The 214,533-nt window shown below is 39.0% G+C and overlaps 1 protein-coding gene across 2 annotated transcripts; it reads left to right on the top strand.

Moving 5' to 3' along the window:
• Nucleotides 1-85,844: 85,844 nt before the first annotated feature.
• On the top strand, nt 85,845-213,698 carry MET (MET proto-oncogene, receptor tyrosine kinase). Of its 2 annotated transcripts, XM_022582727.2 has the most exons (21): nt 85,845-86,110; nt 119,823-121,039; nt 155,246-155,437; nt 165,638-165,772; nt 166,785-166,958; nt 172,046-172,206; nt 173,957-174,059; nt 174,171-174,307; nt 174,983-175,144; nt 175,910-176,009; nt 179,511-179,729; nt 186,685-186,831; nt 188,899-189,055; nt 189,253-189,393; nt 192,429-192,659; nt 194,582-194,662; nt 197,340-197,521; nt 200,474-200,583; nt 201,793-201,958; nt 211,229-211,365; nt 211,471-213,698. In XM_022582727.2, the coding sequence occupies exons 2-21, from the start codon at nt 119,837-119,839 to the stop codon at nt 211,679-211,681; spliced, it is 4,149 nt and encodes a 1,382-aa protein (XP_022438435.1). In that variant the 5' UTR covers nt 85,845-86,110; nt 119,823-119,836; the 3' UTR covers nt 211,682-213,698. The 2 variants fall into 2 exon arrangements, with proteins under 2 accessions (XP_022438435.1, XP_089773610.1); XM_089917484.1 differs by having other exon boundaries at nt 85,845-121,039.
• Nucleotides 213,699-214,533: the final 835 nt, after the last annotated feature.

The following is a 214,533-nucleotide window of genomic DNA, read 5'->3' as shown; positions in this document are numbered from 1 at the left end:
TGCACAGCTATCCTGAGGGACAATGAATAACAGTTTTGCAAATCCTCTTCTTGAACTTTCTTCCTTTGAGAATCCTGTTATGCCAGTATCTGTTTTGAAAGGTGTCTCCTTCAGCTAGTGTTTCTCAAACTGTGAGTGCTGATCTATCACAGAATTGTAAAACTGATTTAATGGTTAATGGCTTTCATTCTTAAATGAAAATAGAACAGAACAGACTGGGACAGGATGGGATGGTATAGGAAGGCATGAGATGGAATGGGATGGCATGGGATGGGATAAGATAGGGTAGAATAGAAATAACAGAGTAGATCACACATAGCAAGGGTAATAGAATGACTTCAGTAAGACTTGTTTCACTTTTATGCGTGTGGGTATGTGTGTGTAGTGAGTTGCAATATAGAGCGTATTTCTTACTGAGGATAATACCAAAAAAATCTTTTAAGCCACTATCATAATTTATATGGAGATAAATTTTCTTTGGGTCCCAAATAAAATAAAAGATAGTTCTAATGGGAAACTGCCATGTACCTACTAAAATTAGCTAGAGAAGAAAGTTGGGAGTAAATACCACCATGATCCCAAAATATCTGCCTGGGAAAACATTATTTTTAAAGCATCAGAATAACCCCCTCATGAAGCCCAGGCTATTTTCTGGAATAGTAGAGTTTTAGTTTGCTTTCTCCCGGAAGCAGACACTGAGACAAGAATTCACTTGCATGGTTTATTTGAGAAGAGCAGGGAACATCAGTTGGGAGCTAGGAAAGTGATACAGAGAAATGAAGACAGCTATGAGTCAGTTACCACGGTCAGCTTATGTACCTGGGAAACTCAGGTAAATTGTACAGTACACACCAGAGAATTATCCCACCCAAGGAGCAAGACAGCAGGCATTTATATCCAATTTCCAATTCAGCTGAAGCCTGCTGCTGGGGCTGAGGGGTGGAAGTGGCAGGTGTTAATTCCTTGGCACTTCTAGCCTGCCCTGCTGCTGGGCAGAGTGAGGCAGAGAAGTTTCCACTCCTCCCACCAAAAAAAAAACAACCCTTGTACCTTGAAATGCAGATACTGGGACCCTGCCACCATGAAGGGAGGGGGATTTGCTGAAGTTCCATGGTCACTTGGATTCACTGAGCTAAGATGGACAGATCCAAGGCATCTCCATATCCTAGGCAGGGAATGTCTCACCTGTGAGAGGTATTACTCATAGGTGTGGAACAATTCCACAGGACTACCAAGGGGACTGGTAATTCCATACTTTCTCATCACTCATTCAGCTGCAGATTCACAAGGTAGTTCCTGGCTCTGTCAAGTTGTCTGGCCAGATAAATAAATAAATAATTACCAAGATGGGTTTAGATCTGTAGTGAAATAAACCTTGGAGACTCAACCACAATGTCAACTAGATTCAAAGAAAGAGGAAAAGGGAGTATGTAATTCTGTATTCCTCAACTCCAACCAACTGAAGAAATTCAGCACCTTTGCCCTAGTAAGCTCCAGGGTTAATTCCATGGACTCTGATAAAGCATTAGAGACTCCTCTCCATCAGGTGGCGTAGTTTGTGCATGAGACTGGCTAGTTTGTGCAAGAAACTTTTTTCCCTTTCCTCCTGGACCCACAGCTAGACCAAATTTCCCAGCCTTTCTTGCAGTGGCCATGTGACTCAGATCTGGCACTGAAATCTAGGAAGAAATTATGTGCTCTCTTTCCAGGTCTGAGCCATAAAAAACTCCCATATGTTCCTCCATCTTTTGGCTGGATGTCTAGACTAAGGGCATCTATGAAAACCACGTGTTGAAACGACAGAGCATCTCTCAGCTTGGCTCCTCCAAAGACTGCGGGGAGGAAAGCGCCATACCCTACCCTACCCCACTCTCCAGCACTAATGGGCTTTTACAGGAATTAAAGCTGAGCTACTAAAATTTCAGGGTTTATCTGTTACAGCAGCTGCACCTACATTAAACAACACAGCCCCCCATGACAGAGGCTAGGCTCACAGCCAAGTTGGTTACCCCAGCTGTCTGCAGCCTGCTCCCCTCTTCCTCGCAGTTGTGGAGGTCCCAGCTTTCTTGACTGCCAAAGGAGGTAGTTTTAGATATATGGGGTGTGTAAGATGGCTGGGAGACACTGTCAAGGAGTTGTTTCACAAGGGAAAAAACTTGCACTTTTCCATGTTTTGTAACCAGAATTTTCCATGGTCATGCGGTGAGTCAGAGGCAAAGCAAGGATTTGTATTCTCCCTCTGCTAGGGCATCTCCCTTCCTCCAGGATGGGGTCTAGGCTCTGTGCTGAGAGATTTGGGGAATCAATCACAAGAAGGGTCATGAAATTAGGATTCTACCTTCCAGCGTAGACCACCAAGCAGACTTTAAGCCCACCAGCCTCAGACAAGTGAGGAAGTTTAAAATCAGCTGTACAATCCCTTTTTGGTCTAAATATAGCACTGTTCACTCCCTCTCCCAAGTGACTTTACCCCATTAGTATCTGCATGTTTTTAGAAATGCATATTCTCATTGTTTAATCTGTAAATTACATAGTCCAGACTCACTTATACAAAGAAGCAAATTGAAAAGTTCCACCCTATGGTGTCACCACACTTAGCTGCTAAGTGCTGCCATCCAAATGAACAGCAAATTAGTTTAAGAACTGTGAAGAAAACGTGTGCTAGCAGGGTGTCTTGAGGCTCCGGACTCTGTGCCTGGTCACCAGAACTAGCTTGTTTCCTCCAAAGAAGAATTCATGCAGCTCACGCAGTTTTGTGTGTCCTCAGGGAATTTAGGAATATTTCATCAGCCTTACCCTGAGGAGAAAGATTCCTCAGAGCAGTGCAAAAGGCACAGGGCAAAGAAAGGGGGAGGAGGCTCATGACACGTAGCAGGCCTCCGTTTACAGAGAAACGATGGGCCTGGGAGTGCTTTGCTTGGCCTATATTTAGTTTGTCCAGTGACATCTTTGCACCTCAACGCCATCTCTCACGCTAGCAAAGGCCTGTGAGACCGAACGTTTTTCTCATTGTAGCAAGGCTGTGACTCACTAGTTTTAAAAAATATATGAGAACAATAAGACCCAAGGGGACAAGAGAATTCCGAAAAAATAATAATAATAAAAGAAACAGTTGAGCATTCCTTTATAGGCTGAATAAAAAAATGACAGTCCTAGAAGTTTTCCAGGAGGCCTCTAATAAGCTCTTTTTTCACTAGAGCATAAACCCAAATTGCACCAAACACTAGTTTATAATTTCCAATGATTTCTGAAAAACATAAGCCTATTTTAATAATGAGTATTTGCAAAACAAAAAATAGTACTGACCAGACCAGCATTATGTCTCACTGCCAATAGCCTTTGAGAGGCTGACTACAAATTGCAGAGGTGCCACATTCAAGCCAAGCGGTGGCCTGTTTTGGTTTGGTCTTGACCCCCAAAAGAGGTTAGAGACAAACTGAATATTTTTCAACCCAATCTCTTCTAAATCTGTGAATAACTTAGTGCAGGGGTTGGCAAACTTTTTCTGGGCCAGATAGTAAATATTTTTAGGCTTTGCAGGACATATGGTCTTTGTCACAACTAGTCAACTTTGCCATTCCACACATTGGCTGTGTTCCAATAAAACTCTATTTTAATGGGGAAAAAATAGGCGGCAGGCTGAATTTGGCCTGTGGCCACAGTTTGCTGATCCCTGACTTAGTGGTCAGAGCCAGTGTTGTTGAGGCCACACTCACAAATACTACCCAGGGCTTCACCCTGTCCTATGGCCAGGGATGTTCCCCCCACGCACACTCCAGCAGGCTGTTTCAAAAACCTGTCCTGTCCAAGAAAGCCAAGCAAGAGAAAGTGAACCTATCCCTGTGTTTCTACCAGCACCACAGTATATCACTTCAAACTTTAACTTTGTAGGAAACAGAAAGTTACTGGAAATCTGAAATAACCGCTATTTTTTAAGTTTGAATCTGAAGACAGAATGAAGTTTCTGGCAACTCCTGCATCCACCAACAGGAACTGGACTCTTAGCCAACTTCTATGAAGTTGGGCCTTTGTAAGACCCGGCTTTTGTGATTATAGATGGACCATGCTCTGGGGCCATTATACAGGATTTGGTTTCCAGGAAGCACTCACACCCAGAGGTGTGTAAGCAGTATTAGTGGAACGGGAAGCATGGTAGATTCAATTAGTTCTTGCCTAAAAAATATTAATGGATGGTTGAGTGGTCTACCCAAAGTGTGGCCATTTCTGTTTTCATAGTACCTGGCTGAAGTTCTTTAGGAAAATAACAAAAGGAATTACCTACCTGATAACAGAATGCAGGCTTATAAATAACTCATTTAGGCATGTATAACTAATACATTTTTCCCAAGGAAATGGTAAATTCTTACCATCCCAAGTAAAATCTCAAAATCTAGGTCTTCGTTCTGTCTCTTTTCATAGGGCAAAAAGCATGGAGTTGGATGAGAAAAGAGGAGTGTCTTTTTTCTCTTTAAGTCAGTCTAACTTTTATAAGACAGGAATTATGAAAGAGACCAGGGCCTGATTTTGATCCAGCCCAGTTGTGAAGGTCAGGTACAGAGTCGGGGGCATCCAGCCTGTGTATAAGTAAATATGACATCAGGGGAAGAGGTCAAGAGGCAATAAATACCCCAGCATTTGTCCTGATCACCGATGTCTAAGCCTGTTTGATTCACCTATCACCAGTAGCCAACAGAAGGAAGCAATAGCATGTGACTGTGTTCATGGTAATCAGCTGAGAACCTTTTCTCATGACTCCATCCTTGCTCTCAATCCAACTTCCCCAGCTCTGCCCACCTTCTGAACATTGACTTTAAGAAGGTGGAATCAAGTAGCTATTTAAAAATCAGGCTTTAGTGCAGTGGTTCTAAACTCTGGAATCGTATTAAGGCTACCTGGGGAGTTTGTAAAAATCCCAATACTGAGTTCTCATCCCAGACCAATTAAATGAGGACTTCTAGGTGTGAAACCGGGTATCAGTCTGTTTTAAAGCTCCCTGGGAGACCGGTTAAAAATCAGATGCCCTGAGTTAGAAGTCCAGCAAAACCCATTACCTATTCTAAGTCTCAGTTTTCTCATCTATAAAATGTGATAATCACAGTGTCTATATATATACTGTATGTGTATTATAAGGCTGTCAGGATTAAATTAGTTAATTCACGTCTAAACCTCAGCATAGTTCTTAAATGTTAGCTCTTAGCACCAAATATCTTCTTATTGGCTTCCCAGTTTTGAACTTCAGTACCTTCCAAATACTTAAGCTTTTCCTCATCCTCTGTGTCCTTCCGTATCAAGTTGCTTTAGGTATGGCTCTGGGCACTGCCTCTAACTCTAGGCTGTGCAGCTGGCACTCTGGCCAGGCTCACCCCTGCCTCCACTAAGGGCTATTGGACAGGCATTGGAGGGTCCAACAGTGAAGAACACACCGATAGACTGAGGACAGTTACACGTAGGATGCTCAACTGTCCCAGCTTGCTCAGGACTGAGGAGTTTCCCAGGGTATGGGAATTGCATTGCTAAAACCGAGACAGTCCGAGGCTACCCTGGATGGTTGGTCAGCCTATTTGGAGCATCTGGGAAATCAATGCAGGCAAGAGTTATCTTTAAGGAAATCAATTAGCAGGAAGTCAGGGTCTCAAGGTTAGGCTCCACTCCTGGACAAGGATGAAGTTTGAGAAGAGAAGGGACTGTAAGAACAAGGCAGACCGCAGCCCTAGAGACGTTAAGCCAGTGCTTTTTAAGGAAAGCAAGAACCCAGTTAACAAAACTGGTATTCAAGAAGGTAATGTTATAAGGTCAAGACCCAACTAGAGAATAGGTGGCATGAGTATTGTGCTAAAATTCTTAAATCCCTAAGATTTCAACAGGGCTGAACTATCTCAGCCCCAAGGAAAAGGTAGATACAGATGCTGGCTGAAGCACTCTGCCTTGCACCATCCTCTTTTTTTTATTTTTAACATTCTTAAAATTATGGTAAAATACACATAATATAAAAATTACTTTCTTCACCAGTTTTAAGTGTACAGTTCAGTAATGTTAAGCATATTCACATTGCCATGCTACCAATCTCTAGAAACTTTCATCTTGAAAACTGGAATTATGTACCCATTAAGCAACAACTCCTCATTTCCCCCTCCCCCAGCCCCTGTCAAGCACCGTGCTACTTTCTGTTTCTATGAGTTTGACTACTCTACGTATCTCATTTAAGTGGAGTCATACAGTATTTGTCTTTTTGTGACTGGCTTATTTCACTTAGTATAACGTCCTCAAGGTTCATCCATGTTGTAGCATGTGTCAGAATTTCCTTCCTTTTTAAGGCTGAATAATAGTCTATGGTGTGTACACACCACATGTTGTTTATCCATTCATGTGTCAACGGACATTTGAATCACTTCCATTTTGGCTATTGTGAATAATGCTACTATGAACACGGGTATACAAATATCTCTTCGAAACTCTGCTTTCAATTCTTTTGGATAAATACTCAGACATAGAATTGCCTTGATCTCTTCTTAAGCTCTCAACCTGACCTCCATGCCTCCTTATAGAATCTCTGTGTCTTTTCTCAGGGTGATGAGAGCTTGCTACCCTTCCCATGGAAGAGTTCTCCCCTGCTACCACTACCAAAGCTGTAGTTGCTGTCTCTGCTGTACCTTCAAACTCTTGGGATTAGAATGTTAATTTTTTCTGCATGATCATCCATTCATTCATTTATTGAAGAAATATTGACTGTGACGCTGACACATGAAGACTGAGAAGATGACGGCCAGTGCAAAGTGGAGGGGAGAAGAGCATTCAAAGTCAAGTAAACGTCATGTGTGAAGACTTACACTTGATTTCACCTCCTCTCACCTTCCCTGATTTTCTGCTACATGCTCTTCTACATCAGTCCACTCAGCCCTTGGCTTCACACAGAGTCAGTGATGCCACCCGGTACTTCCCAAATCCTCTGGCCAGGAAAGGTTTCTCCTTGACCCTCCTCTGACCCTTGCTCTGACTCACCAGCAGCAGCCATCTCATCACCTCCAGCAGCCTCATACTTGCTTATTTCTGACAAACTCACAATAGATGCTCTGAATGCACTGACTCCTGGAAACAGTGATTCTTCCTCTCTGCTCTCCAGAGGACTGGGATAGGTTCTTTACCTTGCCCAAGTCTTTTGAGGTAGACAAGAACAGCCCCCAAGGCAAAGGCCCTCTTGGAAACTCCTGTCCCTTGGGAGAAAACATTCCATTATAATTTTCTCTCTCTCTTTTCAAATTTCCCTTTTGATAAATCATATTGGAACCCTATATTAGCCAATTTTCAGTACTGAACATTAATAACTCTTCCTACAATTACCCGTGAATTGTGTCTTCAACACATAGGGGAAACTTTCTAGAAGAACAAAGTATCATACTGTATGTTGCTGGTCACATTTAGAAGGACAGATCTTGGTCTGGAATCTCATCCTCTAGTCTGCTCCTTTCTAAAAAAATCAAGAAAACTCACAGAAAATTGGCTTATTGACTTTATCATTTCAGTGTTTGTGGACACTTTAATAATTTCTCCTGTTTTTTCGTGCCAAAATTGTTTTCAAGCAAAATGAAACAAAAAAGCAAATATATGTTCCATTTATAATGGTTCTCGAAGGCCAAAAATGAATCAGGAGGTAGCTTAAAGTTGACTTTCAACCTCATTGTGTGAAACTTCAACAGAATTTCCAAAATGCAGATTTTTAAAAAGCTGCAGTTAAGGGTTTAAGATGATGTTCTGTGAATTCTAGTGCATAGACTGCCATCTACTGTGCATTTATGATAGAAAGCTAGCTAAACTGCTCTAGGACCAGGGAATTTAATAACTTAAGCAGGATCTGTAAAAGAAAAATATGTCACAAATATTATTAACTTTTATAATAAAGATAAGTATCTAAATGACTGAATGGAATAAATTAGTAGAATATTCAGTCACAGCAATATTCCATCTGGAAATACTTGTTACTAAGGAGTTTTCATCTGCCACTTTGATGAATATAGAATAGCTGTGTTCAAGCTAATGAAATGATTTTCAAAATGTGGTTACTTGATATGGCAGAGAGAAGAGATAACTCATATCATGCTTCCTGTGGCAAAGTAAAAGTAGATATGTGGAGCTTTTCTTTTTCTCTAAAATGATTGCAGAATAGGACATTCTGTCTAATCACACATTCTGAAAACATACGTTATAAGTGTGTACACACTTAATAAATTTACAGAAGCTTATCATTTTCAAAGAAATTGAACTCAAATCACATGCACAATGCTGAATTTTTCATAAGTAAAGTTCAACCTTCATTTCAGAAGGCAGTCCAGGGTTTTGTAGTGCCTTGAAATCAGTATTGAAAACATTATTTTTCATAATATTGTAAAAAATACACTTAGTTGAGCTTTGACCTGTTGTTACTCAGGATAGATAAGTGCTATCCTTTGATTGGATGGCGGAAAAATAGAAGAGTTTTGCATTTTTAAATGTTCAAAGTACATACATATGGGAGAGGCAAGGTGGGTTTTTTTGCAAAGTAACTTTATAGTAAGGCAGAAATTTGGGGTATAGCAGGCTTAGGTATGGAAAAGATAAAACTCATTATAGATATTACAACCAACTTTTATAAGTCACATGTCATTTTTCTACTTATTTTGGACCAGATCCTCCTATGCATATGTTCCTTGTTAGAGAGGTCCTTTCAATGACAATATATTAAGTTGCTCCCAGTCATCTTAAATCTTAGAAAAATGTGTGTGTGTGTGTGTGTGTGTATGAATGTATACGTATATGTGTTTGTGAATATGTATGTGTAATGTATATGTCTATGTGTATGGGTATGTGTGTGTGTGTTGCTGGAGTTGTTTATCTGGCAATAGCGGTTAAATTAAAGTATCTTCTATGATGCCAATAATAGAAATCAAGACATTATACACTAATGAAAGAGTTAGTTGAGTGGGCTTAATTTTAACTGCAAGAGCACAAAAGAAAGTATACCTAATGATAAATAATTTGGAATGAATAAAATGGGATGAAGTTTCTATTCAAAATCCTTGAGTGTTTTCAGAGTAGATTTTAAGAAAGCTAAAATTTAAGTTAAATAACATTTTTAAAAACTGTCAAGTATTTATTTCTTTGTAGACACCATAATAAGAAGAAAAGCATATATTTCGATAGCTCATGGGACTCCTAAGCTTTTTTTTTTTTAACCTGAACTCTCAAATGCAGAAAATTACTTTAGATAAATAACTGTAGGGGTTAGGCATTGAAATTCACACTTACTAAGCGTTACAAAGTGTTCTCTATTTTTGCATCTTTTAATCCTTGTTTGTGAACCAAAAAAAAAAATCTTTGCTTTACCTTAATTCAATTAAACCAGACCTACATAACTGAAACCATGAGGGAAGATACAATTATGGAATCAATCCTAAAGCACTTGTATGGTTAATTCTGGCAAGAAAAAAAAGGGGGGGATGGTGAATGTGAAATATAGTAACAAGAGTAAGTATATTGGTGAATACCACCCCAAATTCATCAAGAAGTTCCCATATTTCCTACACTCTATAAATCTGTATTGTCAAAGATGTCAGTCACTAGCTATGTGTGACTATTTAAATTTAAGTTACAGTAAATAAAATTAAAATTTAGTTCTTCAGTCTCACTAGCTACATTTCAAGTGCCAAGTATTGAGCAAAGCAGATATAGAACATTCTCATCATCACAGAAGCTCTATTAGACAGTGTTAATATAAATCATTAAAATCCTATTTTACTTCTTTGTTAAAACTTGTAACATCAGTTTTTTTTAAGCAAAAGAATAACAATACTCCTCCAACTAACAACTGTTTTATTTGCCAGCTTATTGGGTGAACATATACCAAGCTTCAAAATGGAGTTGGCATACATATCCAATGCTTTAAAAAGATATCTCACAGGGTACTAGAGTTTGAAAGGGCCTATAGATAAATAAGATATTTCATCATTCTCATTTTACCAATGAGGGCATTCAGACAGACTTGAAGAGGAAAATAGTTTGCACAAGAACACAGGAGCTAGCCAGCTCCACATCTAGAGCCCAGCCTTCTGACTTCAAATCCTATTCTGCAATTTGAATACCAAAGAGTAAGTTGTATCTGTCCTGAGACTATATCATAACCTGAATAAATCTCACAAGGTATATAAAGAAATTAAATGAAATTTTTAAAATGGAAACTCTTAATACACTTTATGTGAAATACTTAGCAGTACTCAAAACTAACACTAGGTGTCACATCATTAGATTTGAAAAGTTAAACCTGATAAACACAGAGTTATTACAGGTTTGATAAAAAATTATCTGTCTTCCAAAGCTCATTAAAAATTATATTGTATGGTAAAGTAGCTTTGTTTGACTTGGTTGTCCCTGCGGATTGGAGCAATATAATCAGTTGGTCTCTACTTCTGTGTTCTAAGAAGAGAATAATATTTACTAAATTGATTTTTGTTAATTATTTGGGAAAATCTTTAATTGTTCTTCTCTGCATTTGAGAAGAAACCAAAATATTCAATGCTTCTTCACTGTAAAGAGACTTAAGGTGGCATCTTACTTCACCTTATGTTGTGTGCTGAATATCTGAAAGGTGGCATAGCTCCAGTGCAAATATAGAAAGTCTCTCCTTTAGATAATTTATGGAAAAAGACACAAATGTAAGTCAAGAAATAGAGATCTAGCCCCAGCTGGCAGAAGACCATATAGCAGGTTGAAGACCAAGGACACTAGGGAAGGATTTAGGCAGAGGAAGGAGACAGTCCATGGCAAAGCAGATTAGGACAGGGGCTTAACATGAGGAGCATGTGGCAGAAAAGGTTGTGAGTTCAAAGCCAGCTCAGGGACTGAAGGGCAGAGAGAAGAGGGAAGCTTGGCAAGAGAAGGAAACAGGAAGGAGTGTAGGTAGAGATAAGGGCTACAATCTAGCCAGCCACGACTCTGCTCCTCCCTCTGAAGATGAGAACTTAGTATAAGGGAAATCAGGGTACAAAGTCAAGGAAAGAGGCAATAGAAGATCTTGAAAGGAAAATGAACCCATGAACCCACTGTTAATTCTGGGGAAAATGGGAAGGGTGAGATTAAAGAAATCAGAGTTCAGAGCACCAGAGAAATTCAGATGAAAATATTCAAACCAAAATATGGGCAGATGATATCACTTTAGCATTTGAGAACAGGAATTCCACAATCAGCGATAAAGTTGATTTGAGACTTGATAAGTTTTACAGCAGATCATGCCATGCGTGCTCCTATTTTCTGATGTATGGACACTCTGGAAACATCAGGGTCACCTCAAGCATATCGCTCTAGATGCCTAGACTTATGTTCCAGTTGCCTAACAGCCTATGATCCTATGATCATAATGATCCTCCTAGGGACATTTTCAGGTACTGTAGGAAGCAAGCCATGCAGTTAGAAAAAGAAAAGTGGACAGGGGCTTCCCTGGTGCCGCAGTGGTAGAGAGTCCGCCTGCCGATGCAGGGGATACCGGTTCGAACCCTGGTGTGGAAAGATCCCACATGCCACGGAGCAACTAGGCCCGTGAGCCACAACTACTGAGCCTGTGCGTCTGGAGCCTGTGCTCCGCAACAAGAGAGGCCGCGATAGTGAGAGGCCCATGCACCGTGATGAAGAGTGGCCCCCGCTTGCCACAACTAGAGAAAGCCCTTGCACAGAAACGAAAACCCAACACAGCAAAAATAAATTAATTAATTAATAAACTCCTACCCCCAACACCTTCTTTAAAAAAAAAAAAGTTGACAAAGTTTGCCCTTGGGGAGTTATCCTTTTAATGCCCTCTCACCGTTTTTTAGGAGCCCATGCAAAAGTCTGTGGATCATTTAAAACTGCCTTTCCATATACCCTCCTCCACACATTACAATATTCCACCAAATCTTATTCCCTCGAGGCATCAAGTTTCTAGCTAACGAAGAAAGAAAAAGGTAATATGCTAAAGGAAAGTTTAAGTAGTCACATAAACTTATGACTACACATTGGGCTAGCCCTGCACTACAAGAGAAAACCCACAATTACGTTAAGAACACTTACAAAGTTAGGAAACTCACTATTTCCTATGTGCATTTCTTCTTGTATTTATAGGAATCAGATTTCCAATGTTCTCAAACTGATACCTTTGGCTCTGCATTTTAAAGACAATCTTATAAAACTGAAGGAAACCCTGCTGTTTTATGTCTGTATTCCTAGATCTAGGAAAATTAAAATAATGGTTAAAAGAATACAGTCATAGAGTAAAAAGGATCATTTTTCTGGAAGTTTTTAAATTCCGTGGAGTTATAGGGTGCCACAGGGGAGCCTTAGAGCCTTTTATTGGGGAAGGACATGCCCTGGCAAGAGGGAAAGCTAAGTGGGTATGGCTTATGGCCCCATTCCGCTAGCTTCATTCGTTGTATATCTGTTTCATACACTGGAGTTCACATAAAAATATATTTTTAATGGTTCTACTGGTAAATGTTTAACAACCAGCTTTCTAGAGAGTAGAAAAAACCCTGATTTGTAGTGTTTTCCACTTCCCATGCTGTAAGTACTCCCAGTACGGCCAATTACAAGCTGCCAACATGAAGTCTTTGAACACAAACTTGGGAGGAAACGCACACAGTCAACTCTCACAAGCTGGTGCGAGCCGGTTCCAGCACACTTCTACAGAGTTCACTACTGACTGGACCAGAATTGGAACTCAGAACCATCACAGTAAAATACAATCCCATTACACGTTCCAAACTACCAATAATCTTTGGCTAAAATTACCCAGATCAATGTTGAAATCTCATATACAAAAATTTGGGTTTGGACCTTCTTCGTCACAGTGATTCAAATGTTTCACAAGTAAACAAATGTTCAATTAGGCAAGTAAGTGTTAGAATCATATATTCAGGATTTCCAACTTCAATAGGAGTTTAGAGATATTAGTCCAATCATGCTTCCTATGCCTAAATCCCTACTGTAATTGATTTTTTCAGCTTCTGAGTAAATCCCCCCGATAACAGAAAATTTACCAACTCTCAGATCACCCATTAGCTCTTTAGTTATGAAACACCTTTTCTTAAAGTAAACTAAATATTTATCACCTTGACACTCTATCCATTTTTCATCATCAACCACATGGAGCCAAGCAGAACAAGTCAAATTAAACATTCACATTAACAGACTGGTGTCTGGAACACTAATATGCCCATGAGTCTTCTCTTCCCAGTCCAAGGAACCCCTGGTTTCCTTTATTTCAAGCCCTATCGCCACCTTAATCCTTCTCTTCTGAGCATGCTTCAACGTGCTTGTCTCTCTGCTTCTCCAGGTTTGTAATGTGTGTCACGGTCATCCTGTGACCAATTCCGAGCAAATCAGGACCAAACCCTCTGTTTACCTACTTTCTACGTGGCTGCCGCATTGTCATCCTTTGACACAAAAGAGTTTCCCACACATGACATTGCTAAGACATGCCTGTCTGAATCCCCTTATAATCAGGTTCTTGAACCCAAGCACAGATTTTTACATTTATCACCATCTCCTTTAATCCTGTGAAACTTGGCTCATCACTCCTCTCAGTACCTTTTTGGTTCCTGATTCTCTTATCCAATGTGTCCCTATTTATTTTCCTGAGATCCAGGCAAAGGACAAAATTGCATGGTACCACCTGGAACTTCTCTTCCAGGTGATAACGATCTATTAATCAATGTCATTTGGGTATTATTATTCCAATTCCCCTTTGGAGAGTTAAAATCTACAGATTAATTAAGTCCTCATTGTTGGGGGGGGGGTCCTAAATAACCTTCAGTTGATCACTATTACTAACACATAAGAGATCCAGAACATCCCGAAAATGGGACTGACCTCAAAGCATGTGTCCCTTGTATCAACAGGACACTCTTCTTTCAGTCATAGTGTCAGAAAAAGAAGACTGGGGAGAGTGGACAGGTTTCCTGCTGCCTGCTCTCTCTCTCTCTCTCTCTCTCTCTCTCTGTGTGTGTGTGTGTGTATTGTTCTTTTCAGAACTTGAGCTCTGAATAAGTACCGAGATAATAGGCCTAAATAATGAAATCATCTATTCACAATGCAAGGCAGTGTATGTCATGCTAATGTCATTCTCACACCTTTCATTCACCACAACCTTTCATTTGAATACTTAGAAGACTCTTCATTGAGATCAATACCAAAATAAAAGACCGAGTAACTGCCTGGATAAGTCAGCAATCTGTACTATCTCAGGGTAGTTCCATTTGTACAGGAGCTAGAAAAAATGCAGAAGATGAATGCCCATTAGTATCAATAACATGCTACATAACAAATCTAGTCCAATGGTAGGATAGCTATGGAAAGCTCTAAAACTACTCAAGGGTTTCAAATAGAGAACTCAAAAGTCTGAGTGAATTTTATATCATTATGAGACACTAGCATCTGGAGTGGAGTTGCTCTCAGTTCAAGGAAACCCTTGAGTGCAGGGGTTGGGGCCAGGTAAACTCTGAGGCTAATCTGAGCCCTTAGGTTTAAGTACTATGATCATAGGGAGCCCTTCAGCTCCTGGTCACCCAATAAATACTGACTGTGGCATATGCCGAGAACTTGCATGCTCCTTGTGGGATACCTAATTGTTTTAGCATCCCTAAAGATAATAATACATTGCCATCCAAGTGAAAACAAAAACAAAACCCTCAAGCTTAATCCTGTGGTCTCTCTAGTTCCTCTAAGGTGGAAGTTGAGTGATAAACATAAAGGCAGAGTAGGGGGCTTCCCTGGTGGCACAGTGGTTGAGAGTCCGCCTGCCGATGCAGGGGACACAGGTTTGTGCCCCGGTCCGGGAAGATCCCACATGCCACGGAGCGGCTGGGCCCGTGAGCCGTGGCCGCTGAGCCTGCGCGTCCAGAGCCTGTGCTCCTCAATGGGAGAGGCCACAACAGTGAGAGGCCCATGTATCGCAAAAATGAAAAAAAAAAAAGGCAGAGTAGGCCTCAAATGGACACATTCCAAAATTTACAGGAGGTGACCTTGTTCCTGGATAAAGGAAGGAAGTGAGTATGGCCCGTTATGTTCAGTCAGGGAGATTTGGGGAAATTCAGTCTAGGAAACGTGGACAGTCCCAAAGAAATCCTTGTCAAGGATAGTGCCACTCAGGAACAGTAGAGAGGAATGCATTTGAAATTCCCCTGGAAGTTGGAACTATAAAATGGCCATGGATTTTTGTTGAGTGTGTAGTAAAGGGGAGATACGAAAAAGATTTAGAAAAGGGGTGGAAGTATCATTTTATTCAGTTTTTATAATTTTACCTTAATTTTACTAAACTTGTAAAATAATTATTTTTGAATCATTTTTCTAATGACAAAACCAAGCCTCAGAAAGGTAAAAGATGGGCCCAAGATCACAGCTAACAAATAAAAAGTCAGAATTCAAAAATCAGATTTGTCTGACCCCCAAACCAATGCTTTCCTCCCATAAGACAGAAGAGAGAGATGAGAGGAGAATGGGAAGGAAACAATGTTGAGTTCCTAATGGAGACCAACTACTGAGCTAGGCACCTTACATATATATTTATTTTTATTATGTAGTCTTCACAACAACAGATTCAGTTGTTTTTTTGTTTTTTTTTTTAATAAATTTATTTATTTATTGGCTACGTTGGGTCTTCGTTTCTGTGTGCCGGCTTTCTCTAGTTGTGGCGCGCGGGGGCTACTCTTTGTTATCGTGCACGGGCTTCTCATTGCGGTGGCTTCTCTTTGTTGTGGAACACAGGCTCTAGGCACGCGAGCTGCAGTAGTTGTGGCGCATGGGCTTAGTTGCTCCATGGCATGTGGGATCTTCCGGGACAAGGGCTGGAACCCGTGTCCCCTGCACTGGCAGGCGGATTCTTAACCGCTGCACCACCAGGGAAGCCCCTCAGTTGGTATTTTTGTTATGCTTTACATTTGTAACTGTGGTTTCCTGTGTAAATTTGACACAGGTCTGACAGCACATTAATCCCCTCCTGTCCCTTTTCACCCACCCTCACACTCTCTTCTCTGATATGCTCAAGGTTTCTGGTCAGTATCTAAAATATTCAAAGGTCCAGACCTATTGATATCTCTGGAGCTACAACTCAGAAGAGCCATATTAAGGCTGGGGAATCTCATAATTGACACCAGAAGCACATTGCTCCAGAGTAAACCAGGGCTCCTGGTGCTGCCTCAAAAATGAGAGGCCATTGAACAGAGTGGGCAGACCACGGGCTTCTCCTCCACCGCTAGAGGGCATTGTTCCTGTTTTGTCCATGGTTGTACTTCTACCACCACCATGCTCCACATCCCTGAGCTCTGTCAAGGAAGAGCAGAAGGTATCTGTCCTCCTCTCTCCTAGTACAAAGTACAGTCACTGAGACTCCAAGCCAAAGCAGCTCAGGCTCAACCTTGCAGCCCTTTCAAGTGGTTCACAGAGAAATCTTACTAAAGCAAGCTCCCCTTCGATTCCCTGAACCAGTGATCATGACCTGCCCAGTGGTTCTCTCTTTCTATACGCATCATTATTTTATTTTGGGAGTCATATCACCTATCCCCATCCCTAGGCCTTGCTCTAGGAAACCCTGGTCCACTGTGATAGATTTGCTAATTTGAATCATAGAAAAATTGGAATTTGTGGGGAGGGGTGTGGACAGTAAGTAATCTTGGCCCTTTCTCTCCCTGGAGTCTTCTGGGCTCCTTATGCAAAATTACAAAATTACCTACTCTATTCCAAAATAGTTATTATTCATCTCACAGAGAAAGAAAAATGTTTGCCTCCCATGTTGCCAGACTCTCCCAACACGGATGAAAAAATTGAAGTTATAACAAAGAAGAGGGGAAGGAGAAAGGAGAAAACATACCCAAGTTCTTTCAGCTAGACAGTGAAATAGAGATTCAAACCCATGTCTCATTCCACAATAACATGTGCCTCAAAGAAAACAATTTTCTGAGATTCAAAATGTGGACCGTTCATTCTTGTGGTTCTTCCTCTGGGAATGCAGCCACCATGCTGTGAGAAGCTCAAGCCAATGGAGAGGCCACTGGTAGGTACTGTACTAGCCTCTTGGACCTTGGATTACAGGGGTCTTCCAGCCCCCAGCCATTCCAGTCACTCTCGGCTGTTTGAGTCTTCCCAGCTGAGGTCCCAGACATCAAAGGACAAAGACTCCATCCCTGCTTGTGTCCTCAATTCCTGACCAGAGAATCAGTGAGCACAATAAGATGGTTGCTGCTTCACCCCCTTCACCCCCAGAAGCTTGGTGTGATTTGTTATGCAGCAAAAGATAACGGGAAATTAATCAGGAGGGCTAAGAGATCAAAGGCTCTAAAAAAGTAAGGTTTTGGATCATCCTAGACAAACAGCAACAAAATGCTGAAAAGTGTATTCTGTCACATAAGTCATCCAAGTGTAAGTCTCTCCATTATAAATATTGGCTGAGGGACTCAATATACACATTGCTAGGTATTGTTAACTGAGTATTGTTCATGCTGGGCTGGGAAAATCTTTACTGGCAACGGTGGAACATTTGGATGTGGAATTCTCTGCCATGGAAAACATAAAAACCATTCTTTAGTGAAAAACACTGATCATCTGGAAGAAGCTTTATCAGTATCTTACTGATGTTTTTCACTTTCTTTTGAGGCAAAAACAGTTTTCTCCTAGGTCTAGGTTACATTCATGACTTTTACTAAAGAGCCTCCTTTGTACAGATATCACTGAACAAGAGATGAGAAACTGTCCAAACTGTGGAAAAGATTAGAAAAATCTATGAAGTGTAAGACAAAGACCCATAAATATGGAATTGACTTTCATATTTCTTGTTCCCTTAACATATATGGAGTGTCATATATCATATGTGTTGTATATGTGTATGAATTTATGGGTATGAAACAAAACAAACAAAACGAACTTCTACTATCAAATCTCTTGGTTCTGTGCAACTAAAACATAAGGATAAAATTTTTGATAGCCCTATTTTCATCATTTCCCTATCACAGTAGCAAGCAGTTAAAGTCAAGCAGGACATATAACTTTATATATGTATTTATAGACTTGTAACCATATACATTTATTTACAGACTGTCTTAGTTCATTCAGGATGCTATAACAATACCATTGACTGGGTAGTTTAGAATGGAAATTTGTTTCTGACAGTTCTGAAGGCTGGGAAGTCCAAGATCAAGGCACTGGCAGATATGACGTCTGGTGAGAATCCACTTCCTCGTTCATATATGGCCATCTTTTTATTCTGTACTCACATGGTGGAAGGAGAGAGGGAGCTCTATGGTGTCTCTTTTATAAGTGCACTAATCCCATTCCTGAGGGGATTAGTGTCCTATCAGACTCCCCAGTGGCCCCACCTTCAAATACCCTCATATGGGGGATAAGGTTTCTTCACATGAATTTGGGGGGTACACAAACATTCAGTCTACAGCATAGACTGTCTACTATCCATAGTCAAACATTTATCCATGTATTTATTTATTGAGAAAATATATATTGAACACCAACTATGTGTCAGGCAGTACTGGAGATAACAATGGTGAAGAAAAGAGACAAGATCTCTCCCCTCATTAAGCTTGCATTCTGGAGGAGAGAGTTAAATGATAAACAAGTGAATAAATAACAAGATACATGGCTTTTGAGAATTCAAGGAAAAAATAGATTACATACAAAAACTTTTGGAACACTAGGTCACACAGCAAAGAAACAGAGTAGGTGTTTGTTCTTCAGCTGTCCAGAATATCACCTCCCTTCCCCTGAACAACTTGGTCTCCGTTTAAGTGAAACCTCTTGATGAAGGAACAGCCAGCTCCCACAATGGAAACCAGTGGTCAAGAGCCTCCCTCTCCTCACTCTGCTGTAGCGGGAAGGTGGGCATATGACTGATATGTGGCCAATCAGGACTTTGATCCTTGACTGACAGATTCCTCACAGATCTCACCCATGGCAGGCTAACCAGGCCACATCTGCAAAGAGGATTTTGCCATTTGTGATGGTTAATTTTATATGTCAACTTAGCTAGGCTATGGTAGGCAGATACTGGGTCAAACATTATTCTATTTGTTTCTGTGAAGGTATTTTTTAGATGAGATTAATATTTAAATTAATAGACTCTGAATAAAGTACATTATTCTCCATAATGTGGGTGTGCCTCACCTAATCAGCGGAAGGCCTACTGACCTCCCATTGAGAAAAAGGGAATTCTGCCAGGAGACCGCCTTTGGACTCAAGTTGCAACATCAGTATTTTCCTAAGCCTGTTGGCCTACCCTGCAGATTTTGGACTTGCCAGCCTCCATAGTTATGTGAGTCAATCCCCTAAAATAAATCTCTCGACTTATTTTATATCTATCTATGTCTATATAGATATAGATATAGATAGATATATATAGATATATAAAATTCTCTGGAAAACCCTGATTAATACACCATGGTCTTTCCAACCCAGACCTCCAAATTCCCCTGCTTCTTCCTCTTCCAAGCCTGGCCCTTTACTGCTGTGTTGGCATGTGTGCCCCTCAAATTTTGATAAAATAATAGTCCTAATTAAAGAAAAAAAAAGCCATGGATCAATCACACAGAGTAGCATCACAAAAACACAACTTAAAATTTATATCTAGCCATTTCAAAATATACATCAGTCCAGTGAACTTCCTCCTCCTCATGATGGACAGAGGAGCCTGCAACCATGAACCTTGGCTGATACAGGAAAATTGTAGCTTTTGAAACTTGTGGTCTCTCCAATACCTTCTGCTTAACATCTTTTGCCTTTTCTCCCCTGAAAAAGTCTCCTCATACCGGTAAATCACATCCCTACTCAGAACATTTTTGGCATCCTCACATTAATTCTGGGTTACGATTAAAGGTTTCCTTGTCTTCCCAGCTAGGTCTTTTCAGAGCAGAGATCATGCTTTATATTCCTCATTCCACCCACAGCAACCCTTCAGGATCTTGCCTGTTATGCCTGCTCAGCAATGGTCTCTCGAGGTGGTGGAAGTGTAATGCCTGAATGAAAGACCAGCTTTCAGTTTGAAAATTATGTTACCTGTGGTCGTAGTGATTAATTTGATTTAGAGTGCATCTTTGTCCCAATGAATTCCAAACATTTGAGCACATTATTTCATGCATGCAAGATAACTTTTTGGCAAATTATTTACAAATAGACATCCAATAAAGACAAAACACTGTGGTGATTTTTCCAGGGACAGAATCAGTTAGCTAAAGGTAATCTGAGAAAAAGGCTACAATGGTCCTTATTTTCAGTAAGCCGTGTTTTTAAGATTGCTAGTCTGTGTGATTGATCTATAGCTTTTTCTTTAATTGAGACTACATTTTGTCAATATTTGAGGTGAAGATAAAAAAGAAACCAGGATATCTGCCCACATATCCCTTACTGACAGGGAAAGGATAAAGAGAGGGGAAAGAGAACAGAAAGTGGGAGGGGCATTAGAGCTATTCATATCCATTCGGAAGGTCAGGAGACAGAATCAAAGCAGCCAAAAGGAGACTGGCTGCATCATCTCTCTCGCTCCAACTCCACGTATTGCTGTGCATTAAAGAAATCAGGCAAAGGATTGAGGCAAGTGGTAAAGGTTTATGGGCTGAACACAGCTGCGATATTTAGCACACTAATAATGAAGACCTCTTTATCAATTCCTCTTAAGTAGAGCTATAGTTTTAAAGCATTCTTATTCAGGCAAAAATGTTTTCCAAGGCAGCTCCCACTTTTCAGTGTTTTTTTATGAGCTTGAAGTTAAGTTCAAGAATCACAAAATAAGAGGTTGCAGATATAAGTCCTACTCTTACTGGAGTTTGTATTTTTTGTAGTTTTAGAAGTTGGTAAGGGGAAGTAGCAACAAAAGAGGAAACATCTAAGAGACTTCAAATTCTTAAGCGTAAACTGCGATCTGCTACTGGCACCCAATCCAAATTTTAATTAGTAAATTATTAATTATATGGCCAGAAAGATAAAAGGATCAAGTTGATGAAAACTGCTAGGGCAGAACCTAAGTAATAATGGTTATGAAGGTTTTATGTAGCCACCAAAAAAGGAAAATTCAGCCCCCACTGTTTTAAACTCTCTTCTTTGAATTTATTACAGAGACCATTAACTGCCAAGCTCAGATGCAAAAGGCAATGAGACAATAAAGGTAAAATTTAAGGCAGCTGAAAGGGAACTTAGCTTCCAGTATAACTTTCCCATTAAATTACTATCATCACAGACTCATTTACACCACAGTCCAAGTTACTGGCTTTTAGTATGAGATTCTAATAGGCAATACAGGAAAATTCTTGTTCCACTACAGAGCTCCAAACATGGTGATTACACTACTTCAATGCCTCGTACACGCCAAGAGCAGCCATAAAACCCCATCATGAATAGCTCTCTGCATGTGGTGTGGTATTTAAGTGTTATACAATGTGAGTTTCTGTAACTGCTTAAACCATGGGCTAAATGAGACCCTCAAATGAAATCCAGCTCTTAAAAGTGTCACTTCCAATTCTTATCCAGGAAGTGTGGCTTATACCTGGGCTTCAGGTATGTAAGAGCCACTGGGGCTTTGCACAACTCACTTTACCTCTTGAGCTTCAGTGTTCTCATGTGCAAAATAAAGAGAGTAGTGATAATAATAACAAAAAAGATAATAATAATAGCCAACACTTATATAGCCATCATCTGCCAGGCACTGTTCTGAGCAATTCACATGTATAACTCAACACTCAGAACAACTCTGTGAGGCAGGTACTGGTATCAACAGCCCTCCCACTACCACCACTCACCCCAGCACCTCCCCATCACCCCCTCCCACCGTGGCCTTAAGTCTCAGGCCAACTTAACCTCACCTCTTATAAATACATGAAGCTGATCTCAAGTGGCGCCAGCTAAGGGATTAGGCCTTAAAATCTAAGAGAGGAAACAGCACCAGGACTCTACAAACAGGATGTATGTCTGTGGTATAGTAAAAAATATATAATTTGGTCTTTGCCCCTGGTTTCTAGCACAGAACTCCTAAAACCCTTGGAATTTCCTGAGTGATAGGAGTGTCTTGTTTTTCATAGCCAACCCCTTTCTACTATACCTGAGCTGGTAAGGAGGTGACTCATAGTGGGCCCTTAGATAGCTTCAGAATGAGAGCTGCTCACCAGAAAGTCCATGTACATGATTAGAGGGTTGGAACTTTCAGCCCCACCCCTCAACCCCTGGGAAAGAGACAATGGCTGGAGATAGAGTTCAATCACCATGGTCAATGATTTAATCAATCACATTTACACAATGAACCTTTAATAAAAACTCTTGAACAATGAGATTTGAGATGCTTCCTGGTTGATGAACACATTGAGGTACTGGGAGGGTGACATGCCCATAGGGGTGCAGAAGTTCTGGACCACCCATCTCGATACCTAGCTCTGTATATCTCTTCCATTTGACTGTTCCTGAGTTGTATCTTTGAAAATAAAACTGTAATTGTAAGTATAGAACTTTCCTGAATCCTATGAGTAGTTCTAGCATATTACTGAACCTGAGGAGCAGTCATAGGAACCTCTGAATTTGTAGTTGACCAGGCAGAAGTGTAGGTAGCCTGGGGACTCCATTTATAGCTGGTGTCTGAAGTGAGGGCACTCTCGCGGGACTGTGCTAATAACTCCTCGTAGTTAGTGTCAGAATTGAATTGAATTCTGGGACACCCAGCTGGTGTCAAAGAAGTATAAGAATTTCTCCAATCTTGCTTGCCGAGGTCATCTGACCCTTCTTTGAATGAGAAGATATGTCATTTGTTATTAAAGTCATATTTGAAATTTTCCACAAGGAATCTGCATCTTCCGAAAACATTTATTTAAAGCCTCTTTCCTCAGGAGAGAATAGATACATATATATTTCGGGGGGGTATAAAAGATTTTACGTAGTTATGAAAATTATTATAATATTTCTTTTTTTTTTTTTGGCTGTGCACAGGCTTTCTCTAGTTGCGGCGAAGGGGGACTACTCTTCATTGCAGCGCGCGGGCTTCTCATTGTGGTGGCTTCTCTTGTTACCGAGCATGGGCTCTAGGCACGCAGGCCTCAGTAGTTGTGGCACGCGGGCTCAGCAGCTGTGGTGCACAGGCTTAGTTGCTCCGCGGCATGTGGGATCCTCCCAGACCAGGGATTGAGCCTGTGTCCCCTGAATTGGCAGGTGGATTCTTAACCACTGTGCTACCAGGGAAGTCCCAATATTTATTTTTAAAGTGTTCTCTTTACCAACTATTGTCCTATCACCCACTGAAATATGTAGCACTCTAAATATCTATAAAAAATAAAGAATACTTGGCCTTAAGTCACTACTTCTGTAGTCTAAAATACTTTGGCAAAAGTGGGAAACAGACGAAGGAATGGAGAAAAAAAGAAAGAGACAGAGGAAAGGTGGGAGAGAGGTGGGGAAGGAGAGGGAGGAGAAAGTCTGCCTTCCCCTTACACTGACCCACATAGGAGCAGGCTTCCCCATTGATTTGCAGTCATCCCTTTTGTCAGGTATTAATGTGATCTAATGAAACATCAACCTCTATTTTGATCTGCTGCTACTGCAGCACCCTCAATTTATTAGGCACTTGCTTGCATTTCAAAATACTATGCTTTGAAGGATGATTGGCCTCCTCTGATCAAAGCAAATTTCATTAGCTGAAATAGCTTGACTTATAGCTGGCCTATAACACAGAATTGGAAAAAATTTTAATGTCTGTATAAAAATACCTACCAAAGGCCTTTCGATAATGTTTATTTTTCTTCAAAAGACAAAAGGAAGACTGGGTAGCTAAATAATTTCTTATCTAATTGAAAACCCTGGTGCCTAGAAACCATTTGGAAAATTTTCATATAAACCAAAATAAAAAACCCTTGAAATGCTACCACATAAACTGCAAAATCTTACTTAACAGAACTGAAAATTATTTATAAAAACAAGTAGACTACATAGTTAATTCTTTTTAAGCTCACAATTGATAGGATTTAAATACAGCCAATTCTTGGTGATTTTGTAATTGATAAACCAAATCAGAGATTTTTTTAAAGGACCTTGTTTTTCCAGAATCTTCTTTCCTTGGCTGAATTTTGGGCATTTTACTGCTTTTAGTCACAACCACTGAGTTTGAATAAGGAGTGCAAGATCTAGCTCAAATTTCCTACTCAGTATTTATTTAATCACTTAGTAACTTGATTGGAAAAGTCCAAACCATGGACTAACATGGGTTTCTAGATTCTCTGTCTTTATTTTATATTATTTCACTATTCTTCTGTTACTGTTTGTTAAGAAAAGAATGTTGGGGTTATTAGTAATAACTTTACAATGAAAAATCTTAGATATTTTCCTACTTAGGCAAAATGAAAAAAAGTGATGTTCAAATAGTCAATCAGGGTAAGTTAAAAAGAAACAAGTGCATCAATGCAAATGCTAGTTCACCTAAAATATTTTAGTACTTGCATTTTTCTGTAATTTTGTCTTAGTTCTGTACCTTATTTTTTGTTAATTATTTATTGAAGTTGTATAATTATGTGAACCTGATGAATACACAGAAATTATTAACTTTCATCAAATTCTGGCACATGAGAATGAGCAGCTATCCCTTGAAACGAGAAAGCAGCGACTTTATGAAATATCACAATAAAGTTCGCATCATCAAAGGTCCAAAAGATAAACATTCTTACAGAGCCATTATGTGCCACAAGTTAAAATTATATATGTGTTAGAACATAAATATCTGAAATCTAGTAGATCATGTCATTCTTTTACAGCTCTCCCCTGGAGGAAATGCAAGAGGTCAGGTTCAGAGCACCCAGTTCTGTTATGTACACCTTAAAAGTTCATCCTGAAATGGATGGGAAAATTAGTAAACAAACAATCTTTGGGTGTGGCAAGTAAAATTCTAAGTTATTTTTCACGTCCTGGACTACTGACACAGTCTCATATGGGAAATATACTGCATCCTTTGTCTTGTTAAGGAAAGGGGAAAACAAACTCTAGCAATGAAACTAGACAGTATAAGTGGTAAGTAAACTTGGGGCATCTCAGAACCCTATGTTTAATGAAGTTTATCATTTAAAGACTTTTCTTAGTCAAACTGTGGAGAGGAAAATAATATAAATGAAACTTTAAAAAAGAGGTATTTAGAGAACAGAATATTCATTGAACATCTGCCTGATCCTTTAAATTTATGAGCACGCTTCTATTTCTTTAGCTTGGAGAGATGCTGATTCCATTTCCAGAATATCCAAATCTAGAATATCTCTAATAGAGTACAAAAGAAGCATGGTACAAAGAGGTTTTTTACTTTAAAACTCATGTATATTTGCCTTTCACATATATTAGTCAGGATATTTTACTGGGACTTTACATAACCAAATAGCTAAGCATATTCAGAAAACTAGTCTCCACAAGAGTGAGGAATTTTCTAGTTTCTTCATTCTGATTCCAGCTATTACAAAACTCCTCTCTATAGCCTGGCCAGTTCTGTACTTTATTTTACCTATGTAAACACAACATCCACTATAACTTTTTTTTAAGTTTTTCTCATTTTTAATAACTTTTGCTATGTGCACTGTAAATTATCAATAATTGGGAAAGTTAGATGACAATTGCATTCAAGTCATTTAATATAATTGTATAAAGAACAAATTTGAGAATTTATAACTGGGTAAATTCATTTAAAGATTTCCCACTGTTCTCATTAATTAAATAACTCAAATTTTAGACCATTAAGAACTCTGAGACAGAAATAGAAATTCTGCCCAGGAACTGCAGCATCAGCTCCTGCCTGAGAATTTCCAGCCTGCCTTTCCTGACAGCCAGCCCTACTGATTTAGGATTTGCCTAATCAGCCCCTAAAATTTCATTAGATCAATACCTTGCAATAAACCTCCTTATATAATATTTTCTACTGGTTCTGCTTCTCTGCTTGAAGCCCGACTGATACACTCCCCAACACTCCTGCCATCTGACTCCCCAGCCCTCCCCATTCAACATTCCCCACCTTATCCCCACCTCCACTTTTCTGAATATACTTCTTATATCCCATCCTCCCATCTTCCCTGGCACCATAAAGGCAGGCACATCATAGAAAGAGAGAAATCCACTACTAATAAGGAAATAAACCAGAGGCATTTTAAATTCTTCTACCTGTTTCCTCCCCCACTAGAGATTTCATTATAAAAAGTTTCAAACTACAGAATATTTGAAAATGTTTATGGTAGCCACCTATACCAACTAGATTCTACCATTAACATTTTATTATACTTACTTCATCTGTTATCTATCCATCCATGTATCCCTCTTCTCACCCATCAATCCATCTTATTTTCTGATGCCTTCCAAAGTAAGTGACAGACATGAATACTCTTTTCCCTAAGTGTTTCAGCATGTACACCATCAATTATAATTGAATATTTGTTTATAACGTTTTTAAAGAAAATTTAATATAAACCAAATGTCCAAATCTTAAATGTACCATTCAATGAGGCTATTTGTTGCTGTTGTTAAAGATTTTATTTTTTTAGAGCAGGTTTAGGTTCACAGCAAAATGGAGAGGTAGGTACAGGGAGTTCTCATCTACCACAACCGCTACCCCCACACATGCATAGCCTCCATCATTATCAACCTTCCCCACCAGAGTGGTACATTCATCACAACTGAGCCTACATTGACACATAATCACCCAAAGTCCACAGTTTACATTAGGATTTATTCTTGGTGTTCTATATTCTGTAGGTTTAGACAAATGTATAATCACGTATATCTATCATTATGGTATTACACAGAGTATTTTCATTGCCCTAAAAATCCTGTGTGGTCCACCTATTTATCCCTCCTCCCTCCCCAACCCCTGGCAACCACTGATCTTTTTACTATTTACATAGTTTTGCCGTCCTTTCAATGAGTTTTGACATATGTATCCAACTATGTGACCTGAACTTTATCAATAAGGCATTTATATGACCCTAGATTTCCCCTATGTTCCTTCCCAGTAAACCCTTGTCTCACCTCACTAGAAGCAACCACCGATATTTCTTTTCCTCCAGAGATTAGTTTCGCTTGTTCAAAAAACTCATAAAAACAGAATCATCAGAGAAGGCACTCTCTTTGTGTCTGGCTTCTTTCGTTCACCGTAATGTTTTTGAGATACATCCATGTGGTTGCGCGTATCAGTTGTTTATTCTGTTTTGCCATTGAGAAGCAATCATTGTATGGATATACCACAGTATGTTTGTACATTCTCCTATTGGTAGATATCTGGTTTGTTTTTGGTTATTATAAATAAAGTTGCTATGGACATTCTTGTATTAAAAATAAATTAGATAAATAAATAAATAGAAATCTAAGACTGTATTACAAGTTCTATTTCTCACATGAACAAATATTTATTGGACAACTACTGTGTACAAAGCACTGTTCTAGGTACTGATGTCAAGGAACTCGAATACAATAGTAGAATAAAACATGTATTTAAATTATTACTGTTAAAGAGTAAAAATACTACAAGAATATTGTGAAATTGAAGTTATCTAGAGAGGCTTCAGTAAGAAGAGTATCAGTGGGTAAGTCTACAGAGTGTGTTTGGACTACACTTCAGAGGTTTTTAACAGGGTGGAGTGCTCTGTATTGACTTCAGCAAATACTGAAAGGAAATAACTGAAAGATTTTGAGCAAGGATGTGATGATCAAAACTACGTTTTAGCTAGATTCTTCCAGAGGTTATGGCATATTGAAGAGAGGATAGCTTAGAATTAAGGTATCAGTTAGAAGGCCATTATATCCAGGTGAGGTAGTGGAGGACCTGCCCAAAGGTGGAGACAGTGAGAATGAAGGAGAGAACACGTTTGTTACAAATGGACCTATAGAACGTGGCCACCACTAACTTTTTTAATGCACCCTCTAATTATATCGTAATTCAACACATATACACATGCATAAATGAGACAAAGTTTTCACAGAAACACATCCCTTACTACGTTTAATGCACACTAATATTTTCTATTTTTTATTCTCTTTCTTTTCTTTATTTAAAAGCTGAGAATAAACCACTAAACTGATTTCATAATCTGTTAGGTCAAGACCTGTGGTTTAAAAAAACACTAGACTGGGGCTTCCCTGGTGGCGCAGTGGTTGAGAGTCCGCCTGCCGATGCAGGGGACATGGGTTCGTGCCCCGGTCTGGGTAGATCCCACATGCCGCGGAGCGGCTGGGCCTGTGAGCCATGGCCGCTGAGCCTGCGCATCCGGAGCCTGTGCTCCGCAACGGGAAAGGCCACAGCAGTGAGAGGCCCGCGTACTGTCAAAAAAAAAAAAACAAAAAAAAACACTAGACTGGATAATGGTAACAAAGAAGATGACTCAGATTAAAACCCAGGCAATTGGAAGAATGGTGGTTTCATGCATTTGAAAATATTTTATTGAGAAGTCTCAATTTGTTGGGGAATAAACTTACAACAACTTAATTTTTTCCAATAACTGCCTTCAGCTATGGTCTGTCACTCACCTTTCATTCTCACTGAATTTATCCCCACCCGACTTCATAACTTTTCTTATTATTTAATGGACTTCAGGAGTACAACATTGGAAAAAGCATAATACTTGTTTCATTAAATACTATCATGATTCATGGCCCTCTATTTATTTGTTATGCATTTTTTTAATAAATGTATTTATTCATTCCTGGTTGCGCTGGGTCCCCGTTGCTGTGCGAGGGCTTTCTCCAGCTGCAGAGAGCGGGGGCCACTCCTCGCCACGTGCGCGGGCCCCTCACTGCAGTGGCTGCTCCTGCTGCGGAGCACGGGCTCCAGGCGCAGCGGCCCCAGCAGTTGTGGTGTGCAGGCTCTAGAGCACAGGCTCAGTAGTTGTGGCACACAGGCCCAGCTGCTCCGCGGCACGTGGGATCCTCCCGGACCAGGGCCCGAACCCATGTCCCCTGCATTGGCAGGAAGACTCCCAACCACTGTGCCACCAGGGAAGTCCCTGTTATGCATTTATTAATAATGTAATCAATACCCATAAATCAACCACCCAATTGGAGAATTAAAAGTGACAAAACTTACATCTATGTTCACCTCCCCATTCTACCTCTTGCCTCCTCTTATCTGATATGACTATTATCCCAAATTATGTCTATCATTCCTCTGATTAAAAAAATAATGTATTGCAAATGCTAGTTTAGTAATCAAGCTATACACAATCTTCTAGGTCTGGCTTTTTTTTTTTTTTTACTCAACATTATATTATTACTATTCATGACCATTTTTGGATATAGCTATAATTAATTCATTTTCACTGCCGTATAATATTCTCTTGTGTGAACAACTGCCATTCATTTACCCTTTTTTTGCCATAAACATTTTCGTAATCCAGAGTTTTGTTTGTTTGTTTTTGCTACTACAGAGTGCTGCTACAAACATTTTTGTACCTGTGTCCTGGTGCACATATTCATGAGTTTATCTTGGATAAATATATAGGAATAGAATTACTGGGTCATAGGGTGTGCATATCTTCAACATCATGAGATAATTCCAAATCAGTTTATCAATTCACTTCCCTCTAGCAAGATATTAGAAAGACTGCTGCTTCATATTCTCTCCAATAATCGGTATCTGATTTTTTTCCCCAACACTTTCTATTCTACTTCTTTAAATTCAGTCCTGGTAATTTAGACACCTCAATATCAGATGGATTTAGAGCTCTCTTTTGAACACCCTTTCTCTCCATGCCATCTTAGACCTGCAGCTCCAGAAGCTTGGGGTGGAGGTTAGGGTGTTTGTTTCAACGTCTGTTTCACACACGTCTCCCACCCCTCATCTCCTGTGCTTCTCCTCTGGTCTTAGGGTAGGGAGGAGGGACAGTGGAGGCAGAAGTCTCCTTACTTTATGGCTCCAGACCAAATTTCACACTATTCTTTTGCTTCTAGGACAAAGATGGAGAAAGAGGTTGGAGAGAGATGTAGGCAGGTGAAAGGCTGGGGAGTTGGAGAGGGCTGGGCACACAACAGATTCAGCTGAAACCATTCGTCAAGCCCTGAGGGAAAGTGCCTGACTCCTACAATAGTATGCTCTTTGCATTTAGAATGAGGACTACTTAGAATCTTCTGTTTCCAGCTTTGAACTTTAATCACAATTTTGAAATAAGTTCCACTCAGCACCTATTACCATCCCATTATACAGAAAAAGAAGCAAGTTGAAGAGAGAGAAGATTCACCTTCAGAATATTCTGAAGACATCCAGTGAGATATGTAGTGTTGCTAGTAAGACATCCAGGTAGGGTTTCCTAGTAAGCAATTGGTAACAGAGTCCTGGACCTCAGAAGAACGATAGGGACTAGACAGAAGAACGTGGAAATTAGCCACATTGCTAAAGTCATTAAAAGGTAGTTATTATTATAATCCATTTTACTAATGAAAAAAACTGAAGCTCAGGAGTATAAATAACTTACCCGAGATCTCATAGTTAGCCTGAGGCAGAAAGGAAATCTGTCTCTGAAAATTTGTGACTGCAAAATCTATGCTCCTCTGACTACATGACAACATCACATGAGGGATAGCACAAATAAGGGAAGGAGGAACCTACGACAATCATTATTTCTCTTGGAAATCATGGAAATAAGATCACAAATGAGATTTCTATAAGTTAAATTAGTTACCCTTTATAGAATCTGCTTCTAATAACTCAGAAGATAGAACGATTCCCATATATGTGAAGATATGACTGTACTGAAAGACCATTCATAAGAAACAATTAAGGTGTAGGGATATGTACAAGGTGTAAGGGGGGCATAAAGTGGGACATGTTATGATGGGAATCAGCTAATGAAGCAGAGATGAAAAAGAGCCACAGAGACATATAGTGGCTGTGCTCATCCAAGCTCCAAGCACTACCCATAGGAAGAAGGAACACTGGCCCATGAACACATGCTTTCCCCAGACCAAGAATATACATTCCCATTGTGAAGATCAATTACAAAACCTGCATCTCATTTTCCTGCCCCAGGCTCACTATGCAACCTGTTGATGGTAGCTTGGCTTCCTCACACTTTGCCTTAAAGAGAGAACACATTGACCGGAAGAAAAGAGTATCCAGCACCCCATGTTCTTCCATATCTCACTGCAGTTTGACTTAATCAAGTTAATAAGCATCACTTTCTGGTGACATTTTCCATGGGGGTAAGGTTTGCTAAGTCAATTTTGGAAGCTGAAACCAGAGTTCTCATCCCACAAGACTCTGGGCAATGGTCACTCCACCATGGTAAAGATTTAGTAAGGCTCCATGACCATCCAGTGCCCTCCACCCACTACTTACCTTCACTCTGGACTTCTTGGTCAAGTAAGGAACCACTGCAGATGGCCAAAATAATTTTACAAAGGAAGAATAAGGAAAGAGCCATAGGACAGAGAAATTAATGGATAAATGAGCAGAGGGTGGGTGTCCCTCTGTGGAAAATACTACTGAGGCAGTAGGACCTGAGCATGGAGAAAAGACTTTAACTACTTTCTGTATATCATATGTTTTGATGACTAAAAGATATATATAAAAAGCTAATGGACAGCAATGAAAGAATTGCTTCTGAATGAGGATGTTAAATGAGGATTATTTAAATGTAGTAGGTAATTTAGAAAATATTATTGATAATCTTTAAAAGAAAGAATAAAAAGGAGTAAAATTAAGTGCTTTGACTTTTTAAAAGTATAAGCTATTAATTCATTCAATTATACACAGTCTGGGCTTGCACATTTAAGAACACCAACATGAAACTAGCTCTATAAAATGAAGAGAAACCGAGATGCTCTCCTGAATGTTTGTCTTTGTGGAGATCTTTCATGTGAAGACATGATATTCCTGATAAAACTGCACATATTGATCACATATAGGAATGGCTAGCGGGAAAAAACTTTCTTATTTTTGAATTACTGATTTCAGAGTCACAAAACACAGCCTTCCCCAAAATAACTGTTTTTCAAAAAACCTGCCCTTCTCATTGGCAGCTCTAAATTTTTCAAAATAATAGCATCTCGGGCTTCCCTGGTGGCACAGTGGTTGAGAGTCTGCCTGCCGATGCAGGGGACACAGGTTCGTGCCCCGGTCCAGGAGGATCCCACATGACGCGGAGCAGCTGGGCCCGTGAGCCATGGCCGCTAAGCCTGCACGTCCGGAGCCTGTGCTCCGCAATGGGAGAGGCCACAATAGCGAGAGGCCCGCGTACCGAAAAAAAAAACAAAACAAAACAAAACAAAACAAAATAATAGCATCTCGAATGCAACTAAAAACATAAGCCAGAAGACCCCTGATAAATGATGATCTGTCTGACGTAACAGATGCCACCGTCCCTTCCATGTCCAATGACTCGTGTTCAAATTATATGTGAGGTTTGGATGGGAGAATTAAATTTTCAGCCCTGATTTCCCTTCCCACTACTTGTGATTCTCTCAGATAATCTTTATTTAGAGTGAGGATGGGAATATGAAAAAGGATTACCTAACCGTCCCAGTTAAATAAGAAAACCGTTGTAAGACTATATTTCATTTGCCTAAACATGTGCCTTAGATTATCACACTGCCCAGGCTTCGGCTTCACTGCTAGTTAGTAACAAATGAACTGGGAAAAGCTATGTTCCTTTCTCCCAGCTGAGGTTGCAGGTGTGCAGGCTGCTCAGGAAGGGCAACCAGGGAGCAGAATAGCAAGAGCTATTCTTCATGAACCCAGTGTTTCCTTTGTGCCCAGACGTGTTTGTTAGGAGTCTCCTCTATGATCCCAGGGTACACTAAGGGGAAACAAAACAATTAAATGATGAAGGTAGTGTCAAAGATTTGAACTTATTAACAATCAGAGAGAACTCTATTCTGGACCCAGTAAACACTACACAGACAGTTCATTTAAGCCAGATACATATGTATATCAAAAAGAAATCTCTGCGATGTCATGTTCCCTGGTGTCTGAGACCTACACAATAGACAAGTCAAATGTTTGGCAACCTCAGCAGTGTTTCTTTAATTTGATTTGGATGCTGTACTCTCAATATTGACTTCTGAGCTTTATCTAGACTTTCTTTTATTGGCATGGCCTTCCCAAGGTGCTGGTTGTCTAGGTGATGAATGCTGCACACCATAATAAAATAAAGTACTTTTGAAATAAATGGTAATTAATGCATTTGTTTTGTAAATTTAACCTTTACCCTGATGGAGCAGGAAAAGGGGCACCTTCCTTGTCAATAGTCAAAACGAGGTTTGGTGTTAATTCACCCATGTGTTTGTTCATCTTCAGTGGGCTGCAATTAGTCCACATTATGAAAATACTTTTAGTAAGCTCAATTTAAAAAAGGAAAAGAATGCTACTTCATCTCTTGCCAGTTGGTATGTGATGTGTGTAAACCATTTCTTTACAATTCTTTTCATAACTTACCAAATTCACATTCCAAGAATTTCCTGGAAGTATACATGCAGTTAGATTTAGATGATTATGCCTTTTTCAGTTTCAGCCCAGGTTTCGGTCTTGCCCCAACCTGAGACTGACATACCAGTCCCCAATTATCAGCAATTCCATCGAGTTAGCATAAAGGGTTCTCTCAGTTATAACTCAGTGATTCAGTGACAAGCAGAAGCTTGAGAGAGGTGGGAGTGTACAGCAATGCAATGGCTAACCCTTTTAGTGAAAATAATGAAACTGAAGAGAAACGAAAGCCATCTATAAAAGAATGAAAGTAATACCAGGATGTAGTGGCTCATTAGGCTAGCACAGTAGATTTTCACATTTAGGAAAAAAGAGTTGAAGACCTAGAAATAAATGAAAGGAAATTGTTTTCAAGGTCTGTGCTATTATTCACTTATAAGGGTACATGCACACATACTATACACACACACACACACACACTCACTCACACATTCACACCTATGTACACACCAGAGAACGTTTCTTGGGTGTGCTGTGCCCAAGAAAGGAAAGGGTAGGAGCAGCAGCAGCAGGTCCATTGGCAGAACTACACAACGAAAGACAAATACACACAGCGTGCAGTATCTGTGTTTGGCTCAAGTTTGTGCAATTAGTACTGCCATTTACAGCAAACTCCTCGTACCAGCACTTTAAAAGTAAATGACAACAAGATTGAAACTGTTTAATCAGAATGCAAAATTGAACCATGGTAGGTTCCAAAGCTGATTAACTAGCTCACTTTTTCCCCCTCCTGCTAATTGCTAAGTACATTTGCTGGTTCCTGGCATTGATTTGCTGGATTCTAATTCAGGCTATGAGTTTAAAATATTAATCCACAAACTTCTCATTTTCTTTATTGGTCAATACAACTCATGACAAATTGTACTCCATAAATTCTTCATCTTAATGCTTCCACTTTGATTTTTTTTCTGATTCTTCCATCTATTTCATATATTTGTCCTCATCCCTCCCCCCCCCACCACATACTACATTTTTATTCTTTCTTCTGGTAAATTTCCTTAGACAAGTACAACATCAGTCAGAAAAATGAGAATATGAGTAACAGAGATTAATAGATACCACTTAGAGCCTAAGGGCTCAGTACAGTGAGTGTTCTGTGCTACAGAATGGAAGCATATTAGAAACCTCAGAGAGACTGGTACCCAAAGGTAGATGTGGGCCGATTCCTTCCTTTCTATGAATGTTTCCAAATACCTTATTTAGGAAGAATTGAGTCTTACATTAATCACTATGTTTTCCTTCGGTGTTTGAGACCAATCTAATTTTACAAAGATGCCCCTTTGCCTGTTTTTTGGGGAGAATGATACTGGTGCTGTAAAGAGGGTAGTTGACCCCAGCAAACATAATGCCTGATCCTTCAGTCTGTTCTTTACAGATAGGGAATAAACTAAACTCTCCACTGTATCATGGGTTACGATATGATCTTCTTCAGCAGATAATGGCATGAAAACTTCTGCATTTCACAGTCCCTTTTGAGAAGAGTTATTGTTCCTCAAAGGATCTACCAATTTAATTGCAATTCCATTTATACTACTTCAGAAAAAAATAAAATACACCTTTGCCAAACAAAAGGCAAAACCATTACATGAAGTTGTACTTCCTTATTTCTAAAACAAATACTTCACACAGAGAACATAAACCAACTAAAATAAAAATTTCTCGAAAAAATTTATCAACTTCTTAAAAGATATACTTGATGCTATATGATAATGCAGATTTTTTTAAATGCTACCATTTTATTTACAACAATATAATTATTCATACCACTTACAATTCAGAGAAACTCTGAGGAGTTTTGAGAAATAAAGAGAAAAGGGAACAATATTTTTTAGGATCACCTGTATGCAACATGCTTTACATATATCATTTCAGACATATTTAGATACAAACAGAACAACCATGTAGGGTCCATAGGATTATCTGACAGGCAAAAAATTGAGACTCAGAGAGACGAAGTAAGTTGACCAAAATCACACAGACAGTAAGTCACATATTCAAGGAATATCTGCCCTGAACAGCCATCATAACCTTTCCACCATAATACATCAGTCTCCAAAGTTCTCTTTCTTTCCTCTTTTATTCCAAAAGCAAATTTCTTGTATCACAATGACTAGGAAACTATTCAGGAATATATCACTTAACTTAGTAAAGGTGTTCTTACGTATAAACCAAATTAATTTTTAAGTGACCCAAGAGTGGTTTCTTTCTGCTATAAATTCTTTGGCAAATAATTTTAATAGTGTTTTGTTTAAATTCTCTTATATTTAAGGCACATGTACTAATCTGGACTTCAGTATAACGAATTCAAGCAGAGCACATAATAATTATGAGCAATTCTTCATATGTAAACATAAATGACACTGGTGACCAGCCATAAATAGGTAATATTATTATTCAAGGTGTTTTTCTAAAAGTGGTGATGGATTTGCACTGATTCATTCTTTCTCCTTTCTTTTGCTGGTTCCCTTAGACCCATGTGTATGTACTCGTATTTGCTAGAAAGTCTAAGATTGAGAGCATGAAAATACTGCAAAGTGAACTAGCCCACAAGGGAATTAAACCTATGACCTTGGCCTCATTAGTATCATGCTCAAATCAACCGAGTTAACCAGCTGTATTTTCTTAAGTCCAAGCACATATTTATTTGGTAAATATGGGAGTTCACACTTCTTCAAGCCCTTTGGGGACCATTAAGTGGACTTCAGCATTCACTCATTCAACAGATACTAACTGAATACTTAAACTGAGCAATTTGTCCTTAGCAGTCTGAGAGCTATCAAGCAGTGCAAGACGTGATTCCTGGTCACCAGGAATTAAGTTAGTAGATTAAGGGAAGGAGACATATGCACAAGTAGAGTCTTATGTAATAGTTCAGAGCCTGGGTGTGGAGACAGAGAAACATGACCTTGAAACCTAGCCCTGTAGGACATCTGTCACATAACAGATTCTCTAAGTCTCCACATCCCTACATGTGAAACAGAAAAAATATTATCACAGGTAGTCCTGAGAACTAGGTGAGAGCCCATTCTCAAAGCCCTCCACACAGTTGATAGCATATAAACACCCAATGGATTGTAGCTACTATGTTAAAGACTAGAAAGATGAGAACCAAAATTTTCTAATCTCCTAAAATTACTCAATTTGTCCAGAACTAAAGCTCCTCCCAACCAAAACTACCCATATTTTTCTTCTCCATTTCTTATGGTGACTAATAGTATCACCATTCCTTGAACCAATCTCTGTAAACTCTTGTGTCTTTTCCACACCCCCCTCGACCAGATTCCAGCATCTCAATACTACTTCTTGTCACTTGCAGAACTCCTTTAGTTCTCCTCTGAGCCACCTCCTCAGCTACTCCCCAATTAAAGCTCTTGGTTCCTGGGCTGCGGTAGTCCCTTGCCTACTTTGGCAGCCTCCTGATATGGTATATTTCTTTCCGTTTTGTCATTCATCCAATCAGTCCTCCATGCATCTGTCCCCAGCAATCTTACTAAGCACAGTGCTAGTCAAGTCCTGATTTAACTTTCATTGGCTTTCCAATGCCTACCGAGTATACATTAAATGGTCAACAGCCATATAAATATCCCTCTTTTTCTGCCTCCTTTTCCTGTAGTACCCTCAATATTTGCCATTAGACATATCACACAGAGGTCAAACTTCACAACCTCCCCCTGCCCATCCTGCACCTCTCCACCTCAGTACCTTCACTTGTACCATTCCCTGCCTCCTGAAACTCTGCCTATCCTGCAAAGCCCAATTTAAATACATCCTCAAAATCAAGCCTCTCATGATACTCTCAGCATGCAACAAGCTCCCCCTCCCTCATAGTCGAATTACACTTCATTTGTAGTTTCATACAGCATTCACTGAAGTACATCTTGTATTGGAGTTATTTGTATATTTTGCATATTTTCCTCCATTTCTAAAGTAAGTTCTCTGAAAACAGTCATAGCATCTTACACATCTCTCCATCTCACAAAATTCTAGAGTATGGACTAGTTCAACATGCATGACCCTTACTCCTTTATCTATTTTTAGCACTAACACTGTAAATGATAAGGTTGACACAAGATCTCTTAGCTCCTAAATCTTAGGAGACATTTCAGTTCTTATTTTTACTTTTTTTTAACTGGCAGGATTTGGCACTATTCACCCCTCCTTTCTTTCTTTAAATCTCTCTTCTGCTGGCTTCCATAACCCCACTCCCTCCTAATTGTACTCCCTATAAACTTCCTTCTTCCAGTTTCTTTCATAGGGGTCTCTCCCTCACCTACCCCTAAAATATTGGTATTCTCATGTTTCAGTGATCAGTCGTATTTCTTTTACATTCAACATGCAATCTTACTGTTACACAAAATTTGACCTGAATCCATCCAATTCTTCCCCCCAAACTCCTATTCCTTCCTTACTGAAAAGCTTCAACATAAACTCAATCACTCAAACCAAAAACCTATACGTCAACTTTGAGGTTCCCCCAACCTCATGCCAGATACCAATCTCTTGCCTTCAAGTTCTAAATCCATCCTTCATTTCCCTGTTTGTGATGTTGAAGCTGGATCCTGTGAAAACTTCTTCTTTGCAAGCTGGCCCAAAGGTAAGCTTTGTCAGTGGAGGGAAATGGAAGGACATTGCAGAAGGAAGGGGTTTCCCTTCCTGGCTCATTTTCTTTTCTCTTTTTGCTCCTTTGCTACCTGTCGAGTGTGAGGGACACACAGTGGTGCTCACCCCCAGAGAGTTTCAGCAGCCTCAATGTGGACAGTTTTCTAGTGATTTCCACTGGTGCCATAACCAGCGTCCCAGCGAAGTCAGTCATGAAGTGGCTCCCCAGCAACACTCCTCCAGACAGCTTCCCAACAAGTTCTACCAGCACCGAAGCCAGCTTTATGGCAAGCTTTATCAGAGCAAATGTTTTTCTGCTTGCCAGCCTCAGGCTGCTGTACTGCAGCAGACTTCTTCATCATCAGTGGGCTACAGAACCCCTCTCTGCTGAGACCTGAATCTCAGCCTTGAGGAATGGAAGTGTTTCCAAATTTGTTCCTTCCTCGGGTGCTCTGCCTTATCTCCAAGGGCAGTGGCTGCTCCTTATATCTGCTATTCCTGTATTCTTTAGAGTTTTCTATACCCCTTAGTAGTTAATCCCTTGTTATAAGTTAATAATTCTTTATATTAAACTTTCCCTGTTCAAATCATTGTGTAGTTTCTGTCTCCTGACTGGAGCCTGATTAACACACCTCCCCATCTCAATTCCACCTCCTGAGCCTCTCTCAGATCTTGATTTCTCGCCAGTCCCAGAGTCCCTGTCTGCATTTAGACGCCTGTCATTCTTAGTTTACCTTTTGGCACAAGTCCCCTCCTTCCAGTTTAGATGCTTTTGAGTACTTCTTCTGACACCAGAGAAATCGTTCTATAATGTGCAGTGGGTGTGAATTTTGACCCCAATTTAAGTGCAGATAAAATATCAAATTATTTTCCCTAAAACCTGATTAAATCTAACTCTGAGCAGAAAATCTTAATCGTAGTTGTTACTGAGTTTCTCCTAATCTCCCCAACCCTTCACTCCAGGACTGTGTGAGGATCCCAAGAGTTTTATGTAGATTAAAATATGATCCCTTGATGACAGGTGGCACAGCTAGTTCTCCCAAAGCATAGGAATCTTTGCTGAAGCTGGTAGACCCATTACCATGAGTTCAACTTTCTAAGGGCACCCCACCCTATTCCCCTCCTAAACCGTACAGCTTCCTAGGTCATTATAAAAGAATGGAGCACAGGTATAAATGGGCGCTAAAGACCTCTATCCCTTCCCAGGTTGGTGGACCACTTGCCTCCCTACTTCGCCCACCCCCTTAACAAGGTGAGGTGTCATCCCAGTAAGATTTATTTCTTCTGGCAGTCCTACTTTAGGATGCTAAGACCCAAAACTCCCTAAGGACAAGAAATACAAAATCCTGGCCACCTTCTAGAAATAGAAAAGGAGAAAGAAATACATGGAGAACAAAACATAACTTAGTATCTCACAGAGAGTTAGAATCTTTTTAGAAAAAATCTTCAGCCCTTTATGTTTCTGGCCAAGACATCCTGAGTATATGCTGTATCCTCTTAAACTCCTTTTACCTTTTCCACAAATCCTCTGAAACTTTCAATAAAAGGTTTAGGTTTCAGAGACAGAGTTTCTTAGACTTTTGGTACTTTATTTCTCACTACAACTCTAAGGCAATGAGGACAGGAACAGCAGTCTGAATTTGGCAGGTTGAGGCAGGCAAACAGTAGAGAAACGGGAAAATGCAGGGACAAAATAAAATATCAGCTAGTCTCTCATATTATCCCATCAAATATTCAATAAACTATCCTTCTAAAAATGCAAATTTAACTAACTTATCCTCCCCAGCTGATCACCCTTCATTATTTCTCAATTATCCCTAGGACAAAATTCAGTCTTCCTGCATTTGGGCAAGGTCCTTCCCAATGTGGCTCTTGATGACTTCTCCAGAATACCTAGGTAATGGCAGTTTCCTGCCAGCACTTTCCTCCTTCTTACCTTGTACTTTTACTAAGTGTTCCATCTTAGAAATGCCTGGATTTGCCTTTCAAAACTCAGTTCAGGTGACATCTCCACCAAGAAACCTGTAGGCATTTCCCCCACTAAATCAGTACCTGCACTGTTTTTATTATGATGTGGGTTTTTTTACGTTTCTGTTCACTTTTCCTTTCTGCTTTTCCGTCTAGATATGAGTTACTTGAAGGACAGACACACTACCTCTCATCTCTGTATCCTAGAGCTAAGAACAAAGATTGTTCTTGAATGTTTCCATGTTTGTTTAAATCATTTTACAAACTGTTTTGTGTTGCTTCAAAGAAATCTGATGACAAGCGTGCTCTGAAAGATGCACTGTTCCATGAGGTACCAGAACTGAGTTGTCAGGTATTCTTTCATCTATCTGAGGACACATTAAACTCATCTTTAATTTCAGCTATAAAGAAGGGCCATTTAATTACTTCATCTTTTCAATGCTACTTATAACACCTGCTGTGATGTAGTCTTTGGAAACTTCTAAATATGGAAAAGCATAGAACTTCTCATTCTCCACACTTTTGGAAATCAGGTATGTGTTATGGAATATGATACTTTAAAAGAGTATGTCCTTCTGATGACCAATAGGTGAACGTGCTGATGATCTGCATTCTTAGGCTTCCAGAATTTGAATTATTGAGATTTCAGAAGGGGGAAGATATTTTTCCCTTAAAAATATCTTAATTTAATGTTAATATTTTTATGCTGTTTGTGTATTTTGGCAGTCTCAAGAAATGCCATCTGGATTAACAAAATGAGGTATATTCTTAAGGGCTGAAAAATAGCTCACAATTCAAAATGGTAGTGTGGAAAATGTAAGTTACTTCAAAAAACAACTAAAGACTATTAAGTTAATAGTCTTTATGTGGCAAAAATATGGTAAAGGATTCAATATAATTTGTTGAATGCTTGGTTATCCAAAAGTGAGGTTATCCAAGTGCATTCCATTTTGCATACAACCCAACTTTCTTTCGTGATTATTATGTAAACTGTTTTCACATTTTTGCAAATTAGTAAACTGCTTTCACATTTCTGCCTGGTTCAAAACTTGCCTCTGCTATTTTCTAGCTATGCAGTCTTAACCACTCTGTCCCTCAGTTTTCTCATCTGTAAAATGGAGACAATAATATTATCTACCTCAAATGATTGTGGTGATAATGTAATAAATAATTGCACTCAAAAAATATTTACTGATTGCCTTCTATGAACCAGGTGCCATTCACAGTGAATAAAAGAGGCAAAAATCTCAGTCTTCATAGAGCTTATATTGTAGCTAAAATTCACAAGGCTTAGAACAGTGCCTTCCACATGAAGCATGTAGAGAGAGTTATCACTATTATTAGTAGTAGTACTATTAATACTGTGACCAGAAAGTAAGTATGGGTTCACTGGTAAGTAAACATAGTCCTTAAGCAATTGTCCAGGATCTCAAGTCACGTCTCTGTAGCCTGTCACACCCAAGGCTTCTGGATGAAGGTTGCAAAACATTGCCCAGCCAACCCATTTCCTGAGTTGAAGGGAAGGGGAAAGGAGGGAGAGGGCAGAGTTTCATCTACTTCAAGATGCTTAATATTAGCACTAGCAATTGAGTATCATGCTATGTACTTTTCCCCTGCACAAAAGCCTAGGAAAGAAAGGATAAAAACATGAAAAACTCAACTCAGGCCACAGAGACTGACCCAATCCTGAGTGATTCTACTTTTGCCAACAGCACTTCTGGGGACATTCTAAAGAAGTTGCAACACATGGTATGTGAACCTGAAAGGCAGCGTTAGGAGGGGTGTGGAAGCTTTGGGAATAAACCTGCCCTAATCCTCCATTTCCTCCACAGCTTTGTACCAATTTGGACTTCACATACAGTACCTTTTCACACAGAATGACTGATACAGGTAGCCTGCAATTTGCTTGCTCCTCTGTCTTAGCTTTATGCTGCTTTTCCCAATATTCTCCTTCCCTTCATAGCTTTTATCCATCTCTTCCTCCTCCCCAGTGCTTGCTTACAGACTCCCCCCTACACCCTTAATTATTTAATAGATCATAATTTTGGAGAAAATTATTAGATTCTTCTAATCCCTTTTTGAAGATAGGCACCAATAAGAAAAGCATAAGCAATGGTGATCTTTTCAGATTGAACTTTACCACATCAGCAAGATTTAGACAAAATTTACTGGGTTCTCATCCCCACCCTGCACACTATCATGGAGGACTCTTACTGCTTCCAAGCTCCTTATCACATGAGGCCAGACGAACATGGCTGCTAACCACTCACTATGCCTACACAATCCATCCAGACCTTGGTTGACAGCTTAAAGAAGTGGGAAGTCTCCCAAGTAAGGCCAGATGTCCCTCAAATGTGCAATTCAACTGACACCCTCCCCCAGAGTGATTCCAGAGGGATCTGAGGGTCCCTGTGCCTCACATTCCTGCAAACCATAGTCACCCTCCAAGAAAAAAGCTTCTCCAATCATTTGTCTGCCCCAGGACACAACCCCCAACATACTCTTTGCTTCCTCTCCACTGACCCGACATTCTGCTGCTCTTCTCCTCCCACATCTTCCATGGGTCCCCTAAACCTCATTTACCCCTAGAACTCCTTTCAGTGGTTAACAAAGTCCACCAGCCTCCTCACTAAACATTCCTTCCACCTCCTGGCCTGCCAGAGAGAACAGTGCTTTCCCTATACCCTCTCAAGCTGAGTTGGTAGGTGGGGTCAGTGTCCTTGGGAACCTTCTAACTTCTTTGAGGCTCATGGCATTTTGCTACCTATCCTGGTTCCTATTATGTACCAGCTTGCAGTCACTTTCCCTTTTTCACCAAAATCTTGGACGTCCTGTCTCCATCCACACTTGGAATCAAAATTTTGGGAAAAATCAATGCCCATAAGTGCCCCCTGGCCAGCAATTCAACCACCCAACACTTGGATCCAGTCATCAGCCAGAGCAGATCCAACTTTTTAAATTACAAATGTGGTCATACAATAATCTGAACTTCCCCAAACACAGCACTTACTACACTATTGACCAATTAGATTGTAAGCTTTGTGAGGGCAAGGATTTTTATCTGACTTATTTACTGCTAACTTCCTAACCTCTATCACAGTGCCTGACACAGAGTAAATTTCAAATAAATACTTGTTAAATGAATAAACAATGACCTGTGTTTGCCCCAGTAGACAAAAATGGTTTCTCACATGCAACATAGTTTAAGAAATTCATGAAATTCATGGGACTTGAGCTAATTTTCATTCAGTAATGTGGCAGAAGTGGGTGCCAAGCCACCCATATACATATTAGCTGTTTTCGCAACAGCTAGTAACTAGAGGACCATTTGCTGGGCTAGTGAGTATTTTATCCCCAAGGGAGTTTCCAATAAAGCTTTCCTGGTGATGTTTATGGCCATTTGTTATTTTTTTTATCTTCATGTAAATTATTCTGATTGCTAAATAAATTGCTTTCTTGTGGACTAAGACAAGACTAATCTTGCTGAAAATGATCTTGCTGAAGACCACTGGGCTGCATGCTAGGTATCCCCTGGACTCAAACCTAACCATACCTCACTTGTAAGATGGCCAACAGGCACATGAAGATACCCAACATTGCAAATCATCAGAGAAATTCAAATCAAAACCACAATGAGATATCATCTCACACCAATCAAAATGGCTATCATCATCAAAAAGTCTATAAATAAGAAATGTTGACTAGGATGTGGAGAAAAGAGAACACTGTTAGTAGGAATGGAAATTGGTGTAGCCACTATGAAAAACAGTATGAAGGGTCCTCAAAACACTGAAAATAGAACTACCACATGATCTAGCAATTCCACTCCTGGGTATATATCCAAAGAAAATGAAAACACTAATTTGAAAAGATATATGCATGTTCATAGCAGCATTATTCACAACATCCAAGATATGGAACCAACCTAAGGGCCCATCAACAGATGAACGGATAAAGAAGAAGTGGTGTGTGTGTGTATATATATATATACACACACACACACACACACACACACAATGGAATATTATTCAGCCATAAAAAAGAATAAAATTTTGCCATTTGCAACAATGTGGATAGACCTACAGGGTATTATGCTTAGTGAAATAAGTCAAACTGAGAAAGACAAATACTCTATGTTATCACTTATATGTGGACTCTAAAAAATGTAACAAACAAATGAATATAACAAAACAGAAACAGACTCACAGATATAGAGAACAAACTAGTGGTTACCAGTGAAGAGAAGGAAGGGGGTTGGGGCAAGATGGGAGTAGGGCATCAAGAGATACAAGCTACTACGTATAAAATAAATAAGCTACAAGAATATATTGTACAGAACAGGGAAATATGGCCATTATTTTGTAATAACTTTAAATGGAGTATAATCTATAAAAATATTGAACTACTACACTTACACCTGAAACTAATATAATATTGTAAACCAATTATACTTCAACAACAACAAAAAAAAGACAAGCAGGAGCGTCAACTATTTACCAAAATAGATGAATTTAGCAAGTATTCTTTGGGTTTGATCTGCTGAGCTGTTTTGATACCACAAAGGGGAAATAAAAAGTTAATAATATCACCAAACTCCTTACACTCCTTGAGACTAATTTATTATTTGACTTTGTAGTTTCATTAGCAGAATATTTTCATTAATTAGGATATTTTTTTCAATTGCAATTTAATTTGTGTGATTTTTTTCAAGTTGTAATTACAGTCCAGGGCATTGATAAAAGGACATGTGAACTTGTGATTACAGAAGTAAATTGAGATCCAGGATTCCTGGGATTCCAGTGCTAACTTCACAAAAGTAGGTAAATATTTGGGAAAAGTTTCTCTCATCCAGAAAAAGCATGAGCCTCCTTCTAGGCCTTTCTATGTAGTCTTCAGTAACACCACAGAGATCCCCTAAAATTAATTCTTACCCACAATGCGTAAATACACAGTAACACTTCAGTTACCCACTGGGCCCAAGAAATTGGTATTCTAAACAAGCAGCTTTTTGAAAATAACCTATTTTTATTATAGAACAGATCCAGGCAAGAATAAATCTGTGCAAGGACTTATTTAACAGTGATCAGAACAATTCTCTTTCATGCTTAGAGTGATATTAGTGCATTCCCCAGTTAGGGGTCTTGAGAAATACAGAACTTTACCAACCACAGACTTTTGAATTTCACTGTAAAAATAATCTCAATGAATTTTTGTAAAAATGCAGAGGGATTTTAAGCCAAATAAAATGAAATTATAACAACAGCTACCATTTATTGAGCACTAGGTAGGTGTCAAGCTCTGTGCTCAGCTCCTTACATGCATAAGCTTTCCCTAATGCAGAAAACTTCAGAAGTCCATGAAAAATGACAGGAATCAAAAAGAAAATTTGATTACAAAATACAAGCATGGAGTGCTGGCTCTGAAAAATAGTGGGCATATGGGAGGTATTATTAAGGTAATAGGCTTTAAAGACACCATCATAAAAATGTAAATGCAGGAGTTAAATCAATTTTTCCCTTTGGATCAAAACTGCAGTCTCTGTAGACTGAGAGCGCAGAACCCTTGAGAAGCTCTTGGGAAATGTCAGGGCAGGCTTATTAACTTCACCCCCAACTCTCTCCTCTAACAGAGACTTCTTGGCATGGTTGGTAGACTTCCCAGCCTGCTTTGGAGTAGTGGGTAAATCTGGAATGACTGAAATGTTATTATAGGAAGTACTATGGTTATTATCAAACAGATGCTAACAAAGTGAAATAATAAAAATGAAATGTAAATCACAAGTGATTTTTGAAGATTCCAACAGGAAAATAAACACAGCTCTAAAAAAATATTTATTCAGTAAAAAACTTAAAAACTTGAATGTGAAGAAATTCTATGATTATGCACCCACCAAATCAGTACAACCAACCTATATAATATCAACTGTGAAATAACTGTAACAATAATTTTAAAAGGATAAACAAAAAATGTTTACTTTCATCACAATAAAGGCCAAGGTACATTCAAATGGATCTATGTATGATGTGAAAACTGGAAACAAGACACATTTCACTGTTTGGAGTACTAAAAGGAAATATGAGTAATTAAGGAAAAATTAAAGTAGAGCACACCTCGTAATTACTACAACTAACTGGAGTGATAAAGTATGAACAGTGATTAGGAAAAGAGTCACAGCTACAAAAGAGATTACCTGAAGTTATATGTTGTGATGATGAAAAATACAAGTAAAAGAGGTTAATTCCAAGTGTGAATTAGTTCAGGTGCTCTTTCAACTATTTCTACTTAAGTGATCTGAACCAGGCCTGACTTGGCAGTTGGAGTTTATTTCTAAACATGATTTAGCTGGGTACACATTAACTTCCTTAGCAGAACAGCGTGAGCATCAGCCCGATGAGTATCTATGCAATCCTGTTTAGGTTTTCCAGAAGAAAGCTTTTATAAGAATAGTAAAAAGTACACAAAAATTTATGAAAACTGTTTGGCACTGATTTTTCTCTAAAATTTCTCTAGGAACAAAGGCTGTCCTTTGTCAATGACAGAAAGAGAAGGGGAGTTAGCCTCTGCTCACCTTAGAGTTTGTCTCTTTCGGACATGCAGAACAGAGATCTCTCTTAGGATAGCAATTATAAGCCTAAGACCTTAGGACAGGGGTCAGCAAACTTTTCCTGGAAAGGGCCAGGTAGTAAATACTTTAGCCTTTGTGAGACAAGAAGCAAAATCAAGGATAATATGTGGATACTTAAACAATAAGAGAGAAAACACATTCCACATATTTTTTATTGGCAAAATTCAAAATATAGTGATAATAATTAAGTACATTTTTTTCAAATACAGCTCTATTAATGAGAAAAATGAAATTATTTTGGGGGGAATAACAATTCATTGAATTGAGGTTCAAAGTTAGAGTCCCCTATCATCAAATCAATTACAAATATTCATTTGTAAAAACCATTCTTACCTTATAGTTGTACAAAATCAGATGGCCAGATTTGGCCTGCACACCATAGCTTGCTGACTAAAAGACTTCTACTAGTGCCACCGAAGAGTTAAAAAGCAGAAGAAAGCAAAAACCAGTAACAATAAAAATTGTAATGTGCTTCTTCAATTTACATTTCATTTTACTTGAACTTCTCCTTGATTGGCCAAAGGCATCTATTTGCCTTGGGGGTAGATTAGAACTATTTAGCAGAAATGAAAAGAGAAGAAAGAATCTATGCTTAGATACTGACTCCCAAAATAAACATTTTCAGTTCTTAGTAAGATCAGAACATTAAAGCCAAGCATAGCTGAGAGAGTGAAACTTTTTAAAAATTACTTAAATTCCTACTTACATACCAAGAGACTGGTTTGACTGACTGATACCTTTAGTTTCACTAAGCCAAAAGAAGAAAGTTCAGGATATATCTTAAGGGAAGTATTCCCTACATGACATCTTAGCTATGGCTACCTTAGTGCTGAATAACAAACCACCTCAAGTCTCAGTGGCTTCCAACTATAAGAACTCACTCTCATCTTCTTGATACCTAGAAGGCAACTATGGTTCAGCTGATCTAGCCTGGGCTTAGCTGGGTGACTGTACTTCAGGCTGAGGTCCAGCTGGGCTGTGCTCCAGGTTGTAAGTCCATTCAAGTTTGCTCATGTCTACTCATTCTAGGGCTCAGGCTAATGAGGCAGCAGCTAGCCATGCCATGTTCTTCTCATAGTGGATCAGCAGAATGCAAGAGGCCAGCCACATTGCACAGCATATTTAAAGCTTCTGCCCATGTCATGTCTACTAATATTCCAAAGTTAAGGGAAGTATACTCTGCCCCCATTGGGAAAGGAAGAGAGTGAAATTTGCTGCACAATAATTCAAACTATCACCACAGGAGAGAAGAAAAACCCTGAGCTAAGAGTCCTATGATGTGTGCAAAGATGAAGGAGAAAGTGAATGGAAACAAGTAAGCATACACATTTGACCTGACATCCCCATTATATTGATCAGGAAAGCATTTGGCTGCATGTAACAGAAAATCCTATTACGGTGGTTTAAATGGTTTATTTTTCTTGTAACAAGAATCCTTGAAGTGGGAAGCTGAGGGCTGATGTAGCTGCCTAGGTCATCAAGTATCTAGAATCCTTTTATCTTTCTGCTTTCACATCCTTATTCTGTAGCTTTCTCTCTCTCTCTTTTTTCTCTTCTCTCTCTCATCTTCCCTTCCTGTCTGTTGTCTGTCTGCCTCTGTCTCTCTCTCTCTCTCTCTCTCTCTAATGATCTTAAGAAACTTCAGTATGCCCATATTCCACACAGGGTTAAAGGTGAAGAAGTAAAAAACCTACTCCTCTTGTGGCCTTGTTTTCTTTTTTAAGGAAAGGAAATCCTTCCAGCTTCTGCTTCATCTTTTTTGCCAGAACTGTGTCCCATGGCCACCTCTAACCAGATAACTAGGAAAACTGAGTATTTAGTTTTCCAACACTCGTAGCCCAGGAAGGCAAGACAAAAGGAGGTTGGAATTGGAGGCCAAGGGAACTAATCCATAATCTACACCATAACTTCTCTATCCTAAAATCTTGGTAGAAAGGGGTTTGCTGTAACAAAGCCCAGAAAGGAATGAAAGAACATGGGAACACTGTGGCAAGTATGCCACTTACCTGGGTGCAGCCTAGAGGGGGGCCTACAAGCCTGGAAAAGAGGCCTGGCATTGACCTAGAGCAACATCCAACCTGGCTTAGAAGTGTTGGTGAAGGAAGGTGTATAGGGAGATTTGCACGAGGTATGGGTCTTGGTTTCTGCCTGTGCATGATCTGGGATCCAGAAGCTTCTTCCACCCCTGTGAAAGAAGTTGGGATACTGAGAGGGACACTAGAGGAATAAAGGTTCGAGAGCAGGGCACTCTGGGAAGAAATGTTTAGTGTTCAATCTCCTTCCCTAAGATTAAAAATTATTGAAATAGGCTGTGACAGACCAACATGGTTTCAATCAAGACCCAAAGACAGGAAAAGGTAACAGATAACTAAAATAAAGTTACTTGGGAGGCAGAGTAAAGCTCAGTCCAATATTCTGGCTGATGGGAGTCAGATGGGAATGATGGTTATGGGTTTATGATGGAACTAAGGGCAGACTGCCCAGCCCTGCCCTCCTGGATCAGGCCTGTGGACCAAAGAAGTGGCTCTGTGAATGAACTGAAGGGGCTGGGGACGGGGAGAGAAAGCAGGGAAAGGTGGGAATTTTCCCTCAGCACGTTGGAGGATCACAATGCCCTAGGAAAGATCGGAACTGGTAACAATAGCAATGAAACCTACAAGAGGTATCACTGCAGTCTATCGCCACAGACAAGATTGTGGCTGTGGATCTCATCTCATTAGCTTTGACCCCAGCTGTCTGGCCTAGTGGTTCAGTTGCCCCTGCTTTACAGCCTGATTCTAGAGAGGGAACAGCATCCTTCATCACAAGCGGTGATGCCTGGAACTAACCCAAACACAATTATGAAGCCAGGGAGTTTCTAGGGTTTATATCAGGAGGATATTCTCTCTCTACGCAAGTTGGGAACTCAAAGTAGAACTACCTTATCTTGAAAGCCAACAGAGAGTAGGGCCTCCGCAACTGGAGGAAAAGAAGAAGGCTTTATGGCTTTGTTATTCTCTTTCTCCTCTGATGAATAGAAAAAATAACTCATCACATCTTCTTGTTTATATAAATGACAGCATAAATCTCAATTTTGTTTCTGAGGAGCATGAGTTAACAATATTTTAATTATTGTGATAACAGCTAACCTTGGTCTGTAGCCCTTAAAATCTTTTGGATAGTAATGATGAAGAACAGGGTGCGGTGGAGGTTAGTTTATGGAAAATTAACTTTCTATTAATTGACTTCAGCAATTTTTTTGGCATCTCAATTTTACATTTTCCAGTGGAATAACTGGAAATAATCTTTAAGAATGTACAGGAAAAAAGACTTCCTACAATTATCTTTCCAATAAATGTGAGAAGTTGCCACCCTGCAACAACACAGTCAACCCTCTTTATGATGATGCTATTAGGGAACAAGGAGAAGGAGAAAGAAAGTGAGAGTGAAAGAGAGAATTAAAATGAGAAAAAGAGAAGAGAAGAGGAGAAAGGAATAGACTCCATAGCCTACCTCTAATACTCTGAAAACAAGGAAGAGGAAGGCAGTATAGCAGAAGTACATTACCTAGGTTCAAATCTCAGATCCCCCTATTTTATTAGCTGTGTGACATTGGGCATTATTTGAGTCCGCTAAACCTCAGTCTCTTTTATCTGTATAATGAAAACAATAGTTCCTACTTCATATGGTTATAATGATGATTAGAAGGCCTAGTGGATATAAAGCATTTTCCAGAGTGGCTGTCAATAGTACTTGGTAAACCCTTTATTATTATTTTAGGAAATAAATTAATCAGTCCATTGCTACTCATTACCCAATGGATATCAATCACATCTGAATAAATCTATAAAATGGGTTCTTCCTTAAAGGGATTTACTCTCTTTTATAATTGTTTGTAGTTGATTTTTCTACCCATCCCTTATACAAAGCTTACTATCCTGTTTTTTTCATAAATTCCTCTTTTATATGATTCCTCACTTACCAGCTCCCCACTCCCACCTCTCTTAGACAGAGCTGGCTCTGCCACAAAGCAGTTGCCCAGAGTGCCCACTCTGACTGCTCCTCTCCAGCCCTCAGGCTCAGCATGGCCACTTTCACGAACTCTTCCAAGATGCAGAATCCAGTCATCTAGTAGGTCAATTAACCAAGCAGAGTCACAGGCTTGACTGCTATGACGTGTTCCTCCCCTGAGTCATTCAGTAGCCACAAGACTACAATGCGTGCACTTAGGAACTCTTGAACTGGGCTTATCAGCAAGCCTCTTCCTTCCCCTCCAGCCATTTCAGAACTCCATGCTTAAAAATTTCTCCTCAGGCAAAGAAAAGCTGTCCCATACTTGGAAGAAACTTGCTACCTGAGGGGGCTCCTCTCAGTAAAGATCCAAAAGAGACTATGACCCTATTGATGTTCACCTCTAATCGTAACACTTTAGAACTAAACAGGGTACAGTCCTCTCATTTTATACAAGAGGAATCTGCAACCCATAGAGGCTGATGGCTTGGTCACACAGCTAGGTCATGGTGCATCTGGGAGGGACCTGATTCCTGCCTGGTCCAGGATTTTTCCATTTGATCCTACTATTCTCTTCCTTTTTGATCCAGGGACAAAGAGAGAGTGTTGGATTATGTCACACATGTCCCTTTAAATAATACAATCTAAGCAACTACCATATTATAGGGACCATTCACAAAAAGAGGGAATACCCTCCTCTTTGAGATATGCATATGGTGAAATCAGCAAATGTCTTACATTTAAGTTGACTGCCTAGAAAGTGAATCTACATCTTTATGAATACGTCCAAAATTATGATGGGAGCAATGCTCACCAAAAGCATGACTTTTATGTATAAAATTTACTTTTAGGATCTTGAATAAGGGCATGGAAAAATCTAAGATACTGTCAACTCTTATCCACCGTGTGTGTGTGTGTGTGTGTGTGTGTGTGTGTGTGTGTGTATCCTGACAGGTTTTTTGTGATCTGACAGGTCACAAAATTGTGATCTGACAGGTCACAATTTTCAATTGGTGAAGTTTCCTGCAAACAAGGAAAGGGCTGGCCCTGTTGTGAGTTTGCCCTAATGACTGCCCCTTCCTTTCCATCTGCCATTGGTCAAGCTGGAACTCCAACTGGGATGAGATCCAGTACCAAGGACTCTGCAGTCAATGTTGTTCCGGATGAGCACAGATTCATCGGGACACTGAGCTTATCTAGACTTTGGTTAAATATAAGGGTTTAATATAAAGGAAGAATACATCATGTGGGATATGGTCAAAATCCATTTAAACTCTAATCCATTTAAACTCAGCATACACGTTCTAAACTCTAATCTGTAGACATAATTTGACTGATTAGTCTTCAATTTCACTACTGAGTAGATGACAGCACACAGAGTTACTATGAGACTTGGGGTAGAAAATCTTTAATTCATTCCCCACATATACACTAAAATTAGATGCAGCTTAGAATAAAGAAACATATATACAAAGAGACCATAAAATACAGGTTACAAAAAGGTGGAGGAAAAGGAAAAAGACACAGATAATTTTATCAGAAACCCAGGATGAGGCAGTTGCCTCACCTGAACACCAAATTTATCCTGGGCATCCTGACCAAAATAATATTGGTGAAACTAAGCTCCTTATTTTTATATCCTACTCCCACATAGACAACACTCTGATTATCTCATATAATTCTCTTTGGTTCATATACTTTGAACACAAAGGAATCATATATGTAAAGGGATTTCTGAGTTGCCTGACTATAAGCCAAAACTGTCTAAACTAATATAAGGAAAATACATTATAGATAAATTGAAGATCCACCATCACTTATCCAAAACAATTGGGGCCAGAATTCAGAATTATTCAGGATTTGAAAATGTAATAAATTATATGGAGGCTGTGTTATATATCATATCCAGAGTCTGGGGCAGTGCACTATAATCAAACATATGACTATTTATGAAATGAAATGCATGAGGAGTCACACTCTCTGGTATATATGAAGTCTATATAATCTCACATTAGTTCACACCAGGTTTCACCACCCATGAAGTTTGTCACAAATTTATGAAAAAACTTTTAATTTTCAGAGCTTTTTGGATTTGGGAATGGTGAATAAGAGGTTGCGCATACACACTCACATATGCACACACACAAACACATATGTACAGACATAAAGAACTACACATGAGAAGTACGACTACCGAAAGCTTTACCTTTTTTCTTAATATCTGTTTGAACTGGAGCAAATCATATTACTCTGGACTATTTTTACAGCCACAAAAATAGGAGTAAGTGTGGAATTAACCAAAGGATAAACTGTGACTAAATGTTGTAAACATTCTTTGAAGCACTCTCGGTGAATGAGCATAGCCAGGAGGTTAGGAGATCTGAGTACCATCACAGCTCTGCTGTTGACTTTTGATGTGACCCCAGGAAAGTCACTTCATTTCCCTAGTCCTCAGATTTCTCTCTTGTAAAATGAGGCGAATGGAAATGTTGATCCCTAAGGCACTTTCCAGTTCTTCAATCTGTGCTTCTAAGGTTTTTCATTTTGCCCATTTAGCTCATTTCATTTTGCTAATACTCACTTTTAAAAATTAAAATCCAATAATAATGTTTTAAATCATCCATTGGTCTAATATGTCTATTTTTACACAATTGTATATGTTAATCAAACTTTAGTCATTGAATTAAAAGTTTTGGGCCAATAATTTCCCTTACCGGTTCTAAATACTGTTACGTTGTTTTACATACAAGCAATATGGGATAACTAAACATGATAATAAAAACAGAACACTCCAGAAAGCTGACATTTGCAAACCCCTCTGTATTATTTTAGATGCCTTAGTGTCCTTAAAATAAGAACAGAAAGTGCCACAAGATTATTTCTCAACTCTGGAAATATTTGTCAGTAATTTTGCCAAAGTATTAGTCAGAAATGCTAATTGAAAACTCCAGATGGCAGTATCACAGTTACCTTGCTTTGCTAATTTTCCTCTTTGAAATCTTGTCCTCCTAAGAAAACATGTTGAAATCTCTTTGAAACATTATCTTGGATATGGAAATTAGCTTCTCAAGGGTCTTAAAGGGCAAGCTCATACTTATGGCCTCTGTACTATGTCTTTTTTGTAGTCACTGTTTTAATCTGTAAAATGTAAATTTTGGAATAGCCCAATGGTAAGAAACAGTGAGTTGAGTTTCTGTAAAAAAAAATATTTACCAGCTTTGAATCTTACTAAACTTCTGGCACTCAGGAGGACAATCATTATGTTATCCAATGTCCCCCTGGAGCCAATCCACATTCAAAGTTTCCAACGACCTTGAATAGGACTTTGTACCCATGTCAGCTGCTTGGTTATAAAGAATAAAATAAGAATCTAGGTCAGTGTTGCTTGTGCTGACAGCATTACAGTTTTTAAACTGTTGTCATGTGAATTCCTCCATGACTTCTATTCTTGCTAATGTATATTTTCCCCCTTAGCTGCAAAATATCTCTATTATTGTGTGTGTGCATACATACACATACACACATTCAGTAACCTCTCCATCCTCTGTCCTCAAGACTGGTAACTTATATCACTACAGTTACTTAGTTTATTATTAAAATGCTAAAGAACATAAATATCTTAATATATTTTATTTTACAGGTTAGGGCCAAGTCCTCCAAATCCTAGCTTGACTTTCCACTTCTAATATGTATACTTCCTGCCTTACGCTAGTCTCAATATGTTTAGAATGGAAGTTGGGAAGAAAGTATAAGGATTGGAACATTTTATCTTTTCACCCCTTTTAACTCTCGTCCCAAGCTCTGTCCTACACTCTTATGGTGTCTTGAACAAAGGCCTGAAGTTAATATATTAGTATATTTTAGTATATATTTATGACACAATCGATGCATAGTATATCCAAATACATACTATTGTAGGAATCCAACTGTAGTTTTTCTTCTTTTCCACTTAGTTAAGGAATATGTTCCCTATTATATGTAGTTAAGGAATATGTTCCCTATTATATGTTAAGAAATATTTTTATGGTTCCTTTTATATTTGTGTACATTGCAACTCATTTCCTAATACAGTATATTTTTTAAAAATAGCTATCACTATTTCTACTCATTGTTCTATTTTTTTAAGTGACAGTCTCACTTTATTAATTTCTTTTAAAGTTCAGTGAGCAGTTTCTGTACAACTTGTCTGCCTTTTCTTTAAGAGTATAGCCTTGAAAATACAAACAAAATTATGTATACTTAGGATGACTATAAAATACATGAAGAAACATTTTGCTAAGTTCAGAGATTTAAATGGGAGGATGAAAAGAAGGCAACCTATTTCTCCCAGCTCTACTCTCGCCTACAATATACCATTTACACAGCCCTCACCTATATCACCACCCCCAGCTGCCTCCCAATGCTTGTTGATTCTGCCTACTGGTATATTTGCCAGCAGGGGATAGAAGAGAATCAGGGATTGGCTATTAAGGAGAGATAGAAAAAAGGTTAAACATAAAAGGAGATAGATGAGGAAAGTACGGGTGTAAGCTATGGGGCTCTTGAACTCTTGATACTAACTAGAAACTAATGTACAGACTTTAAGCAGACCAAGAAGTAGGAGAATTTTTAGTATCTGTGTTCCCTAACCAACAATAGCCTTCCCTTCCTGTCCAAACTTAAACACCTACCCAATTTCTTAATATAAATTTTCCTTCAAAAATGAATAAACAAATAAGCAATTATGCATAACATCTAACCTAGACTGTTTCTATGAGTTAGGCTAATACATCTGATCATGATCAACTGTGATTGTAGATTTTGGTGGAAGTAATGGTGTATTGCTAATAATTTACAGTCTCCCAGTGTACACTCAGAATAATAGTAATAACAGCTAACACCTATGGTATACTTCTATGTGCCATACACTTTCATGTATTCTAAACACTTTCCATGTATTACATTAACTTAATAGTCACAACAACAATCCCTGTTTTAAAGACAAAGAAACAGAGACACTGAAAGGTTAAATAACTTGTCCAAAGTCACCCAGCTCATAAGTAGCAAACCCAAGGTCACACACATACAAGAAAAATTTTCGCTAACTTGAGAAACTTGAGAGACTGAAAACAGATAATTGTGCAAATTAATAAATAAATAAAAATAAGTAAAAAATAAATAACAGTACATTTCATTAAACAAAAATTGGTTTCATATCCCATATTTAATTAATTCAGTGAAATTTCTGGGAGGAGTGGGTTTAGATTAATCAAACAAGAAAAAACCTTTAACCACATAGAAAATAGTCATGAAGCAACCATTTTGTGCCAAGAATTATCCTATGGAGTGAAATGTTTTTATTATTTCCTTAAACTTAGACAATATGTAAGCTGAATATTCCCATGCTCCAGCAAAAGATGCAAAAAAATATGTGTATGTGAGCATTACATATAAAACTGAAGCTGTATTATATAATACTAATACTGAAAATATTTATTGGGAATGCACATTAATTCTCAAGTGCCCCATGTCAGCAGTATATTAAAATTACAGCCCTTCATGGCTTTATATTGATAATTTAAACTACACATGTTATTTAACTCTAATCTTACCACCACCTCAGATGTTATGTTTGTAAACTTATACCTCCTGGTTCATTTTATAGGATGCAATTAAGTGGATAGCTGCAAATGGGTGTGACACAGTGATATATTTCAGCATGGTAGTCCAATTTAAGGCTATTGATATGTTTGTTCAAAAGACTAAAGCCTGAGTGTTATACTAGACATTTAATGAGGTACAATAAAATCAAATTTCAGAAAGTACAATGGTCTATAGGCCTATCATAAATGCTCTGCCTTGCTGAGTTTTTTTTTGTTTTTTTTTTTATTTTTTGCAGTACGTGGGCCTCTCACTGTTGTGGCCTCTCCCGTTGCAGAGCGCAGGCTCAGCCACCATGGCTTACGGGCCCAGCAGCTCCACGGCATGTGGGATCTTCCCGGACCAGGGCACGAACCTGCGTCTCCTGCATCGGCAGGCGGACTCTCAACCACTGCACCACCAGGGAAGCCCCTGCCTTGCTGTTATTTTGAAGACCTAAAATAACTTGGAGAAAACTTCATGGCTTTAATTCTTTCTACAAAATCAAACAAAATAACTATACTAAACCTAAGCACAATATTAGAGTTTAAACACTTAAATAGAAATAATGGAATGAAAGTTTAAATTTTTTAAATAAACCTTTTAGAAACATTTCAAGGAAGTTAGGAAAATAATAATGTAAATACACAGGACCAAAGTGAATTCTACCAAACACTAAAGAGTCCTTTAGTGTCATAGGCATTACTTTAGAGTCATATGCATTACCCTCCCCCTCCGAAAAATTCATTTTGGTGTCAAATAATTTGGGGAAATGCAAAGTTTCTTTACAGGTTTCTTCTCCATAACTCATCTTGATAATTTTCCTGTGTTAACTGCCTTGTGAATCTCTAAGAAGGGAATATGGCATAGAGCATTTCCTCAAATGTTTGACTCTAAAGCCCCTTTTTTCACAGAACGTCTCAGAGGACTCGAGTTACACAGAAATCATTTGGGGATTTTTAATTCAGAAACAAAGGACACTTGCCACAAATATATTTGTTAGCCTCCAGTGGAAAGATGTTCCTGATTCCAGGCTCTCCTTTCTTATAAGATTCCCACTTGACCCTCATCTCCCTTAAGGTGGCAGCAGTGTCATCCATCATTGATTCCCCAGCCTAGCACATTGTTTGCTACATATTAAGGATTCAGTAAGTATTTGTTAAACATTTCTATTCAAGATATTGTCATTACACTGCTATCTTATTATGCTTTTCCCTTTTTCTTCCAGTTCAGCTCCCTGAAGTTGATACACTGATTGACCATTTAAGTCTTGGCCTTTCTAGTTCCTGATTCAGTGTTTCTAGAGCCAAGATATGATTAGAAGCCCAAACATAGCTTCTGGGCACCCACAATCTCCTTGATGGATAAGCTGGGTGCCAGGAGCCCGAGTTATGTGAATAAAAGGGCTTCAGTTATACCCTCTCAATCCCCTTCTAGACTGGCACAGCCCACAGATCTGGTCCTCTTCCTTTGATTGTTTTCTCTTATTTCTTTTTCATAAAATATTTCAAATATAAAGAAAATTGAAGAGAACAATATTTTTTAAAAGTACCCAATTCAAGGCTTAACAAAATATTAACATTGTGTCATATTGAATAAAACATTACAGATATAGCTGAAGGCTCATCTGTATCCCTCTTAATCTCATTCCTATTCTTCCATTCTGAAAGGTGACTACTATCCTAACAAAGTCAGTGTGAATTCAGTTTAATGTCTTTACTACATATTGTGCAACCATAGCAACACTTAAATATTCTTCTGTGTATTATTAATATACATAAATGATACAACTTATATGTACCATTTTTCAACTTGCTTTTTTCATTCAACATTGTGCTTTCAAGATTTAACCACGTAAATTTAAACATGTAAATTTCATTCATTCATTTTAACTTCTATATAGAATTCCACTGCATGCGTATGCCTTAATTTTTTACTCATTCTCCTATTGATAAACATTAGGTTTTGTTGAATTGCATTTTTTAGGGGAGTTGTAGTGTCCCACCCTTTTCCTCCAGACAGTGCATTTACCCCCAGCTGCTTACTCTAAGGGTTGACTGCTGACAGCTCACAGCTACCCCTTTATCCAGAAATCCCTCTTGGCTGACAGGAGCTACCTTGCCCTGGAGATGACAACACCTCACCCCATACACACACGCCAGGCATGGTGTACAAAACCCCCTTACCTCAAGGGAGGTACTCTTTGATATGATTTATGTCCCAGAGCCCTTCATGGATCTGACCAAAACTAGACTTTTTCACCTAAGACCACAATCTGGCTGGCATTTCTCCACACTGCCCCTGCTTTCCTCACTCCCTCATAGTAAGCACACCCACAATAAATGGCATATATCTTCAGGGCTGTCTCAGGCTCTGCTCCTGAGGAACCTGATCTCAGACAGGGTCCCTATCACAAACACTATTATAAAATTCTGTGGCAGTCCTCGTGGGTCTCCACGTGCAGATGTGTTAGGGGGTTGTTTGGGTATATACCAAAATTGCTGCCTAGTAGGATAGGCTTAACTTCAATTCAATTAGATGTCCCCAAATTGCTTTAGAAAGTAAGATCAATTTATACAACTACTCCTACATCTGAGAGTTCCAATTTCCCCCACAGTATCTCCAGCACTTGCTGATGTCAGGTATTTTAAATTTTGCTACCAGGTTGGTAGTGAAATGATTCATCTATCCCACTCCCTTATTCTGGGTTATTTCCTTTTTATTTTGTTATTTAACAAACATTTAGATAGCACTTACGAAAAGCCTTATAAATGTCTGAAGCACTTTACTAATATTAATTCATTTAATCCTCATAAGAAGCCCATGAGGTAGGTACTACCATCATTATTCCCATTTTTACACATGAGGAAACTGAGTCACAGGGGTCACAGGGAGGTAAGTAACTTGCTTAAGTTTGCACGTATAGAGAGTGGCAAAACTCCTATTTGAACCAAAGCAGTCTGTCTAAAAAATCCCTGTGCTTAATCACTATACTAATGCTATCTATTAACTACATCCTTTAGTTGTTCTTTCCGTATTGATCTCTGCCCAGTAAGTCTCTTAAACTTTGATTCTCTGAAAAAAATAAATAAAAATTAAAATAAAACCCTATATAACAACTGTGGTCTGCTAAATCATGCCTACACCCCAAAGTGTCCACACCCTAATACCCAGAACCTGTGAATGTTACCTTTTATGGAAAAAGGGACTTTGCAGATGTAAGTTAAGGTTCTCGAGATGGGAAGATTGTCCTGGATTGCTCAGGTGCACTCTAAATGTGATCACAAGTACTCCTATAAGAGGAAGGTAGAAAGAGATTTGACAACAGAAGTAGATGTGACAACAGAACAAAAGAGTGGAGTGACGCAAGAAAGGAGGAGCCAAGGAATGCAGTCTGCCTCCAGAAGCTAGAAAGTCAAGGAAACAAATTCCGCCCTAGAGCATCCAGTAAAAGCAACCCTGCCAACCCTTTGGTTTTAGCCCTATATGACACACTTTGGACATCCAAAACTGTAAGAGAATACATCTGTATTGTTTTAAGCCACTAAGTTTGTGTTAATTTGTTACATCAGTAATAGGACAATAACACAATAATCCATCCCCAAACTCAAGAACGTAAAAAGCAGTGATTTATCTTCATGAATCTGTGGGTCAGCTTATCTCCTCCACGGTCATTTTGGGGTGGCTCTGCTCTTCATGTCTCTCATTCTCCTCCTTGGACCAGTGGGTGGCTCAGGCATGTTCTTCTCCAGGGCAATAGCATTACCACAGAAAAAACTCACAATTGAGGCCTGAAACTGGTACACTGTTGTTTTCACTTTATTCTACTGGCTACAGCAAGTTGCACAGCAGAGCTCAGAATCAAGCAGTAAAGAAATACACTCCACCCCTTTTTTACTTCAACATTTAAAAATGCATTTCATTGTTTCTTGAATCTAGTTTTTCAGTGAGAAAACCGCTTTCAGTCTAAATGTCATTTCTTTTAAGGTTTTTTTTTTTTTCTATTTCTCCCTGATAGCTTCTAAGAGTTTGTTTGTTCTTGAGGAGACTAGATTTGGATTTTTTTTCATTTATCTCATTCAGATGTTAGTATTCTATCAAACTGAGGACTCCTGTCTTGCTTGAGGTCTAGAAAATTTTCAATCATACAACTTCATTCTTATTATCCCAATATTATGCTTCTGAAATCCCTATGCGGGGCCTCCCCCATCTCTCTTCATCATTTTTTTTATATCTCTTTATCTTCCTGTGCTATATTCTAATTGATTTTTTCAGAATAGCTCCTAAATCACTTATCCTCTCTTTGGCTGGGCCTAATCTGCTGCTTAACATTTGAGTTTTCATTTCACTTATTATGTGTGTTTTATACCCATGCCTTTTATTTTTCTATAGCACTTTGTTTATTTTTTTATTCTTTCTTTTTTAATCTCTTTTAGCTTTTTTAGTGTGCCTATTATGTTTCAGATCATTCTATAATCTCTAGTTCTTGGAGTGCAAATTCTCCTGGTTATTGCAGCTGTTCTCTCTCCCTCATGGCGTTTTGTTTTCTAATATATTTTTTAACTCCCATGTGCTCTGCTTTGTAGGATGATCCTTTAAGAGCTGTTCCACTCCTGTTTCTTCCAGAGACCTGGGAGGTTCATGAGTTCTAGTGTCAATACTGATGTTAATTTCCCTATTTGGAATTCCTGCACCCTGAGAGTATTATAAATTCAGGACTCACACCTGTTTGTGCTGACTTAAGTTTCCAATTCCTTGCAGATTTTTTTACCCAACCCATCTCAGGCATGTCCCAGAGGGTGGAGTTTCTGTAGTCCATTTCATACAAGGAGCAGCCCTTTAAGACTCCCATTGATGCAGGAGACTGACCCAGTGTCTGTCTCACTGGGCCCCCATCTCCTGTCTCTGAACTGAACTCTAGTTCCAACTTTCAAATCTGTCTGGTTGGGAAATCCCTGTGAGCCTCTATGGCTTTATTCTTCTCCTAGCAAACCTGACTTTACGTTCCTTCCTCATTTCTGGCACCAGGGATTTTTATTTTCTTTCTTTCAAGCTTGTTTGATATTTAAAATATACATTTTTTCCAGTATCTCCATAACTAGGAGCAGGAGGAAAAGATGTTCACTGTCATCTCCTTTCACTACTTACAGCTACATCTGGTGATCCTTGATTTTCTACTGTATAGTCACATCTGGTGATCCTATTTACTTTCCCAGTCCCCCTTTAGCACTGGGACCCTTTTCTAAATCCAGCTCATATGTATGGGCCCTAATGTCTCCTAGCTTTCCTTCCCCATGTTGTATCTTCCACTCACAAGCACCACTATAAAAAAGTCTTTCAGAACCAATCAACCACTGTCCACCTGGTTAACTTTCCTAGTGGTAGCAATCCCACCATATTTGAACTCCTATTTCCAAAGTAAAGCCAGAGTTTACAACAGTGCTTGGATGCTAAACAGACTACCCTCACTCAAGGCCCATCTCTACATCCAGGTCATTTCCTCCTATCCATTCCCCAACTGGGAGTTACACCCTGTTGAGTGAATCACTGCCAGTGTATGGACTAGGCCTCTGCAGTCTAGCCCTGTACTCACCAAAATCCCATCAAGAATACAGTAAAATCCTATTTGAACAAACATCTATCTATCTATCTATCCATCAACTATCAGGGGTTTTAAGCCCCTGATTAAACAATTCCAGTCCCAAACCATTACTAGAACTCTATTTTGATGAAAAGGAAAAAGAAGTACATCTTAAGAAAGGAAGTTTATATGAAGGATTTAGTCAAATAATAAATTCCCTGGTTATGTGCTGAAATTATATATATATTCATCCCAATCTCTGACAAGACAATGATTACTGACATTCAGAAAGATCAATATCAGACACTGGAAATTCACAGTGGCCAAGGAGATTAATACACTTTTTGTACTTCCCATGACAGTAAAGATTGTGAATACATTTCTAAAAGATTTTCAGTAAGAATTAAAAGTGAAACACTTCATCTTAAATTAAAAATTAAAAAGTAATTAAACAAAATAGCATATTACCCAAATATTTTCATCAATTGAGGCATTTTTGTACAACATTTCTACTAAGGTACAGTATCATTTAATGAAATTTTTTAGTTTCCTGAAATTGTTTCCTATAGATGTTTTTAAATTAGATTATAGATTTCATTCACCCTGTGAAAACCTGCAGAAAATACTGGTTTTTGACATGGTTAAAAAAAAATCAATAATGCCATTCAAAGTTGACTTTTTAAGAATATTTTGACCTACATCAGGATAAGTACTATAGAAAAATCTTTGGAAATTGTAAAAAAGAAAAAAGAGTATAAATAAATCCTAATATTCTTCTTGAATGTTATCATTTTTCAAAAAGAAATCTTCACTACAGAATAATTAACACACTTGAATAACCTATCCATTAGCTTTTTTCCCTAGAATTCCTTAAAAACATTTGCTTATTCAAGTGTTCTTCAGGTCATTTCAGTTGTGGGAATTTTTTTTAAAGAAAAGTCCCTAAATAACTTTCTAATAAAGAAGCCCCTTATGTATGCTATGCCATGTTTTCTATTGGATTATTTTTAAAAAGTTATACCAAAAATGTTTAGCAACATTTTCTGGGGAAAAAATTTCCATGATTAGAACCAAAAGACTTTCAGTAGTAAATATAAACCATCTATTTCTTACAGCTGATCTGTGTAATATTAAATATTTCTATATACACTTTAAGGTAGCTGATGATATGATTTGCTACATGATATAACTGAACCATGAAATGAGCTCTATGTTAAAAATAGGGGTCTATGTTACTCTTAAAGATATGGAAAAGGAAATATTCTCTTAATACAGGTAAAGAATGAGGCATCTGTTATAATATCCCTAACTTCATTTTCATGTTCAGTCTCTCTGGATTAGAAAGCATCTGATATAACTCATTCTTACTGTAGAATAGACCAAACTATATTTGCAGACCGCTGATATTTATGGATCAGAAAGAATGCTACAAAAGGTATCTAGATGAGGTTTGTTTTTAACTGGGACATTTCTAATACCAACATAGGATTGGATTTGCTGATAAAGCCCTAGAGGTCAGTTTATTGTGGTAGCTTATATTAATAATACATAGGGCTTGTTTGTGATTAAATTTCCAAGAGTTTAAGTTGCTTGCAGCAGTGGTAGGGTCCCTCAGACATTTCAGGCCTCTGTTAACCAAGACTTCATGATTCTTCCCTTAAACTGAACATAGATATCCTCATTATTTTTCCTATTCTAATGAATGCTCCCACTATATAAAAAGACTTTTCTTTAGCTAGACCTTACATTTTACAACATGACTTTCTGTTAAAACCAAATTAGTTTTTAAGGGGCTTTGTCCTTTTTCTTGTCTAAATATGATCAATATTTGAATAGACAGTACTAAATAATTTTAACAATTTCACTGATATTGCCTCACTTAAATTTTTCAGTGTTTTCTGAACTTCCAAATCAAATGCATATTAATTTTGGAGTAGTGATAAAAGAGTGAGTTTTTCAAAAGGAAAACTCCATAAAGATTCTCTTGTCATTTGTGCATAGACAACTTATAAAAATTATCAGAGGGCCTTTGACATAGTGACACAGCTCAGGCTTTGGAGACTGACAGACCTGGTGTCAAATCTGTACTTACTAACTCTACAACGTGTATAGCTCTCAGAGCATCACTTTCCTCATCTGTCACATGGGTAGAATAATTAGCAACGTTTACAATTAAAGGAGACAAGATAAGAATATACAAGGAAAGTTCTTCTCTCCCTTAGAATCTAAGGATGTCCATGCTTTTTGCTTCTGACAAGAAATAATAATTCATACTATAGATGATCAGTCTGTCTTCTAAAACAGTAGCATGCTTCCCATTTATTCTGGCAAGTTACTTCCTATTAGTAGGAGTCGCCAGGAGCAGATGGAGGACAGTTTATAATATAAACCAAGAAGAAAGCAGATCATTATCAGTCTTACCTTAAATTATTTCATGTCAGAACTAAATGCTGAGCAATTACCATGTTGTGTCCCCAGAGAGGTGTCTGCACCTCAAAGAACAAGCCGGAAATAAAAAGCCAAGGGCTCCAGAAAAGATGAAAGGAAGGCTAAGACAAAGCATGGTCTGTGCATACTCTGCATTGCTCTCCCTTTGACAGGATCTACTCTAAGTTACTGAAATTTTTCCAGAAGGTAAAGAAACTCTTTTTCTTTAAAATTCTCACAATTCCTTGTGTAGGGAATTGCTGTACTTCATAAGATTTCAAGCCTCAGACCCTGGGTCACTAATTCTCTGGAACTCTAGAAAGACTCTATAAAAGGTTGGCCTGTCTAAAGATCTTGTCTCAATTTCCAAGTGTCCTAATGGGATGCCTTTATTGCTACCCTGACTTTTATCAGGTGCATCACCTCAGCCTGTGGCTTTGTTTATTCCTGAATTCTAATCCTGGACTGCTTCCTGGACCTTGACTACTGATCTCATGTCAGAGCATCTGTTATAGTCTCACCCAAGTTTCTATGATTTCTTAATTCTGATCATTCCCATAAACTTCACTCATAATGTTGTCTTAACTAACCCAATCCAGACTTCCAACCCTGCCTTACCAATCTATGGTCATTCCCAGCTCCAATGTGATAACTTGTCCTCAACAAAAACAACAATAATAATGCTGCCCCAGAGCTGCCTTCCTTCTTGGAATTTCTATTGAGAATTTTAGATATTTCAGCAATACTTTTCAAATACAATTCATCAACCAAAGTTGTTAGAAAACTAAGTTATACAAATTGTCCAAAGAATTCCAACTCTAGAACTTCGAAAGCACTATCGGACAATCCTTGATAAAATCCTATGGGTCAGTGGTTCTTAGAGAATGGTGTATGGTCCACTGGTGAGTGAGCAATGAGGATTCTCCTCATGAGCCAAGAAAGGACAAAAATCTTTCCTTAGTCTCTTACAGGGGAATGATACGCACCTCTATAGGTTTTTATTTGTATATAGGACAAAGGACCAATTTCCAAAGACCATAGTCTTAGCCAGGTTCCTTGGAAAGCAGAGACAGAAGTTAAAGCACATGTGCAACTACTTTATTACAGAGTGCAGTTCAGCAAAGCAGGAGACTTACGGCAAGAAAATTAGTGAAACCAGCTTCAGTTCCTACATCGATTGCTGGTCTCATAAGGCCATAATTGGTATTCATCATCTTATCTCCCCCCCTTCACCATCCACTCTAGATTCACTCATTCTTGGCCAGCTTTGGATGGTCTGGAATTCTTGCCTAGTGAGTGGCCCAGAACTAACTACAGGGTGTTAGCTCCCGCTCATTTCTAGGTCACACATATGTGGGCACCAAGCAGACCCCATAGTGTCTTCTTCCTCACCATCAGCAAGGAAGTCCCAGAGCAGAAGATGAGTAGTGCATGGAAAGGCGTAAGGAGAGGTGTTTTAAGGAGAGCTGTACTCTCTTGAAATCAGCTGAAACCCTTACCAAGATGCAGTGAGTGGAATGAGAGACCAAAGACTCCTGGAGACAACTGACGTCAAAGGGATCTAAAACAGTACAGGAGTGTCTAGTGCAGACTACCACATGAGTTAGCCAATGTTAAATTTTTAAATTTTTCATTCTTAATCTAAAGGGAGTATGTTCACTGAGTTATTTTTCCCTCAGAAAGTAGAAGTGAGGAAGGTAAGTGGTCCACAGACCCTTTTGCCTTAAGTAGTGGCGGGGGGGGGGGCGTGTCAAAAATACTGCACACTATTGCCTTAAATGACCTTTAAGCTGCTTATTTAGTTATTAACAATCAACTTACTTTTTATCTTTATTTTTTTTAAAGGATTTGAAATGGCTTATAAGAAAAGGAAGACCAATATGATAGACATATAATGGCCCAAGCAAATGAGGGAAATACAAATATGCTAATCCTATGCTTAACATTATTGCAATGATAGAGCTGCGAATTTGGCTTGGAGTTGTATGGTTCAGAAAGCATGATAAGTTATATAGCTCTTGTTATCAGAAAGGAAGAAGCATGCTTTAGGAGAAGCAGATTTTTTTCTGGCACTGAAATCTAAAAGAACTTTCTGCTGTGGTGCTTTATAGAGGGGAAATTGCATGATGCAATGGACAATGCCCTCAGCAACATTTTTATTGCAAATCCAGAAGTTGGCTTCATTTTATAATGAGGTAGGGAGACTTATTATTTCAACAAATGGCACTATAATTTCTTTAAGGGAGAAAACAACTTTTGCTGAGAATAACTGTTGGGGTAGAAGGGTGCAGTGTGGGCTGTGAAGGCCTCAGAGGAATAGGAAAATAGTTCTGTCTAATAGAGGAAAAGGAATTTGGAGGTCTTTAGGACAACTTGGAAATGAGTGGGTGAACTCACCTCAGAGCTGAGGTGGGAAAGGAAATAAGGGAGAGCAAAAGCTACTGAACAGGTGGAAGGTTCTGTGAACAAGTGATCCCTCGTCACCTACCACCACCCCCAGTCCTCAGTAAAGTTGCTTTGGGTATTTCAATACACATTGAAAGCAAAGAGTGTTAAGTTTCAGTCAAGATGGCAGTGGGGCAAGACAGTGACAGAATGTGAAGAATCCAGAAGCCAAGAATAAAAGGAAATCAGGCAATTGTAAGCTAACTGGTATTAATGAGAACTGAAGAGCAAAAAACAATGCTGATTGAGGGCAGGTTCACTGGATTTCAATACCAGATCTACAAGTGTTCACTTTAACATCTCCTTATAAAAGCCAAAAGCCTAGCAGTGCCAGCATGATAGACCATCCCTCCTCTGAATGCAGATGACATATTCATTGTAAAAGTGGCAGGTAATTGTCATCCAGCATCCATTTCCCCTCTTCTTTTAAGTGGTAGGACTTCCTCATTTTAGCTGGAAAAATGGGGTCCCACCTAGAGCCATTTCTAACAGACCATTCAGCTGGTTGCAACTTGTTAAAAAATGGCCAGTAAGATGTAACTGGAAAGGATGTGGACAATTTCTAGATCAGATTCTTTAGGGAGGCTACTTGCCCATTGCATCTAACTTCTCCCATTCCTGAAGTCTACAATATGGACATGGTGGTAGTGAGCCGTCTTTTACCATGTGGATAATGACAACACTCTAGCCTAGAGATGGCCTAGCAATGACATAGAAGGAACCTGAATTTCCTGGTGAACTAGAGCTGCCTATCCTCCCTCCCCTGACCACCTACCTCTCAGACTTTTACATGAGAGAAAAATTAACTATCATGTTTAAGCCGCTGTTATTTGGTCTCTGTTTAAGCAGCCAAATCCATATCCAAATGTAAATATAAATGAATTTCTAGTAGTCAAATACTTCGAATATATGTTCATCTATTGATACTACTCTACTCTTTGGGTATAGCTCTTAAAATTAATGTAGTATAAAATATCTTCAAACTTAGCCAAAATTGTACCTCATCAGTTATAAAAATGGTTCCGTCGTTGACATACTGCAAGCACTTCATCAAATTTATTTTTGCTATAACCAAGTATATTACTAGTAGATGGAATGTTCTGCTGAGTAGACTATGTTGCCCATAATAAAGGAGGATTAAATATGCTGCAAATAAGAAGTAAGAAGCATGTCATAATGTAATGCTGGCACAAAGAGCCCACGCTTATTAAACATGCCAAAACTCTCCCTCATAAGTATAAGCAAGAAGGCAGCCAAAGCAGTAACAGCTCCATTCATAAAGAAACACAGTGAACAGAGGCAAGTCTGTGAATGCTTTTACAGATCCTGTGGTATACGATTATTCACTAGCAGTCATTATATTATAATTACTGCTGACTTTTTTAGATTAATAATTCTACTAGAAACTGGATGTGACCTTATGCAACAGAAACTCAATTGCTGTGGCCTAACTACATACAAGATTATTTACATCATGTTTAAAGAAATCTAGAGTAGACTGTAAGGTCTACTTTCTCTTAGTAAGGAAGAAGCAGAGAGTAGGCACAGGGTAGGCAACCATCTGTGTCTGCCACATATCGTCACTAAAATTTCTGCTATTCTCTGGATATCATGTGCTCAAAAAGATTAGAACCACTGGAATACAAGATTCCAAACATTTCTGAGCACTCACCAATCCATTCTATTACTTCTTTTCACAATGTTTTGTCACTTTTTTATAGGAAGAGTGAATGCAACTGCTCGTTATCTTAATTATTTTTCTTTCTGTTGTTGTGTCTTCATTATTAATTAAAAATGTTTTAATACTAGAGTAGATCAAAGATGTTCACAATTTTTTTTGACAATCGTCAGTTCAAATTCATGAGGTTTGTGCCACTTTTCTTGAATCTGAGTGGGCTCTGTGACTGCTTGACCAATAGAACATGGCAGAAACACTGCTGTGCCAGTTTTCAGGACCAAGCCTTAAGAGGCTGGTATCTTCCTCTTCCTGTCTTTTCAAATACATACTCTTGGAAATTAGTCACCATGTTGGGAGGAAGTTCAAACAGCACTGTGGAGAGGCCAACAGAGAAATGAATCAAGGCCACTAGTGTATAGCCCTGCTGACCTCCAGCTCAGAGCTGGCACCAACTTGCCAGGCATTTCAGTGGAGCCATTTTAAAAGTAGATCCTTTACCTTCAGTTGAGCTGTCCTAACTGATGCTTCATGGAGCAGAAATGAGCTGTCCCCTCTGAACACTGCCCAAATTTCAGATTTGTGAGCAAAATAACTGTTACATTTTTAAGCCATTTAGTTTTGGGTGGTTTGTTACACAGCAATAGGTTACATTCAGTGAAAGAAATTAATGATGCCTTAATGAAATGTAAATATAAATGAATTTTTAGTAGTCAATTATTGTGAATATAAATATCATGAACATGCCGCCTATCTTTATTTAGTACAATAAGACAAACTGTATTTATTACTAGTATTTGACTTTGTAGTTTATCATGCTATATGCACAGAGCCAGTGACACAAATATTTGGTAAAAAAAATCTAGAAGGGTATATATGTTCCATATGAAAGCAAAAAGTATTTAAGAAGCAAATGAAAACTATACCTGAAAAGCATTTGATACAATAGTATCACCTTCCTGAACTCTGAATAACTTTTGAACTCTGAAGGAATTTAGAATAAAGATCACCTATTTTTTCTAACAATGTACAGCTAGCTCTGTTGGGTTTTACCATTTAGAAGAATCAGTTACTGCCACTAAACCACCCAGCTGATAAACAAAAGAATGAGACAGAGCAGGATAGAGTGCAATGGTCAGTCAGGATGGTTTATCTGTCTAATGTATCAGAATTGTATAATTTTAGTTTAAATATTTTCTTTCAGTTTTACTACGTGTATAATGTTCAGGGCTTTCAGAGGATGAAGTCATTTCAAAGTAGAGCTCCCTAGCCTGTTTGGAGGCACAACTAAAGACATTTTTCTTTATCCATTTCAGGATGAGGAGTCACAGCCCCAAATTAAAACTTTTTAATGTACCCAGCACACAAATAAAAATTACAGTTGATTTTTCAATGAGACCTGATCCATGAGTGGGCAATTTGGTGTGAGATCTGAAAATTGAATCACTTTTTTGTCCTCTTGCTTTCTGTAAAGATAGGCATAAGTTAGGACATAATAGGTGGTTTATAACCAAGACTCAAGCTAATAATGTCTTAAACACGTTCACAAATAGGCATTATACGGCTGCTTTGGCAGCTCTCTTCTGCAAGTTGCTCAGGGACCCAAGTTCCTTTTGTCTTGTTATTCCTCCATCTTTAGGCTGTTTTCTTCACCCCCATGTCCAAGGTGGCTTGTCACCACATCTACATTCCAAGCAATAGGATGAAAGAAGGGCATGCCCTCCCTTTCAGGATGCAACCTAAAGTTTCACAGATCACTTCTGCTCACTTTCTATTGGCTGGAACTTAGTTATTACAGGCCACATCCAGCTATAAGAAAGGTGGACAATATGTAGACTTCATTCGGGATGTCCACGTGCCCAGAAAAAAAATTCGGTATTCTATTGTTATGAGAGAGAAATGGAGATTACACGTTGGGGAACAACTAGTATGCTTACCACAGGAGCACTCACTTGGGAGCAAGAATGAATCTTCCGGCTAACATTTTACTATATATGAGATCAGTGATTTGAATTTTCTGCCTGAATGAACTCCAGACAAATGCTTTACCTAAACCTCTCTGACCAAAATTTCATAAAGAATTCTTAATTATGAAATGAGATGATGCATCTTTAAGTCATCTTTATGTACCAGTCATGAAATACTATAATAAAGAAACCAGAAGTCATTGATTCAGACGTGGCTAATAGATATTCAGGGCACTTTCATCTTGGCTAAGCAACAGTTTCTATTTTATTTGTTTATCATTTAAATTTTATTTATTTATACAGTAGGTTCTTATTAGTTATCTATTTTATATATATTAGTGTATATATATCAATCCCAATCTCCCAATTCATCCCACCACCACCACCTCCACCCGCCCCCTGCCACTTTCCCCCTTTGGTGTTCATACATTTGTTCTCTACATCTGTAAGCAACAGTTTCTAGAGTGCTCTACATGTTTGCTTTTTATATAATTTTAATGCACATAATATCTTTCAGCAGACAATCTCAAGAAGCTTTTATAAACATTAATTAACTGAACTTCACAACACTCTTGAGAACTGAGAATTAATACATCCATTTACATGGCAGGAAGCCAGATGAACATTACGATCAAGCAATATGGAGCTTATGTGGTTTCAGCCTCGTAATGACATCAAATGGGCAGTACTATAAACTTAATGTTAATCTGAAAATTGAGTATTTAGCTACTTCTAGGCTGGCAAGTGATTATTACCCTATATTCAATTCAAGCAAAGTCACATTACTAAAACAAACACAAAAAGAAACACTTTATTTTGAAAATGCTCCTTCAATTTAAATGACTGATATCTAATTTTCTATCTATAAATCTAAATATAAAAATAAAATTGGAAAGATTCTCATCAGATAGACTTTTAGCACCAAGCTTGATGCCATTTGTTTCTAGATTAAATTTGAAAAGAACAGCTGTTAAAAAAAGTTATTCATTTCACGTGTCAGGAAAGGAGAGCACATATCAGATTTCTCTGAATAAAATAACCAAATTATATATGAATGTATGTTATGTGTACTTCCTCAACCTATCTTAGAGTTATAGTGATGAATAAATAATAAAAATATGGTAAAATACTGTGAATACACTATCCAAAGAGCTAACTTCTCAGTATGACATGAAACATCTTGACAATACTTAAAATCCCAAAACTGTTATTCATTGGAGAAATTAATTATATGCATTTTGTATGTTTGAAGGAATTTTCCAAATACATAAGGAAATACAACCGTGGTCCTTTAAAGAGGCAGATAAGGTTAGTTCAGTCACTAAATAAAAGCTTTAACATTACACTTACTTCTTGTAATCTGATCTATGTCTGAAAAAAAATGAGGTCTAAGCCTCACTTTAATGGAAGTTAAAATATAGAAATAAAGGCAAGAGTGTTATTTATTTTTATAGGACTGGACAAGTATCCAACACAAGATTTACTGATGACAAACAGCATGAAGACTAATGATATATGAACCAATGGCTTTTAGCTCAGACTTTCGTCAGTGATCTTTCCAAAATGCTCCTTAAATAGATTTTTTTAAACCCTTAGAATAAAGGCAATCCAAAGTTTAGATATAGGACAATATCCTGAAAGATCTTTTGAAGCTGCTCATTTTCCAAATCACAAGAAACTTAAAACAAATTTTTGGAAAATTTCTCCTAGGACATTTATCCTGGCTAGGCTAGAGGGAACTGGGATTCCATTCCACCTGGCTCACCCTTTCCTGTGGACTGACGCGCTCAAAACATTAGAGTTTTAAGCCAGCTAACTAACGAAAGCCATGTCAAAGCTAATAGTTTAAACTTATGGGTTATTTTATTTGGTTGCAGGGGTGTGGGGGGTACTTTTCCAAAGGAATATCAAATTTAACTTTAATGATTTACCCAAGGAAAAGAATTCTCATCATCAAAACCTGATAAACATGGAAAGTCTCTGCTAATAATAAAGGTGGAATAGAAAAGATGATAGTAATTTATGATAGAATGGGAAATAGCTTTATCCAGGGATATAACACTTTTTAAGGATACATATACATGTTTTCCAATACACATTAGAAAGTTTTTGTTGGTTTGTTTTTTAATAAAACTATAGACTTTTGTCTACATATGAGTAATATGAAATTCATTTTAACAACAGTTATTGAGAGTCTTCTACTGAGTATAGTAGAAGATATGGAGAAGAGCAAGACATGGGTTCTGCACTCAAGAAGCTTACAATGAAAAAGGAAGATAAGGAGGTATATTTCCAGGGAGAATAAAATAAGTATCGTTAGAAAAGTACAATCAATGTGCTATGCACTTTAGAGGCTTTCCGGGTGGCGCAGTGGTTGAGAGTCCGCCTGCCGATGCAGGGGACATGGGTTCGTGCCCTGGTCCGGGAAGATACCACATGCCGCGGAGCGGCTGGGCCCGCGAGCCATGGCCGCTGAGCCTGTGCGTCCGGAGCCTATGCTCTGCAACGGGAGAGGCCACAACAGTGAGAGGCCCGCATATCGCAAAAAAAAAAAAATGTGCTATGAACTTTAAAGGAGAAAAAAACTGAGTTTCTTGGAAGAATCAGGAAAGGTTGCTTAAGCAAGAAAATACTTTATATGGGCCTTGATGGATGGGTAAGATATTGGTGCTTGGAGTCTTAGGGTGGACAGTAGTGATTGAAGGATTCCAGGTAACAAAAACAAAGCCAGGACATATGAAAGTCTAAAACATACTGAGTAGTATAAAGTAGAATGCAGAGAGCCAAGTAATAGAATATAAATTTGGAAAGAGAGGTCAGAGTAAATACTGTTCTTCTTTTCAGCTTGCAATATGTACATTAAAAGTGTTTGGTACAGGGACTTTCCTGGCGGTCCAGTGGTTAAGACTCCATGCTTCCAGTGCAGGGGGCAAGAGTTAGATCCCTGGCCAGGGAACTAAGATCCCACATGTCTCATGGCACAGCCAGAAAAAAAAGTGTGGGTACGAACTCCTGAGACTGGATTTGATTTTAAGAACTTCTTCCATACACTCTTTATTACAAAGAGTACTCATTCAATGCTTGTGATAGTGAGCTATGCCATATAATTGTACATTAAATGCTCCAAATGTTTTATTAATTGTGCACTTAAAATGATCATAGCTAAATTAAAACCTCATTTATATTCTTCAAATGAGAACTACATTGGCTGAGTAGCATCTGTGATCTTTTTCTCTTTGAATGTAATGAATATAGAAGAACTTTAGAATCTAAAAATGTGACAAAGTGAGAGAGTGGCATGGACATATATACACTACCAAACATAAAATAGATAGCTAGTGGGAAGCAGCCGCATAGCACAGGGAGATCAGCTTGGTGCTTTGTGACCACCTAGAGGGGTGGGATAGGGAGGGTGGGAGGGAGGGAGACGCAAGAGGGAAGAGATATGGGAACATATGTATATGTATAACTGATTCACTTTGTTATAAAGCAGAAACTAACACACCATCGTAAAGCAATTATACTCCAATAAAGGTGTTAAATAAATAAATAAAATAAAAAATAAATAAATTTAAAAAATAAAAATGAACCTTAGAGGTGTGAGTCTCTTCTAACCAACCCTTCTCCTGAGATGCTGAATGAGCATCAGTATTAAACAACTTAAGTTTAACTTCCTCTCTGTGCCCCTTCTTTTAATAGAATTATTAATTAGTATTGAGATAACCCAATGCAAGTTCAGCATTTAAAGCCAAATGTGATAAAGAAGATTACACATAACCAATTGCTTGTTTCTGGGAAATGAAAACGCACAGGTTGTGACACATCCAAAGTGACCCAGCAAGTTACCCTAGCAAATTTTCAGAGTTAAAGACGAAACAGATAATATTCAGTACAAGAGAGAAAACTTAATGTATTTACCAAAAAAATTTTTTTCTTTCTACTTCTCTTGTCAAAGATCATTTACTAAATTAAGACCTCGACTTATTTAAAATAATTAATATAAATATGTTTGAGACTGTTTTCCTCACTTACTTTTCTTTGTCCACACTGACCTCTTTGTTAATCCTCAAAGATGCCAAGATGCGGGGCATGGTATCTATTTCATATATACATATATATTTTGTATACATATGAAAAAAATTATATGATAAATCCCACAGGTTTAACATCTCAATTCTGGAGTCCCAGAAGAGAGAGCAGAGAAAATGAATAGGAGGAGAAAAAAATCAGGTAAAAAATTATCAAACTTTCAAGAACAAGAATGAAGCTAGAAGATAATGGACACTTGTCTTTCAACCTAGACTTCTATATCCAGACAAGCTATCAATCAAGCAATAGGGTAAAATAAAAACATATCTAGACTTGCAAGGTCTCAAAAAATTCTCGTCACATGCATCCTCTTTCTTCCCCTTTAATTTTTTTTAATTGAGGTAAAATTTGTATTAACATAAGTTTCAAGAGCACATTATAACTCAACATCTATATACACTACAAAGTGATCACCACCAAAGGTCTAGTTACCATACATCACCATATAATTGACTTGCTTCACCCATTTCACCCACCCCTCAACCCTCTGTCCCTCTGGTAACCACCTATCTGGGTTTACCAATCACATGCCACCATACCACATGCACCAATCACATGCACCCTTTTTCAGGAGGGTACAGGAGGAAGTGTTGCACCAAAAATGAAAGAGTAAACCAAGAAAGAGGAAAACAGAGGACCTAGGAAACAGGTGAGAGGTAATGGAAATGCCAGTCATCCCACTGCTGCCCTCTTGGCTCGTGCCTAGGATGTGGCCTTGCTTCATCCCTTAGTCCTGACACAAAGAACTGCCTCTTAATTTTTACCTTTGTCTTTCCCCTTTCAACCTTAATTCAGATACTCTGGCTACATTACCATGGCCATCACAGGTAAATAAGTAAATCTTTTATTTGAGCTATCTGACCTGCAGCACCTTATGCTGTGCCCAATTCCTCATGAGGACTTCTGTTTAAGTTACTTCACCCCCGAGACCAAGTACCAGACAAGCCCCATGGGACTTGAATCATATAACCATGAAAGACTTTTCAGCAATTGTGTATTAGCACCTTTTCAGAAGGATTGTGCTGTCCTTAAAAAGCCAAGCCCTCGCTACATGTTTTTGAATGTTGCCAAAATTAGGGATTCTTCCTAGGTCAGGTTTCATTTCACTTCTTTTCATTATAATGAGAAAGTAATTTCAGGACCGCAAGAGACAAACACAGATTGATGGAGTCTTGCCTGCCTGAGCAGTACAGGAACCCTAGCAGTCATGGCTCACTTAGCCTTCAGGTGGCAAGAGGGCTTCTCCCCACCCCACAGCCAGGGGTCATGGGCATGATCACAAGTACATCAAAGGGACAGGTGTACTCTGAGTCCTGGGTGACATCCAGGCACAACTCTCCTTCCCCAGGCCCACAAGACTGTACCCTCTAGTCACACACTCTACCTCATTTGTGATAAGTTTAATGGACACATCCAATTCCCAACATTTTTGCCTCCTCAGCACTAAGTAGTGGATACCTTGTGAGTATCTGATAGAAAACAGCTAGCAAGCATGTTATCTGGACAAAAATTGTCCAAGAATTTGCACATATTGCATGACTCCCCCTTTGTGCAGTACGTATACTAACTACGTCCTTTGGGGAGGAGACACCCATCTCAGTGTGACTTCCTTAAGAAAAATCAACATTGGCACCATTTGCTAATCCCATTTGTTTCCCAAGAGAAGGGAAAGATTATTAATTAACAAATCCTATTTGTTTCCCAAGAGAAGGGAAAGGCATGGGTCAAGGGTCATGAGACCCATAAAGCAGGTTGCATATGAAGGCTCTGCCCCCAGAGCACAGTCTCCAATGCCTGCCATGCCTGCAGAGTAGCATGCAGAGGACATAGTCCAATTTCCAGAATTGCTTATGCATTTTTAAAACTTTGTAAATACAGAGATACCAAGGATTTTAGGCAAATGGATTAAAAGGGTGTTATTTCTGGTGTCTTGCCTAACCAAGCAAATGCAAAGCCAGGTTATATTGTATTTGCAGCAAGACAGTCCCTTATGAATGTACAGCAGTCTAAGAGATGTAAAACCTCCTACCTTCCCCTGGCCCCACTGACAGCTTTTCTCATTTTCTTTGCATTACTGCTTTCTGATCCATAAAGGAGAATATAGAAAAAAATCACATAAATTAATATATCATGCGGTTATGCTGTCAACAAAAAAGATGAGTTGTAATACAGTGTGAGATATGCTAAATTAGGAGTATGAAGTGCCCCTGGAAAACAGATGAAGCAACCTGTCAGCCTGCCCAGGGTGTGGGACAAGATGGAGTGGGAGAGGGCCAGTCAAGGAAGCCTTCCAACATTAGGTTTGGACCTTGAAGGATGAGTCAAAGTTTGCCGTGCAAATAAAAGAAGGAAGGCCATTCCCACCAGAGGAATAAATAATGCCAATACCACTGCCTTTGCTGACAAGGCTGTTGACACTGCCTCCTTCGCCAGTCTCTTCTTGCAATAGAAGATACCCATGTTCTCCTTTGCTGGCTTCGGAGAAAGGCAAAAAAAGCAGGGGGAAAAAAAAAAGTACTCACCAGGGCACACACCTTTCTAGATCAATTCTCATTTCCCATAACTGACAACAAAGTCAATACCTCTTCGTTATCATCCTTGGAGTTAAACTCCACCCTCTTCCCAGGGCAGGAGTGGTCTAAGAAGAGCAACCCAAATGCTTATTCCAGAGTTTTGGACAGCCCCTTCCTCTCATTCCCATTCTTGAGCTGCTCATGATGGGATCCTCATTGAGCCAATAGCATCAGGACCTCTGTTCCACAGCTGTTCTTCCAACAAGAACCTACATGCCACACACTTCACCCCACGAATGGCTCCACTTGCCAGCAGGAAGAAAACCTCTTTTCCTGCCACAGTCTGCCTTGGTCCTCCCTCCCTGTCTCCAAGGCACCTGAGATCTTCATGCCTGGCTCTCTTTGGTCCAGACAGTTCTAGAGCACTAGATTGTATTAAAATGTTCACATACAAATAATAATGATGATGATTTCTTTTAAAAGCAAAAGAACAAAATGCTGAATTTTCTTGAAATTCCTCTTAGTTATCCTGACAATTTCTCCTATTTAGACACAGTAAGATCATCATTCTGCACCAGTGATCACTATCGAGAAGTCAGGAAAAAAACAAACTCTCAAAATCAAAACAACTTCAAACGATAAGTTTCAGGTATTAAATGTAGTGCTTTTTACAAGGAGTTCTGTTGCAAAATACACTTTGGCTGCAGCTTTAAAAAGATTCACTATGAGTGATACGGAAGAAGGAATTTATAACAGGAATTAGTACTTACACGACTGTGGGAAGAGCTGGGAAGATAAAGATCCAAAAAATGTAGTTGAAGGAGCAGAAAAAAAGTCACGAACGTGTCAGAACTTGCAGGGAGCCAGTACGTCCTGCTCTTGGGATGAGACCACGAAGGCTAAGGAAGGTTGCTGGCCCTTCATAGCTGCCACCTCTCTGAGTTGTCAGCCAAGCATCCAGTGGAGACCTGAGGTCACTTTTGATGGGCAAGGCCAGTATCAGGAAGGCAGGAAGAGCAAGAACAAACTGGCACCCAGCAGCACCCCTGGGTCTGACAATAACCTTCAGAATATAATGACCGCTGCTTCTCTTCCGCATCCCAGAACTCACACAGTTTTTACCTTTAGGCCAACTCCAATCTGGAATTACATGGAGAAGGAGAGTCTGAGAAACGTAGTTCCCAGAATAACCAAGTAGACAATAGAACAATCTGGCACATTGGTATTTTGACTTAACTACCAGACCTCCAACAACTCATTGTGCAGGGACATACAAACACTCAAACTCAACAAGTCCAAAATGAAAGTGTCATCATGTCCCAGACTTTCATTAAATAACAAAAAATAAACAAATAAAAAGCAACCTTTCTGAATATCGGTCAATTTCTATTATTTCTACGTGGTCCTGTGTGTCCCACACCCAAGGCATCTATCAAACCTTCCTCTCTGTCCTGCACCCAAGAGTCTCTGCCTGACATCAAACTTACATCATTGCTCCCCTGCATTAAAGAAATAGTTTTCCCTCTTGCCACCCTGCCTTCAACTCACCCTGCTCCAAACCCTCCATTAAGCCAGAGTGACCTGTCTAAAACGTAAAATTCTAATTATTTTACTTAAAATATTTTAGTGGCTCCTTATCACCTACCATACAGATTTTCTTTCTTGGTGTGGTATATAAGACACCTCATATTCTGATCCTCACCTATTTATTTAGCCTCGTTTCCTGCCCTTGTCCCAAACACACTGTGCTCCCAACTATTCTGAACTACTTGCAGAATGCTGAATATATAATTATTTTAAGCCTGTGTGCCTGCTCCCTCTGCTAAGGATTCACTTCCTCACCTCCATCACCCTGTAAATACAGTCACCTGGCAAACTCCTGCTCATCCTTTCACATGTGGCTCAAATGTGGCCTCCCTTGCAGCGTCTTCCATGTTTCCTCACCTCCCCCTGATCCCCACAGTTAGTCCATAACACTCTCCTAACAGTATTTAGCACTTGCCACATTGTATCAGGTCTGCTAATTTACATGCCGGTTTTCTGTGCTAGACTATGAGCCCCTCGGTGTTAAGGACCACATCTCATTCATCTTTGTAGCCCCAGACACTAACACTTCCCTGGCACATGGCAGGGGCTCAATAAACATTTGGTTAGAAATTTAGTTGATGGATTACAAAACCTGACATGTTTAAATATTTTATTCCATATTTATAACTGCTTGCATACAAATTATGATTCCCATAAAATATAGGTTTATATTTATAAAGAACTAATTAATTTGGAAGTAATCCAGTATATGCGGATGGCCAAATATTGAAATTCAGTCTAAATCTTGAAACAGCCCTAAATCATATGACCTCACTGACCAGATTAATAAGATCTCAATTTCTAAATCTCAATTTCACTGGTGCTGTTTAAACAGCCTCTTGACCTGCCATCAGAATATAGAACAACAAAGGAAACATCTGGTTTTTCTTAACTTTGGGGTGACAAATCCATTTGTTAACAGTAGCAGTGGGAGAGCCAACAGTACTTGATAACAGCTCTAACATGGGGAGCTTGGGCCAAAACAGATGGCCCAGACACTTCAGGGAAAGCTTTAAAAGATGTCTTTTCTAATTCAGGTTACACACTCCTTGAAAGTTCCTTCAACGCAAGCAGAATGTTTGCAGACGATTTTATTAGTTCTGACTGTTCTGTCTAGAGGTTAGCTTGCAATTGCCTTTTGGGGGCAGTTTGGTTGGATTTTGTTTTTCAAAGTAAGTAAAGGCATGAATGTTTATAATAGACCAAAAAACTGCAAGGTTGAAGCAGTTTGCATCACCACTGACTTTCTGAACATGACCTCTGACTGGTCATCATTTGTGCTCTCATTTTTTTAATTCTTTGTTGGCAAACCAAGGTTAATCCAGAGTTAGTGCCTTTCCTTCCATGTACATACACTAATAGTAATTATGCTTAGACTCTGAGGTTGTTAAACAAAAGGTAAAAATCTGGCCAATGCAAAAGTGTTGGAACCATCTTTGTTATACATCAGAATACATTAGTTATGTGTAATAGTTACAGTGACTCTAATTAAACCTTTCAAACATTCTATCATTTTTCAATGTCACTAAAACCTAGATATTCCTGCTTAAACTGCTAAATATTGTAGCCTTTTCTAAATCACCAAAGTTACTTTTGGATTCACTAAATATGTTATCCCTGAGTCATTAAATCAGTCAGTCATTGGAATAGAAAAAAGAATTTTATCATATTTGAACAAGGCAGTAGTTAATAAGAACCACACACTGGAGTACTTTCTTTCTAATATAATGTCCCCTTATATATAATACAATTAGTAAATTGTTTGCTATATTCGCTCCAAACTTACTGGCTTCAGTAAAATTTTAGTTGATACTTAATTTTTTTAAGTCATTTTCATCAGACTTTGGAACTGTTTTTATAGCTGAAGAAACTGATCCACAAGGGTTAAGCACCAAAGCCCTCATCAAGTTAATGGTAAAGCCTAGAACTGCAGTAATTACACAAACACACATACACATTTGTAAAGGGCTATTCATAAAGAAAAGTTGATCAATGAAGGAAACACTTTTTTTAGTGCATTATTTCACAGGATGGGTTAATCCATTTGTATTAGTGCCAAACCATTTAGATTAACAGATGAAATGGATAAGATAGTTGGGAAATAATGCTGTACTATGCTGTATAAAAATGAAAGATTTTTTTCCTGTTTTCTTTCCCCAAATGCTTTTACCAATTTACCACAAGGTAAAAAACAGAAAAGAAGAGGAGAGGAGAGGATAAGAAGGGCGAGGAGAGAAAAAGAGAAAGAAAAAAAAATTAATACAGTTTCAGGGAGGAAAGTATTGATAGAAAGAATTATGAGGGCAGACTTCTGGGACTTTCTGCAAGTTTTGGTCTTTAGTTCTCATCTTCTGAAAAGACAAGAGACTTTCCAAAAGGCCCTCTCTTAGGACTCCTGGCTCTCTGTCATCTGGTGCTTCCCTTTCTCTCTCACATTCCCCAGGTCCCCAAAGGAGAGCTCAGGAGTTGTGAAAACAGAGACATTGGAGAGAGGGTATTCCTGTTCCTTTTCACAGTGGGAGGTCTTGGTCCTACGCACCCATAGTCCACCACGTAGGCCATCCAGACTGCCTAGGACCCATGCTCCAACCTGTGTAGTGTTTTATAGACCAACAATGTAGGTGGTGTCAGCACCTTTATTCTGCATGGCAACATCCAGTCCCCAAGGGTCAAGCAGAGGGGTGGCCGTGTCTTAGGTTGTGGCTGACTTTGTGGACGGAAAAGAAGGGAAAATTAAAGGAAGCCTTAAGTTATCCTGCCCCACGTTAAGAACTGCATCATTCACCACAGGACCATGGACAGTTTATAATGGCTACAAGGGGAAGTGCAGAGTTCTAGAAAGAGACAGACTTAGGCCTGTTGTGTGACCCTGGATAAGTTACATGATCTCTCTGAGCTTCATTTCCCTGAACATAAACTGGGAAGGATAATACCCATGCTGGAGTTTTTTGTTATGAGGACCTAAGTAGAACTCAAAGACATGACTGATACATAGCAGACATTTAATAAATGAGAGCGAAGTATGTTATACCTTTCCCTGATTTGGGGAAAGAGGCAATAAGCCAGATATGAAAATGAACCAAATCACTAACAAAATTGCAGCACCCTGTTGGAGATGGTAATTTATTTTCAATTTCTCTGCCTCTAGTCTCCTAGACCTTCCGATTAAAATCGTGATACTTGTAACTTCAAGAGCCTAGCAGTCTTGTACTTGTCCTCAATATTGAATATGCTTACTTATATTTTTAGATAACTTAACATTGCATGTTTTATTTTTAGAGAGCCCAGCCACAAACAAAAGACCAATATAAATCAACATAGAAGTAGTTCATACTGAAAGTGCCCTCTTCTAACCCTTTGTAGCTGGTATATCCATTCTTTAAGGCAAGGTTTCCCAAAATACGTTACCTATTGAACTAATTTTATAGAAAATTGCTACTGAAGATGTTAAGAGGAAAAAAAGCATGTTTTTTTTCGTTTTTTTTTTGTTCTGTTGTTGTTTTTCCATGTGAATTTCCAGAATCTTCAATATTCTAACTTGCATGATGTATCTCTAAAAAGGTAAGAGGAGTCCTATATCCCCAAACTGTATTTGCCAACAGAGGTGACCTGAGGAACTATCACCTGAACTCTTCTTGTCATTTTGGAGACACATTTTCCATAGGCATAATAATAGGGGCATTGGGGCCGGGGAAGGGAGGAGAGCAAAGAGAATCCAAGAATAAATAAGAGAGGGGACACAAATCCTAATGCCCAAGAAAGTGACCTCAAGATCAGAGGTAGGCTGGATGCATTACAAGAGAAGATGGGAGGACAATGGCAAACCACTGGGAAGACAACAGCAAACTGCAGAACATATCCTCTGTCTACACAACTCAAACTTTTAAAAAGCATTCTATGGGCCTGTGCATGTCTGTGGGCCCTGCCTTCCACAGGTTGCCAGCAAGAAGCTGCTGTTCTAAGAAGGTTGCTTTCATTTTTGTTTCAAAAAGAGTACCATGTGAATGAACTTAAAGAGTGCCATCAAAGATCCGAATTGTTATCTGTTGAAGGGAGAGCAGAAAGGATGTGGCATGTTTAGAGCAGGTTTAGAGCAGCTGTTCCTCTCCCTCTTGACCATGGCTACCATTAGGCCTACCTCAGGGTTAAGAGATGGGATCCTCTTTATAGTTTAGCACTATGTGTTATTCACAAATACATGGAAAATAATAACTCATGCCTTTGAGCACTTATATTTTACCAGACACTATTTCATGTGCTTCACTTATAGCTTCTCATTTCATCCTCACAATAACACTATTATTTTCCCCATTTTACAGATATGGCACAGAGACTTTAAGCCACTGACCTACAGTTACATAGCTAGCAAGCAGCAGAACTGGGATTGAAATCCAGGCTGTCTGGTTCTAAAACCCACACTCTTAACTACTGTGCTAGACTTAGTCTTGGAGATGTCTTGCTTCCCATTTGAGAGGTACATCAGCTTTGAAGGCTGCTGGCCCCAGGTGACAGAAACCCTGCCTAACAGTGTCTGGAATGAGTATTTTTTCCACAAAACAAGAAATCTGGAAGCAGGTGTCTACTGGCATTGGTGCTACAGCTCAGCAGTGTCAGAGCCAACTTCTCTCCTCATGGTCACAAGCTAGCTAGCTCTCTGCCGGATATCATACATAAAATCAAGAAAGCAAGAAGTGGGAAGGAGTGGCACAAGTTTATTACATCCCTTTAATCAGAAAACAGACTTCAGCTTAATCTCACTGCCAGAGTGCCATTACATGGCCATGTCTGACTGCAAAGGAGTCTGGGAAAGCAAGCATTTCTCCTTTCCAGCCCTAAGAGTGGAGGGAAGCAAGGGAATATCTAGTTAGGAACAGGTGCTGGCCTAGCCAGCCAAGAGCGTCAGCCACAAGGGTTTGGTTTCTTTCAGAAAATACCAACAGAACTTCATCATACAGTGTGTCACCCATGCCATGGACCCAAGGAAAGTTAAACAGCAACAATTAGAGTTTGCCACAAAACCGAAATGGAATTGTAGAATTCCTATTGCTTTTTTAAAGTATCTGCTTCTATCCAAAACCAAACATGTGAAATTATACTTCTAACCCTTTTCCTGAAAGGGAAACCTATCTAGTAGTGTGTAAAAACTATTTGATTTTCACACACTCAGATACTTTTTAGTTACGTTATTCTTAGTTACGTTATTTTTATTAAATGTTTTCTCCTTATTTATGGTTAATAAATCAAAAAGACAATTTTTAATCCAGTTTCAAAACTGGATTGAAATTTGTCAGTAACTAGAAAGTAGGAAACTTCAGGGCTGAAAATACAGAATAGGTTATGTGGATTTATAAGCTATTTTATTTTCCAGTTTGCATTGGCTTTGCTGGGTCTACCACTTTAATTGTAATTTTTTTCTTTTATATTTTTATCTTAGCACACAAACTCAGAAAACCTGTTACAGCAACTACATAATGCAATCTAAAAATCCAGTTAACATATTGCTATGGAAACCAGGAAACAGAAAAAATAGAAACAACACTCTAATTCATTTGGACAGCTATGGCTAGGTGTGTGTGTGTGTGTGTGTGTGTGTGTGTGTGTGTATGTGTGTGTGTGTGTATGTGTGTGTGTGTCTAAATTCATTAGTTTATTCACCTTTTATTTAAAGTTGGTCCTGAACCCAAATATATAACTGATCTGTCCATAAATAGGACCAGTGCCCTTCAACCAGTAAATTTGCATTTTAATGTGAAGTAGTCCTTGTTAAATTGTGTCAGGTGATATGAGGAAGTCTTCAGTAGGACTGGGTTGTTTATGCAAACTTGCCAGCCTGTAGCCTCTTGGCAGTGTGAAGAACACCTGGCTGGGATTTGATAGCTGGGTTCTAATCACTCCTCTTTTACTAACCAGTTGTGTAACCCTCTTAGGAACTCTTAGGCACTCAGTTTCCTCATCTGCAAATGGATCCATGCAGGGCTCTAGTATTGTGTAACGAGAGCTTTCTTTTTCCACAAAAGTGGGGACTTATGAGGTAATCACTTTTGAGGTTTGATAGTGCTCTGTGTAGTTCATGGCAGATAAGAAGCTCTCAGGAAAACGGTAACTATCCTAACTATACTTTCTGTTTTTCATTCTGTGGTCATTCCCGAATCCACATAGTAAATGTTGTTTCGCCCCTTGACTCTCACTAACAGCCGCCATTATCTGACCAGCCCTTGAGAGAGTAGGAAAGGAGAGCTGCTAAGTCCTCACAGGAGAGGCTGTTCCTGTGAGCTTGTTACCTGCGTTTTATTTCCTCTTGAAGGTTAATGCCAATTTTTATACTCAGACACGTGAGATATTAAAAGCTACCCTAACACACATTAATCCACCAAACCCCCAACCTTTTTTAATATCATAAGATTTCAACATTCAAGAATTAAACTTTTGTGCAGTTGTGCTTCCTCACTGCTGTTTGTTATTGAATCAGCCTGTTTCCTGCTATGAACGGGGGAGGGGGGGAAAAGTTAAAAGAGCAAGTTTCCTCAGGGTTAAACTCCTATGTTGTTTCTCCTTCCAGAAATCTCAGTTATTACAGTCGGGGATAATCGCTGCATAATTAAATCATTGGGACAATTCGTCCATCCACTCCTACCTCCATCCCTGACAATGAATTCCTTGTTTGTGTGGTGCCCAAATCTCCGCGTCCCCGCGTCAGCGCCCGGCTGCTAACCGAGACGAGACGCGGGAGAGGGTCCTCACAGCAGAGCCTCGCGCTTTTCGCGCCGGCAGCGCGCCGGGGTGGGGGGGGAGGGGCGCCGTGTGCGCGCCTAGTACTCTCGGTGCGCCAGGGCCGCTGGCTGCACGGGCACCAGGAGGGGGAGACTCGGTCCCGCTTATCTCCCGCTGTGCTAAGTTCAAACTGCCCGAGCTGGTGTGGAGGAGAGTGCGCGCGGCCAGGGCGAGAAAACTTCTACTCCACCTAGAAAGTTTCACCTTGTGGGCGGGGGAGGGGCGGAGGAAACGCGACCCCCGCGGGGCCCGGCGCGGCGCGCGGGCGGCAGGAAGGGCGGGGGCCGATTTCCCCCTCAGGGTGTTGTTGCCAGTCCCCACCTCAGCGGCCCTTGGACCCGTGGACGAGGTGGACGGACAACGCACGAGACAGACGGACACGTGCAGGGGCGGGCGGACGAGAGCACGAGTCGGGTCTCCTGGCCGTTCCTCCCGGCTGGACGCGCCCGGGCCGCCGCGGGCCGCGCGCGCCGATGCCCGGCTGAGTCACGGCCCGGGCAGCGCGCGGGTGGGAAGGGGCGGAGGGAACGCGGGTGGGAAGGGGCGGAGGGAGCGCGGCCGGCGGGAGGACGGGGCGTTCGGCTGGGCCCGGCCACAGGTGACCTGGAGGCTCTCGCCGCCCCCGGCGCCCACAGCGCTTTGTGACCAGATGCGAAGCCCAGCGGAGGGCGCGAGCCAGATGCGGGGCGACAGCTGACTTGCTGAGAAGAGGCAGGGAGGCGCGGAACGCGCGGGTGGTCCCTACGCGGTTGATCCCTGCCCGGTTGACGTCTCCTCCGCCGGCTCCTGGGCGCCGCAAGGTAAAAACTACAGCCCCTTTCGTATCCTGCACCCCGTCTTTCGCCCCTGCCCTTCTGCTCTTTGTTCCCCTAAGGGACCTGACTGCTGTTCCAGAGGGCAAGACCCGGGAGGTGGGCGAGAGTTTAGGGGCTTCAGAAACTAAAGAGCTGTGGCCCCAGGGGCGAGGTCGAAACTAGAATGGGGCTTTTCGTTTTAGGGGGTTGCTTCTGACAGCCACCTGTGTGACTCAGGAGAGGGGTGCAGGGGTGTATGACTGTTATGGCCCAGCAAGTTTCAAGGCTGTGATCTGACTCAAAAGTGATCCGGTTACCCTGACGGAGGGTGATGTGGCCAGCAAGCTTCGAGCCAGCAGTTTCCTTGTTCCCATCCTTGCTTTATATCTGTATTACGTGGGGCCCCTTCCAAGGGGCAGGTGTTTCTGTGAGGGTCTGAATTCTTAATTTCTGGCAAATACACAGGGCTTGTTGTGACCTATCGTTTTCAATCTTACCTTCTCTCTCTGCTGGGGCTCTGTGGAGGACATCTGTCTTATTAGGTGAAATAGATTATAACCAGAGGTCGGGCAATCTGGCTACGACTGTTACTGACCCAATAATTAAAGCACGAACGAAAGGATTTTCACAGACTATCTACAATGCAGAATTTACTCCAAAGTACGGTTTCCCATTTCATACCTTTTATGTTTTAAAAGAGCCATTTACTAATTCGGCAGTTGGAGAGAGTTCCTGTGGCTCATGCATGAATAGTTCTGCCCAGTGTGTTTTACCTTATCACAGTTTTATGTGCAAAGGAGTCCTGGGGCAGAATGAAATATTGTCAACTCTCTTAGGCAAAATAATCAGGATACTTTAATTGCCAAGTTAAGACGGTCCGTGAATATGAGAGCATTGTAAAAACTGACGTTGGAGAGAATATAGACTATCTGGACCCTCTCCTGAATTTTAAGAACACTGTTCACATTTTGTAGAGTTGGGTGGAGGTTTATTTTGTCATTTCCATCAGGCAGACACATGCACATTGCCATGCAAATGGATTCAGAAAAACATTTTCCTTTACAGCTAAACTATTATAGCTGACTAATGAATTTTTTCTGCATGAAGATGATCTGAAAATGATGTACATCATGTTTCTCTGTGCCTCTAGGACATAAATTGTGCTTTTATGTAAACTGTAAGTGGTGCTTGGATTATTTACAGGTACATAGTTTTTCTTTCTAGCTCCAAGCTTATTGGGCTTTGTTTTAACATGTAAACTTCCATAATGGAACAGAAAGTGAGGTGCTTTGGTTCCAATTGTAGACTGCAAGTCTGTGGTGTATTCAGTGTTCATTCTTTTTGAGTTGCTGAATAATACAAGTAAAATTTACGTCACTCATAAGAAATTTTTGTAGTACCAAAAATGTGGCTGATTGCCTATAAAATTTACTGGTGTTTTAAAAGTTCTGTTCAGGTTTCAAACTTAACAGTGCATAAACCTGTAGTTACTAACCTAAATATATTTTGATTTTAACATAATGGAATTTATGGCATTTAGAAGATGATCTGTTGACTACTGGTTTTTCAAAGATTTCTTTATTCTTAATACATCACAGTAGAGGTTTACATTAGATGTACTTTCCATGACTTCAGAATTAGTGGTTGAGGTTTATCTGAATGATGAAGATGTATAAGATTAACCATAGCCAGTTAGTATGAAAGTTCATAACTAATATTTTCATAACTTTTAAACCTATGATAAAAGAAAAATGACACTTTTCTAAGCAGCAGAAAAACCCTTATCTTATAAATTCCTTTTAAGACTATGACCCACTATAATCTTGAAATTCTTTAAAATTTGTTCCAAGGAGAATTAGACTAAGAAATACATTTCAAAAATCAATTTCCTTAGCTGTTGGTTAAAAAAGAAAATAAATAGTCCAAAATAACATTAGTCTGATTTTCCTTTTGCACATCTATATGATAGCCTCAAATAAACTTTTTCTCAAATGTGGTCATCTCAAAACAAAGTGAATAATTCAAAAGGGCTAACATTCTCTCAGGACACACACCTTTGTCTAAGTGGCTGCACTAGTGCCTATAGTGACACACCCATGTTGAGTAACAGTTCCCTACAAATTCAGAGCACCTCCCATCTCTCTGCCCCCTCCCCCCTCATCTCTTCCCCTTGGTTTGGTCAGAGCTGCTTCCAAGCTTTCTGTGCCCCCATTTCTTCCCTCTAATATCATGTTTTCTTCACTGTCATTAGTCTCACCAGAATCATCTACGCTTTCCTTTCCCATCATCCCCAATATTTTTCTTGAGCTGCTATGTTCATGGGATACTGAATTTCCTAATTGTGCTACCTTAAGGGGAGAAAATATGCAGAAACTCAAGTGCCAGGGAGTTTACCTCACTGGTGTATGTTGAAACTGGTGTCTTTGACTCTGAGCCCTCAGGGCAGAGTTTCTTCATGGGCTTTGCTCAGTGCAAAACAAATAGTCACCTCTTAGTAATAAATGATAGATATAGTAACTAATGTCAATTCAGGATCACTTTGATTCCCTGTTCTTAACAGAGTTGCTGCCAGGCCCACAGTTGCTTCAGCAAAAATAGCTAAGAACTGTAGGTTAAACATCATATGTGTCTGGTACTAGAGGAACATTTTTAGAAAGGAAGAAGTGAAATATCTGCCTTTGAAGAATTAGATACTCAGATAAATAAATCTTGTGCAAAATGGAATCAAGGTCCGTAATTGTTACAAAAGAGTGACAGCCTTGGAAACCATCCCATTTGCTATTAAATAATAGAAATTTTTTTTAAATCAAAAGATTGGAACTTAACTCTTAAAATTTTGAAGCTGCTTCTGAGTATATCATCTTTCTGATACTGCAGCAACCTTACAGAATAGGCAAGGCTGGTTTCCCTATCTTAACCTCCCCATGTTATAGACAGGGAACCTGTGCATGAGCCTAGCCCCCATGCTGTCTCAACAGCACCACAGCCTCTGCCCAGCCATCAAGGAAGTTTAACTCTTTGAAGCATTTTGCACTGAGGCGTACATTGGGATCCTTAGGTTAGTGATAAATGATGACTGTAACATTTCTAGTCTCTGGAGTTTTTCTCACCTTCTGTTTCTCCAGTTCTCTTTTTCTCCCTTTCTCTTTTTGTAGTAAAGCATACCAAGAAAAAGCTCCATTCATATGCGTGGGGCATTCTCCTATTATCAGATTAAGAGCTGTGAGTAATTTTGTAATCTACCCTTCTATCAGAAAGCGCATTCTCAGATATCTCTTCAGCTGTGTTTAACAGTTTAGTATATTCCCCTTGGGATTTGTTTCAATAAAAACATCCAGTAAAATCTGACTACTTTGCTTTTCAAAGGACAAAATGAAGAATGTGTTTTTATAAGCTGTAAAATATAATTGAGAGAAAAATCACTCGTGTGGCATTTGTAACAGGAGGTGTGAGCACAGTGAAATTAAAAAAAAAAGTGAACTGGCTAATTGCATACCCAAGTATACATGTTTCTCCTGTGATTGTATAAATTTGTGCAAGTATGTTTATACAGGTTACTCCTGTTGTTTTAAATTTCTATGATAAATTATGTAGGTATAAGGCAAATAGAAATTATATAAAAGTTTATGAGCCATATAGATTATATAATGGTCCATAGGATTTGAAATGTATTTATTCTAATATAACAAAGGATTATTAGGAAATCTGGCCCAAGCAATTATGAAAAATGGTCAGAGAATCATAGGTTCTAGTGAAAGCCAGGTTCCTGTACTCTAAGAATGTGACTAAGTATCTAGGCATTCAGGATAATTTGTTATGCACCTATTAGGCATGATTCTAGACTCTGGCAATGCAGCAGAGAATAAAACAGACAAAAGTCTCTGGCCTTATGATGCTCTGTTCTATAATGAGGAAGGCAAACAGTAAATAAAAACACATAAATAAGATGTATGTGAAGTAATGAGAGCTATAAGGAAGCATAAAGTGGAAAGAGGAGTAGGGACTGTCAAGGCTAAGAGGGAATAATGGGCTGGTGACTGAAAAATTCAGTAGTGGGGTCAGAGAAGGCCTTAATTCAAAGGTAGCCTTTGAGCTAGAACCTGAAGGAGATGAAAGAATAAGGCAGAGCTTCTCCTTCGCATTCCTTAGGAGTGTCATTCTCATATTTTATCTCTGGAATTGTGCAATGCACAGCCTGCACAACTGTACGTGGAGTCCCTGGTCTTTTATGGGAAGTACCTGGACAGTGCCTGCCGTACTTCATTACAGTCTCTAAGGTGAAGATGAAGGAGAGGCCCACATCCCTTGGTTTGAGGGCAATGAAAGAAAAGAACCATGGTATTTTCTTGCATTTACCTGGTCCCATCCCCACACCCCATCCTTGATCAGGGAAATTGCTCCATTCAGACAACTTTCCTTCTTATTTTCTACACAATGACCCTGACCCAGTGGAATTTGTTGAGACTAATACCCATAGCTTTGTCACAGATCCCTTTCATAGTATAAATCTGGAGACAGCAGAGGAGGCAATTGCTGATGGTTTACAGCTTCTGTCTGCTGTGTACTTCTTTCTTGCCTTCTCTCTCTCTCCTTCCTTTTCCCTTTCCAGTGTTAAACCACTGTGTTGGATTTTCGTCTTCTTTTCTTTCTTCCCCCTATGCCTTGTCTATATCCTGTATGAAGATTTGCAAACAGGTAACCTAAATGAGTAAAACTAACCAAAAACTGGGACCAAAAACCTGCTCAGAAAAAGTCCTACCTAAGGGGGAGCAGCCACTGCTTGGCATCATCAGAGTTGCCGTGAGGCTCAGTGAGTGGCACGGGCCCATGTGGTGGTGTCTTTCAGCTTTTCAGAAGCTAGAAATCTCTCAATTTTAACATGTTGACTCAGCATCTTTAAAATTGTTTGAGCTAGAGAGACAAAATGTTTGCAGGCCAGATTTACAGTCTTGGCCACAACTATACCTGCCAAGTGGTCCCCTGTTTCACCCGCAGGTGCTGTTTAATTCAGCAGCATGCACAGCCAAAAAGCCCCAGGACTGCTTCTGAAAAGTATTTTATCTTTTAGAGTTCTCAGCCTTTTTTCCTGACTGGAAAATTAGCGACTAAAAAAAAAAAGATATTTTCTAATTCATCATCTTTCGGCACATACTTATTTTCCTAAATCCATCAACCCACATACTTTCTATCAAACTATGTATATTTCTAAACTATAAGAGTAATGTAGTCATTTCATTCTTAAACTGCAGCAATAATTTCCTGAAATCTAAATTCATCATAACTTTATATGTAGATTTCCTATTTCATTTCCAGGTTCTCATTCAGAATAAACTCTCTGTTTAGAATGCTGGTGCTTTCTCTGTTTTGTTTTGATTTTTAAGACCTGCCTGGACTTCACCAGTTGTTATTCCTCCACCACTGAAATTCAAAACGTGCACTGTGTTGGTTTTGAGTACCCTTTAAAAGGCATTAGATCAGTGTTGCAGTCTATTTTTCCAAAGGAATAAAAGCTCACAGGTTGTGCACTAACTTGTTTCCTTTAATCCTAAAAACTCGGTGAAATACCCAGGCTAGCGGCCTTCCGGAAAGCCATTGTGTTAGAACGGAAGATCATGTACTGTATTTCTTCCTACTATTTTAAATGCAAATATAATAATATGTCATGAAACAGTGCACATATTAAGATCAGTGGCCTTTTCCTGTTTTCAAATTATCTCTTGTTCTCTGATAGCTGGAAATCTGAACCTAGCACCTAGAATCTCAGGTCCAATTTTAAAGTTGTATGTAAAAAAAAAACATAATTGACTTGGAGGAATTAAAATGTACTCCAGTTGTTCGATAAGACCATGGATTGTTTCTGGTTTTTAATATTTTATTGAAAATATCAAAAAGAGCATTCAGAGCTAGAGACCTTTGAAGTAATGTAGTCTTCACAAATGAGAGAGGTGGAGTAAATTTGTTGAGCAGAAGGCAGGTTGTCTCCTTTGAGGCCTAATCCTGTGGAAAAGTAAAACCCAGCCAAGTTTTAGGTCCATAAGACAGCTCAAACTATCTTTAAAAATAAATTTTGGCTTTTTGGGGACTAATGTGTGTTTAGACCAACATTTTACCTCTTAAAATTTAAACCTAGGGGTCTTTTAAAGGAAATTTAATCCATGTGTTTTTGATTCACTAAATCCTAAATCATTACCCATAAACTGTATGTCTCTCTAAGCTCTTTGATGTCTAAGAAATCTTTGAAACCATGTAAGGCCCCTTTTGTTCCAGAAAAATAGGAAGTTGGTTTTTGTTAAGGGTTAGTAAACAGCATCTTCAAAAATCTGAGTTAGGTCTAAAATCCTGCAACCATAACAAAATGGATGTTTGAATGAGTACTAATGCATTTTTCTGATGCAATGTGAAAAATGTAAGTACTTTTAAGGACCTTGCTCACTATTGGTATTCCATTGTAATCCTTATTAACCCCAAGGAAATTATTTTGGAACAACTCCTCTTTCTATTATAATATAAAGTCCAAATGTTTATCATTTTATCCTGGCACACAGTAGGTACTCAGTAAATATTTTGTTAAATGTTAAATGAATGACTTCTTCTTCTGCCCAGAACCTTCCAGCTAATGTCAGTCTTTTTATTCAGTATCAGTATCCATCTGTCATGTCTTGGAATGAGATCTATTCTGAGTCAGTGACCTGGTTCAACAAATTTTAAAAATAAGCCATCTAACTAAATATATGACATTTATTGAAATTCATTCTGTACCATGACACAACAGCCTTGCAAAGAGTGCTGAAAATAGGAAGGAATTTCTAGGCTAATTTGATTAAATATTCAGTTGTTACCATATGCTTTCTGAAAATTGATTTTTTTCCCCTTTTACTGTTCCTGCCATCCTTCCTCCCACCTTGACATGCTTACTGATTGAAAGCTTCGCACAGAAAAGGGCAGGTCATTTGTATCTATAAGCAAGAGCAGCAAGTTCAAACAGGCTTGGAAAACATAATGATATAATCATAAGTTGCCATAATATAGGAGGGGAGAGAGGGGTACTCAACAATAATAGTGGTGTTGGGTTTTGTTCCAAATTACATAGATGACACATCTTTGAACTCTATTGTGTGGGGGAAAAAAACACCTTCTTACTGTAGTTAGATTTCCTGTTTGTGAGTGTGTATTTTGTGGTAACTAGACTTCCCATATAGACTTGAAATAAATATGTAGCTTTAAGTGCAATTGAAATCCACATGATTAGAGTACTGAAGGCTATGGAGACAGCAACTCCTCTCTAAAAGAAAGAAAGTAGTATTTAGAAGGCATAGAAGGCATGGTCATTGACATTTTCCTTGATATCATGTTGTGAATTTCTAACAACTCATCACATTTTGTCCCCAGAAAACCTTTCCTGATCAAAAGTATGTTGTTTCTTTATGACACTGAGGTGCCAGAATTTTTCAATTTTTTATATGTTGGTGGGAACAAAGAGGAAAATTGTGCTATTATGGTCTTGAAATGGAGGTTTTCTTAGGTGAATCTGAAAGTTTGCTGCTGCATACATATATTATCGTTAAAACTTGTTTTGAAATTTAATTGTAGATAGCACTGTATAAGGAGTAACTTATTTATGTAGTTTTCACATGCTTAATTTCAATTTCAGTGGTTGACCAAACCATCAGTAATAATTATATATCCATGTGTTTGTACACATTTACATTTAGAGAATTTTTTAAACTCTAATTAAAAGGTCTCACAGCTTGATAAATGAGCAGTCAAATGCCTCTGTACATTTGGAAAATGTACAGAGTATTCCAATGTATTTGTACATTTGGAAAAATGTAATTCAATTTAAGACATTTTTCTGATAACTCTCATGCTACAAGTATAGGAAGTAGATAATGAAGGAGAAGACCTGCAGGTTTTGCCAGGGTAATGGGTCAGCAAGGTTAAAGGAATGGAGAAGTGGGTGGATACGCTTAAGGGTCATGGATTTGGGTGCATTGCAAGTCATGAATAGAGTGTCCCATTAGGAATCAGGCTGCCACCTTCCAAATAGGAAAAAGGCTGGTCAAAACTGAGTGGGGAATCAAGGGAAGCTCACAGGAGAATGGTAGGCACATGATAAGCAAAGTCGAAGCCTCCTCCAACTCTGTCACAGGTGGTTTGATTCTGGGAGAAACTAGGCTATCATCTACCCATTTCTAAATCAGCCCTCTTAGTCTATCCTACCCTTAGCTACCAGTAAGAATAGCAGGAATATGTAGCAGAAAAAGAGGGACTTCTATTCTGAGTGTCAGAGGCATGTCCTATGCACTCTTTTAGCTACTCAAAAACACTGTAAATGAAATTCTGTGTTCTCAGAAGGAATCACAGTATTAAAAGAAAACCCCAGGGCTTCCCTGGTGGCGCAGTGGTTGAGAGTCCGCCTGCCGATGCAGGGGACGTGGGTTCGTGCCCCTGTCCGGGAGGATCCCACATGCCGCGGAGCGGCTGGGCCCGTGGGCCGTGGCCGCTGGGACTGCGCGTCCGGAGCCTGGGCTCCGCAGCGGGAGAGACCACAGCAGTGAGAGGCCCGCGTACCGCAAAAAAGAAAAGCCCAGCTTACAAATGTTTTATACCATTTTCATGACTAAAATTTTCTGGCATATCAGGGCATTATAATCCATTTGTTACTGTTGGGATCAAAAGTTATGGCCCTTAAAACAATATCAATAATTATTTTCCATTGGGATATCATCTGCAGTGTATGTATATTAGCTTTTCTTGGGGGTACTATCTTGAGACCATTTCTTTGGGTCTTGATTGTACAGAGTTCATGCTTTAGTGTGCGTAAGAATTGTACTTCTCATGTTCTAAACTTATACAGTAGTCTAAAGAGTTAAGGAAAGCTTATATCAGGGCCTGCCTTCACTTCCTGTCTTTTTGCTACTCTGAGAGTCTTAGGTGAGCAGCTGTCATCTGATTCTGGCCTCACATTCAGGCAGAATCCCTCCAGCTCCTGCTGAAGGGCACACTGTCCAAAGTGAGCTCGTGGCCTGACCACTCTCTAGTTAAGATAAAGACAGCAGACAAATAGAATCATTCAGGGCCTGTGTGAAACTTTGGACCTAAAATATTACCCTAGCTGTTTTTTTTTAACTGAGAGTAAAAGTGTACAGTAAAATATTTTAAGTTCTATTGAATTATATAAAGAAGCAATCAAAGCAAAGGTTGTTGACAGAAGAAGGCTTTCTCCTAACAGAAATGAATATGCATTTTGGACTTTTTAAAATTCACTTTCTGTCATGTCAAAATTAAGATACTTCTAAATGTATTTCAGTCTCACTAACACACATTTGGATTGTTCATTGAAATTTGTACGTCAAGGTCCAATGACTTTAAACATTCTTATAGTCTTCAAATAGCTTACCAAAAAGGTGTTCTTTAAATCACCAGAAAAGTGCAGATAAATCCCCAGACAGTTTCATTAATGACAATGAAAGGTGACAGCTCTTGAATCTATGTCATAACTTGATTAATTGCTTTCCAAATGTTATTAAAGATTCTAAATGAATAACAAGACTTGTATTTAGGATCAAGTCTCCCTCACAATACCTAAATGGGTTTTAATTTTCAGACTTAGATAATTATTATATCTGATTCATTTCTTTAACATCTTTAGACTGTTGGTCTTACTGAAAAGAGAACAGAGTATCTGTTTCAATATGTTTTTCTTTTCCCTGTTTTTCTGTTTTCTTTTCAGTATGTTTTTCTATTCCTTACAGATTTCAGTAATAATGGTTTTGAAATAAAAATAGTCAAATGCTGGCATTTCCTCTTAATAAACCTTCATAGATCTGATGAATTAATAAACATTACAAAGAATTCACTACAGAGGTTATGATTATGGGACCATTTAATCCCCAAATCTGCCATGCTGACTGTTTAGATACTCAATGAAAATGAGCATTGTGCATTAGGATAAGTATTATCTCAAGAGAACTTTATTCTTGTTTTGGTCATTGCCCATTTTGGCCAATTCATAGCACCTGCTTCTCTTACCAGCAAATCTGTTTACTTGTCTCTAGTCTCATTTTTACCCTTTCCCACCACAATGATTACAAACTTCCACTATTCCCTCAAGCTCTTGAATCTCATTGGCTCCCCTTCTTCTCAGTATAGTATCTTCCCTCATAGTTTAGAGAGCAAACAGAAGCCTGAATAGTTTCTATGTCACCCGTTATTACTTCTTTGCTTCTCTGTCAATTGATGAAATGGTCTTTTCAGCCTATGGTTTTGATCCCATTCTTCCCCACATCTTCCAACACCTTGCTCCATCTGTCCCACCTTCCCTACCAATCCCTCTCATCTTTAAAATCTCCATCGCCTTTTTTCATTCAGCCCTTACTCAACTTGCTGCTTCTAGAAAGAAACACACACCCTGAGAAGATCCTTAATATACAGTTACCTTAAGTATTCACTCCTATTTCTGCCTTATCCTTTAAATAAAGAATTCTTGAAAATCACTATCTCATTTTTTCTACTATCATTCATTCTTTAACTTATTCAACTCAAGCAGTCCCTTCCCCACTCCCAAGAAAATATCCTCACTCTAATCACTGGAAACCTCATTGCCAAATCTGACAGATACTTCTGTTATCCCACTTGACCCCTCTATGCAATTTGACGCTATACATCTTGCTTTTCCTTTCTTGAAATTTCTCAAGCTTCTGAAATACCACTCAAACCTTTCCTTCAGCCTTTAGATATAAAGTTTAGATTCTGGTCTTTAGGGTTCCATCTGAATCCCTCCTTTCTCTTACTGAACATGCCCATGGGTGATCTCATTTACCTCCATGACTTCAAATACACCAATGGACCAATGGTTCACCAATTGCTATCTCTAACTCCCTCTTCTCTCTAAACCACTGTGCCCATGTTGTTAGTCACCTTAAAGACACTGCCACTTGAATGACCAACAGACACTCAGTTATTAACTGAACTATTATTTTTGCCCAAAACTCTTCTCTGCCTACTTTCCTTACTTTTGTTTATTACACCCAAGGTAGACATTTTTTAGCCATCTTTGATTTCTCAGTCTCCTCAATGGTCAGTATTGATGTTGCATCATTGTCACATAAATTTCTAATCTAGTCCTCTCTTTCTGTTATATCCATATTGCCAGAGTTTTTATTCAGGATCATTCTTTCATGTATTAATTCATTCCATTATCTATTCTTCAACAAATTCTTACCAAGTGCCATGTAATGGCAGTATGCCAGGGGCTAAAGATGGAGCTTATAGTCTAGTGGGAAGTATGAATAAGTAAATTACAACACAACATTATAAAGTCTAGATAAGGCGGAGGCAGGTTTGATGTATGAGCACATGGGAGAGTTCCTAAACCCTTCCTAGAGGGCAAGAGAAGCATTGGAGAAGGCTTCCTAGAAGAAATGTTCCCTAAGATGAGACTTGAAGAGAGAGTAAGAGTTAACCAGGTGAAGGTGAGGGCAGAGGTGTTCCATGAAGAGGGATCTATGTGCTGAAACCCAGAGTGGAAGAACACATGGCTTGCTTCAACAACTCAAAGAAGGACAGGGTGGCTGGAGCCTAGATTTCTAGGGAGGAGATGGCAAGTGGCAAGGCTGGAGAATTAGGCAGAAGCCAAATCATGCATGGCTTTTAAGCTGTGCTAAGGAGTTGAACTGTTTTTAAACATAAAAATAACGTAATCAGATTGTCTTTTTAAAAAGATATCTCTATTACGTTGGGGAATGGATGATCAGGGACAAGAATGGAGAGGGAAGACCAGGTAGGAAGCTGTTGTAATAATCCAGGTAAGAAGTGATACTGCCCTGGGGATGGATGCAGGTGGACATATTTAAAAGACCTGTAGGTGGGAGTCAAGCATGATGTCTTGGAAATGTGGGAAATGTTTGGCACCAAGATAGGATATGGAATGGGAGAACAAGTTTCATGGGAGTAGACGGAGGTGCCAGACGGTATACCCAACTGCTCCTTCTTGGTCACCCTGCCCTCCCCAGCCTGGTGGCATCAGTGAGCCCTAGCATGCGGTTCTCCTCTCTTCATTCCCTACACTCCTTTCCTTGGTGGTTTCATCCAGCCTCATGGCTTTCATACCATTGATATGCAGACAACTTCCTAATTTAAACTCCAGGACTCAAATATCCAACTGCAAACTAAACATCTCCATTTAGATGTCTAAAAAGTATGTCAAACATGAACAAAACTACTGATCTTCACACATCTCTGCCAAACTTGCTCCACCCTCCAGTTCCTTTGTAACTGGCAGAACCATTCTCCCTGTTACAAAAGCCAAAATCCTTGGCATATTCTTGACTCCTTTTTTTCCTTACACACCTCATCTCCAAATCCATCTGCAAATCCTTTTAGCTGCGTTCAAAATATAACCAGAATTCAGCCACCTCTCATCACTTTTTCCTTCCTCTTGGCCTAGGCCACTGCCATCGTTTACCTACACTATTAACAGCAGCCTCCCAACTCCCAAACAGCCTCACTTCTCCATTTTAGCCCTATCCCAGCCCCCTGCCACCAGCAACCTCCCACACCCACTCAAGGTGATTCCATTCAAATATAATCATTCCCTTGCTCAACACTCTGCAGTGGCTTCATATTTCACTCCAATAAAGGCCAAGGTCTCACAGTGGCCTACAAGGCCCTGCCTGATCCGATTCTTTGTCTTCTCTGATCTCATCTTCTAATCACCGAGGTCCAGGCTTACTGGCCCCATTGCTGTGCTTCAGACACACCAGGCAGAGCTGTATTTAGAGGGCTAAGTCCTCCCTTCCTCTAACTCTTTACTTAAAAGGCAACTTCCAGTTTTTCTTTTTCTTTTTTTTAACTTCTTTATTGGAGTATAATTGCTTTGCAAGGTTGTTTCGGTGTCTGCTTTATAACAAAGTGAATCAGTTTTACATATACATATGTCCCCATGTCTGTTCCCTCTTGCGTCTCCCTCCCTCCCACCCTTCATATCCCACCCCTCTAGGTGGTCACAAAGCACCGAGCTGATCTCCCTGTGCTATGCGGCTGCTTCCCACTAGCTATCTATTTTACATTTGGTAATATATATAAGTCCATGCCACTCTCTCACTTCGTCTCAGCTTACCCTTCCCCTCCCTGTATCCTCAAGTCTATTCTCTAGTAGGTCTGCGTCTTTATGCCCGTCTTGCCCCTAGGTTCTTTATGACCGTTTTTTTTAGCTTCCATATATATGTGTTAGCATACGGTATTTGTTTTTCTCTTTCTGACCTACTTCACTCTGTATGACAGACTGTAGGTCCACCCACCTCACTACAAATAACTCAATTTCGTTTCTTTTTATGACTGAGTAATATTTCATTGTATATATCTGCCACATCTTCTTTATCCATTCCTCTGTTGATGGACACTTATGTTGCTTCCATGTCCTGGCTATTGTAAATAGAGCTGCAATGAACATTTTGGTACATGACTCTTTTTGAATTATGGTTTTCTCAGGGTATATGCCCAGTAGTGGGATTGCTGGTCGTATGGTAGTTCTATTTTTAAGGAACCTCCATACTGTTCTCCATATGGCTGTATCAATTTACATTCCGAACAACAGTGCAAGAGGGTTTCCTTTTCTCCACACCCTCTCCAGCATTTATTGTTTGTAGATTTTTTGATGATGGCCATTCTGACCGGTATAAGATGATATCTAATTGTAGTTTTGATTTGCATTTCTCTAATGATTAATGATGTTGAGTATTCTTTCCTGTGTTTGTTGCCAATCTGTATATCTTTGGAGAAATGTCTATTTAGGTCTTCTGCCCATTTTTGGATTGGGTTGTTTGTTGTTTTGATATTGAGCTACATGAGCTGCTTGTACATTTTGGAGATTAATCCTTTGTCAGTTGCTTCATTTGCAAATATTTTCTCCCATTCTGAGGGTTGTCTTTTCATCTTGTTTATGGTTTCATTTGCTATGCAAAAGCTTTTATGTTTCATTAGGTCCCATTTGTTTACTTTTCTTTTTATTTCCATTTCTCTAGGAGGTGGAGCAAAAAGGATCTTGCTGTGATGTATGTCATAGAGTGTTCTGCCTCTGTTTTCCTCTAAGAGTTTGATAGTGTCTGGCCTTACATTTAGGTCTCTAATCCATTTTGAGTTTATTTTTGTGTATGGTGTTAGGGAGTATTCTAATTTCATTCTTTTACATGTAGCTGTCCAGTTTTCCCAGCACCACTTATTGAAGAGGCTGTCTTTTCTCCACTGCATATTCTTGCCTCCTTTGTCAAAGATGAGGTGACCATATGTGCATGGGTTTATCTCTAGGCTTTTTATACTGTTCCATTGATCTATATTTCTGTTTTTGTGCCAGTACCATACTGTCTTGATTACTGTAGCTTTGTAGTATAGTCTGAAGTCAGGGAGCCTGATTCCTCCAGCTTCGTTTTTCTTTCTCAAGATTGCTTTGGCTATTCGGGGTCTTTTGTGTTTCCATACAAATTTTGAAATTTTTTGTTCTAGTTCTGTGAGAAATGCCAGTGGTAGTTTGATAGGGATTGCATTGAATCTATAGATTCATTTTCACAATGTTGATTCTTCCAATCCAAGAACATGGAATATCTCTCTATCTATTTGTATCATCTTTAATTTCTTTCATCAGTGTCTTATAATTTTCAGCATACAGGTCTCTTGTCTCCTTAGGTATGTTTATTCCTAGATATTGTATTCTTTTTGTTGCAGTGGTAAATGGGAGTGTTTTCTTAGTTTCTCTTTCAGATTTTTCATCATTAGTGTATAGGAATGCAAGAGATTTCTGTGCATTAATGTTGTATCCTGCTACTTTACCAAATGCATTGATTAGCTCTAGTAGTTTTCTGGTAGCATCTTTAGGATTCTCTATGTATAGTATCATGTCATCTGCAAACAGTGACAGGTTTACTTCTTCTTTTCCAATTTGGATTCCTTTTATTTCATTTTCTTCTCTGATTGCTGTGGCTAAAACTTCCAAAATTATGGTGAATAATAGTGGAGAGAGTGGGCAACGTTGTCTTGTTCCTGATCTTAGTGGAAATGGTTTCAGTTTTTCACCATTGAGGACAATGTTGGCTGTGGGTTTGCCATATATGGCCTTTATTATGTTGCGGAAAGTTCCTTCTCTGCCTACTTTCTGCAGGGTTTTTATCATAAATGGATGTTGAATTTTGTCCAAAGCTTTCTCTGCATCTATTGAGATGATCATATGTTTTTTCTCCTTCAATTTGTTAATATGGTGTATCACATTGACTGATTTGCCTACATTGAAGAATCCTTGCATTCCTGGGATAAAACCCACTTGATCATGGTGTATGATCCTTTTAATGTGCTGTTGGATTCTGTTTGCTAGTATTTTGTTGAGGATTTTTGCATCTATGTTCATCAGTGATACTGGCCTGTAGTTTTCTTTCTTTGTGACATCTTTGTCTGGTTTTGGTATCAGGGTGATGGTGGCCTCGTAGAATGAGTTTGGGAGTGTTTCTCCCTCTGCTATATCTTGGAAGAGTTTGAGAAGATAGGTGTTAGCTCTTCTCTAAATGTTTGATAGGGTTTGGCTGTGAAGCCATCTGGTCCTGGGCTTCTAATTTGTTGGAAGATTTTTAATCACAGTTTCAATTTCAGTGCTTTTGATTGGTCTGTTCATATTTTCTATTTCTTCCTGGTTCAGTCTCAGATGGTTGTGAATTTCTAAGAATTTGTGCATTTCTTCCAGGTTGTCCATTTTATTGGCATAGAGTTGCTTGTAGTAATCTCTCATGATCCTTTGTATTTCGGCAGTGTCAGTTGTTACTTATCCTTTTTCATTTCTAATTCTGTTGATTTGAGTCTTCTCCCTTTTTTTCCTGATGAGTCTGGCTAATGGTTTATCAATTTTGTTTTTCTTCTCAAAGAACCAGCTTTTAGTTTTATTGATCTTTGCTATCGTTTTCTTCATTTCTTTTTCATTTATTTCTGACCTGATCTTTATGATTTCTTTCCTTCTGTTAACTTTGGGGTTTTTTGTTCTTCTTTCTATAATTGCTTTTGGTGTAAGGTTAGGTTGTTTATTTGAGATGTTTCTTGTTTCTTAAGGTAGGATTGTATTGCTATAAACTTCCCTCTTAGAACTGCTTTTGCTGCATCCCATAGGTTTTGGGTCATCCTGTTTTCCTTGTCATTTTCTCTAGGTATTTTTTGATTTCTTCAGTGATCTCTTGGTTATTAAGTAGTGTATTGTTTAGCCTCCATGTGTTTGTATTTTTTACAGATTTTTTCCTGTAATTGATATCTAGTCTCATAGCGTTGTGGTTGGAAAAGATACTTGATACGATTTCAATTTTCTTAAATTTACCAGGGCTTGATTTGTGACCCAGGATATGATCTATCCTGGAGAATGTTCCATGAGCACTTGAGAAGAATGTGTATTCTTTTGTTTTTGGATGGAATGTGCTATAAATATCAATTAAGTCCATCTTGTTTATTGTATCATTTAAAACTTGTGTTTCCTTATTTATTTTCATTTTGGATGATCTGTCCATTGGTGAAAGTAGGGTGTTAAAGTCCCCTACTATACTTGTGTTACTGTCGATTTCTCCTTTTATGGCTGTTAGTATTTGCCTTGTGTATTGTGGTGCTCCTATGTTGGGTGCATAAATATTTACAATTGTTATATCTTCTTCTTGGATTGATCCCTTGATCATTATGTAATGTCCTTCTTTGTCTCTTGTAATAGTCTCTGTTTTAAAGTCTATTTTGTCTGACATAAGAATTGCTACTCCAGCTTTCTTTTGATTTCCATTTGCATGGAATATCTTTTTCCATCCCTTCACTTTCAGTCTGTATGTGTCCCTAGGTCTGAAGTGGGTCTCTTGTAGACAGCATATATATGGGTCTTGTTTATGTATCCATTCAGCCAGTCTATGTCTTTTGTTTGGACCATTTAATCCATTTACATTTAAGGTAATTATCGATATGTATATTCTTATTACCATTTTATTAATTGTTTTGGGTTTGTTATTGTAGGTCTTTTCCTTCTGTTGTGTTTTCTGCCTAGAGAGGTTCCTTTAGCATTTGTTGTAAAGCTGGTTTGGTGGTGTTGAATTCTCTTAGCTTTTGCTTGTCTGTAAAGGTTTTAATTTCTCCATCAAATCTGAATGAGATCCTTTCTGGGTAGAGTAATCTTGGCTGTAGGTTTTTCTCCTTCATCACTTTAAATATGTACTGCCACTCCCTTCTGGCTTGCAGAATTTCTGCTGAAAGATCAGCTGTTAACTTTATGGGGATTCCCTTGTGTGTTATTTGTTTTTGCCTTGCTGCTTTTAATATTTTTTCTTTGTATTTAATTTTTGATAGTTTGGTTAATATGTGTCTTGGTGTGTTTCTCCTTGGATGTATGCTGTATGGGACTCTCTGTGCTTCCTGGACTTGATTAACTATCATTTCCTTTCCCATATTAGGGATGTTTTCAACTATAATCTCTTCCAATATTTTGTCAGTCCCTTTCTTTTTCTCTTTTTCTTCTGGGACCCCTATAATTCGAATGCTGGTGCATTTAATGTTGTCCCAGAGGTCTCTGAGACTGTCCTGAATTCTTTTCATTCTTTTTTCTTTATTCTGCTCTGCACTAGTTATTTCCATTATTTTATCTTCCAGGTCACTTATCCATTCTTCTGCCTCAGTTATTCTGCTATTGATCCCTTCTAGAGAATTTTTAATTTCATTTATTTTGTTGTTCATCACTGTTTGTTTGCTATTTAGTTCTTCTAGGTCCTTGTTAAACGTTTCTTGTATTTTCTCCATTCTATTTCCAAGATTTTGGATCATCTTTACTATCATTATTCTGAATTCTTTTACAGGTAGACTGCCTAGTTCCTCTTCATTTGTTAGGTCTGGTGGGTTTTTATCTTGCTCCTTCATCTGCTGTGTTTCTCTGTCTTCTCATTTTGCTTAACTTACTGTGTTTGGGGTCTCCTTTTTGCAGCCTGCAGGTTCGTAGTTCGTGTTGTTTTTGGTGTCTGTCCCCAGTGGCTAAGGTTGGTTCAGTGGGTTGTGTAGGCTTCCTGGTGGAGGGGACTAGTGCCTGTGTTGTGGTGGATGAGGCTGGATCTTGTCTTTCTGGTGGGCAGGTCCACATCTGCTGGTGTGTTTTGGGGTATCTGTGGCCTTATGATTTTATGCTGCCTCTCTGCTAATGGATGAGGTTGTGTTCCTGTCTTGCTAATTGTTTGGCACAGGGTGTCCAGCACTGTAGCTTGCTGGTCGTTGAGTGGAGCTGGGTGTTGGTGTTGAGATGGAGATCTCTGGGAGAGCTTTTGCTGTTTGATATTACTTGGAGCTGGGAGGTCTCTTGTGGACCAGTGTCCTGAACTTGGCTCTCCCACCTCAGAGGCACAGCCCTGACGCCTGGCTGGAGCGCCAAGAGCCTGTCATCCACACGGCTCAGAATAAAAGGGAGGAAAAAAAAGAAAGAAACAAAGTAGAATATAAAGTAAAATAAAATAATGTTATTAAAATAAAAAGTATTAAAAAAATGTTTTAAGTAATAAAAAAAAAGAAAGAGGAGAGCAACCAAACCAACAAAGAAATCCACCAATGATAACAAGTGCCAAAAACTATACTAAAAACAAACAAACAAAAAAAGCAGACAGACAGAACCCTAGGGCAAATGTTAAAAGCAAAGCTATACAGACAAAATCACACACAGAAGCATACACATACTCACAAAAAGAGGAAAAGGAAAAAAAACAAAACAAAACAAAACAAAAAAAAAATATATATATATATCGTTGCTCCCAAAGTCCACCACCTCAATTTGGGATGACTCGTTGTCTATTCAGGTATTCCACAGATGCAGGGTACATCAACTTGTTTGTGGAGATTTAATCCGCTGCTCCTGAGGCTACTGGGAGAAATTTCCCTTTCTCTTCTTTGTTCGCACAGCTCCTGGGGTTCAGCTTTGGATTTGGACCCGCCCTCTGCATGTAGGTCACCTGAGGGTATCTGTTCTTCCCTCAGACAGGACGGGGTTAAAGGAGCAGCTGATTCTGGGTCTCTGGCTCACTCAAGCCAGGGGGAGGGAGGGGTACGGATGCGGGGCGAGCCTGCGGTGGCAGAGGCAGAGGTGACATTGCACCAGCCTGAGGCGCACCGTGCGTTCTCCCGGGGAAGTTGTCCCTGGATCACGGGACCCTGGCAGTGGCGGGCTGCACAGGCTCCCGGGAGGGGAGGTGTGACCTGTGCTTGCACACAGGTTTCTTGGTGGCGGCGGCAGCAGCCTTAGTGTCTCATGCCCTTCTCTGGGGTCTGCGCTGATAGCCGCGGCTCGCGCCCTTGTCTGGAGCTCCTTAACGCGGTGCTCTTAATCCCCTCTCCTCGTGCACCAGGAGACAAAGAGGCAAGAAAAAGTCTCTTGCCTCTTCGGCAGGTCCAGACTTTATCCCGGACTCCCTCCCGGCTAGCCGTGGCGCACTAGCCCCCTTAAGGATGTGTTCATGCAGCCTCCCCCAGTCCTCTCCCTGAGATCTGACCTCCGAAGCCCGAGCCTCAGCTCCCAGCCCCCGCCCACCCCGGCGGGTGAGCAGACAAGCCTCTCGGACTGGTGAGTGCTGGTCGGCACTGACCCTCTGTGCGGGAATCTCTCCGCTTTGCCCTCCGCACTCCTGTTGCTGCGCTCTCCTCCGTGGCGCCGAAGTCCCCCTCAGCCACCCGCAGTCTCTGCCCGCCCGCGAAGGGGCTTCCTAGTGTGTGGAAACCTTTCCTCCTTCCCAGCTCCCTCCCAGAGGTTCAGGTCCCATCCCTATTCTTTTGTATCTGTTTATTCTTTTTCTTTTGCCCTACCCAGGTACGTGGGGAGTTTCTTGCCTTTTGGGAGGTCTGAGGTCTTCTGCCAGCGTTCAGTAGGTGTTCTGTAGGAGTTGTTCCACATGTAGATGTATTTCTGATGTTTTTGTGGGGAGGAAGGTGATCTCCATGTCTTACTCTTCCACCATCTTGAAGCTCCTCCCCCTTCCCAGTTTTTCAAAGTTACAGACCTCTTCTACCACCTCCCCTCCAGGCACTCTTGATCCCCCAATGCTGCTTTTTTTTTTTTTTTTTTTTTTGCCTGTAACACTCATCACCTTCTTTTTTTTCACATTCTGAAACTTCTTTATTTGTTGAGGACAGTTAACAAATAGAATAAATACTTTTCACATGGAGCCCTGCATTTTTTCCAACATTTATTTATCAACTTCTAATATATTACAGGATTGACTTAATTGTTTTATGTATTTGTTGTCTGGAGCACCTGCTACAGAGTAAGTTCCACAACAGCAGGAATGTTTGTTTTGTTTACTGGTGTAGCCCCAAGCACCTTGCACATATTAGCTCCTCAATAAATATTTGTCAAATTTAGTCTTGAATAGCTGTTGAACATACAAAATTGATGCTTGAGAGATGGATTTCTGGACTCTCTGGAGCTAAAGAGGTGAGGATGCAGATCTGGGAGTCTTCACTCTATTGTAAGTCTTCATCCTCTAGTGCCTGGAAGATTCAGTGACCTTCCGTTATGTCTTCTGGCCTGTAGCTCCTTTCCCCTCCAGTCCACTCACCACACTGTCACCAAAGTTGTCTAATATATAGTTATAAGTATTCTGGTTTCCGTGTCCTGATTAAAACCTCCCAGGGACTCTCCACTACTGAAAGAGTACAGGCCCCTCAATAGGATGCATAAGACTTTCTGTGATATGCCGCAGCCTAACCTTCCGGCTTCATCCACACCCAGCCCAGCCCACATAGCCTCTGTGCCTGTTACAGCTTCCTGACCAGCCCTGCATATTCTCCCCAAGGTGCCTGCATGTATGGTCTCTCAGTCCAGAGTGTCTGTCCCGTCTCCACTGTGCCTGAGCAACTCCAGCTTATCCTGCAAGTAATATCTTCACTCTAGGATACTACTTGGCCCTGCCTCTGTCTGCTGTAGTTAGCTCTCCTTCCCTGTATTCCTCCAGAGATGTGCACCCATCTGGAGTTCACAACTAGAGGGCAATGTGCCAGGAGGCTGGGACTGCCAACCAGTGGGCAGCACCTATATGGTTAAAAAGTTTTTTAATGCCTTGCTCTCTTTTCTCTCTTTCTCTCCCTCAAACACACACACACACACACACACACACACCCTGGATTATTTTTCCTTGAATTGATCCATTATATAAATGCAATCCTGAGCACAGTTGTTTTTAAGTTGTCCTAACCTTTTAGTTTATCGATTTTTCAAGGATCCAGAGTTTTAGATATTGGATTCTGTACTTATTTTTCTGTACTGTTCTGTTTTTATGAGGATAGCTTTGCTTGGTGTTCTTTATTCATTTTAAATTATTTAAGATTTTTGTAGAAAGTTTTATTTGGTTCTTTTTTTCTCTGATTACATATTGATCTCAATGTCGTGATATTTATGTGCTTTTAATTTTTCTCTCAACACTGTTAGAATTGCATTATGTTCACCCAAGGAATCCACATCTATACAAAATATGGCCAGTTTTGTTATTTTTTCCATTCATACTATTTTCATGATTTCTAAAAGTTTTTTTTTTTCTACTTTGCTTGAAAAGAAAACATCATATACTGACAAAATTCACCTTGAAAAGGGTCCCTAGTTCACTTCACTGCCAGAGAGTCTACTAGTTAACTTTGATTTCCAAGAAAAGTTCTCAGATGTGAGCAAAATAAAATTCAGCCACACCCTAAGAGCTAGGTGCAAATAGTGTTAGAGGAGAATGCCCCCCTTGCTTGACCACTCCATATTTCAGGGTCACAGCCTGCCCTTTGGCATCCTCATGTGTCTCCTCTTTTTCTCTCTTTCCCTGGATGCTGATTTCTCTTTCTTTACGTGACAGCGGCCATGACACGAATGGGGTCCACTAACCACCAGCATTCCTCTGCAGCCATTTGATTTCTGCTTTGGGTAACACCAGAGGAGATTGATCAGTTATATAAACTCAATCCTGAGCACAGTTCTTCCCATTTGGAATGCACCGTGCCTTATGCCGAGGACATTTTCAAACACTGAGGGAGGGAAATGTCGGATTTATTAATGAGTGATGTACTGGCTTCCTCTCTGTGTCTCCCTTTTGTGGTTCACATTCTGACCATTCAGTCAGGTTTATCCTGTTCAAACCCTGTATTTGAATGCAACTGGAAGAGGTTGCTATGCTTTTTTTCATTTTTATTTTAATTTGTGTAGTTAGAAAAATGTTTCTCAAATGTGATTTGTGGATTCATGTTATTCAGGGTTCCTGGATTAATTGAACAAAATCTGGTAGCACTTCTACACGATCTGAATTATAAAATTACATCTATCCATTAGGCTGAAAAATATTTTAAAATAGTTTTATAGGATTTCAAGAATCTTAGCACTTTCTTAACATTGAAAGTTCAATCTTCACATTTTCAAGGGCAGTGAAACATTCTTATCTGACCTACGGCTTATTAATGGAACAAAAGCCTGTCCATCAATCAAGACTGACAGTTCAATGTATTTTCTGAACAGGACTTCTTACAATATGCACAATGATAAAACAAATGTCCATTTATTCTTATTTCCCAGAAGTTGAATACTTTCAGCCATTCTTAAAAGGACAAAGATATTTACTAACAGATTATGACTGTGTGAGGGATAATGTTGAGAATATAATGGAATTCTGTTGTTTTTATCTTTACTGTTACCATATCAGAGTTGGACAATTATCTTGATCATGTTTGACAACTAGAAAATGCATGTTGGCTTTTTCTTGTGCTATGATTCAGTCATTTTCAACTTTTAAAATGTTTATTGGAAGAAGGGATACAATACTAGATAAGAATCTGAATAAGAGCACTATTTAGGTATCTATCAAAGAAGCAACATTTGTATAATAATCAAGAGTAATTGTTTAGAGGAGCTGCTAAAACAATATTTATAACACATGAAAATTATTTTTGTACCATGTTTAACTTGTTTTCTCCTATAGTGACCTATATATGAATTTTAATAAGCTTTTTATTATAAATAAAGTATACATATTAATATAGGAATACTTTTTCTGTTTCAGAAATTAATGTCAGTGATAGGTTGCCGTATACACTATAACTTTTCTCTACAAGCACACAAATGTTTTCCTTGATTTTTAGTAGAAAAAAAAATCTTCCTTTTACATAGTTGTACCTTCACATGATATTTAAAACCATCTGTTAGGAACAGGTTACCCTGATAATCACTTTGAAAACAGCATGTTTTAGACACACAGCATCAAAACAGCAACAACAACAACAACAAAAACATATGCAGTTTTGCAACATACATGTGCTACAAAAACCTTAAAAATACAGTTCTACTCCAACAGATAAATAGGTTTGGCCAAAATATTTTCAATCTAAGTTCTGTTAGTAAAAAGGGTGATTATTCCCTTATTTTTCTCCATTTGCTTACAACTCATAATGTCATATAATATACATTCATTGGACATATTTATACTAAAAAAATTACTCATTGTTTATCTGAAATTCAAATTTAACTAAGCATCCTATATATTCATTTCCTAAACCTCAGTGGGGGCATGGGTTTGCTCTTCTTTAAAGAGGTAAAGTAATGGTTCCTTATGTGTTGTTCTTCGTTAGTGTGGAAGGCCCTTACCATGTCTTGGAGGACAATTTTTTTTTTAACTTTATTTTTTTTAACATCTTTATTGGAGTATAATTGCTTTACAATGGTGTATTAGTTTCTGCTTTATAACAAAGTGAATCAGCTATACATACACATATATCCCCATATCTCTTGGAGGATAATTTAAGAAGGACTTCAGGAACTTGAAACAGCTTTAGAGGAAAACCACAAGATGGCCAAAGCGTGGAAAAATAAGAAATAACACTATTTAAACTGTAGATGAGAGGGCCAAGGTGATGAAATAGCAAGTATTTGGAGTGGGCTCACATAGTGGACTGTGCCAAGTTCCTCATTTTTGATGAAGGTACGCAGAAACTGGCTAAGACACAACTTAGGAGGGTAAGCATAATAGCTACATTTATTGGATGCCAGTGTATGCTGCATAATTGAATGCCAGTGTCTCATAATTCATCTCTAACCCTCCTGGCCAACCCACAGATGTGTACCATTATTATCCCCATGTTTTAGATGAAGAAACTGACACTCAGAGTCAGAAGGTATGTAAATGGTAAAGCCCAGATTCACATCACATCAGAGTGTGATGACACCAAGGCCCATACTCTCTCCACTACACCCACCTGTTCTCCAGAAGGCTTATGAGTTATTGGGAACAATGTTGTTAAGCAAACTAGTCTGTAAATATTAGGCATAAGATTAACTCATGGGAATTTTGAATCATTTAAATGTGGTCATATAAATGAGCAGTTGTGTGGGCTGAAAAACCCTGAAGACTTCTTCTGTCCTTTTGACTTACTGTTAGAAATCATTGTCAAGGTAGTGTCTGGCTACAGTAGAAGGGATTTTTGACATGTATTGTTTTACCTTTCTAAAGTCAGCTTAGGTTTTTTTGTGTTTTTTGCGGTACGCGGGCCTCTCACTGTTGTGGCCTCTCCCGTTGCGGAGCACAGGCTCCGGACACGCAGGCTCAGCGGCCATGGCTCACGGGCCCAGCCGCTCCGCAGCATGTGGGATCTTCCCAGACCAGGGCACGAACCCGTGTCCCCTGCATCGGCAGGCGGACTCTCAACCACTGTGCCACCAGGGAAGCCCAGCTTAGGTTTTTTGATGATAATAACACTAAGTGTTAAAGCTTTAGGCCTAGGAATCAAATGTTGAACAAGGCATGTTTTAAAATTTGCTTTCTCGACAGCCCAGTAGATCTGTCACTTTTCAATTTAGGCTACATATTTAGATTTTTAGCATTTATCTTGCTATCTTCAAATCCACAGACTGTATACTTTTTGAGGGTAGAAACTCTCAGTATTTAGACAAGGGCATGGTATGCAATGGGAGCTCACAAATATTTGATTAATATTATGTGATATAATATGACTTCATAAGCAGTGAGTGTTTATAAATACAGTATTTTAAATGTCATCAGGAATCTCCTATTGGGATCTTCTTTCCTTGGCTTTGTTTTTATGGGCCTACTTTTCAAATTAATGGAAATAATATGAATGTAGAAAGGGCTAAGAATTTTCCTTAGTATTTCACTCTGGCAAGTCCTCCTGGAGAATTTAGCCATGACTGTTTTTATGACTGCAGTTTCCTTAATACGGGGCCTCGGCCATTTTCCATCATCATAAATCCCTTATACACTTATAAGCAGGATTGAAATGTTTTCTAGTTTTTATATTTTGACTCTTCACTTAGATACATTATTTCTATCTTGAGATTATGTTAAGTAAATATTGTAGAAGAATTTGAAACTATAGAGCAGAAAAAAGCTAGTGTAGCACCTCAGAAATTTTAACTAGTAGATATATCTCCAAATGCAAAGTGAAATATTTAAAGAAATTATTCAAGTAAATAAACTGTCTTTGCCAATTACTTGAATGTTTTATATAAAGTTGCTTTTTTGCACTTGACTTTGTGTTTGAATTCACAAGTTTGTAGAATCTTCGAGTGGACGTTGTTTAGTCAGGACTTTCAGGCACAAGGAATAAAAGAATCACAATAAGGGGCTTCCCTAGTGGAGCAGTGGTTAAGCATCCACCTGCCAATGCAGGGGACACAGGTTCGAGCCCTGGCCCGGGAAGATCCCACATGCTGCAGAGCAGCTAAGCCCGTGCACCACAACTACTGAGCCTGCGCTCTAGACCCCGTGAGCCACAACTACTGAGCCCACGTGCTGCAACTACTGAAGCCCTCAGTCCTAGAGCCCGTGCTCCACAACAAAGAGAAGCCACCGCAATGAGAGGCCTGCGCACCACAACGAAGAGTAGCCCCCCCGCTCGCCGCAACTAGAGAAAGCCCGCGTGCAGCAACAAAGACCCAAAGCAGCCAAAAATAAATTAATTAACTAATTTTAAAAAATCACAATGAAACTGCTGATGGAAAAAAGAAAGAGAAAGAAAGGAGGAAAGGAAAAATGTACTGGTTCTCATTAGCTGAAGACATGGTGGATGCAGATGCTTACACAGTAGCATTAGTGGCCTTTCTTCATGTCCAGGATCCCCTGCCTCTTGGGTCAGTTTCATGCTCAGGCAGGCTTTCTCCACACAGTGACAAAGATGGTCATCAGACAGTACAAGTTAATATCATTCTCAGTGCTAGTGATTTTTGAGGGAGAGAGGTCCCCTCCCAGTATCTATATTAAACCCCAAAAGACCCTGGTTCGCCTTGATTTAGTCACATGCTCACCCCTGTCCAAGCTCTGGGTCAAAGGAATAGAATTCACTAAAAGGCCAGCCTGGTTTGCAAGCTCACTTTGTGGGGAAGAGATAAGCCAGGTGGTTGACAGCCCCATTAGATAGGGGAGAGTTTTCAAAAGAGTTGCCAGTAGTAGAGCAGGGGCTGGGCAGGTAAATGCAGAAAAAGTTTTCAAAATATTGTGCCTTTAGAACAAAAATCTTTTCCAGGAAATGCAAATAATTTGAAACAGCTCAAATAAGCATCATACTTAAAAAAATTAGAAATACACTTGTAAGAACTAGCTTGCATGTTTATCATATTTTAGATAATATTTTATCCTCTTTGAATCTCAGTTTTGTCATGAAAGCATGGGAGTTTCCCCTGACAGGTTACCCTGAAAACATGGGAGTAATGCTTACCTTCTAAGAAAACGTTCACATTAGAAGAGGTGATGTAGTTGATGGCATCTTGTAAGCTATAAAGTACTACCTATATATATATAGTTATAAAATATTATGATTTCTAAGAAAAATCAGTTCCTAAGGAAAGCAGAGTTACCTGTGTCAAAGTTTTGGAAGTCCCTCTCTTTTAAAAACCTATTCCATGACACCTGTTGTGTTTTTTCATGAGCCATCAGTACTTGCTTACAACACAGGTATATGCTTTGAGACAGGTTTTTGTTGATGAGGGCAATGATGGTGACAGTAGTAGTGGTGATAGGCACAGGTAGTTACTCAATAACTCTTAGAGAACTAACTGTATTTCTAGATTTCTAGGGCATGAAAAGCCCAATGTAAGCTAGTTAAATGAGAAAACTAGAGGTAGATAGATGGCAGACAGAGTTGAGTATGTGGTCTTACCATTAGGTTAAGCTGGTATTTGTAGCTAATAGAGCAGCCCTCTTTAAAGGAAATACCCCTAAATACCAATAGCTTAATGACCAAGGTGCCACTGAGATAATCACTCCCAGGAAATGTTTTGCCAGTGAGTTTATGTTAACTATCAACTGAAAAGAAATACGGAAATGTTTTATGAGTGATTCAGTTTCACCTGCTATATGCATGACATTTTAAGAGAATGAATTAGTCAGTCTGTTTGAATCATCTTTACGTGTTCCTTCTAGTAAGGAACTCAAAGTTGGTTAAATGGCCAGTGCTGTTTCAGAAAGAAAGAAAAAACAAACAGTAAAAAGACATTTTATATTGAAAGCCTGATCCAAGCACATCACAGGAATAAATGTATCAAGGCAAAAATACATAAAAGATGAAAGTAGTTCTGGAGTCACTCCCAATATAAATATTAAAATTGCTCACACAGCCTGATCTGGCAGATGATATAGATAGAGAAGAGAGAGCAATATATGCCAGTTTAATGGCATTGGAGTAAAACGTAGAAAAACAATCTCAGAGTTGAAAATTATTGGAGTTGGAAAATACTTCAGCGTTCATTGGTTCAACCCAGGGGTATGCTTGTAAGTATTTAATAACCATCCCTCCAGGGGGGAAATAAGCCCTGATTTTTAGTGTTTGCCAACTTCTATGGGGTAAATACTCCCACCAAGGCTGATTTCAAGCAACCAAGATGAGGTCACTGAACACGAGTTGGGAAGAGATGCGTACACTAAGCCATCATTAGCTGGTTCCAGGGGCCTCCAGCACACAACTTGTTCAACACTGTAATTTTACAAATAAGAAAGCAGCTAAGGCCAAAGGAGTTGGGTGACTGGCTTTGGGTCATACAACCATTTAGCTGTACTGCCACAACCAAAACTCAGGTTTCCACCCCACTCGCCCGCCATGCTGAGCTTCAGTATTGGGAATGCATTGTGAGGAAAGGACTATGACTGATTGATTAGTAAACTTGCCTGACTCCCTTAGCCTGGATAAGTTCCCCTTGAGGGGCTCCCATAGACATTTCCACGTTGAGTTTAAACTGTAGTCCGTTTGTCTGCCTCTTCATCTCACAATTAGAAAGTTTTTTATTTATTTTCATATCTTCTGCACAGTATCTCAAACACAGTACATGCTCAAAAACTATTTGTTGAGGGCATGAACAAGCAATAATAGAGAATATTTATTGTGCCAAGCACTGCTCCTAGTGGTTTATGTTCATTAACTCATTGAATCCTCAGAGTAACCATCATAAGTGAGACAGGTACTATAATCACTCCGATATTTCAAATGAGAAAATAAATGCTCAGAAAAATTTACCGAAGGTCACACAGACAGTGAATGGATTCAAACCCTGCAGTCTGTCTCCAGAGCCTGTGCACTTGATCACTCAGCTGTCACTCAGTTAACTGGCAGTGTCATCAGTGTGCATAGCTCAGCAACAGATATTTCCCAAAGTGTTCCTCCATTCCTCGTGAGGGACACAAACATTTCCTGGAGAAGATCTAATCTGACCAACACACACCATTGTTAACGGGGAAGGGCCTCAGTTAATTGGAATGATTAATAAAACAGGATGTTTAAGTTTTCTCGTTATCTGAGGATTAAATAGAACCCATATTTTAATTAAAAATTCTGTTGTTGACAGTGGGCCCTAGTCCTATATTTTTGCTTTAATAAAAAAATTTTTTTAATTAACATTTTTTTGATTTCTCAACCTGAAAAATGGCGTCACCATTTGCTATCAAGAGAATATGAAGAAAGTATAGGAGACTGGGTTACTAACTCCAGGGTTATTCTGCAGGGTTTTTTCCTTAAATAGAAAAAATTTTTCTCCTTCCCTACTGGTTTTCTTATAATTTGCCATCTCATCAAATGAGATAACAGTTTGTACATTTTCTTGGATTCTAGTTGATTGAGGTTTAGTACCATGAAAGACATGTACGAACCTTCAGATAGGAAACTTATTTTTTAAACATAATACCTCAGATTTTTTTTTTTTTTAAGATCATGTTGAAGGTTCCCTCAAAAAGCCTAGAAGAAAAAAGTCATTCTCACTCCACACTGCATTCATGGGCATCAACTAAGATGCAAATTGGTTGTAATGCTTTTTTTTCTTTTGACAATGATAGTTTGTTTATTTTCTTCCCGTATTATTTTTCCTAGAGAAAATACAGTGATAAATTATGTACTAGGCTAATGTCCCCAATTTCAGAAGATACACTGATAGCATTTTGAGAAGTGCATTTAATTTTTCTGCATAATGTATTCTAGAAGGTTTAGACACATATTTGTAGTTTGTAGTTTGTATTTGTCTTGTAATAGAACAACTTGTCCCAAATCCTTTTCTTCTACTCCTTGTTATTCCCCCTACCAGTGCCAAAACTTTTCTAGTATACTTTAAAATAGTGAGACTTACATTCAAAAACAGCAAGTTTATGCATATATATATACATATATATGCACATATGTAACAATCATATAGTTATACATGTTTAAGTGTGTATACACACACACATGTATACACTATGTAACAAACAAAGTGCTTTCAAGGATAAGATCTCTTTTTGATACTTAAAGCAGTCATGTGAGGCTATTGGACCCTGGGAATCAGAGGTGAATGAATTGCCTAAAGTCATACAGCTAGAGAGGGAAAGGGCCAGAACCAGAGCTCTGTCTAACTTCTGCTCCAGTGCACTCTCCCTCTTAGCTCAGGAAGCTGCTCCAGTGTTAGTGAAGCATTCAACATCCTGGACAGATTCCTGTCAGTCAGACATGGGATTGAATCTGGTTCTGTGTGACTTTTGGCAAGTTTGCTCATCTAGAAATGGAGAATAATAATACTTCCTACTTCACAGGGTGTTTACAAAGAGTATATCAGAGGGTTTAGCAGAATGCCTGGCACGTGGTAAACACTCGTATACAAGTTATTGTTATTTTTATTATATGGTTTATACCTTACTGAAGCTCTGCTTTGCCCTCCGGTCCAACTATAATTTTGTAGCCTATATCCTCAATCAGATGTCTTCATTTGGATCCTTAAAATCATTGTGTCCTTGACCTTCTTTCTTGGGTTTCTTCCATATCTCATGAATGTGAAGAGGAAGTCATATACATTGTGTCTTCAGGAAGCCCTCAGAGCTACTATACAATCCTTTCTTTCTTGCTGACCTCAGTTTGCATACCCTGCTGTAGATATTCTAAACCTCCTCCTTTACCCTGAAGTCCCTGGTCACTCCTCTGTAACCATCAATTTCAGCAGATGGTCATATACCCTAATTTATTTTTTAGAACATTGAGATCGTATTCCCTGAACTCCTTAAATGTCCCTATATCTTTATGTGACTTCTCATCTTCTGCTGTCTCAGAAAGAGTGACTTCTCTTATGTTTCAGGGCTCTTGGAAATGCCTCTTTTTGATCCCTTGGAATGTTGATTGAACAATTTTTATCTCCCTCATTTGCTCTTTTTGTTTTCCCCGCTTCTCTAGGCCCATCTACTTGCATTTTTCCTGATTGTATCATATGCTCTCTCCTGCCACTTTATCTTTGCACAAACTGCTCTTCCACTAGGAATTTCCATTCCTCATCCTCCTTCAAGACTCAGCTCTAGCCTCATTTCCAGTCTGGTTGGCTGCCCTTACTACACATTCCCATAATTTCTGTCAACCCGTTGCCTCCACCAAGTGACTGTGAGCTTCCTGGGAAAGGTACCGTGTTTCTGGGTTCCAAGACCTACCACAGTGCCTGGCCTTTAGTAGATACCCAACAAACGTTAGTAGAAGAAAAAGAGACCTACAAATAAGTGTACGTCTTTCCTGCAACTTAAAGTCCTCTCAACCCTGATATTGCCTTCTGCTTGTCCTTCCTTTGACAAACATTCTACTTCCTCATCACATGTACCCTTGCAATTTAGTGGTCTGATACCACTGTTGAATCTGCTGAACCTACTCTTGTAAAGGTCAAGAAGGAGCTTTTGTGTGGATTACATCCACCTTCCTGAGGCCCTCGCCTGCCTTCTGTGACACAGTGCAATTTTGGCTCTCATGACGCCTCCCTGAACTAACTTACCTTCTTTGCTTCTTTCACTAGTTTCTCTAATGTGCGTATTCTCCGAGATCTGGTTCGTTTGTCTTCTCTTCCTTCACCTTTTCCCTCCATGAACATACTCTTTCTTGGTTTTAACCATCCCCTCTGTGCAGATAACATGCAAAGTTTATTTCTATTCCAACTAGAATCCCAATTGCCCCACTAAGATCAAGTCCTGAAGTTTCATTCTTTCTAATGCACAGATGGCAGATACTTGGCACTTATGCTTATACTTGCCTCTGTCTCATCTAAGATGGATATTACCTCACCCAAGACCAATCGTGCCACTTTCCCAGTAAGAGCAGGGTTCTCCTCAAAATCCTTCTCATTATTCTTCTCTATTGCTTGGCACATATGCTGTCTGCTTGGAATCTTCATTCTTCACTTCAGATAACCTGCTTGCTGGAAACAATGTAAAACCTACTAGTCATTCCTGTAGTAGAATGTTTTCACTCATTTCAATAACACATCAAACTCAACATATTCAAAACCAGCTTATCATATTCCTTGATCTTTAGCCTAACTTCCTCCTACTGACCACCCTAGTTTGTAACTTGTTCCACTTTTTCCCAGATGACGCCGCTTATCTTTACCTTCTCTTTGTGTTCCACCAGTTTAGGTGTCCAATCTTATTTATTCAAATATGTCTCTCATTCATCCCTTCCTTTCTATTCTTGGGGCCACCATCTTGCTTCTGGCCCTTACTACCTGGTTATGGGCTATAATGCCTGTCATCTGGTCTTCTCATTGCCAGGTTCTCCCTGCTCTAAGCCACATTTCCTCCAGATCAATCTTCCTAGAGTAAAACCTTGCTCATATGACTCTCCAGCTCAAAACCCTTCAATGACTTTCTACTACCTCTTAAATAATGCCTGTAATTCCTATCAGTTTGGTAGGGTAAAATTATCTTTGATTTTGGAGTCAGTAAATTTGGTTTTAATCTCTGGCTACTACTCTTATCTGTTCTGTGACTTTGAACTTATTGTTTAATTTTTATTCACTCATTTATTCAACATATATTTATTGAACACCTACTCTGTTCTAGGTTCTATATCAAGTCCTTGAGATAGAGTGATGAATCGAATAGGCATTGTCTTTGTCTTCTGGACCTGAAATATATTGGACTTGTCCATATTTCTCATGATCATAGTAATCCTAAGTACAGGCCATGCCTTCCTCTCTTGATGCTTTTAGCATTTGGTTTTTGCTATGCAGGAAATTATAATACCATGTATTATAGTAATTTGCATATATGTATTATCTCTCAACCCCATTGTAAGTTCACAGAAGGGTAAGTGCCATGTCCCATTTCCCATAGTGTAAGCACAGAGCCGTGCACAGTGAATTCTGTTGTGTTTTTGTGGACCTAGAGTTAGTCTTTGGCATAGTTACAATGCCCAGTATGTTTTTAGAGGCTCCCTTTGTCCTGTCAGAATTATGCATTTTTTCAAAAGGGGGAAAGAAGTAATAACTTTTTGGTTTCTATTTCTCTAAGGCCTTTATTTTCTAACCTTGCCTATAGCTGTTATAAGTAGAACTCACAATGTTTATAACTTGTGCACCTTAACTTTTTAAAACCTGAATAACAAATCCACTTATGCTTCCTAGTAGAAATACTTTCCTTGTGCATACAATGGAATGTTAAAATAATGTTCTTTTAACTAAATAACTTTTGACTTGGTAACGAACAATATGTTGTTTTTCCCTGAGAAATAATTCTAGGACTTTAGTCCTAAAGATTATATTTTATTTTATACATTTTTAGCTTTCTGTTTTTACATTCCCAGTGATCTTACATTAAGTTAAGCATTTGTCTATCCAAAACAATAGGTCAGTTATAGCCAAATTATAACCATACCTTTCCTCTGCACACAAAATCCTATAAACAGCATGTGATCATATTGCTTCTAGAATTTATGATTGTTTTGCACCAAAAGGAAGCTAAATTTAGCCCAGTAATTCTACATGCTCCCAAGGAAACAATGCCTGCTGTGACTTGTAGAATAAATGAATCTGAACCACAATTCCTTTACTTGACTAACTGAGAAAGTTTAAATATCAACCTAGTCATTAACCACAGATATTAAACCACATTAAACAACCAGCAAAAGGTTAAGAAAGAAGTTTGCTATTTTTCTGACTTCGCTGCTGAATGAATCTAACCTAGTTGCTGTTACAGAACAGAACATTGTTTGCATCTCATAATGGTTCTCTAAAATTACTTGTTCATGGCTTGAGTTCTAAAATTAGACTATGTAGAGTCATGTCCAACTGCACAATGCATCTTTATGTGAAACCAGCTAGAGTTTTTTGTTTTCACTCAATGTAAAAATTCCAGTTAGGAAGATTTGTTTCTAATAGTTTAACTGGTATAGTTCTTTCAGTTTCTTCTTTGTTTCTAACAACAGCTAAACTGCTCTTGCCTTGAACATGTTTTGGCAGATAAACTTCTCACCATGAAGGCCCCTGCTGTGCTTGCACCTGGCATCCTTGTGCTTCTGTTTACCTTGGTGCAGAAGAGCAATGGGGAGTGTAAAGAGGCACTAGTAAAGTCCAAGATGAATGTGAACATGCAGTATCAGCTTCCTAACTTCACAGCAGAAACACCCATTCAGAATGTCGTTTCCCACAAGCATCACATTTACCTCGGTGCCATTAACTACCTTTACGTTTTAAATGACAAAGACCTTCAGAAGGTTGCTGAGTACAAGACTGGGCCTGTGCTAGAACACCCAGATTGTTTCCCATGTCAGAATTGCAGCCACAAAGCCAATTTATCAGGTGGTGTTTGGAAAGATAACATCAACATGGCTCTGCTTGTTGACACATACTATGATGACCAACTCATTAGCTGCGGCAGTGTCCACAGAGGGACCTGCCAGCGACACGTCCTTCCACCTGACAATACTGCTAACATACAGTCGGAGGTTCATTGCATGTACTCTCCACAGGCAGATGAAGAGCCCAGCCAATGTCCTGACTGTGTGGTGAGTGCCCTGGGAACCAAAGTCCTGCTGTCTGAAAAGGATCGATTCATCAACTTCTTCGTGGGCAATACCATAAATTCTTCTTACCTTCCAGATCATTCATTGCATTCGATATCTGTGAGAAGGCTAAAGGAAACGCAAGATGGTTTTAAGTTTTTGACAGACCAATCCTATATTGATGTTCTACCTGAGTTCCGAGATTCCTACCCCATTAAGTATGTCCACGCCTTTGAAAGCAACCATTTTATTTACTTTTTGACGGTCCAGCGGGAAACTCTAGATGCTCAGACTTTTCACACAAGAATAATCAGGTTCTGTTCCGTAGACTCTGGTTTGCATTCGTACATGGAAATGCCTCTGGAGTGTATTCTCACAGAAAAGAGAAGAAAGAGATCCACAAGGGAGGAAGTGTTTAATATTCTCCAAGCTGCGTATGTCAGTAAGCCTGGGACCCAGCTCGCTAAGCAAATAGGTGCCAACCTAAATGATGATATTCTCTACGGGGTGTTTGCACAAAGCAAACCAGATTCCGTCGAACCAATGAATCGCTCTGCTGTCTGTGCGTTCCCTGTCAAATATGTCAATGAGTTCTTCAACAAGATCGTCAACAAAAACAATGTGAGATGTCTCCAGCATTTTTATGGCCCCAACCACGACCACTGCTTCAATAGGGTAAGTCATACAGGTTCCCTACTTACAAATTATGAGGTACAAGTCATAATAGGTTATCAGTCTAGAAGAGAATATAAAGGGCTTTCTGGTGCTTGGTAAATGGTCTTTATCCAAATATTTGCAAATTCTCTCCAAGAAAATTTAGAAATTGAATCTTCATTTAAAGGTAGAATCATAGCTTGAGAAAAAGTTAATGTGATAACTAAAAGAAAATATAAAATACTTTTACAATTTGGGTTTACAGGTTTGCCAGTATTTTTCAGATTATTAACCTTGTTTCTCATATCAGTAGTTCTGGTCAGATGTACGTAAAGTTTAACACAACAGCAATTCCTGTAAAACACAATTATTGAGATGCCATGCAGTCTTTACAACGTTTAGAATAAGATGCTTAATTTTTAGGTTTTGAAGGCTTTTTTTTTTTTTTTTAATGAGATCCCATTTGCTCACTGATGTATGAGTGAACAGTCTCTATTCTTGGCATTATTTAAAGAAACGTCACTAAAAACAAACAAAACTCTTCTAAAATGTTGATAAATTAAACATTTTTAAATGCACTAATATACCTCTCTGAATAAATTAGAAAACTACAGAGGAAATTTTTGCTCTCAAATCCATACTTTGGATCTTGACTTTAATACATAAACTTCGTGCTTGAATGGACAGGTGTCTACCAAGTTCTAATTTGTTGCTTTTTACCTGGTTGGCATTTGATATTTATAGATATAAATATTCTTGATTGATGATTGTTTGTACTTACATGAAATGATATTTTCCCTGTGATCGTTAGGGAAATTCTTTATTGCTTCGATTTAGATATAGTAAAGGCTACCAGCTATACCCAGAGGATTTATCCTGCTAGTCCTCAGATCATTTGGTGCTAGAGGAAGAGCATCAAACTGGGAGTCCACTGTGGCCTTGGGCTTTCTTGGTGGGGACCCAGATTTGAACATACAGACCTGGTTATGCCTCCTAACATAATGACCACTAGTGATCATAACTGGATGAACAAATTCTATAGCTTTTCTAAAGACAATTTGACTTTGAAAATGTACATCTCACTTACTCTAGCAGTTTTCAGTCTAAGTGGTAAAGGTTATAATTGCAAGCAGGAAGAACATTAAACATGTCCTTGATAAAAGAAAGTATATAATTTGCAGATGGATAACAAGGGCATAATAATTCAGAAACGTTTGTTTCACTTTTGCTGAAATGTCTAGGATACGTCTCCAGATGGAAACTCTTAAGTAATTTATTTATAAAGTTAGAAAAGTGCTTCTGAGAAAATGAATCCATCTTTTAGTGAACTAAAGACATAACTTTCTTCTCTCTCAAAAGTCTATGAATATACATAATATACATACATATATATCCCAACTAAGACTTATTTCTCCCTGGATACATTTAATATATGTTGCAAAATCTGTAAGAAGCAATGGGATTGCTCATGAGGCTGTCCCTTTTCCTCACTGGAAAAGACAAAGAATGGAAGGAAACAAAAAGACTTTCAGAAACCTGGGAATTAGGACATAAAAGTGTAATACTAATAGCATTTCAGAGAAAACATTTTTCCTGCATCCAATGAATTGCTTCAGAAACAAGTTTAAAAAAGAGTCTACTGGGAATTCCTTCAGAGCCTCTAAAGCACACGACTTTGCTATTTAAATCTTGTTCTGTTAAAAATTAAAGAGACTTTACCTTACAAGGGTATACTGATATCTTATCTCATTGTTTTATTTTGTACATTTCAGCCCCCAGATGTAAAAGTATTTATCAATTCTAGAAATTCTCAAAACACAGCTGAACTTTATCCTACCCCTTTGACTTTTTTAGTGTTCCAAAGGGAACAAAAAGGCAGGGTTACCCAATGAAATTCAGGGCAGGTTTATCACCCAGGAAAAATGCCCAAAATGCACCAACCCCACCTGAAACTGTTATCACTCCCATCACAAAAATTCTTGTGGGAAACAAGGTGGAACTGGCCAACATAGTCTTCTTACAAGGGAAGGCAACTTTTACACTAGCCAAATTCCACAGAGACAGATACCTTCCAATCTCTTCTATTTATTTGCCTGCTTATCTTCTCTGGTTACTAAAGGTCAGAATTCTTCCAAGAATGAAACTACCCACGTTATCAGTTTTCATATACCCGCCACAGAAAGACCTCAGATTGTTCCAATAGTCAGCATACAGTCATTTCCCAGCTTCATCTTAAAATGAAGGCACTAGAGCTGTTACTCACACAACAACAAAATGATTTACGAGATCAAAAAAGTTTGGAGGGTCTTCCCTGGTGGCGCAGTGGTTGAGAGTCCGCCTGCCGATGCAGGGGACACGGGTTCGTGCCCCCATCCGGGAAGGTCCCACATGCCGTGGAACAGCTAGGCCCGTGAGCCATGTCCGCTGAGCCTGCACGTCTGGAGCCTGTGCTCCGCAACAGGAGAGGCCACAACAGTGAGAGGCCCGCGTACCGCAAAAGAAAAAAAAAGTGTGGAAATACTCTAAGCAATACAACTCCATTTTGTCTTGGCAAAGATATCAGGTGACCCTTCTGACAATTTCTTGGAACTAAGTTTTTATTTTGGCCTAACGTTTAGTGAATAGATACATATATTGTAGTTTTGTTATTAACAAAACTAATCAGTCAGATCTTTATGGAGGGACCATTGTGTGCTCTGTGGACAAAGTTAAGAAAACTGCAACAGTAACCTTCCGAGGACTTAGAGAGCACATTCGCAGCAGCAGGGGTTTTCTGGCCCTCCGTGAGCTTCCACCCTACGCAAAATGTGTCTCTATCACAGGATCAGACAGAGGACCAAGAAAGGGTCTTTTAGATTCTGTGGGTCCAACAGGTGTATCAGACCTGACTTGCTTAGATCACATATTAGATCACATATTATGTTGCTTTTTCCACTCTCACATTTTATGAAAGTATCTGTGCAAACTCTTCATGTACATCTTCTTATATTGATGACATCACTAAAACCGTCTTTTGAGTCATCTGATAGTTTCCAAAGCAGATCATCTTCACCTCTTAGTTATTTGTGCTTCAGAACTCATTAATTCCACATATGATGCTGTTTTTGGAAACTTATCCCAAGCCACAGATATCCATTCATGTAATACAGTGTTGATTATTAGTTGTTCTTCTTGATCTTTGTGGTGTAACCATTTTCTATGTTGCTTTTGAAAGTGATTCCTAAAGGGTTTGTTCACGGTGATTTCCAACATTTAGGATTATGAGATTCTACACCCACAAATAATTAAATCTTCAGTCTTAAATATCTTTACCGCCTTTTTGTACCCATTCATCATTTGACCTCTATAAGCATCCTAAATTAATCGTGATTGAAGTTGTTTTAGGCTAATGTGTGTTCCCTAAACAGCACATTATTATTCAAAATAGAGTAACTGAAAAAATGCCACATAATCTGGAGACTTTGTAAATCCCCAAATTTGGGCATAAGAAAACCTCACCTTCTACTTGGGGATAAACTATTAAAAACTTATTTTAAGCACATTAACTGGATCTCCAACAGTATCATATAAGGGATTTAGTAACATGACAATTATTCCAGGAAAAAACTAGAATCAGTACACATTAGCCCAGTTTCTTCCAAATAAGAATGGATATTGAATAAGGGAATTTTTTGTCCTCAAATCAACAAAGATCCTGTTCCCTAAATTATAGTATATTTACTAAGAGAAGTGGAGTTATACATTTTGGAAAGATTTTTAATCAAAGTTGAAATACAAAAGGGGCCTTGAAATATCTCTCATCTACCCAGGAAATATAGTTATGACATTATACTTTTTCTTGCAATCCCATTACCAAAGTTTTTTTCTACATATAAGCATTTGAAAGAATAGAAATAGACTGGTAGCAAATATTTTTACCAATATCTTGGTCATCTTATGACCAGTGATTGATCAGTTGCAGGGGAAAAGCATGTAATTTGGTGCCAGACTCACCAGGTTGGAACTCATGGTCTCCTGCGTACCAGCTGTGTAACTTCTGCCACGTTACTTAATTCTTAGAGCCTCAATCTCATTCGTAACATGCAGATAACAATACCTACTTCTCAGCCTTTTTGTAAAAATGTGGGATAATAAATAAGTACCTGGCACAATAAGGTGACCATAAATTTATCTCTTTGGTAGGCAGCATAGCCTAATGGAACAAGACTGAAATTAAAGAGATCTGGGTTCAGACTTGTACCCCATGATTTTCTATCTGCCTGACCATGAGGGCATTATTTAAACTCACTGAACCCGTTTTCCTCCATGCAGGACTATGGTGTGGACAAGTACAATAATGTTTAAAAGGCTCTAACTTTGTCCTTGGCACATAATAATTAACAGCTATTATTGTATTGTTATTTGTGTAAAGAAAGTCAAACTCAAATTATTGGATTGTTTCCTGGAAGAGACACATTCTGGTTCTATTGCTCATGAGGGTCTTTTACTTCCCCCACTAACTGTTATGAGGGACCTACCTCCATAATGCTTAATTTGTGTAAGTCCTCCTTAACACTTAATAGTTCCAAAAGAAAAAAAGGGGAGATATGGGAGTGGTGGTGGTTTGGAGGGTGAAGAGAAAGTCAGCTAAATCAGAATTGTGCTATATAGTCAAGCTAAAAGGTGTAAGGTGCTCCTTTACCTGACTTTCAATTCTAACTACCTATGGCACTATAAGATACTATGCTAATGTAATTTATCTTATGCATTCAAGAATTTGCAGATAATGCAGTTTTAGAAAAAGTTAACCTCACAGGTTGTTTGTACTAAGCTTCCTTGTTTTTAAACATCATTTATACTCTAATTCAAAGAGTAGCCAACTGCTTCCCAAAATAAAGGAAACTTAAAGTAGTAATTTTCCATCTCCGTTTTAAAGAGTGCCAAAGTTAAAGGGTCACCACTCAGAACCATCAAAGGAAGAAAGTAAAATGATTAGAACAATTTTGAATGAAAACAAAATCAAAACAAGATGCAAACAAGGGATAATAGGAATAGGCATAAAAATAAACATACAGTGATGTTTCTTTATTACTATTATAAAGATGATAGATGAGTAAAATTGGGTTACATTCAAGTTGTAATGGAAGAAAATAATTGCAGCCTTCCATCAGGAAACCACAAGGACCATTATTGATCTGTCATCCTCAGGGCATGTCTCATAATATTTGATAAAATGAACAAAGATTTATAACTCTTTATAGGCCATATATCTATAATCTCCCACACCACACCATTTGAACTGGGAATGTGGAGTCAACGTTACAAATAACATCCATGTAATTATACTGGTTTGGCATGTCTTATTTAAACAGTCTAGCACTCTCAAGAGAACGTATTTTGTATTAGGGATGAAAAATGCGAAGTCAGATTTCAGGGTTTTTTACTTCCTGTGCTTCGAAATGAGAGAATGTTATCCTATATGAAAAATGTTGAGGATTCTTCATTCTAAACACCAAATATCTTGGCCATATGCCAACTGTAATAGCTACCAAAGCAAAATCTTTCAAGAAAGAAAATCCTTGAGGTCTAAAGATTCAATATACTTAAAAAAAATTAAGTAGAAATTCATTAATTTTACACTTGATTCCTTTCCTTCTGTAAACTCTTCTTTATTGTCTCCCAGGCTCAGGGAGTCGCTGCTCCCTAACTTATTTACTTGAATTCTTCATGCTGTCCATCCCATGAAAAGTGCCATATTGCATTAGTTTATTAAAAGGAATTTTAAATTATTTTCTTTCCAGAATTTATAACACTTTCTGAGATCACAGGGCACACCCTGGGGGTATTAGAAAACATGTTACAGAGCGAGCCATTAAAGCCGTTTGCTTTTTTCTCGTCCTCCTGCTAACCCTTCTTTAAACCATTTTATAGTTTATTCACAGGTACAGCCCAGGAAAGAATGAAAAAGCAAAGACATGACGTTTTAATAAACTAAGCAAAGAAACACAGTTAATGCTGAAACTATCACCAAAAATGTAAATAAGTTTAACGTGTGGATTATATTATCATATATGATAAGACATGCTAATATGTAAATTAATTCATTTTTCTTAATATCCTTTGAAGCAAGTGGTGTGATCTGTGTTTTATTTAAATAGTTGATTTCTACATGGAGACTCATTTGGTAAAGTTAATGGAGCAAACAATAAGGAGTTCGGGCAAAAAAATAAATCTCAAAGTGGGTCTTTGAAATGCTGAAGTGTTAATAAAACTTTGAAGCCACAGCTCTGATACATACTTTCATTGCCATACTACTACGTGATTAGAGACTTCTGAAAGCATATGGGATCTTGCATTTTTTTTTTTTTTTTGCGGTACGTGGGCCTCTCACTGTTGTGGCCTCTCCCGTTGCGGAGCACAGGCTCCGGACGCACAGGCTCAGCAGCCATGGATCACGGGCCCAGCCGCGTCGCGGCATGTGGGATCTTCCCGGACCAGGGCACGAACCCGTGTCCCCTGCATCGGTAGGCGGACTCTTAACCACTGCGCCACCAGGGAAGCCCGGGATCTTGCGTTTTGATAAGAATATTAAGCTCCTTGAGTAATAATGGAGTTTTTATTGCAAATAATGTATCAAATTTTGGGTGTTACACCCTTACTTCAGACTTCTATCTCATTGATGGCATCCCACCCTGCATTATTATCTCCTCACTCTAATAAGAAAAATGAGGAGCTGCCAGAATTTGGATAGAAAACCCACCAGGAACTTCTGTCGTTGCTTATTCATAGATTGGCACAGATACTGAATCAGTGGGCACCCGGCATCCAGGATGACTCAGTGCCCAGATATGTGCTGTAAGTCACATCTCCAGCATCCAGGGAGGACTGTAAAGGGCTCATTTATCAGGGAAATGAAACCAATGGCTCAGCTACTCTTGAAGTCATTAAAACTCTTTTATTTTTTTTAATATAATAGTGAATGTGGTAAGTGATTCTAGGATCCTGGTTACATTCCAGTCTGATAATTATATATTTTTTCTAACTAAAATGGTCCGGGCAGGTTTATTTGCATATGAATGACTTGCTGAGTAAAATCCTTGGAAAAGAGGTTTCCTGCACTTCACCCTAGACCTAGGCTAAGGTGGGGCAGATGAAGTGTGTCTATCTTCTATACTTCAAAAATATTCTCTAGTTTTTCAACAAGAGGACAGAAAAATATCTTAAAAATGCATGCTAATATAGGGCAAAGGCTTCTTTTAACTATTCCTGATGTTCACTCATAGGGGAAGGTGTTTTATGAACAGTATATAACTATAAAACAAAAAATAACAATTCTGAATTAGGCTAAAGTCTGACTTCAGTTGTTTGATTTGGGTAAATCAACAAAATGTTCATCAACCGAAGGACATTAAAATGGTGATATTTCAAATGGTGCTCTAGGTAAAAGGCATGAATTAAGGTCAGTTTTGATTTGTGAAGCATTCTTTTCTAGAGCTGATTTTTTGAAAACTAAACTTGCTTAGTTGTCTTCTAAAAATATATGGCTTATTCATGATTTGCTAGAATTTGAATCCATGTACCAGAAAATATAAATCTGTAGGATACTAAATTTTCTGATGACATTTTAAATTTAAAATCTGATTAACACTTGCATCTAGCAACCAGTCTACTAACTAAACTATAGGTGAAGTGCTACTCAGGAAATGGGAAAAATGCAAAGATTAAATTGGTCTGTTAGCTCTGAGTGAATCAATAGTATTTAGTGCTAATGCACTAAGCAGATTACAAGCACTAATGCAGTAGCAGTCAATAGCAAAAACGAATATCTCTAAAAATTATCTTGACAATAAAACGTGCAATAGTTTCCATTTAATTTAAGCTAATTACATTACATGCTTGTTCTTGCATCTTATTAGTTTAAGCCAAGTGCTAGAATCCTAACCATTTTATTTAGCGCATAAAATGGCCAGAAACTTGTAATCATCATTTTCAGCAAGAGACAGAGGAAAGGATTTATTCAGACAACTAAGATTCAACAAGAAATTCAACAGGAATTTACTGAATGTCTAACCTACTGGTATTACAATGGTGAGTAAGATAGGCCTGGTTCTTGTCTTTATGAAGCACACCTACTGGGGAGGAGATGACAATCAGTCATACCAGCAAACAAATACATCATAATAATTCATGAAATATAATGCGAGGGAAATAAACATCTGTGAATGCAAATGAGGAGGAAGATCTAAATTTGGTAGTGTAGTCACAAAAGGCCACCCTGAGGAGGTGAAAGTTAACTTTTTCATGAAGCTAAAAGTTAACTTACATAAAGCTCAAAAAATCAATTATGGGGCTTCCCTGGTGGCGCAGTGGTTGAGAGTCCGCCTGCCGATGCAGGGGACACGGGTTCGTGCCCTGGTCCGGGAAGATCCCACATGCCTCGGAGCGGCTAGGCCCGTGAGCCATGGCCGCTGAGCCTGCGCGTCCGGAGCCTGTGCTCCGCAACGGGAGAGGCCACAGCGGTGAGAGGCCCGCGTACCAGACAAAAAAAAAAAAAAAAAGCAATTATGTCTTCACTACATGGTCAAGTACATAGCCAGTATTTAACAAACTAATTTTTATCTATATCATAAGCTCGAGGTCTTAACTATTTGCTGTGGCATTTAAGCAACTTTTTAAAGTGGGTTCTGACCGTGAGTGCATATTACTTTAAACTTAGAGAAATGTATCACAGGAAGTAAAACTGTGCTGGAGAATTTAACTTTTTTAAACACTTTATCTTTTTTAGAAAAGTTGTCAATGTTTCCGAACTTTGTCTTTTCTTTGATTTCTAAATAGTCACTTTTCGTTAAGTAATTCTTAGTGTGAAGAAGATAATGTGTGAATTTCTAGAAGCTAAGGACATAATTTAGGTAGCTCTCACTTTCACTGCCTCTCATAGCCTATCACTTTAATCACCTTCTTTGAAAGCAGAATTTTCTTATATCAATCAAAGTTGTTTCTTTCTTCTCTCCCTCTTCAGTCTTCTGTGGCCAACACTTGGGACCCTACTCATCAGAAAAACCTGTGTTTCTTAGGGATGGAAGGGATTGTCCTGTTACCAGTAAGTCCTATGACCAAAAAAAAAAGTCATATAATTATGAAAACACACAAAATAAGGTCTTTTGAAACTGTCAAAGTTATAAAAGTTGATAGAATTCAAAGAAATGTGATGCTGAGTCTCATTGTCTTTCAACATCTGTGGACTGTCCTCTACACAACTACATCCGTTTTAGACCATTTCCTTCTCATGAGAATCATGTGGCCTAGAGGGCCAAGTGAGAGACAAGTGCTCCCAGGACTCACGAGGATGTCATGAGCACCTACTGAATGTACAGGGGCATGCGCTCTGGTTAGTACCGCCTTTATGCTGTTTTAATGCATCTCTAGCTGCAGACACATTTTGCCTTTCTCTTTTGTTACACTCATGTTTATCTATATATATTTAATCCTGCAAATATCTAAATAGGTTTAAGGTCTTAGGCACTTCGTCATGCTTTTTTGTACCTAAGCATGTGCTTTGCAGATCATAGACATTAGTGTTGATTTTGACAAAAAATTTTGTCTTCCAAAAAATATGTATATATATTTACACAGTAAACAGAGACCGTCTGATTTGCTGCAATGTTTGGATAAAAGTCCTTGATAAAATCTGCAAATATATTTTTGTGACTGGATCACAGAAAGCATTGTTTTTGTCATCTCCACAAGCCACGAAGATTTATTTGAAATGCAGGTACAAAAAATATGTATGAAGAGTAGAAAGAAATTCTCACCTTTTTCTCTGTTCACTTTGTTCACATTTGTTTGGCCCAGAATGAAGTAGAGTTTGCCAAGGGAAAAGATGAGGGAATAGGAGGCATTTAATCTTCAGGGCTTATTCCTGTGCCTAAAGTCAGAGAGGTCACTGGCTTGCCCCTTCCTGAAGGCTGTAATTACAGGCAGAGGACTGTTTATTTTCCAGTAAAGTGACCAGAATCTTGAATATAAGAGATTGTTTATAAGAGTACAGCGTTAGCAGGAGTTATACAAAACCTCAGAAATAATAGGAAGGTGAAATTATTTTTCTTCATAGTCACTAATATGAGAAGGTCCAAGACTCTGGAAATGTTCTACAGTGCAATAACAGAGGCAAATATGAGGTCAAGTTAGGTGATCCTGGTACTTAAGGAACTGAATTAAATTAATAAAGAAGAAAATAAACTGATGATTCACTAAATATAAACTTATTTGTAGCTTCAACATCATGGTAAACAAGAATCAGTCAATATATTAGTAAGAGTAATTGAGAAGTATTTCTAATTTGAAAAACACCAGTTACATTGTGTTTATCTAGAGCTGATGTGGAAAAAAATGGTCAGTGTTTCATACTCTCAACTAAACTCACTCTCATTTCAGAAGAGTCATAGGCAAACTATTGATTCCAAGTAGAATTGGGCAGACAAAGCACAAGATCAGTTCTGTTACTGGTCCAGTAGTAGGGATACTAGTCAGTGTTTGCAAAATGATGAGTAATATGTAAGTGGTGTTTTAACAATAGTAGGTATTAATTGTAATTAACAGGGAAAGCGGCGGGGGGTGGGGGGATGAATTGGGAGATTGGGATTGACATATATACACTAACATGTATAAAATAGATAACTAATAAGAACCTGTTGTATAAAAAAATAAAATAAAATTCAAAAAAGAAAAAAAAGAAAACCACTGTGCTTGACCAAGCAGCATCTCAAAAAAAAAAAAAAAAAAAGCAAAAAACATTGAAAGGTCAAAGTACAGGGTTTTGACATGTACAAAGAGGACTAAAATATGTGCCTGCTTTAAAAAATGATAGAGCAGGGCTTCCCTGGTGGCGCAGTGGTTGAGAGTCCGCCTGCCGATGCAGGAGACACAGGTTCGTGCCCCGGTGTGGGAAGATCCCACATGCCACGGAGCGGCTGGGCCCGTGAGCCATGGCCGCTGAGCCTGCGTGTCCGGAGCCTGTGCTCCGCAACGGGAGAGGCCACAACAGTGAGGGGCCCACGTACCGCAAAAAAAAAAAAAAAAAAAATAGAGCAAATTTTGACGATTATGGTATTTTCTATCTAGATACTTTTTTAGAATCAAATGCTTACGAAAACATAAGCAGCAATTTCAGACTTTTAGGCAAACAGTGCTTTTTATGATCCTGGGTATGTGATATGATGGTGCAATAATTGCCCCCATGCCTCCTCTCCTATCTCCTTTTGTTTTTAGTGGATTCTGCACAGGAAAACATATTCACCTCAGTGTTGAAAATTTGAAGTTCACCTTTTGTGCACAGTTATAGATCCTAGAAAAGTATACACCAGGACTTTACCACACCTAACAAAAAGTTCTTTATTTTTTAAAAAAAATCCAAATTATTACAGGACCTAGGGTAACCATGGTGTAAACTATATGATATTGAGTATCTTATGACCCTGGTGATAACAATCCAATTGAATGAAGATCAACTCATGAAAAAAGGATTATTAAAGATTTGAAAAGTAAACACCTAAATTTTCATAAGTAAGTATTAATTTAGTATTTGTGTGAGCTTTAGCTATTAAAGCTTTCCCTGCAGTCTCTGGGCTCTCAGAACCAGCTGTTATAGCTCCCAGTACATTATTTAATACTCTGTATTCTGGGTATTCAAGAACTAGTTAAGAAACAGTCAAATTTTCTACTTTCTCTGCCAGTATATAATAAAGTCTCTGTTCCAGTGAATGGCTGGACAATTATTTTAATAAAAATGTGGACGTAGCTTCATTTTACATTTTTTGCTACTAGCAAGGCTTTCTAAATTCCAGGTAAATCACAAGTCAAACTGAACTATTGTTTGTTTTGTTTGTTTAATGCTCTGTTTCCTTCTAACCTTATTCTTGTCTATCAACCTCAACTCAGTTCCCCAGTGGCTCAGGAAACTCTCAATTGGGATTAGGTAATAGTTTTCACAACCTCTCCCATTCATTAACCCATGTGGACATTCTCAGTCTGTGCACTAGCCTTATTTAAGACCTTCTTAAGTACCATAACCAGCTGCTGGTCTTTGGGTGCACCTAACAACACCTATTTAATCCAGAAATAATATTTCCAAAGAAATCATTTTACCTATCTCAACATTCTTCATTAACACAACCTAATTAAGTCTGCTTCTTCTATGACTTCTCCAGAAGAAAACCTGATCTCATTCATAGTAAATATGAACTTTAAAAATCTTTACTTCTTCTCGCCTTCTGCATATACACAAAGCAGAAAACAGAAAATTGTATATTATCATCCCTTACAGGCTTTTTGTTTTATTAGTGTGTTGAAAACAATACCAATAAGATAAAGCTAGATCTCCCTGACTCCATCCTCGTCCCCAAGCAATCTATTTGTTTCCAGACTGCTGCTGGAGTAGTACTTCTTGAAAGCCAACCCGTGTATGTAACTGCATCCCTTAAAATAATTTGAGGGTTCCCCAATGGTTTGAGTAAAATCCACACCCTCTAGTATGATATTCAAAGGGTTTCTTAGCTTGGCCCTGGCTACTGCCTGGTGCTCCCCACACTCAGTGGTGTTCTGGCAAATGTTTAACTCTGGGGTCAGGGGGAGTAGAAGCCCCTGATTTGTAATGTTTACTGGTTTAGGTGGTGTAAATACCCCCCCAAGCCAATTTCAAGCAAAGGAGGTAAAGTCACTGAATAAGAGTTAAGAAGAAATGTTCACAGTTGGCTCTGTAAGGGGGTACAAGATGGATCAAGCATACCACTGCCACCCTACCCTACTCTCAACTTTCTTTTTTTGTCTCATTCTTACTCTTTCTTTTTTTTCTTTTTTCTACTCTCTTAGCAAATTTCAATTTTACAATACAGTGTTATCAACTATAGTTACCATGTTATATATTAGATCCTCAGACCTTATTTATCTTTTAATTGAAAGTTTGTAGCGATGAATGGATAAAGAAGATGTGGCACATATATACAATAGAATATTACTCAGCCATGAAAAGAAACAAAATTGAGTTATTTGTAGTGAGATGGATCGTCCTAGAGTCTGTCATACAGAGTGAAATAAGTCAGAAAGAGAAAAACAAATACCCTATGTTAACACATATATATATGGAATCTAAAAAAAAAAAAATGGTACTGATGAACCTAGTTGCAGAGCAGGAATAAAGACGTAGACATAGAGAATGGACTTGAGGACATGGGGTGGGAGGGGGAAGCTGGGGCGAAGTGAGAGTAGCATCGACATATATACACTACCAGATGTAAAACAGATAGCTAGTGGGAAGCAACAGCATAGCACAGGGAGATCAGCTCGGTGCTTTGCGATGACCTAGAGGGGTGGGATAGGGAGGGCAGGAGGGAGGCTCAAGAGGGAGGGAATATGGGGACATATGTATGCATATGCCTGATTCACTTTGGTGTACAACAGAAACTAACACAGTATTGTGAAGCAATTGTACTCCGATAAAGATCTATTAAAAAAAAAAGTTTGTACCCTTTTACCAGTCTTTCCCTATTCCCCCACCAACCCATCCCCTGGCAACCACTTTTCTACTCTGTTTCTATGAATCCAACTTTTTTTTTTTATTCCACGTATAAGTGATATCACACAGCATTTGTTTTTCTTTGACTTATTCCACTTAGCATAGTACCCTCCAGGTTCATCCACATTGTCACAAATGACAGGATTTCCTTCTTTTGTTAAGACTGAATAATATTCCATTGTATATATATGCATATATACCGCATCTTCTTGATCTGTTCATCCATTGATGGACATTTAGGTTTTTTCCGTGTCTTGGCTTTTGTGAATAGTTAGCAATGAACATGGAAGTACAAATATCTCTTACAGATAATGGTATTGTTTCCTTTGGATAGATACTCAGAAGTGGGATTGCTGGCTCATACGGTAGTTCTGTTTTTAATTTCTTGAGGAACCTTCATAGTGTTTACTGGCAGTACCAGTTTCCATTCCCACCAAAGGTGTACAAGGGTTCCCTTTTCTTCACATTCTAACAAGTATTTTTTATCTCTTGGCTTTTTGATAATAGCCATCCTAATGTGTATGAGGTGATATCTCATTGTGGTTTTAATTTGCATTTCCCTGATGATTAATTTTTCATGTTCCTGTTGGCCATTTGTGTCTTTTTTTGAAAAATGTCTATTCAGGTTCCTTGCCCATCTTTTAATTGTGTTTTGTTTTGCTATTGAGTTGTATGAGCTCCTTGTATATTTTGGACATTAACCCCTTATTGGATATGTGTCAACCTATCATACTTGCAGTTCCCAGAATCCATCAGTCTCTCTCACAGCCCTGCCTTAACACATATTATTTCACCTACCTCAAATTCCCTTTAACACTCATTTTGTCAGGTTAACATTTTCTCCCTATTTTTTTGCAACCCATTAAGGCATTTTCTTCCCCAGAAACTCCTCTCTAGCTTTCCCCTAACTCCTCATTCGGCATAAGCTGCCTTTCCTGTGTACTCCAGTTAGCACCCTTTGTTTATTTCTATCATATTCTTTACCATACTTCATAGTATTGATAATATGTTCACTGGTCCTTCATTAGCCCCTTGAAGATGTGGCCTATAGCTTTTATCTCCATACCTCTGGTACCTAACAAAATAGCTTGAACAAAATATATATTTATCAAAAGAGCAATTAGTTATGACAAATCCTCATATTTCAAATAATATAATAAAATGCTGATTAGTAAAAATAATCTTAGATAAAACAGTTTTTCTTTCTCTCCCCCAGATCCCTGAAAACTAATTTATAGAATTGGGGACTTTCCAAGAGTTAAAGAGCACTGAAGAAATTCTGGAAAGTTCTATTCACCATAACCTATGCCCCCTTCCTTACACACACACACACACACACACACACACACACGTTAATACTTACACACACTCTCCTCCATCCACCAGTTTGGGAGGAAGATGAATCAAAGAACAAAACGGAGAAGAAAAGGACAGTGAATAGACAGAAATTCCAGAGCTTCGTACTTAATCAAAATTGGGAAAACACAATTAAAGCCATTAAAAAGAGAAAGACAGAGTAACCTCTGTGCTCCTTAAGGCTTTCTCAAGCCTTTCAACAGAGCTTCCCCTTTGAGTGGGTGACACGGTCTGTAAGAGGGACTTAGGCAATGCCTTCTAGTGGTCATTGCTCAAGCAGTGGTACCAGTAGAAGCGCCCTCCCATGAAGTTTGCTTTTGGAATCCATAGATTTTCACTACTGACCACCAGTCTATGATTTCAAGTTGAAATGTATGGGCTAAGGAAAAGAAGTTGAGCATGAAAGTCTTTTTCAATACCACCCTTACTGTGGCCACAGAATTAGACTCCACAGTGGCACCACTTCATGGGCACTAAGTACATGCTTGGTACAGAGAGAAACTTTCTTGAGCTTGGACTTGATGTAGCTGCAGTAAAATTAGAAGAGAGTTTGGTAAGGGCCTCAGGGGCCTTGGCCAGTGAGAAGGGTGGCCCACAGATTGAGGTTCCTGATAAACAGTTCTGGGCAAGAACAAGTGGAGAAGAGGAGTGAAGAGTCTCACTGCACAATGATAAGATGGAAAGAAGGGATAAGAGGTGATGACAGCGATGGCAGGCTAGAATACAGTCATGGGTTTAAACAACATATTGGGGCACAATTGAAGGACTCTGGTTTCATCCATCTTTCACCTCTCCTGGCCTTCCACTAAGACATTCATCAGCCTGTTTCTACTGAGTGTGACACTGTTAGACACATAAATAGACCATGGCACTTACACTCTACAGGAGGAACTGCTTCTGTTTTATTGATTAGTGCAGGGTAACTGGTGTTCTGTCTTTTGAGTATCTCTTACATTTCTATGAGTAAGTACATTAAATTTTTTCTGTTAACTGAATAAAGAAAAGCAGAAAACCTCTGTACACTCAGCATTAAAATCTGCCTCACTGAGAACAACTTTCTCTATGAATCACTCTGTCACTCCTGAATGTGATTGAAGGGCAATGTGAAAGCTGCTAACCAAAACCACATGGACTTGGTCTGTTTTAGATCTGATTCACCTTAGGAAATGATGATAAAGAAGCAAACGTTTTAACATTCAGAATTCCAAAGCCCCTATCATTGTAGAATTCTGAGAATTTGAATCCTAAGGATATCTCATGAGGAGAATGGATATATATATTTCACTTATTTATACATGCATTTGTACACATGTGTATGTAAGTCCATACACACATACACATAAAATATATTCTGCTCCAAGTTTTTCTCTCTTCCCATGTATCAAGACCAGGCTCAACTTTAGCCTCTGCCATGAGCCTTCCCCAGCTGTTTAAGCCCACTCTGATCTCATCCTTATCTAATCTTATAGCATGTACTACCTGTACCAGTGTTTTCAGAACTTATCTATCAACAGTGTTCTTTATACGTACTTTGCATTATTAGCTATTTCGTGTGTCTACCTCTTGTCTCCCTATGTGCACAGTGCCTTCAAGGGATATTGAGGGAAAAGCCTGGATTATAGGTAGAAGCATTTGCTAGGGTTTGCAAATTATGACCTATTTTTGTACACCCAGCAAGTTAAGAATGGTTTTTACTTTTTTTTTTTTTCTTTGCGGTACGCAGGCCTCTCACTGCTGTGGCCTCTCCCGCTGCGGAGCACAGGCTCCGGATGCGCAGGCTCAGCAGCCATGGCTCACGGGCCCAGCCACTCTGCGGCATGTGGGATCCTCCCGGACCGAGGCATGAACCCGGTTCCCTGCATCGGCAGGCGGACTCTCAACCACTGCGCCGCCAGGGAAGCCCCTACATTTTTAAAAGGTTTAAAAAACACACAGACTAAACTAAAATATGCTACAGGGACCCAATGGCACTCAAAAGCTAGGATTTTTGCTCCCTAACCCTTTACAAAAAAAGGGTGCCAATCCCTGCTTTAGAGAATAATGAAAAATAATAGTGGACAGATAAAAAGTCTGACCTTACTATCTATAAATAATTCTATTAAATGGGTGTGAGTGTTTCCATTTTAGATTATTTTCTTAATCTAAATAATAAGAATTTTGGACTTTGTCCTTCTAGGTATTATGAAGACCCATTAGACCAACCAACAAAAAATAATAATAACAATATTTAAGTTATTAAGCACAAGGGCATAGACTTAGGCCTTTTCTGTTTGCTTCTGTATTCTTCCAGTTATCCAGAACAGTATTGTGGTATGGCATTATATTACTTTCCTAGAGCTGCCACAACAAATGACCACAAACTTGGCGGCTTAAAACAACAGAAATTTCTTCTCACGTAGTCCTGGAGGCCAAAAGTCCAAAATCAAGATGTCCGTCAAGGTCGTGCTCCCTCTAAAAGTTCTAGGGAAGAATCCTTCCTTGCCTCTTACAGTTCTGGTGGTTCGAGGCATTCCTTAGGTTGTAGCAGCATAACTGAAATCTCTGCCTTCATCTTCACGTGGGCATCTTCCCTGTGTATTTCTCTGTGTCCTCTCCTTTTCTTGGGAAGACACCAGACATTGGACTTAGGGCTCACACTAAATACAGGACAATTTCATCTCAAGATTCTTAACTAATTACTTGGAAAGAGCCTATTTCCAAATAAGGTCACATTTTGAGGTTCCAGGTGGATATATGACTTTGCGGGGGAACTCTATTCACCCTACTACAGGCTTGGTAAATATTTTCGAATGACTAAATGAAGGAAGAAAGTGACCATTTAATATTCTGCTGGCACTGGATTCATTTCATTTGAACCTGGAAACAATTCTATTAGATAGGTGTGTGTTTTTCCGTTTTACAAGTGAACTGAGGCTTGGAGATCTAAGTATCCACTCTAAGTTCACACAGACAATAAGGGCAGGGTCATCCCTGAACGCATGCTCTTCTCCACTAGGCTTGTGAGATTACCAATGACTAAGAAGTGGACTTGAGGAAGGAGATTATGGAATCAAGGAAATCAGACTGTCGGAGGCTAAGTATGAGATTTCCTTTAATTCAGTAGAAAAATTTTTGAGTTGGTAAGTGGATATAAACAATAAAGGAAAAGAAGAAGAGTTAAAGATGGCTGAGACCTGAGGCTTAGGGAGAGGGTGGCTATTGATGCCATATAGAAATAGGAAGCTAGATGCTGGACAGCAGAAACTGACACAGCAGTGTAAAGCAACTATACTCCCATTAAAAAAAAAAAAAAAAAAAAAGGAAGCTAGAAAGGGAGTCAGTTTGGAAAGAAAAGCGATGAGTTTCAATGTCATCAATGGTACATTCAAACTTGGCCTGAAGGCAATTGCAGAGACTGGGCTGGTCCTCAGAACAGAGAATGCGCTTGGGTGTGTGAAGTTAGGTCATCACGAGGCAGCATACATCACCTCGTGAATCACCAGTGTTGAGCCAGCAGCTGGCTGGCCAGATGCCTGGTTATGCTACGTTCATGACTGTCTGAGGCTCTACACACAGCCCGAGAGGATGCCCTTTTTTCCTTCCTAGAGACAATCAACCTTTCTTTAACTGATCCCCCGTTTTGCTCCTCTGCTAGAACTCCAACTGAGGTTTCAGGTTGTTGAAGCCATGAGGCGAGATCACTTCATCAAGGGGAATTCATGGCAGCAAAAATACTGAGGAAGCATCTTTCTTTTAAATCATGACTAAGGCCAACATCAAGCATCCTCTTCATAGCACAAAACAATGTAGTCACATTCTTAGGGTTTGACCATAGCATCCTAATAGTCTGGCCTTGCATTAAAGACCCCAAAGGGAAGGGCCTGCTCTGCCAGAGAGATTCTGCATTTTACAAAGAGTCCAGGCTTCAGTGTTAATATCTTAGACACCTGAGTACAGACTGAGAGAAGTTGAACGAAGCATAAGCAGACCCCTAAGTTCAAAGCTTTGTGTCTCTGCCTGCGGTCAGTTCCACACCACCTGCCTCCAAGTCCCATATAACAAAGAGAAGAGAGCACATGAATGAAATTTAGGGAAATAAGCAAAGTGGAGTTCCTGAAATTAAAGCAGTTGAGTTTTTAGCCAACTATATATCAAGCCTTAGGCAAAGAGGGACTTTCTATTTTGAAATATGTATCCCCCTGAAAACCATTATTACATGTCCAAAGAATTTGTACAAAGTATAATTATGAATAAAGGTAATATTAAATTGCTTCTGTTAATTTAGTCATGGGCAAGTAGGGAAGAGAGCTGGTATGAGTGAACTGTCAAAGATCTCACAAGATAGTACATTTAAAAAGTCTATCTGCAAGACTGGTTTAAATTATCTATAGATGAGCTAAATTTGTCCTATAGATCAATTAGAAGAATCACTATTTTAAATATATCACATCCTTAATTATACTGAATTAAATGTAATTGCATATTCACTGCATGCATCATAATTTTAATTAGGGGAAACATTTTGAATCAAATACATTGAGGTATATAGCACTTCAGTTTTCTTTTCATTAAAAAAAAAAAGTATACATCTGAGTCAGGTTAAAAAAATATGTTCAGTGCTCGGGAAAAGGTGAAGAAAAACTAAACTATTGTTTCAAGGCTTATGAATTGTAGAGTAATTCCTATTATTTAGCCCTATGACAGTATATAAGCTTTTAGGTTAAGGAAGCAAGTCTTTAACAAGTTTAAAGAAAAACAGAACAGAATGTTTACCATTGGTTCTCAGAGTTGATGTCACATAATTATTTTAGAAGAGGATAAACCTTGCAAAGCTAAATGCTTTTCAAAACTTCTTATAGAATAGGCAGATGTATCTGGAATCTGTGTTTTGAAGCAGCCTCTGGTGGCTGGGGGACAGTGATCATTCATGGCATCTTAAACATAGTGAGCAATCATTTGTTCCAATAGTGGGCTGGTGGCAGTCTGGTGATTCCAAGCCCGGGGGGACTTTGGAAAGTCACCCATGGAGCCACAGCATGGTAGAGCTGGAAGAGAACTTTGAAATCAGTTCTCTCAACCTCTCCCTTTACAGACAAAAAGTAGGTAGCCTAATGTAGTAGTGAAGACCCTAGGGCCAGATGACCTAGGTCATCAACTCAGCAGTCTTGTCCTGCCACTGCTGGTTGTGTGACCTTTCAGTGCCTCAGTTTCCTCCTAGGATTGTTAAGAGGATTCAGTGAGTGAATATTTGGAAAGTGCTTAGAACCATGTCTGACACATTGTACACACTATGAACAAATGTTCGTTAAATAAGTAAAGTAAAACTCAGACCCAGAGAGATCACGTGATTTGCCTGAGTTCATGGGACTCATCAAATCCTAGCTGCGGTAGAACCAGTCCTATCGAGTAGGCATGCTAGTTTTTCTTCCCTCCCTGTCCTTAGACTATCCCTAGAGTGTGCGTTTGCCTCAGAAATACTTTAGGAGCCTGTAAGTAAGTAGCACGATGCAGTATAAGGAAGACACGGTTTGAAATCAACACCTTGGATTCAAGCTCTGATAGTTACTGACAACTCTCTGAACCTCAATTTCCTCACCTGTAGAAATATGATAATCATAACAAACCCAACTCACAGACTTGTTGAGAGGATCAGATGAGATAATGTACTTTGAAAACCATGATCCACCATGCAGATGTTATTTAACACCATTATTGTGAGCTCCTGTGAGCTGAGAAAAGCCTGCTTAGGACATCAAGAAGTTGGGGTGGACTCCAGCTTCAAGATGGCAGAAGAGTAAGACGTGGAGATCACCTTCCTCCCCACAAATACATCAAAAATACATCTACATGTGGAACAACTCCTACAGAACACCTACTGAACGCTGGCAGAAGACCTCAGACCTCCCAAAAGGCAAGAAACTCCCCACATAACTGGGTAGGGTAAAAGAAAATACAGAGACAAAAGAATAGCGACGGGACCTGCACCAGTGGGAGGTAACTGTGAAGGAAGAAAGGTTTCCACACACTAGGAGGCCCCTTGGCGGGCAGAGACGGCGAGTGGCAGAGTGGGGAAGCTTCGGGGCCACCGAGGAGAGCGCAGCAACAGGGGTGTGGAGGGCAAAGCAGAGAGATTCCCGCACAGAGGATTGCTGCCAACCAGCACTCACCAGCCCAAGAGGCTTGTCTGCTCACCCACCGGGACGGGTGGGGCCTGGGAGCTGAGGCTCGGGCTTTGGTCGGATCCCAGGGAAAAGACTGGGGTTGGCTGCCTGAACACAGCCTGAGGGGGGTCTAGTGCACCACAGCTAGCTGGGAGGGAGTCTGGGAAAAAGTCTGGAGCTGCCGAAGAGGCAAGAGACTTTGTCTTGCCTCTCTGTTTCATGGTGCACGAGGAGAGGGGATTCAGAGCACCGTGTTAGGGAGCTCCAGAGACAGGCGTGAGCCGCGCCTATCAGCACAGACCCCAGAGACGGGCATGAGACGCAAAGGCTGCTGCTGCCGCCACCAAGAAGCCTGTGTGCAAGCACAGGTCACTATACACACCTCCCCTCTTGGGAGCCTGTGCAGCCCACCACTGCCAGGGTCCTGAGATCCAGGGACAACTTCCCCAGGAGAACACACGGCGGCCTCAGGCTGGTACAATGTCATGCTGGCCTCTGCTGCTGCAGGCTCGCCCCACATCCGTACCCCTCCCTCCCCCCAGCCTGAGTGAGCCAGAGCCCCTGAATCAGCTGCTCCTTTAACCCCGTCCTGTCTGAGCGGGAACAGACGCCCTCAGGTGACCTACACGCAGAGGGGGCGCCAAATCCAAAGCTGAACCCCGGGAGCTGTGCAAACAAAGAAGAGAAAGGGAAATCTCTCCCAGCAGCCTCAGGAGCAGCGGATTAAATCTCCACAATCAAATTGATGTACCCTGCATCTGTGGAATACCTGAATAGACAATGAATCATCCCAAATTGAGGAGGTGGACTTTGGGAGCAACGATATATATTTTTTTTTCCCTTTTTCTCTTTTTGTGAGTGTGTATGTATATGCTTCTGTGTGTGATTTTCTCTGTATAGCTTTCTTTTACCATTTGTCCTATGGTTCTGTCAGTCTTTTTTTTTTTTTTTTTTTTTAGTTTAGTTTTGTTTTCTTAGTATACTTTTTAGTACTTGTTATCATCGGTGCACTTGTTTGTTGGTTTGGTTGCTCTCTTCTTTCTTTCTTTTTTTTTTTTTTTACTTAAAAAATTGTTTAATAGTCATTTTTTGTTTTAATAACTATTTTATTTCCTTTTATCTTCTACTTTGTTTCTTCCTTTTTTTTTCCCCTTTTATTCTGAGCCGTGTGGATGACAGGCTCTTGCTACTCCAGCCAGGCATCAGAGCTGTGCCTCTGAGGTGGGAGAGCCAAGTTCAGGACACTGGTCCACAAGAGACCTCCCAGCTCCAAGTAAAATCAAACAGCGAAAGCTCTCTCAGATATCTCCATCTCAATGCTAAGACACAACTACACTCAACGACCAGCAAGCTACAGTGCTGGACACCCTGTGCCAAACAATTAGCAAGACAGGAACACAATGCTATGCATTGGCAGAGAGGCTGCCTAAAATCATAATAAGGCCACAGACACCCCAAAAAACACCAGCAGGTGTGGACCTGCCCACCAGAAAGACAAGATCCAGCCTCATCCACCAGAACACAGGCACTAGTCCCCTCCACCAGGAAGCCTACACAACCCACTGAACCAAGCTTAGCCACTGGGGACAGACACCAAAAACAACACAAAATACGAACCTGCAGGCTGCAAAAAGGAGACCCCAAACATAGTAAGTTAAGCAAAATGAGAAGACAGAGAAACACACAGCAGATGAAGGAGCAAGGCAAAAACACACCAGGCATAACAAATGAAGAGGAACTAGGTAGTCTACCTGTAAAAGAATTCAGAATAATGATAGTAAACATGATCCAAAATCCTGGAAATAGAATGAAGAAAATACAAGAAACATTTAACAAGGACCTAGAAGAACTAAAGAGCAAACAAACAGTGATGAACAACACAATAAATGAAATTAAAAATTCTCTAGAGGGATCCATAGCAGAAAAACTGTGGCAGAAGAACGGATAAGTGACCGGGAAGATAAAATAGTGGAAATAACTACTGCAGAGCAGAATAAAGAAAAAAGAATGAAAAGAATTGAGGACAGTCTCAGAGACCTCTGGGACAACATTAAACACAACAACATTCAAATTATAAGGGTCCCAGAAGAAGAAGAGAAAAAGAAAAAGGATGAGAAAATATTTGAAGAGATTATAGTTAAAAACTTCCCTAATATGGGAAAGGAAATAGTTAATCAAGTCCAGGAAGCACAGAGAGTCCCATACAGGATACATCCAAGGAGAAACACACCAAGACACATATTAACCAAACTATCAAAAATTAAATACAAAGAAAAAATATTAAAAGCAGCAAGGGAAAAACGACAAATAACGCACAAGGGAATCCCCATAAGGTTAACAGCTGATCTTTTAGCAGAAACTCTGCAAGCCAGAAGGGAGTGGCAGGACATATTTAAATTGATGAAGGAGAAAAACCTACAACCAAGATTACTCTACCCAGCAAGGATCTCATTCAGATTAGACAGAGAAATTAAAACCTTTACCGACAAGCAAAAGCTAAGAGAATTCAACACCAACAAACCAGCTTTACAACAAATGCTAAAGGAACTTCTCTAGGCAGGAAACACAAGAGAAGGGAAAGACCTACAATAACAAACCTAAAACAATTAAGAAAATGGGAATAGGAACATACATATTGATAATTACCTTAAGTGTAAATGGATTAAATTCTCCAACCAAAAGACATAGACTGGCTGAATGGATACAAAAACAAGACCCATATATATGCTGTCTACAAGAGACCCACTTCAGACCTAGGGACACATACAGACTGAAAGTAAGAGGATGGAAAAACATATTCCATGCAAATGGAAATCAAAAGAAAGCTGGAGTAGCAATTCTTATGTCAGACAAAATAGACTTTAAAACAGAGACTATTACAAGAGACAAAGAAGGACACTACATAATAATCAAGGAATCAATCCAAGAGGAAGATATAACGATTGTAAATATTTAAGCACCCAACATAGGAGCACCTCAATACATAAGGCAAATACTAACAGCCATAAAATGGGAAATCGACAGTAACACAATCATAGTAGGGGACTTTAACACGCCACTTTCACCAATGGACAGATCATCCAAACTGAAAATAAATAAGGAAACACAAGTTTTAAATGATACAATAAACAAGATGGACTTAATTGATATTTATAGCACATTCCATCCAAAAACAACAGAATACACATTCTTCTCAAGTGCTCATGGAACATTCTCCAGGATAGATCATATCTTGGGTCACAAATCAAGCCTTGGTAAATTTAAGAAAATTGAAATCGTATCAAGTATCTTTTCCGACCACAACGCTATGAGACTAGATATCAATTACAGGAAAAAATCTGTAAAAAATACAAACACATGGAGACTAAACAATACACTATTTAATAACCAAGAGATCACTGAAGAAATCAAAGAGGAAGTAAAAAAAATACCTAGAAACAAATGACAATGAAAACACGATACCCAAAACAGCAAAAGCAGTTCTAAGAGGGCAGTTTATAGCAATACAATCCTACCTTAAGAAACACCTCAAATAACCACCTTATACCTAAAGCAATTAGAGAACGAAGAACCCCAAAGTTAGCAGAAGGAAAGAAATCATAAATATCAGAAATAAATGAAAAATAAATGAAGGAAACAATATCAAAGATCAATAAAACTAAAAGCTGGTTCTTTGACAAGATAAACAAAATTGATAAACCATTAGCCAGATTCATCAAGAAAAAAAGGGAGAAGACAAATCAATAGAAATAGAAATAAAAAGGAGAAGTAACAACTGACACTGCCGAAATACAAAGGATCATGAGAGATTACTACAAGCAACTCTATGCCAGTAAAATGGACAACATGGAAGAAATGGACGAATTCTTAGAAATGCACAACCTTCCGAGACTGAACCAGGAAGAAATAGAAAATATGAACAGACCAATCAAAAGCACTGAAATTGAAACTGTGATTAAAAATCTTCCAACAAACAAGAGCCCAGGACCAGATGGCTTCACAGGGGAATTCTATCAAACATTTAGGGAAGAGCTAACGCCTATCCTTCTCAAACTCTTCCAAAATATAGCAGAGGGAGAAACACTCCCAAACTCATTCTACGAGGCCACCATCACCCTGATACCAAAACCAGACAAAGATGTCACAAAGAAAGAAAACTACAGGCCAATATCACTGATGAACATAGCTGCAAAAATCCTCAACAAAATACTAGCAAAGAGAATCCAACAGCACATTAAAAGGATCATACACCATGATCAAGTGGGGTTTATCCCAGGAATGCAAGGATTCTTCATTATACGCAAATCAATCAATGTGATACACCATATTAACTATTTGAAGGAGAAAAACCATATGATCATCTCAATAGATGCAGAGAAAGCTTTGGACAAAATTCAACACCCATTTATGATAAAAACCCTGCAGAAAGTAGGCATAGAGGGAACTTTCCTCAACATAATAAAGGCCATATATGACAAACCCACAGCCAACATCATCCTCAATAGTGAAAAACTGAAACCATTTCCACTAAGATCAGGAACAAGACAAGGTTGCCCACTCTCACCACTGTTATTCACCATAGTTTTGGAGGTTTTAGCCACAGCAACCACAGAAGAAAAGGAAATAAAAGGAATCCAAATCAGAAAAGAAGAAGTAAAGCTGTCACTGTTTGCAGATGACATGATACTATACATAGGGAATCCTAAAGGTGCTACCAGAAAACTGCCAGAGCTAATCAATGAATTTGGTAAAGTAGCAGGATACAACGTTAATGCACAGAAATCTCTTGCATTCCTATACACTAATGATGAAAAATCTGAAAGTGAAATTAAGAAAACATTCCCATTTACCATTGCAACAAAAAGAATCAAATAACTAGGAATAAACCTACCTAAGGAGACAAAAGATCTATATGCAGAAAATTATAAGACACTGATGAAAGAAATTAAAGATGATACAAATAAATGGAGAGATATACCATGTTCTTGGATTGGAAGAATCAGCATTGTGAAAATGACTATACTACCCAAAGCAAACTACAGAGTCAATGGAATCCCTATCAAACTACCACTGGCATTTTTCACAGAACTAGAACAAAAGAATTCACAATTTTTATGGGAACACGAAAGACCCTGAATAGCCAAAGCAATCTTGAGAAAGAAAAACGGAGCTGGTGAAATAAGTCTTCCTGACTTCAGACTATCCTACAAAGCTGCAGTAATCAAGACAGTATGGTACTGGCACAGAAACAGAAATATAGATCAATGGAACAGGATAGAAATCCCAGAGGTAAACTCACATACATATCTTTGATAAAGGAGGCAAGAATGTAGAGTGGAGAAAAGACAGCCTCTTCAATAAGTGGTGCTGGGAAAACTGGACAGCTACATATAAAAGAATGAAATTAGAACACTCCCTAACACCACGCACAAAAATAAACTCAAAATGGATTAAAGACCTAAATGTAAGGCCAGACACTATAAAACTCTTAGAGGAAGACATAGGCAGAATACTCTGTGACATAAATCACAGCAAGATCCTTTTTGCTCCACCTCCTAGAGAAATGGAAATAAAAACAAAAATAAACAAATGGGACCTAATGAAACTTAAAAGCTTTTGCACAGCAAAGGAAACCATAGACAAGGCGAAAAGACAACCCTCAGAATGGGAGAAAATATTTGCAAATGAAGCAACTGACAAAGGATTAATCTCCAAAATGTACAAGCAGCTCATGCAGCTCAATATCAAAACAACAAACAACCCAATCCAAAAATGGGCAGAAGACCTAAATAGACATTTCTCCAAAGAAGATATACAGATTGCCAACAAACACATGAAAGAATGCTCAACATCATTAATCATTAGAGAAATGCAAATCAAAACTTCAACGAGGTATCATCTCTCACCGGTCAGAATGGCCATCATCAAAAAATCTACAAACAATAAATGCTGGAGAGGGTGTGGAGAAAAGGGAACCCTCTTGCACTGTTGATGGTTATGTAAATTGATACAGCCACTATGGAGAACAGTTTGGAGATTCCTTAAAAAACTAAAAATAGAACTACCATATGACCCAGCAATCCCACTACTGGGCATATACCCTGAGAAAACCATAATTCAAAAAGAGTCATGTACCAAAATGTTCATTGCAGCTCTGTTTACAATAGCCAGGACATGGAAGCAACCTAAGTGTCCATCAACAGATGAACAGATAAAGAAAATGTGGCACATATATACAATGGAATATTACTCAGCCATAAAAAGAAACGAAATTGAGTTACTTGTAGTGAGGTGGATGGATCTAGAGTCTGTCATACAGAGTGAAGTAAGTCAGAAAGAGAAAAACAAATACCGTATGCTAACACATATATATGGAATCTAAAAAAAAAAAAAAATTGTCATGAGGAACCTAGGGAATAAAGACACAGACCTACTAGAGAATGGACTTGAGGGTACGGGGAGGGGGAAGGGTAAGCTGGGACAAAGTGAGAGAGTGGCATGGATATATATACATTACCAAACGTAAAATAGCTAGTGGGAAGCAGCCGCATAGCACCGGGAGATCAGCTCCGTGCTTTGTGACCACCTAGAGGGGTGGGAGGGAGGGAGACGCAAGAGGGAAGAGATATGGGAACATATGCATATGTATAACTGATTCACTTTGTTATAAAGCAGAAACTAATACACCATTTTAACACAATTATACTCCAATAAAGATGTTAAAGAAAAAAAAAGTTGGGGTGGAGAGAGTAGTTAATCGGCTCTCTTCACTTTCTTACCTCCCATTTATTCACTATTTTCTTTAAAATTTATTTTTATAATGATATAGGAATATATACAAAAGAATAATGTACTATATACATGTATGTATTGTGAGTGTGTATGCAAAATAAAACAGATACTGATTCTCTACCACGAAGCTGAAAAAAGAGAATATTACCAATGCCTTTGAAGGCCTCATGTGTCGCACCCAGTCTTATCCCTACCCTCCTGCCCCAGAAAAGTGGATAAACGGCAATTGTGAATTGTTTGTTCATCTTTCCCTTGCCTTTACTTGTGCTACACATGTGTATAACCTAAACAACGTATTGTACTGGATGATTTTATTTCTTATTTCTTTTTCCCTCTTGACTCAAGTATCTTGAGCTCTATGGTATCTTCCTGTGCCCTTGTACTATCCACTATTCTTATTCTTTGTCACTATTTCCCCTCCCCCATCCAATAAAACACATTACTTTTTTTTTTTTTTAGCTGAGTTGGGTCTTAGTTGCCGCATAGGCTTTCTCTAGTTGCAGCAAGCGGGGGCTACTCTTTGTTAAGGTGCGCAGACTTCTCATTGCAGTGGCTTCTCTTGTTGCAGAGCACAGACTCTAGGCGCAGAGGCTTCAGTGGTTGTGGCACACAGGCTCAGTAGTTGTGGCTCGCGGGCTCTAGAGCACAGGCTCAGTATTTGTGGTGCACCGGCTTTGTTGCTCCGCGATATGTGGGATCTTCCCGGACCAGGAATCGAACCGTGTTCCTTTCATTGGCAGGCGGATTCTTAACCCCTGCACCACCAGGGAAGTCCCAAAACACATTACTTCTGTCATTCAAAAGACATCGTAAAGAGAGACTTTAGGAGAGAGCCAGGCTTCAGGTTTACATGAGCAGGGAGTGGGTGTCAGTGGCCAGCGGGAGGGGGCCATCAGCTGCCAAAGTAAATGCAAGAATCCAAAAATGGGAAGGGTCTTGTGTCAGGATAGTCACTCTGAGATTCCCATGGTGTCCTAGATGTCCTAGATGATGTTAATCAAGGCAGGTTAGGATGTCATACTAAGGAGACTGGACTTTTCCTGCGGCCTTTGGGAAGCAATTAAAATTTTGAAGAAGGAAGTAACTGCTTCAAGGCAGATGAGATGGGAGACAGGAAGGCCGGTGAGGAACACCCGTCCTGGGGCAGGCGTGCAGGGGTGGCTGGAGAGCTGCACAGGAGAAACACTGCAGACAGAGTTGAGCGAGACCTAGCAACTGCTTGGATGTGAGAGATGCTGGAGAAAGAGGAGTTGGTGATGGCTGAAATTTCGAGTGACCGGGATGGAATAATGTTCGTTAACCAAAGTAGGTGACAAAGAGGTAAATTTGATTTGAGAGCCATGCTAACTAGAGCAGCCCAAAATGCTAGTGGTCATCTCTGTGCCATGGTCCAGAAAATAATGATTAATTCCAGCCTTTCTCTCAGAAAAGGAATCAGGGGTGGGCAAATCTATCAATACATTTCCTTCTTTGAAGCGTTGTGGGTTTACGTGTTAAATGATAACTTTCGTTAAGTGATTCCAACTCTCTTAGAGTTACAACTTCCCTAGCTTTCAGTTTCTCATACATAAAGTGAGGGACTGGAGTAAGATGGTCTCTAAGGCCCTTTCCATTTTTCTAATTGTACAACTCTCGGAACTTTGCCCAGAATAGTAAACAGTAGCAAAAGCAATTCATGAGCTTGAGAGTCAGAGAGAGTTAAATTCGAATGCCTGTTCCAGTGTGAACCTGTGGCCGCCACCTTTGGCTGCCCTGCGTCTCCTCCTGAAACTCAGTGTGATAAAACCTCACAGGGCTGCTGTGAGTCTGCTTGTACGTGAAAATGCCCAACTCAGTGCCTGGCACAGTGTAGGTGCAGGGTAAAGATTGATTTCCTCCCTCCCTTCCTTCCTTCCTTTCTTCTTCCTCCCTTTGTTACCAAAGAGAGAGCATTAGTCTGGCTCCTCAACTGGTGCTGGGGGAAAACCTTCTCTGTAGGCTCTTCTGCAGTGCCCCAAAGGAGCTGTTGTACCAGAGAACTGCTTTTCACCAGCTATGTTCACTTTTACCCCAAAACACGAGACCTTTGGCTTTAAGAGAAGCACGAGTGGCAAGGAGACCCCCGGCAGTGGGTCTGTAGTTGTTCTTCCAGCTGGACGCAGCCCCACTCCAACATCACACCAGGAACTGTGTGTAAAGTGGTGAGAAGTCACCCCATCCTTCCTGCACAAATGAGCAACAAACACATTCACTCGTTACCTGTAAGGGACATGGTGAATCAGATGGAGTATTTACAAGATACCTTACCTTTGCAATGCTGAGAGTTTAAACCAAGGCTCCCTCTAATAGTTAAAGGTCTAACTATTCAAGCATAACGACAGCCCGCAGCTCTGTAAGCCAGTTCCTGCCACCCTGACCCAGGCGTCGAGTTTATCACGATTCTCAGCAGGAAGAGACAAGGAATAGTCCCCCTCTCCTGCAGTGAACACTGGAATGTTACGTTTTCCTCGAAGTTAGTGCTCCTCTCCTGCAGATCTCAGCTGAGGAGAAAATGAAAAAGAAAAAGGTTGGGGTCCCCTGGCTTCTGAAATTTGAATGCCACTTGACCCTGACATAATGTTTGGTTTTCGGCTCCATTGCACAATTTTTTAAGATCAAGGAGTTCTGTACATCCTATTCCAACATTGTTCAGTGTTTCTATACTTCGGAATTTGTTTGTGGGGGGGGGTGGGGGACAGGAGTCCCTCTCAGTCCTTGAGGAAGTACCATTTAGAGGCCTTACTGTTTCCTGAAGGAGAAGCCTTGAAGTGTGGAATATAAATATTGCATTAACTCTGATGCAGAGTTCTACACTTCTTAAGCCTTACATGTGAGAAAACAGACACATAGAAGCTAAAGTTCTGGTCCTGTTTCTCTCCCTTCATTTAGAAAAGATCAGTGAGGTCCTGCAGGTTTGCAGACACTCAGATGCATCTAAACCTCTGTTCTCCAGCTCGCCCTATTCAGCAAGGCAGACCACAAAGCAAGCTGGGTAGGCAAATGAGCTTTATGCCTGGTTACTTTGCAGATTGGAGTATAATTGCATTAATTTTTCAGCAGGCAGTTGTTAAATACCTACAGTGTGCTAGGCAGTGTACACAGTGGGGATAAAAGATAAATGAGACAGTTCCTGGACTCTTGTTGATAGTAGGCTGCTACTAGTTTACAACCTAAGACTCTACTCCACAATTTGCCAATTGTTTTATATGCTGATGAATCCATCATATCTCTACCAGCACCGAACCCCAAGCCAAGTCTGAGGCTTTAAAGTTCCCAGAATGCCACCTAGACATTGGAAAAAAGGGAGAACAAGAAATGAACAAAATCACAGAAGCTGACTCTGAAGAGCAGCCACCTCTATAACGGAGTACTTCAGAAGGGCTTTGATTTAAAAATGTCCTCTGCTCCTTTAAGAAGCTTCCCTAGTTCTAGCACTCTCTGCAAAATGGATGATTGATCACCAATGGAAACTTAATTACCAATTAATTGGTAACTATTGAACTGACAGTACATCTCAGTTATCTGCTACTCCTCAGAGCAATCTATAGCACTTTAGTGAAGAAAAGTTTCCAATTAAATAGTAAAATAGCACTCACAAATATATCAAAAAATGTCTAGAACTAGAACATCTTATTAGAAGTCATAGGTTTAGCATCTCTGAGACTCTCTGTTTGCTAACGTATCACCATTTAAAATAAAAAAGTAGTTGTTGCTATATAAAACAGGATGTTAGGTGATATTTAACCATAAAAGTTAATACATGTAAGAACTTTGCATTCTATGTGACAGAAGTTTGACATTAAGGAGTAAGGTTATTTTACATAAGGGTAACTAAATTTTTTATTTCAGTTTGTTCTTAAGCACTAAGTTGGTTTGAAATATGCTCTAACAACTTTCTGATTATTACAAATATAGTAGGACAATAATAGAAAATCTCTAATCTTCAAATCATTTTCCTGGACTTGTAGCTACATACAAAGATGTGTAAAACTGAGCTGTTTCTCTCTTTCTTCAAGTTAGACTTTGTCTTCTTTATACACCTTCTTGCCCCCCATTATCTTCCCCAAAGTTACCAATTTGCAATTATCTTGTCAGGACAGTCGGGGTCAGTCACTCCATTTGTCCCTTATAAACTCATAAACTATCCCTATTCCTGAAAAAAAAAATAGCTTTAGTAATATTGGTTCATATCTTCACACTCATTCCCCATCTACCCATAATTGATTTACTTACTTGTTCATTTATTCAGTTAGTATTTATTAAACATCTACTATGTGTGATATTTCATCTACTACTAGCAATACAGTGGTAAACAAGCAGGGTCCCTAAAGACAGGGAGCCACTTGGGAGAAGTCTCACATCACTCTTATATCACACAAGCGAATAGTAGTTGCAGCTATAATGAGTGCTATTTCACATAGTGAATGGTATTATGACAGTCTGTAATAGAAGCATTTGACCTAGATATTGGGGTCAGGGCAGGCCTTCTGAGGAACCGATGACAAGCTGAGATCTGAAGGAGGCATTGGAGGTGGAAGGAGCATTCCAGGCAGAGGGAACAGCATGTGCAGAGGCCCTGTCATGGAGGACACATAGCTATTTAGAGAACTAAGAGAAGGCCAGCTCACTAGAGCATAGAGAGCAAGGAAGAACACAGCGCAGGGTGAGTCTGGAGAATTTGAGCAGGAACCAGATGATGCAGGATCCAATGGGGCATGTTAAAAGTTTTGTCCTTGATCCGAAGAGCAATGGGGAAATGTTCAGTGTTTTAAGCAGAGTGACATGATGAGATTTGTGGTTTAAAAAGAAAATTTGGCTGCAGTGTGGAGAATGGACCTAGAAAGAGATTAGATGAGATTGGACGGGGTAGGTCCAGTTAAGAAGCCATTGTCATAGTTCAGGAAAGGATGGAGGTGCCTTCGATGAAGGTTGCTGTGGTAGAGATAGAGAAAACTGTAGAGACCCAGGAGATATTTAGAAAGTGCAATTGATGGGAATTGGTGATGGACTGTGTATGGGGAGGAATGACGGATGACACTTAGATTTCTGACTTGTGCACCTGGAGAAATGGTGCAGCCATTTGCTGGGGTGCATTATATCACAAGGTCAGGCATGGGGGAAGATTGTGGTTTCTACTTTGGTCATGTTGAGCCTGAGGTCTTTGAGACATCTGAGTTCAGATTTCATAGGCAGTTTGATAAATGCACAGTCAGCTCAGAGGAGCAAGTTAGCCTGGAGGTACAAATGTGAGTGTCAACTAAATAGAGTAAAACTGAGATATCCTGGGTGGGGAGTATGAAGAGTGAGTGAGCAGAGGAGCAGCCCTAGGATGGAGTCTTGAGAAACTCTAACATTGACAGGCAAGCATGGATGGTCCTGCAAAGGAGACAAATGTTACAATCTGAGAAGTAGTAGAAGGAAGATCAGCAGACTGAGGTGTCAAGGTGAAGGGAGGGATCCATAGTACTTAAATTGTCATATATTAGTGAACAATATTCTTTAAATCCTTTCACTTAAAGTTAAAGCTAAAAGATAAATACCTGATTTAGTGGTAATTGCCTTTTAGTTAGCTGGTTAACAAAGCATTTGATGCACAACTTTTACATTTTTTGAGCCTTTTACCATAATGAGGACAAATACTCTGTGTTCTCTGTGCTGGGTTCTATTATAAGAGATTTCTGTAAACTAGCTCATTTAATCTTTACAACAGCTCTGTAAGGTAAGTACATTTCTGTAATTCTCTCAGTTTTACAAATGGAGGAACTATAACAGAGGTAACATGAATTTCACAAACACAGGGAGGTTATAGAAATTACATACAACGAGTAACCATTAAGGACCAGGGTTTGATGCAGGCACCTAGGTCTGGAGTCTGTGCTCTGCCGCTTCCCCGTGAATTATCCCCACCACCCCACTGCGCACAAATGCACAAAGGAACACGTTTTAAAATATAATGTCCTAGTGTGATTCTGACATTTATGATTATTTCAGTTGATATTCATCTCATTGGACTTGCCTGCTAGAAGCATTACCTTCATGTCCAGGCCTGAAACATTCATAGTTTTGTTTTTCTTTTACTAGCACCAGCTAAGTTCCATTTTTATGTACGTACATATCAAACCATGATACAAACTGTGAGGGAAAGATTTGCCCCTAGTTTTACAGTCTGTATATACACAGCAGCACCTACTGGTACTAGAGTCATTTAGGTCACTAGAATTGTTTCTGCCTCTCTGGGACTATTTGTCTATTTGCAAACTGTCTATTATCTTTGCTATTCCCTCCAAGCTCTAAAAAGACACACCAAAAAGTTTCTTAATAGCTTGCTCACATCTGGACTCACATTAATTCTATGACCATATTTTATTCCAGACACTTTTGAGAAATTCATCAGGCTGCGAAGTGCGCAGTGATGAATACCGAACGGAGTTTACCACAGCTTTGCAGCGCGTTGACTTATTCATGGGCCAGTTCAACCAAGTCCTCTTAACATCTATATCCACCTTTATTAAAGGAGACCTCACCATCGCTAATCTTGGAACGTCAGAGGGTCGATTCATGCAGGTACATACTTTCTGAGAGTGGCTGTGTCTGTTTTATCTGGTGTTATGCAGTTAATTTCCTTCTCTTTTTACAGTAAGGTGTTTGCAAATACTGTAAGTGAAAATCACAGTGGAAGCTAGAAGCATAGACTGAAAGCAAAACAATGAAGCTTGGTCCACTTTTTATGAAGTGTATGGCCTATTTTCCGTTGTTAAATTCTTAAAGCTTTCAGTTTAAATGTGGTTGCTTTAATTTTCTTGCCTGGAATGGTTTGGGGTTTTTTTTTCCATTCATGATTTCTATCACATGATTGGAAAATAAAATGAAACAATTAAAGCGCTTCCAGGCGATGTTTTCCTATTTCAAGGGAAGCTACGGATCAAAAGAGAGCTATTGTGTGAACCGTGCGTCTCCATGAGAAGAAACATTCACATCATTGAGAAATATTGGCAGGAGTTAGGACGGGACGTTATCATCAAAATCCCATTGTAACTCCAGTTCTCCTGATTCTGCAAAATGATGGGGTCAGACACAAAAAAGTGCAAACACTGGGAAAAAAAGATCCGGATTTTGTTAAGAAATGCCTTTAATGGAGAGCAACAGTATTTCCATACAATAAAAGTTCACATTTCAGACTTGCAGTTATCGTGTCCCCTAGATACAAGAACACTAGCACTTTGCAGAAATTAAAATGCTCTCGTGTTGGGTCTGTTTTGCTGCTTTAATAGTTATTGGTAGTGCTTTCAACATGAGTTCATTAGTAGATTCTTGGTTAATGCACAGTGACGATGGTATCTATTGGAAATGTTGACTTTCCACAAAGACTAGAAATTTCTTTTAAAGAAGGATGTTTATTTCATAGTCATCTGACATCATTAACAGCCCAGTCCGGCAATGACTTTTAGTAAACGAATTGAGGACGATGATGTTTTCCTATGACTTGCCCATCTGTACATTCTCTATCTGTATTCTTTAGCAAATATATTTTTTAAAAGTTCCCACTGTCTTAGAGCAGTCTGGGTACTGATCAGATGTTTTTCTTGTACTAATGGGCATGGTGGAATTTTTTCAAAATCATGAGACGTGTAAATACAGCTTTCCCACCTCAAAATGAATCATATATTGTAGATCCTGTTATCTAAATAATCCCACACTTGGTCTCCCCTCCTCCTATTGCTTCACAATTAACTACACTTTTGCTCCCACTCCCCCAGCCCAGTGTTCTTACTCACCCACTTCAGAACATTCAGTGCTGTCCTTAACTCCTCAAAATGTGAAGGAGAGATGCCCAGTCTCCTCCCACACAGACAAGCACTCTAACATATTTGAAATATGATCGTATCTATTGTCCTTGTAAAATGTCTTTGTTATGTGGTGTTTATATGTGTTTTTAGTTTACGTTGATGTTATTCTGTAGAATTCCAAGAAAAATCTAAAGGAGGATGACTGAATTCCTCTATTGAATTTCTGTTGTGTTCACTATGTTGATTTGCTTCCCTTTATCTTTTTTCTCCTTTTCTTTTTTTCTTAATTGTCTAATACCTCACCAATCCAGTTCCATATTAATAAACTTTCTACAGTCACTTTAGGTCTGACACTTTTTCACATCATAAGGTTCCTGGCCTATTTCCAGATTCTAAAGAATTCCATTTTTAGATAGATTGCTTTAATAGCTAAGTAAGTTCTACTGTGTGACAGATTTCACAACCCAAGTGATATGTTATATACATCAGTCTCATTATAATAGAAATGCTTTAACATTTCTATTAAAAATGTAACAAATGTTTTATTCTTGTCTCCCAGCATTTTCATAAAAGAAGCCATAGTACACCTTTGCATCCATAACACCAAAGATGAAAATAAGTATATGAGTAGATATTTATTTTATGAAAAGCACTGATATCCTTGATTTTTTTTTTAAACCAGGTGGCTCTTAATTCATCAAATATGTATCAAGAAGGTACTAACTTTGCTTTACTAGGCAAGTAAGTGCAGCAAAGGAAGCAGTGACACAGAACCTGCCTCTGAGGAACTAAAATTTCAGTAGGGGAAATAAAAACATGTATCTGACACGAAGAGTAGAGAAAACAAAGACATAAAAAACACAGGGCTACTGAAACCCACAAAGAGAGGATCTATTTCTCTGACACTTGCCCAGAAGAATTCCATTTAGTAAAATTTTATGTAAATAAACCTAAACCATTTAAAGGATAAAAGAGTCAACATCACTGAAATCCAGTTTGTTTACAGCAAATAATGTGGAGGCGGAGTCAGGAGTGCAGCAAAAATTTGGGGACCAACCAGCTTAATCTGTCCAAGCAGTAACCTGCCAAGTTCTGTAAATGTTTTGACTGCACTGAAGTGCCGAATCTGTGGCCAAGCCTAAGTTTCTACAACCCATGTTTTAATAATACTATGAAGTTTCTGTTACAATATAGAAGGGACATAATTTTCCCAAAGACAGCTGCCATACATGAAAAGGAATAGAAAAATGATTTTACTTCCTTCCTACCCTGAAGCCTAAAGGCAAAGTTGCTTTGCAAATGTTTTCTCCCAAGAGTTTGCAGCTGTTTCTGCCTTTCCTATTGTGCTTATGTTCAACTCTGACTAGGAATACAAGCTTCAGCCCCAGCTGTCGGGTGCAAAGTGAATCAGGTATTTCACAGTGGTTATTTGATTAGAAAGAATTATATTGTTTAGCTAACAATATTATACGTATGGAAGAGAGGACATTTTTGACATGTTTTTAACATTTAAACGTGTAACTTACACAGGTGCAGCTATGTCTAAATATACTAATGTGTACATACATTCAGGTCTATCTGTAGAGCTATGTCAGTGTAGATATAGATTTCAAAAACAGTTTTTATTTGTGTGATCACTCTGGGATGCTCTGAAGTAAAATAATATGATAAGCAATGTTTGAGATAGTATAAGTAAACAGTAAGAACACGCCTTCTTACGAATTTTGGAGGCAGAGCGGATGTAGAAAAGAACAAGGCTGGGGAACATGAGCACAGTGTGCAGGGCTACACGGGAGAGGGAAGCAGGATACTCATGAAGATCACAGGACTAATCACAGGGATTGCCCACATCTCCCCTTCTGAGCTCCTCATCTAATCTACATCCAAAAACAACGCTTGCTTGATTTTTTTTTACAGCACTTATATAAGGCCTTTAATCTCTAGATGCAAGTATCGTTAGTAAAATATTTGTGCATGACTGTCAGGCCAGGGAGAGCAAGTGGATGGGGGTGGGGTGGGAGTGGAGAGGCACTTTCAAGACTTGTTGCAAGTTCAGCTCCACATTCACTGGGCAGCTACCTTGTCTATATACAGTGGCCACTGCCTGAGCACTGTCACAGATTTCATTAGGTTCTTTGGCATTATCCTTGCTCTTCTCCCATCACCCTTTCCCCTCTCCCCAATTCCTTGATGCTGTTACCACCCATAACCCCTTTTCTCTTGTGCCTCTTAACTGGACTAGTTGGTCTTAAGCAAGAAACTTCAAGAGGTAGGGACCACCTAAAAAGACATCGTTAGCTCATGATCATTACTTATGACCATCACTTAAAGGATTATGTTAGTAATCAGTGAACTTGACAATAATTACTCACTTCTAGTAAGAAGAATCGATTCATCTATTGACCTCCTGTCTCTAAATTTCTTCAGTTCCTGTGCTGCCATCATGGCATGTCAGTGCTTTGTGCTCGAAGCCTGCAGCATACATTTCATTTGGGATTACTGCTATTTTAGACTATGTAGACACAGATCATCAACTCATCAATGCTGTGAGCAGCCTGCAGAGACACAGCCAAACAAAGCTTGAACTTGAACATTCCTCTTCAGCGATTGCTAACTTACCCGTCTCCTTTATAAAATGCTCAGATAAAAATATCATCTGCCTTTTTTTAAGGTGTACATCATTGATTTAGTTACATCTCTAAAGAACAGTAGCTTTGCTATATTTCTTTAGAGGAAAATATACTTCATGGGTTCTGAAATTTCTTTTGGGAGAAAAAGAACCTGTTGTAAATAATAATTTCAGAGTTATGTCCATAACAAAAAAATAAGCCCAGCTCGTATATAGTCTCCTAAAATGAATTAATGCATGGTCTTGAAATATATATATCATATAAACTCTTATAGCATAGAAACTTAAAACACCATACATATTTGAAACCATGGGAAAGTGCTAATAACCTTTTGTTTGTTTTGGGTTTTTTGGTAGCAGGGAATAACTGGAATTTCTTGTTTGGGTGCTTATTTGAAAAAATGGAGAGACATTTTAAAACAAAATATATTTATCAGTAGTTTTTTCAAAATTCAGACAGATATACTCTATATATAGATTGGCGAATCCCACAATCATTGTATTTGGAATACTGATTTGAAAGTATTGGATTTTTTTTAATTTTTACAAATTCACTAGCTTATTTGGTTTTTAGATGCTTGAAATTTTTTACAAAGTTCTCAGTTTGGTATTGACTCATTTTGACTCACTTTGACTCATTTCAAAAAGTTGAAACACACATACACATCGGTATTATAATCATTAAAAAAATTGTTTTACTTTTTGTACATACTCTGGCCTTTATAGTGTCAGGTTGGTATAGAAACTCTTGTGCCCACTTACCAAAAAAAGAGTGAAAGAACAGAGCAAAGTTTCATTTAATTCAACTTTTTCCACCTGGTACTTTGTTTTACTACTTCTAATTTTGAGTTGTCAGCACCAATCAGCAATTTCCACTTCTTATGTTTCATTTTTTTAATTCCAGAAAATTAGATGTTTACCTTGGTTGAAACAAAACTCTTTATATCTGATTTCTTTCTAAACAAATACCGATTTCTCTCACATACTTAAGATATAAACCTATAGCTGGTGTTTTAGTCAGTTCAGGCTGTTGTAGCAAATTACCATAGACTAGGTGGCTTAAAAAAACAAACATTTATTTCTCACAGTTCTGGAGGCTGAGAATTACAAGATCAAGGTGCCGGCAGATCTGGAGTCTAATGAGGGCCTGCTTCCGGGTCCACAGATTGCCATCTTCTCACTGTGTCCTCACGTGGTGGAAAGAGGGCACAAGAACTCTCTGGGGTCCCATTTATAGGGCACTTACCTCATTCATGAGAGCTTCACCCTCATGACCTAAGCAGCATCCAAAGGCCTCATCTCTTCACACCATCACACTGAGGATTAGGATTTCAACATATGAACTTGCGGGGGTGGGGGGGGGACACAAATATTCAGTACATTGCAAAAGGCATCAGAAACCATACCTTGAAAATGCAAACCAAACTCTTGAAGGTTATCTAAATGTCTGAAGCATTAAAAAAAAACCCATCCCTTCATCAAGGCTTAAGTAGGCTTATTATTTCAGTCTATTAATATGTTTAAGCAATAGATATGCCTTTTGGACCTACTATGTGCCAGATCTGTACTAGAAACTAGAGAGAAAGCAGACTCATTTCCTGGATCTGTAAGTTCACATCCAGTTATAACCCAGTTTGTTTATTAATGGTGTCATCTCCTTCACTTACATTTTTTTTTTCTCTCTCTCAATTCACTGGGGAACGTGCTGCATCTCCCACTCTGCTTCTCCTAGTGAGAATCCATTTTTGTTTCTTCTACCCCTCCCCCACCTCCAGCCTCTCTAGATCTCTGTTTTACAAAAGTCCAGTCTGACCATGAGGTATGTTCTTCAGAGAACTTGCTTGGGAGGCTGAGCAGGTGATGCCCAAGTGTCAGTCTCAGGCAGGAGGAATGGATGGAAGGCTGTGAACCTTCAGAAGTAAACTTGTCTTTTACTTAATTTAAGGAAACATTTTGCAGATAAATACAAACCAAAACCACAATGAAGTACCACTTCACACCTACTAGGATGGCTATAATCAAGAAAACAGAAAATAACAAATGTCAGTAAGGATGTGAAGAAATTGAAACACTCATACATTGCTGGTGGGAATGTAGAATTATGCATCCCATATGGAAAATGGTCTGGCAGTTCCTCAAAAGGTTAAACATAGAGTTACCGTTAAGACCCAACAATTCCACTCCTAGGTATATATCCAACAGAAGTGAAAATATATATTCTCACCAAAAGTTAGACTTGGATGTTCCTAGCAGCATTATTCACAGTAGCCAAAAAGTAGAAACAACCCCAATGTCCATCAACTGATAAATGGATAAATAAAATATAGTATATTCATACAAAGGAATATTATTTGGCAATAAAAAGGAATGACGTACTGATACATACTCCAACATGGATGAACCTTGAAAACATTAAGTGAAAGAAGCCAGTTACAAAAGACCACATATTGTAGGATTCCATTTACATGAAATGTCCAGAATAGGAAAATCTGGGGAGATAGAAAGTAGATTAGTGGTTGCCAGGAACTGGAGGGTATGACGGGCTAGGGTGGATGATGGCTAAGGGGTGTGGGGTTTCTGAGGTAATGAAAATATTCCAAAATTAGTTGTGAAGATGGTTGCACAAATCTGTGAATATGCTAAAAACCACTGAATTGTCTACTTTAAAAAAATGAGGAGAAAAACCACGTATCTCACGTTATGTGAGAAATAATATCTCATGTTAAATTGTATTCATCCTTCCTAAAGAAAATTAAATTCTAAAACAGTTTAATCAAAAGTAGAACTCTGGGGCTTCCCTGGTGGCGCAGTGGTTGAGTGTCCACCTGCCGATGCAGGGGACACAGGTTGGTGCCCCGGTCTGGGAAGATCCCACATGCCACGGAGCAGCTGGGCCCGTGAGCCAGGGCCGCTGAGCCTGCGCTTCCGGAGCCTGTGCTCCGCAACGGGAGAGGCTACAACAGTGAGAGGCCCGTGTAATGCAAAAAAAAAAAAAAAAAAAATAGAACTCTGTCTGTGGGGTGAAGAGGTCTGGCCTTTATGTATTTATAGATATATTACATAGAATTACTTTGTTCAGGGTCATGAATTTAGGGCCCTAGCCACAAGGTTTTATTTTATTTTTACATATATTTCTTCCCCTGTCCTCCCCCAGGTAATTTGAGATCATAGCCACCACAGTCAAGTAAATTCAGATTCCTCCCTACTCCTTCACCCTAGTCTTGTATTTTCAAGAACATTAAAGAAAATGGTTTTGAGAACTAAACACTAAAGATTAGTTGTCAGCACAGTAGAAACTCAAAAGATAGTTGCCAGTCTTCTATTTCTTGCTCATTGTCCTAAGACTGCCAGGTGATTTATCATAAGAATTAAATTTAAATGCTGGATTCTGTTCTGTCCTTAGAAATATCTCCATGACAACCAAAAGGAGCTCCTAACTTCTTGCAAAGATTGCTTCAGGAGTATTTTGAGAGTTAAAGTGGTTACCCACTCATTTAGAATTCTGGCAATAAGAGAAAGTGAGGAATTAATGATAGAAACAATAGCAATAGGTATCCCTCCAGAGAAAGGGCTAATGATCAACTAAAAATGTATCTGCATCTGTGATATGACCTCTGCTTGAAACTCCAAGCAGTCGTCTCACTTTTCCACACAGCCTTCCTGTCTTCTCTGGTTCATTCCTTTTTCTATAACAAGCCACACTTATCCTAGCTCATGATCAAAAGTTGAGCTTGCCAGCTGTACTAATAACATTTCCTCTGTGCCATCAAAAACTATTTAGATGTGGAGTCTTTCTCCTTAGGCACACTTAACTTGTACAGCCAAGATTACTGAAACAAGGAGTATTTGGCAAGGCAAATATATTGTGAAATTTGTTTTAATGCTTTGACTCCTAAGTGGCTCTTGGGAGCTCAGAGTTGAAGTTTTTTATTGGTATTTACTCTGGTGCTCCAAGAGTAGATCAGTTGAGTGTTTAAAAAGAGGTCAAGCAAACAGATTCTGGCATGAGATAAAGCTCCTTGGAAACCTGACTCTTGTACTTTCTAGCTGAGATTCTCTGTCATCTTTTCTTTATGGAAAACAATAGTACCTACCCTGTAGGATTATTGTGAAGAGTAAATAAAATTCCCATTTAAAGCACTTAGCAGAATGCCTGGCTCAGTTACCATCATATATGGTGTTCTTCAGACAAAAAGTCTTAACTGGTAATGCACCAAATCAATCTATCCAAGTTCCAGAGGTGCAAAGAGCTTCTTTATGAAAAGAGTAATGTTAATCCTTTCTGGGAAATGAATATTTGGATGGGCTTAAGATAGTTGATAAAGTCAAAGATGATGACCTATTAATTAAGAAGGGATTTCTTATTATAGATAGGGGAAATGGTATTAAAGAGAGCAAGAAGATAGGAGACAAAACTTAGTAGGAGGTGACTGTTATGTAGCAGGTCTGAATAGAATGGAAGGTATAAGAGAGACAGAAACAAAACGCAAATAGGCAGGTTCAGAGGGATGAATGATCTCCAGTGAAGTAGAAAGCACAGAATGAGGCAGAGAACAGAGTCAGGTTATTAAGAAAGGCTGGTGTATTGTTTTGGTTTTTACTTGTGTGTGAGAAAATGAAAATTTTTTTCACCTTTTCAGTTTGAAGTGATTGACAACAATCAGGGAAATATGAAAAAATTGGGGGGCAGGGAGGCATGAGGGGTAGGAAAAACAAGAGGTGGTGAGCACCAGAAGTATGTCAAGATAGAAAAATTGGTTACCTGAAATCTGGATAATTTGGGATAGAAGTTTGGTGTTCTGATAGTCTGCTTGTAACCAGCACTGGTAATTGAGGTAGGACTGGTAATTGAACTTCTTTTTACTTCCCTTACAAACGTCATAAATAACTATTTGGCCCTAAATTTAGGAATAACAGTAGTTTCCATCCTTTCCCATTCTGACCAAATGACCTTCGATCCATCACTTAACTTCTGTGCAAATATAGCCACCCTGCTTAATGGAGTTATTTTGAAAGTGTTGAGTGTTTGGGATAGAACAAATGTTAGAAAAAAAATGTCATGATGTTTAATTTTTATAGCTCTGTGTGAGCGTGGTTGGTTTCTCTATCAACAGTCCACTCTCTGGGAGCAAATTAGGGACTCTTCCCAAATTGTTTCAGGCAACTTGACTCCTTTATTATACTGAAGAAAAAATTTACTACTGGTTCCCCAAAACATTTGTATGTTGTGTGTTTGTTAGAGTACTACGCAGTTCATTCCCATTTTATGGATAAGAAAGCTGAGGTAGAAGGAGTAGTTATTTATTATTTAATCCTAATCTCACAGCTGCCCACGTTTGTCCCATGATTTCAAACACATGGCAAATAAACGCACTTTCAGTGAAATGTAAAACGGTATTTGGATGTCAGGCAATTTCACAAAGTCAATTCCAAGCCCAGAGCTATGCTCAGCCTCCTGTACCCTCCTGTAGATACAACCTTATGCCCTATTTAAGAATGAGAGTCCCTCTGAGTGCTCCTAAACTCTCTGTAGTCTGAGTGTTCATCTCAGATAGTCATCTGATTTTATACCTGGACTTCATTATTACTGGGTTCTAGCAGCTGGGCAGTTGGAAATTATATAGCTGAGAACCATCCCAGATTAGAAATACCTAACAGCAAGAATCACACCAATCATCAAACCTCATTTCCAAGGCATTGTTAAAACCATCAGGTCTTATTGTAACACCAGGCCAAGAAGCAGAACTTTAGTTATAATCAAAGTAAAAAAGTATGATGGGACAATGGTCTGTAAGAAATGACAGCACACCATTTCTAAGTTAGCTGAGGGCCTGTTTTGACCTCAAAAGATCTATACATATGGCTTAAGAGTAGCAAAGCTGGAACCAAATCCAGGTCTCCAGATTTCCCATTCACTACCCTTTCCATTACATCAAGGGAAGCTGCTCAGTGGGGTGGGTCAGGAGAATACATTAAAAAATAATCCAGAATCCTTGTAGCGTAAGGGTGGTCTTCTGTGCTAGGGAGAGTTTTGGCTCTTCCAGTTCCCAATACAATCGTGAGGATTTGTCTGCATGTGCTGGCTGATTGACTGGAAGATCTCCTTCCCTAGAAATCATTAAAAGATAACAGGCAAAACTCTGTCTTGGGGGTGCAGATGAATTGTCTTCAAGGCAGGAGATTAGAAGATATCATATTGATTTACAGTGAGATAAACTGTTGGGCCTATAGTTCAAACACCCATGAGCTCGTCTAATCTGGTATTACCATTATCGTCCACATTTTCCCCTGACAGTATATTTAAACTGAGCTTGTTGGACTAAGGGTGCTTTCTGGTTTGTTTCTCAGGTTGTGGTTTCTCGATCAGGATCATTAACCCCACACGTGAATTTTCTCCTGGATTCCCACCCTGTGTCTCCAGAAGCAATTGTGGAGCACCCGCTAAACCAAAATGGCTATACACTCGTTGTCACTGGGAAGAAGGTAAGCCCTGTTCCCCAGGGAGGTTCCATGAATGTGGTTCCTCCTCAGTGGATATTTACAGCCAGTGTCACCTGGTCCTTTTTAACTTCTCTCTTCGTCTGGATTCGGCTCTCTTCTATCAAGTTCTTTCCTGAGTATTCCAGAGATCTTCTGAAATCAAGTTAAATTTTTACTCAGGGAAGATTGGACCTATGTTAGGTCCTCTTCATGATGTGAACTTCTCTTTTTGTCCTCTATTTCTCAATGAGAAAAACAAACACGCAGAATGAGAATTACAGCCCTAAGGGCAGAACTCTAGTGCAGGCAGATAAACCCTGAAGTGTACCTTGGAATCTGACACTGGCCAGTAATCCCTTTTCTCTGAGAGGAGGTGCATTTTGATGCCAGAATGATATGTAAACTTACTTAGAATTTCCCGGGGGTTCAAGTGTGTTTTCCAGCAGCTTAATTTATACTCTTGAGGGATAAATTGGGAGATTGGGATTGACATATACACACTACTATATATAAAATAGAAAATAAAGACCTACTATATAGCATGGGAACTCTACTCAATACTCTGTAATGACCTATATGGGAAAAGAATCAAACAAAGGGTGGATATATTTGTATGTATAACTGATTCACTTTGCTGTACAGCAGAAACTAACACAACATTGTAAGTCAACTATACGCCAATAAAAATTTTTAAATAAAATAATAAAAATAAAATCATCTCAGACAGAGCAAAATGTCCCAATAAATAGGACCTCTAATATTGCATGGTAATGCTTGTGTTCACTGGACAGTAATGGTAACTTTTATCACATATGCACCAACAGTGGAAGGAAGGAAGAAATTTGTTTTTTTTATTTTAATCACGTAAGCATTATTACATGATTAGCACACATAGGTGCTATCCCTGTCAGACTCTGTAAAATTATATTTATATGTATCTTCGATGTATTTAGTTTTTATTAACAAGCAAACAAAAAAACCCTCTGGAAGCTCTTTCCATCACTTGTCTTCACAGATCACCAAGATCCCGCTGAATGGCTTGGGCTGTGAACATTTCCAGTCCTGCAGTCAGTGCCTCTCCGCCCCTTCCTTTGTGCAGTGTGGCTGGTGCCATGATAAATGTGTGCGATTGGAGGAATGCCCTGGTGGAACATGGACTCAAGAGACCTGTCTGCCTACAATCTACAAGGTAGAAGTTTCTGTCAGCTGTCATGTGTGTTTTTTGGAAATCATAAATCCCATTGATGGAAAAATTCAAAAATTAATGTATTCATTTAACTGTGAGCCATCAGCCCAAGCACCATCTCCCTCCACATTTTTCTTTTTCTTTTTCTTTTTGGCAGCAACACGTGGCACGTGGGATATTAGTTCCCTGACCACGGAGTAAACCCACGCCCCCTGCATTGGAAGCACAGAGTCTTAACCACTGGACCACCAGGGAAATCCTACCCCCCAGGTTTTTCCTTTAGAGTGGTGTTTGGGCACATGCCCCTAGGCCCTGCACTTGAAGTGCTTGCTTCACACTGTCCTTGGGCAGTTGCTCTCCCTTAGTGCTATGTGAATAAAAGAGTGGTGGCTAGAGAGCAATACTGCTCTCCATTTCCTCACACTGGGACCTGTTCCCTTCTGGCCTGCGCATTCTCTGATTCCTCACCAGCTGCTTTATCTACCAGGTGCCCATGCATGAGCCTTCATCACACACGGGGATCCACTCATGGCATAATCCAGAACCCTAACCTGGACCGTGCAAGCTAGAGATCCCAGCCATGCTGGAGCAGGCAAAACAGGAGGTTTCGTTCTGTCTGACACATAGATGATGGCTGTCTCATCACTGATGAGTCTAGAGGCTACCTCTCAGGGCAAGGTGGGAAGCAAGTGGATGGTGGACAAATGGGTGACTGTGTGCCTTCTCTCAAAGTTCCTGGAAGAGAAGTAAAAGCACAGCTGATGACTACACTAACCCCTATACTCTGTAAGCCAATTCATTATTTAATCCATTCCAAAAACATTTATTGAGTGCATACCACACAGCTGGCACTCTTCTAGACAATGGGGAGATACAGTCCCAGACAAGACAGAAGTGCCTCCTGCTCTTAGAGAACTGAGCTTCTAGAAGTGGACTTCAGCCATGACGTTGTAGCCACACTCTCTAACTCTCTGTTGCCTTATTTACTTAAGCATGTGTTTGGCACTATGAAAATCTCCATGGCAATTTTTAAAAATTTTTTTCTTGATCCAGACACATTTTGCTTGAAGCTACTTCCCTGGTGAGGACCCAGTGTATATTTTCTCTGCCTGCATGTGGAACAGTTGGACTTAGTAACTAAGTAGTTCCTGTGAAAGATTCAAGTTAAAGGTCTTGGTCGGTCGCCTGGTTCAAGCCCAAGTAAACAAAGTGTACGAGTCAGAACAGGAACCACCCCCAAGAGCATGGCTGTTTTCATTTAGCTACGGTTTGGGGAAAGATTTGTACCAGGTGACTGGGTTTTAAACCAAATCATTTTATGTTAGGTGTTACACAGTTATTAAGACTTAGCTTGATCAGCTCAAGAATAAACTAGGAGATATTAAGAAAACAAATTTAAATCTATACTGTATTATTTATGCACTTTTTGTGTGTTTAATATGCTTTTAAAACCACATGCAGTTTTATACTTTTTAAAACACGTAGCCGTGGCAATTTGAGACACCAGACCTCTGAATCCAGCTATCCCATGAAAGAGATATGGGGAGTGTGTGTGTGTGTGTGTGTGTGTGTGTGCAACTAAATCACAATTTCATTTCAAAAACAGCCAAGCTGATGTTTTAAATAAAGAGCATGTTAAGAACTTGTACAAATGAAACATTTAACTTTGACCCATGTACCTCCTTTTATTAGTAATGAAAGCTATATTAAAATGGTTAAAAACAGTAAATATTTTAGAATTTTCTAGAACCAGAGAATCTCCCATAATGTTTGAATCCCCCCCCCAACCCCACACCTTCCCTAACTCCAGCACTCTAGCTGGAAATTTTTAAAAGGTTGGACTGCATCCTGCGCGATTCACTGAGGCTTGGGTGCTACAGTTAGAAAAAACGTAATGCAGCTGAGTCCATAAATCCCTTTCGGTTCATAGTTGTTAGGAAGATTTCATGCTGCACTAGAGCATGACATTTAGCATTCTTACTGCAAAAAAATAAGACAGATTATTCATCTTTTTCTTATCTGTCTTAAACGCTGCAGGCACAAAACCCAGCTAATGTGTAGAGTTTCACTTTCCAATAAATGTTAAGTCAACCTGCTTTTCAAGGTACATGATGTTCAGTGGCTGAAATTCTTTGCAGTTCCACATATGAAATATTTCAGGATTGCAAGCCCATTATTTTGTTTCAAACATGTTATCTGATCTTGTACTTAGAGAGCAATGAAAAATGCTTCAGAAAAGGAAGAGCACTTTCCAATATATTCTGAATTTATTAGGATAAAACTGTCATTCTTGTAGGATTAGAGTTCAGTCCCAGTGAGACAATAAAACAGTTTATTAATTGATCAGAAGGCTCAGATAAGAAGCAACAGCGATATCTAATGAGGGACCTGAGATATCTTATCTCACGCCTGCAATATACTGCCACCAATATATTTGTGACATTTACTGAAGAGACAAATTTTAATTTTCCAAAGTTTTTGGTGGTAGTGGTGTTGTTTTAACTTTCTCATGTATATCCTAATGGGTTTTGAAAATATGATCATTTAAATCATTTTCACCTGTGAAAGGACAGTAGCTACTTTTGTGGCTTGCTCTACCATATCCAGACACAGCCTCTGTGGCTTTATGCCGGACACTCATTTCCTTCTCACAGAGTTTCTCTACCCTCAGGATAACTCAGAGTTTGCCAGCCCATTGTTGGTTCTGTCCAAGGGTGTGTAGTCCAAGACTGCATCCTTCCTTTTCCCCTGGAAGAGTGAACATTACCCCATAAGCTAAGTCAGAAAAGCTCAGATGCCCCCCTCTAATATTTCAGCCGAGAGAGGAAAGCTAAGTAGAGCTGGCTTTTCAAATCCTGATGATCTAGCAGAGGTTTTATAGTATCTCTTTCTGTTGCCAGCACACCAACCAAACAACTCTCCGTGTCTTTTCTGAAATCATCACCCAATCGCTTTGCCTTATATATAGAAAGTGATGATGAATGTGGAGTGACAGACTTCAATTTTTACATCGAAAGGGGGGAATCCAGGCGGGGGGATCAGGCCAACATCAGCCTTGGGCTCTTTTCAGTGGGCAAGACTCCTCATTAAAAGAGGAAACAGCAGCTGTGTGACTGCCTCAGGCTGAAGAGAGTCCTGGAGGGTTAGATGTCTTTTTTTCCTCCTCCTGGATTTCTAACATAATAATAAACAGATATTTTTTTTCTAGCAGTTCTCATTTGGCTAGACAGGGGCGAAGTAAGTTTTCATGAAAGGCACAACTGTGTAATGGATTTCATGGGTAAAATAGCTATTGTAAGGGCATTAAGCTAAGACTTTTGAAGGGGTTTGGCAACAAGGGTATGACTTTGGTTTGTGGTCATTTACTTGGGAGGGAAGGGAATGTTTGCAAATTTGTATTTTGCTAAAAGCTCTTCTAAATTGTATAAGAATCACTTTCACTAACTTGTCTTTAGCAGATACCTTTACTGGCTTTTGAGTTGCCTCTGTAGCGGTGCTGTGTTTTCCCACCATTGTACTTTACAGCACAATTTACAATATGTCCCCCCAAAAGAGCATTTCCTTTCTCAATTGTCACAAAGCTGCTGCTGAGGAGAAGCTTATTTTTAACATAGAAATTTGTTTTGTTTTAATAGCTTTAGCCTAAGAATAGCTTAGTTGTTGTATAGACTTCATAAGAGCCTAATGCTGTCTTATATCACAGTTGCCAAATTTTTATTAATGAATTCAAGTTTTACTTTTTTTGGGGGGGGGCTGTGTTGGGTCTTCGTTGCTGTGCGTGGGCTTTCTCTAGTTGCCGCGAGCGGGGCTACTCTTTGTTGGGGTGTGCGGACTTCTCACTGCAGTGGCTTCTCTTGTTGCGGAGCACGGGCTCTAGGCGTGTGGGCTTCAGTAGTTGTGGCGCATGGGCTCAGTAGTTGTGGCACATGGGCTCAGTAGTTGTGGCTCATGTGCTCTAGAGCGCAGGCTCAGCAGTTGTGCAGCACGGGCTTAGTTGCTCTGCGGCATGTGGGATCTTCCCAGACCAGGGCTCGAACCTGTGTTCCCTGCATTGGCAGGCGGATTCTTTAACCACTGCGCCACCAAGGAGGCCCAGGTTTTACTTTTAATACACCAAAGATGAGCCTGCAATAATAAAAGGAACCTATTACTTATTTAATACTGAGCCTGAGGAAAAAAAGTCAGTCCTAGAAATGAGATGTACGGCGATGCCAAGGGAGATAATTAGAAACATTGCTACAATACAGATCTCATGTGGGGCTCTCTCCAATTCTGTTTTTATCTACTTCTAATAGAAATAATATATTGAATATATTAAATATTACATCATTTAGTTTGTCAACTAACCAGCTGGTATATATCAAATAGTGACCATATTTAAAGAAAAAATAAAAGTGGCAGATTAGTAATAAATGTGAATTAAGTATAAAGGAATGGGTTCACTTATTCATTTGTTGATAGCTGGCCTGCAGTAGATGGTTTATAGTGAGTGAATGAATGAATGGCAGATATGTATTGAATATCATATATGTGGTTGATATTATGATAGCTGATAAATGCAGCTATGAAAACACTGGGTGCAGAAAGAGGTATTTTTACTGTGTGACTTTCTCCTCTGGGTGGGGAATACCATAGCAACATGAATGTAGCACACACCCACCTGGCATACAGACCAAGGCATATATTAGGGCTTGGCTTCTAGGGCCTGTAAAGGAGTTTTGATCAGAGTTCAATCTGAAGGCCCATGAAGGGGTTATAAGCATGTAAAAGTCTGGGCCCAAAGTGTGTCTATGCCCAAGAGGGCCCTTCATCCCCACCCAGGCTGAATCTGCTCTCCTTCCCATCTCTGGATCTCCTGAAAACAGCTTGCTTCATCAGCCTGTCAGATAGTTTTAATGTTTGTTCCAGATTCTCTGAAATTTGTGACCCTTTTTCCTATAGTGAAAATTCATTTTTTTTAGATAATGGGAGAAGGGAAGGATTTCAGACTCTTTGAGTATACATATTTTGTTTGTTTGTTTCTTTGTTTTCCACACCTATGAAAGATAATAATATACTGGGTTTTTTTAAGTTCTATATTGTCCTCATAGGTTTTCCCAACTAGTGCCCCCCTTGAAGGAGGGACAACGCTGACCATATGTGGCTGGGACTTTGGATTCAAGAGGAATAATAAATTTGACTTGAAGAAAACCAAAGTTCTCCTTGGAAATGAGAGCTGCACCTTGACCTTAAGTGAGAGCACGATAAACATGTAAGGACATGAAATCGCTTGGCCAGGGTGTGCTTGGAAAACGGGTTTTGTCTTTGAATGAATCTTGTAAAACTCGCTCCAAATGTCTATCTCTTGAGTTAAAAAGGGTCTTGGCCCATCACTCCCCTTGAGGATTTGTTTTGTTTTTAAAACTGTTTACTCACCAGGATTACGGAAGAAGAAAGGTGACATTACTCAGGTGAAGAAAAGAAGAATCTAGCATCTGGGAGTTTTTCAAGCATTTTTGTAACAACTCTTGAGAAATTGAGTAGATTTGAAAGAATAGCACTGTTTGGGGTCGTTCCATCTTTAAAGTCTTCAAATAAAGAGAGTCTCAAACAGCTTTTTCTATAAAAATCAGAAACCACTCAATATGGACCCTCTCTTCTAAATTCACTTTCTAAACCTCAGAAATGTAATGAAGCAGCTGAATCACACCTTTGAGACTTTTTGTTTATGATGAGTTTAAATTTATATTTACCTGATATTTATTGGCACTGTAATGGAGGGAGTGTATCTCATATAACCATTCCCAAATCTTGGGAAATAGCAATGTTATCCCTATTTTACAAAGATGTTCAGAAAGGTGGAGTGTAGATTAGCAGAGGTAATCCAGAGGGTAAGAGCTGAACAGGCCTTCAAACTCAGCTCTCATGATTCAAGACCTGTTCCTGTTCTACTGTATTCTACATGTAACTTCTATAAGATCTGAATCCCATAATGAACAGAGAACCCAGAAATTTTTAGTTATATAGTAACAACAACCAAACATTTAAAGTTTTATAGTTGAACCTATTCTTTCAAGTGGTTATTTTATACCTAGTAGAATTCCTTTCAGGGTTATACAAAGATCTAAATCTACTCATTTTACAGAGGCCAAAACATCAAATAATGTCACACTTGTTTAGCTTAATGGCAAAACAAATTCATTCTAGAAATCCCCCTTGTAAGTTCTTGCTCATTGCATTGTAAATTAGAGCCTGTAAAAGTGAAACATAATTCATCCTCTTTTGTTTGCAGGGCAGAAATAGAGACACAGATGTAGAGAACAAATGTATGGACACCAAGCAGGGGAAAGTGGCAGGGGAGGTGGTGGTGGTGGGATGAATTGGGAGATTGGGATTGACATGTATACACTAATATGTATAAAATGGATAACTAATAAGAACCTGCTATATAAAAAAATAAAATAAAAAAATTTTTTAAAGTTATTTAATAAAACAAATTATATTTATACTTTTTAGGATTATAATAAGATTACTAATTCAAAAATAATTCTGTGGAAAGCCTATCACAATTTCATCATTTTTTAAGTAACTTAAATAAACATGTGTAACCCAGAAATGTATCTTTTGACATAATTTAAAGAAGAGATTCTGCTGAGTTGTAATCAGCCCATTGTTTCATATGCTGTTGAAGCACCATTTCTCCCTCTTAAGTATGCCAAACATTATGCCTATAATTGTATATTATTATATTATAATGAACTTTTCAATTGGTGAGGTCTGCATTGATGAGGTTTAACATTTCCTGTTTTGTCTGTATGAATAATACAAGACAGTCAGTATAAAGTTTAGCATAATAGTACAGAAACAGAATTATACAATTTTCAATTCTAATGCTTACCTGTAAACTCTGCTTGCTATTTAGAGTAGTCAGCTCACTGTTTAGAGATAATGGCCCATAATATAAAACAGCCAACCCAGAAAATGCTTTTGGATTTATAACATATAAAACTTTGTTTTTTCAGGTTGAAATGCACAGTTGGTCCTGCAATGAATGAACATTTCAATATGTCCATAGTTATTTCAAACAGTCGAGGGACCGTACATTATAGTACATTTTCCTATGTGGTAAGTCTAGGCATTAATTTTCTCATGAACTAGGATATTTAATTATTACTTAATCTACTTAGAGTTATAAAATTAACAAGTTATTTTGTTTTGTTTCTATCTCTCATTCAGGATCCTATAATAAAAAGTATTTCTCCAAGTTATGGTCCTAAAACTGGTGGCACTTTACTTACGTTAACTGGAAAGCACCTAAACAGTGGAAATTCTAGACACATTTCAATTGGTGGAAAAACATGTACTTTAAAAAGGTGTTGTAGTTTATTTTTTGTTGCATCAGTCAAGACGAATTAATATGTATACCTAAAAAATCAAGAAAAGATTGTTCTTCTTTTGTGACGAAAAATCAAAATGTTTATTATTTACTCTCCATCTTACAAAACTTTCTCCTTCCCAAATCCATCTACTCCTTTTTGCTGATTTTTCTACCCTTCCCTTATGGTTTATTAATTCCACTTTTAAGTTTTGTCTCCCCATCCACCTTCTTTATTGTTATGCTTAGTATCCCACCTATGCTATAAGCTGTGAGATTCTGGTAATTGACAATAAATTAAGATAAACATTTCCATCAAGATTTACAATTAGATCAGATCACTTTGGGGAGGTGAAAGCATGAGGGAGATTGGGTTAGGAAGTTATGTTTCTGCTTCTTAGATTTGGGAGAGCTCAGTTTAGTCAAGTGCCAAAAGGATACTTTAAAATTGCTTAAAATCCCAAATATTTCTAAGTCAAGGATGACCTAAGTTTGGGATCCAGTCAATTGTAAATTGACTACAATTTCTAGATTAGAAAGTTTTTTTCTAGACCACATCAGGAAATTCCCATTTAGGAGCCACTGACTGATACCCTTTTGATTTATGTATATAATTCTAATATATGTGTGTCTCTAATAGCAAAGGTCCATTTTCTTAATTTTTTTTGTTCAGTGTTTCAGATAGTATTCTCGAATGTTATACCCCAGCCCAAAGCACTCCAACTGAGTTTCCTATTAAATTGAAAATTGACTTAGCCAACCGAGAGATGAACAGCTTCATTTACCGGGAAGACCCCATTGTCTATGAAATACATCCCACCAAATCTTTTGTTAGGTAAGTAAAAGCTTCTGATGGGTATAAGAAAATAATGAACATGAGGATGACTGGCTGTTGAATAGTCAAAAGGAAGACAGTTTTATCTCTGGATTTGATACTGTTGCATTTTTTTTGAAGGCTACCTTTCCAATTCGGGAGTGAAAACTACATTCAGGCTCTGAGTACAATTTGACCTTATCAGTGCTAGTTCATGCCATTTTATCCTATTCTAAATAGATTTCATTAAAACAGTTTAACTGGACATCATAGTTTTGATATTTATGCACTTATATTATGTACATTTTAATTCTATACTAACCTTAGTGCCTAAAAGTGGAATCACCTTTTTCTCTTCATTCTTCAGTGTATTTTTGCCCTGCCTACTTTACACACAGCTTTTCCCTATACCAGACTCCCTCTGAATCAATATCTCATTGGACCCAATTCAGTCTGCCTTGTTTCTGTTAATTCTATCAGTCTAGCAACAACAGTTAAGTTCATTTTTCCTTTGTATTTTTTTCAGACAGGAAAAAATATTTCTTTTGCTTACTTTGTGAATAAAAAGACAAATGCATTTCTTCAGCTTATGAAATATGAATTTTTAAAACATTTTCAAGTTAAATAAGTTATTGCCAAAGAAAAACTACCACTGAACTTTCATTTGACTTTGGCTGTGGCTATAACTTGCAGTCACTACGTGTGATTTAATTTAATTTCTCTCTTAAAATACTTGATAGAGAAAGAACCTCTCAATATTGCTATTTTTCTATTTTATTTTGCCAGTGGTGGGAGCACAATAACAGGTGTTGGAAAAAACCTGAATTCAGTTAGTATCCTGAGGATGGTAATAAATGTTCACGAAGCAGGAAGGAACTTTACGGTGGTAAGTCCTCTGAGTGATAGTTGTGCTTAGAGCTCAGCATCTCTGCTTCTGCCACCAGCTTTCAGGGTAGCAGAGACATTTCAGTTTTGCCTTTAATGTTTGCTAGTTATCTTCCTTGCAGCACGGGTCAAATAGTATTTTCTATTCAACAACTAAAATTATCTAGTCTCAGGCTAACATTATAAAACACACACACACACACACACATAATATTTAGACACAAATAATGATTATCAACTTGAGGCAGTGTTTTTTAAAGACAGTCAGTACAAGGGCAAACCACGTCATTCCCTGTCTTAGTCAGTTCAGGCTGCTATAACAAAAATACCATAGACTGGGTGGCTTACACAACAAACATTTATTTCTCACAGTTCTGAAGGCTGGTAAGTCCAAGACCAGGGTGCCAGCAGATCTGGCTGTCTGGGGAGGGCCTGCTTCCTGGTTTGCAGATGATTATCTTCTCATTGTATCCCCACATGGAGGTGAAAGAAAGAGGCAGCAAGATCTCTTGTGTCTCTTCTTATGAGGGCACTAACTCCATCATGAGAACTTCACTCTCATGACCAGCTTACCTCCCAAAGGCCCCATCTCCAAATACAGTCACACTGGAGATTAGGCTTCCAACATATGAATTTGGGGAGGATGCAATCATTCAGGCCATTGCATTTCCATATCCCCCCTTTTTTAATATCCCATAGAACATCAACCCTTTTGCTCTAATAAAACCCTTGGGTAAAGCCTCTAATCTTGCCACAGCATCCTTGTCTTCCTAAGTGGTACAGTGTTTTCTTACACATCCCTGCTTCTTACCATTCCTCTTGTGCCTTGGTTAGCATGTTATCAAATAATGAGAAAGAGCATTAGAATATTTATGTCCTAGAGTGTGTATGTTGTTTGGTATTTCTCCACCTTTTTTCTTTTATTTGCAAGGTCAATCAGAATTTAACTGAATTCCTCCTTAAAAGTGATTGACCTATTTTGTGCTCTAACAATTTTGGGACATCACATTAAAATGGTAGTTTTACTTCAGACCTTAGGAAGTTTGGAGTTATTTACAAAGATTTCATATTTTTGTTGTTTTTCTTTGATATAAAATATCCATAATCTAGTTGGACTTGTACACGCAGCTTAGAATGAAAGTTCTAAGTGCCCCCTCTCAAGCAGGGGCTTAACTGGGGAGGCAATAGATTGAATTACAGCACTTCCTTTTAGATTCCCATCCAATATTTTGTGAAGGCTAAGACCACAGTGTGCTTTAATTACAAAAACCAATTTGGGGCTAAAAATGTCAAGCCAAATCACCAAACAATAAGGTCATCTCAAATGAGATTTTTCTTGACCTTCTCAATCAGCCACATTGCATCACCTCTAAAGAGTATTATTAGATTTTTATAATATTCCTGAGAGATTGTACTCCAGGGAGTCACCGTATGAAGTAGAGAGCTTTGAAACCAATCCCTGCACATGGCCACAAACAAAGTTAGAATACCGCCACTATTAATTTAAAGGACATCAGTTCTCCACAGCCAGGCCTAGCAATTTTTCATTAACCTATAAAAATAACAGTAACCCTCTTTGGTGTTGGCATGTGACTTTTTAAAGCAGAAATCTGAGAACTTATTAGTTTATCTAATTCACACCGAGCCTGCGTTATTGAAATAATGACTAAGTTTTCTTCCTTCTTCCTCACCAGCATTATGATGACATGTGGCATCATTCATTCATTTTTAATCAAATAGTTATTAAAACCTCCTAGATGTGCCAAGGAAGATTCAAACAATGGTAGAAGATTTAAATCTTATCTGTTTACATATCTGGAAATGTAAACTTCTCTTATTTTAGCCACAAACATATTAGTACAATAGAACAATGCATTCAAATTGGACAGGAATGAAAATTTCAGTGAGTCTATTTGACTATTGTTTGTGAAAAACCTCTTAAAGAGGTGTGTGTTCCTTCCATGTTCCCTGCTTCTTATAGAATTTGAAGCTGACCATGATGAATTGAACCCATTCATTATTTAACAGAGAAAAACTCTTGGTCAGGTTTGACTTAGATATACTAATCCAGCCACAATAATTTTTAAGCCTAACGATCTCAAATATTTTAAAATAAAAATACTAATCACCTTCTTAACAAAATGCATATTAATTTGTTAATATGCATTATGTCCCAGAAGCCAGCAATTTGTTGTATAGTTTTCAAATTTCTTGTTACGTAGAGAATTACCGTAATAGCAGTAAAATTGTTCATTTCCTTTTTTCAAGATGATAGAATAAATAGCTTTTAGCATTATAATATGGATTTGATACAAAACTAAGTAATATTTTATTCATATTATTATCTATTTATCAGTTTTCTTTATCTGCTTATAGCACACATTTTTTAATGTAGGATAATTTTTTAAATTATTTTTAAAAGAAAATACCAAATATCCAATTTTGTTTGTGCTTTTTATGTATATCCTGAGTGCTTTTTCTATTGTGGGCATAAGTAATTGTTTTATCTCCAACTCTACTTGTCAAAGAAAAGGAAATATGAGGGATGTTGTTGCTTGTTTGTCTTTTCCTTGGGGGAAAAAATGCAACCATTTAACCTTAAATGTGCCACTTTGTGTTGGTGGTTTAGTCTAAGCACAATCAAGAGGAAACCACATTTTCCAAACTTCTATAAATCAGAATTACAAAGGGGAAGATTTGAAATGAGAGATGAAAGGGCATGAAATAATAATAACAGAGCCTTTGTAAAATAGCATAGGAAAAGATTTATCAGTAGAGAATACAAAGTGAGCGAGAAGCCATCCAGTGTGGGAGTTATGTGAATTTTAGGGTCAGTGGCCTAGGATTTATGTTCCCTGCTTTGCCACTCAGAGCTGTGTGACCTGGTCTGATGACATCAGCTTGCAAAGCTCAGTTTCTTCATCTGTAATTATGTGTGTAATCGTAGCACCTACCTCATAGGATTATTGTGAGAATTAAATGAGACCAACCTTGTACTAAAGTGTTTTGCACAGGACCTGGCACTCAGTAATTGATAGCTTAAAACACACTAATAAGATGACCTGTATACACTACCAAATGTAAAATAGATAGCTCGTGGGAAGCTGCTGCATAGCACAGGGAGATCAGCTCGATGCTTTGTGATCACCTAGAGGGATGGGATAGGGAGGGTAGGAGGGAGGCTCAAAAGGGAGGGGATATGGGGATATATGTATACATATAGCTGATTCACTTTGTTATAAAGCAGAAACTAACTCACCATTGTAGAGCAATTATACTCCAATAAAGATGTTAAAAAAAAAAAAAAAAGACCGTGTTGTTTAGAGAATCACATCTGTCATGTTTCCAGAAATGTGTTCTTCAACATTAGGAAGTTAAATGGAGATTTTTTTTCAAAATTGTACATTTTCAATTGATTGTCTGAAACAGTGAAATGTGAAAGTTGCTATTGATGTTGTCAAGCTATGTTCTGTTTACAGTGGATAATTGTGTTTTACTATAGGCATGTCAGCATCGCTCTAATTCGGAGATAATCTGCTGTACAACTCCTTCACTACAACAGCTGAACCTACAACTCCCCCTGAAAACCAAAGCCTTTTTCATGTTAGATGGGATCCATTCCAAATACTTTGATCTCATTTATGTACATAATCCTGTGTTTAAGCCTTTTGAAAATCCAGTGATGATCTCAATAGGCAGTAAAAATGTACTGGAAATTAAGGTAAGAAACGCTTAAAATCATCTCTCAAATCATCAACTTGCACCTAATTGACTTCATAGCTATTTGAATAAAATTGTTGTACTTGGTCATTATCTTCTACTACATCGGCAAATATCTAAGCTCTGAGAAACAAATCTTTTTGACATAAGACTAAAAGGTATGTATAATCACGAACTGCTTTTTAATGAAGCATTTAAAAACTCTTTCTTGTGTATATATTAAAAAGTAGTAAATGTGAGACACAAATCCATTAAAGTTGCCTATGATGTATCATTCTGCCAACGTTATATATTTCCCTGGACACCTAAATGTGCTCATTATAAGATAAAAGGTAAGAGTCATGAAAGTAAACGCATCAATTGTAGTTCTGTACTTCCTTCTAATTTGGAATTTTGTATCGGTGTGGTTATCTCTAAGCTGATTTATAAGTGGAGCTGGATTTCCTCTACCTCAGAAATATATTAGCTTCTAAATATAATTTGATTGGACAATAACAAATCATCTTTTCTAACCCAGCCTGTTGCAAACAAAGAATACTAAAACCCAGAGAGGTTAAGTGGTTTGACAAGTGATCAAATCGTGGCAAAACAAAGACTAGAATACAACTCTTTTATGTTGCTTCAGTACTTTTACTTCAAATAGTACTAAAAGAGGCAAAATGATCAAAACTTTAATTATCTGTAGCCCCAGTCTCTAGAAACAACAAAATATTTATGCTTCAACATGATGTTTTAGGCATGCAGGATTTTCCCCCTGAAAGATAGCCTGAATGCAAATATGAACAAACACAAAGTAATACGATAGTCCTTGTTTAGATGTAATATAAATTCCCAAAGACCATCTCCATCTAAGTAAGAATATGTTTCTACTAAAATTTTTCTGCTTTTTCAACAAGATTTTATCTACAGCCAAACCCATGCACACGTTCGTACTCATACAAGTTTACTAACCTCGCAACTGTGTTTTGTACAATAATTAAGCAAGCCCAGCGTGAAATTAAATGGAAGCCTGCTTCAACGAACAGCATGTTTACCATAGCAGAGTTCTTTCATCTGCTTCTTTAATTAGTTTTAGAAAGGGAGAAAGAGCTTTTATCACTTCTTTTTTTTTCAATAAAATTAATCTAGTGTGACCTTTTGCTTTCAACAATTACTGTGTTTGCCATTTGAAAGATTCCATTTGATTTTTCTTGATGAAAACAAAGGTTTATTTGCAAATATTTTTACACCCAGATAAACTCTATTTTTCTGTTCCTGTATCTATGATGGAAGGATTAGAGAAGAATGGTTCTTTATCTTCCCTTTCAAGCAGTCTTATATGGAGGAGAAAACTCCTTTTTCTGTAAATTACATACCCATTATTCAATGTCCTACAAAATTGTTGGACCAAGAAAAGTATGATTCGACATAATCCTCAGCCTTTCAATGCTGTTCCCAACCTGGCCCAAAAGGCCTCTGGAAACAGACACAAGAGACTTTCTTTTCTTGCCTATATACAGAATGACTCTTTTCTCTAACAAGGGTCTAGCACCTGTCATGTCACAGAGTGGCAATCTGGGGAAAAAAGGAATAGTTTTGGGGGACTATTTTGGTGTCATGATTCAGTCTTCTCCCATATTCCATTTTACGTATGTGTAAGAGGAAATCTAGTGTAAGAGAATCTTTGTGTGACAGCAATTTAACCCTTTATCAGTTTCTAAAGTTGATCACATTAAAACCTCTGCCTCTCTGAGGGCAGAAACAAAGAAACATAAAGCAAGAGAAAAGAAAAGAAAAAGCCTCTTCTGGACAAGCAGTGAACTGTTTTTTATCAAAAGAAAGGGTGTCATTTTATTTCATGTTGTGCTTGTTCAATTACCATTCAAAACATGAATGTGAAGTATGTTTGCGTTCCATCAGTGAAAACACTATGGAGAGAATTGTGTTTAGAGTGAGATTTGCTTCTTGTTGCCAGGAAGAGTTCGTGCTCCTCAAGCAGCCATGCATACAAGAATTCCTTGGCTAAAAAGAGACTGTGATAGTTTCCAGCCCTAGTTGTGAGAATTGGCTTAGTCAATAGTTGGTGTAATGATTACACCATGGCCAAGAGGGTCAGCCAAGTTTGGATCAAGAGAACATAATAGAGATCGGGGATCAGTCATTCCTCAGGACTTATCAGAAACCCCATTAACGTGGGAGGTAGTTTATATCCAAGGCTTAGGCACTAGCTGTGGACAGTGGTCATCAGAAGTAGACATCTCGGGACTTCCCTGGTGGCGCAGTGGTTAAGAACCTGCCTGCCAATGCAGAGGACACGGGTTCGAGCCCTGGTCCGGGAAGATCCCACATTCCACGGAGCAATTAAGCCTGTGCACCACAACTACTGAGGCTGTGCTCTAGAGCCCGCGAGCCACAACTACTGAAGCCCCTGCGCCTAGAGCCCATGCTCCACAACAAGAGAAGCCACCACAATGAGAAGCCCATGCACCCCACAAAGAGTAGCCCCCTCTCACCGCAACTAGAGAAAAGCCTGTGCACAGCAACGAAGACCCAATGCCACCAAAAGTAAAAAATAAACAAATTTATGGAAAAAAAAAGAAGTAGACATCTCTTTAGGAGTACACATTAAGGTACGGTGTTCACGTCAACAACAGCTCACATTTGTGTGGAATTTTAGTTAACACAGTACTTTGACATATGTTGTTTCCTTTGAGACTCATGTGGACTTGTGAGGTTAGGAGGTCAGTGATAATCATCCCCATTTGTAGATAAGTAAACAGATGTTTAGAAAGATTAGGTAATTTGTTTTGGGTCATCTAGGGAGCAAACAGCATAACTAGGGCTCACACTCAAATTTCTTGATTCCAGATTTGGTCTTCTTTCCACTACGTTACAAAGGCTTTCATATTAACTTTCATTTCATGTATACCAAAATACCTTTCATAATAGAGAAATTTTTTATCATACGGTACATGGATAGCTATACAATCCTTTAAGTGAAATAGCTCTAAACTCTAAAAATATCTAAAATTCAATTCTGTTGAAAGGAACCCTGAATTTTTTCCTAATTATCTTATATGACTCTTTGTTCATGATCATATTTTATGGAAACTAGAGAAGCACAGTATTTAATGCTGGAACTAGGACTGCCTGACACTGCCCTGGGGCTTCATCTTATTCTAGAGCATATAGATATACATGGTAATAGAGATGCTTCAGAAGTCCAGTTTGGAGAAGTTGGCTGAAACAGGAAAAGCAGCAGGAAGATCATCTAAGTCAGGGAACAGGGACTCAGGCTACGATACTAGGAGCATAAGAGCAAAGGTTGAGAACTCAGCTAGAGGCCTGTGTCAGTTTCTGGGCATCAGAAGGATCTAGAAGGGAGAGTAGTTCTGAGCTAACTCAGTCTACCTGCTGCCCAGAGCCAGCTAGAGTTTTGTCTTCCTCCCACTTCTGACTAAGATACCTGCAATTGCAGGCCCAAACCCATTCACAACCACCGTGAGGCCAGTTCTGTCTCCAGACAGGGTAGAAATGAAGGGCTATTTTCTTAGAGGTCATTTGGTCCAGTGTCAAGACCTATTCTTATTGATGGTGCTCATAAACTAGTACAGTTGACCCTTGAACAACACAGGTTTGAACTGTGCAGGTCCACTATACGCGGATTTTTTTCAATAAATACATACTATAGTCCTACGTGATCCATGGTTGGTTGAATCTGTGGTTACAGAACCTCAGATACAGAGGGCTGACTGTGAAGTTATACATGGATTTTCAACTACACGGGGGTCAGTGCCCCTAACCCCCCACGTTATTCAGGGGTCAACTGTATTTCCCTGTGCTACACACTTTAATATGCATTCTGTGGGGGAAAAAAACCCATATTCCAGGGCACATAGACAGCACCTGTGGTATCCCAGTGCCCCAAGTAGCCAATGAAGAGACCAGTTTAATTTTGGTTCATCCAGCTTTCCTCAAAAGACCTGGGAACTTTTTTCCCCAAATGCCTGTTAATGTCCTGTGGAGTTAGTTTTGAAGCTTTCTGTCATGGGTCTTTGGCCTAGTTCCCAAGCTGAGGGGGCTCATATCCTCTGGATAAAGTGTAAATGTCCGTCCACCACCACCCCACCTCACTGACTTTCTATTGCCAGCCTCCCTGGACCGTGGCCTGGCTGAGTCCTGCTACCATCCCCTCCATGGCCTTAACTGACTTTCCCAGACTCAACATTGTGGCCCCCTGGAGTCATGAAAACTTGCAAGACCCTGCCTGTTATAATGCTATTTTTCAAATCCTACCCACTTCCACTCATATCGGCTCTGCTCTGTAGCCAGCTCAGACATGGGTTCCCAGGCCTGAGTCCTAGATAGAAACATGTCATACCTGGCCAGAGTTCAGAGGAAATGGACAAGGGACATCCTGATATGACAGAGGAGTAACAATTTTTCACTTTAGAAATATATTCATTTAAACATTATAGTGAGGGGAAGAAACTCTTACTCATCTTTATATTACAGAGTTTTGTCTAACACACAGTAGTAGATGGTAAGTAGATTTGTATTAAATGGAATTGATTTGCTTCACGACCAGGTCCCTTCTTGAACCTTAGTTCTCAATGTGTAAAGCAGGAATGACCATAATACCTACCTCAGGGAAGTGTCTTTGCAGGATAAAATGAGATAATTATAACTCTAAATGGCTCTATGGGTGTAGGGGATTAAAGACCAGAAAGCTCCTTTTATTTTGCTTTATTTAAAAACCTATGCATTACTGTTTTAATGACTGAAGAACTAATCCAATTTTGTAAATATGTTCTACTATTTAATAATAGCTAATATTAAATAATAAAAAGTAAATAATAAAATTCCTAAACATAAACATTTTTTTCCACAGCTCGATAAAGCTATGTTTAAGTGACAAAAACCAGCCTATACCTTTTTTTTTTCCTGATTCGGTCCCCTCTGTTATATAGTAGTGGGCTTCCAGTATCAGTTTTTTGATATCTTGGATTGTAAATTTTTAAAATAATCACTGTACAGGGCTTCCCTGGTGGTGCAGTGGTTAGGAATCCGCCTGTCAAGGCAGGGGACACGGGTTCGAGCCCTGGACCGGGAAGATCCCACATGCCGCGGAGCAACAAAGCCTGTGCGCCACAACTACCGAAGCCTGCGTGCCTAGAGCCCGTGCTCCACAACAAGAGGAGCCAACGCAATGAAAAGCACGTGCACCGCAACTAAGAGTATCCCCCGCTCGTTGCAACTAGAGAAAGCCCTCGTGCAGCAACAAAGACCCGACGCAGCCAAAAATAAATAAGATAAATTTAAAAAAAATAAAATAGTCACTATACATATAAAGCTGATATTAATTTCTTATGTAAGTCACTAATTATTATGCCTTTCTTAGTAGGCACAAATGAAGAGGGGTTTCGTTGTTCAGCTTTGTGACCTGTTTTTGTTTTAGATAAGCTTTTATGCAACATCCTAGGCAGCCCTGAGCCTAAAAGGAGTATTGGAAATGTAAACGCAGTATGTTCATCCCTTCCCCCAGCCTTCATCATTATCTAAGCAAGCAAGACACATTTTAGTCATTCCCTCATAAATCAAGCCCTCCAGCTCTTTAATCTCTTTCCTTTGTCATTCCCTGAATTTCCTCCAGTATGTGAGCCAATGCCTTAGCCCTCCTCAGTCCTAACCAACAAGTTGTCATTTGAAGCCCCAAGGTGACTTATTAGATTTATGTGCTTCTACGTTGACTTGCCCTGTGGGGCTGACCTGGTTCAATGGAGTACACATACTGCCTCTAGAAATATCGTAAGGATAGAGTTTGTCTATATCCATTTTTTTTTAACTCCAAATTCATGTTAGAAAGAAGTATTTTCTTCCAGCTTCTTTTCCGAGAATAATATTTGACCTAGCAATCTATCGAGATCCATATGAGACAATGTATGTAAAACTAGTTTGCCAAGTGTTAAAGGTCATGTAAAACAAAGTGGGAAACAAAGTAGCAGTACTGTATTTGTTACTGGCTGCTCTTTGTCCCTAAGAAAAATGCTAATAAGTTTTGATATCTCTCTCTCCTCAAAATAATAACTTTTTAAAAATTAACCATACTTGGACTTCCCTGGTGGTGCAGTGGCTAAGAATCTGCCTGCCAATGCAGGGGACGCAGGTTCAAGCCCTGGTTCGGGAAGATCCCACATGCCGTGGAGCAACTAAGCCCGTGCGCCACAAGTACGGAGCCTGTGCTCTAGAACCCGCGAGCCACAACTACTGAAAACCATTCGCCTAGAGCCCGTGCTCTGCAACAAGAGAAGCCACCGCAGTGAGAAGCCTGCCCACCGCAACAAAGAGGAGCCCCACTCGCCGCAACTAGAGAAAGCCCACGTGCAGCAACGAAGACCCAACGCCAAAAAATAAATAATAAAAATAAAATAAATAAAATTTTAAAATAATAAATAAATAGTCATACTCATTAAGTCTTCATATGAGAAATTGTGCCACTTCTTTACCAAGGCTAATTATTGGTTTCTTCAACAAAACAGTGATATTTTAAATACCTAATGGTGACTTCAATTAACTAAATATGTCAAATTGAACAATGTTTTTAAAGCCTTCATGTAACTATATAATTGTTCAAAATAATGTAATCATGGGCTTCCCTGGTGGCGCAGTGGTTGAGAGTCCACCTGCCGATGCAAGAGACGCGGGTTCGTGACCCGGTCTGGGAAGATCCCGCCTGCCGCAGAGCGGCTGGGCCCGTGAGCCATGGCCGCTGAGCCTGCGCTCCTCAACGGTAGAGGCCACAACAGTGAGAGGCCCGCGTACCGCAAAAAAAAAAAAAAAAAAAAGTGTCAGAAAATCATGTGCCTTGGTAAACAACATGGCCTGTGTTTGCGGTATATTTATATTCCTTCACAATTGTTTGCATTCCTGCAAAACTGTGAGGTGGTAACAAGCTCCTTTTTCTTTTTCTCTTACAGGGAAACGATATTGACCCTGAAGCAGTTAAAGGTGAAGTGTTAAAAGTTGGAAATAAGAGCTGTGAGAATATACAGTCACATTCTGAAGCCGTTTTATGTACGGTCCCCAATGACCTGCTGAAATTGAACAGCGAACTAAATATAGAGGTGGGATTCCTGCTTTCCTCTCATGATGTAAATAAAGATGCCAGCGTAATTATGTCACTTGCAGGCTTGACATAAATCATTAAAGCTCATTTGTCTGTTGCCTTTAGCTCATCATCTCAGCCTTGCTTCTTAGTTGTTATTTTAGAAATAGTGAGGTTTTTGTTGCACTGTCTCCTTCCCAAGCTTCAAAGGGTAGACCTCAAAAGTCCTTGCTGGACACGCTTCTCTCCATCATGCCACGTTCTTGCTGAAATTTTCTGTAATTCTCAGGAGGGATAAGGACACATTCAATAGGGCCCTTTCCCCACCTCTCACCACTCCAAGAGTCCAGAGCCAACAAACTACTGCCCGCTACAGTGATCTCAAATGCAGAGACCCATAAGTAAAAGAATTTGTATGCACTGGATGAAGTAAAATAAGAATTAAACTATTTTACAGTAACTTCTTTCATGTAAACAGCTCAATCAGATAACTGGGAACTGGAGTGAGTGATTTTTTTTTCATTCTTTTTTTTTAACAGCTTTATTGAGATTAATTCACATACCATACAGTTTATACATTTAAAGTATACAGTTCAGTGGTTTTAGGTATATTACATTATTAATTTTTTAAATTACGGTAAAATACATATAAAATTTGCCATTTTAATCATTTTTTAGTGTACAACTCAGTGGCATTAATTACATTCACAGTGTTGTGCAACCGTCACCACTGTCGAATTCCAAAACTTTTTCATCACCCTAAACAGAACCTCTGGAACCATTCAATAGTACTGTCACAATCCCTCCTCTTCCCCAGCCCCTGGTAACCTCTAATCTACTTTCTGTCTTTATGAATTTGCCTACTCTAGACATTTCGTATAAGTGAAATCATATAATATTTGTCCTTTTGTGCCTGGCTTATTCTACTTAGCAAGTTTTCAAGGTTGATCCATGTTGTAGCACGTGTCAGAACTTCATTCCTTTTTAAGGCTGAATAATATTCCACTGTATAGATACACCACATAAGGCTGAATAATATTCCACTGTATAGATATACCACATTTTGTTTATCCAAGAATGTGTGATTTTTAAAGGGTTCCTGAAGTTTTCCAAAAAGTTATGAAATGGGAATGTATGAAAAAATTTAAAAATCAAAGAAGGCTGGGGCTTCCCTGGTGGCCCAGTGGTTGAGAATCTGCCTGCCAATGCAGGGGACATGGGTTCGAGCCCAGGTCTGGGAAGATCCCACATGCCGCGGAGCAACTGGCCCCGTGAGCCACAACTACTGAGCCTGCGCGTCTGGAGCCTGTGCTCCGCAACGAGAGAGGCCGCAACAGTGAGAGGCCCGCGCACCGCGATGAAGAGTAGCCCCCGCTGGCCACAACAAGAGAAAGCCCTCACACAGAAACGAAGACCCAACACAGCCAAAAATACCTAAAATTAATTAATTAATTAATTAATTAAAAAAAAAAAAAAAAAGAAGGCTGAATCATGAGATCAGAGTTTGGAATTAAAAGGACCAGAAATCCTAAAAATCATACCATGTTAGAGGTGGAAGGAACGTCAAAGACTTCTTCTATGTATCAAAACTGAAATAAAAATATTCTGAGACTTTATTATCCCATCATAATAATAATATGATAACTACTTATGGGGAGTCTCCTGTGTCCTCTACCCTACCCTCCAGGACAGAATTAATGTCCTGTTGTCTCTTTTTCTTACTATATGTTCATACTTCTACAGTACATACCACAGCGTACTATAATCATATATTTTTGTGTTTGTCTCCCTTTCATACTTCGGTTCCTCAAGGTCAGAGACTGATTTTTATCTTTTTACCCCCTAATACCTAGTTATAAGTACAAGCAGCTATGCATAATATAAGTACTTAAGTGATTAGTAGCCCCTAATTATTTGAACACTGAAACAGAATTGAGGAGTGTCTTAATACTCTGAAGGCAGTTATGCTACTTCTAGAACGGTAATAACCAGGTAGTATTTTGAGCCCAGGGAGACTGTGATTCAACTGTGTAGTGTATTTTGTATCTATCATGGCTAAATTCTGACTTTTATTTGTCATTTTTAGTGGAAGCAAGCAATTTCTTCAACCGTCCTTGGAAAAGTGATAGTTCAACCAGATCAGAATTTCACAGGACTGATTGTTGGTGTTGTCTCAATATCAATAATACTCTTATTATTACTTGGGCTTTTCCTGTGGCTGAAAAGGAGAAAGCAAATTAAAGGTGCATTTTTTGGTTATTGTTTGTTTTAAAGGAGTTGCCTTAAGAATACATTCGTTACAGTTTAAAATTGTCATAGATTCATGTGTGCGGTCTTATGCAATCCATAAAACCCACGAGTTCTGGTCACTGGGTCAAAGTCTACTGGGATCCATGATAGCCAAGTCTTTAACGAGCTCTTTCTCTCTTTCTGTTTTAAGATCTGGGCAGTGAATTAGTTCGCTATGATGCAAGAGTACACACTCCTCATTTGGATAGGCTTGTAAGTGCCCGAAGTGTAAGCCCAACTACAGAAATGGTTTCAAATGAATCTGTAGACTACCGAGCTACTTTTCCAGAAGGTATACTTCAGTTTATTGTTCAGAGAAATGCCTATACATATACCTCAGTGTGTTGTGTGGCATTGTTGTTTATTTTTGGTTTTGCCTTTATATTTTTATAAAAATATAAAAGAAGTATTCACCTCTTCTTTGGCCAAAGAAGTATTTAATTTGACACAGAGTTACACGGCTCTTATTTTAAAATGAACTCATTTACATGTTGTATGAGATTTTTAGAGTCTTTAAGTTCTGTTCTCACAAAAATGTTCATTTTAAAATCATTTGAGCAAAGATAAGGTGTTTATCATCTGAGTGCAATGCTAAAAAATTGTGAAGCTCTCTTTAACAACCCAGGAAGAGTTAAGATAGGAAACGTATATTTATTGAAATAGAAGTTGGTACAGCTACATTTTTTTACCCGTTGATCCTCAAACATTTAAATTATACTTTTAGCCCTCCTTTGAAGGATTCTCAATGAACTGTTAGTACTCAGCCTTTTACCCACAGCATCCCAGGACTTGAATATATTTTGAGTCTTATCCAATAAAAACCTTCAATTATGCTATTTAAAAGGGAGGGTTAACATCATCTGTTTTGCAAAACATTAGACCTAATAATTGTCAGATTAGCCAGAGCATTTCACATTGTTTTATTTTAAATCTCCTGGTAAAAGCAAAATGTCTGTATTGTATCTGCTCCATTATCTTCAGAAGTTACAGGACGTGAGTCAAGTACAAGCATTTTCCTGGTTGAATATTTACCAGTGGATAAATAAAATGAGTCACAGACAGTTGAGGATACTGCAAAACTTAGAAGTTGCTCATCAAAACAAGTACAAGAGCAATGAGTCACTTAACATTTTAACTTTTTCAACACTTACTGCCTCTTACTTTTTCAAGTTTATGTTAGTTCTATAGAGATGTTCTATAGACACTGTTAATATTGTCTTTTCGCACATGACTCCCTTTACCTTTAAGAATCCAAGCCCTTAACAACATGGACAAATCAAATCCAGTTTATAGTTTTGAAATTTAGATCTGTTTATTATTTTATATTCACATTTAATGGCTCTAATTTGAGATCTTTAAAATTCACAAGTAATTTTTTTAAAGAAGCATATTTAATCTTCCTTCAGCCTCATTACTCACCAGACCTCTGTCATCATTGCTAAGAAACTTGAGTTTCATCCTCTTTCCTACATTGAACCTACTCCTTGGAGATATGGAAAAATAAAATAGGCAAAAGAAAGTTATCCAGAGAGAATAATGAGGAAATGCACAGCCAGCACCTAATAAAGAGGCACCTACAGAGCTTCTCTCACTGTGTGCGGTGGGGACAACATCCTTATCAGTCTTTCATGCAGACCTAGAATTCTCTGTGTGTCAGACCAGAATCACACACTGATGGTTTAAATTGGTTTGTGTGCATGTTTGAACTTAGCCCAAAGGTCAGTACAATTTCTATGCCAGAGGATTTTTTCCTGTGCCTCATCAAGGATTTCCCTTAATCTCTGCACCTCTGAAAATTTAGAACCCTGATCTCTAGGTGCAAAGGTTTGAGAAGTGAAGGCAAAGGAACTGAGTTTAGAGAGGTTCATCTGCATTTCCATCCCCTAGGAAAGGTTTGGAAACCCTGACTCTGGAATTAAAGGAACAGACACCCAGCTAGGCTCCTTCCTTCCCTCACCCATCCAACATCTCAAGCACTCCCCTGATGTTCTACATCCTTCTTTTAAGGTTGCATCTGTCTCATTTCCAGCTAGTGATTACTATAACTACAGGTGGTCCCAAAGCTTTTCTGGAACCACTGTTGAAATTTACTGCTCTGGCCAAATTGATGTATTAACCAAACTTCCAATGTGGCAGATACTAAACATGTTTAAGTGGGCTTAGGAATACTTAAGGTACCATCAACTTTCTTTTTAATGACCCTCTCTTAAGTTCTGATTTTCCTGCTCCTTTGCAAACAAACAATATTTTCTTTTGGTGCTAATGGGGACCCCCTCATAAGCCTCTGCCCTCTCCCTGTGTTATATACTAATACATTTCAATACCCAGCCTAGTTTGTCTTCAAGTCAGTTGCTGCCAGTATAATGCCCTCTCCTTGACATGTATGCATTCCCATTGGAAAGGGCAAAGCAACTGGTGGCTTTTTTGCCTTATCTGGCATTAAGAAATGTATTCTCAGCCCCATAATTCCCTACCCCTGAAATGGAAAAATTTCACCTAGAAAAAGGGAACCTTGCTTGAGGCTCTTACCGTTTTGGTTATAAAGATCAGGAATGCTGATCTGATCCCTTTCCAAGTGTCCTCAAGTAAGCAATGAGAATGGCACACTAACCCAATTCTAATCTGCTTTCTCTAAAGAGTGATAACACTAGATCTGCTGCCATCACCACAGTATGGAGAACTTACCACGAATGTGAAAAACTTTCAGTTCTGAAATTTTAGCCATTGCATATTTCTAGTCGTTTGGGTGTATGGGTGCATATTTATAGAGAGAGAGATAGATATATAATATTTCACTTTACATATTTTTCATTGACCAGGAATCCACATAGGTTTTGAGCAATACTAATTCATTCCATTAATAAACACTAGTCTCTCAAAAGGCATCTTTTTTCATTTTCTTATAGTTGGGTTGGATTTTTGTGGGAGCCAGGCAGTTGCTTACTATTTTTGCTGCTTTGCATTCTTAAGAATATAGTATATTAAAAAACAAATCTCAAGCTTGGCTTTTTGCTGTACATAGAAAGAGAAATGTCTAAGGAAATGAAGAGGGAAAACAAGCCTTCAAAGTTACTGCTTAATATTCTTACAAGAGAATCAATAAATTTTTTTTAAACACACACACGCATACCTGTATCTTTTCCCAATTTTATTAAACCAGTTCCTTTGTAAGGGTTTTTCCTAGCCTCATTCAATGATACAACCATCATTTCTTTAAATTTAAATTTAAACTTTGGTTTTGTTATTAATTCAATTTGCTGCCCCTGTTGCAGTCCCCACTAAGTGAGGTCTCACTATTGTTTCTAATAATTTTGCTTTATCTTGCAGACCAGTTTCCTAACTCATCTCAGAATGGGTCATGCAGACAAGTGCAGTATCCTCTGACAGACCTATCCCCCATCCTAACTAGTGGGGACTCTGATATATCCAGTCCATTACTGCAAAATACTGTCCACATTGACCTCAGTGCTCTAAATCCAGAGCTGGTCCAGGCAGTTCAGCATGTAGTGATTGGGCCAAGCAGCCTGATTGTGCATTTCAATGAAGTCATAGGAAGAGGTAAGTATTTCCACTCAGCTTTTTGTTAAACACGATTTTCCAGTAAGCATTTTATCTTCTGCCTTTGCAGATTAGGAATTAGACAATGGTGAAAGCAACTGACAGAGCAGTGATAACAAGTGCACTTGATTTCTGTTCTGCAGACATACAGCCCTGCAAATCACATCCATGGGGATTTGTCCCTGTGCATGGAGACAACTTGATAATCTCCCAAACGTATTAGAAATAAATCACATTCCTCCCTCACCTTTTTCATAATGACAACTATAATTTCTTGAAACGTGCCTTTTACTTCCTTCTAAAAATCATTCTGTTAAGTTCCAATATTTTTACTCCTATCTCCTTCCAGTCTTTCTCTACCCTGAGCATAGTGACTAACTCTATGAAGTCCTGGTTTATAGCAGTTTGTATACTGCTGGACAGCATCAGGAGACAGGGAATTTATAGCCTTCCCTTGATCTGAAGCAACATACATCATCTCTACAATGCACTCCAATTTCTTTATACAAAGAGGAATGAATATTTGTAATAAGCCAGCCAGAGCAGCAATAACAGCTAGCGTGTACAGTATTTGAGGAAATATTGAGCAGGAAAAGAAACCAACCGGAAGCCAGGAAATGAACTCCACTCTTCCCTTTTTTTCTAAAAAGCTTTTACCTTTAATACTGAATGGCCTCTGATCCCTCTTTATTCAGTGTACGCTGCAAGAGGTAGCAGAGACATCAGCCAGCATGACGCAGAAGAAGCTGATGGGACAACTTGCCTTTTGTGTTCACGAGGCCTTCCCATTTTCCTGTGAAAGCATCAACACATTCCTCTATCACATACTCCAGATTTTAATCCTTAGCATGCTCCCCTTCCCAAATAGCAGCTTCGCTGTTAACAAACGTGTTTCACATCAGAGTAATATATAGTTCTTTTACCAGCCTGTAAATCCTAGTAATTGTACCAGTTTTAGAGTGTGTGGCTCCACTAATTATGTTCTAATTCTACATATTGTAAAATTAGTATTTTATCATGAAAGGTGCTAAAAATGGCAATTATCTCTCTTATAAAGTAATAATCATGAATGATTCTATAAGTATTAACTATTATTTATTTATATGCTTTCCCCAGTAGAACGTGAGCCCTCAAGAGCATTTATTTAGTCATCTTTGCATTACAAGAGAGTAGACTAATGCCCAACACTCACATGCTAGGCACTCAGGGGGTCTTGGCCAGCTAGACAACTTAATGACTTACACAGCTATCAGACATTTGGCACCTCTGGGGAAAATTACTGCCACTGGACGAAAGGCTACCATTGGGAAAGTGATGTGGCTAAAACCAGAGAACTAGATGAAATGACTCAGAGTGAATTTGCTTCATTTGGGCGATTGCCTTTCAATTTCTGCCAACCTGGATTACAAACTAACTGGTGACTAAAGGGGGAAATCCTTATTCTGTAATGCTAATCTTATTTCTAATGGTGACATTTTTATTTCATTTCAGTTTATTGGAATATAGGGAGCTTATTTTATTGTATTTCTTTATGTGGGTAAAACTTCATTTTTCATATTTAAAAGATGTTATTTGATCCTTAAAACTAATGTTTCTTTTATGAGGCAGATGTTACTCCTGTTTTCAGTGGTTCCACTGTGGTTGAATATTTTATTATGTTAACCTTTAATAACAGTTACATCACCTAAATATTTACCATGTATTAAATAATCATATTGCTTGTATCTTTGGGTGAAATTAATTACGTATACATATTTCACAAACACACACAAATAGTGGTATTGTTAATCAAAAGCACAAGAAACAATGCACTTTTTTTCCATGTAGGAAAAAAAGAGAAATGAAGATCATGAAGAGCTTAATAAATAATATTGCACAATTAAAAGTAATGTGGCACTAACTAAGTTCCCTCTTTCACGTAGGACATTTCGGGTGTGTATATCATGGGACTTTGTTGGACAACGATGATAAGAAAATTCACTGTGCTGTGAAATCCTTGAATAGTAAGTTATATTTTATTTAACAGTGGAGTACACTTTTGTGGTTTGCAAACTAATAAATAGTTCATAATAAAACGTTGATTTACACTTTCCCTTGTGGAAAAATCAGCAACTGCTGGAATTATGGATCTAATCCTGAAAATTCGTTTGATCTAAATTCTTATTGATGGGACTTCCCTGGTGGCGCAGTGGTTAAGAATCTGCCTGCCAATGCAGGGGACACGGGTTCAAGCCCTGGTCCGGGAAGATCCCACATGCCGCGGAGCAACTAAGCCTGTGTGCCACAACTACTGAGACTGTGCTCTAGAGCCTGCAGCCACAACTACTGAAGCCCGCGCACCTAGAGCCCGTGCTCCGCAACAAGAGAAGCCACCGCAATGAGAAGCCCGCGCACCGCAATGAAGAGCAGTCCCCACTGGCCACAACTAGAGAAAGCCCGCATGCAGCAACGAAGACCCAATGCAGCCAAAAATTTAAAATATATATATATATATAAATAAATTTATTTTTAAAAATTCTTATTGAAATGTTTCCTCAGAAATTATCCCTCAGAGCCCTCATAAGTAAGAATGAAGGAGAAATGAGGTTCTTGGATGAGCCTAAGTATCATTTAAATATGTTTGGCTTATAATATTTGTTTTACAAGTGATATTTATGGAAACTATGGGAAGCATGTTGGCACATACAGTAATAATGACTCATTTTACCCAGAGACATTACTATAATTATTTTTTAACCATGACTTCCATCAAAAAGATAAAAAATGAAATAAGAAAACAGGAAAAAAATATGCCAGCAGAAAATTGAAAAATTGTAAATGTGGTAATATCTCGTTTATCCACATTTTTGGTGAATGAGGTATTCCACATAAATGTACTTCCTTAACAAGTGATACTTACCCTCTTTTAGTGCTAGACATATATTTTTTAATATTATCTGCTATTGAGAAAATCTTTTTAAAATGGAATGCATACTCTTTTTAACAAGCAGGGAATGCTGGAGTTACTCAGTTTTCCTGGGTCTCTCCCATGTATGCATGTTATTAAACTTTGCTTAAAAAAAAAGAGAAAAGAAACATGGAATGCTTCCAAACATAAACTAAGACTTTATTAAAGACCCAGAGCCATAATTATGGCATAAATTACTGTCTTGTACAACCCAATATACTCCTCATACTAGAGCTTTCCTGGCTCCACCTTTGCTGACAGGTCTCACATGTCAGGTCAGTGTGCTTGCCTTTTCTACCCCCATTTCTAAATTTCTGCTCATAGTTTGAGGCAGCCTGAAAAAATGTTAACAAGATATATTACAGATTTATATTGGAATTAATAAGCTTTCAATGCACACGTGAAAGGTTTTCTTACAAGATACATTATTGCCAGAAATATTTCAGCTTTTTTAAACATAAATCTCCATGCTGAGCAGTGTTCTGTATGGTTCATTTTTTTGAAAGGCTAACCACAAGGTAATTAGAGGGACAGTTTATATGAAATCTAACTACAAACTGTGATGGATTAAGTATAACTGTCAATAAGTTTGCCTCACTAAAGAGTACCCCTGCCAGTTGTACTCAGAACAGTCCTAATGCGAACAAATCTTTCTCTGTCCCTGGTGTGTGCTGATCTCTGTTTGGTCCAGATGGACTTCCAGGTCTTGGAATGCCTTGCATTTGTAGAAGAATATCATCACTGACACTGATACTAATCAGATTAATAAATTAAAGGTTGTTAACTCTTTATTAGTGCTGACTATTGTCAGGCCCTCGGGATCTCTATCTGGAAATGATTAGAAACTATTATAACAAAATAGTCTACTTAGATACCATAGACAACGTTTGGTCTTCAAATCCTCCTACTCCAGGGATTGGAAAACTATGGCCTGCTGCCTGTTTTCATAAATAAAGTTTATTGAGACTCAGCCACTATTGTCTGTGGCTGCTTTTGCGCTGAATGGCAAGAGTTGAGTATTTGCAACAGAGACCATAAGGCTTACAAAGCCAAAAATATTTACTATCTGGCCCTTTACAGACAAGTTTGCCAACCCCTGCCCTAGACAATCACTACAGAAATGGACTGGCCTGCTTCCGTCTCCTTTTTCTGTAAGAGACAAACTATGGTTCTGCATGAAACAAACAGATTGCTAGACTCTTACAAAAACAGGTACAGGTGGTGACGTAAAGGTTTAGCACAGGGACTTCCCTGGTGGTGCAGTGGTTAAGAATCCACCTGCCAATGCAGGGGACACAGGTTCGAGCCCTGGTCCAGGAAGATCCCACATGCTGTGGAGCAACTAAGCCCGTGCACCACAACTACTGAGCCCACATGCCACAACTACTGAAGCCCGCACACCTAGAGCCCATTCTCCGCAACAAGCAAAGTCATTGCAATGAGAAGGCTGTGCACCGCAATGAAGAGCAGCCCCTCCTCGCCAAAACTAGAGAAAGCCCGTGCGCATCAATGAAGACCCAACGCAGCCAAAAATAAAATTAAAAAACAAAAAAAAGTGCAGCACAGGTGACATCATTCACTCAGAAGTATTGTAAAGAAACACTCTGATGATAAGGCATCAGGGCAAGATGTAGCCCAATGGTTTTACATTCCATTGCTCTCCCTCTCTGAACTTGACAAAGTAATCGTTGTCCCTGTAATGAGGTTAATGTCTCCACTGCTGGCTTTCTCAGGAATCACTGACATAGGAGAAGTTTCCCAATTTCTGACCGAGGGAATCATCATGAAAGATTTTAGTCATCCCAATGTTCTCTCGCTCTTGGGAATCTGCCTTCGAAGTGAGGGGTCTCCACTGGTGGTCCTACCATACATGAAACATGGGGATCTTCGAAATTTCATTAGAAATGAGACTCACGTAAGTATATTACCAAACTTACTAATTCATGAACTAGCTGTAAGCCAACGAGTCTTCCAAAATGTGCCTGTTTTGAACCTTTTTAAAAGCTTTTAGCCAAAGAAGCACATATAAAATGTTTGCACCATTCAAATGGACAGAGGCCAATTCAATTCGCTGGTTCCTCAAAATCTTCTATCCTAGTAGGAAGATAGTGATACTTAGAAGGGTCTCCTGGGGGCATTGATTCTTACCTGCACTGCAACATCCTTGCTGTACCATCTGCTGGATAGGTACTCATCTTTGAGTACCCACTATATGCCAGAAAAAGTACCACACAGGAGACGTAGAGCCAGAATGAGCCTCAGCTTTCAAGGATTTTTAACCTTAGAAGGAAGAAATACATCGAAAATTAATTATAAATGGGCCTCTTACTATTTTTCAAACTTGCCACCCACTCTTCTACCTCAGGACCTTTGCACTTGCTATTCTCTCTGCCTGGGCTACTCTTCCCCAAAATATCCACATATCTCAGTCATCAACTTCAGCTTTTTGCTGTAATGTCATCTTCAAAATGAAGCCTCCCTGACCTGTCTGAAGTTGCAGCTGACCACCACACCCTCATGCCTTCTTTCTTGCTCCTCTCCTCTGCTTTGTTTTTCTTCATCACACTTACCCTCATATCATACACTAGGCCTGAGTTATCCAATACTGTGGCCACAAGCCACACGTGAATGTGGCTAGTCCAAACTGAGATGTGCTGTAAGTATAGAATACATCCCAGGTTTTGAATATTTAGTATAAAAAAAGAAAGTAAAATATCTCATCAATAATTGTTTATACTGATTACATGTTGAAATGATATTTGGGATGTGCTGGGTTGAAAGCTATATTGTGAAAATTAATTTTGCTTGTTTCTTTTTAATTTTTAATGTGACTATTAGAAAAATTTTAATTACATATGTGGCTTGTATTATATTTCTATTGAACAGTGCTCTACTAGGCAATAAATAAATAATATATGTATATACACACACACACACACACACACACACATCCCATTAGAATTCAAGCACATGAGGATAGCTAATTTTGTGTATTTTGTTCACTGCTGTAGCAGTAACACCTAAAATAGTGTTTGGCACATAGACTCTTAGGAGATATTTGTTGAATGAATGAGCTCAGGGTTACAAAAGAGGTTCTTAGATGCTTGCAAATGAGGGTTTTCTAAGTGACATTTATGCTGGTTCCTAAAGGCTGAGCAAACAATGGCCAGACCAGGACCAGGGAGGGAAGAAGGAGTCTCCAGAACTGAAGTCACAGATGGCCCCTGGCTGCTTCTTGGCTCCTGTGATCAGGCCTCTTTGGGAGTTATGGAGTAGCTTTACTCTTGATCAACAGCTTCATAAACATGAGGTCAGGTTCTCGGAGGAAATAAGCTCTAGGACAGTAAAGAAATATTTTGCATTCAGTCAAAAGAATAAAATATTCCCTGGCAGTGAATTTTTGCAAATAAGATGAATTTACCTTACAAAGCACAGAGCTTTGGCCTTACCATACCCACTTTTCCACTCTAACTCTTGCCATTACCCTGATGAGTTCATCTGGTTGGATATGCCATCTTCTCTAGGTATTATTCCCCCAGGGTTAAAGCATGATAGAGATTTCGTATTATACAGTATCATGGCCTTTTATAGTCCAAGGAGTCTATACTTACTACAACCACTAACAGATATGTCTTAGAGAAGCCTAAAACACAGGAAATGGCCTCTCCACATGCTGTATGCATCAAGGAGGGCTGTAGCCCTCCTTTCAGAGTCCCCACTGTCTGCCTCTTAAGTTCACAAACTCCACAGTGGCTGCTGAAGAAGAGATATCCTGTTCCTGATGGCCAGGCACCAGTAGGGCTATCAGCCACAGTGACATCTATGTGATTTCAGATACAGTTCTCATAGGTACTAAAGGCATTACTCTGTCCATCCAATTTTGTGTGTTGAGCTTATGGAGAATGAGATTTCCTGTTCTCTGTGTGGGTCCAGGCCACTGGTGCTTCAGTACCAGTAGGAGGGCTTCTGATGTGATTGATTTCACTACAGTGTGGGCTTTGGAGTCTAACAGATTTAGGTTAAAACCCTAACTCCACAACTTAGCATCTGAGTGGTTTAGGGTGGTTTATTTTTCTGGGAACGTCCTGTATTAACCGTGTATTTCTGATGCTCTGACTTGTAGGGACATTCTGACCCTGGAGAGACTGCCCCTCCCAGGACTAGCAAATTCCCAGAGGTATTAAACAACTCACCTTCAAAGAGCATGCCTTTCATCACCAAACCAACCACTCCAGAGCCCATACCCCAGCCACCTCCTTTAAAGTGCTCTCACACTCTGGGACATTATCCACCTGCCCCAATCACTTCAAGACCAGGTACCAGACTACTAGGGACAGTCCCTATACCCCAGAGCCCACTGAAATTATTCAAACCAGCCAATTCTAAGCCTGCTTCACCCATTCCTTCCCACAGAAACCACAGTACAGACTCTTGCTTGTGTTTTCCCCTTGCTCCCTCTGCCTCCTTAACCAACCCTGGTGCTTCCCTGAGTGGCCTTGTATGACATGGCATGCCTCCTCCTCTTGGGAGTTGTGAGTAACAGCCTTTTCGATGGCAATTTCCCATCTGCTGGCCTTACCACACCTAAATAATAATAAAACCTACATTTTAAGACACCTCCAGTTCCCCATCTGGAAAATGGAGCCCATATCACAGACGTGAGTGTATAAGGATTAGCCAGAGTTTATAAAAACATCTAGCATGGTACTTTGCAAATAACAGATACTTAATAAATTATTGCTGTTATCAACAGGGCACAAGTTATTATTTGAAACAAGGTCATTCTTATAAACATTTCATAATTCTGAGATCCTAGCTAGAACAGTAAATGCTTAGTTTATGCGTTTCCAATTCTCTTTGATTACAGAACCCCACTGTGAAAGATCTTATTGGCTTTGGTCTTCAAGTAGCCAAAGGCATGAAATATCTTGCAAGCAAAAAGTTTGTCCACAGAGACTTGGCTGCAAGAAACTGTATGTAAGTAGAAGAATCTCTGTGCCTGCAGTCCAAATTAAGTGACAAGGAGGAATCTGTTTTCCACTGTTCAAGGCTAGAGAGGATGTTTTCTCTTCTCATGCAAAAGTCCGTTAGTTCCGTTACAGTTTTAAATCGATATGTAAGCACTGGGGATGTAGGCGGGGCTTTCAGGCTTTATCAAACAGAATTTAAAAGGAATTCTCCAGAGGGGGTCTTAAACAGCTGTTGTGTGCTCTTGCTTTTCTTTTTCCTTCCCACCCATAGCCCCCAGTGTTGTGGTTTCACACTGCATTAGTTTTTGGGAGGGAGAATTTGATCTTCAGCATTTTACAGTGAAAAGGAGAGGGCTGGTAACACAAATACCAACATATTGTAACTTCCCAAGAGTGGATTTGAAGTCAGCCTGCAGAAACCCTACCAAAAATGGTATTTGGGAATGAATATACAAAGAACTTTATTTGTGTCTGTCTGCCTGGGCTGTATAATACAACAGTCAACAGTTTGTAGTTGATCTGTGCTTTCCCTTACATGGCACTGATTCATGGCTCATGGTACGTGTGAATGAAAGAACTGTGCTATTAATTTCCCACCTTGGTTTTGGTCAATGTAACAACATAAAAGCCAGCTTAAACAAAAGATACATAGCCTCAGATAGAAGAAATTGATTTTTGTTGAACCTTGCTGTTTTCCTAGATGCTTTACTATGTATCGTTTTTCTCTATTACCTCACTGGCGGAACATAAGAGTTGTACGTACTAGCCTAGCCCACTGAAAATGAAAAAGGAAAATAACAGTCCCCTCTCATATCTCCCCCATAAAACTAAGTATTGCTAATAAGCTGGCAAGTGGAAATTAGTGATTGCTTTGGGTAGTCAGTTGGCATACTCGATTTAGCAACCAAGGAAAGCTGGGAGGGTAGCCAATTTTACTACTTCTCCAGATCTACATGAAAGCAAAAAAGGTTTTCTTATGCCACAGCATTTATAATCTCTTTCCTTGGTCTGTTGAATTTAAAATGTAAATGTCAAGCATTTTTATTCAAGAATTCCATTGTAATTTAGTGTTAGTCAAAACAGGCCAGATGAAGCCCTCCCTTCAGAAGTTATGGATTTCAAATACTGAAGTCCCTTATTCTAATCTTTAGAGATTCAGCATCACTGTAAATTATTCTATTTCAGCCACCAGTAATAATTTTTGTTCTTTCTGTAGGCTGGATGAAAAATTTACTGTCAAAGTTGCTGATTTTGGCCTTGCCAGAGACGTGTATGATAAGGAATACTATAGCGTACACAACAAAACAGGTGCAAAACTGCCGGTGAAGTGGATGGCTTTAGAGAGCCTGCAAACTCAGAAATTTACCACCAAGTCAGATGTGGTAACGTATTGATCACCCCAACCTCCTCTTTTACTTTCATGCCTAACTTTTTTAGTAGTTTTATGGGAACTTAATTTTTTATTAATTAATTAATTAATTTCTATTTTTGGCTGCGTTGGGTCTTCGTTGTTGCACACAGGCTTTCTCTAGTTGCTGTGAGCAGGCGCCGCTCTTCGGTGTGGTGCATGGGCCTCTCATTGCGGTGGCTTCTCTTGTTGCGGAGCATGGGCTCTAGGCATGCGGACTTCAGTAGTTGTGGCATGTGGGCTCAGTAGTTGTGGCGCACAGGCTTAGTTGCTCCGCGGCATGTGGGATCTTCCCGGGCCAGGGCTCGAACATGTGTCCCCTGCATTGGCAGGGGGATTCTTAACCACCGCACCACCAGGGAAGTCCCAGGAAGTTAATTAAAAAAAAAAAAAAAAAAGATACCTTCAGCACCACTAATTTCAGTTTTCTTCAGAAGTAAAAACGGGCTTGACTGTCTAACAGGTACCCATAGTATGTTTCCATAAATTCATTCATTTATTCGGAAACATTTGTCCAGAAGAATAGCACGTTAAGTCCTTGGGAAGCCCAGAGCTGAACCAGGTATGAACCCTGTCCTCCAGGAGCTTTTGCTCAGCAGGAATGGGACGGCATGTCCGTCACTAACTCACACAAAGTAGAATGGGATTAGTCCAGCCACTCATAGCTCAAGGGCAGAAGAAGCTGTAACTGAGGCACATCTAGCAGTGTGGGCCTAGCTAGAAAAGTGCCCTCCTTTATCTGCAATGGTCTTCCTCCTGTCACAGAACAAGCTTCTAAAGGCGTGCACCTGAGCTATGAGGGTAGGCAAGACCATGGGCAGACTCACCTGGGCAGCCAAATCTACCACACTGCCCTTTCACCTGGTGGAGGAGGTGGTGCTTGAAATGGGCCTTAAAGGAGGATGGAATGATGGACAATGAAATTAAAAATGCCAATCCAGGTGAGGCAAAGGGGCAGGAAAGTATACAAATCTGTAAAGTTCTAAGGAAACAGTAAGCAGCAGTGATTCAGCAAAAATAGAAGGCACAAAGGGAACTTATGAGAATAAATTGAGAAAAATATTTTCATAGTAGGTCATAGAGATCCTTGGAAAGCAAACTAGGGAGTCTGGAATTTATTCTCTGGCCATGTGGAAACATTATAGTGAATCAGATTACACTACAGCCTTTCTTCATTCTGTAAGATGTTTTGAGAGGAGTAGATGCAGGAAGACAAAGTGAGAGGTAGAATTTGAAGTAATATAGAAATTGTAAGAACAGAAAAGAGTTGGAAGGAAAGGCATCCAGAGGTAGAATCAACAATATTTAGCAAGAAATTGATGAAAGTCAAAGCTGAGCAAAGTTATATACTGGTGCAATTACAAGTATGTGAAACAGAGGAGCAAAAGCCGGTTTAGGAGGAAAAATACCAATTGAACCTTGAACATATTGAGTTTGACTTGGGAGTAGGACATACAGGCGAAGTGTCTGTCAGGCAGTTGGAAATGTGGATCTGCAGCTTGTACAAACTCTTTAGTTGTCTTAGTCAACTAGGGCTGCCATAACAAAGTATTACAGACTGGGTGGCTTAAACAATGGACATTTATTTTTCGCAGTTCTAGAGGGTAAAAGTGGGAAATCAGGGTGCGAGTGTGGTCAGCTTCCGGTGAGGAAAACACATGGCCACCTTTTCACTGTGCCTCATGCTAGGGAGAGAGCAAGAGTAAGCTCTCTGGTGTTTGTTCTGGTAAGGGCACTAACCCCATCCTCATGACCTCATCTAAACCTAATTATCTCCCAAAGGCTCCACCTCCAAATACCATCACAATGGGAGTTGGAGTTTTAACATATGAATTTGGAAAGGGGGGACACAGTTCAGTCCATAGCAGAGGACAAGGCTGGAAATAGGCTTTTGAAAGTCCAAATACAATTATTCAGAGGAACCTACATACATGAAGTAAGGGAGAAAAGGAGAGAGGTGGGAGACTCAGAGGAAGAGAAAGTTTCAAGAAGTAATGGGATATGGTCAGCAGAGTCCACTGCTACTCAGTGCACAAGAAAGGTCTTGGAAGCTGAATGACCTAAGTGATTTGGTCTAGAGTGTGCTGAGGAGCCTGGGTGGTGGATGGAATATGCTATTTGCCTTTAATAAGTCAAGAGGACTATGATATGTGGAGTTAGAAAAATGTTAATGTCTCAGTCCTTGAGGATAACAACTGAAAACAGGACAAGTGTTAACTGGTGACATCAGCAAACAAGATTGGGAGAAAATAACGTTAATGGAGGACATAGATTTCAAAAGAGAAAGGGTTGGCAGCTCTTAAGGTATAACAGGGGACCGGGATCTGAGTGCAGTGTTAGGAGGCGGGAACTCATCTGCCTCCTCCCTGTGAGTCAGCAAGAAAGAGAGGTGTGGCCTCTATTGGTAAGAGTTTCAAAGGCGTTGTGGTCTTTAAGTGAAAGCAGAGTTTCAGTTCCTGAGGAAGTGGGGGAGTCATTAGAGAATAAGTTGAGGGTGACTGGGAGTCTTTTCAATGAGCAGGTGTATCACAGGACAGGGTGGAGGAATGGGACTTCAGGGTGGATAAGATTGGTAAGAGGATGTGATAGCCCATGCTAGAGCTTAATGCCTGGGATTCTGATCCTAAAAGACTCTGAAAAAGATGAAAAAAGCAGGTGCTAGAGAGGTAGGCTTGAGGACACATTAATGATGGTGGCAAGTGAAGGCATAAGGTAGGGAGAATTAACTCATCCTCAAAGAACATACATTTCATCCAGACTTGACTACTGGTAAGAGCCAGAACCAGCTCTTACAACTCAATACGAAGACAAAATAACCCATTTTTTAAAAATAGGCAAAAGATTACATAGATATTTACAACGGAGATGTATGAAGAGCTAGCTAATAAGCACATGAAAACATATGCCCACACAAAGACTTGCACATGAATGCTCACAGTAGTGTTATTCATAATGTCCAAAAACCAGGAGCGATTTTAATGTCCATCAACTGGCGAATGGGTATATAAAACATGGTATATCTATACAACAGAATAATACTGTTCAGTAACATAGAGGAACCACTGATGCATGCTACATCATGGATAAACCTCAGAAACATTGTATCAAGTGAAAGAAGGCAGACCCAAAATATTACACGTTGAATGATTCCATTTATGTGAAATTTCTAGAAAGAGGCAAAAGATTGAGACAGAAAACAGATCAGCGGTTGCCTGGGGCTGAAGGTGGGAGCGAAGATTGACTACCAGCAGGCATGAGGGAAGTTTCTGGGGTGTTGTAATTGATCTAAAACTGAATTGTGATGATAGCTGCACAACTATATATAATTTACTAAACATCCTCGACTGTACACTTACAATTGGCAAATTTTATGATATATAAATCATACCTCAGCAAAGTTATTAAAACAAAAGAAGCCTGATGAAATTTTGGATGCTCAAGGCAAGAGTTGGGATTCTGAGCTTTTTGACAACCCTGTACACACACTACTATCTCCACAAAAATACATGCACACTGCAGGGAGGTTTAGCACTTCTTATAAAACAGCTGTCACTCAGATACTTGACTAGAAATTTACACAGGCTTCTATAGATACGAAGTGCTATGTCTTTCTCCCTCTTATTGAAAGACACTATGCTGTACTACATAAAGGGTGAACCTGAGTAATCCATACAGTGCTGCTTTGGAAAATGGTTATTGATTGCATGGATAAATTTGCATAAAGTTTCATTTCCAGGACAGCACAATCTTTTGAATGTTGACATGGAACATTTCCAAAAGCATGCAATAAACCATATGTATGTTGAGACCTACAAGCAAAAACTTGCCTGTTTGTAGAAAGGCCTACTGTCTTGCAAATGCCCAGATGGAGTTCAGCTAAAGTCTGAATACTCTTGAAGCCCTTTCCGACAAAATTGGAGTGTCTCTATATGTGCAGTTATTCATACCCAGTATTATACAGTGTCTCACACTTAGTACAAATGCTTCCATTAAAGTCAATACTGACTTCTCAGTTGTTCAACCAACTGGCTTTTTCATCCTGCTTCACCATTCTGCAGTGTTTAATATCGTCAACTACTCCTCCCTTCTTGAAATTTCCTCCTTCTTTGGTTTCGGGGGACACTGTACCATCTTGTTTTCCTCCTGCTTTTAGGCTGTGTTTTCTTTACCTTGACAGCTTCTCTTTCTTCTCTCACAGCCTTACACACAACTCTCCCCCAGGATTTTGGTCCCCAGGTGTCAGCCTCTCTCAACGATTTCAACCATTCCCATCAAGGGTCCCCTCTGAATCTCTCTTCCAAGATATTTTCATTAGCAACACAAATTTACCACGTTCAAAGTCAAATTCTTTCCTGCCAACTGTCAGAGCCTCACTTCTTTATTTCTATTAATGGTATCACCATTGTGCAACATACCAATTCTTCACCCTTTTTATTGTGCAGCTCTTTAAGTTTTAAAGATTGCATACAGTTGTATATTCACCACCACAACAACCAGGATATGAAACAGTTTCATCATCCCTCTTTGTATTCAACCCCCTGCCCTAATGCTAAGACCTGGAAACCACCGGTCTGTTTTCTGTCTCTATAGTTTTAACTTTTCTGGAATGTCATATAAATGGAATCATACAGTAAATATGAGTCTGTCTCCTTCACGTACCATAATGCGTTTGAGAGGTATCAGTAGAATCAATGTATCAGTAGTTATTCCTTTTTTTATTGTGGCAAAAACATAAAATTGACCATCTTAACCATTTTTAAGGTACAGTACAGTAGTGTTAACTATATGCATATTGCTGTGCAACTGATCTCTAGAACTTCATCTTGCAAAACTGAAACTCTGTATCCACTGAACAACTCCACATTTCCCCCTCCCCCCAGCCTCTCTGGCAACCACCATTCTACTTTCTGTTTCTAATAGTTTGACTACTTTAGATACCTCATTATAAGTGAAATCATACAGTATTTGTATTTTTGTAACTGGTTTATTTCACTTAGTATAGCGTCCTCAAGTTTCATCCGTGTTGTAGCATATGACAGGATTTCCTTTTTTAAGGCTAGATAATACTCCATTGTATATATATACCACATTTTCTTCATCCATTTATCTGTCAATGGACATTTAGATTGCTTCTGTCTCTTGGCTACTATGAATAATGTTGCTGTGAACATGGGTGTGCAAATATCTTTTCTAGATACTGATTTAATTTCCTCTGAATATACATACCCAGGAGTAGGCTTGCTGGATCATATGGTAATTTTATTTTTAATTTTTTGAATACTCTTTTCCATAGCAGAATAATTCACTCCTTTTTATTCCTAAGTAGTATTCCATTGTGCAGACGTCCCACATTGTGTTTATCCATTCACTGCTTGAAGGACATTTGAGTTCTTTCCTGTTTTAGGCAATTGCTTATACATAATTATAACTGCTGTAACATTTGCTTAAAGGTTTTTGTGTGAACATAATTTTTATTCCTTTTGAGTAGATATCTAGAAGTAAGATTACTGGGTTGTAAGTTAAGTGTATGTTTAACTTTTTGAGAAGCTGCCAACTGTTCCACAGTGCCAGTATCATTTTATATCCCTAACAATAATATATAAGAGTTCTAGTTGTTCAGCATCCTCACCAGCATTTACCGTTTTCAGTTTGTGGGATTTTAGCCATTCTAATAGATTGTAGTGGCGTCTAATTTTCTTTTTAATCTGTATTTCCCAAATAACTAATGATGTTAAACATCTCTTCATGTGCTTATTTGCCATCCTTATTCCACCTTTTGTGAAACGTCTACTCAAGTCTTTTCCCCATATTTTAAGTTTCAGAATTTATTTTCTGGTTTTTTTTTTTTTAAGATAATATATTTAATCAAACCTTAATTTTTATTTTTTATTTATTTATTTTTTGCGATACGCGGGCCTCTCACTGCTGTGGCCTCTCCCGCCGCGGAGCACAGGCTCCGGATGCGCAGGCCCAGCGGGCATGGCCCACGGGCCCAGCCGCTCCACAGCACGTGGGATCCTCCCGGACAGGGGCACAAACCCGTGTCCCCTGCATCGGCAGGTGGACTCTCAACCACTGCACCACCAGGGAAGCCCTTTCTGGTGTTTTTTAAATTGGGTTGTTTGTTATTTTACTGTTGAGTTGAGAGTTCTTTATATATTCTGGATACAGGTACATGTTATCAGATATGTGTTTTTACCAATATATTTTTCTAGTCTTTGGCTTGCCTTTTCATTTTTTTAATGGTATCTTTCAAAGAGCAGAAGTTTTAAATTTTATTGAAAATGTTATCAATTTACCAGTTGTTAAATTTTATCAATTTATCCATTTTTTTAATCAGTTGTGCTTTTTTATAAATTGTGTTGTATCTCAATTTACCTACTCTCGAATGCTCAAATTTGGCTGTGTCTGTTCCTTGATTGCCTCGGCAGTGTGCCTTTCTATCACTTTTTATAGCTTATAACAATCTCTCACCTCTAATAACTGCTTTGAGCATCACCTTTGATAAAGTGAGGCAGAGATTCTTCAGGTGAGCTCACTGCTGGTGCTCAGATATTCAGAAAGACTTGACCATTCACACAATAAGCAAGAATGGCAGCACTCTCCTGTCTTGAAGCTTAAACTGACTTGTTTCCATCATTCTTTTTTTTTCCTCTTTTTCAATTAATTTTTATTGGAGTATAGTTGCTTTACAATGTTGTGTCCATCTTTCTCAACGCACAGGTATTGTACACCACCCCCTCCCTTTGTCTCTCTCTCCCCTTCCCTCTCCTGGCCCCCATCAGCCTCTCTCTTCTTGGTCAGCATCATTCTCCTCCCTCACTGCCCCTCCCCCCACGAGCCTGGCGGTCCAAGCCGTTATGGGGAGTTTGGAATGCAGACTGTTCATGGAAACTGCCTCCCTCTCACCTCTTCTGTCCCATGATTCCTGCAACATTCCTCTGATACCCAGTTATTGTCCAAGCCCTATCATTCCTTATAAACTTATCCAACTCTTTCCCCTTTTTTGCAAATTTGCCTCCAGGGGTCCTATAGCTTAGGCTGTTGGTTAGGGAAACCTGACCACACACCAGTTATCAGCCTCTCAGAACTTTGGTTTCTTCATCCTTAAAACATCTACAAAACTGATTACATTACAGGGTTGTTGATAAAGATTAAATAAGACAATCTTTTTTTTAAAGGGCATGACACCCACCCATGCCAGGCTCATTCGATACTCTTTCCCACCACTCTAATTCAGGAGTTCAGTCTCATAAGGTTCTGTGTTGCCAGTAAACAGTAGCAGCCCTCACCTACTCCTGTTCAGAAACCTCCTAACTGGTCTCCATGTTGTGGATGGGCTTCCCCTATTTGTCTAAAGCAGAGTGTTTACAGATGCAATCTCCTGGAGCTCGACCCCAGTCACATCTCATCTATTTCAGTTTAACCCACGTTCAACATTCAAAAACATGGTCCCCTTTCAACCTTATCTATCCGTCTTCCCTTCATCTACTCCACACATCAAGGGTGACCTGTTGTCCTTATGGTTCCAAAAAACACACAAGTACTCTTACCCCTGGGCCCACTCCCTCCATCCAGAACACTCTTTCTGCCCTTACAATACACGTATCTATTTAACATATTCTCCCTGTTCCTCAAGACCCGCTATACTGTCACTTTCTTCCTAAAGCCTTTCTCAGTACCCCACTATTATCCCTTTGCCTTTTCACAACATTTGTACCTCTTTTCTATAATTGCTCTGTATCACAGTTATTAGATATTATTGTTCTATGTGACAGTTAACTGCATAATACTCTTAACCCTGTTAAATCAGCCTTGGGGCCTATCCAGTAATTTGAACAGTGACCTACTTGTACATCATCAAGGGTCAGTAGATACTTGTTAAGTTGATTTAAATTCTAATGCAAATTCTGGAACTTGAAGGTTAACACAATGAAGTTGTCAGAAGTGACTCATAAGATATTTAGTCATTGAAAACTTTGACTTTGAAGGGCAAAGTTATCTAGTGTCCACCTGGGAAGGAGTTTGTTTTCTCTATTTGGATCAAGGAAGTCAGTGACCTTAAAGGGTTCTCACACTCGGGCAAAGGGAAAAAGTCATTAATGGAGATTTGTATCGGCAACCACAGTGTCTACCTGGTTTCTTTCTTTCAGAAACACAAGCTTTATTCTCCTTCTTGCTGAGTATTACGAGCTACACTTGCTTCTCAATGTTATGTTTTCCTGCTCTGCATGTCTGATCTGTATTCTCTTTGCCCTCCTAGCTTCTTTTTTCTCAGTGCCTCATTCCTGCCGCCATGTGCTTCTTGGTCTGTGAGTGTCCTGGAAGTGTTGCTAGGGGAGAACTGATTTCCTTGGTCCTCAGTGACCCACACATGCTGACTTACTCTCATTGTGTCATTCTCACCTTGGCACACGTCCAGGGCGAGATAATATGTATGACCTGATCTATTCCAAGGAGAGTGCTCTAAATCAAGAAATTGCCTACTTAGTGAAGTTTAGTAGACCAAGCAAGACCCAAGAGTCAAGAACTCTTAAATGTTCATCCCTGTGTGAATTCAGATTTATTGGGGAATTTTTAGCAAATCAGTCAACCTCTCTGTGGCCTTGTGATCATCCTGTAAAGTACTGTTACAGCTGTTTTATATTAATTTCCTCCTTTAACATTTTCAAAATATATTTTATTGAAATTCATTTTCAGTTGAGAGCCTTGATGCCTAACAGTTTTATTACTTCTGATTTTTAATATGGATTTTTACTTTTACTGACATAGACCTTCTCTTTTAGCATTAACTTTTAGATATGGTTACATTTCTTAAGGAGTATTTACATTCATTTGGGAATCCCACACATTTAAATTTTGGAAGCCTTGTCTTTTCTTTTTTACTAATAATCTAAAATTGTAGTGAAGCTATTATAAAAAAGAAGGATAGAAACGTTTTAATGCTTTGACCCTGTAAGAGAGAACTTGGAAAATGCACTCTACAAACTACTGATGAAATGTTAATCATCATGTGGACTTTGAAAACTTTACATTTACTTGTAATCTAAACTTTATCCAATTCTGGTTTAAACAAATCATAATTATGTAGCTTACTGATTGCCTTTAAGGAAGATTTTGCCCAAAACATCAATAGTATTGAATACACTAAACCAAGATTAGTTATGAAGACCTGCTGATCACCTTTCATATTTGTGTGGTCACCCTTCCCTCACCTGGATTCTCCCTTCCCTTGTTTGACCAGTGGTCCTTTGGCGTGCTCCTCTGGGAACTGATGACAAGAGGAGCACCACCTTATCCTGATGTCAACACCTTTGATATAACAGTATATTTGTTGCAAGGCAGAAGGCTCCTACAACCTGAATACTGCCCAGATCCCTTGTAAGTAAGAATTCCAACAGGATCTTCTGTAGCTCTTATGTTCTTTACTTTTACAGAAATACTTGCCTTCAGAGTCCTTACAGCATTGTTTCCTTTCTGAAACAGGTATGAAGTGATGCTGAAATGCTGGCACCCTAAAGCTGAACTGCGCCCATCCTTTTCTGAACTGGTCTCCAGGATATCAGCGATATTCTCTACTTTCATTGGGGAGCACTATGTCCATGTGAACGCTACATACGTGAATGTCAAATGTGTCGCTCCATATCCTTCTCTGTTGTCATCACAAGATAATGTTGATGGCGAGGGGGATACATGATGGATGGAGGCACCTGTACCACCAGCCCCCTTCTGAGAAGCATTACTGAACTGTCCAAACAACAGTCCACACTTTGTCCAATATTTTTTTCACTGCCTGGCCACTGAAAGGCCACCAGGTATTATTTGCTTTTGCCAAAATTGCACTATTATAGGACCTTATATTGTTATTTAAAATGACTGGATTCTACGGAATTTCTCATCTGACAAAGCATCAGAGCCAGAAGCTTGGTCCCACAGGCCAGTGACCAACAGCAATCCTGCAACTGTGATGATGCTCCTGTCACATTCAGGCCAAAACCTGAATGCTGGTTAAAAATCAGGATCCCACCTTATTTCATATGGGGAACTGAAACAATGCATTTTGAGGGCTTCTTGATCACAGAAAATTCAAAAGAAGTGGTAATGTCCAGGACAGACATGGCAGCCCTGGGACCAGGCCACTCATTTAGAATTAAAGCGTTTCAAATAACTTTTATGTGTTGTATGAACAACACATTTTTTTATTACTGGTGTTGTCATTTGCCCATTAGGTAAACATTCCCTTTTAAATTTTTGTCTACACATTCCTTTTATTGGAGAACTATCCATAGACAGCACGGTCAACATTTCAAAACAGCAGGACATGAAATGTGTTTATAAATTAGTAGGAATATTTACATATGTACATAGACAACGTTAAGGTTTTCATAAAATAGCTTAGTCACAGTGAAATATTTGTCATTTAAAAATCAACTGTTTGAGAATGATGCCTTTCTGATCTGGATGTGGACATTTAGAAGTTTTGTCTGTTTTTTGTTTTTTTTTTAATGATGACTCTGAAAATGAAACAAGTAATTTGTGATGATAAATGTTTTTAAAGGTAACTCAGCATGTTTTTAAAGCAAAATACATCTGACTAAAACTTTATTGGTTCCAATCATGGCTCATAAGTAGAGCCGAGAAAGAATCGATGGACTGGGAATATTAGCCTCTTTCTCAGGTGGCAGCCTTCCACCCCACAAACAATTGGAGACGATAAAATCAGGAGGAGTCCAGTTTTGCATTAGGACATGTTTTGTGTTAAGCAAAACATATTTTAGGGGGGAAAAAAAAAAGGCAATTGAAAGTTCTGGCCATTTCACCTGGATGAACAGTTACTCTGGTCAGGACTTTTGTGATGTTTTGTTCTGTGGGATTTTGTGCTTACTACTGTATAATGCATGTGGCACAGTATACTCTAACTGGTTTTGTCGATGTAAACGTTTAAAGTATTATATTTTTATAAAAAGGTTTATTTTTAATGATGTAAAAAAACTTTTGTTAGGCCACAAAAATACTGCACTGTGAACATTTCAGAAAAGGTATGTTGGACTTGGATTAATAACAGCATGTTTTTAAATGGCTGTAAATAGTGATAAGGAAATGTACTGACTGCCAGTACACCCCACCCTCATTACATCATCAGGACTTGAAGCCAAGGGTTAACACAGCAAGCTATAAAGAGGGTGTGTTATGCTAAAACCCAATAGTAGCGTTGGGCTCTTGTTGCGAGAGAGAGTGATTACAACCAAAAGCTCTTTGACAATGGTGGAACTTATCAGAAGACACAAGGAATTGTACTGCAGTGATACTTCAATTCAAATATTACTGTTTCAGAAGTGTAAAGAGTAATACTGATTCACAGAATATTGTAAATGATGGATGAGGAAGAAAAAATCCACTCTGCAGAAAGAAAGAACTGTCTCCACCGATGTCAAGAGAATGAATACATCGAGAATAGCGCTTATGTAATCAACCCATCAACAAGACTGCACACCTGTATATATGCTTGAGAAAGCTACAATGTGAAAATCATGTTTGCTATTTATAAACGTGTCCTTAGGTTAATGTGTCTGGACAGATTGTGGGAGTTAAGTGATTCTTCGAAGAATTAGATACTTGTCACTGCCTATACCTGCAGTTGAGCTGAATGGTACTTTGTATGTTAATAGTTGTTGTTCTGATAAATCGTACAATTAAAGTGATGTATCATCTTGTATACTGAGTTGGTTTTTGCTAGTCATGCCTGATTACCTACTCCATTTACGTAATGACAGAGGAAGCCTAAGATTGATTTCACCTGACTATACCAACTCATCCATTTATGAGAGTGTTAGTCAAGTTAATGCATAGACATCTAAAAGAATTTGCATCCTTGATTCTCAGGAAGTCTGTCTCTCTAAGGGTGGTTTCCCCTGCGCTGCTGAATTACCTAACATTTCCCTGACAACCTTTCAACTGCTAGAGCACCTGGCCCCTACTTCAGCTTGATCCTCTTCTCCAGCAAGGTTCATCCTTGGACCAGAAGACATGACAATGGAGCTGCAACCCCACAGTTGGCACAGAGATAGCTCGTTGGGTGTTGGAGGAGAGAGACCTTCTTACCCCCTTAAAACTACTCTCTTCATCTACACAGGTTCCCACTCTTCAGGTGCCCCCAGGGACTAGAGCAACTACCTTCAGGTTATATCCATGAATATTCTTGTAATGGTAAAGGGGTTCAAAGGTGAAATTTCAGTCATCTAAGCTTTGGGGCAGTCTGAAATTTTTTTTAAAAAAAAGGTCTGAGTTCAAACTAGTGCCTACAAAGTAGGCACTACTTTGTGGGGGCTGATTCTTTAGTGAAAGAGAATTTAACGCCTGTACCCAGTCAAACTCCCTCCCCTCCAAGAGATGCATTTCCATAGGAAGTTCAATCAGACCCCATGCCCAGAAGGACAAGAACTTGTCATCTTTATATCCCAAGTGTCTGTCACTTTTTTAGCATGTCGTCAAACAGTGCTCTACTGAAACAGGATTTTCTTGTCTTCAATCACTTTAAGCCACCACAGG

Source organism: Delphinapterus leucas, chromosome 9 (assembly GCF_059928025.1).
Source record: "Delphinapterus leucas isolate spDelLeu-1000000601 "Yukka" chromosome 9, BTC_Dleu_Yukka2, whole genome shotgun sequence".
In the NCBI taxonomy this organism is placed as follows: Eukaryota; Metazoa; Chordata; class Mammalia; order Artiodactyla; family Monodontidae; genus Delphinapterus; species Delphinapterus leucas.
This window is presented reverse-complemented; position numbering and strand designations above follow the sequence as displayed.

Excerpts from the sequence above, each read along its gene's own strand:
- MET (XM_022582727.2), top strand. The coding sequence starts at position 119,837 with ATGAAGGCCCCTGCTGTGCTTGCACCTGGCATCCTTGTGCTTCTGTTT. Across the intron at positions 155,438-165,637 it reads CAGAGGGTCGATTCATGCAG|GTTGTGGTTTCTCGATCAGG; the intron begins GTACATACTTTC and ends TTTGTTTCTCAG. Across the intron at positions 175,145-175,909 it reads CCCACCAAATCTTTTGTTAG|TGGTGGGAGCACAATAACAG; the intron begins GTAAGTAAAAGC and ends TTATTTTGCCAG.